We start from the raw sequence: 250,670 nt of genomic DNA on the forward strand, positions 1-250,670 counted from the left end.
AGGCCCAGTTTCCAGGCCAGGATACCACCCTTGACCCCATGTTGCCTTTCGGGCCAGCAGAAGTGGAGCCAGGGCCTACTGTGGCCGAGCGCCAACTGCAGGTCCAGTGCATGGCATGGAAGGCACTGGATATTGAGCCAGCAATATTACCAGAGTAAAGTGAGATGAAGATGCTGAACATTATAGGTCGAATCTAAGAGTATACCAGGAGGGGAGGCCAGGCAGGGGAGGCTCCTGAGAAGGGGAGTTTGAACTGGTTTCAGGAATGGAAGGGAAATGGAATGGAGAAGCTATGAGGAGTTTTCGGTCCTTTGCTTGTATTGCAATCGCCTGGAGGATTTGTTCAACAATAGATTGCCACCCTCCCATCTGATTCAGGAGGTCTGGGTTGGGCCTGCAAATTTGTTTTTCTAAGTTCCAGGTGATGAAAACCAGTTTGAGAACCATTAACCTAAACAAAGGCATTAATTAATGAGGCAGACAGGTGAGCTGATGTGCCAAGGGCCATCCAAATAGGGAAGCAAGATTGTGGGGACAGCAGGAGGCTTTTTCCCAGGAATCCCATTGCCAGCAAAGGGAGCCAGAGTCCTGGCACAGGGGACACTGGGGACAAAGAAGGAGGGCAAATTTGGTGGCTGTTTGGAGCCACACCACCTCATACTGGCTATGCATCCCAACTGCCAGTGAGCTTTAAAAGCAACAGAGATGCCCAGGGCCCCTGTGTCTGATCTCCTATGGGGGAGGGGAGGGCCCCAGGCAGCTGCAGTTTTTCCTCACTTCCTTAGGAATCATGTTGCAGAGCCAGGGTTGAAAGAATTCCACTGAGGCAGGGAGGGCAGCTTGGTGGCTCCCACAGAAATGCAGGGGGTGCAAGCAGGGAAGACACAGTGGTAGTTTTGCACTGGGCCACATATTGAAATCACCTGGAGAGCTTTCAAATATCTGCGTTATCCCCAAAAAGAAAAGACCAAACAGGATTCTGTAATGCTCTGCAGATAATTCATTCCAATGTGCACCCAAGGATGAGAACCCAGCCAGAGCCGTGGTTCTCTAAGTGGGCTGCAGGGACCAGCAGCATCAACATCACCAAAGAAATACTAGGAATAGAAAATGCGGGGCCACTCCTGCATTTACTGAATCTGAAACTCTGGGGCGGGAGTGGTGCTCAGGTTTAACAAGGCTCCAGGTGTTCTGATGTAGGCTAATTTTTGAGGATCTCGGGACAGTTACACCAGGAAGGTAGCAACAGTGAAGAAAAGCAACCTGCTAGATTCAGCAGAGGCTCCTCTGAGAAAACTGAGTTTTCTCCTCTGAGAAAACTGAGCAAAAACCACATGGGGGACTGGAGCTGTGACCTGGTACACAGGAAGCCGATACGCGTGAAGGACTGAGAAGCCTGGGAAGGTGGCACCAAGCCCAGGGTAGGCCTAGGTTGCCTACCTGGTGAGGCAGGAGCACTCAGGGCTCACAGGGCTTCTAGTGCCCTGCGGGTAACTCTGGGACTCCGTGAATGAGGTCTTCTCTCTTTTTGATGTGCCTGAGGGTCATATGGATTTCCTGAGGTCCTGGGGCTACCTCTCCAATGCTTAGCCTGCCCCTTCCAGAACTAGCCCAGGTGGCCAATTCCTGCTGGGACTTGGCTTGTGACTGTCAACTTCTGGGGAGGTGGGGTGTGTGTGTGGGGTGTGTGTGTGGGGTGTGTGAGTGAGTGTGTGTGTGTGTGTGTGTCGGCGCAAGCATATATGACATCAGCGTCCATTTATCAATCTCAACTATGTGCTTCACATACCTTAAGCTGAATCTTCACAAGGGCATAGTGACATGAGTGTCAGTCCAGTCCTTTTGAGAGGGACGCTGAGGCCAGAGAGGATAACTGGTCTGAGCCGCATGTTGCCGAAGAGGATTCGAACAGGGCTCGGATCTGACCTCGGGGGATTCTCAGCGCGTCCCCCTTGGGCGCAGAGAGCTGGGGAGGAGAGCACGGAGACTCCTCCTCCAGGCTCCAAGTGGGAGGAGCGAGGCCGAGGGCCAAGCGCCCAGCCCAGGTCAGGCAGCCGGGCGAGAGCAGAGAGGCAAGCCCCAGGGCGTGGAGATGGAGGGCCCCGCTCCTCCCGGCCCCGGCGGGGCATGGGGGTGCCCTTGCTCCGCGCCCGCCCGCCCGCAGGGAGCTGCTTCGTGGGGGGGGGGGGGGAGGGAAGGAGGCGGGGAGAGGCAGGGGACCTCTTGGAGCTGTCGAGAGCAATTTTGTTGGGAAGGGAGATAAAGGGGAACATCAAAAGGAGTCCCAGGGAATGTGGAGAGGAGCCGGTGGATTAAATTCTCTTCCAGCTGGGAGAGGCGATGCGGAGGCTGATAGCTGGCAGCCGCAGGTCCCAGAGCCGAGGCGCAGCGCCCGTCCTCCCAGCAACCGGCCGGGGAGCCGGCGGCTGCCCACGGGCTGCGACGGTTCGCCTTTGTTTATTTATCGGAGGGGTAGGGGCGCTTGCGATCGCTGCGAGCTCCCCCAGCCGCCGCCCCGTGCAGCTAGCTGCGCGTTGCTCCTGGTGACTGAAGACTTGCCACCCCCCGTGGAGGGCAGCCGCCAGCTCCAGCCGGTGTTATCAACCCCTGCCAGAAAGCGCTGTCGCCCCCCACCCTCCATTCCCCCACATCGTGCCCCGCCTCCCGCTCCTGGGAGTTAAGGGGTGGCCTTGACAGCGGTCAGAGCAGGCACTGCCGGGAAAGAAGGCTGTCTCTCCTGGTCTCTGCAGCACACACAGCAGCAGACCCCCTCCATCCCACTTGGTCCTGAGTTGACGCTACTTTACTGGGTCCACAGCAAGCATTAGCTCATTGAGTGCCCCCAACCCTGGAGGGGCCAGGGTGGTACAGATATGAGGTACACCTAAAGTTACACCACACGCAGGGAGGGCTCTTCGCTCTCAGAGATGCAGTCAGGGTGGCCCCTCCTTTGGTTTGCTTGGGTTCTCTGGGAGCTGGGCCTGACTCCCTCAGCCATCACCTGCTGCTCTGGGCGCTGGGGCTTCGAGCTGCATATAAGGTTTCTCCCAAACAGAGAAAACCTGGCCACGCTCCAGATCCTCCCCTGGACATGAGGTCGGCAGGTGCTTCCTTCAATCTGTCTCTTGCCTGGTTCTCCCCACCCGAGGTCCCTCTCTGCTTATGGTAGCAGCAGTTCACTGCTGAGAGATGCTCAGCCCTCTCTGTTCTCCATCAGGGTAGTAGCTGGGTGGTGACCCAGAGGGGGGAGAGGTGAGAGAGTAGGACTCAGGAATGGGGAAATAAAGCACACCCCCAGGATTCAAAAGCAGTATCCTCCCTCATGGCAGGAACCTTGTATTTTTCCTTTACACCCCACATGCTAGGGGGCCCTGTCCCACCCTGTGAGCTATGATGTGCCCTGAAGGAGACCTAAATTCCTTCTAACTGAAAAGGAAGGACCAGGGACATGTGAATGCAGGGAGGACTAGGGATGAGGTGGTCTTTATATTGGGGGTAATGGGACGGGGCAGCATTATCAATCAAGACAGAGGGGACAGGGTCCTAGTAAGGCACCCAGGGACTCTGTGGGCTGGTGGGATACCTTTAGTCCAAGCCGGGCACAGGCTGGGCCCCCAGAGTCAGTGCCACCCTTGCAGAGGTCCTGTCCACGTGAGCCCAGCAAGTCCAGGATGTGAGTGAGGCCTAAGCACCAACATGGCTCCTAGAGCAGCAGTTAGACCTGACTCCAGATTCAGGCACTGCCCATCCCAGCTGTGTGATTATGTATCCGTAAGTTTACTTTCTTGAGCCTCAATTTCCTTATCTGCAGAATGGGAAGAATGAAACTTACTTGATAGGGCTCTTGTGGGTGAGCTGAAAATCTTGGTAAATTGCCTGGGATGGTTTGAGTGCTCAGTAAAGGAGAGTTGTTGTTTTTGTTCTAGAAGGGAGAGTCTAGGAGTGGAGGTACCCCTGGGGAGGGACTGATTTCTAGACGGGGCAGGCAGGAAGGAAGAAGGCTTGGAGGTACAGGAGTGAGGGGACTCTCCCATCCTGTGCAGGGGGTGGAGGTGTCCCTCCCCACTCCCCCCTCCACCATGCTCTCTGTTGGTCTAATCCATGGTATTGAGCAGTGGAAAATCAAAGTCCATAAAGACGTATTCTTTACCATGCCTTTGTCAACCTCTCACTTAATTAACCCCAAGCAGACATACCAAAATGAACCTTGGCAGAATGCAAGCCTCCCCTCACCCCTACCTCAGAGCTTGCTGCTTTCACTCCAGTGCCCTCCACCGAAGGCCAGCACCACGTGTGTGTCTCTGCTCCCACCTGCTTCCTTAGGGCAGCTGTCCCGAGCCCACCGCGAGTCTGGAGTTCAGCTACAGATCTCTGGATCTGCCAATCACTGCTGTGAGACTGGGGCAGGCCCTCTTTCCTCTCTGGGCCTCAGTTTCCTGACTTGCAAAATGGGAAATTTGGATTGGGCGATTCTCCAAGGATCCATTAACAGCTGCTGTGCACTTTCCAATTGCTCTGCAGCCCTCCAGCTCAAGAGCCCTCCTTCCACCCCTCTGCTACTCCCCTCTCCTCCACTTTTTCCTCTTTCCTGCTCGTGGCTTGCCTCGCTCCCTTTCCTGCCCTAGTCCTCTTCTCTTTGGTTTTTCTTCTCCCTTCCATCTTCCTCTTTTCTGTCCCTCCCTCCCTCCCTCCTTTGCCTTCTACCTCCATCTACCATGTTCTCCGAATCGCTCCCACTCGCCCTCCTCCTCCACCCCTGTCTGCCAGACTCCCTCCCCCCCTCTCCCCAGGTTATCTGTTGAATTCCACACACGCCTGCACAGACGGGATCAATCCGAGGCTGCCTTGCCTTCAGCTTATCTCTGCTCCAAATGATTGATTTTCCCTCTTTAAGAGTAATTTGCTGGTGAATTCCATGTATTGCAAAAACCCCTGTGAAATCTAATTCAATCCGATTGGCAGCTGGCACTTTGGGGGAAGAATACCAGAGAGCTGTCAATTTCATCGCGGGGACGTGTGTATTATGTGGAAGAGGGTGCGAGGTGGGCGGGTCTCCTCACCTGCATGGACACACCTCCCCTCCCTCCTGAGGAATCTTGTCTTTGGCCATTCAGCTCGCCTTGGCTCTTCTGGGAATGAATTATAGCGAGCATTGAGTATTTGCATTAAGGGAAATGAGGGACAGGGTGCTTTTGAATTCGGTTTTCTTAATATGTAGTGCACCATCCTAGTGCACTATGGGAATCTCAAACTTCCAAAGTTCAGCTACACCTGACCATCTGTTTCTCTCCTTTCACCCACCCTCCTTCTCCCAGCCAATCTCCTCCTGGACCTGGCCAGAGCCCAAACTCCAAGGACCCAGCAAAGCACGTGGCACAGCAGTTGCTCAGCCCTGCCAGCTCTTTCTCTATTGCATGCCAGGTATGTCTGGCTCAGAGCCTCAGTTTCTCCACCCTGAGAGTAGATGCCCTGAATTAAAAATGATGGGACACTGCTTGCTCCTAGGTGACCAGCTGTCCTAGTTTGTCTGGGATTGGAAGGTTCTAGGAATCTGGGTCTTACTGTGCTAAAACCTGGGCAACTATAGGCAAAGCAGGGTAGTTGGCTTTCAACTCTACATGGCTTGTCTTTGAGAACCCAGCAGGATTAGAGGTCACACGAATAGTGTGGAAAACACAGGGTTCTAAGCATCTAGCTCCAATCATAGTACCCCAGTATCCTATGCTCCCCAAAGATAGTGCTAACTTCATGGGGTTCAAGACCCCTGCAGCCTAGACTGTTGCTTCACCATCTCCTTGGCCCAATTTCTGTACTCACCTCCTAGTAATGGCCCCACCCTGTATTGTTAATTCACCCCAGGCATCCAAAGTGGCCTCTCACAAGATTTCTTTTTAGATAAAATTCGCCATTTTAGCCATCTTACAGTATGCAATTCAGTGGGCTTGGGTATATTCACGATGTTGTGCAAACGCCACCTCTAGTTTCACAAATCCTGGATCCAGTCTCTGTCCATCCATGCTGGGAGCTGGACCTCATACTCAACAGCTGCTTGGCTCTATTTACCATGCTCAAACTACTTCCCTGTTTCCACAGCGAGAGAAAGGTATGGCAAGGCAAAGAAATCTAAAGGCCTGATGGAAACCAGGCGGGGGACACTGTGGCTGATCACATTACTATTCATTCCTTTGTCTTCCCCATGGCAAGTTCATCTTCCTGTCTCTGGATGGCAGGGAGGGGCCTGAAAGGGCTGAAGGGGGACAGGAGAGAGCCCTGGAATTGACATGCTTTGCGACCTCAGACAAACCATCTGCCCTCTCTGGGCTGCCTTTCAAAAGAGGGACCCCAATACTTCAAGAGGCCTGGAGGGCAGAGTTCAAAAATATTTAAAGGTCAGGTGACACCTCAGTATCCTGGGATCCTCAGAGCCAGAAGGGAGTGATGATTTCATCTCCATCCCCTTCCTAGCTCTCTGCCTGGCAGAGCTGTCAAGCCTTAGGTTTCCTTTCCCATGAACAAAGACACCACAAGAGCCCTAAAGAGTGAATTGTGAGCCAGGACAATGTGCTGGACTCCATGCAAATGGGTGGACACACTTGGTGACAGCTCTATGTGTCACTCAGTTGCCCCTGGGCATCCTGAGCTTTCATCCAGGCCCAGCTGCCCAGATGTCCAGAAAGCCCCTTCCACTTGACACACTGCACACTTCCGGAGGCCCATTTGTGCTGGTCACCCGCTAACTATGGGGTGAATACAGGAGTGAAAGGACTGCATCTGTGTTCATCTGTGAATGTGTGAGAAAAAATCAGAGAAGCTACAAAAGGAGGAGGAAGGATGGGAGAGGGGCGAGAGAGATGATCACATTCAAAGACAAACTAACAGAGACTCAGAGAGAGCGCGCACACGCAGGCAGGCAAGGGTGAGTAGAAGGCATTCAGATAAGGAACTAAGTTGAGGTGAACAGGGCTCTGGAGTGGTGACAGAGGTGGCAGCCCTGTCCTCTTCCTCTGTCTAGCCACTTCCTTGGCCTGCTATTTTGCGTTTCTGCCACTCCCATCACTAGGATTCCAAAAACTTGCCTCATTCCAACTCCTGCCTTTCCCTCAAACCCTGGATCCAGCCCCTGTCCATTTGTGCTTTCGGCCATTACGCTCAGTCATAGTCCTCATTCTGACAATATCGTTCATGATCAAGAACAATCAACGGCTCCCAACTGCCTGACGAATTAGGTTTAAACTCACTGTGGCATCTGAGGGCCTCCAGCTTACCTTTCTGACTTTTTAGGAGGGTGTGTATTACATACTTGGCAGAATTCAGTTAACAGTGAAGAGAAAGAAGAGGCTACCTAAGTCTAAAAGACCACCAGTGGTGCTATTTATACTGCTACTTTGCATTCATCTTTTTTGTGGGGTGGGGTGGGGTGGGGTGAGGAAGGTCTCCAATAATTTATAATTTTTATAATTTACATGCAGTGAAATGGACATTTTAGGGTATACAGTTCTATGAATTTTAACACTTGTAGAGATTTGTTACCCTCAATACAACCAAGATACAGAACAATTCCATCACCCCCCGAAACACCCTTGTATTATCCCTGTACAGTCACCTCTATAACCCTTAACCCTGGTAACCACAAAGGGGTTCCCTGTCTGGACAGATTTATCTTTCTGTGAATGTCATGGAGTTACACAGGATGTTGCTTTTGAGACTGGCTGCTTTCACGCAGCATAGTGCCTTCCAGAACCATCCAATTCTCACTTCACTTTAGTGGTCTGCTTATTTAAGCATAGTCCTGTCCCTGTAGACCTAGCTGCCATATCTGCCAGGATATGCAGGATAGCAGGGCTAAGTCCTGCATCCCTTCAAGGGGAGAGCCATCAGGTGTGTTAGGGGAGAACTAGAAGGTTGGGGTTGGAGGGGAGAGAGAGGGAAGAGGGTTAGTTAGGTTAAAAAAAAACATTAAGACTGATAGCCCTGCTCTGTAAACGGTAGTCAATTTGGACACTTCCTAATGAGATCAATTAAGAGTTGTTATGCTGAAAACAGAAAAGTAAACACAGATACATATGCTAATGGCTGGCTATTGATGGATGTTAGGGCAGCTGCCACCACTGGCTCTATTCCTGCCAAGAATCCTCTCACCCACTGCCTCAAGCATTCTCCTGTCCTCCAGTTCTGGGGCGGAGTGGGGGTCCTTCTCAGTGTCTTTGCTGGTTCATCTTCAGGTCCCCTAATGGGAACTCTCGGGTGCCCCGGGGTTGCTCAGCCCCCAGCCCTCCTCTCGGCTCTACCCATACCCCTTTCCTAGATAAGCCCTGCTAGACCTGTGGCTTTACAATCCAGATGCTGGGGACACATTTCCATCTCCGGCCAGATCCACAGTGGAGGCTGCAGCCTCCTCGGCCCTTTAGAGGCAGCTGAGCGCCCCTACATTAGATGCCCAGGATCTAGGAGCCAGCTGAGCTCATGTTGGTAGACTGAGATCCTCCATAGCTGGAATATTCTCAGCTGAGTTTACCAAATGCCAGACAGGAGCATCCCTCCACCACCCGCTGCTTGTTACACATTTACAGCACACCCCACCTGCCTCCTTGGCATTCCCATGGAGAAGTCTAACAAGCGCGTCAAATGTCATGTGCTGAAGGCTAACCTGCAGATAGCCCTCCCCTCCCCCAAGCTGCTGCCTTGCCGTCTCAGGAAGTAAGAACTCCATTTTTCTAACAGCTCAGGTCAAATATCTAGTGCAGTCATTCTCAACCGCCTTCCCTCGCCTCCACTCACACACCCACCGGCAAATCTATTGACTCTCTCTTCAAATTAGCCCAGGAGCTGACCACTTCTCCTCCTCCACACCACCTCCTTGGCCCAATTACTGTACTCACCTCCTAGTAATGGCCCCGTCCTATATTGTTAATTCACCCCGGGCATCCAGAGTGGCCTTTAACAAGATTTCTTTTTAGATAAAATACGCCATTTTAGCCACCATACAGTATGTAATTCAGCGGGCTTTGGTATATTCACGATGTTGTGCAAACGCCACCACTAGTCCCCAAACATTTCATTATTTCCAAAGAAGCCCTGCTCCCACGAGCAGTCACTCCTCATTCCCCTCCAGCCCCTGTGGTCTCTCTTAGATTTGCCTAGAAATTTCTATGGAAAATTCTAATTTCATCTTATGGAAGTGCCTGCACATTTCCTACACAGAGAGTCATGTACTGTGTGTGTTTTTGTGTCTGGCTTCTTTCACCCAGTGTAACATATTCTAGGTCTGTGTGTGTAGAAGCATGGATCAGAGCTTTATTACTGCAATAGCTGGATCATATCCCACCATTTGGAGAGAGCACATTTTATTTATCCACTCATCAGTTGATGGGCATTTGGGTGGTTTTCGCAGACGTCTTTGGGAAACTTCAATCAGAGGAAGTCACTGGCTCTCTACTCATTATCCTCAGGGAGCTTCCTGCTTCACTCCCCCTGAAAGCCCAAGCATCTGGCCTCTCAGATCTTCTCTCCTGCCTGCGGGCCTCCTGATATGCAGCACACGCTTGCCTCAGAGCCACCGTGCTTGCTGTTCCTTCCGCATCCAACATTCACACAATGCTCCTCTTCTAAATACCCACCCTTCCTTGGCCCCTTCCTCTCCCCAGCACTCCCTTAAACCCTTACCCCACTTTATTTCTCTCCATGGCTCTCATCAACTGACATAACATTTCTTTACCGTTTGTTTCTTTAATCTTCCACCTCTGAGATAAAAGCTGCCCAAGGTTGGACTTGGCTGTGGCACTCACACTGCCTAGAACAGCCTTGGCACACAGTAGTTGCTCAATAAATGCTTGTTGACTAAATGAGCTAATGAATGGATCCCCATGTCCTGCTCAATGCAAGAGGCCCTCAAGGGCCTCTCTGGCCTGTGGGTACCACCTTGCGTGCTTTGGTATTTTTTGCCTGGCTCTGTGACCTCACATAGGCAGTTTCCTCTTTGAGCCATTTTTGCTCAGGCAACGAGAGCAGAGATAGCATCTGCCTATTGACACTAGAAGGAGGGCGCTTGTCAGGACAAAGGAGAAAAGATGCGTTCTGTACCTTCTAACCTGGGACATAAAATAGGACAACCTCAGTCCTGCAAATCCCTTCTTATTCTCTATTCCTTTTCAAATGAAGTGGGGGACAGGTGGTAAAACTAGGCCTGGGGAGGGAAAAGGAGGATCTACCTTAGGCCTTCATGGACAGAATAGCAGCCTTGCCTTGCCATGAAATGCCCCCTGCCCTCCACCTGCATATCTCTGCCCCCTTTCAGCAAGAGCCGGGGAAAGCAGACAAGGCGCTAATTCTGGAGAGGAGGCGACTCGGTGCCCCATCCTTAGCACTGCCCAGCAGGACTCTGCAGTCCCTGTTACTTGTTGATTAGGATATTTCACAGCCCATGATCACAGTAATGGGGTGAGATACACAGGCACAACTCCCAGCTGCCCCTACCCTCCGAGACCCGGATAAACAAGACACACCACCTATTGCTGTCACGGGTGTGGCAGGAGGTAGCAAATGGGGCAGGTGGGCAGAGTATTGGAAGAAAAAACTACATTCTAGGGTGAGACTGGGCTCACAGGGTGAAGGGGCACCATGGTGGGCGGGAAGCAGCCAAGTGGAGATGGCCTGGGAAGAGGCTGAAGGAAGTTTGTTAGTTCTGCATCTGATCTCGATGGGGGTCTTCAGGCCAACCAGCCACTGATTTTAGGCAGCGTGACTCTGAGGAGGAAATGGTTCCCATAACTTTCCATCGGTGCCAGTCCTGCTCACAAGCCTGGGTAGTGGTGTGGGGAGGGGGAGAGGGAAAGAGACCACCCGGGAGGTGGATGAAAGGGTATAATCCTTCAAATCCAATAGGAAAGATGACCACCAGCCTCTGGAGGGGGCTCAGGGCTGGGGAGGGGTGGGGTTAGGAACAGGCACTGGCACTATAGCTGGCAAATAGGTCCTGCCTGCCTCACACCCCCTGCCAGGGCCACCGAGCCTAGTGTAAATGCCATGCTAATTAGATTTATGGATGAGTCTAAATTAGGAGGTGTCTGAATCATGCCGAGGACACTCTCTGGTCCTCAGGGAGGTGGGAGCTTAGCATGCTGGGAGGAATCACACCACAGGATGCAGCCACACACAGAAAAATCCTAATAATCATCATCGTCATAATAAGAGCCTCAGTGATGGCAACTGGGGAGAAATTAATGGGAAAAAGCACAGATGGGACTGCCCTGCTCCTCCTGGCTTCCCTTCCAGAGCGGTTTTGCTTTGAAGTCAATAGATATTTTCCTGGAGAGCCTAAATCTTGGGGGAGGAACCCTAGGAATGTGAACCGAAGCTGTCATGCAACAGAGGTCTTGCAAACAGACCCTCTGCTCACTGCCAGGGAGAGGGCAGAGGAGGAATATAAGTGCATATATAAGGAATATAATATGTTCACCCAGGCCCCTTCTAGGTAGCAGCTGTGTTGACATCTGGTGGATGCTTAACACTTGCTATGCAGTGGAACCACTGAAAGCCTTTTAGAAATAGGCGTCAGGATGGGCACTCTGGCCTGGGTACTGGGGGTAAGGCTATTCTGCCCTGTTCATCAGTGCCTTGCCTTGGTTGCTCCCTGGACCAGAGCCCTCACCCCCTACCTCCTTTCAGCTTAATTTCACTGATGAAAATCACAAGCTGGCTGAGAGGTACAGAATGTTGGAGGTATTTCAGCCATTTTCTTTAGCCCCCTCCAGGGGGAGTCAGTGGGAGATGAACAATTTTTAGCTGGGTCCCCGTTATCATCCTAATGGAGGGGAAAGAAGGGCCTGGATAATTGGGTAATCATACATCCACAGAGAGTGCAAAAACCTATATCCACCTGCATATCCACCTGCATGAGGTTCTGGCAGTCGCCTATCCCTCTGTCCCTCGCCTCTTTTCACTGCTTCGGGAGCTGGGTTTTTAGTTCAAATTGCTTTGGAAAATAGGAAAACTGAGGCCCATGCCCTGGATCACATCAGCAGGCAGGCAGAGTTTAGGGCAGCTGGGATCACTCCCTAAGGTGGCAGGGACATGTATTTCCTGTGTCTCTGCTGCAAAGCAGATGTTGGTGCCATGGAGTCCTCTGACAGTTGAGTGGAACCTATGGGACCCCTTCTCAGAATAATTTCAATTTCAATTGCGTAAAATAATATATGTAGGATTACAAAGTCAACTAGTTATTTTGAAATAGATTTATCAGAGTACTTTATAAGGGTATATAGTGGAATTATGTGCTTCTTAATGCATTAAACAATAAGATTTTGCAGAATGTCTAATGTATGCAATAATTTCAAAATAGCTATGAGTATAAATGATATTTGGAGATCTCTGTGACACCTGTAATGTGAAATGAAAATATTTTAGTTCTTTCAGGGTCAAAGTCACAGGTATTGCTAACACCACTGTGGTTTGTTTCTGTTTTCATAATCAAAGAGAGTGCCAGTGCTCAGTGAGTAGTTAGGGAAACTCAAGATGTAGATTGTTCTCCATTCAGGGTCACTGATTGCCCACTCTCAAGGTAAGAACCCCTGAAAAGAAGCCTGGGTGAGGGCTCAGTGCCCTTAGCCATACCTTGCAGAGCTCCATGGGGAGAGGGGCCAGAGAAACTGTGAGCTGGACAGATTGACTAACAGGAACAAATGTGAAAATAAATTTAAATAAATACAAGGTTGTGGGCTGTGGCTCCCTGACAGGCCTGGAACACATGTGGAATGGAAAATGAGAGTGATGGATAAAAATAAAGGCCAAGATAAGCAGGAGAACAAGAACAATCTGCCCTTCTCTACAATCTCCTCCCCTCCCCCACCTCTACAAATAAACCCAATATTCTGGAATATGGCTTTTTCTCTCTGTCATTTGATTTCTTTTATTTATTTATTTGGTGATGGTTTCTCCTTGGGGAGGTGGGTAATTCTCTCTGTTTTTTTTCTATGCCCCTCAAGCAAATGAATCGTATCATCTGCCTGAAATAGGAATTAGCTCCTGCCAGATGTGTCCTCATTCACCTCTATAATGCAGCACCCCCCTCCCCATCCCCTGCCTTATTGCCCACTCCTCACCCCCCTGCCAGCCATGTTGGAGGTGGGAGACCTGCCTACTTGGTGGGACCACACCCTTGAGAATGGGAGCCCTACAGCACATGCAAGAAGCACAGGATTGAGAGTTTAAGGTCAGGCTCTGAGACCCACTTGCTGTGTGACCTTGAAGATGTCCCTGAACCTCTGAGTCTCACCTCTTCCTCTCAACTTCCTCCTCTCTGTAAAGGTCACAGTAGACATCTCACAAGACTGGGGATAATAATAAAGATTTAAAGAGTGCTTTTCCTGGACCGGGCACTGTTCTAAATACACATATTAACTCATTTGACGCTCAAAAGAGCTCTGTGAGGTAGTACTCTTATTGTCTCCATTTTGCAGCTAAGAAAGCTGAGTCAGAGAGATAAATATGTCCCCTAAGTTTACACAGATCAGAAATGGCAGAGCCAGGCTTTGAACCCAGGCAGTACAGCTCCAGAACACATGTTCACACAGAAACATGAACACATGTTCATGTTTTTCAACACACCAGCTGCCTCTCTCTTCCTAACCCATGCAGGGATGGTCCAGGTGGTACCAAATAAACAAGTACAAGGGTAGGCTGGGAGAGGTGGGAGTTGGGGTGAGGCCCACAGAGCCACCAGAGCAAAGGGCAAGGAGGGGGGCTGATGTGGGGGGCAGGAGTGAAGTCGGGAGCATCAGGCAGCAACAAGCCCCTCATCCTCCATGGACAAAAAGACTGTTAGATTTATAGAGTCTTAAGACTGACCTGTCCAGTACAAGGACTGCCAGAGGTGGACCCTGAGGCTCAGAGTGGGGACATGACTTGCTTGAAATGCTGTGAAGCTAGGAGCAGAACAGGGCAGGACCCGTTGCATCTACCACTTCCTCTGGACAGTTGTGTTTAGTCCAGTACCCAAGGTTGTATGGTTGGAGTCTAAATCCTGTACTGATTTTAACTCAGGAGTCTGTCACGAAGACAGAGCCCACAGATCCCTCTCCCCTTGCTCAGAATAACATTTTTAATGACATAAAACACATGCTCAGTGTCTTTCTGGGAAGAGTTCGGAAGGTGGTTTCTGTGGGACTTTCAGGTTTCATTATAAAGGATTGGGGTTCTGACTCCTTGCAAACCACTTAAGAGGAAAATGGCTAAACTGCTAGAGTCTCAAGATAGATTCGAGAAAGCACCTGCTGGCCAAACAGGTAGCCAAAGAAGCAGGAAGGTTGCCATGTAGGAGGCTTTGCCAGTTTCCTTGCTCCCACCCTCAGCCCCTGACTGCCCATTTGCAACACAGCAAACAGAGGTCTCCTTAGGAAAGGTGACTCAGAGCATGTCCACTCCCTGGCTCCCCTCAGGGCTCACAGTAACAGAAAAACACCTTCCTGTAGTCCTTGCTGATGGCTGCAGCCTGGCTCTACAACTCCCCCAGTTCCCTGACAAGCTAGAGAAGCCTCTTTTCTGCCCCTTGAAAATGCCAGGCCATTTCCCCCATGGGGATCTCAGCCCTAGCAGGGGAGCAGCAGCTGCCAGTGTCCCTCTTAGCAGTTCGGCATGACTGCTCCTTCCACGCCACATAACCTCAGCTCAAAAGCCCCCCCTTGGAAAGCCTTGCGGGACCACTGACTCCAGAACAGCCTGACACCACTCCCCTGCTTATAGTCTTCTTGATGTTCATGACACCTGCAATCACATCGGTGCTCTGGCTTCCCTACTGGGACATGATAGAAGCTCTTGGAGGGCAGGGAACACATGTCCAGCACTATTTGCCGATGGTAGCCACAGAGTCGGTGCACAATTATGTCTGTTGAGTAACTAAATGCATGCCCACCTCCCATCCCCCTCCCCTCACCCCGGGCAAACTTCAATATCGTCCCTCAGAAAGGCCAGGAGGGCTGGCAAATTGATGGGTCTGAAGACCTTCCTGAAATGATTCTAATTCCAAGAAGTAGCCAGAGCTGGGCAATAGAAGCTTTTCTGGCCAGATACTGACACCAACTCCCCTACTCCCATCCTTCTCTTCAGCAAAAATATTCTCAAGGACCACAGCAAAGATGTCCTGAAAAGTTGTGAGTCAGAAATGAGATGAAGTAAAGTGAATCAAATGCTCCCCAGCTCCTGAAGAAGGTGCAATAAATACAAATGGTATTTCTCCTGATGGGCGGCAAGAAGAACTGCCAATTTCCAGCTCTCTGAGTCCACTTGGAAGGGCTGTGCCTAATGCAAACCCCTCTGCCGGAGTTTGCAAAGCAGCCAGAGGCATGGATAGTCCTGCACACTCCCCACCTCCCTCCCCCCAGCCCTTTAGAGTTAGGATGCAGAACACAGAAAATCCACTGGCATCTAAGTGGAAGAGTGGTTTTCAGGAGAGCTGAGCAGAAAATTCCAACCATCCCAGAGACCGCACCCCGTGCCAGTGGGAAAACACGATGGCCTATGGCTGGTTCAGCTGCAGGGCCTGCTAATGAGGTTCTGGGGAGCATGGGCCACAAGACCGGGAGAGGCAAAGTGGACCAAACTGGAGAACGCAAAAGAAGATGATGCAGCAAGCGAGTGGGTGAGGATATGGTGGGTTTGGGGAGGTCTAAGCCGGTGCCTGTGCTGCTTATTCTTGGTGGCTTCCCAGAACACAGAAGAAAACGCCCAGCAGCCTGGGGCACGGGGGAAGGAGGCTGCCACAGCCTTTAATTTGAAACTCAGAGATGAGCTCCCACACCAAGGCTGACTCCTGGGCTTTGCCTTCACATTTTTTTTTTCTTCTATTTGCATTACAACCATCTATTTGCATCTCAACTGTCACCCTGTGCAAATGGGTTGTTATTGGCTTCAGCCACCCCATCCCTTCCTTCCCTGGCTTCTGTGTGTTTTCTATAGCTGGGCAAAGAAGGAGAAATTACTCAGCGAGATTTAACAATGAGGATTGAGTCCCTGGGAGATAGAAAGAGCCTCTTCCAAGCACCTTTGTTGTCCTAATGGTCTGGTAGGACCTGAGATTCAGCAAGAGACTGAGCAGAATCTTAGATCTGGAGGGTATGGCAGGCATTATTGAGTCTTTGTGAATCAGATTAGCATCCTTATTAGGAACTGCTGCCACAGAGTACTCTCGGAAGAGTTTACACTGCTTCCTCCTTCCCTTCCTGGTTTCCCTCAGTGCCCTCTACTGCCCCACAGTGGACTTTTGAGGTCAGCACAGGGGCATGGCCCATCAATTTGGATAAAACCTTGGGCCTCCTCTTGCTACATTTATTATTTAATGGTCCTTTAACTCAACCAATATCTATTTCTGGAGTGTCTTCCAAGTGCCAGACGAAGTATGAGCCACTGAGTCACACCAGTGAATAAAAACAACCCTACTCCCCCTACTTGGGGATCATCACTCTAATCGGGGAGACAGACATCATTGAGGTCACCCCAGTAATAATTGCCAAATCACAATAGTGGTGAGTGCAAGATAGAATCACGTGGTGAACCTGTGACCTCTCTTCATGCTCCCTTTCTTCCTCCAAATTTGCTCAATGAACACATTTTTCTGTCACATCTAGCAAATCCAGAGTCACCTTCAACCCAGCACAAATCCCAACAGACAAATTCTCTCCTTAGAAAGAAAACCAGAAGATACAGCATTAAAAAAAAAAAACTCTTCAAGTTTCCCTTTTTCCCCAAACCCTGAGAACTAGGGCAGTGCTTGAGTGCCAGTGACCTCTGTCTTCTGTTCCTGCTGGCAATGTGGCACAACACTCCACGCTGGGAACCTGGGGCTGACCTTTGACACCCAAGGCTGGGCCTCAGAAGCCTATCTGGCCAGATCTGAATCTTTTAGAGTTTTGGAGAGTGGAGAAGAGAGGGGAGTCACAAAATAGCAGGACAACTTAGAACTAACAAGTTATTCCTCCTCATTAGAAATCAGCTCAGGGGTGGAATCAGCCCACATGGGGTGGTTTGGGTGCCCACTCGTGCCAGATGAATAGTCTGAGTAAGAAATAACTTCGGTTTTAGGGTTAATTTCTTACTGCAATAGAAACTGACTGATATATTTTATTTCTCTTTTACACAGTCAAGCAAAGTGAGGCTTTGGAGAGGGTCAATGACTCACCCCAGGCTGCAGAGGTAGCAAATGACAAGGTTGGACTTGAACACAGATCCTGTCTCATTCCAGAACTTGTGTCAAGAACTACTACATAAGCTGCTTCCAAGATGGAGCCCAAATTTGGGCTTGGCATTCAAGGCCCTCCAAGGCCTGGGTCCCAGCCCATCTTCCTACCAGCTGATGACACAAACCTCAGTCTATCACCTGCATGGGTCATGGCCTGTCCCTCCATATACCTGCACCTTTCTCTCTCTGGGCTCCTCTTGGGTCACTACTCAGCCCCACTGGCTCTGCTGTGCACCCTTTTATAATCTGGCCTATTCCCCTAAGGCTCGGTCCCAGTACCCTCATACCAAAAAGCTTTTTCTAGCCAGCCTAGCCCCTACTTCCCCTTTCCTTGGCTAAACTCTGGAGCCCTCACCACCCACAGTCACTGGACCCTGGGCCTACACCCAAGTCCCAGTGCCTCTCCTATGTTTTGCATTATTATTAGCCTAAAACCAATGATGGGACTTTCTTCTGAGGTTCCCATTCACATAGCAGTCTCTAAAGGGGGTGGCTATACTCCAAGGGGTTACAAGGTAATCCATGGAAGCATGAGAAACTGCTAGAAGTTATTTTTATACCTTTTTATCATTACCTTTTAAAATTTCTACATTTCTGTATATGTTCTTAAATGGACATACTACATATGCACAAAAATATATTGGCCCCTTGACAAGGGACCTGAGTTCCTCAAGGGGCCAAATGTAGCTCCTTGTAAACAGCAGGTACTCAGCACATACTTTGGTTATCTTAGATAGGCATGGAATGACTTAGCAGAAGATGGGGGCCTGTGTGTGCGTGTGAGTGTGTGCACATACATACACACATACACACACACACAAATCAGTGGTACTGATTGGCTTCGTGACCCTGAGTCCTCATGACCCTGGGAGAGACCATGTCCAGTTGAGAAAAGCTGACAGGAGAAGGGGTGAGGAAGTTGGAGGCAGCGCCCCCGGGGCATGCATGCTGGGTGGTTTGCTGAGCAGCCAGCATGGAGGGGCAGGAGGAGTGAAAAGGAAGTAGCCCAGAGCGAGGCCCAAGCAGGGGCCCTGCATGAGGGGTGATTGCAGAGAAGCACCTCAGGCTGGAAAACCTAATGGGATTCCTAAGCAGAATGGGCTGGAAGAACAGCGGTAATAAACAGAAGTCCTATTAATGACTGTGGCTGATGAGGGGCTGGAGGGTGAGGGAAGAGGAGGGGTCTGAGGAGGAGGTAGGCTGAGGGCTCAGAAGGGGAGGCAGCCCCCCCTTCCAGACCTGGTTTGTGGCCTGATGATTAGGTGTGGCAGGGATCACAGGGGGTCCTCCGCCTTCCCTTAAGTTCTCCCGCAGTCCTGACCTGTCCTTTTCTCAAAGACTGGCCTCAGCCACACAGGGCCTTGGACACAGGGATGCAGGCATCAGCTCTCTGTGGAGTCTCCTTACTGCCTGCGCTCCCTTTGAAAATACTTTTGCTCCTTGCATGGTCAAGGGAGGGGGTCATTATTATACCAAAAGGAGGAGTAAGACTTTCTTCCAAGATCTCTATACATGAACTTCTACCTTTAATGATTTCTATTTTTGGTGTACATTTTATGATGCACATACTAGATTAGTACCACGGTCGCGTCTATCATTTCTAACTAAATAACTAGATGTTGGAAGTATGTGCTTAAATGTTTTTTAGAGTATTGGGGGTTAGTCCAAAAGTTTAGAGACGATGAGTTTTGTAACCTTAGTTACTCCAAACACAGCAGAGGAGGGCACAGCATTGTTGGTTTCTATTATCGAGACAGAGGCTTGGAAGCCCAGAGAGACGTGGCGTCCCTCTCAGGACTGCACAGCCCAACTGGTACAGTGGTCTGGATGGACCAAGCCCTTTGGGGACTTACCTCATCCTTGTCCACCACCTGGATGAAGAGGGGGAGGGCAAAGCCGACCTGGGCCAGCTCAGTGATAGCGACGCTGTACTCGGAGCTGTTGAACTCTGGGGCATTGTCATTGATGTCAATAACCAGGATGTTGAAGGTCGTGGTGACTGTGGCATCGGACGGGGTACGGTCATCATTCAGCTCTGTGCCCTGCAGAGAGAGGACAAACACCCAGAGATTAAGGCGATCCTACCCTCCAGGAAAGCTACCATTTACCAGAGGCATTCTCTATGCTAGATGCTGGGTTTTGTGTGAACAATCCCATCTAATCCTCACCACAGCCCAGCACGAAGATCTATCATTAGCGCCCCCATTTTACCAACAGTGGCTCTGAGAACTTAAGCAACTTGCTCAAGGACACACAGCCAGAGCGGATGTCAAACTCAGGCAGCAGGATTCTAGAGCCAACAACAGGATGAGGAAGGGACGGGAGGACAAGACAGATTTGGAGCCCTATTAAGGGGTAAAGACAGAATCTTTGCTCCATTTAGCAGATGATAAAATTGAAGCCTAACATTTTTGTGCTCCCAGGTATTCAAAACAATAGAGCATCTGTATGGACGACCATTGTGCTAGGGGCCGTGAGGGTTGGGTCAGGGTCGGGACATAGGTTCCTGGACCCAGTCTCTGGACCAGAGGCCCAGGATGCCAAAATGCCCATTCCTACTCCCCACCCCCAACCCCACCCCTGCCAAACTCTCAACCAGAATCTCTGGGCGAGAGGCCCAAGACTAGGTGTCTTTACCAGCTTCCCAGGGGATTTGGATTCATAGCCAAATCTAGGAACTTATCCTTATGTTTTATATAAGGGTAGAAAAACTGAGCTCAGGGTCCAACAGTGAGTTGTTGGCAGTGACGGGACTAGGGAGCAACTTTCTTCTGCTGGAGTTGCCACCTCCATAGGAAGGAAGTAGAGATTAGAGGGAAGGCTAGGAGGGGCCCATGTAATACTGGGGGGGGGGGCAGTGTTGGCATGCCCTCCCTCCCCTAGCGGGCCCACACCTGCACATCAGGTGGAGAGGAAGGTACAAGCAGGCGAGGGAGGGCTACTCAACCCATGGCTGCTGCAGGCCCTCTCAAGGTCAAGAAGAGCAATCCAGGGCCAGGCCGGCTGCAGCGTGCTCCTCACACTGATTGAGGGTCTGCTTCCCAGAGTTCCCTTTCTTCAGGCTTTGAGGCACCCCCGCCCTCCAATCAATGGCTGGGGCTAGGAAGGACCCTTGTGGCCCAGGTAGGATTCATACCCCATAAATGGGTTTCCCAGGAAGGGCTCAGCAAGCCATTGATTTTAATTAAAGTCAGCCATGAGTGGCAGGTGGCTGCAAGGGTAGGGAGCTGTGAATCCACCATATCTTCTGGGGTGAGGGACCCCAGCAACTCTGCTCTCTCCCCTCTGCATTGCTCTTTCCTAACCAGGTAGTAGCCCCAGGGAAGCCATGAGAATTAGAAATGGGGCAAACTCCCAGAAACTGGGTAAACTTAGGACTCTGAAGTGGCATTGAAGCAGGAAGTTTCCCAAGTCTGCTGCTTGGGGAGTCTGCTCCTTAGATTCTGCTGCTTGCTGAAGCGGAGAAGTTGCTGGGTGGACTGCACTGCTTGTTCACAGTGGTAGCCATGGCTACCTTGACCCCCTTCCCAGACAATAAAGAATGCTTATGCTATGATGGATGGGATAGCAAGTTTCCTCATACAAATTGTATAAAATCCTGCCATTTTTACTCCTGGGTGCTCAGCCTTTTGGGAGCTATCCCACTGAGCCCGCCAATGTGACAAGCAAATCGCTCTCTCCACGTCTCTGAGTGCCGTCTGATTTCTCTGGGAAATTGCCAAAACAGCACAATAGAGAATTTGGAATCATGGGATAAGAGTACAGACCATGGGCTGAACACTTACTATGTGCCGTCTGATCCCTAAAATGGGGATAAAATAATGGCCCAGCAAGGTCCCTGGTAAGTGCTGTCTCTTCCTGATGGGGTCCCAAGCAGGAGTCCCAGGAATCAGTTCAGGCGGAGTCAGAAGTGAGTGAGGTGCCTCCTGGAGCCACATCCTGGAGCCCTTGGACATTGCCAGACGCCGACACTGCGGCCCAAGCATCCCCTCTAGCTGGGATGGGGGCGTCTACCCGCCGCTCTCACCTTCACGGTCAGGATGAAACCATGGCTGTACAGGGGGTTCTCCCGATCCAGAAGGCCATTCAGGGTCAGCGCTCCACTGATGTAGTCCAGGGCAAAGATGCTATTGGTATTCCCTGCAAGAGAGAGAGGCCCTCCAGGGGTGACTGGGGCCCAGCACAGGTGATGTGGGGCTGGAGTCAGGGCTCCTCACTGGGCATTAAAGACTAATCAGACTTAAAAATGGATGCCGGTCCAAGGAATAATGGGAGGCTTCTGAAATCCATGGGAGTCCTCGGCCCCGCCATGGGCAGTACTGGCACACAGGGTGAGATGCCCTTTCAGTCTTCTTCTGGCCTCTCTGATTAAGTCAAGGAGGGCTCCTGGCTTGTGCTAACGTGTCTGTAACACCTCTCAGCATGTATCTTTTCGTTTAGCAGAGCGCGGGCTCCAGACTCAGAACCTTCCAAACAGAGCATCACCCAGCTGGGACTCGGTAACTGCTACAGTCTGAATGTCTGTGTCCTCCCAGAATTCGAATGTTCAAACACTAACTCCCAATACGGTGGCATTAGGGACTTTGGGAGGTGCCCAGGTCATAAAGGTGGAGCCCTTGAGAGTGGAATTAGTTTCTTCTAAAAGAGACACAACAGAGGTCCCTCGGCCCTTCCACCACGTGTGGGCATAGCCAGAAGGCGCCCTCTGCAAGCGGGAAGGGGGACCCCACCTGACCTTGCTGGCAAGTTGGTCTTGGACCTTCCAGCCTCCAGAGCAATCCATTTGTGTGAGCAATAAATTTCTGCCACTTACATGCCAACCAGTCTGTGGTATTTGTTACAGTCCCAAAGCAAAAGCTTGTTTTATTTTCTTTGTGCATATTTTTCCATCCTATCCTATCCTATCCAATCCTATCCTATCCTATCCTATCCTATCCTATCCTATCCTATCCTATCCTATCCTATCCTATCCTATCCTATCCTATCCTATCCCAATTTTCTATACAGCAGTGATACAAATACAAAGTTTCCTTTTATGATAAATGAAATTAAAAATAAAATTCAATTTTAAGAATAAGTAGTTAAGTACTTATTAAAATTTAAAATACATGTTAAAATACTGGCAATAATCATACACAAATGACACTAGCTCAAATGGGGGCCTCTGTATCCCCACCCTGTCTTCCCAACAATTGTATTTTAAGCTATTTCCTACAGGTGCCCGGTGCCCTCACTTTGGTTTCCTCAGGTTCCCCAGAGCACCCTGTTTATTCCTGCTCCCTCATCTTTCAGCGTCCACTTTCTTCTTTTGGACCCCTCCCACCCTCTGCCCAGGGCCAGCCTGCCTCACCTCCTCCTCCAGGAAGGCAGCTGGCTTACCCCTCCAGCCCTCACTGGTTGGAGTCCCTATTCTCTGGTTGCTTCCTGTGTTTTCATGTGATCTTCCCACCCCAACCTAAACACCCCTGAAGATGGGGCCCTTACATGACTGTCCCACAAAGAACCTGACCAGTTCTGGACACACAGTGGCAAGCGTGTTTCTGAAGGATGACTGCTCCCAGACTACCTGGGCCCACCCTGCCTGACCCCTGCTCTTTCCACCAGGCTGTGAACTCACCTGAGAAAATCTCAATTTCCTTCTGCTCTCTTCCTCAGTGAGCAGTGTGGTGGTTCACCCACACACTCACTCCCTGCCATTCAGTCACATATCAGCCATTCCCTGGCCAGGCCATCTGGTGGCCAGGAGGCATTGTGCTTCGGGTGGGGGTGGGAACAGAAAGCAGACCTAAGTCTGCCAGGAATTATGACTCTGAAGCACTGGGAGCTTTAAGACCTACAAGAATCAGCATCTCAGTTAACAGTCGGGCAAGGCTGTTCGCACACATGGAAAAGTTCAAAGAAGGAAACCTTCATGGAGGAAGGATCATTAATTCCCTATACCATTTGCGAGCTGTGTGGCCTTGGCAACTTACCTAACACCCTTGGTCTCGGTTTCCTCATCTGTAAAGTGTAGGTAATAATGGATATACTTCATAGGGTTATGAAAATTAAATAAGTGCTCTCTGTCTCTCTCCTCTCTCTCTCTCTCTCCACACACACACTCACACACACACACACACAAAGTCACCACTTAACATTATTGATGGGTTCTCAGAAACTTTGACTTTAATCAAAACAACATATAATGAAACCAATTTAACCATAGGGTAATTGGTATAAACAAGAGTCATGTTCCTACAGCATATTTCTGGTCACAAAATATCACTAAAATTTAAATAAAGACCCCAAACACTTGTAATATTAATCAATCATTTGTGTGCATGCATTCATTTTCCTGCCTGCTTATTTCAGATCAGGGTCAGGATGGCTAGAGCCGGTCCCAGCAGCCCAGGTGGCAAGGTGGGAACCAGCCCTGGACAGGATGAACTTTCCATGTCAAGATTCACCCCCTGAATTCGGATAGGAACATCTGACACACCATGAACCTCATGTCCATGAACGACATCCTTGGGATGTGGGAGGAAATGAGAGTAATTAGGAGAAAACTCACTTAGACCCACGCAGAACTACAAAATCTATACAGACAGGGGTCCTGATTGGGAATTGATTTTTTTCCTCATTAATATTAAAACTAAACGACATTGAACAAGACATTATTTGAGGACCAGCTGTATATATAGAGGCTTGGACTAGTTCCTGGAACTGGACAAGTACTCAGCAGGCACTGTTTGGGAGCGAGGCAGGACTGGGGAGGGGGATGGACAGACACGGACTCCACAGGTAGGAACTAATACCCAAGCTGTTAACACCCGTGGGTGGACATCAGGATCACTCATGGAAACTGCTATATCTCCCTGCTCCACCCCTCCTCCCAATCCAAAGGAATCTTTATAAGAGAGGGATTCATGTCATCTCTCGGATTAACTAGGGAGAAACTGGAGGAGAGAAAATTTTCTAACTTTAGACTTTGGGGCAGGAGCTGTTGTCAGCCACCCTGTGCTGGCCAACAAGGGGATGCTTCTACCTGGTTGGTGACTCGAGGCCCGCTGTGTGCCCTGTTCCCCTGTCCACTGCAGGGATGGCTGAGGTTGGGAAAAGCTATTGATAGCTGCACAGCCTGTTCAGGTCTCAGGTCACTCTCAGACTGTGGGCTTGGGGACTTTGACATAGGGTCAGGCAAGAGAGGGGGCATCTTTCCAGCCTTCCCCTTGCTAAAGTTTCTCCTATGGCCATAGAGAGACCCAGGAAATCTTCCTGCTATGTTTGTAGTTGGAGAGGTCACAGAGCCATGTAAATGCATGAATGCAAGGGAGATTCTTTAGCTAGATATTTGCTGCTGGGCAAATAAGAAGATGCTTGCTTTCATCCATTCATCATTAGCTAAGCTACTCAGCAATTACTAAGTTCCTGCAGTGTGCCAGGGATACAGTCTAGATGGGTAAACAGCACCTAACCAGGTATCCACAAGATGGTGATCAGGGCTGAGGCAGAATGAAGCATGCGCATTGCATGTCCCCTTAGAGGCCTGGATCCTCTCAGCTCCCTAAATACTGGGCTTCCCTAAGGCAAGACCTCAGAGTCTCCTGTTCTCCACCACACACACACTGGGATGGGCCCCGCCTCTCCAGGTTCCATAACCAGCATCCCATTATTCTAGATTTTCATAGAAACTGATTCTTCTCAACAAAGGAAACTATCAAATGTTTAGCTAAATATGAGTCCATTTTATTTTAGTAAGGTTTTTCCTATATATCATTCACAAATTAGAAGTCCCTTGCTGAATGACGTGCTTTGGATTTGGTTTGGAAATAGGGTTCTCAACCCTGGCACCCCAATTGGGTCTTTCCACTTAGCATCTTTGCCATATTCATGGCCATGCTGCCCACCCTCAATCCAGATTCTGTCCCCAGCACATAAAGTACCTCCTCCCCCCACAAGGCACCTTCTCCAGCAAACCTGCAGGTAAGTGCACACCAAAGAGTACACATTCCAACTACTCCCTCTCTCTCTCTTTCTCTCTCTCTCTCTTTCATATATCTTTGTGAAGTTCAACTTTTAGCCTCTTGCCAATTATAAATTTCTAACTCCCAGGACCAATAGCCAGAAAGGTTTACACCCAGGGAGCTGACAAGGCCACCCAACTAAGGGCTCTAATAGTCCTATTGTCACCATGGCAACATCAGCACTCATTGGGATGCTGGCTCAGGCAGGGCCAGGGCCGGGGGTGGGAGGTAAGCCTAAGTGGTGAAAGCCAAGGGCAGGTCTTGTTTAGAGACTGACTGATTCATTCACTCATTCACTCAAGTTCAGACTGAGCACCTACTGTGTCTGCGGTGCTGGAGAAAAGCAGGAAGGTCATGCCTTTAATCTCACATCAGACATAGACATTTGTGACATAATCACACCATTTACCATCTAAATACTTGCAAAACAGGCCCCCGAAGAAAAGCAACATGGGATAGAGGTGGTTAAGATTATGCCCACTGGAGACAGACTTCATGGGTTCAGATTCTGACTTTCTTAGTTAGCAGCTGGTCAAGCTGCTTAACCTGTGTGGGCCTCAGCTTCCTAGTCTCTGAAATGGGGGTAGCAACAGGACCCACCCCACAGTGCTGCTGTGAGGATTCAATGAGTTAATACGGAGTCTGGCACATAGGAAGCTCTCAACAAAGGTTGGCTGCCTGGACTTCACCAAGATGATACCACATAGGTCCCGCCTCCCCCACCCCTGCCCACCCTCACCGGAGGAAACTGTTTCAGCTGTTTGCCTGTGGGACCCTCTTTCCAGAAGGCCTCATAACCAAGGCCTGTGTTTACAAGTTGACAGCTCTGGGGCCTGTGTTTACAAGTTGACAGCTCAAGAATGAGAACAAACCCTTCAGGCCCCTGGGGCCTGGGACCCAGGGCTCTGCCTCTGTGCCACTTACCCCTCAGGCGGGTCACAACTCCTTTGCTCCTCTATTTCCCCTCTCCCCCCTTCCCTGCCTAGGGGTATCGGGGAGGGTTGCGGGCTTGGCAACCCCCAATCAAGTTCCTCTGCTATCCTGGAAACTGATACCACCCTGTCAGCCCTCTGGTCTCCCATTCTTTACCCAAGCCCCATGGGAATTGGAGGACTGGAGGAGGCCCACTGGGGATACCTTTCACCTGTTGAGCTCCTGCTGCTAAGCAGAAGGGCAGCTGCTTCCCTGCCTTGACAGGTGCTACCCTAGATGTGTAGGGATATACATGGCAGGGGAGGGGTTCTTGGGGTGAGGTGGGGCTGCACCTGTAGTGCACTAACTTCTGGGAACTGTGACAATGTGTCTATATGAGAGAAGCAGCAGGTCATTACTGACCATGTTGGTTCTCTGAGGCACAAGACGGGGGCAACCACTTCCTTTAGGAGCTCTGGGCTTGGCAGCCTCTTCAGATTTGCAAGATAGGATATGAATCAAGTCTGCAAATGCATGAAATGCTATCAGATGGGAGAAGGGGTTTCACAGCCTTCTTTCCCTATTTATTAAAAAAACAGTAGCTGCTATTAATTGCACACTTATAGGTGCCAGGACTGAGCTATCTGCACAATTACATCACTTAGTGTTTGTAATTATTTGGTAAGAAGATATCCCATTTTATGTGTGACTCTTCAGATTTAAGAGACCTTAATAACATCTCCAAGGTCACATGGCTGCTAAGTGGCTTTTGTGGACTTCAGCCTTAAGCCTGTCCTTCTCTCTGCAGGCATTCACCCTACATACAAGTTTGCACCAATTCTCTACCTGGCCTGTGCCACGGGACCAGGAAACATAGTAAGACAGATTGGAGCTCATCAGCCTTCACAGAAAGTCTGAAGTAGAAAATAGTATACATTTTGGAAAGCTCTAGATAAAATTCCTCCACGACTGCTTCAAGTAGTAGCAGAATATTCATGTGGCAATGTCCCAGATGCTGGAGAGGGGACCAGGAGAGGGCTACAGTCAGGAACAGTCACCTGACTGTTGCAAAGGTGGGGATATACACAACTGGTAAGTTGCTTTTAGGGCAGATCCATGGCTCCAGAGAGGATGGGCAGGAAAATGTAGGTAGACAGTGGTTACCTGCACAGTGGCAGGTGCCTGGAGGACATTCTCAGAGAGAGAGATGGCAAGCAGGGTCACACAGCGCTGAGAGAAAGGTTCAGGAGAAGAAAGACGAAACAAAGGCTTCAGGTTGCTCTTTAATGTCGCCAGAGGTCAGACTGTGAGACACTGAGGCAGGGACTGTAAGTGTCACAGCTGCTGCCAGGAGTTTGATGTAAAACACAAGGAGAGAAGATGAACGGCAGCTAGAGGGCGCAGCAGAGCCAAGCAAAGGGCTTCGTTTTATAGCCAGTAAAGGCAGAAGGGAGAGGAGACTAGATGGGAGGAGTGGAAGGGGCTAGATGATCAGACTTGGGGAGCAAAACAAAAGGCTCTCCCCTTTGGCTGTGGCAGTATGGGGGAGCACAGGCCTCCCACCTCCTTGTTCACCCAAGGCTGGCAGGCTCTGTCCTTCAGCAGGAGACCCCTTCTCGTGGCCTCTGCCAAATCTCATCACTCCCACATCTTGTTCCCTTGTTATCTCGAAGGCAGCATCTTGACCCACAACGAGCTGGGTCTGGGCGAAAAGCAGTTTAGCGAGTGGCTGATGGTGCGTGTGGGAACACAGGCTGATGACTTTCAATTGCTTTTGTCTGCTCTGCTACCGCTCGCTGCCCTCCGAGTTAAAGGAAAACCAACTGCTCCCACCTTGCTCCTTCCTATTCCTAAGACCCACCTCCCAAGTCCAGGCCCCAGGAAGCCCCTCCGAGAGGTTTGCCATGTCCCACTCCTCGACCCCTAGGACCAGTCTGGCACCCCCAGAAATACCCTGTACTGTAAGGCTTCCCTGGTTCTCACCCCCAGAGATCCAGCACAACCTTGAAGATAAGGCCTGGGGCTCAGATTTCTGTCCCTCTTGAAACCAAGAATGATGCTCATTACAAGTCTGTTGGGTGGCCTGAAATTTTGCAGCCCCCACCCCTCTTTGCTTTGATTAGGAAGTGTCAGTGAGTACACATTCAAGTGGGGGTGTGCTCTGGGCCCTGGGGTGGGTCTGTGAGGTAAAGGAAAAAAGAAAAGAGCCATGTGTATGAGGAGCTCATAATCTAGTTGGACTTCTGGGCCCAAACATCCATATTCTTACAGGCTGGTCCCTGAATGGAGGCAGGAGGCTGGATGAAATGACCTGGGGGCTCCTGATCCTCCCTCGGTTAAGGGTCAGAGGCCCTCCCCAGGAAAGTGAACACAACTGAGATTTGCACTCCTTCCCCTGCTGTCTCTCTTTTAGTCACAGTCCCTACCTGGAGCCTATGACAGCCGCATCCAACTGAGGACCGCTTACTGTGCATACACTGGCAAGATGAAAAAAAGACCAAGGTGCCAGCAATAGCTCTGCACTTACCAGCTGTGAGACCTCCTGCAAACTGCTAACTCCTTTGAACCAAGTTCCTCAGCTGTAAAGTGTGGGTAGCAGCTCCCACCTCACTGGGCAGTGTGAGGACGTGGTGAGATCACATACACAAAACACCTATTGTGGTGTCCAGCACATGGTAGGTGCACCTTTTTTTATCACCACCCCTCCTTTCACTGCTATGCCTCCTTCTGAGTGGAAGGATCAGACCATGTTAGTCCCTACTGTGTCCCACTTCATCAGGACAAGTGAGGGGCTCCCCACAACAACCAAGATGCATGTGCCTGGCACTGTGCAAAGTGTTTTGCGTGCATTTCTTTTCAATTTTCACACTCTCCCCCATTCCCACCTCCCTCCCCCGATGAGATAGATGCTATTGTTCCCATTTTACAGGTATCAAAACTAAGGCACCCATAGAGAGTTTAAAAATAACTGGTACTGTCATCCAGGTAGCAGCTGGAGGATCAAGGAGCTGCACTCAGTTCTCATTAAGCTAAAGAGTTCATGTCCTACCCAGAGACCAGCCCGGTTCTCCTTTCTTCCCCCAAGAGGTAGCTTATTGAACAACCACTGTGCACAGCCTATGCTGCCTGGGCCAGGGGGGCAGGCTGGCCTGCAGGCCTATCATTGTCTAGTGGAGAATTATCATTCTGCCTGGTATAGAATGGATGGCTGCATGATGAAAATTGAGAATTAGTTTGAGATACAGGCTTTGGGCAAGATATCTTATGAATTAAAAATTGTTACTTAGCTGCCTGCTGACAAAAGGGGCTGATGTCCTGGGTGGCACCTGGGCTGGGCTGCATTGAATGATCAACATATGGCAACCAGGGGTGTGAGTTACCTCGGCTTTCAACCAGGGCCGGAGATGCATGCTGACGGCTTGCTGACACGCCTAAGGACCCTCCTCCCCAAATTTCTTTCTTAACCTGCCTAGAAGCTTCTCCCTGCAGGTCTTTGCTGAGCACCTCATCTATATTCAGGTCTCAGTTCAAATGTCACCTCTACTGGGAAGCCCTCCCTAATCACCCCATTTGCCCACACTCACCTCTACTCTATTAGCCTTCTTTATTTTTTCCCTTCAAAGCACTTCCACTCTCTGAACCTCTCTTTCATCTGTTTATGTTTGCTTATTATCCGTCTCCTTCCACTGGAACGTAAGTAAGCCCGAGGGGGGGGCCTGGTTTCCCCAACTACCCAGGAAAGTGTTCAACAGATATTTCTTGAATGAATGAATGGACTGAAACAGAGATGTCTGGGGGCCATCCTGTGGCTGGTGGAAACAGCTTCTTGGAAGATGATACAGTGGTGACTTATAATATCACACGGCATAGATACCAGAGTTGCACCGGGGCTGGACAGAGGGATCAGCCGATCAGCTATTCCAGTCGGGGCGACCGTGCCCTTCCAACGCACCCTCAGTGATATGTTTGTTTGAACAGTGAGTGTCTCAGTTAATTACAGTTATTACAGTCCAGTCGGGGAAAGACAACCTTCGAGTCCCTGAAGTAGGTGTGAAGTGCAGTCTGCTTGTCTTGCCGGCATTTCACAGAACGACGGTTTTCATCAAGCTCACTTAAACCAACAAATGATTACCTCTCCTAATAAGACTGCAAACTGGACTCTGATTAATTTGCTAATAACTGGCTCCAATTTGTGAAACATTAACCTGAGTAGCCAAGGATAGTAAAAGCCATTATGTTAGGGTTGCTGAGGGTCGAGCCATGCCCCTGAACCCCCAGCAATGCTAGGCTCCCTGTGGAAGGGGGAGGCTCAGACAGGTGTCCCCCTGGACCACAGAGGTCACTTAAGTGCAAATCAGCAGGACATCACCAGCCATTATACTTAAGATTGGAATATCCCCTATTCCTGTTCCCCAAGAAACCTTTATTCTGCAACCAAAGGAATTTCTCCAAAGGGAATTATCAAGGGATGTCTCCACAAATAACAGCCACCAGGATGGTCCCCATGGCACTGTTGGATAAGGAAAAATGGGAGCAACTTAAATGACCAACAATAGGGGGTTAGTCAAATAAACTATGATTCAGGAAGTCATGTTGCAGAAGAGAAGTTTGTAACCTGAAAAGATAAATGTTTGAGGCAAGTTTTTTTTTTTTTAAGTAGTCACACAATAGCATAATTTCATAAGATACAGTTGTTAAAAATTTGTGCAGAGAAAAAGGAATGAAATGATAATAAAAATGTTGAAGATTATCTCTAAGTGGTGATATAGAAGTTTCTCAACTTCAGCACTATTGCTATTTTGGGCGGGGAAATTCTTTGCCGTGGGAGACAATGTTGTGCACAGTAGGATTAGAAGAATCCTTCGCCTCTAGCCACTGGTAACACTGCCTCTGGATTGTGACAACCAAAAATCTTCAGACATCGCCAAATGTGCCCCAGAGAGGGCCAAGATGGCTCCAGGTTGAGAACCACTGATCTAGAGTCATTTCCTGAGGCCTCCCCTGGTGGTGCAGCAGTTGAGCGCTGGGCTGCGAAGCTGCCTGCAGCCTCTGTAGTGCCGGTTCGATCCCCGGCCATCAGCGAGGTTCCTGGGCCACTGGCGAGTGTCCCACATGGCACAGAGACCTCTCCTGCCGCCCGCTGCTCCCCTCAGCAGTGTGCTTCGGTCCTTCTGCCTGTTTTGCTCCCCGCTCTGGCTCTGGTGAATTCTCTCACCCGCCCACACTTCTGACTGTACCCAGTGCTTGTATAAATAAATAAATAAATCTAGAGTCGTTTCCTGGTCTCTCAAACATTTATCTTTTCAGATTACAAGTCACTTTTTGAATTATTTGAATTACATTTCTTAAAAGGTTAATATAAGTTTCTTGAAATAACCCCTCAAATTCTAGAACTAGATAGTGATGGTGATTACATAACATTATAAATGCATTTGCTGCCCATTTTAAATGTTATGCATATTTTACTACCAAAAAAATCCCCAATGTTTGATGATACATGTCTCTGTGTGCTAGGCAGTGGTAGGAGTGGGCCAATTTGGAAACAGATTGGCCAGAATGAGTAATCCATCCCCTTCTGGATGATCACTATTAGTGATGACAATTTGCTGAATTTAAACCCTCTGAGGACAGGGACCTTTCCTGCTGTGTTCATGGCTCCATCAACTGTGGTGAATGAGGGCATCTGCAGGGCTCTGGAGAGCCTGAGACTGAGGGTCTTGATTCCCGAGTGGCATCGGTCAGATGAAGAAGCAGGACCTGTGCCTGAAAAGCGCCCAGCTCTGCTGAGGGCACCCCTTGGGGGGCTGGTCAGGAGGGGTCCCTTCAGCTGGGAGAAGAGGGGCATTTTGTCAGGGAAACCAGTCTGTACAAAAGGGCAGTGTGAGGACACACGTCAGAGGTGGGAGCCAGGAGAAGCAGAGTTCTCATGAAATGGTGTCAGGAGCAGCTGATGCCAGGTGAGAGCCTGGAATGCCAGGTAAGCACTGTGGATTTTGTCTAACAGCAGCGGGGAGTCCCTGGAGGCAGGAAGACCTGTCAGCAATGAGCACATGGGCTGAGTGATGGCCAAGAAGCAGTAACGAGGCCATTTATTGCGGGCTGTCTGTGTGTCAGGCAAGGTCTAAGCATTTCACCTGCACTAACCAATTACTCTTCGTGGCAACTCTACGTTCAGGGCATCATCGTTATCATTATTCCCATATTATTGTTATCCCCATCTTACAGGTGAGAAAGCCAAGGCACAGAGGGATTAAGTGATCTGCCTGCTGTCACACTGCTGCTAGTTCTGCAGCAGCGCTAGTTCTGCACACTGCTGCAGAACCAGACTCAAGGCCAGGCTGACAGACTTGAGTCTGCAAGACTTCATCCCTATGTCAGGCTGCCCATGAGAGATGGGAATGGGTGCTTTACCCACTGGCAGAGGGCTCTCATCACATGGATGAGTTCACTGGATTCTCAAAACTCCCTGTGAGGCTAGTACTGCTACCCCACTTATTGGATGAGGAAAATGAGGCACAGTCAGGGAATTGACAGGTCTAAGTACACAAGGCTACTGAGTAACCATGCTGGGATTAGAACTTGGATCTTTTGGGTCTTAAATGTCCATCATGGCTGCTCTGGCTCACCTGTGTGGGGCTGGGGGAACCTGGGGGTGGGGGACTGGCCCGGAGATGAGCAAGGTGAGATGCAAAGCAGCAGCTGCAAGTGCCTCAGAGATCACCTGCTCACTTGCCTGGAGCCTGGTTACCTCCAGGGCCTGGGGTAGGGGGTCCAGACACCCACACCCACTCTCAACTGGGGTCCCTCCTTGCACTAACTGTGGAAGCCTAGGTGCACCGGCTCCCCTAGAGAGCCGCTTCTCTGTCTGGTGCTGGGCCTGGCCCTGGCCCACATAACTCACCTGAGTTTGGCACTCAGGAGAGCATCAGGGCTCAGGGAGATTTACAAGCTCCGATAAAGCCATCTCAGTCCTCACATAAGAAGCATTTGATATTTGATGATCTGAAAGGCCTTGTCCCAGAGAGTGGGCGAGGGAGGCGGGGGAAGGGAGACACTTAAGAAAACAAAGAGGACAGTGATCAGATGCCCAAGGAGAAGGAGGCAGGAAGGGGGGGTGTGGGTGCTGTCTGTCATCCTGCCGGGGTCACCCTCTCCTCCAGCACCTCTGCACTGATCCTGCAATGGAAAAGACAGGTCCAGGGGGGCTTACAGGGGAATGGGGCACCAGAGACCGCTAACCACACTACCAGGTCTTTCTGTTCCAGGCACAGGTTGGGAGGCATGGGTAAGGCCCTGAGGGAGCATATCTGATGGGGAAGACTGGTCACCCCAAAGGGAAGACAGCACATGTGTAAAGAAGCAGAACTCACATAGGTCATGAAGCCAGGAGATTGGGTTCACACTGTGGGCTTGTGAGTCTCTCTGAGGCTCCGTCTCCTCATTGTAGGTGAGAGTGCTTGTCCTGCTCACAAGCTGGAAATGCTTTACACTGGATGTACATCAAGTGTATGTTGAGGAGGGTGAGCCTGTGCCACAGGCAGGGGGTGCTGAGCATCGCCAGGGGCAGGTATGCACTGAAGCCTGTGGGATGAGGAGGCTTGGTGCCCCTGAACCTTCCAATCCTATTTTCACACTCTAACCTCCTTCCCTAAATGCCACTTGTTCAGCTCCTTGTCTTGTCATGATCACATGGAGAAACTTTGTGATCAGAGAGCCCTGAGATCAAATCCCAGCTCCACTACTTCTAACGACATGACTTCAGGCAAGTGGCCTCACTCTGAGCCTCAGTTTCCTCAACTGCCAAATACACATAATAGACTTTGTCTCCTGGCATTGCTGGGAGGACTCAAGGAGATGCAGAGCACAGGGCTGGCATAGGGTAGTGCTCACTGAGTCCTCCCCACCTTCCCTACCAATTTTTCCCCATGAGCTTTGATCCCCACAGTCCACAGCTGCCCCGCCTCTGGCCTCAAGTGCTACAAGTTCCAGGAGTGAATGACTTTCAAGTCTGGGAAGGAGAGCCCATCACACACACCTTGAGCCGGGTAATTTATGAATCAAATTGTGCTCCGTCAGGGCTCCGCAGCCCAAAATAGATGTGGTCAGACGAGGTTCAGGGAGCCAGCCTCAGACAGTTATCTTCATAGAAACTGGCCACCAGCTGGCAGAACCAGCCTGGATGACTGACCTTGAGGGGCTCCCTGGGGGCTGCAAAGCCCCCCCTCAGCCCAGCCCTGCTCTGAAGTCTGAGGCGAGGATGCAGCTCTGCCTGGGGCTCAGGAAGGGAGCTGGTGACCGTGGGCAAGTTGCTTAGCCTCTCTGGGCCTGAGGTCCTCCCTTACTTAAAAAGGGCAGTAGTTTTTAAATGTCTTTGTGTTAGTAGCAAATCCTTTTATCAAAAAAAATCTTGCCTAGAACCAATGTGTATATATTAGTCCCAATCAGAGCTAGCTGTCCTGGCTGAGGCAGATGAGGGGGGCAATGCTGGAGTCCGGCACACTCAGTGCCACCCACCCCCTGCCTGAAGGATGGGGCTAAGGGCCTGGTACTTCAGTGAGCCTGGAAGTCCCTGTGGACCCTTTCCAGCTTTCCCAGCCCAAAGTTGTCCAGGAGCATTCAGCCAAGGCTGCCCAGGGTCTCACACCATGTTATGTAAGCCACCCAGCACCAAGGAACACTGACCAGGCAGGTGAGGTTCCCGAAGTTGAGGATCAACATGTCTTCATGTGTCTGTTCTTTCCAGAAGGGGCAGATATTGTAGCAGCTAGGACCAGGCTGAAAGCTCAGCATCACACCTCACAAGTTGTTTGACCATAGGCAAGTTACCTAGCCTCTCTGAGCTTTAGTTTACTCAGCTATAAACATGGCCGGGGGGGGGGGGGCGGGAACAATACTTATCTCACAGAAATGATGCTGAGATGAAGACCAGTAATGTACCTATTTAGTTCAAGCAGAGTCCAGCACATTGTAAGTGCTCAATAAATATTAGCTGCTATTAGAAATACTCTCAGACGGGCCTCCCTGGTGGCGCAGGCGGTTGAGTGCAGGGCTGTGAAGCTGTCCGCAGCCTCTGCAGCGCCGGTTCGATCCCGGCTGGCGAGGTTCCCACACGGCGCGGCAGACCTCTCCTCTCTCACCAGCTGCTCCCCTCAGCAGTGTGTTTCAGTCAGTCTGCCTGTTCTGATCCCCACTCTGTCTCTGGTGAATCCTCTCTTCCTCCCACGCATCTGGCCTGTACCCTGGCTCTTGTAAAAATAGATAAATAAATAAAATCTTAAAAAAAAAAAGTACTCTCAGAGAAGGACAGAAAGTTGGCACTTGATGTAGTTCTATGCTGCTTAATCCTCATCAGAGCTGACTAATAAACTGAGGTGAGAGGCAAAAGGATGTGTACCCAGTCTTATGGCAGGTGTTTCAGTCAAGATTTGACCCCATTGCCTTTGATGTCAACGCCTGTGCTCTTTTTCCTATTCCTTCCTAGTTACACTGCTTCTTGAGGGTCCCACCAGGAATGTTTCAGATTGTGTCAGGCCCAGTTTCATGATATAGGAGGGCTTTCTGGCTTCTGGTCAGTGACTCAGAGTATAACATCAAAGCAGATGTTTCTGGTCAGGGAATGACTGGGGGAAAAAACGACAGATTTAGTTAAGTAGAAAAACCACATGACAATGTGGAAAACATAAAACTCTAGTGTTCCACTGAAAATGAGTCATAATCGTCATACTCACAAAAATAAAAGAGGGCAAAGTTATCCCACAGGGCAGACGGCCTCAGTCCGAAAACAGGAAGGTTGGGGTTTCCCAGAGGGTGTCCCAGGAACTCGGATGCATAAATATATAGGAAAGGCCAACTTTAAAAAGTTCTGTGGTCAAATAAATTTGAGAAGTGCTGAACAGGCATCTTCACTGCAGGACTTGCCAGAGCCTTTTAACGTGCTAACGTGAGCTGTGACTTGGAGGCTGTGAGGATGTGTGTGTGTGTGTGTGTGTGTATGTGTATGTGGTATGGTGTGTGGGGTGTGTGTGGGCAGTGGGAATAGGTAGTCACTTCACCTTGGCAATCCCACCTCCAGAATGCCCTCATCCTCTCGAGCATCAGTCCCAGATGTCACATTATGTCCTGAGGCCCTTCCCAGCACCCCGCACCAAGTGGGTGTTCAGAATGCTTGATGAGTGAGCCTGGCCAGACAGGGAGGGGTGTTCTGAGGTGTTCCTGTCCCCTTGGCTCACACAGCCAGGAACTTCTGCTGAGCAAGCGAGAAACTGGAGAAAGAGAAATGTCCTTGCCTTTTTGGCCAGGGAGGAGGGTCAGTCACTAAAATCTCTGCAAAGCCTCTGACCACATTTTTTAAAAAGAAAAGCCACAGGTCAGAGTTCAGGGACCTCCCACTGGCCACACTTGGGAGGTCCTTCTCAATTGCAGGGGCTGGCCTGGGCTACAAACCCCCTACTCTCTTGGCAGGAGGGCAGTTTCTTTGGGAAGTTCCCCAGCAAAGCTGAAGGAATGGGCCCTCTATGACACCCCATTCCAAGTCCTGTGAATAGAAACTTCTGGAGAGGGAGGGGGAGCAAAGGAACCCGCTGGAAACAGGAGGCAACTTTAGGGGATATTTTGCAAACTTGAAATTCCCAGTGCCCATAGAAAAGAGGAAGTAAGCCTATGTGGAAGAAACTCCTGGCACTGCCCCTGACACCAAGGATAGCCTCAAACCCAAACTCAATCTCAGCTGAGGCCAGAATAGAGAGAAATCTTTGATCTTCAACCCTCACTCCCTCTCTGCACAGATGTGCCCATTTTTCCTCACAGCTTTAACCCTCAGGAATGCCAGATGTAGCAGTCCCAGCCTGCAGCACCCCCGTAGGACGCACATGACTTATGGCTTTAATTACTGAGGCCTGGGTGTGGGCCTCAGGCAGCAGCCAGCCTCAGCAGGCACTGTTCCTGTCGACTAGGGGTTGCCAAGTTGGCGAGGGTAGTGCACTGCCACGTAGTCCCCTAGTGCCCTCCCAATTTACCCCCCTGCTCTTGCAGGGAGGGAGCAGGAGTGTGGGCGTGACGGGGTTTGAGGAAGGGTGGCTCTGAGGCCAGCCCATGAGTTTTGCCATGAAAGTTGTAGAGGGACGAACTGGGGCAGAGAAGAGCAGGTGAGACCAAAGGGAGCTAGAGTGAGCAGGCCCTCCTGAAGGAGAAGCATGGTCACCAAGGAAGCTGGGGTGGTAAGGCTAAGTGGTGAGTGGCTGGATAGACAAACAGACACAGACCCAGATGGTCAGCATGATGAGCACACCATATTATTTCCCCTGGTCACCCCAGGGGCCTTCAGCCTAGTCTCCCAGCTTTTCTTGCCCTCCCACAACATTTTTCTGTGAGCTTTTATGTGCCTGATGCACATCAAATTACTCTACTATAAAGTTTTCCCAGTACAAATGGAATAAAATCTCAACTTCTCATCTTAGTCCTCAAAACCCTAATTGATCAGTTCCTGTTCAGCATTTTAACCTCACATCCTGCTCCTAACCCTCTACTCCCCACCACACTCTATCAAACCTCTTTTTCCATTTTCTGTTTCTTAAATATACCCAACTCATTTTGGCCTCGGGGCCTTTGCACATGCTGTTTTCTTCACCTGGCCCCACACAGCTGCCTCTTACATGCCTACTCAGGCCCCTCTCAAATGGTACCATATCAAAAAGGCCTTCTCCAGCACAGCCCCCTCCCCACCAAATACGTAGCTACAGCTTAGTCACTTGCCTTTATTTCATTTTCTTGAAAATACAAATCACTCTAAAAAGATTTCATTCATTCATCTGTTGAATTATTTTCTGTCTTTCTCCCTAAACTGCAAGTTCCATGGGAGCAACAGTTTTATCTGTCTGATTCATGGCTGTGTCCCAGAAGGTGGCACGAGATACCCAATCAATATTTATGAATAATCAAATTAGCCCAAACTCTGTGTTACAAAGACAGACAAGATCAGTCCCCCAAGCTGCCCAGCATCCTAGAGGCAGAGTTGATAGATCAGAAGTGTTATCCTGACTTCCAGGACCATGCCCCTGCCTGCCTGCTCGCCCTTCCCCACTCTTCATGCTGGGCGAGCTGCCAGGCCCTGCCAGACCTTACTACCTTCCCCCACCATACAAGCCCCCTTGGGAGTCAAACCAATGCATTGCTGTGAGGCTTTGAGGAGTTCCTGCCATGACAGCTTCTTGTGCATCAGGGCTAAGCAGGGAGGAGAGGGAAGGAATGATAAGGGTGAGGAAGAGCTAGGGCAGAGGAGCCAACAGGGCCAGGACTTAGGTAAAAGCCCTGGGAAACAGGCTGCTCCCTCTCTGCCCTGGTCCTCAGTTTTCTCACCTGTGACTTTAGCAGGTTGGACTGGATGATGCCTCTGTCCCTGAGCCCCATGAAACTGGGCCCCAGTATTGGGAGAAAGATGGAGGTGGGGAAGGAGACACAGTGGGTCCTGTTCTGCTCCCCTCCCTCCCTGATCCTGGTACCGCAATGGGTTCTTGACCAGGCCTGGGTTATCAATCTCCCTCTACCTGGAGAACTCCCCTAAATGAAATTCCTATTGGCGTGGGGCCTGTGATATAACAAGTCACTTGCCTTGCCTGGGAAATGAAAGATGATAAGGCAGAGTTCCTGGGACAGAGGCGCTCTCCATAAATCTGCCAGAGTGTGCTGTGGATTACTTTGTGGGATTAATTATCTGTCCTTCAAACAAAGACCCGACCTCAGCGGCTGGGGTGAACGTCCCTAACCTGCAAGGGAGGGAGCACTGGGTGGTGGGGAGGCAGGGCCCAGGAATGAGAGGCAGGTCATGGGGCGGGCTGTGCAGCTGGCGCTTTACTCCTGTCAGGCCCTACATGGCCCCTCATGCCCAGCACACCAGGCCCTCCTGGCTTCCAACCTTTCTGAGACTTGGCCCTTTTGACTCCTCTAACAATCAGGCATCTTCCACATGCTCCTCATGCCAACCCAGGACAACCCTACCTCATCTCTTCTCCTAGTTACACTTCTACCTCCCAGACTGGGGGGCTTCCTTGTATGGATGGGAAAGTTCTATATACAATGGCTAGATAAAACTGGACCAGAAACCACTTTAGCATCTACTATGTGACCTTAAGTTCTCTCAGCCTCAGTTTGCCCATCTAGAAAATGGGAGCAGCATAGGAGGGACTTATGCATGATAGGGTTGGCATGATAATACAAAGAGGCAAGGTAGCTCTGGTGGAGACCAAATGGATTTCAGACTCCCCAAGATCTGCTACCTCTTGGCCTAGCATGACCCCACCTGTCATACAACCTTTCTGACACTGCCTTCTCATTTGTGAAATGGGGACACCAAGAGTGCTGGTAGTAAGCATATGCAATCTCTCTGGGGGGCCTTGCATGACACCTTGGGTGGGATTTTATTGATATCTTAATTAAGGCTGCAAGAAAAGTGGCGTCTTGGTGGCTTCTTCACCCTAGGCCAGGCCTTTCTCCCTACCCAGCCCAAACTGTATGTGACTCTTCCTCCATCCATGAACAGAGCCAAGCTTAAGGAACCACTCTTCAAGCCAGGAAAAATCAGTGCTAATCACAGGAGGGCTGCCCAGTGCCAGGCTCGATGTTAGCCAAGCCCCAATTAACTGTTCTGAGTCACAGGGGCCATGGAAGAGAGTCTATTGACTTTGACTCCCTGAAGAAATAAGGGGGCGGTGGTGTCATGGTAGAAACAAGGAATGTTTCTACCTCTGCGCTTTGAGGAGACAGAAAGACCCTGAATGTGGGATGCAGGTGGCTTGGTGCCAACTGCTGGTCATGCCACAGGTGACCTGGAAAATCCCACTTTCTGGTTGGACCTTCAATTTCACCTGGGTAAGTAGAAAGGTAGGTAAGTGGGGAACAGGAAGAATCATTAGGTAAACAGGAAGGTGCAGTCTCCTCCTGCTCATTCCAAGTGCCCTTTCTAGAAGGTGCAATGAAAAACAGTCACTTGTAGGTGAGGTCAATGAGCTTGGGAACAAAAGAAAGTTACTAAGCACTTATTATATGCCAGGCATTGTGTTAAGCACACTGCCTCTTCGAGGTAGGTACTTTTACTGTTATTTACAAGACGATTTGTTAAGGTCCCATGGTAATCGAACTCAGAACTAGTATTTGGAACTATCTGATGCAAAGTCCTTAGTTGCTACCTCAGTATACCAAAGCCAGAGCTCTTTCTAAGGAAGAGCTCTTTCTAAGGAAGAGCTCTTTCTATTGGTCATTCTGTCTGGTGGGTGGCACAGTCCATCAGTCTAGGTTGGGTCAAAGTAGAGACAGGGATCATACCTCCTTATACCTTGGCCACTGTGACTGTAGGATGGCCAGAGACTAAAGTCAGTGCTCCAAATTCTGGGAAAATGAGATCAGAAAGAAACAGCAGAAGTTTACTGGGTATGGAATGGGTGGGGGTCAGGGGCTAGGACTTAGGTAAAAGGAGAATTTGCTTTTTCAAGTCTCTTGGGTCCCCTTATACTCTTTTGAACTATACCCACCTTACTGGACTTCAGATTTGATCTCCAAAATTGAAGCCAAAATTACTACCTGGGTCCAAATTCTGGCTCTGAGCTGAGTGGCCTCAGGCAAGTTGCTTAACCTCTCTGAGCTCAGTTTCCTCATCTGTAAAGTGGGAGCAATGACAGTAGCTGTGAGGGGCAAATGCGTTACATGTGAGTTACTTAATACAATGCCAGGCAATAAATGTTAGTAAAAGTTATTACAATGGATTTTCTCTACCCCCATTCCACCCTCTCACTTCTTGAAAAGAAGTACCAATTTACTAGATGTTCCTGTATATGCAAGCATTATTGTTAAATAACTATTACTATTGATTTTTTTTTAAATTACAGCCATGCTATTACACTATCTCATTCTACTTCTTTTATCACTCAACTCTAGGTTCTAAAGATTTATCTATTTTGCTGGATGTACATCTATTAAGTTGAACTATATGAAACTGCTGACATTTGACCATTTTGACCTACAAAAATGGTGATTCCATGTGATTTAACCTAATAGTTTTCAGTTTCTAACTGATATAGAGTATTCTTTAGCAAAGGGGTCAGCAAGCCTTTTCTGTAAAAGGCATAGTACCTATTTTAGACTTTGCAGGTCAAGAGGAAACACTGAGGACATTATACAGGTACTTATTTAGCAAAAGAGAAACACATTTTCCCAATGGTTTTTAATAAAATTCATAATAGTGTCATGATTGACCATAATTTCTTGTAATACAGGTCTACTAATGAAAAGAATGGAATTTGGGGGGTAGGGGAATAATAGTTCACTAAGAAGAATGTAAAGATAGTGCCCAGTATCATCAAATTAACTGCAAAAATGCTCATCTTTGAAATCCATTCCTAGCTTTAGACCATATCAAGTTAGGCAGTGGGACGATTTGGCCCATGTGCCCAAGGGGAGTGTTGAGAAACTGGTCTTTGTATTTCCATTTGTATTTCTCTGATTTCAAGTCAGTTTCAGCATCCTGACATATGCTCACTAGTAATTGGGGTTTCCCATTCTGTGAATATCTTTGGCCCATTTTCTATTGAATTTCCCAACTTTTTCTTTTATATTACACATAGTCACCTTTGTTGGCTTTCTTGTCCTTGTTGGTTTTAATTGTTGCAAAAATTTCCTCCCACTAGCCACCTGCTATCAACTTTCTATATTCCTATCAAACTGAAAATCCTTTGATTTCAATCAATTTTTCATCTATGGCATATGCTTTTTGAATGTAGAGTTCTTTCCTACTACAAGGTCACAAAGATATACCCCCACATTTCCTTTTATAAGCTTTATATTTTACCTTTCACATTTAGGTCTTTAATCCATCTGGAGTCCACCTTGGTATATGGTATATGGCAGGGATCTTGCTTTATTTTTCTCCATATAGTGAGCTAGTTTTCCCAACACCAGCTACTAAACAAGTCATTTTTTCCCCATTGATTTGTGGGGCCACCTTTATCATATATCAAGTTCCCATATTTATGCATGGGCCTAGTTCTAAGAGTTTTATTCTGTCTATCAACTTGGTCTATATTCCTGAAAATGTACCACATGGAATTGGGGCCACTTTACCCATTATCCTGGTGCCTGCTTCTGTACCAGTTGCCTGGGATGGCAACATCTCATACTGCCAGCTCCATATGGCATGTGGACATTGCTTGTATTGAGCAGCTGCCCAGCCTGACCCTGTCTTGGAAATTTGGGATTGGAAAACTAGAATATGGAGACAATTGAAAGATGAGGCAGAAAAGGAAAGGACATTTCAAAGACAGTCATGATGAAAAGGAGACAGTACATGCATCACAGGTAGAGGTAGCTAGTGGGGAAGAGATAGATCAGTGAGGCACACGATCAAGAGGAGCAAAGGCTCAGTGGTAGGCTGGATCACGGCCATCAAAGACATATACGTGCTAATCCCCAGAACCCCCGTATGTTACCCTATATGGCAAAATGGACTTTACAAATAATGATTCAGTTGAGCATCTTCAAATGGGAAGATTATCTCCTGGGCCCCACATGTAATCATAAGGCAAATAGGAGGCAGATAGAGATTTGACTATAGAAGAGAAAGCAACATGACCAAGGAAAAAGATTGGAGTGATACAGCTATGAGCTAATGACTGCTGGCAGCCACCAGCAGCTGGAGGAGGCAGGTATGGACTCTCCCCTGGAGCCTCCAGGTAGAACCAGCTCTGCTGACATCTTGATTTTAGTCTCATGAGACTCATTTTGGCCTCAGAACCAAAGAGAATATATTTCTGGTGTGTTATGTCATTAATTTTGTGGTAGTTTTTCACTGAAGTCCTACAAAACAAACATGGATGCTCTAAGAAAGGAGAAAGCACTTGAGCTGGTTATCCCAGTTTCTTATCCCAGCAGGTCCGAATGTGGGGACGGTCTTCCCCAGGACCCTGAAACCTTGTAGAATGCCCCTTTCTCTGAGCTTCCAAAGTGCTCTCAGATTCCTGGAGCCACAAATGCCCTGCAAAGAATGCTCTACGGCCTTAGCTTGACCCTCAAGAGCCTTCGAGTCATCTTCCCTCTTTCCTCTTCGCAGCCTTTTTGGTGTATCACAGCTCCTTAGACACCTCACGAAGAGCCCTTCCTCTAAGCCTTTGTTCCTGTCACCCTTCCTGGCTGGGATGCCCCCTTCCACCTAGCCCACCCATCCTCCAGTCCTGATACAGCAGTACTGACAATACCTCCTGTGGATGCTGGCACCCCTGTATTTTCAAGGTGGCTACATTTCTGCTATTCAACCTCACAGCGTGATAGTTCCTGTTTCCTGTCAGGTTCAGGCGCTATTCTAAGCACTTTGTATGTACTGATGCAAGTCTTGGGCTCTTCACCCCTCCATCTCCCCCGCCCCCCAAGCAAGCTCTACCCTCCTTCCTGTTTGGCAGACCAGGAATGGCCCAGGTGAGGTTACCCCTGTGTCAGGGCTGCCCCCTCAACCTTCAGTCATTTGAATGCTACGCTCCCAATTTTTACCATATCTGCATGCAATTCATGTTATTATTGTTTAGTATTTTTCTCTAATTTGATTCAATTTTTTCCTCTTAAAAATCACTCTTAAAGAATCTACTTAAGAGTATCACAGATAGAGAACCAGTTCATTGGTCATAAAAACAGGGTGATTGTAAAATGGATAAAATGAGCCTCCATGGTAAGATTTTAACTGCACGGGCTTATTATCGCAAGGCTCCATGCAGCCTGCTCTCTTTTTTGTTAAGTGGGGAGATGAGCCAAGGGGTAGAAAAGTGTTAAAAACCCGAGTCCCCAACTGGACTTTCTCCTAAACAAAATTGACAGAGATTCTTGAAGAAAATTGAGACAGGAAGAGCTGTCTCACTGTGTGATTCAATGTTATTTCCCGTCCTACCCATGTGGCATGTCAAGTCATCTCTCTGGGGATTCAGCATTGGGGTGAAGCCTCTGTACTCACCCAGTCCCAGTCCTCAGTCTTCCCAGCCTCCTTTGAGCTCCGTAAGGACTATCTATCCCTCAGTGAATGCTGTGTGGATGGATGAGCAAGTTTTCACATGCTTAGCTCCCCAGTGAGCCCTCAAGCTTCTCCGGAATGGTTTTCTTTGTCCAATTTCCATTCTAGAGCCTGTCTCCCCAAGACCACCAAGAATGCAGATTGCTCATGAGGACCTCACTAAGGATCTGTTCATGACCAGGCAGACTTCTGTCTTGTCCTGACAGACTGGAGGACCACCAGCACCCCAGGACTTCCCGTCCTCTTTTGCAAAGTACTCCCTTAAATCTCAACTAAATTATTCTTATGCACATTTAAGACTCCCTCTATCCTTATGAAGACAAGTCAGTCACTGGCTCCTTTAAAATAACCCTTGCTATGCCAGACATTGCTATGAAGTGTTTGCCCTCTGCTTTCCCTGATTGTAAAGCACTTCACTGATGAGGTCCTTCAGAGTTGGGCGTTCTCATGCACGGGCAGCAGGAGGGGGCTGGAGGGGCAGTGAGCTGGAAAACATAGGCTGTCTGACTTCCCCCCACTTTCCCCCACAAAAGGAGCACTGTCTGAGGGAGGTGGGGCTGGGATGGAGCATAGCCCGGCAGAACAAGAACTGTGAGCAATAAATTCATTCTGTGCCAGAATGTTTGTTCACTTCAATCAATGTCTGAAAAATATCTGCTCTGAAATCTCTGTTTCCAGGATATTGGTCAAATATTTGAATGTGGCAGCCAGTTAATTGACTCAGGCAGAGCCCTTGACAGTGAGGCAGAGGGAGGAGCTGAGGGGGCACTGGAGATAGTGGAGACCAGAGGTAGATCCGGTGATTCCCAAACCTAGGCAGCTCCATCAGGTGCTAAGACCAAGGCCACTGGAAATGTGGGTTCTCTTCCCCCACTAGCCATGTCACCTTGGAAACTGGGTCTCAGTTTCTGCATCTGTAAGATGGGACAGCAGTAATAGTACCTACCTCGAGGGGTCAGTGTGAGGATTAAAAGTGTTGATACTGGGGGGGCACTTGGCTCTGTTCCTAAGTCCCAGAAGCATTAACTACCATGACTATATTATTCCTCCTTAGTCCAGTGCTCAGAGCTCTCCAAGTGTGAGATCCATGCTGTACAGGGAGTTGGGGGGTAGGGGGGCAAAGAGGTCCCCTAAAGTGTGCTCATTCCTGCCTTATGACTGGTGACACCCTCCTTCCTTGCAGTCTCTCCAAAACATTCCTCCAGGACAGCCTTTCCTTCCTGGCCTCTGAAGCATGTGCTCCATTTGCCATGCTCCAGGCTTTTATGATGAATTACTTGTGCAGTGGGTCCTCTCTGGGGCTTATACTGGACATGTCTGGTGAACTGGTGGGTGAACTTTCAATGGCTGATATTGTGGTTAAAATGAAGGTCCTGCTTTCTCTTTCTCTTCCTTTCTCATTTTGAATTGCTTTAAAACATGGGTTCCTCAAGACAGATGGGGCTTGGGGAGGGTGGTATGGTATCTTTGTGGCCCTGTCTGGGCCCTACAGAGAGAAAGGTTGCAGGCTAAAGCTGGAGGAACCTGTGACATTTGCAATTTTAGAGACTATTGAAGTCTCTAAAGGAGGAGACTTCAGTTTCTAGACTAGGAAGAGCCCTCATATCTTTTTTTGTATTTGTTTTTGTATGTGCTCCTCAACCAAATGCACTTTTTAATAAACCTTATCAGTATTTCCACTTTACAGATGAAGAGACTGAGCCACAGACAGGAGAAATAACTTGCTCAAGGTCACCTGAGACTTGAGCAAGGCTGGCTAGGAGAAGGGCTGTGACTAAGTCCTCTCCCTCCTTCTGGCTCTCTCCAGGGTGCCTTACCCAGAGCAGGCGCACAATAAATACTGATGACATGGATATGCTGACGGGAACGTAGGTGCAGATGTCAACATTTTGGTTCCCCAGGGAAGCCATGAATCAGAGCTACGTGGGGGTGGGAAGTGGCTGATGGGCTGAGCTACGAGGATGACATCTGCTTTGCTTGCCCTATCTGCAGGGCACCTCGGGGTAGCTCCCTCCTGGTGCCCCCACAGCATCCTCTCCTCCTCCCTGTTCCACTGGAGACCTTAGAGAGACCAGGGAAGAGCAGTCTGGGGTTGTGGGTGACTTCAGGCTTAATATCTTTGTAACCATATTGCAAAAGGGCATGCCTAAGACGGCGCCTTATGCTTAATCTTTCTCTTTTATTGCTTTTTCTCTTGTATGATTTAACCTTGCACCAGGTATCAAGCTAGATAAATAAAAACTTTTATTTCAGATTAGCCCCAGCTGGGGGCTGCTTGAAAGCTGAGCAGTCATCCAGGGAGCCAAATGAAAAAGGGAGCTGGGAATCTGAGCTGCTTAGAGGGGCTCATCTCAGGTTCAAAGCCCCCAAAAGATATTTGAGAACTTTTCTGAGGTGGGAGGGACAAGGTCTCCTCCCACACCCACCAGCTGGGCAGGCTGAGGCAGGTGGAGGGAATCTCCTAGCCCAGGCTTCCCAACCCCCCTTCCTAAATGGCCCCTCACCCCGGTTAACTTCTCTTCACCCTGCATTTCCTACCTGATGCTTAACACAGCCAGGAAACCATGCCTTTACTGACTTATTTAACATCACTCTTCTCCACCACAGCGTGAGCGCCACAAAGGCAGTGATGGTGGTTTTCCCTTCACAGCTGGCCCCCCAGGGCTAGCATGGAGCCTGGCACAGAGTAGGCACTCAATTAATATTGATAAGTTAACTGAATGAATGATGGATCAAATAAATGAAAAAATTCTAGGATTCCAGCCCAGCACACAGATCAGTGGATTGACATAAATCACTTAGTTTCCTGGGCAGAATTATAAGAGATGGCAGGAAGGCCTTGCGTTGAATCCTGGGTCTACCATGTATGTACCATGAATTCTGAGGTACATTTCATGTGCGCTGTGAGCTTTAGCTTCCTCATCTGTAAAATGTTCCTGCTAGTCATATTCTGGGATTGTGGTGGGGGCAAGAGGTGATGTCTATAGGCCAAGGGGAACTCTCCCACATGTTCAGAGAGAGACAAAGTGCTTCCAGGAGCGTGGTAGGCACAGTCAGTCCATACGATCATTGACAGGAAAAGGGATTGTCGACGGTATTTTCACAGGACAGAATAATATGCAGTAATGAAAATAAACAAATGATACCTACGCCAAAGAATAGGGAAGGATCTTAGACGCATTATTATGAGTAGAAAACACAAGTCCCAGGATACTATGTATAACATGATTCTTTCTTTCTTATAAAGTTTACAGACAAGTAAATCCAAGCAACATGTGATTCAGATACATGTGACCAAATATATTTTAAAAGCAAGGGGATGAAAAAATGCAAGACATAAAGAACGGTCATGGGCAGGTGAGGCTGAGAGGCACAGAGGAGGAGCGCAGGTGAATGAGAACAATGGGGGACAGACAGTATAGCTGTTGGAATTGATTAGCGGGTTCACAGGTGTCCACTATATTATCAAAAATTAATACTAAAACTAAAGAGGGCCACACATGGATCAACATTGATCATGAGCTAAAAATTATGTTTAAATCAATTCTGTATGCCGGAGGCATGCCAAGTTAGGAGAGAAAGAGAATGCAAAATAAATGGTGGCTAATTTTACAATCCTTCAAAGATTCCAAAGGCCCTGGAAGTCCAAGACAAGGCAGTCATTACAGAGATGAGAAACAAGTGGAAAAGAGCCAAATTTACAAAAAGACAAATGCCTCTTGACATAGGAAAACCAGACAAGTACTTCCCCCAGAACCAACCTGTGGTCATGAATTAGACTCATCCCAGACTCAGAAAGTAGCTCCAGCCACGACTGGTCTGCAGACCCCAGCAAGGCTGGAGAGCAGTGGTCCCTGAACTGAGCTGAGCTGAGCTGATGAGCCAAAGGACCCCAAGAGGTCCATCCCCTGCCCAGCTAGGGAGGTGAACTCAAAGTAAAGCAGAAGAGGTTTGGGTACTATCCCGGTACCCAGGACCCAGGGGACCCACAAGAATATAGCATCCTTGGGCCTCCCCTGGTGGCGCAGCAGTTGAGCGCTGGGCTGCAGGGCTGCCTGCAGCCTCTGCAGCGCCGATTTGTTCCCCGGCCTCCGGTGAGGGTCCCACGAAAAAAAAAAAAAAAAAAGAATATAGCCTCCTGAGCAAGGGACACAGAGACTCCTGCACACGTAGAGAATGTGGGAAAGAAGAGATGCAGAAAGAGAGTTCTGTGTCACAGAAACCTCTTACAAGGCCACTGAGTTATGTTATTTCCCAGAAAGAAGCAAGGGACAAGCCACTGGCTTTGTTGAAGGAGAGGGGAAGAACAAAGATTCTTTGCTTTATCACAAGGAGGGGAACAGAAGAGCATCAGGAGCAGGAGCCACACTAGCTGGCGGAAAGCGCACCCCTGGAGAGAGGAGGGAGAAGCACCAAGGGGGAGAAAGAAGCGCAGGCTTCCCTGTGGTTCATCAGGAGGCATTTAGCGTGGATGTGATACACTGTTGTTGTTTTGGTATGGTGGTGGGAGAGAACTGTGAATAATATGCCTGTGCATTTGTATAATTAAATTTTAAAACCCTCCAGAGGTGCTATTTCTAGATATTTTCCAAAGAAGAGAGACATGGGGAGCAAATGGGAAAAACCTTGAATAGCACATTTGTTCCAGTTCTAGAATGGCTGATTATTGACTACTAGTGATGGCTGGAGGGCTGGGTAATAAAGACTTGGAGGTCCAGTGGGAAAGTATGCTGATCAATTAGTGATGTCTGCCTTGGCATGGGATTGGAGAGTTCCAGTACCTGTGCTGACATGGGCCTAGGGTGCCAGTGAAAAGTGTAAACAGATCAGCTTCTTTACGAATATGCCTCTTTCTGCTTAGGTTGTTGCAAGGACCCCAGAAATCTAGATTCAGAGGTTAGAAGCTTCTTTGTCTTCTATTTTCAGTACATCACCAGAGTCTACTGACACTCGTCCTGCACATCTCCACAATGACCTCCCTAGTCCTTTCTAGAATGGTGTGATACCCTATTAGAAGATCTCCCTTTGTTCCATCGCTTCCTGCTGCAATCCATTCAGATGTCTTGGGAGATGAATTTTCTAGTGACTCCTCCCCCCCTGAACCTTGCTAAAAACCACTGCTTTTGCCCTCTATGCCTGCCACCCACTGGTCCCATGACCCATTTCTGATCTGCCCTCAACCTCTCCCTGGCTTTCTCTTGGCTCCTGCCAGGTGTTCTATTCCCTCTGTGCCCAAAGAGATGCTTTGGAGTTTTGGGGCTTCCAAGCTTCGACTGTGCTAATCCAGGCCAGGGACTGTGTGTGATTCAGATTTCCAATGCAAGTTTGATTTTCCTGAGTTTTCACTTCTCAGCGGAGAAAAATGCCAGCTTAATCACAAGGGCTTTGATGTGTTTCAAATGATAGTCTCCTAAGATTGTACCCCCAACCAGGCCATAGCCTGCAGCCCCATTTATTATTGGCATATGGGGGGGGGCATATGAGTTTGAGCAGTTCTGACTGTATCTGATTATTGTCTCTATCTCTCTTCCTCTCTCTCTCTCTCTCTCTCTCTCTCATACACACACACAAACGCGCGCGCGCGCGACTTTCAATTTAAAGCACTCAACATATTTTCAAGAAACTGCCTTACTTAGTTGCATTGAAAATAAAATCTAGAAACTGGTAAATTAAACTCAGTACCATAGATACAACATATACACATATGCATTTTACACATAAAAACAGTAAGATAGTTTTTACCTCTCAGAACAATATTTTGCCGCCTTGGGGTTGATATTGCCATGTAAGGACACCTGCCCTTCTAGATTAGTGTTTCTCAAAGTGTGGTCCCCTCATCAGCAGCATCAGCATCACAGGGTCCCCACCCCAGAGTTTCTGATTAAATAGGTGTTAGGGTGAGGTGTAAAACTGCATTTCTAGTAATTTTAGATGACACGATGCTTCTGGTCCAGGGCCTACACTTTGAGAATCACTGATTTCATGAAAGCTGGGTATATTCTGACTTGAGTGATTGAGGTCATATCTCTGCTCTTCTGCTTGGCAGCTGGGTCACTGGCCAATCTATGTACACTCTCTGAGCCTTGCTTTTCTGTCTACAAAATATGTAGACATAAACCTGTCTAGCCAGTGTCTGGTATACAGCAGGTACTCAATACATGAGTTCCCCTCCCTTCATCTCTGGCCAGTTGAGGGACATTACAGCAGCCTTCTGCCGGCCTGCCTGCTCCTGCTGCCCTCCCCCAACCCACTGTCTCCAGTGTGATCACAGTGAGCTTCACACAACCTAACCCCAGCCACATCCCTACCCTACAGAACTGGCTCCTTGCTGCCCTGAGCACTAGGGCCTGGCAGTCTCCTGAGTTGGTCATGCCACGCTCTGCATAGTCCACCCCATGCCTCTGTGGCTGCTCTTCCAGGTCTCCCTCGCTCACTGCTGGGTCCTGCCCAGTGACTGCAGCTTCACTAACGCACCCACTCTCTCCCACTCTCAGATCTTCGGATCTTTGTGGGCCTGCTCCTTCTGCCAGCAACGGCACCTCCCTCCACAATTCCAGGCTGGCTCCTGCGCATAGTCCCTGGCTGCTCAGATGATGTCTCTCCTCAGTGAGTCTCCCCATCTGAGTGATGGGGGGTGGCAAAGTGCCCCCTCTCTGGATTCTTCTTCACTTATGACAGATACTGTCAAACACACACAAAAGAAGGGAGAACACCCCTTCCCCAGGTGCCATCCCTCCAAGTCAACAATTCTCAACACAGCTTCTCTTCACGTGTAGCCTCTCCCCGCCCTCCCTCCCCCAGCCCCCATCCCACATTACTGACTCTCTTCCCCAAGCTGTAGGTTCCTGGGGCTGAGATGGTGCCTCTGGCCCCGCCCCTCCCAGGACATCAGCACAGCTCTTGGCCCAGAGAAGGCCCTCAGTCCACTGTGTGGATATCTAGAGTCCTCATCTGTTGGTCATCTACTATAAATTCAGGTGCTTTCCTAAGAGCTTACAGGTGTGTGTCCACTGACTCCTCACAGCAGCCCAGGAGGTACGAGCTGTTTCTGCCTCCATTTTACAGACTGGAAAACCAATGTTCAGAAGGTTGCCCACCAGTCATGGTAGAAGGCAGGCCCCATGCTGTAGTCTTGGGACAGAGCTGCCCACAGAAATTGGAAATAAGCCACAGGTGTTATTTTAAATTCACTAGAGGCCACCGTAGAGGGAGAAAAAAGGGAAATTAATTTTAATGTTGTATTTAACCCACCATATCTAAAACATCATTTTAAGATGTCATCAATATAGGCATTATTCAAGAGCTATTTTACAACCTGTTTTGCATACTAAGTCTGCAAAATCCTGTTTGTTGTATTTACAGCACATCTCACCTCAGACCAGCCATACCTCCAGTGCTCCTTAGCCACATGGGCTACGGTGCTGGCCAGCACAGCGAGAGGTCACCAGCCTGGACAGAGGCCTTGAAGCCTGCACTCCCAGCCACTTGATTGAATGAAGGAGGAAATCAGTGAATAGAGGCCTAAAGGACCCCTGGTCCTGGTCTTTCCTTGGCAATTATAATGTTTATATTTCATGACCCTTTAGGGTCTCTCTGGCACCATCTTATCACACTTGGCATCTTCTAAGTGTGAATATTAATGACTTGCTAGGAGACACTGCAGGCTAGGTTTCAAACTCACAACTCCAAGGCCAGATTTCTGTGTTGGGTGCAGGGGGTACAGCTGCCCCTTCAAGCAGGACTGTCTCTGTCTGGCTGGGGAAAGACTTGCTCAGACCCCAGGCTGGCTGGCTGCTAGGGATGGGAGCCTGCGGAGCCCAGTTTAGCCAGGCCCTGTAGGAGGTGATGCCCTTGGTGAGCAGCAGGGCGGGCTGAGGGAGAAATGGGCCCATGCCAGGTCCTCTACAGGAAAGAGCCTTGTCATTCCTCAGTCTCAGTTTGGCCACAAGGGACTGAGAACAAATTGATAGCAATGGAGCCATAACTTACTGCTGAAGGCCTCTTTGTTCTTGGCAAAACAGAGGGGTCATTAGTAATGGGGAGAGCACTGGTGAGTAGACATAAATCCCCTCATCTGCAGAGCTGATAAATAGCCTGGAGGATTCGGGGCCTCAGGGCACTGGGCAGGTTAACCATGTGCCATGCACCATTCATGGCTCGGCTGTGTCCACCCACCTGCAGACAGAGCCTCCACTTGCCCAGGCTGTGGGGATGCCCAGACTTGGTTCTCAGTTCTGGGATTTGGCTTCAGAGGCCCCAAAGGCCCCCAGTTCTTTCTTTCAAGGGAAAGTGGTTCTGGAGCCAGTAGGGCTAGACCAGTGTTCCCAGCCAGCTGAGCTGCCTGGGGCTCTGTGAGAAGAACCCTTCCCGGTTCCATCCCATGCTACAGAGTGAGAACCTTCCTAGCTGGCAAGGATTTTGCATTTTTAGTAGGAACCCCAGCTAATTCTTAGGTTTACTGTGCTATGAACACACTATCCTAGAGTGAAAGTCGGCCCTTTCTTCCCCCTCTTTCTCCCACAGGTACATATTAGGTTCTACTCTGTGTTGAATCCTGTGCTGGGCACCAGGATAGAGTGCGGAAGAAATGGGGCAAGAGGAGCATCCCTCTAAACACCCCAGATCTGTTCACCACAAGGGCTCGTCTGGCCTGGGTCCTGAGGTGCCCTGGGCTTAGAGGCGCAGTCATAGTCATGCCAGCAGCTGCAGGTCACAAGGAGCCCCCGAAACCCTACTTTCCTGCATTCCCAAGGTGAGAGGTCTTTCCACTGGCTCACCCCCAGCTTCCCAAGGACTTTATTGGCCGCTAGCCGTAATAGTAATGAACACTTAGAAGGTACCTTAAACATCTTAATTAAGCTTTTTAGATATACTAAGTTTTGTGATACTTGAACCACCCTGAGGATGGACTCTTCTTGCTTCCATTTTATGGTTGAGAAGCTGAGGTGAAGAGACACCCCCCTCAAGGCAATGCTCCCAAGAGACGCCGCCTCTATGTTCCTGACCACAGCGCCTCACTATCTTTTGAGTTGGAGGGAGAAAATGCCCCAAGTATGCCACTCTGCTCTTGAGGATGTGGGAGGGAGGGGTAGTGGACAGGTGGATACTGCCTGGTGGCCGGCCAGCAGCCTGGCCTGCCTGGATGTACTAGGCGAGTCTTCACGACCGGTGGGCGGCTGAGCAGAGAGGCCACATGTGTGTGTCTGGGACATGTGTGTGTGTGTCTGGGGGGAAAAGGGACAAAGCCAGAGTCTGTTTGTGGGTGACCAGCTTCTCATTTCCAGTGGTCAGAAATGTGAAAAGAGTATGAAATCAGCCAAAGCTGCAGCTCTAGTAGTTGTAAAATGATATACAAACTGCCACCTTTTCATTAAGCAAGAGACAGAAATAGCCAGAGCACTGAAGGAGGTTGGATGGGGTCACTGATATCTAGGCTGAGCCCTAAAGTGCCCAGGTCAGACCTCTTGCAGGGGCACATGCTCCTGCCCCCACATCAACCTGGCAGCCTCCAGACATCCTAGCCACATGGGCCTCCCAGCTCCCCCCTTCCTCCCTGGCTCCCCTCTCCTTCATCCAGCCCATTCCTTTCCCAGGGCTTTGGCTGGGGTCGTTCTGAGGGGGTAGTTCCCCTCAAACCACTGCCCCAAATGCTCACAGCCCTCTCCTGAGCCCCAAAGAGTGGGTTCTCTTACAGTGGCTCTTGTTGGGTAGGGTGAGGGTTCAGGCCTTACCTGAGACGATGGTGTAGCCAATCCCCCGGGGTCGTCCCTTGTCCTGGTCGATGGCCGTGATGATGCGCACTGTGGTGCCCTGATGGGAGAGAGGAGGGACCTGAGATCCGCTGCTGGGCCCCAGTCTGCTCTCCTGCTGTGCCGGCACCTGGGTCTTCCCTCCCCAGGTGAACTCATAGCTGCAAGGTCAGTCCTCACTGCCCCCTTCGTCCCTGGGACAATCACTGAGTCTTCTGGAGAGGCCCAATCTTGCTCTCACCCCTCTCCCCCTCTCCTCTCCTCTCCTCTCATTGGATGAACCACCCAGGAAAAAATGAGCTGACACAGGAGCCTCCAAAAGGGACAGAAAGATCTGGTCTCTCTGTAGACCGTCCATCAAATGCTATGTGGCCTCAGGAAGGTTGCTGTACCTCTCTGGTCTAAGTTTGCTTCCCCTTAATATGAATAACCCTGGGACATGTTTTCACTGGAGTCTGAGTGAAGGAGGATGTCCTGGATCAACTATTCTACAGAAGAAAGCACCACAAATCTGAAGAGCGAGCATCTCTGGTAATGGCTGGGCACCTCTGGACCACAAAGGCCCTCTGAACCATCCCTCATCCTACAACTGGTAGTTCCTGCAGGGAGATGGCATTCTCCCTTCAGCACTGGGGGAGAATGGGCCAGAGCTGGGGCTACCCGGATGGCAAGTCAGGGGTCTCCAACATTGGGGAGCACACAGTCTGTGACAGCAGGTCAAGGACATAGGCATAGACACTATTTTATACATATGAGGGTGTTCAGATGCAAAAATATGTGCCAAAGTGCAAAAATACACCTGGAAGAGCTCACGAAGTGTCCTACAGATGGTGACATTTGGAATGGGTCATGGAGAATGGGTAGGAGTTTGCCAGAAGATAAAGTGAAAAGGAAGGTGTTTCAGGCAAAAGATACAGCACAGCAGGGGCTTGGAGGCATAAGACCCTCTAGGAAGAGATCCTGGCATAAAATGGGCACATAATGGGCACATTCAAATACCAATTGATTGGTTGATTGAATAAATAAATGTTCAAATGAGACCCTAATGCACACAGTCATTACTACTTGCTAAGCCATCCCTTCGCTTGGCTCTCCAGGACCTATCACAGCACCACCCAGTGTCTCCTGAGGTTCTGGCCCAGGGGTGGGGGAGGGGTTAGTTTTCCCTGGGTGATGCTGAGCAGGCCAGGTCTCTCCTCCATTTCCTAGGGAAAGAGCAACCCTGACTTGTGACCTTGGCTGCCTCTTGCCACTTGCTCATTCTCCATTCATCAGGCTGGCAGGCTGCACCCCCACTCCCATCTGAGCACCTTCTCCTGTGGAGAGCAGCCTGTTCCCTGACTTACAGGCCCTCGGACCTCGAGTATGGGGCCCTGGGGGGCAAGGAATCTCTCCTCCAACACCGCCTGGTCTCACCGCCAGGACACAGGAGAGGCACCCACACCTTGCCCTCCTGTCACTCCTGCACATCTGTCACTGCGTCCTCTTCTGGGCCAGGTCTGCAGCAATCCAGAACCCCTCTAGGTTTGGTTGAGAGGAGAGAATGTTCCAGGAGAAATGTCTCCACCAGAGAGAAGCACACACCCTAGGGGCCAAGGACGCACAGAAAGCAGGTCCAGCTCCCTCCTCCCCTCCTTTCCAGGACTGGATCTCTGAGTGAGATCCCCTGGGGGAAACAAGAAGTCAGAGAAAGGTGCCATTAAAGCAGCATCTGGGTAAAGGGCTTGCTGACCTCAGTCCTAGGAAACTGACGTGCTGGCGGGCAGGACCTGCCCCTTCTGGAGCATGCGATCCGCCAGGCACCGCTGTGAAAGCTTTGTACACCTGAACTCAGTTCACCCTCACAACTACCCCACAGACAGATCCATTTTCCAGGTGAGGAAGCAGGAATGAGGGCTACGTGGCCTTTCAAGGTCTCAGTGCCTTGATACTGTGACACTGCTGTCCCCAACAAAGTGCTTGCTGTGTGGCAGGTTCTTGTCTAAGCACATTCCAAGCATTAACTTATGTCAACTTTGGGAAAACTCACAGACGCCGCCTGTCTCTCTCTTGGAGATGCACAAAAGTTTTTCATGTATTAAAGATCCCAAGAAGCAAAAAAGGAAACTATTAATTGTTCTCCCAGCTTTTCTGCTCTGAAGACACTGTCTTCATGTAACATATACTAACAGTCCCAGACTCGAGATCCATGGGAGGTCATTTGGGAAGCACTGCATTAGACTTGAGGGGTTGGGTAGGCACTAACGGTCCTGCCCACCATCACCCCACTGGAGGCTGTTTCTAGAAGCTTGCCCTACCAGAATTTACCCATTCAATAAGAGAAGCCTGGGCTGTTCCCAGGAAGAAGGTCTGAGGGTGGGGGACTCTAGTCAAGGCTCCAGCTGCCAGGATGGGCTTTTTGGGCAAAGGGGCTATGCCCTCTGTTACAGAGGAGGCCGTCCCTCCTCTGCTGCGGGTTCACTGGGCCCAGTGCTACCAGAGCACCTTTCCAGAGCATCACTAAACAAACCTCAAAGGGCAGCAGCATGCCCCGGAGCATACAGCCAGGGCATGGCGTGCTGGGCCTAGAACAGTGTGCTCAGGAGGACAGGACCGGAGCAGGGACAGAGCTGGCCTGTGCAAAGAGGGGACCCAGTGGCCAAAGAACCCTCTATCCTCAGAGCCCTGTGAACATCCCCACTGTGGGCATGCCTGCCCTGGGCTGGGGAGTCCTCCTAGGCACTGGGGCTCAGAGGAGGCCAGAGGGCAATCCCTGACCAGAAGACAAGGAGGCAGGTTTTCTCCGGGAAAAGCCACACCTGAGCTTCCAAGAAGCAAGCTCTGAAAAGCTACTGACAAAGTTTGGGGATTCATCTCTTTTTGGATAAATAAATCCATTTTTTAATAAAACTCTGAGCTTTTAATACAAGTGCAGCCACAAAGACTGGAAATGTTATGAGAAGGAATTAACAGGGAGGAATGGGGGCTCTTGGGAACCCACAGCTCTTGTTTCAGAATCTTAGTGATTATATTTTCAATATACTGAAACTTATTTCCAAAGATGAAGGGATGGAGCAGTGCAGCCCCTGCCTGACCTGGAGCTGGGCCCCTCTGCCTGGCTGGCTCCCCAGAGGGGGTCCCGGTTGACGTGGCACCAGGATGTGGCAGAGGACAGGCCCAGGAAGGCTGGAGACTCTGCCACGGGGCATTTGCTCTTTACAGGAACCCATGTCTGGAGGCATCCTGAGAGCTGAGGCCCCTTCCAGAGAAGCTAAAGACACACAGGCCTGGGGGTTCCCCGCTCCTCTGGTGGGAAGATCAGTAGGGAGGAGGTGTTAAGGGTTTGACTCTGTTGCCAGACTGCTTGGGCTTGAATTCTTTGAGTCACTTAACCTTTACCTGCCACGCTTTTTCCATCTATGAAATAAAAGCCCCCACCCCCTCAGCAAGCAGTTCATGTAAAGCACTTGGAACAGTGCCTGGTCCACAGCAAACACTAAAAGAGTGACTCACTATTCACTGAGACCTGGACCCCTGTGAGTGTCTGATGAGGCTAAGGTGCCACTTTCAGACAATGCATAAATGTGATGGTCCAATTTCAGCAAATTCAGACTCACCAGCAGCCCAGATTAATAATCTCCATTCTAGAGAGGGTGTTTTCTGGGCATCCCATAACGCAAGCAGCTGATAACCCACAGTGAGAATTTATTGAGCATCTATCTATTAGGTGCCAAGTACTGTGCTGGGTACCCGCATAGGTTTTCCCACTTTCTCCTCACAACACTCTCCCCTGCCCCCCTGAAGTGAGGGTATTTATGAGGAAACAGGTCAGAGGGTTCAGGGACTTGCTCTAAGTCACAGGTGTGGTGAGTAAGTCCTATGACGGTGACCAAGGAACAGTGGGCTGTGTTGGGGTGGGCCTGGGTGGGCATGCCAAAGCAAGGGGTGGGTAAGGGAGTCCAAACAGCTCCAGTTGGAGGCACGGGTACCAGAGGGGAAGTCGGGCAAAGTTGAGAGGAGCTGGGACTTCTCTAGAAGGAACATGTCTCTCCCCTTTTACATTCTGTCCTCTTCCAAGGAAGAAGCTGGTCTGGAGAGAGGCTGAACCTGGAGCCAGGCTAGCGCTGCCTGGCCTAGGGGTTCTGGTTCATCTCTTTCCCTGCCAGCTCCACCAGGGTTCCCCTCCCCCCCCACACACACACCATTTTCATGACAGGATTAAGGATTTGAAAGGTAGACAGTTGCTCTGGGAGTGGGAGGCGCCTTTGCGGGGGGGAGGCCGGTGAGGGCTGAAGGGGACTTCCGACAAGAGCTGCCACAGCAGATTCTGAGGCAGAAAATCCTATTTCTCAGTCTTTAATTCCAGTCAATTCCAGTCAAAGGGCTGATAGGCATCGGCTGGCAGTAATTTGTGCAGTTTATCCGCTCTTTTCACCTTCTATCGGTCCTTCACTGACGGGCAGGCCGACATGCTGTTGCTCGAGTGAGGAAATTAAAATTTGATGCAATAATCCCAAATAAGAAGGATTTTATTAGGTAATATATACACTTTAGATGAGGCATGCTGGCCTGATACACTGATAGAGAGAAGCATACATGCTGGGCGCCTCAGATAAAGTGGGGGAGTGGGCAAGGGTCCCAGTGGAGGCTGGGGGCTTGCAGGGGCAAGGATGGGAATGGGGGGGGGGTACGCCTGGGTCCTCCAGTCCTGGAGGTTGACCAGGCCGTGGGGCTCCTTTGTCCTGGTAAGGCCTGGGAAGTGCTGTGCTAAGTCTGGGTTCTAGATGGCAAACCAACATGGAGGTCTCAGATCAAGACACAGAAATCAATAGAAGCCTGGGAAAATCAAGATTATGGCAGGGCAGAGGGTGGGTATCAGCCTGCAGGAGAAAAGCTGTGTAAGAAAGGGGGAAACTGGGGTGCTCCTTCCAAGTACAGAGACAGGATGGAGAGGTAGGGCGGGAGACAAAGGGGTGATTCTCCGGGCACTGGGGGAGCCAGGCCAGTGGCCAGGAGAGTCTGAAACCCCCATCTTACTTCCTTGTCTGGCTGGCAGCTCCTGGTCATGACACCAGCAGCAGGGCTCAGACCTAGTCCTGGGGGCTTCCCAGGCATTGGCTTTGGTGCCCCCTCTGGCCAAAGTAACAATCCTGGCAAAGCAAACACACATCAAGACCTCTGGGCCCAAGAGAGATACTAAGGCCAAGCCTATGGCAAGCAGGGCCAAGGCGACCAAGTGCCTGTTCTGAGAAGTCACCCTAAAGGAGTCCCTGAAATTATCTGGAGAGGAGAGGGCATGGCTTACCACAGGACCCTGCACACAGGAGGGCCTTAATAAATGCCTGGTGGATGAGTAAAAGAAAGGCATATAGACTGATGAGATGTGCAAATGCAGAAATCTGCAAATCTGAAATAATAACAGGTACTAGTTTAATTAATCTGCTAAGATACAGGGATGCCAGGAAAGACAAACTGAAGGGAATAAGAGGACACTCACCCCAACATCCTTCATGCCAACTACTAAAACTGAGATGAAGCTGAGCGGGGAATCCCTGACCCAATGGGACAGCAGTTCACACACAGGCCAGCTCAATCCCATGATCTGCTGTTGGCACTGGCTGGGCACCCCACACAAAAGCTATCTAATCTTTAAAACCCTCATGGGAGGGGAGTGCCACTGTAGACATTATTAGCTCTAGCTTCCCAGAGAGGGGCTCATGAGATTGTGTGATTTGGCCAAAGTGAGGGCACGGCTGTGCAGGAATCTACTTTGACTTTGGCTGGCTGCCTGGCCACCATCATGGCCTCATGTCAATCAATCTTTGCCCACCTTTTCTGGCCTGGGAGATCCAAGAGAAGCCCAAGACCTCATCCCAGAGACCCAGGCACCTTCATTACTGGGGGCTCCAAAATAATCCACTCACACAATGGTGAGCAGTATAAGTGTGACTATAAGTAAGTGACAAATTAGGTAGCATAGAGAGTCAATTCTACCAGAGCTGAGGGGAGATGGGCGGCTATGTCTTCAGGTTGGTGAAGGTAAAACCAAGAAAAATACTTTGAGAAAGGTGGTCAGTGAGCAGGGAGCCAACACATGATGGATTCTGGACTGGTGACTGGAACAGGCAAAAGGACGATGAAGATGGCAGGATGCTCAGGGGGCTGGGTTGTGCTCATTCATTCATTCGTGCATTTATTCATTCATTCATTCACTCCATAAACACTTCCTGTGCACCCGTGATGTGCCCTGTGCCCAGCAGACACCATCCCCGACAAGCTATGCTTCCAGTTAAGCAGAGAAACAGAGCGAGCTGTTTCAAGCACACTGAGCATAAAGAAGGCGACAGCCAGGGGTAAGGGACAGATAATTGGGCCTGCTTCATCTGAAAGATCAGGAAGGCCTCCAAGGTGAAGAATATATGGATCTGGCAAAGACTTTTTGGGGGACACCAGTCTTTAGTCTCGAAAGCTGGAGCCTCTGTTACCGTGGGCGGTAAGAAAGAGAAAACTGGTCTCCAGGCCCCTCTCTACCGTCAAAGCAATTCCAGAGACCTGCGCTAAGAGGCTGAAAAGCACCTTGTTACATCATCTATTCCACAACCAACCCCAAGAAGGAACTCCACCCCTCCCCGCCCACACACACATCTAGAAAATGAAAGTACTTCAAAGCAGCCAAATCAAAGATGCCAACTGTCAGGACAGACCAATCTCCAAATTAGAGTCAGGCTTCCCTGGACTGTGGTGGCCTAAGAGTGTGTTCTGAACCCTGATCACCTTTCACCGATGCCCAATTGTATGAACCTGTGCAGGTGAAGGGAGTCAGAGAGTTCTAGGTGAGAACCTGCTTTGTTCTCAAAGCTGTGTTGTGCCCTTCCTGTAAGTACACTGGGTCCCCTCAAAAGGAGTGGCATGTTTTTCCCTCCACAGATCTGCTTCCCAAGCTGCATATCTGGAAGTATGTCTGCCCAGAAGATACCCCTTTTTCTAATTTATCTGCCCAGAGCAAGTGTTTCATTCTAGTTTGAACAAAAGCATGGATGCTACCAGATAAGGGCTTGCCAGGTACATCATTCACCAAGGCTGCCCACCCACCGCCCCTGCCAAGGTAGCAGTAGCATGTTTGTCCTTGAAGGCCCCCCACCACAGCTTACTGCTCCTCAGTGGACACATGACCCAAGGGCACCCAATCTATAGGCTGATCATTGATCTATGACTTGGGACATGGCACAAAATCATGAGTAAAGTCAATCAGGAATCTCTATTGAAAATGTGGACTTGTGGGCTTCCCTGGTAGTGCAAGGGGTTAAGCAGTGCACTGTGAAGCTATCCACACCTCTGCAGCATGAGTTTGATCCCCGGCTGGTCAGAGAGAAACCCACATGGCGAAGCAGACCTCTCCTGTCTCGCCCCCTGCTCCCTTCAGCGGTGTATTTCAGTCTGTCTGCCTGTTCTGCTACCCACTCTGTCTCTAGTGAATCTTCTCACCTCCCCACTCATCCCTTGCCTGTACCCCAGCTCTTGTATGCATAAATAAATAAATCTTTAAAAAAAAAAAAAGAAAATGTGGAGTTGAGAGACCCAAAGGCTGAGCAGGAGGGTCTGTGTGGCAGAAGGTGAGCTGTGCCATACTGGGCAGTGTTAGCTGGCCAAGAGAGGCAGATTGACCAGTCACGGCTGAGCCACACTGATGTTTTGGTGAGCCTGTCCTTCACGCCAAGGTGGATTTTCCACGGGCCTCTCCATCAGCCCACATAAATCTTTCTGAATTACTCCCTTTCACTTACACCGGTAAGTCTTTGTTCTTTGCCACTTACAGCTCTCCCGGGATGAAGTGAGAGTTTGAAGGGCTGGGCTGTGGTGTGAAAAGGAGGTTGGGTTTTCACTATACTAGGCACCTATCACTGCTGTGCAAGAAGTTGGGGCGAATCAGAACACAGGTGACCCCAGCTCACCAAATGGCCTGCTCCTTAACAGAGACTCAGAGGGAAGTCCCACCAGGGCCAGGGAGCATCTTACCGGAGGCGAATGCTCATAGATGTTGGTGCTGTAAGGCAGGTTGATAAAGATGGGGTCCATGTCCTGGACATCAGTGATGATGATGGCCAAGTTGGCCAAGGTGGAGAGAGGCCTGGTCTTGTCTTGATCCTTAGGACAAAGAGTACACAGCTTTAGGTTAAGTGAGATAGACATTCACACACATGTTTGCGCATGGCCCTGAGCACACATGACACCCATATGCACCACATGAATGTACACACATACATGTGGGCACATGTATACAGAGGCTCACACACTCTCACAGGGAAATTATTAGTATGCAGAAGCTCAAACCCTCTAAGAATGCACTGCGATCTTCATGTGAGTAGGAAAATACAAACAGGGGTGCCAAGGCCTAAAGGAAGGTGGTGTACCCAATATCACAAAGCAGGGCTAGGGTACAGTCAGATCTCCTGACCACCCTGAACAGCTGGTGGGTAGGATGACCAGGGAGTCATCAAAGGTAGTGCATTCTTGGCTTCTTTTCCTGATTCTGTCACGGAGTCACTGCCCCTTTCATGTCTACATCCTGCCCTTACCATCCCAGCGCAGTCTGAAAACAAGTAGGATGGGGGCTCCTCAGAAGAAAGCCCCTTTTGCTCTGAGACCTGAGTTCCCACTCTGCTCTCTGGGTTCACTGGTCAAGCAACATTTTTTTTTGGTGGAACCAGCAGGGGGAGCTCCAGGGGACTCCAGGAAGGAAGGGTAGGGGTCATGCAGGCCAGGCCCCTGTGGCCAGGGAGGCAATGCTTAAACCTCCCTGACTGGTTGGAAATTTTAGCCTTATGGAATCTCATTAAGAAAGGAAACCTTCTAGTACCCTAAAATACATAGCTGACTATGATAAAACCCTTTAAATAGGCCATTGCTATTGAATAACAATAGCCAACAAGAATAGAAACTACCTGCTAAGAAAGATGATACACAGGTACTGTGCCAAGTCACTGCATTTGCTTTTGTAGGTATTATGTACACATTACTTAGATGAGTTAACAGAGACTCGGAGAGGCTAATTAACTTACCCAGAGTTACACAGTTGCTAAGTATATAGGCAGAACTCAAACTCAGGTCCTCTTGACATGAAAACCTGTTCTTATAGAACTGACTCAGGGCCCTAACATTAGTTCAGCCTCTGACCAGTTTCTTCCCTTTAAATAAGTTCTTTTCCCTCTTGGAGTCTCTATTTCCTCCTGCGGGACAAGGGGCTCAGTGGAATGACCTAGGGACCCTTGGGCTGTCACTTCTCTGATCTGGGATTTGAGGAATGACTGTCCTCAGGGTATATCCACTTGGTTAGCCTGGGGTGACCCAAATGATACAAGGCATACCCCATCAGACAAAGCCTGCTGTCTGTGCCTGTCCTCCAGAGAGAGAGAGCTGCAGAGACTTCGAGGAGAAGGGCTAGCTTTCCTGAGTCCTTAGGGTCAGCCAAGGAGAGAGCGGGGGGCCTTCGGGGTTGGGAGTGGGTGCAGCAAGGGAGGGGAAAGTCTGAAGTAAGGAGTAGCTGAGCAGAGAGACCACAGGAGACAGAGGCTCAAGGCTCCACCATGGGGCCCACAGCCCAGGCTTGGGGACTGCCCACGGCGAGAGCTTTCAGCCAGGGCCCTGAAAGTCCACCAGGCAGACAGGGCCAGTGGAGGAGTTCCCAGCAGCAAGTCCCTTGGCCTTTTCAACAGGGGATGCCAGTGGTTCTGGCTTGTCATTACCAGGCTTTTGTAGGCAGATGGCTTTGTCTAGCCCCGCACCTGCCCTCCCGCCCCACGCCTGTAACTGTGGATCAGCTCCTGCTGCGGATGGCCGCTGCCCAGCCCATCCTGAACAACATGCTGGGGGAGGGGATGGAAGTGGGCACATCTGGCAGGCAGGTACCTTGCCAGGCTTCCAGCTGTCACTCCAGGGCCCGTGGCTCTCAGCAGCTTGTTCCTAGAGGAGTCTTCACGTCTCCCCCTGGTATCCACCCAGCAGTGTCAGGGAGCCCACCTGGCACCCTGTGATCCCACACAGAACAGTCTCCTTGGGGGAATGTCCAGCAGCTAAGGGCACAGCACCAACCTGAGAGGGACTAGAGGCTCAGGTAGGGCAGTCATCACACTGGGGGAAGTTCGGGCCTCTCCTGTTTCATTGCCTCAAGGCCTGATGGCTGGAAGATTAAAGGCAATTTAACTGTATTCACCATCCCAGCTTGAGCCCAAGCCTCTTGACAGGCCCAGTCATGGTCACGGCCTGTGCTGATCTTTCCCTCACCAGCCCAAAGTCATTTTTATGGTGAAGGGAAATGATCCCATAGGGACAGGCTCATAGTGAGAAAGAGAACAATCCTGAGTATTTCTGGGCCCAAGGGTATGCACAGGGTGAGCGGTAAGAAGGGGCACCACATGCACATGCGGGTAAAAGGGAGCGGAAAGGGGCACAGGGTGTACAAAAAAGCAAATTCCAGCTTGATCCCAGAACTCGTCTTACAAACAGCAGCACACACTGCCTCCCGACAGCTACCACTTAACCAGCGGAGGAGGAAAGAATGTGGTCTCCTGGGCTGTGACCTTGCCAGTGAACAATGGACCAGGCACCAAGAAAAAGTTCACATTTCCTGGTTCCTGGGGCCTCTCTGCATCTTGACCAAGCCTGGGGGAACCCTGTCTTTCAAACTCAGACTCTTCACCTGCCAAATGGAACCTCCAAAGGCGCTGGGAACCCCCACTGCAGTGACATGGGGCCAGGACAATGGGTTCTGAAGGTCAGGAGAGACTCCAGTAATTTGTTCTGCTCTTGGCCCAAGCTTTGTGAAGAAAGATCTAAGGGACAACAGGCCAACTCACCCTGTTGCCAGCTGAAGACTCCAGCTGTGCCCAGAGATGGCAGCCAGGAGGAGAAAAGAGTGGAGAGTAGGGGCAGAACCCTACTGAGGGTCTGGTTCGCCTGACCCTCAAAAACAGCTGAGCAGAGAGCAGCTGATATTCTGTGGACTCAGCACTGTCACAAGGGCACTGGATTGGGTGTCAGACAAACTGGGTTTGGGTTCTTGCTCCCCCACTACTGATCAACTGTGAGTCTCAAAAGTGTCAGCTATAAAATGGGATCATTATTCCTCTCTATCCCCCCTCTTTCCACTAACTTATCCTGGAATCCCTAGGGATCAACATGATGCTGGGCATAGATGGGTGCTCCCTGTGGTGTAAGCATCACCATTCTAGAGCAGCGGCTGGGGTCCCTTTGGCCCCCGCGGGTTGGGTGGTATCAGAATACAGCTGTGTCCCAGAGAGTGAGAGGACCCCTATACTATGAATGCATGAACGTCCACAGGGTGCTGGGTGACCACGGGCAAGTCACTGAATTGCTCCTGTGCCTCAGTGCTCTCATCGGTAAAATGGGTATATTAATAGTACTTACGACCTAGGCTACTGTGAGGTTTAAGGGAAACAGTCCACTGAGTGCTCAGCTGGTGTCAGGAACACAGCAGGGACCCTCTGTAATGTCAGTGTCATTATCATTACTACCATGGCAGCATCATTACAGAGCCCTGACAAGCAGGGAGCAAGGCTGGCATTCCATCCTGAAGGGCCATCTCTCTTGCAGGGTGCGGGGGCGGGCAGACAACTGGATGCCGAGGGCCCCGTGGGGCGACTCACCGTAGCATTGACGGTGAGCTGGTAGGCCTGCGTGGTCTCGTAGTCCAGCTCCCTGGTCACTGTCACAATGCCCCGGGCACTGTCGATGGCGAAGAACTGGGAGGGGGGCTGGAAGGAGTAGAGGACGCTGCCGCCCGCACCCAGGTCGGGGTCCGTCGCGTTCACTATGAAGATGGGTGTCCCCACTGGTGTGTTCTAGGGGTGAAGTAAAGCAAATAAAAGGGTGAGCTGGAGCTTGGAACAGCTGCCTTCATCAGTGACTATTCCTCCAAAGCCCATTAACCACATCTCTCCAGCCAACCAGACCTGTGGCTTTGTCATTTTTATTCTGAAAGGGTTCAGAGGAATTTAAAATGCAGTATCTGGTTTTGTCCCCCCTCCTTTTTTTTGATGGCCTCCTGGTGGTTGTGATAGCACAACAGCTCCAAAGACGATGTGCTCATCCTGGAGTTCTGGATGAGGGCCCTTTTGGTCCCCAAACCCATTTCTTAGCAGTTTCACTTCCTCTGTTGAATGCCCCTTGGCTGTCAGGCCTCCAGCCAGTCTTCTCTCAAAGGCACCAGAGTTTGTGAGTTGGACAGTTTCAAGAGCAGGGAGCGAGATGTGTGTGATGGGACGTAACAGGAGTCTCCTCCTGATACCATGGAGCTTACCTGGCTCCATGGGGTGGGGACTCCACCTGCTACCCCTGGACCATTGCTGCCTGCCACCAAAAAGGCCCACATGACTTTTTCAAATATCACTGCCTCCTGGGAGCCTTCCATGATTCCCTCTATTATATGCTTTGTAAAGACCCTGCCCTTTCTGACTTGGGGTCTCTGACTAAAGGTAACTTTCTCATGGATGCCTTAGGGAAGACCCCTAAATGCAGGTCAGACTCTATAATGTCCCGACCCCCTACCACTGCTTATATTCAGGGTCCCACAGCACCCTGGAATTTTTCAACATCCACATTTCTTTTATAATTCTTTGTCAGTGCCTGTCTTCCCTCATAGCATACACACTCCTTGGATGCCATGGGGCTCTCTCTACCTTGTCTGGCACAGTGCCTGGCACATGTAGGGTGTTCCACAACTATCCTTTATGGAGACATGAACAAGTCTCTATGATAGCAATTAACACATGACCTTCTAAATACCTGTTTGCACCAACTGTCAGTTCTCATCACTGTAGCACCAACCACAATGCCTGGTATGTAAACCATGCCTGCAAGATGCAGGGTGAGTAAATTTATTCAAAATTTAGGGAGCTTTCGACACATCTGAGGATCGGCGCTTGGACAATCTCTGCTCCTGTTGATTGTTTGCTCTGTGCCAGGCACTGGGTGGGGGCTGCATCTGTCAGCTCTATAACAAGTAGTTTTACGGATGGTAGCTGGTCATCTGTTTTAAAAAGAAAGCTGAGGGTTAAGTAACTTGTCCAAAGTCACACAGCTAGGCAGAAGTACAAGGCCTTGAATTCAGGACTAAGATCATAATCTTAGGCTCTATACCAAACACTTTTTAAAACATTGAGAACAGTTCTTTCTCTAACTCTCCTGTATGGTGCTGAGGTCAACTGCCAGCCTGGGGGTTACCTCCCAGCCAGGAGTGTGGGACTGGCCTTAAGATACCCAAGAGCAGAGACGATATCCCTGTTGCTGGGTTCTCTTTACACTGGAATAAGACTGGGTCCTCTCTGACACTTGCAGGTTCTTTCCAGGTGAGCATCCACATGGCTTCCCCCTCTCCAAACTGCTGACCACGACCTGGACCTTGTGTCAATGACTTGAATGGTTTCTTTCTTCAGGGAGTAGACTTGGCTATGCTGGCAGCCTTTCCCCGGACTATCTGCTTGAAAGGCAGCATTGTTCCTTATAGGCCCCTAGTGAGGTTAGAAGGGCCTCCAGAGAACAGTGTAGAGAGGCCTTTGTTTCTTTCCGCATTTGCTGATTCTCTCCCTCCCTCCCACCAGGCCATTGTCTGGCTGCTCACCTGTCCTCCAACCAGCACTAAGGACAGGAGGCAGAGGGAAGGCCCCTTTCCTCAAACTGCCCATGGCTCTCCAGTTTCTCTTTGCACATAATGCAGGCCCTCATGGTCTGGCTCTGTCTTTCTTCTTCACACTCTATTTCCTGTTCTCCAGCTCAGCAGGCTCCCCCATACCTCTAGGCCCATGAGCCTGCTTTTCCTTCCCTACGTCTATCCCCCCCAGTTCAGTGACTTGGAAAACAGATGCTTTCTTTCCCTCCAAAAGAGAATCAAGTGTGCAAGGAAGCAGAGCATGCTGGGATTTCAGGGATGAACAGACCTGTCTGTTAGAACCCCAGACCTGCTGTGTGTCTTGGGGTAGTTACTTCATCTCTCTGATCCTCAATCCCCTCTATGTACAATAAATGACATCTCATGGCTACTGTGAAGAGTACATGAGCTCATGAATGTAAACTTCCCAGCACACACAAGGTATTTATAAGGTGGCAGTTGTGATTTTAATTCCTGAATGCCTTCAAGGAGTACAGACAAGACAGCCTTCAAGGGTAGGGCAGGGAGGAGTCAAGAAGTACTATGCATACGAATGATACCACACTGGGGGTCCTGTCTGCTTGGACCCCAGCTCCCCCAACACCTGCTCTACCTCTCCACCCTAGGGTGACTCATAGATGACATCACAGGTTCCCTTGCTGGCTGGTTTCTAGTTGGATTCTGCTAATGGGAGACGCTGGTGGTAGTTTAGAGGACAGGAGAAGAAAGTTTGGGTGTTACTCTCCCAATTCCTTCTGCTCCAGCCCAGCAGCCCCGCCTCCCTGGTGCTTTCAATGGGTGGGTGCTATTCCACCCTCTTACCCCCTTCCAACCTAGAAGTAGTAAGAGCCTCCCACTGCCCCACTGGTTTCTGTGCCTCAACAGCTCTTAATATCTCCCAGACACCCCATGCAACACTCTAGAGACTCAACTGCCCTGGTGCTGGGCTCTGTGAAGCCAGTGTCCACCCTGAGAAGCCGCCACAATGGAAGTGGTCTTCAGGACATCTTTTTTTTTTTTTTTAAGATTTATTTATTCATGCATATAAGAACCAGGGTATAGGCCAGATGTGCAGGTGGGTGAGAGGATTCACCACAGACAGAGCGGGGAACAGAACAGGAAGACTGAAATACACTGCGGAGGGGAGCAGCAGGCAAGACAGGAGAGGTCTGCCACGCCATGTGGGTATCTCCGCAGCCAGCCACGATCAAACCTGTGCTGCAGAGGCTGAGGACAGCTTCACAGCACGGTACTCAACTGCCTGTGCCACCAGGGAGGCCCATCCAGGACATCTTTATGAGGTTTTCAGCTAACCCACCATTCTGTCTCCAGATCCAACATGCACATCACATACAAGTGGCAGAGTCAGTGCCATGCTCCAGAACAAAACACTCCACTGGGGCCCGTGGCTCCTGCCATGAGAGGGGTGGACATGTACAGGCTTCAGAGCAGCCAGACCCCTGCCAGCAGCTAGACAGCACTCAGAGCACATGGCTACTCGGTTCAACCCACCCCGCACAGGCCAGCGCCCAGAATAGAGGGAAGGCTCTGGAGAGAGAGCCCCTGCCTCGGGGAAGAGAGGACATTTCACCCATCTACCACCCTGTGGTCTGGGGCAAGGGCTCTCTGAACATCCAATCGGAGGATTTAAGAGGAAGATCTAAGAAGAGAGAGGAAAAGAAGAAAAAGAAGGGATGGTCCAGTGTCTGACCTTCTTGGATTATGTCTCATGCCCTGCAGTGAAAACCCATTTAATTTTTGCATAACTTAGAAAAGATTTTAAATGGGCCTGGCAGAGAGCCATTCATATACTTAGAGGGAACAAGCCATTGGAGAGAAAAGAATGCTGACTTCCTGCATTTCAGCTCCTGGACACCATGCTCTATCAGGAAAAAGCGTGTGTTGGGGCGGGGGGAATGGAGGGAGGGGGGTGGAGTGGTTCTCCAAACCCGCAGCTACTACTCCATGGAAATGTGCAGATGTGTTCATAGGTCTGTACCCTCAATGCAAGCAGATTTCCTCTGTGGAGCAGGTGCATTTGGATTACCAAGTACACTGCAGGCAATAAAATCTGAGAGGGGTCAGAGCATGGACTCCAAGTCAGGTCCCCCGGGTTTGAGTTCTCCAGGTACTCACTAGAGACCTCAGACGTGCCCTGTTGAACTTAGTCTTTTGGCCTCAGTTTCCTCACCTAAAGGAAAATGTCAAGATGGAGTTGTTAACAGTACCAACCCTCTGGGCTTGTGAGAAAGGACTACATGAGATAAGGTGTGAAAAGAAATAAAAAGCTTCACACTGACCCAGGTACAGGACAGTACTGAGCAATATTCAATAAATGGTCACCGCGATTATTATTACGTTAATAAGGTATCATCACAGGCCTGACCAGCCCTATAAAGGGGGTGTTAGGGACTGCGAACAGTCAATGAGTCTCTTCATCATGAACTCACACAGGTGGAAGCTCACCTTTCAGAGAGAGGATGTCTTCATTGACTGGTTCATGGCTGCTGCAGGTGGGGTCAGAGAGGGATGCCCTCCAAAGTGGGTTTGGAGAGCCCATGAGGGAGGGGTTTGGAGGAATGGAATACACGGCAAGGGTGGCAAGGAGCTCTGCAGGCCAAGAAGCTCCTGAGATGGAGGGCGGGCCTGACCACACACTGCCCTGACAGCTTGAGTGCAGGTGTCAGAGGAGCCAGGAGGCTGTCCAGTGTAGCCACTGTGTTAAAGAGGGGGAGGGAGGAGACAGGCTTTGTCTGGGTCTTGTAGGTGGTTAATGGCAGAGTCGTGATTGGAAAGTAGGGGTCTTGACTCACATCAAGTGCTTTATTTACCCCACCCAGAGATGCCAACCCTGCCTCCCCTCCTTCCAAGAAAAGCCCTGTTCAAGGGGATGTATCTAGGTGGCCATGTTTCTACCAAGTGACTGTAGGCACCAGGCCACATGTGATTGGTCCAGGTGAAACCATCTGACTCAAGCAAACCTATCAGATCAGGCCTTGGAAGTTAAAGGAATTTTCTGTGGGGATTTGAATGGGAAGATTCTTGCTATCCAGTTACGTCTGGAGAGGGCACGAGGATGGGCCGAAAGTCACACAGAAGTCACATTTTGAGGGGGTGGGCAGAGAAGCCCCAAGCAGGCAGAGGATGCCTTCTGCAGTGAGGAGAACAAAGCACAGTGAGGGAGAAAGGCAGAGACAAGGGTCTCAGAGCCGCCCCTGCCCTGGTCTTCACCCTCGCTATTTCTGGGTCATTTCAAGGGAAATCACCCCAAATGCTTCCTGGGGGCCTGGTTAGACCAGGGGGTATGTTGAAGCACAACCTCCCCACTCTTGTGAAACCCTTGCCCCTGCCAGGTTGTCCTTCTCAACAAGGGGCCCACTCCGTGCAGGTCGCAGACAGGGCAGGCCCATTTAAACTCCATATCACTTCTGATGGACCTGCTGTAAATGGGCCACCCTGTGCAATTCAGAGACAAATAAATCTTTTTGCTGCTCCTGGGGTGACAAGGGAATAGACTCTGGGAAAGTTCTGCCATGCAAGGGATCTGTTCGTTAATAATAATGATAAATAGCTCACTTCTCACATGCAGTGTGAGTTACATTACACTCCGGGCTTCTGTGGAGGTGGCTCAGGGTGCTCACTGGAATGGGGGGGGGGGGCAGCAATGCAGGGAGTGAGAAAGCCAGATGGGGTGGGCAGAAGAACGAGAGATGGAGAGAGTGTAGAGAAGGGGAAGCGGAGAGAGATGCAGAGGGAGAAGATGACAAGAAGGGAAAAAGGAAAAGGGGATGGGATGGCAGAACTGGGGGGTCAGCAGCGAAATGGGCCGAGCAGGGAGAGAGTTTGTAAGTGAGAGGGAGGGCAGGGCAGCTGGAGAGAAAGGACTAACTGAAAGGGAAAGAAGAGACATCACAGAGGGAAAGTTGTGAATAAAGGAAAAGAAGTATAAAAATTTCAAGAAGCAGCAAGAGAAGGGAAGACAGAGCAGGAAAGCAGCATGCTATCCATGCTCTCATCTTCCAGGTGTACCCCCTCATTGGATTTATTCTGTGCCCTCAACCAAACCTCAGTAACCAGCCGTGCCATTTCCACCATAGGTGCCATCTCGAAAGGCATTATTAATATTTATGGAATGCTTGCTAGATGCTGCTACAGTCCTTAATATCTTATTATAGAGCCTGTTATAAAATGCATTAGTAATAAATTCCTGACAGACAGAGTTCTGGCAAGGTGCGGGAGCCTTGTGACTCCGAGCTGGGAACAGATCTCCTGGAACGTGTATGAGCTGCTCAGAGGCTGCTGGTCCCTGCGGCTGGTGGGGGAGGGGTGACCTGACCCACCCTCCCTCCTCAGGCCGGTCATCAGCATTTTTATCAGTCTTATCTCCCGGGTGGGGGAAATGGAAGCTCAGAGGAATAAAGCAACTGGTCCAAAGTCACATGGTTTCTAAGTGATGGAATAAGGATTCAAATTCAGGCCATCTTTGTGTGAGACCCCAGAGATGAGTGTGGAGAGTGGGCTTGGGGCCTCTGCCCTAATGGGGTTGATTATTGATGTCCTCTCTGGAAGGGCCTGGGGTGACTGGGAACCCAAAACAGGAGCTTTAGGTTGGATTAGAGAGCAAGGGTTGGTGGGGACATTTAGTCCCAAGAGAATTTCAGAAGGAAGAGGGTGCCTTAAATTTTGTATGCTTTCATTGGAGATAAGAAAACGGGCTCTTCTGAATAAAGGCAAAAAGAACTATAAAAAATAAAAGAAGAAAGAAAGAAAAGAAAATATGTTGCCACTGTGACAAGAATTAACTTCAGATGGGAACAACTTTCTGGACAAGGCAGCGCCTGGACCATAGGGAAGGCATCTGTGCTTTGGTTTCTGTTGAAGCCCTAAGCATGTGCCTTTTCACTGGTGACCCTGGAGACAGGTGCCTGCTGGGGCTTTGGGAGGGTGTCACTTCTAAATGTGAAGTGTTGGAGGTTTGTGGGGAAGGACAACTGGGGTCTGATGGAGAGCTGGGCTGTATTTCTTTCTCAACTAGACAAGGAGAATGTGTGGGCACTAGCTGGGAACAGGGTCCAAAAAAAGAAACAGTGTTGGGGGGTTAGGGAGCGAGCAGGGAGAGGCAGCTACCCATCCGGCCTGGTGGATGTCTCTGGCAGCCCCATCTGATCAGGGAGAGAGTGCACTCGTATATGCACAAACCCACGTGTCCACACATGCTTCAGTGCCTCTCTCTGCGGACGAGTGAGGAAGAGATCACATCACATAACCTGTTCACAGGACCATTCACGTTCCCTCCCCATCAGTGTTCTCTCTCTGATGTGTGCCAGGTTCTAAAAGGTGCTGGGTCTGTGCTGAGAGCCAGGCAACCTGCCAAGTGGAGGTGGAAGTTCTAGTGCAGAAGGAGCCCCCAAGGGCTGGGATCTACATTCCACACACCTTGTCACAGATCGAGCACTTTCCTGGGGCTGGGCTGGCCTCTCCAGCTGTTCCAAATCTCCTCTTGAGCAGTTCAGCACTCTCCCAAATCTGAGCCCTCCTCCTTCTCAGTCCTTCAGCTGAGTATTGTTCTTCTGAATCCCAGGAAGACCTTCATCAAAGTGCTCACCTAATGCCCCCTGATTTCTGACTAGACCAGGTCTTACCTGCTGGCGTAATCTTGGACGTCTCCCTCTCCCTGCCTTCCACTCTTCATCAATCACTAGGACCTGTCATTGCTTCCTTTAACATTTCTCAAATCCTCCTTTTCTCTTTATTTACCTTGGTCGCCTCTGTAGCCCTAGCACTGTCGCTTGCTCACAGAAGGCATTCAATAAATGTTTAAACAGAATTGGGACTTCCCGTTAAATACGGAAGATTGAATGCATCCATTTGTTTCTGGTTTTGTCCCAACCCCTCACCCAAATGACAGTATGGGAATTAAATATGCATACATCCACAAGGGCAAAAAGAACAGGAGGAGAGATAAAAGCCGATGAGAGATGTCATCGGAAACTGGAAATAGAAACAACTGGAAACTACTGTAGGAGACAGGGAAAAGTTGGCACCTAGACTGGTATCTCAGAACCTTGGAAAAGCCTGAGAACTAGAGATGCCAGAAGACACTAACAACAGGAAGACAGGGAGGTTAAATGACAATCTGCATTTACCCTCCATTTCCATCTCCATCAGTCCTCTTTAGTCATTCAGCCTCCTGAAGACTGACAGCCAGGCAGAAGATAGGAAAACCAGTCCGACAGAAAACACAATTAACAGGTTGAAGTTCCTGCAAAGAAACAGGTTCTCACTTCATCAGCCCACAGTGAGGTCACTGGTTAACAAGCAGCCTCCACCTTACCCTGCCCTGGTACACACAGAGATTTGCAGGTTCTAACTGTCTTAATGTGTCTTGAATATGAGCAGACGTCAAAGGGTTATTACACATTAGAGAAGAGCCTCTAATGTGAAAGACAGAGGGGAAAAACAGTAAAAAGGGATAACAATTAGTATCTTTAAAATCCTTACAGAGGCCAAACACAGTGTCCTTGAAATATCAATATTCCAAGAAGAAGAATAATCACTAGAAATTAAAAATTCCACAGAGGAGTTGAAAGATAAAGAAATTTCTCCAAAAGTAGGACATAACTTAAAGAGATGGGAAATGGATAAGAAAAGTAAGAAAATTAGAGGAGCAGTTCAAAAGATCCAATATCCAACTAATAGGAGAGAGTAACCAGAGCAAATGGAGTGGAGGAGATTATCCAAAAAGTAACACAAGTAAGTCCCCCAGTTCTGAAGGACATGTTTCCAGATTGAAAGAGACTACTATGTGTTCAGAACGGAAAGGTCCACTCTAAGGCATAAAACTATGCAGCTTCAAAACAGTGAGTAACTTTCAAAATTTCCAGAGACATTCAGAGAGAAAACAAAAGCCTACATACAAATGATCTGGAATTGTTATAGGACAGGGAGAGGAGCAGCCCAAACCCCGCAAACCTGCCTATTCTAAATGGGTTCTGCCATCTGCCGCATCAACACAAAACACATGAGACTAATGGGAAGGATCTTTAATAAACCTAGGGAGCAATACAGGTAAGGCAAAGAGTCTAGTTTCTAAATGAAGCATCCAAAGTTACCCGTCCCCTCGTGGGTAAAACTCCATCCATATGGGATTGGCCCAGAGCAAGGCCTCAAAGCCTGCCACAAGTCTAAAGCATCTTCCAGTGGGGACCCACAGAAAAGGGTCAGAAACTACCAGACAAGGCCGGAAGGAAAAGAACAAAATCAACATCAAAATAAAAGCTGCCATTGTCACCTCCCCACAGGTCTCACCCACATCTGTGTCACTCAGTCCACAACCAAAAGACAAACGCAGTTTCTTTACGTGTCTCTAGGCTCCATGCGCCTCCTCCAGGTCTCCTGGCTCCATTCTGCTTCCTTCCTTAGTCTCTTCTCCAGCTTCTCCTCTTCCTGCTCAGCTCCACCCTCCCTTGGGTGGGTCAGGGAACCTCCCCCTTTCCTGGGGACCACCCTGTTACAGAATCAAAATGGCATCAAAGTTCTTAACAACAACATTGCAGGCTAGAACACAAAGGCAAAATGACTTCATTTTATGAGGAAAACTATCTTTATCCTACAATTCTATACCCAATAAAACTATCACAAATATGAGCATAGAATAAAACACATTTTTCAAAGTGAAAAACAAAACTTCCATGGGTCCTTTTCAGGAAAGTACTGAAGGGTATACTCTAACAAAATGAAGGCACAAACCAAGAAGAGGAAAATAGAGGATCCACATAAGGGGAGCTAACACAGGAGCAAGAAAAAGAAATTCACATGGTGACTCCTCAGACTTCCAACATGCCCATCCCACATCAAGCCTCTGTAGTTATTTCAGCCTCCAGAACAACAAGCGAGCCAGACCATAGCTGGTCATAAGTAGCGCAGGAAGATTGGCACTCCAGGAAGAATGTTGCCAAGAAAAATACAAACCAAATTAATAAACAATATGCTTTCAAGTATTCAATTGTGTCAGAATATTTAGGGATGAATATTTGGCAGGTTCACAGAACACCAAATAAACATAAAATAAGAGGTAGTTATTAATTTTAGGGGAAACAAAAGAGGAAATATAATTATAGTATACTCTGTGACTCAGCTGTGAATGACATTTACATAATCATAATGCTGTATCCACTACATGCTGTTTTGGTTAAAAGGAGGAATATAATTATGTTGGGGAATGGGCGGGGGCACAAAACAGTGGTATGTGTGTGTGTGCATAGCAAAAAATGAGGTAGAGGGTGGTGCACAAGTGCAATTCCCATCCTTCATAGCTGGAGTGAATAGATAATGGCTAAATCTGAAAAATTTATAAGTATGCTCTTTGGAAATAAGACAACTATCAGGAATTGTACAAGGTTTCCCTCAGAGTGAGACTCAGGACTGGGAAAAGGTGAAGCAGGGTGCTGCTGTTTTCATTATCAGCCTAGCTTATCATTTGGCATTTAAACTCATGCATATATGACTCTGATAATATTAATATAGACAGTTGAAGAAATGTATCTCCCTGTGGCTGGAACCACTATGATGGCCTTGTGTCTTTTATCCCTGCTTCTGTATTTGATGCTGGGAAGTCACTGCTCTAAAGCACTGATCTCCCATCTCCTTTTTCTCCTTACACACCATTTTGGGTTCCTCTTTTACCTCCAAAGCACAGTTTCCTGATCAAACCTTCCCTCTTCCAAACTCATCTTGCATTATAGACCAGTCAGACTGATGTACATACTAGGCCCCAGATTGTGGACCCACCTCTAGACCTATGCTCACGGTGCTTCTGTGTGTCCTCTATCCACATTCATGCTGCTATTTAGCCTGGAGTGCAGATGTCACCACCCTGTGTATGGGGACTGACATGCCCTCACTTTCTGAAAAAGCTGTTGGCACCACTATTTTTCCTCACCTTCTATTGCAGTGCTGCCACCCCAGCCCAGCGGCCTGCCTGTAGAATGAGTGACAACAGAGTCCCATGATCATCCCCACTGCCACTTGCCATTAGAACCCCACATTCCAGGGCCCTCCATGCACAGGAGCTGACAAAGGGAGCACATGGCGGTACAGGGCATTATGTATCATGGACAGGGCACAGCTGCCTGAAGGCCATGTGCAGAGAGGAGTGGACAGGAAGGGGCATGATGATGGGGCATCTCCCCACCTGATCCATGTCCACACTTTTCCCAGCCCCCACTACAGCTGCTCCAAACACCAGTAAGCACCACTCCCTTCCTTGGTGGTCAGGTGTCCACTTCCCTTGCTGTGGCCTGGGGAGAGTGATGAAGAGTGGAGGTATGAATCCAGACTCGGCTCAGAGTGGAGCCCTCCCACCCATCCCCAACCTGAGAAGGGCTTGAATCCGGCTTCTGAGAAACTCCCTTCCTCCCCTCCTCTTGCACAGACTTGGAAACTCATTACTATAGGCCAGGTAGGAGCCATGTAGTGAGAACTACCCCCCATTCATGTTGGCCTGAAACTGTCCTGAACTCTGTGCTACATTCTAGCTCTGCAGTAACAACCTAGGTTACTTCATCCTCTGTTGCTACAGAGCTTCCTAAAAACACCGGATGCCTCAGTTTTCTAATCCAGGAAATGGGTATAGCAGTCCCTGCACTGCCTTCCTCATAGAACTGCAGGGGGAAATGGGAGGCGTTAACAGCAGCAAAGCACTTTGAAAAAGTATAAACCAACACAAAAATCTTTACAATCTTCTGCAGAGCCAGACATTTCTAGAGGGGTAAATCTAGGGAAAAGTAGGGCGTGGACTGTACAAGAGCCCTCTTTAAGAAGTTACCCTGGGTCCAGAACCTGGATCATCTGGCTCTAGGACACTATCCCTAAACCTGGGGCTGTGGGGCTGAGACCAAGACAGAACACAGGGTTCCCCCACTTAGGGAGGAGGTAGTCAGAGACGTGTTGGACTCTGCAAAGTAGTGACCAATAGAGGCGAGGAGTGTCCTATGATTTTTTTTTTTTAATAAGAAAAAGACTTCTATGGATCTAAGTAATAACTCACATCTATTGAGTACGTGTACATGTCAGGCCTTGATTTAAGCTCTTCCCAAACATATCTTGTACGATGTTCCTGGCGGACTGTGAAACAGACAGTTACTATCCCCATTTTCCAGACATCCAAGGCCATGGGGTAATAAGCAGGGTCAGCAGGATTTGCACCCAGGCAGGCTGCCTCGGGGTCCTAGCATTTAACACCATGCTATACTACTCTCAGTGAGCCATGTACCAGGTCCAGGACGCAGAGGGATGGCCAAGATGACCTTGAGAAATACGGACTCTGTCATTTTGACTAAGTGCCAGGGCTTACTAATGACATCTAAGTGTGTTGCTACAAAATGACTTTAGTCCATCCAGAGGTTTCAGGTTCAGAAGGTGACAGGTGTCGGGAGCCACCAGGAAACTGCGGGAAGTGGAGGAGTCAGTTATCCGGCCCTGTCATCTCCTCCTGTGTCCCTGCATCCCATACATGTTTATGGAGCAACACAGTACAAGGTTGCACTGGCCACACTCACTTTCCTTAGTTCTCCGATAGAAAAATGGTTACAAGCAATTGTCAGTGGTTATTTATGGGGAAGAAAACAGACACAATAAAGGGAGACTTAGAGGGAGCGATGGCATCAGGGAATTTACAGTTTGAGTCCTATTATTTGCTGTGTGACTTTAGGGAAGTTGGACAGCCTCTCTGAGCCTGGTTCCTTATAGAGAGAGTAACATAATAAGAAAACCTGCTTCCTGGGGTTACTGTGAGGATTATAGAAGATAACACATCCATGATAAATGCTTAGTGCATAATAGGTGCTCAATAAACCTTAGGCTCTATAATAATGGAAAGAGTATAAGAGTTAAGTGTGGAAATGTATTGAGACCTCGGTTGGTAAACTGTAAAGTACTCTGCAAATGCGACTTTGCTAGGGAGACCTGGAAAGAGAGGGAATGACTCTGAGGTCACTGCTTTACTCTTAGCTGAGATAAAAACCCCAATAAGGCTGGGGGTACCCTCCCTGTGGTGTGTACCCCCACTTCTGTCCCAGTACAGCCCAATTCTGGGTGTGCAGCACCTCCAAAGCTGCCCTTAGCTTTCTCTACACAGCTCCATGATTCACAATGGGGCTCCATCTCCCAGCCCCCAAATTCATTCCCCAAACAATGATGAATTGGTTAAACAAAATGAATATGCAAATCTCCTTAGGGCGGGCCTTACATCTATAGGAGCTGAGGCTAATAAATGAATTCTGAATAAGAAGGCAGCTCAAGCAATGCAACTTCTCCTGCTCATCTCACTTTCCCCTGGCCCTAGGGCTCCACCCACCAGTGTACCTCTATGTCCCCAGGGGGATGTACATTCTGAAGGGGCTGGTGAGAGAGGCACGGAGACCTGGACAGGCATGAGTAGTAGTTAGGACTGGTTGGATTTGCCTCTCCCATTCCTGTCCCTATAGCTACTGCTTCCCTCCAGGCAGTGTGACGGTGGAACATGTCACTTGATAGCTGGGGGCATGCAGGTAGACAGAGGGAAGGCTTTACATCCAGCTTCAGGGGAGCTGAGGGCTGCTGAGGGCTAGAGAGAGAAAGGGCATGGTGGGTCCAGGAGAGGGCAGTGGTAGGAACCTGTGGGGCTCTGGGGCCTTGGGAAATGCTTTAAGTTTCAGTAGTGGAAAGAGACTAAAATTGTCAAGATTACAAAGGACTGTAAAAATCACTAGTCCAGTAGTTCTCTCTTTAAGTGCACATTAAAAAACCTGGGGGACTTTTTAAAAATATTAATGGCCCACCCCAGCATCTCAGAGGAATTCTCATGTTCAAGCACTGCTCTGCTCTGTCACCCTGCTGTATAGATAAGAAAGCTGACACCCAGAGAATGGAGGGGACGTGACCGAGGTCGCACAGATGGTCAGTGGTGGCAGACATCCACCTCAGTTCTTACTCCCTGACCACCCTCCCCCCCCAACCTTGTCCTAACAAGGATGAAGGATGAGCCCCTGACAGTCATTCCGACCCTCCTGGGAAGCCACATGGGGAGGAAACTGGGCTAGGGGACAGAAGACCTAGAGCAATGTGTGTGATCCTGGCAAATCTTTTGGGTCTTCGGGTCCTTATCTGTCACATGAGGGAGTTGAACCATCTTAGCTCCACTTCCCTTCCTGACGGTGAGTCTTTCCTGAAATCTAACCCCAGGCACTCTTGCTACAAAGTCAACCCCTTAGCTCAGGACTGTTCAGGAGCAGTCCTAAAAGCAGCAAACACTGATAAAGGCATTTCTCTCCTTTGTCTTTTTGCATTGCCCCTCTCTCCATCGAGACACATAACAATCTCGTGTGGACAGAACACAGGTTAAAATGCTCCGCTGTCAGTTGGTTGGCAGTAGGTGACAGCCCTGCAGACACACAGCCCCTCAGGCAGGCTGCTGAACTGAGGGCAGACATTCTGGGAACAGAGATTGGCCCTCGTGGCTCTGTCTCAACAGCTCTCTACCGGTGCCAAAAGGACAGGAGGACCGTGAGAGACAGTGCCATGTCACCAGACACCTGTCCTGTTCACTTCTTCCTTGGCAAGTAATGAAGCTCTTGAAGCCTCAGTAATCTTACATGTAAAATGGAGACAGACACCTACCTCTTGGATTTGTGGGTCCTAGATGAAGTGTAGATCATGAAATACTTAGCCTGTGCCAGGCCCCCCCAAGGGGGGCAGCCATGGCCACCATGGTGATAAACTTCATTATTACCAGGTAATGACAGCCTCACGTTCCCCTGCTTGAAGAAAGGATAGAGTGGGGCAGAGACCCACAAACCTAAGGAACATTCCTGGGGAGGGGGAGGTGTCCTGATCTGCTGTCCTTGGGAACTGTCTCACGACAGGGCCACGAGGGCTGGGGTAAGGTGGAGCACCTGTTCCTGCTGCTCTGTGGGGGTGGGGGCTTTCTGAAGGGTTTTAGGAGGGTCAGGTGAGGGGTTCAATTTTCCAGGTATTGCGCCTACTAGACCAAGGGGAAGGGTTCTCCTACTGCTCAGGGACAGTTACAAATTCCTGAACACAGAGACTTCGGGACCACCAGGCTGATCCCAGAAAAGACCAAGACCCGGAATACCAGATGCATCCTGCTCAAAGGTGGTCTTAGGACAACCATGGCCTCATTTGTTAAGACCTGACTTGACCAGGAAACCAACCGGCCTCCTCTTCCCTCATGGAACCAGAAGAGGTGCCTCCACACACCTCCTGGGCACTTTAAGTTGATGATCGACTAACTGGTCAGGAAGTCCCAAAGGTCTCCCAAAGTCCGTCCTGGAATTAAGAATGCAGAGGCCCACTTCTGCTAAGAACAGAGTGCACCCATCCCTCTTCCTTCTACCCAGGGTGCCCGGTGAAGGGCTCTGCAGCAAAGAGGGGGTGCTGGCCTTCCCCCAGGAAGTAGGAGAGACCATGGGTAGGAATTGCAAATGACTTTCATTAAGCAGGGTGCTAAAACCATGAATTACAAATGAAACCCAGATGAAGAGGACCCTGGCAGCCTTACCTCCATTTGATATTAATTGGGCGACACTTTGTTTTAATGGTACATTAATTAATGCGGAATTTCGACGGAAGTCCGCGTGACACTCACATTAATACAAATGAATTCATTACCGTCGGTGTTATTACAAGAAATGACAAATAAATCTGTAACAGTGGGACCCTTCAAATAATAATCACGAATCATTAGGTTTGCCGCTCGTTTGTACTGTAGCTTGCAAATATGTGTATATGTTTTCTGTTGCCAGAGTGTGTCTTTGCCTTTTGGCTGGGGGAGGCAGCGAGGGGGCTGGCTCTGCGGAAGTGAAAGAGAAAGGCTTTCCAGATTTCTCTTCATCTGTTTCTCTTCCCTTTCTTCCCCCACCTCAACCCTAGAGACCTCCTTTTCTCCCCAGAGCCCTCCCCCAAATTCAGTGACTGCAATGTCAGAAGTGTGATGGAGGTTGGCTCCCCAAATCCAGCACACCCAGTGTGCACTCTGGCCCTGAGAATGGAATGATGGGGGAAGGAATAACAGCACAGGGGTCTGGGCTCTGGGGTGGAGCTTGGCTGGATGATGGGATGAAGGGGTGTGGCTAAGGCTTTGTTCTCAAGAAGTTTCCCAAGGTCAGCTTGGTCTTAGTGTTTCACTCCAAACCTCAGAAGGTCCTGGGGACAGAATTCAGGTGTCCAATGATCAGAACTGTGCTAGGAGTTTTACCTTCTTTCTCCTCTTCTGGCCTCACCAGTTTTCCAGAGGAGGTTTTATCCCTTGGTGAAGGGCAGGATGCAGGTTTAGCGAGGTCAAACTTATCCACAGCTCCTAAGCGAAGCTTGCAATTCAGCTCTGCCTCACTCTGAGGCTATCCAAACACCAGTTCTTTCCAGGGAGAATCTCCCATCTGCCCCAATGGGTTATGATCCTGGTAGAGGCAGGGGAATCTGGATGAACCTGGCAGGTCAGCTCCTCTCACACCCTCGGCTGTGTGCTTCATGCTGCAATCTCAACAGGTTGAAAAAGGAGCCCCAACGAGTTGGGTCTACAGCTTTCACCCTGGTTATTTCTCACACCTCTCAATTCTCTAAGTGAGGTCGAGACCATTTTTGCTTCTATGGGGCAACAGTGAGGTCCCAAGAAATCATACTAGAGGAGCTTACGATCAGGGTGATTCAGGCAGGTTTTAGAAGTGCAAATCTTGGACACGCAGGCTGCCTCTCCTTCTGGCTGCACTCAGGGCAGACAGAGCCGATCAATCACAGTGCTTTTCCCCAGACCCAGCCTCTGGAATCCCAGCCCAGCTCTCTCAGCAGTTCTATCAATGGATTGGAGTTGGCGCATGATTTGAAAGCTGTCTTCTATCCCTGTAGAGCATATTTCCCTGGAGGACTTTAAAATAGGAACCAGTCTCCTCTGATGGGAATGCCCAAGAACAGTCAGCTCAGTAGCCAAGAAATAGGTTAAATGACCTTCCTTTCAACCTGGGAAGTCCAGAACTCCACGAATGAATTGCTTCCTCCCCCCCCTCCATAAATCAATCAGCCAGTCTTATCTCCACGTACAATAGTTTGCTGACCTTTCGCCAATAGGTGAACCAACATACAAGTCAAATCCACTTCTTTTTGCCTCAGGTCTCTGCTAATGTGGCCAAACTCTGTTGGCACCTTCCCTCTGCCTGTTCTCTGCCCTGGCCTCAGGAGTCCTAAGTCTGAGGTTAATGCCAGGGGGGCTGTGAGATGGTCTTTGAGATGCTAGATCCTGGCTGCTAGCAGGAATTATAGCTCATGGTCAAGTGTTTGGGGGCTTCAGCCCCGTCTGGTCACATTCTCCCCCATTCACACTGGTCCTGAATGAACCAATTAATCAACTAAGATTGTTAACTGTACTAATTACGTTCGCTTTGGAAACTTGTGGAACAATTATTTACTGTCTGTCTTGTGAGCTATCAATTATGGTGATTGCGGGCAGGCTGTCACTTCTCTCAAGCCAAGACGGAGGATGTCTGGCCTGGCTCAGAGCACATTTCTCAAGAAGTCTCCGAGGACTTCGTCTGAGCTTAGCCTACCCCCAGCAGCTATGGCAGCAAAGGCAGTGGCCTCTTCGTGGAGGCAGGCTTTGCAATGACATAAGGAGAAGCGCAACACTGAACTTAACTGAAATCTTTATCATACAAAAGTTGTTCTCTTGTTCTCTTCAAAGACGAAATGACAACTACTAAGTATGCACTTTACTATTTCCTTCTTCCTTGTGTTTCTGTATGTACACAGTGCTGTCCCTGGCCAGGCTTGGCACTGCACCCCAGAGATTACTAGGGAGCGTTATTAGATTATATTTCTCTCTGGTTCCCTAAGTAGAAGCTCCATATTGCTCCTTCCCAGCCCACCTCAATGCCTGTCCCAGACTCTTGTCCCTCTGTTTCTCAGTATCCCCACTTGAAGGAGAGCTGGTGCCTCTGATCAAGATCATTGCCAAATAAAGAAAGACAAAGAAGAGGAAAAAACTATGAGGCGTCAGAGGAAAAAACACAAACCTACTGGGCCTCTTCATCCTCCCACCCCAACATGCACAAATGCATTTTGCCCCCTTGGCCCTACCACCACTGCTGCTCCTGCCAGGCTGCTAAAGTGACAGTGTGTGATGTGAGGCACGTGTGTGGCTGTCGGGTAAACATGTATTTATTCAGGCAAGCGTCAGACCCCAGCAGGCTGTGGCTCCCCATCCCCTCCCCCATTCCAGCTTTCGCCCCCATTCCAGCCCTCCCACTGCCCACAGTGCTCATTTCCAAACGTCAGGGCAAAAAGCACTTAGAGCCAACCGCTGAGCCCAAATCTATTACGGTGTGGAGAATGCATTCCGTCACCACACAGCTGACAGGCTCCAGGCAGGCTGGGGCACAGTGAACAGCCTTCAACTGACCCCACCCCACTGGGCACTCCTGTTACCAGCAGGGGTTATCCAGGCTGAGCTAGACCTTTATCTGGCCACAGCCAAGAGACCCAGCCTCCATGAAGGCCATCTGGGTTCTGAACAAGTCACTGCCACTTGATACCTCCATGAGAATGTCAAAAAGAAGCTGAGACTCAACATGTCCAAGAACAAACTAAAACTCCCCTGAACTGTGCTCCTGACTCCACAAACTGGAATGCAATGCATTTCCTCTGCCTCCATTTGTTAAGCCAGAAACCAGAGTCCCCCTTATAATTCCTTTTCCCAAACATGGTCTGTCCACCACCAGCTCACACCTGGACCCCTGCCTTGGCCTCCTCCCGGGTCCCTAAATGTGGATCCCCCCACAGCTGGTGGGAACTCTTTGAAACAAGCATCTGACTGTGTTGCCACAACCCTGTGCTCCAATAAATGCTCAGTGGCTTCCCGCTGACCTTAGAACAAATATCAGACTCCCTTCTGTGGGCCTGCATGGGTGGCCCTGCCCTGTGTCCAGCTCCCCTTCCTTTTGCCAGCATCTCCCGCCCACTCTCCAGCAAGCCCCACCTCTTTCACCTCCTCAAATAAACAAGGCACCTCTCCACATCCCAGACTTTGCCAGCGCTGTGCACCCACTGGAATTCTCTCTTCTTTACCACCAACTAATGCTACTCAGCCTTCATGCCTCTGCCAAGCCCCCTGGGCTTTCCCTGGGGGCTCCAACTCACTTTGTAATGACATGACCTTTCAATTGCCACCTGACCCCTGACTAGACCGTAAGCTGCTAAAGTGAGGTAGGGGTCGCATCTGGTTCTGCTCACTGTTGTGCCCCCAGCACTAAGCTTATGGCTGGCCCTGAATAAATATTTGTTGAATGAATGACATCCTGAGCACCTTCTCTCTTGACACTCATTTTTCTATCTACTGAGATTGTTGCGAAATGCAACGCCTAAATTTCTCCCATTCATTCATTCATTCAACAAATAACCAAGCACTGCCTGCATTCTAGATGCTGCTAGAGATTGAAGGTACACTGACAGTCACCCTCAAGGGACACATCATCTAGGAAGCCAGAGGGCATCAATGACAGACAAGCAAATGAATCTGAGTTCTGGTCACAGCCAGATCTGGTACCTGTTGGCCTCGGTCATGCTGCTTTCTTGTTTGGAATATTGTCCCTCATTCACACATTCATCTAACCAAATAGGTATATCAAGTAGTGTTCGACATGCAGGGGATACACTGGCAAATGCCTATGCACTTCAGCCTCAACTTCATTATCACCTCCTTCAGGAAGCCTTCCCTAATTTCTGAACCTGAGTTGAGTACCCATCCTATGGGCTCCCAGAGTCCCCTCTCTGTACTTTGCCCTTCACAGAATTTATCATACTGCATTAAAACACCATGACTGTCGTGTTGACCTTAGTACCCCCAGTACCACTGTATCCATTTGCCTATCATCAAGTAGCCACTCAATGCATCTTTACCATTTTTACCAAATCCCTCTGATTCTTCCACTTGTGTCTTCACAAATTCTAAAGGTAGACAGAGGGACACTTTGGACCGAGATGCAGTTGACTGGAATGAACATGGAGAAGAGGGCATTGTCATTTGGCCAATGATGATAAGGAGGAGATGGCTTTGAGGTGAGACGCTGAGAAGGAGTAAAAGTTGGAGAAGGGGGATATCCCTGCCTGAATAGTCATCAGGTCAGAGGAAAGATGGGATGGCAGGACCAGATGTCCTCAAGATGCAAGCTTGGACCTCTCTGCCTCTGACTTTAACCAGGTTTGGCCCTGGTGCTTCCCTCAGGTGTCTCTACCTCCCTCGATGGCCCCCTGGGATTGCCACATCACTCTGTGGGGTGTGGTGGCCTCTGCATTCACTCTGTCTGGACAGATGCCATCCCCAAGAGTGTGTCCTTCACTTTCCCAAAGTCTTTGTTGAATATCCTCGAAGAGGCCTGTATTGGGCATGAATCCTGCTCTAGCCTCTTGCCTGTTTGATATTTCTTCATGTCCCTTATCACCAACAGACATGAATTTATGTCAGTTTGCTTGTTTTCCCCACTATTTAAAAATTGTCAACAGGAGGAACTTTGTCAGTTTTGTTCAGCTGAGTCTTTGGCACTAAGAACAATGCCTGACACACAGTAGGAAGCGAAGGACCATTTCTTAAGTGAATGAGTGAGTGAATGAGTAGATGAACAGGAAGAAGATATGCAACATCTAAGGCTTAGTAGGTTAAAGTTACAAAAGTACCTTAGAGAACAAGCACCAGGTCCCTCTGTGGAGCAGAGACATGGCCCACCTGCAGCCCACCCAGGAGACACGAGAGTGTCCACTGGTGACTCTGAGGACAACCCAGGTATGAGTAGCCTCGCAGACCTTCTAATAAGACACTTTGCCCTCTCCTCCCATCATTCCACCCTGCCCTGCTGGTGACTGTGATCCCCAATATAAAAACAGATCTGGGAGCACCTGGCCTCCTTTGTCCCATCTCTCCCAACTGCAGCCCTATCCCCCTTTTAGTAGGAACTAAGGAGACTAAACAATCAACTGCCAGGTAAGGCTGGGATGAGAAAGACCTTTTTCAGGCCATTATATCTGGTGATTTTGGGCTGAAGACTGTTAGTGACAGTGGATCTGTCCTATAACAGTTAAAGGGCAGAGGTGGCTCATTATCTGCCATTGCCAGAGGCGACAACCTTGACCTCGATTCCAGTTTGATGCCAGGTTACACACTGCACCAATCATAAGTGGAAATCAGATCCTGACCACAGGCTTCCCCTAACCTCTAAATCTAGCTATGACATGATTCCCGAGCTACAAAGAAATTAGAACATCACTCGATAGACTGGCTGAGAAGTCAAAATTATATGACTCCCTGCAACATGGATGGAGCTAGACGGGATCATGCTCAGTGAAATAAGTCAGAAGGAATCCCTTATCATCAGAGAAATGCAAACCAAAACCACACTGAAATACCACCTTACATCAGTAAGAATGGCACATATCAAAAAAACAAGTAATTAACAAATGTTGGTGAGGATGTGGTGAAAAAGGAACTCTCCTACATTGATGCTGGGAGCACAAACTGGTCCAACCACTATGGAAAGCTGTCTGGAGGTTCCTCAGACTACTAAAAAACGGAGCTACCATATGACTCAGCAATTCCACTCCTAGGGATCTACCCAAGGGATACAAAAACATTGATTCAAAAGAACACCTGTACCCCCTATGTTTATTGCAGCACTATGTACAATAGCTAAGCTTTAGAAGCAACCCAAATGCCCAAAAATAGATGACTGGATCAAGAAGATGTGATACATATACACACAATGGAATATTATTCAGCATTCAAAAAAGATAAACTCATGCCATTCACAGCAACGTGGATGGAGCTAGGAGGAATTATGCTCAGTGAAATATGCCAGAAGGAAAAAGAAAAGTATCAGATGGTTTCACTTATAGCAGGAATGTAGGGGAACCCAATAAGACATCAGTGTAAAAAAATAATAACAGTACAAAATACAACAAAACAAAAACAGACAATTATAAATCAGAGACATACTATAGGGGAGGAGGAGGGAGAGAGATGAGAGGGAGGGAGGGAGGAGCACAAGGGACTGAGGTGATGGTGCACAGGTGCAATGGTGAAGGAGACTCTATGGGGACTACACCTGAGGGGGTGGGGGAAGCAACTATTTTTTAAAAATGAGCAATGATGTAAAAATAATAATAATAAATAAAATAAAAAATAAAATTGCAAAAAAATAAAAAGAAATAAGTCAAAAGGAAAATATTGGATGTTTTCATTTACAGGAGGAATATAGGGGAACCAAATGAGGGGCCAAGAGGGAAAATAATAATAATAGCAACAATAAAAAAGACAACAAAACCAAACAACAATAAAAAGATAACTACAATCAGAGACATTCTGCAGGGAAGAGGGAGTGAAAGAGACCAGGGCGAGGGCGGGAACAGAAGGGACTAAAGTGATGGTGCACAGGTGAATTGGTGGTGGAAATTCTAAGGGGACTCCACCTGGAAAAAGAAAGCAAACATTGTAAAAAATAAATGAATGAATGAATGAATGAGTGAGTGAATGAATACCCAAAGGGGAACAACATAAAATTAAAACTGAAAAAAAAAAATGGTGAAGAGCATTAGGAAAAGAAGTCCTGTCTTCTTACCCCAGACAGCCTGGCCATAAGTCATTGCCTCGTGGGCTTGCCTGTGGCATTGGTGACCTTGACTTCTGAAATATGGGTGTTGGTGGGAGGGGTTCTCGATGTATCCTGGGGGTAATGCATCCATGCCCCTAGGCCTGCGGTGAGCGTGCCATCATTTCTCTTCTTTGTCCTGGTCACTAATCTGGTAAGCTCTCTGCCAGCATTACCTGCCCCTACCCCCATCACACACACACAGAAGAAGGGATGAGAACAGGGAAAAGGGGGCAGGCTTTGCTCACAGGGCCCTGGTAGCCCATGGCAGACCAGCTGGTTGCTTCTCTGGCTCTCTCTACTTTGCCCTCCCTTTGTGGAGCCAGGGCGACTGGGACCATTCTGCTAAGGCTGATTAGGGCTGATTTCACCAGCCTGCTCCCACCTCTGGAATCTTTCCCTGTTATTAAAGTCGTTTTCCCATCCCCTCTCTTGGTCTGCTGGATGAGGTGAGTTTATTCGATTTAATTTCTCCCCCGGCCTCCTTTTTTTCCTCTATTCTCAACCACCTTGCTGGTGTCGATGGCAGCCATGCAGACCAGAGCTCAGTAAAACCCAGGAAAATTAACTTCTAACCTTAGAGTAAAAAGAGCTATAATAAAGCCAGGTGAATAATAAAAGCTTCATCTAATGTAACTTTGATTAAAAGCTGAGACCTACCTCCTCATCCAACATCAGCCCACAGGACAAGGTTGCCCCTTTAAAGCAGGAGGTAGTTGTAGGGACAGAAAATGCAGCCTGCTCTTACCCTCAATTTGCTTTTTCTCACCTTATTTTTTTTCCAAGAGGAAAAAGGACCGAAGGACCACATCTGTTAGTCCTCACTTGAAAACAGCAGCTCCCAGCAGTCCTGGGGCCCTCCCCAGCCCCAGGATGGGAGGGGTGAATAGGGGCTGGGCACTGAATAGGTGCTTGGAGGGTGAATTCCACCCTGGCCTCTAAACTCCCATGGAGTCTGAGGGTAATCATGCTACCCTTCTGGCCTCCATTTTCCCATCTGTCAGAAGGGAAGAAAACCTTTGCCCTTGCCAGAGTGGCCGGGAGAGGTGTGAGGAGATTTGCGATGAAATTCAGGTTACTGGTTGAAAGCAGGATAGTGGCTGTCCCCATTTGCGCATATGTTATAACTAGCACCATCTATAAGAAACTGGATGGGGAATATAACCAAAATGAAAATGTATACATTGTGCAAAAATGGAAAATGATGTAAGAATTATATCAAATAAAATATATATATTTTTAATTTTATTTAAATTTTATTTTTATATTCCCCATACAATTACAGCCCCCTTATTTTGACGCCAAGCCCTCCTTTCCCCGCCCCCCACGCCCCCATCGAGTGTCTCTGGTTCATAGTTGTTTGTTGATTTTGATATTTTCTTTCTTATAGTTATTCTTTTTCCTGGTTCCTTATTTAAGTTTTCTAGATTCCTGCTATGAGTGAGACCATCCGGTAGTTTTCTTTTTCTTATAAAATAAAATATTAAAAAAATAAAATGCACATTTTTATATAAAAGAAAGAATCTGGGTGACTCTACAGGAAATCACCCAGCCTATATTCACCTGGCCTGTGCAGCATCCCAATAATCAAGCCGCTGGCAGTTGGCTCCTGACTGGATCCTGGAGAAGTCACTACCAACATCTGTCCTACCTGCTGTTGCTTTGACAGTGAGGGTCAGGAAGGAAGAACTGTCCCAGCCCCTATCCTCAGGTCTACCACAGCAACATGTCTGCCAGGGCTCTGGGGGTGACAGAGCACCTCAGCGCAGGAGGCCTGGAGGGTGACAAATTCTGGATCATGCTGGGCTGCAGAAGTTAGAACCCTGTCCCATGAATCTGGGGCCTAGGTCCCTATCTGACTCCCCGCACACCTTGTACCTGCTAGTCAGACGCTTAGCGCTCTGGCCTCTGTGGCCTCGCCTGCTGAATGGGACTGCTGGAGGGGCATCCCGTGAGTACACATGTAGACTGTCCTGTGACGTTCAGAATAATTCCACTGGGACAAAGCCTACACACTCACCAAACACCCTTTTCTACTGACTCCCCCTCCCCTCCAAAGCCAAGGGGCCACTAGGCCCACTAAACCCCTCAGGGTCATAATACCCCTTATCCCCTGGAAAGGGCTGCCTGCTCAGTGCCACCAGCATTCTCAAAGAAGCTGCACTGATAAGAAGCTGTTCTTTCTGCACTTTTGCTTGAAGAAGGGCTGAGGATCGCCGAGCTGGGGCGGCTTGGAGCCCAGCCCGGAGGAGAACGGTGCAGTTTCATTCACCGTCCCAGCCACATCTCACTCGGAGCACCGGGCTGTGGAGGCAGGAGTCTGGTGCTTTTCAATTTCACGCCAGGTGTCAGTGGCCAGGCCCTGGCTGGTCTTATCTCCTCCTGCCCAGATGGACGCCCGCTGAGTTTAGCCTTCTTGCAAAAACCCAGAGAAAGGTTGTTCCAGGGACAAAACTCGCACCCAGCTTTGAGGGTGTCATCAGGGGGAGGGGGTTCTGGAGAAATGACATTTGCTGGACAAGTAGGGAGGCCAGGCCTGGAGGTTACTGGAGGTAGCGCCTTATTTCCAAGAATCGCTAACCACGTTAAGACTCTGAAGACAGGAACAAGGGCTGAATATTAGAATCACAAAGTAGTCATTCTTAGGGAAGGAAGATTCTTGGGACAAGTTCATCCTCTATCCCATATCCTCCAGAGAAGAGGCTCTGGAGAAGTGAATGAAATAAGTTGCCCAAGGTGACACAGAGCTGACAGAGCTGAGATCCAAGCCCAGGCAGTGGTGTCCAGATTCCCTGCTGCCACCCCTAAGCCATGCCACCTTTTGATTGCCAAGTAAACTACATAGATGCTCCCAAGAGGGTCTTCACAGGCTGAGAAATCCCTAGCTATAATAAACCCTCCTCTTCATGTGGCCAGGATGCTTCCTCTCACAGCCTTGTTTCCTATTCTGGAAAATGAGGAACAGTGAGTAAAGAATCCTTTTAGCCCCGTTTAGATCTAAATCAGGAGTTGGCAACCTCTGGCATGTTGCCTATTTCTGTCCAGTCCACCAACTAACAATAGTTCTCACATTTTTAAGTGTTTGGAAAAAAAATCAAAAGAATAATATTCCACAGTATGTAAGAAAAAAATCAAAAGAATAATATTCCACAGTATGTAAGAGGGACAAAGTTCAAATTTCAGTGCCCACAAGGTTGTGCAGGAACACACCCATGCTCATTCATTTCTATGCCATCTGTGGCTGCCTCGTGCTATACCAAAGCTGAGTGGTTGCAACTGGTCTGTGTGATGTGCAAAACTTGAAATATTTACCATCAGGCCCTTTACAGATCATGCTTGCTGAGTATGAATAAAAAGGCTGAATTGGGTCTGGGCCCTAAACCCCAAGTAGCCAATGGTGGGAAAGCTCAGGGAAGGAGCAGGCTGGAGCAGCTCCTGTTGGGAGCAATATTCATACCCAAGAGCACCTGGTCCCTTGAAAGGACCAGGCAGTTTCCAGGGCCCTCCTTTGTGCCCATAGTGCACAGGTTTCCTCCCAGCAGCCAGAACTCCGAAGACCTGCCCCGGACTCCGGAGCTGGGCCCCACGCCTGCTTTCCCAAAGTTTTCGCTCCTGCCAACTTCCTGTGCTTCACGGGTCCACAGGTTCCCTGCCCGGCTGGCTCAGCCTGCAGTGTGCTGTCAATAAGCGGGTGGTCATGTAGCTGGCGTGGGGGCCGAGAGGAGAGGAATCAGAGCGGGTAATTGCTGCGTGAAAATGACAACACAGCGATTTATCCACCCCAAACTGGGCCTCGGCATACCAAGAGGCTGCCAGCAGCTAGGAATCAATACCACCCCAGAGGAGGGATTATTAGGGAGAAAAGGGGGTTTGAAAGATCCATAAGAGCCTGATGACTGTCTATTTCCAAGGGGACCATCAGCTGCATGCGAATATTCTGCAGAGGGAGGAGCAGAGCTCTGGCTGCCTGCACCAGAGAAGGCTGGGCTGACCCTTATTCTGCTGACCACCAGAGAAATTGCAAGGAACCCAAGATCCCATGAGTCAAGTCTTGGGGTTAGAAACAGGAGAGAGCACAGACTATCTGGGTCATAGGAGAGAGACGATCCATCCTAAGCACGCACCTCACCCAGAGATGCAAGCAGGAGACCCTGCCATCAAGCCCAGCACCGCCTACCTGCTGTCATCGTGGGCAAGCCCCTTTTGTGGGAGCCTGTGATCCTTGGTCCCAGTGAGATCCCAGGGGATGGGGAGTCACCTGGGACCTTGAGATTAGCACAAGCTGGGCTGCTGGGAATTCTGAGGTGGGGCTTAGCACAACTTTGGAAAAGGCAGGAGGAGACAATTCTTCTTGAAAGGGTCTTCCCTAGAGTTTTCCATTCCTTTCTCTGTTGAAAGGGGACATAGAGAGCTGGGGTAATCCTGCCCCCAGTCTCTGAATTATCAGGGATCCTCTTGGCATAGTGGAGACCATATCTAGTCATCACCAATAGCACATATGTGGTTGCACAGGAGATCAGAGCAGTCCCGGCTCCTCTCAATCCCCAAGGGCCTGTAGCCATGAGCCGTGATACGGGGGTAGGGGTGGGAGGACAGGACATTCTGTGACCTGTGACCAGAGTCAAGTGACTTGGCCACACAAGCATCGTCCAAAGGACCCCCTGACTGCTCAGCACCATGCACTGAATAATCCAGTTAAACTGTACTTGCCCGGCAAGGTATGGGGAAGGGGGAGGAAAATGAGCTACTGTCTGGGGTGATTAAGGTGTGGGCTCCCCAATGCAGCCCCTGTGAGGGAGCCATCACTGGGCTGAAGGAAGAGCACACCACCCGATCACTTAACTTCTGAAAGGCAGAGTGGGTGCTCCACATCCCTAAGGGGCAGAAAGCCCCGGGCGCCCTCTCCAGAACCCCAGGGGATTTCTGTTAAAGAGAAGCCCATGTCTCCCAGGAGACAGGCATCAAAGAAAAGGTTATGAAGCCAGCCTGCTCCCTGCTAGCCACTCCACCGGAAAGCATCCTTACTCCTCTAGCCTTTAATAGGCAGAAGGCAAATACACAACCCCAAGGAGAGACAAAAGGAAGATAGTGGAGCAAGCAGAAGAAGAGAGGAACAGGGAGATAGAAAGGCAGATCAAAGAGTCAGAGAAAGGGATAGATGGGGGAAGGAGGCAAAGAGAGAGACCAAGAGAGACACAAATGGGGAGAGGCCAGTGGAGAAGAGGGAAAGAAGGAAAGGAGATTAGTGGCGCAGTGGTTGAGCGCTGGGCTGCGAGGCTGCCCGCAGCCTCTGAAGCACTGGTTCGATCCCTGGCCACCAGGGATTTATTTATTAATAAATAAATAAATTTATTAATAAATTAATTAATTAATTAATTAATTAATAAAGGAGATTGTGGCAGGGACTTGAAGATGCGGAGTGCTTGACGTAGAAGAGAGGCTGGGTTTGCAGTGCAGCCCTCAGGAGACAACGCTAACAAACTGGGTTTTGAAATGAGAGATAAAAGGATCTGTTAGATCTCCAACTTTGCATCATTTAGTTCATCAGGCTTGACACGTGTCTAACAAACAAAGCCACAAGCAGGGAGAGAAAGACATTGGAGAGAGAGGCAAGGGAATGGAGGGGGCCAGGCAGAGTGCCCCCCGCCTTGGCTCTGAGCACTCAGCTGAAGCCCCTGCTTTTTACTCCAAGGAACTGAGTCCCTGCTCGAAGAAGCCAGGAGCCACAAAGCGCCCAGTGACAGGCAGGCTGGCCGCTGTCTGCACAGGCATGAGAGGAATCCTGGCGCCTGTGGGCACCATTTTGGTTTCCCTGCTGGGCTGCCCAGGGGAGGGGACCAAAGGGTACCAGGAGGACAGGTCCATGCCTCTAGTCTCTAGAGGATGCTGTCACCTGCCTGACCCACCACCTGGGAAGACAGAACTAGGGAGAACAGAGCAGGTGGGAACACAGGTTGGGGAGAGCCACCCCATCCCTCCTGTCTGTGGGCTTCTGCCTGGACTTGAGATAAGGGGAACACTGGGACCTCCTAGGGTTATCAAGACACAAACAGAGCAGTCTCCTGGGGTGCAAATCAAGTGAGGTGGGAAGTTATAGAGCCCAAGTTCTTGGCTCTGACTTCTACGAGTCCTCGACTTTCTGATCCTTGAAAGTGTGAACTCAGCAATTTGCCACCTCCAGCCTCAGTTTCCTCAATGTACTGTTCAGATAACTCCTGTCCTAACAACCTTATATGGTGTTGGTGAGAATTTAATAGCAAAAGGCATGCAAAACCCTCAGTACATGCTCAGAACCCAAATGTGCTCATTTAAAGAAAAGAAAATACCAAGAGTTATGATTGATTGATAACTCCCGGGAGTTTATCTCACGTTGTATCCACCAAGAAGACAGTTCTTGTAGCTGTCTGTCATTTGCCAGAATATATTCATCTCAGCAAAAGACAGTATTGATGCACTTGCCTTCTACTCTGTTTTGCTAAGATCAGATTAATCTGAGAAACAGAAAAAAGATACGCTGGACATGACAAGGACATGGGAAAAGAAATGGATTGGCAGGGGAGGGCAATGGTTCTGCCAATCATGTGCTCTGGAACAAGACCTTTCTTTTCTGGGCCTCAGTTTCCCCAATGTCAAGTGAGGAATAGGCCAGACAGACCCCTCCAGCTCTGAGTCATTTCTGTCAGGGGTCAATTCTGTCAATTCTGGGAGGTTGATGGTGGACTACAAACCAGGAAAACAGGGGTCAGATTAACATATGCCCTCCTTGTCACAGCTTGGAGGTAACCCTTAGAATACTCAAAAATTAACTCACTTATCACTTTCTCAGAGGCTCTTGAGCAAAGGAGACCTCTTGGATAGGTGCGGTGGAAGGAACACAGACTCATGTATCCTTTCTGCCACCGCCTGCTGCTGCAAGTATAGCCCTGATTTAGGTCTCAGCTACTCCATCTGTAAAATGGGCCCTGTGATATGCACAATGCTGGCCGCTAGATCACATTAAGGGGCAAGGGGCGAAATCAATTGACACATCGATCAGGCATCTACTTTGTAGCAAGGCAGGAAGGAAAGGTTTGAAGCCCACTTCTGACTGAACTTGAGTCGCTGACTTTTCAGCCTCCTCACTTGTGAAATGAAATAACACCATCACCTCAAATGAGTGATCAGGAAGGACAGAAGTGAAATTGGTCAGAGTGGCGCTGGCCCATAGGCACCCTTTTTGGCCAGTGGTGCTGTCAGTTTGGAGCCCTGGGAGGGAACTGGACCAATGGCTGTGGCCACCCTCAGCTCCATCTTTTTCAGGTGGGCTGGAGATGGGAAGCCAGACTGATAGAATGGGTAGGAAGAGACCAGGCCTGAGGCGCCTGAGCACATGTGGGCATGAGCACGCGCGCGCGCGCGCACACACACACAAAGACGCACACACACACACAGACAGACTCACACACAGTTCATTCATTAATAGACTCCTCCAGCGCATGCAAAGTTGAGAAGGGATGGGATGTGGAAATTACCTTGATAACACTTGATTTTAAGGAACTATAAAGAGCCACTTGGAAGAAGCAAAGCTATTACTGGCTGCATTGTCCTTGGCATAGAGACACCAGCGGGGGGGTCGGGAGGGAGGAAAACCTTTGGATTAATGTGCTTTTGTGAATCTTGACTTCTTTCAGGGGGAGGGAGGGGATGTTGGTGACATTCTGCTAGCTAACGAAAAATGCAAATCAGATGACTCCCCCTCCTCACTGCACCCTCTCTCAGGCCCCTGACAGATCCTCTCTGCTGTGTTTATTACTACTAATGACTTTCTCGTTATGATTTGGCTCTGAAACATAACCGATGGTTCTGGAGAAATCCCATTATTTCCACATATTATTCAATTAGAGAATGGAGCTGCTCTTTGCTGGGGAAGTAGGAGGCTGCTGGACCCCAAAGGGTGACCACTTGCCTCTTGCTCCCACCCTCAGGTCCTTAGCTAGGGACCCAACAGAAGTTGGACAGATGTGGGTGCAGGATGGGGAGAAGCTGGGGTGGTAAATACTGATCCCTTTGAGGTTCTGGGAAATGCACAGTGCACAGAAACATGGAACCTTCAAACACATTTCCAGAGTCCTCATTCTTGTCCCTATAAAACTGGAATAGGCAGAAGAGGCCCCTGCAATATGAGGAACATGGCTGAAATGTTCACTCTTCTATCCTATGGTCTCCCCACTCCTTAGGCACCCCTGAATTCGAATGGGTCCCTTCCACCACCTCAGCCATACAGGTTCCCAGCCTCCTTTCTCATGGCAAGGAAGACCTTTACTATCACATGCTCCTGCTCACCCTACTGACCCCTTTTGTGTCTGGATGGAACAGGACTATGGATTGATTACTGGTGCTGGAGTTCCTGATCCACTGTCTTCAAATTCTGCTCCACCCAAAAGTGAGTCTCCAGTCTAGTGCAGATCAAGCTGCAGCTTTGTCCATTATTATTCTTTTCTGTTTTCCTCCCACCCCACTCTCATCACATCATAACCTCACTTCAAAACACTTAGGGGCTCACTATTTCCACTGCTTCAAGAGCAGACTTGCTCTATATGCCATCAAAGTCCTCCGCAGTTTATCTCTCTCCGTGGTTTCCAGCCCAGCCCTCCCTCTTCTGAGAACGCCTTTCCTTCTCTGACTTGGTCACCTCGCCCCTTCCTCATTAGTCTCACCCTTTCCACAGTCCCGCCTCTGTTCCTTTGCCACTTCCTAGAGGGGGTTCCCATTATGGCCTTGGCATCTGTCCAGACCCCACCTGGTATTCAAGATCACCTTAAATCCTCCTTCCGCTCCACCCCCAAGGGGTCTCAAAGCTTTCAGAACCTACAGCGAATACCCTGCAAAATAACCATACCCCCATACCTCCTTGTCCTTCCAAAATCCTGCATACTTCAATTTCAGAATCTTTCCTGTGATGGGAATGCAGGCTGCCTAAGGGCAGGGATCACATTACAGCCCAGAGACTTGCCTTGCGCCTGTCCTCTGACCCAGAGGCAGTATGGCGCCCAGGGCAGCAGACCTCCAATATGTAGATCAAGAACTTCCTCCAAGAGCCTGTCCTTTCTTGGTGATTTCCCCTACAGTCTGTCTTAGGCTGACAACGTCTGTTTTGGTTACTGGCACTCAATGCTACATGCAGAGAGTGGCTTGCTCAGCTTTTCTGGGTGATAAAATGGAGCTGGGAGGCCACTTGCTGGCACAGACCATCATATCCCCAGGGCATGGGGGTGAGGATGGGTCTGGCTTTGTTCTGTCCTGAGTAACCAAGTCCTTCGCTGGGAAGATCACTGGCAAATGCCCCCAAAAGCCCTGCCACTGGGCAGAACATGGCTCAAGCCCCACACCGCAGAGCTCCACCCAGCACTAGCCCATCGTGATGGATGACTGCCCACCCAGGAAGCTCCCTCCCTATTTCCTGAGAACCACTGAGAGACCTCAATGTGAGGCCATTTTCTTGGCTACCAGGTTGTGGAGCAAACCTTCCATAATTTCAAATGGTGTGTCCATGAGTCAGGGTCAATTTGAAAAATGAGCAGATTCGGATGCCTGTGGCTCTGAAAACTCTTTACCACCTGCAGCAAGTCCCAGGAATATAAGCAGGGCCTGAACCCTGTGTGAGGGGAGCAGGGCTCACCTCTCTCCCAGCAGAAAGAGAGGATCTGATCAGGAATGCAAAGTGGGGATGAAGGCAGGCACAGGCCATAATTTACACAATGTCTTTGGGCCTACCCAGAGGTTATAAGCACCATCCACCCGCCCCCCAACCAGTCTGCCCTTCCTTCAGCTCTACTGCTGTCTTTCTCCTGCTCCATAAACCACCAGCTCCAAGTCATAAAAAGTGCAATGAGCAGTCTGGATAGAAGAGATTGGGCATGGAGCAGGCAGTCAGCCATGCTTCCCTGAAGAGCCTCAGAGGACACAGGCTCGCAGCAGAGTGAGCCCAGACCCAGAGGGCTCTCTCCCAGTCACCCGAGCAGAGAGGGGGGAGTAGGGGCTCTTCAGGCATTGGGCCAGGAACTATTGGCTTCCTCGGCTGAAAGGGCTTCTTCCGTCTGCCTGTTCTAGTTAGAGCCTTCAGGACCCTGAAGTTTAGAGCAAAAACGGATCCCATAGATCCCCAAGCTTCGCTCCTTGGTCCTCGGTCAAGTAGCCTTATCTGCACAGTTCCTTGTCCAGCAGGGGTGCCATTTACCACCCCTAGATCAGAGTGAATGGGCATGGGAGGCAGGGCAGGGCAGAACCTTAAAATGGCCCTGGAGTCTAACATTTCAGGTGACTTGTCTGACCATCGGACCAATTCATGAGTTTCACCCTTGGTTCTGATGTGGATGGTGTTGGTGGCAGCATTTGGGGGGCAATGGAGATAGGCTTGTTTGTCAAGCCGGCAAGATTCCTCTGGGAATAAGAGGAAATTCCAATAAGTACCTGCTCAGAGAGATTTAAATAAACTTACTTCATTTCTGTATCAGCAACAAAAGACAGCCTAGGAAGGGCAGCAGCCGGGCCAGGGCTGGGGGATTGCACAGCGATGGAAAGTTCTGCTCAGCAGAGCAATGGCACTTTAGTGGTTGCTAGGGGCAGGCAGACCTCCCAGATGAGGAAGTGGCAGGGAAAAGGCAAAAAATCAGGACAGATGTCCTTGGTTGAGTTGAGGGGGCCTGCTCTCTGGATGAGCTGATGAGCCAGCGTGATCCAGATTTAGCCTGAGATGATGGACACTCACCCCCAAATTTTATGGATCTGGGGTGGGCTTCTTAGAAGGAGCCAGTGGGCTCTGGGCACAATCACATATCTGGCTGGGGATGAGATTGGGCATCTCAGAGTGAAGGGACACAGCACTGCCTCAAGGGACAGCCTGACACACTTAGGAAATGCGTTGGAAAACATCGGGCTGTTTATCATAAAATAGGTTAAGAAAATAGAATGGTTAAAATTCAGACCCTGGCCTGGAAAGAGGAGGGGACAGTGGGAGCCTCAAAGGACATATTTTCTAAAACCTCAGGAGAAAACAATGCAGGAAAATGGGAAGTAGGACAAGATGACTCTTCGAAAATGAGGGAGTCATAGAGTTAGATAGTTTGTGACCGGGGAGGAGGGAGGGCAGGACCTACCAGCACGCCTCCCTCGGCCCTCCCCACCATCCTCTCTGTGACCACCAGAGATCCTTCCCAAAAGGCCAGCTATGACGCAGCCTTCTCTGGCCTGACGTCCTCCACCCCTCTCCACTGCCTCCGAGAAAGAAGTCCCAACTCTGGGTATTTTCTATCTTGACTCCAGTCAGCCTGTTTTTACTTATATAAAAGAAGGCCTATTCCATTTCCAGCACCTTCTTCTTACTGTTCCGCAAGCATCCTTGGAACTTTCCAGCCTCCATGCTTTTCTGCATGCTGACCCCCACCTGGGCTGCCTTTCCTTCTACCCCAGCCCAGAGGCTGCCTCCTCCACTAAGCACTTTTTGACATTTGTGGGGGGTGGTGGTGTCTGCATGCGTCCTGTCCAGCCAGCCTAGGCTCACCCTTAAGTGCGTTTCGACACATCTCCCTCCTTAGACTAGAGGCTCCCGGAAGGGAGGGCTGTGCTGTATTTGTGTCTGCCATACCCCACGGGTCAGTATGTATTTGTTGAATTTTTTACCCATAAAATTGCAGGTAAATACAGCACAGCAAGGCCTAACCCTGTAAAGTGGGCAGTGAGGTTGGCATAGCTGCATTGTGTGACTAAGAAATCCAAGTCCAGAGAGTAGATGACACTCAGAGATCCCTGGCCCGTGGCAGAGCCATGAGAGAAATCAGGGGGCTTATGATTGCACAACACATGGGGCTGCTCCCCCAGGGTTCTTTCATTCACACACTCACCAAGTGCCATCCAGGTGTCAGGCAGTGCCAGTGCCGTGCTCTGCAGAAAGGGGAACCCACCCAGGAGCTATAGGACATCACAGGAGTGTCCCACTTGCACAAAAACAATTAGAAATCCTTGCCGCACTCTGAAAGCTCTAGTGCTTGGTGTAAGAAAAACTCAGGGCTGGGGAGTCAAAGGGATAGGCTGAGTCTCAGCTTACCTCCCCCCCCCCCTGCCCCAGGGTATTCCAAGCGACCTCAAAGATGTCTGTGAGCAGAGTCCTATTAGTGGGGTGAATCTGGCTGCGGCCCCAGCCTCCAGATCTGGAAGACTAAGAGTTAACTCACTTCCTCAAGTTCCACGTTCCCACACACACACACACCCCTGTCCTGACACTCAGTTCTCCTAAAGAAGGGCCTGCTATTACCCTGATTGGACTCTCCAAGATAATCGCGGGCCTCAGCTCCCAGCTGCTCGTGTTGCCCGCCTGCACTCCCCACCCTCAGCCGCGGCAGCCGGGGGGCTGGCAGGAGGGCAGCCTCGGGGAGAGGCAGATGGGCTGTGATGAACCAAAGACATGTGACAGCTACAGAGGAACAAGTTCATCAATTAGAGCCTTCTTGCTGGAGGACTTCTGGGAAGGGCTTGGGTGGATGAGGGAGGGCGCTGACTGACTTCCCTCGAGAAGGCTCTGATGCCTTCAGGTACTCAGCTCCCCGGGTCTCAGGACCCTAGAAAGTTCTCCTCCCCTGCTTCTTCTTCTGCCTTTTGCTGTGGATATTAGGGGCCTCTCAAAGGGACCCCCCCTTTCTAGGAGGGGGAGATTAGCATTTGCCTGGGAACTGAAGGTCTTCTGAAGAAGAGTGAGAAATATTCACTCCAAAACTCTTCAACTCCTTAGAAAACAGAACTTGTAAGCAGAATGGAAATTGAACACTGCTGTTTCCTCCTGTGGCTCCAAACTTCACATTCAGAAGTCAGGGCATGCGGAAAATCTCAGTGCAAAGGGGCTGGTGCTGAGCTACCAGGCTAATGCTTAAGCAAGCTAAATAAAGGAGCGAAAAATGTTGGCACTGATGCCTGCACAGGAACTGCCAGCCCTGGGTGCTGCCTATAGGTGGGGGGATTAAGGCAGAGATGGCCTTGAAGCTCCTGGGCCTCAGTCCCTTCCTAGCCACCCACCTCCACCTAGCCTGGCTGGAGCACATGAAGGCCAATAGCCTACAGGAGTTCTGGAGCAGAAGGGATTACTCTGAGGCCTGCCTGATACCAGCCCTTACAAACACATCACAAGCTGGTCAGAGGCTCAAATGGTGGTGCTCATGAGCCTGAGGAGGTAGCTTTAACCCCATGGCAGCTTCCGGTGGCTGCACTGCCATAGCCTGACCCTAATCTCAGCAAGCAAAGCTAAATCAATAGGGTGCAAGGTGGCAGACAAGCATATCTCAGCTCAACCTGGGAAAATTTTTCTTACAATGTAGAGATGCCTGACCTTGTTCTGGACGACCCCAGAGACTAAGAGTTCCTTGTCACAAGAAAGTGTCTAAACAGAGGCACTGTATTTGTTACGTATACTGTGGTATCTGCCCTTTAGCTGTGTGACCCTGGGTAGTCACAAAACGTCTCGGGGCCTTTGCGTCTTCATTTGCATAATGTGAAGAGTGAGTACACCTTTCTCCAAGGCCGTCAAGGAATGAATAATGCCCAGGTTGTGCTGAGCACAGAGGCTAGCACACGGGTATGTGTGGTAAGCACTGGCCCTCTGACAAACATTGCTTGTGTGTATTATCTGATTCACTGGTGGGACAGAGAAAGCTAGACAAGATGAGCATCTAGCTCCTCCCTCTTTGGACGGTCTGGGGTCTGCAAATGCCAACCCTCGTTGGAGTATGAGATGAGAGGCTGTGGGAGGGTAGGTGCTAGAGAAAGACAGCTCTGCCCACCTGTAAGACCACCAGAGACCCGCCCCCCACATCTGCCCACTGACGACATGTCAACCCTGCAAGAAGAATGACAACACCACTGCGGCCCTCAGTACAGCAACACCAAGGGATGAAGGAAGTCAGGTCTGAAGCAGAAAGAGGGTGCTTCAGGTCAGGTGGGGGATGGGAAACAGCCTTGGGAGTGTGCACAGGTCTGGCTGCCTTGTCCTGTGACTGTGGCTCCACTGGGAGAGGCCCCCCTCCCACCCCAGCCTGGGACGCCAGTGGGGAGAAAGGAAGGCCTGTGTTCAGCCAGGTGCTGGCAGGGCAGAGCTGGGGAAGGAGTGGGCTTCTCTCTCCTTTCCAGGCCTGGCACAAGGGCCTGGAAGCCCCTGAAGAGGGCTCGTTATATGCCAGAGGAGTCCTGTGCAAGGAAAGCCTGGCCGAGAGAGATAAGCCAAGGCATCCCAGCACAAGCCCTGGCTCCTCGGAGCTGCTGGAGCACATATTAATGGGACCCATTCAGCTCAGCCTGCATGGCAATTAATAACGAGCCAGGCGGAGAGACTGCATTTGGTGTGTGTATATGTGTGTGTGTGTTGTGTGTACATGCTAGGGGAGAGGTTGAGGTGGGCTGAGGTGGGTTGAGGTGGGTCAGAGCCTCTTTCCTCAAGGACACCCCTTCCTACCACAGACCTGCTCCAATCCCAGATGGGGAGAGGGATCCATCCCAGTCTAACCCCTCTAGCTGAACTGTATTGGCCAGGAGGAAGCAGGAGGCAGAAAAAGGTCTACTACTTCGACTTCTAGGATTTAGGCAGCCCTGAGTCCACTGTCCCCATCCAGGTGATGGTAGAGTGACTGAAGGGAGAAATTGAATCTTAAAGCATGAGTTTGATTCATTCTAGTCTCCCTTCTCCTTCTGCAGAGTGATGGAGGAATGAGGGCATGCAGAAGCAGGCACAGAGTGACTGCTGCAAGTCTGGGGGCAAGGCCTCTAAGGTGCCTTCGTGCAAAATCTTGAAAGGCACCCCCTTCAGAGTGAACCCTGTCCATGAGCAACTAATTTGGTGACCAAGTTACCCCGCTGTGCCATGCAAAACATATTTCTTCCTGCAGGCAATGCCATCCAGTGCCAAGATACACAGCTTTATGAGCAGCACTTGGGCTGATTTTCATCAGCATTCTCCTTGCTTAGTGCACTACCTGCACAACCACAGAGGGATGCCCTGCTCAGGAACTGGCTGTTGTTACCCTGGGTGTCTCCTCACAGGTGGGCCGTGCTCTGAGAATCTGGGTCACCTTTGCTTGGCCCATGGCCTGAAATGCTTCAAAGCATGGTGGGAGATACCAGCAGTATTAGCATGACATGGGAGTGTGGGCATCTGGGAGAAGAGTCTCTGGCCCCACATCCCAATTTAGTGAATCAGGATCTGCATTCTAACAAAAGCTTCAGGCAATTTCTATGTGCATTTACATGGCTTAGAACCCATTGGGGTGACCAAACACTAGTGGGTAAGGAGAGAGACCCCTCTGCAGAGTCCAGGTAACAGATAAAGGATAAAACAAATCAGCAAGGAGGGACAGGGGATACAAGCACCAGCCTGTTCTTATTTCAGGCCAGTATAGTGTCCAGACCCCCTCCCCCGACTGACCTGCCATTGGAGACCCTCTGCATGCTGGAGTCCTTTGCTATCAGATGAGTGGAGGCTTGACCTGGCAGCTCAGAATCCCAGGGGATCAAATTGTGGGGTGCGGACAAGGGCTCTGGGGGACCGACTCCACTCTGCCCATCGACCCCCATCTCTACACAGACCTTTCATCAGGATTCCCCGGCTGGCGCTCAGGTCCCGGCGCCTCAATCACTTCTATTGCGCCGGTCGCAGGAAGAGAATAGCTTTCAGCTCAATTACCCTTCACATTCCAATATCATAACGCTCCGATGAGGCTTTTTAACCAAAAACAAAAAAGCCATGTCTGCCGCAGGCCAGCTGCAAGGCCAGCCGTGCAGAAGGGATGGGCCTGCCCTCCCTCCAGGCAAGACTGAGGAGGGACCTGTCCCAAGGCAGCTGCACAGATGGGACACTGGCTTCCAGGGCCTCTGCTCATCCATTATTAAGACTGATTGACCCTTGACCTTGGGGAGAAAGCACTGACACCCAAGTCCAGAGAGGCACTGTGAGTAAAAGGTCCCAGGATGGACTCTACTGTCCCAACACTGGCTCTGCTTTCTCTTGGGGGCAGAATGCCAGCCAGACCGCTTTCAGTGCCATGGTCGTTCAGACAGGCCATGACCTGTGGGGCTGGGGTCTTAGCTTACATGTGATTTCATACTCACTGGCTCACTGTTTCTTATAACACTCACTAGCCAGGAAGCTAGCCAGGGCTGAGGGTATTAACCCCACTGTATAGGTGATAAAATGAGGCTCAGGAAGATGAAAAAAGAGCTCCAGACATCTGGAAGAATCCCAAGGCAGTGTTTCTTTAAGATGCACTACATGGAACTAGCTGGTCTCTACTCTGACACGTGAAGGGTCTGCTCCCATCGGAAAACTGCTCAGGCGGGCGGCATAACCAAGAAATCCACCATGAAGTCTGCAAGCTCAGTGAATTCTCTGTGAACACACATGTTCCATACATGCGCCCCACTGCATGTCATATGTTGGAGGGTCTCTGGATGGCCCAGAGGAGGATTCTGGCCCATTCTCTCCCGATTAGTTCTGTTCTCATCTGTCTGGCCAGCTCTGTGCTAATGGCCTTGATGGCGGCGTCCTCTCCTTGTGTCCTCCTGGCTTCCTGCTGGCTGTGGCCGATTTGCTCATGATTTACCACTCTGGGCACTGACCCGTGAGGGAGACACACAGGACAGAAGGAGGCAGAGCGGACGTCACGCCTGAGGTGTGTGCATACGTGCGTGCACTGGTGCAAGGGAGGGAAGGCCGTCTCTCCAGGAACATACAGCCCAGCCTGGCTCTCTAGGACTGGGAGTGGCATCTGGCACTCCTACCTTGTGCAGTCCCATGCTGGCCCATGGCATTGGGCACTGTGCAGAAAGAGGAGGATCAGGGAAGCTCAGGGGGTGCTTTAAGAGCAGCTGTGCAGAAGCCCTACCCTGGGATCCCAGCACCCTTCTCACAGAGGTCTAGCACCTGCAGGTTCTCTGTGCATCCTGGGCACATGAACTCTATGTGGGATGTGGGTGCCTCCCTAGCCCAGCCCCTGAGCCCACAATCAGCAGAGGTGTGGCTACTGGTTCACATCCCAGTTCTGCAACTCACTTAACCTCTCTGAGGCTCAGCTTCCCTACAGGGCAATATCCCAGGACAGGGATAATCCCAGCACCTGCATCACATACAGCTTATAAAAAGTATACAGGTGAATGCATGTATAGTCTCCATTATTGCTATTATTGTTGTCATCAGTGCTTTCTCTGGGCTGTAAACAGTCTGTGAGTCCTGGAACTTGGGCAGTGCATGTCAGACAAATGATATAATCAGAAGCTGAGACAGGAGATCAGAGTGTGGTGTGGTCACTGAGCTCGGACAAGGCTTTTGAAGGGCCCTGTGCCTTGTCCCTTCCTCAGAAAAGCTCGAACATTCTAGGAAGGCCTTTTCTATCTTGTGGGTTCCCCATTCACCTCAGAAATAAAGAAGTAGATGGGGAGCTCAGAGACAGGGGGAGCCACTGTGCTTGCCTCAGACCCAAGCCAGTCTTGGCTCCTTCTAGCCCAGTTTACAAGCGGATGAATCCAGGCTGCTTCAGGGCAGGGCAGTGGAGGGATGGGACAGAGCAGAGAGAATCAATTTTCCAAGCTCATTTAGAGCTCATTTGTCTAATTCTGCTGCCTGGAGGGAGACGTGCTTGATATCTATACACATCCCGTGCCGCAGAGGCTTGGGGGCCAGGACATGGGGGAGTAGCACCGTGCTGGGATGTATGAACTGCCCAGCTCCACTCCTCAGCAACCTAGAGGGCCCAGCTGCCCTGTCCTCAAGCACCTGTTTTAAAGGGTACCACTACAGAGGAGCAGGGTCCTGCCAGCATCTCCTAGAGGCTGGGGGCCATATCTCATTCCTCTCATGTACCAGCACCCAGCATGGGCTTGGCATCCAGCAGCCACCCAGGAGATGTTTAATGAATGAGTGAATGATGAAGGCAGGGCCAGCACATTCCTATAGCAAGCCAAGCAGTGACTCCTCTCTCTCTGGTCTCTAGGCTGGTGGGTGCCAAGACGCCAAGCTTTCCAGGAGGGACTCCAGCTCTTAGGCCCTCACTGAGCCCTCCTGTGCAATGGAAAGGCTTCCTCAGGTCCCAGCAGCATAGCCACCACTTGTTGGAGACAGCAGCTTTCAGTACCACTCGCTCATCCTTCCTCCACACCCACTGCATGGTCTCCCAGACTCTCCCACCTCATCTCTCCTAGTTTCTGCAGAGCCCCCTCCAAATCAGCTGTTCTCCCCCATCCTGGGGGGGGGGGCTGCCCTTGGCTAGGCTTCATGGATCATCCACAACAACCTGGAACCCATGTCCAGATAATACACCTGCCTGAAAAACCCCAAAAGCATAAGTGAGCTAGAGTTTGGAGGTATTGAAAGGGAACAATTTAGAGTAGCATGCCCGATTACTCTGCTTTCAAAGAACCCCAGTAACAGCTTCCTAAGCTATGGTAACAAAATTACAGCAAACCTACCGGCTTAAAAACAACACGTTTATCATCTTATAGATATGGGCCCACAAGTCCCAAATGGGTCTTGCTGGTCTAAAATCAAAGAATTAGCAGGGCTACGTTCCATCTGGGGGCTTTAGGGAGAAGGTTTCCATGCCTTTGCCAGCTTCTAAAGCCCCCCCCCCCATTCCTGACTCCTAGCTTCTTCTTCCATAATCAAAGTCATGACACAACATCTTCAAATCTCTCTCTGACCTCTGCTTCCACTGTCACAGCTCCTTCTCTAATGCTCCTTCCTACCTTCCCTAAGAGCAGCCTTGTGATTACAAAAGCCCACACAAATAGACCAGAACATCTTCCCATGAAGGACCTTAACCTAATCCACATCTGCATGGTCCTTTTTGCCAAGTGAGGTAGCTCAGGATTAGGACAGGGGCACTTAGGGGGCCTGCTATATCCCAGCCCCATTAGGGGACACGCTTTCCTCCAATAGCCCGGAGTGAGGCACACTCATTCCCTGGTGGCTGCCTGTGAACTCTGGCCAGGCTGGGCTAGGCCCTTCTCCAAAGGCTTTGGTGGCCTTCAGAGCACTTTTGAGCGGCCTCAGCATCAGGCCCTAGGAATTGAGCACGTAAGGACAGGTTCATGAACCGCTCTCTGAAAAGAAGTGGACTGCAGAGGAGAGGGGGTGGAGAAGTTCCCTGGAGACAAATATTATAAACTACATTGTGCAACAAATCTTTGCTGGGACCCCACTGGGCACCAGGTCTTGAGGATCCAAGGGTAGAAAGACAGCCACTTGGACATGCCCTGCTCCATAGAGCGCACAAACTCCCACGGGAGGCCAACAGTGATCATACAGTCCTGCAAAGATGGGGACAGTTACACTCCAAGATCAAAGTGCTCCAAAGAGAGCTGTGTGGAGATTTCTGGACCTACTAAACATAGAGCTTCCATATGATCCAGCAATTCCACTCCTAGGTATTTACCCAAAGGACACAGAAACATCAATTCCAAAGAACACCTGCACCCCTATGTTTATAGCAGCACTGTTTACAATAGCTAAGCTTTGGAAACAACCCAAATGCCCAAAAGTAGATGACTGGATCAAGAAGATGTGGTACATATACACCATGGAATATTACTCAGCATTCAAAAAAGATAAACACATGCAATTTGCAGCAACATGGATGGTGCTGGAAGGGATCATGCTCAGCGAAATAAGCCAGAAAGAAAAAGAAAAATACCGGATGGTCTCACTCATAGCAGGAATCTAGAAAACTTAAATAAGGGACCAGGAAAAAGAATAACTATAAGAAAGTGAAAATCAAAATCAACAAAAAACTATGAACCAGAGACACTTTTAGGGGGGCGGGAGGGGAGGGATTGGGGTCAGAATGGGGGGGGGCTGCAATTGTATGGGGAATATAAAAATAAAATTTATTATTTAAAAAAAAAAAAAAACCAAAGTGCTCCAAAGATCCAGAACACAAGCATCTACTGTGCGCTGGGAGGAGGAAATTAATCAGGGAGAGATCTATGGGCTATAGCAATTCATGAGAAGAGGTGGGGGGGGGGGACAGTATGCAAAGACCCTGTGGCCTGTCGTCTTCAGGGAAAAGAAAGAAGGTGGAGCTGCAGGAAAACAGAGAGTCAGGAGAGGAATGGTCAATGGGAGGCTGCTTAGGAAGCTGGGGCCCGATCCTGCTAACTGTGGGCTCTGGCCACCAGCTTCAGTACCATTGAAAACTTGCAGCAAAATCCCTGGTACCTCACAGTGACTCAGTACAGCTGAATGAACGGAGGGAGCGAAGAATGAATGAGTGAGCCTCTCTATCTCCTTCTGCCCCTTGCTAGTGACCAGCCCCATCCCTTCCTTTTGCCCAGCAACAGTTAAGGGGGTCTCTGAGGCTAGCTCCTTTATTTATTTATTTTTGTCCCCACAACTGCTGGTACCGACCCGTGCAGCCCGAGCGTGCCTCCGTGGAAATGTCTGTAATCGCCAGCACACTTTAGGCATTACTTCCACACCATTTAGGGCTTTCCGCCCCAATAGCTGCTGTTGCATTTCCCTCCATCTCCATCTTTTGGACTGCGCTGGGTGGATTCTTTTGTTGTTGTTGTTGTTTTTTTTTTAAAGGTCTAGGGGCCCCTGAGTTTGGGGGGATCTGATGGCTTTTAGGGAGGCAGGAGAGAAAGACAATGCTTTAGAAGAATTTATCATTCTTCTCCAATTGCCCTGGCCCTGCCCCAGCTCTACCCAGGAAAGAAAAAAATAAAAACAAAAACAAAAACACAGTCACTTCCAGCTGCTAAGAAGCCTTTAAAGATTTTTGTGTTTTCCTGTGCAGGCCTGAGATTGGGTTGCTGATAGGAGCCATAGCTGTGTGGGAGGCTGAAGGTGCTGGAACACAATAAAGGTCACTTCAGAAGAATCCCTCTCTAACCAAGCACCCCTCCCCCACTTCCATCTTCTTCAGGCTCAGGGTCGGCTCTTCTGAAGGCAGTAGACTTACAGTAATGCCCAAATCCTGGGCAGAAATGCTAGGGCTAAAATGCATCTGAATGTGCTTTGAGTGCAGCACAAACAAGACAAAATCTGGGACGAGCTGTATGATCTTGCGCAAGTCACTTAACCTCTCTGAGTCCATTTCTCCAGCTATTTATTAACTTGAGGAAAATCGTATTCTTTTTACCAATGTGAGGGACTATGGCATGTCTGGAAGGAGACAGTATGAAGAATGGGACCCTCCATCTTTTTCCCCTTCCCTTTTCTCTCAAACCAAGTTTCACCCCCTCCATTTAGTTCCCCATATCTCCTTTTCTCCGGTGCAGCCTCCCCCAGACCCCCAGCCCCCCAATGCCTGGGCAGCTCCATATGTACCTGCAAAATTATGGGCTGGGATGTAAGATACCTTGCTATCCCAGCAAGGTGAGACTGTCTAGGGGTGAACACAGAGGGTACCTTTCCCGTCTCCCCCTGTGCTGAGCACCAGAGAGAGCTGTCACCTGCACGCTGGCACATACCCATTTTCTTAGAGACAGGAAGTTTCCCAGGACACGAAGATGTGAGTGGTGAGATACCAGCCCATGGGACTCCCGATACAGTGCTCACAGCCACTGTGGGAAGTGACCTTCAAGAAGAAGCTGACTGCTTGTTTCCAGGGGCTTAGGCAATCATAAAAACCTAATGGAATGTATATAATAAAATGAAAATGGGCAAAAAATATGGGGTTGGAACTAGGATAGTGGGAGATGTGTGCTTGAGCTGAGGCTGGGAGATACTGACAGGGGAAAGGACAATGGAAGAGGACCTCCCTGCCATTTTCCTCTCAGGGACAGGGCTGGGAGAGGGGACCCGTCTCAGCCTGTGACCCTCCTGGACAAGGACGTGACCGTGCATTCATCTCTTCGTGCTGGCAGCCCCCCACGCCTGGGAGGTGGGCTGGCCGATGGATGATGAAGACAGTGAATGGGGACGATTACATTGTACCTAGTGATTACGCCCTGGGTGAAATCTCTGGGCAGCATTATCGCATCTGGAGAGAAGAACAGGCTTTTTAACAGACGGACAGGAGGCTTCCACTTAAGGTTATTATAAAGAGGGAGAGCCCAGCCCCTCCCGGCTTCCAGCCAGTGCCACAAAGTTGCAAAGTAATTAAAGGCTGCTAAGGAATCAGAGAAATTATAATAATTCTATCAACCAAGAGCTCTCTCGCTCTCTCTTTCCTGTTTTCCCCCTTCTGGTAGAAAACAAGGTGGGTCAGGCAGCCTGCAAACACATCAAAACAAGCCTATTGTGTGTGGGGTCTCAAATGTCACGGGGGCTGCCAGGCCTGTCCCCAAGCTGTTCTGATAATATTCAAGCTTGTTAGGGTAAGTGGAGGGGCTGAGACAAAATCCCAGAGCCCCTGAGAGGAGGAAAAGCAGCAGGGGCAGGCTGGTAGTCAGTTGTGGGCCCTGCATCAAGAAGGCAGCCCTAGGCCACTGCTCCTGGGACTTGGGGGTACAGGGGAAAATAGGGCCCCAAGAGGCAGTATCTACCCCCACCTCAAGCCTGGCTCTAGACACCCAGGCCCCAGCTGGAAACAGTACTGTGTCTCTGCCCAGGGAGAGGGGTCAGTGTCGTGGGTTCCAGAAATCTTCCACGGGTTACCTCACGTCTTCAGTTGTTCACCACTGATTTGCCAGGGGAGTGACTCTTGGGCAAATATTTTACCCTCTCAGGCTTTGTTGACTTTTACAGCATGTGTGGTTGGATGAAGCCACCTCATTCCAAGTCACCTTGAACAGTGCTCATTTCAAGTCGTCTATTTGGATTGCTCTCAGCCTATTATCATTTCTAGGGGACTCTATCCATTTTTTTTCCCTTATTGTGTTTTCATTTCACATTTCCTGTCTTCCACAGGACTGAGCTTCTTGGACATGAACACCCCAACATCAGCCAATGAGTCCACAGCAATGGACCTTATTTGTTGAGCTCCTTGGACTCCCATGTAACTTTCCCAAAGTTCTCTGAGAACGCTTCGCAGCAAAGGGGACAGTAGTCAGCCCCCCTCTACGTGCAGCCCTGTGCACTTGTTGGGCTGTTACAACAACTATGGCTAGTCCCATTTTACAGATGAAGAAGCCGAGGCTCTGAGAGGCTAACCACCTTGCTCATACCTCCCATTCTGGAGTGATCCCCGGGGTGCATGGCTCCGTCACACTGTGCTGTCGTGGGGCTTGGGGTCCCCCTGTCACAGGTGAGTACAAGTTCCCATGAAGCAGTGAAGCCAAAGCTGCTCTTGGCTGCACTCAGACTCTCAGATTTCTAAGATTCCCCACCAAGGTAAGGCGACCCCACCGCCTGGAGGGAGAGGTGTGCAGGCAGGAGACCAGCTTCCTTCTTCCAGTGGACCCACTGCAGAGACGAGGAGACCACTTAAGAGAAAGGCAGGTGACCCACGATGGAGGGACTCCAGGCGCGGGAGGCTGACAGCCCAACAATGCGGCAGACACATCTCCTAGCAGGAGGCTATCATCTCCTTCCTCCTGGAGGTTCTTTTGTAAAGGGCGGGAGGCACAATAAAAGGCGTCCGGCACATGCCGGAGCATCCCTGGTGCACGTGGGCCAGGCTCCACACGCAGTCCCCTGCTTCGTATTCATGGCAGAGTCTCCCACAGTCATTGCAGTAGAAATATATGGGCCCCCCAAGACTCCCAGCTAGAATAGGCGAGGAAACCGATGTAATTAAGAACGTTATTACCATTCAAACAAAGTAATTTTAATGACAACTGGGCTCCTTCCATCTCCTGCTCCCACACTGTCCTCTTTCCTAGTGCTGACGATACAGAAGGTGCCCGCAGGTCTGGCAACACCCCATGGGCGTGGAAGGAGTTGGTGCCACACAGATCATGTCTTTGACTTTCCCTAACAGGTGAAGGAGGGAGCCGGGAACCTTCGAGCAGCTATGGCTGGGCTGGGCTCTTTTGTGGGACTCCACTTAGTCTATCTGGGGCACCCATAACCCAGGAGAGGCGGCAGGAGGAAGTTGACTCTTCCCTGCAGGCAGGGAGAGCAGGCTGGCCCTAATGCACACTCTCACCTACAATGTTATATGCAATTTGGGGACTGAAATTTCAGAGGCTGCCTCTGGGGGCACACTCACCCGCAGGGATACCCCTATGACCACAGCAGGGTCCTGACCGTGGGGTGGTCCTCACTCCAGAGAGTGGGCAGTGAGCTCTGAGTGAAGCTTCTCACTGGCCCCCTCCAGCCTGTGTATGGGGTTCATGTGATAGCCCTCAGATGCAAATGGCCCAGAGTTCCCAGCTCACCTTCCCCACTGGCCATATCTGAACCTTGTCTCTGAAACTTTTGGCAAATCACAAGCAGGTCAAAGTAAAGTTGCAAAAAGATGCATGGCATTTTAAAATGAGGAAGAACAAGACTATGGGTCTAGTTACAAACATGTCTGACTCTGGGAAACTTGAAGTCAGTGAATTTGTCTTGGCCTCAGTTTCTCTCATCTTGCCAATGGGAAGAATATTCTTCCCTAACTTACAGAGTTGTCGTCAGGACAAAAAAAGAGAGTGAAGACACTCGGCTCTAGAGAAGATGATTATGTAAGTGGTGTGTGCACAAGCACATACACACAGCACCTCAAGACGGCATAGAAACAGTCCTGTTGCCTTGCTCAAGCACACACGTCACTCCATCATTACAAGCCCAGAGCTCAAGGTCTTGGCTACTGCAGGTTATGGCCCCTGCCCGCTGGGAGAGAGAGGTTTCCAGGTACTTGCCACTGTTAGCACAGTGGCAGGAGACCAGAGAAGGCTCGAGTACCTGGGGTGTTCACCATGGGGCATGACAACCAGGGCTGCCCACTTGCTTAAAACAAACCTCTCTGGCTCTGGTCAGCAGAACCCAGAGCCCCTGGGATGATTTATTGGTCTCCCTCTCCCAGATCAATAGGCGGTGGTTATAGATGCAGAGGGGCCGCTGGGCACTGTGGCCCTGAAGTATAAATTAATATGGCCTGTCAAGGGGCTGCCTCTCCTGGTGCGGGAGACAACACTCTCATGAGCAGAGTTGACACCTCGGGGTGGGGGGTGGGAATGGCAGGCACAAGCCATGGAGCCTCCCTCCCCCAACTCTTACTGCAACCTGAGAATGCAGTTTATAAATCATTCAGTGTCTGACTTGAGGAGGGCAGCCAGGGGCACTGCCGCTGGGGCCAGCAGGTGCTAATAAGTTTGGCCAGGTCCACCTCCTCATGCTCTCAGTCTCATCCAGCTACCACTCCGGGGCTCCCCACTTGTCCAGCGCACAGAGGATACATGGCTAACTAAGGTTCAGGCATTGGCAGGCAACAGAGGGCACCAGTGAGCAGTAGCTAAGCGCTCCCAAATGTCCTGGGAGGAAAGTCATACTGGCAGGTGCAGGGCCCGTGAGCGTGCCCTCTCCAGCTCAGCACCAGGCGTGGCTGCTCCTCAGCTCAACCCCGGACCGTGAGCCATAAAGGAAACGTCACAGGGGTGAAACACGCTGGTTGGGCAAAGCACTTTGCATAAATGCTCCTTGGTCCTCACAACCACAGAGACAAAGGGAATAAAGGCTCTGCCTATTTGTGAAGTTCATGTCCACGGGCCAGGCTCCAGACCGGGTGCTGAGGATACACAGATGACTAAGCGCAGATTCTGCTCAGTCTGGTGGGGGGAGACAGACTTCCAGCAACTGCGCTGTGACCACTTATTAGGCACTTACACTTAGTGGGCCCTGTGCTTCTAGACGTGGTCTCATTTGCTTTAATCCTCACCACAATTTGCAAGGCAGGTATAATTGTTTCCTTTTTGTAGGTAGAATTGAAGTCACCTGCCAAAATTCACATCGCTAGACCCATGTCCTAAACTCGGCTCCCTCCTTGACTACCTTGGGACACGTCACATAACCTCTCTGCTTCCATGTCAATGTCTGCAGAATGGCAAATACAAGACTGGCTACCCCACAGGGTGGTGACGGCTCAGGGAGACAACACAGGGACGTAGGATGCTCTTGATTATCACATTAACTTATCATCATAGAAATGAATTATCCATTTTATTTAAGGGACAAATGACCACCAGGAACACTCTTCTCCTCCTTCTTTTCCCATCTCTAGTAAGGAGGGAGAGGGAGTAACTTTCGTTTTTTCTTTAAGTGGCTTAGAGAGCTGGTATAGCCTACTGGGGCCCAGGGCTAGCAGGCTGGGGTTCTGCCCTGACCCTGCTCCCAGCCAGCTGAGGTTCAGCAAACACTCTCAGTCTCTCAGGACCCTGTTATCTTATCCAGCTCTACCTCTCCCACCTCAGTCTTGTCCCCCTCTCACAGACGGTCACCTGAAGCCAGGGGTGACAAAGATCTGTGTGGGATCTGTATGTCCCAAGGACCCGGGGACCCACTGCCAGCACAACCTTGCTTCTGTGAAACAAACTGCCTCTGTGAGGGGGTACCGGGTTCTTGCAAGGGACACGCAGACCCACACAAGCTCTGTCCCTCCTCAGTGGGAGTTAGCATTTACCTAGCTCTTTGGGAAATTTTAATATATGAAAAGAAGTTAAAGGAAGTCAGGAAGTACATGATATTCAACTCCTCTAATGGTAAACTCTTACTCATCCTTTTAGGTCTTAAACCAATAGTCCTCATGAAGAGGCCAGGGCACTCCTTCCACAGTTCACTCCAGGTCCACTTCTTCCATCCCACCAAGCACACCCTAAGCTAGTAGAGCATTTAACATGTTTAGATGTAGTTAGACATCTACTTACTTGCCTTTCTTTCTGTAAAATTACCTCCCCCTAAAAACAAAGATTCTGGTATCAAGCATCATTTTACCAAATATTATATGAACCACAAATTCGACCAAAAGCTTTTCCTATCTGCATTATTATAGGTCTCACATTGACTCAGTAAAGAAGTTCTTGTTGCCCATCTTGTAGATAAGAAAACTGAAGTTCAGAGATGTTAAGTCAACATTCAAAGCCACACAGCTGGCAAATGGTGGAGTCCTTTTCTCTACCCTGTATGTCTAAGTCAGCTTAGAGTCCCTGAATCCTGCTCCATTAGCTCATCAACAGATGTTTGTTGTGTTTATTTAAAAAAACAATTGAATGGGTTTGGGGCACAGTGGATAAGATCTGGGCTTTGAAAGACAGGCAGGATTGTGTTAGCATGAGAGAAGAAAGAGAACAGCTGTGTGTCTGTGTGTGTGTGCGTGCATGTGTGTGTGTGCGTGTGTGTGTGCGCATGTGTTAGAGAGAAAGGATAAAGAGAAAGGAGACATTAGACACAGGCTCAGAGGCACTGAATCGGCTCCTTGGCTGACAGGAGGATTCATGTGGAAGAATACCAGACCAGCTGAGAAAGGTAGGTTGAGGTCAGATGGATAAAAGCCTAGACTGCCTAGCTAAGGAGGCTGTGCTTGTCAGAACTTCAAGGACACGGCTGTCCCTAAGGCCTTCCTTGCTCTTTGACCCAAAGAACCAAACACCATCAGACTTCTAACCTCACACCTACCCTTGACCTGAGCACCCCAAACCCAGGGTCACTTCCCAGGGACACAAGGAGGGGGTAGTCCCCAGAGGAGGGGTGGGGCAGATGGGACAGCACTGAAGGTCAGTGAGGTGGGCACGCACCCCTCACAGAGGTACTGGAGCAGTGCTGCTGGGCACAGACACAGGCAAACACGTTTGAGCAAATTGGAACGCCATAAAAGTCTATTACAGCAAATCAAACAGCAGTCAGCATGACAGCCATTAGCCTGAAATGAATACACGGGGACTTAATGAGGTCTGTCGAGGCTGGCTTGGTGAATTAAGTTGCCAATTCTAGCAGGATTTCCCTTTTCTTTACGGACTTGAAAGCATCCACGCTGCCTCGTTAGGGCTTCGACAAGTGAATTGCAGGGCCTTTCACCCTGATAAAATGGATAATTATATGTAGAACAGCTTAGCGAGGGGAGAGTAGTGGGCAGGAGGGGAACTAAGAACAAACAAACCCAAACACACCTACCTGGCTTCTTCCAAGAAGGGACTGGGCCAGGGCGGGGCTTTAAGTGGATGGAGGCTGAGGGGACAGGGCTGGGTGCCGGGGGCAGTGAGTTTTCCCCAGGGGAAGGTTTGGTGCCTAACCTTGACCTGCCTCCCACTCCCTCCCTCCTATTCCAAGACTGGGGTGAGGGTTCCCTTGGGTCATTTCTCCGGCAGCTGGGCAGAGGCAGAAGGTGCTCCTCAGAGATGGGCTGCCCAGTACTTAACAGAAACCCTCTGGTGGGATGGCTACAGGAGTCATCCTCCTGGGGGGCTCACTCTCATCACCAGGGGGGTTTGTTAAAACGGCAGCTTCCTGGGCTGACTCTCCCCAAACTATTGACTCTGAATTGTAGGGACCCAAAAATACGCGTCCTCACCAGTCCCCTAGGCAATTCTGATTCACTCCTTCCCCAATACTCAGTACAGGAGAGCTTCACAAACACATGGCCTTTCTGCTTCTGCTTACATACCTCCAGGGATGGGGAGCTCACTACTTTCTTAGCAGGGCAGGGGAATAGACTATAGGCTGGGTCCCATTATTAGAGACCTAGAATTTCTAATGTAAACCTAGAATTTGCTTCCTATAAATTGTGACCATCATGCTGATCTCCGAATTCTGGGCACAGCAGGCCCAAACAGTATTAAGGACCCTAGGGCTATGGAGTGGAGGTTGGGGAGGTAAATGGTAGGGTTTAGGTGGCTGGGATGACCAAAGATTTGCTGAGTGGATGGAGGCAGCCACCACAGATGCTCCACTATCCCTCAGGGAATAATAAAGCACTGAAGGAGAATAAGGTATTTCTCCTGTTGCAACTTATTCTCAGTTTGTGGGATGTCAGCACCTGGTCCAAATCCCTAGTTTACCAACTGATGGAGTCACAATCATAGAGGAGTCTCACCCAGATAGTTGTTGGCCCAGCCAGAACTAGAGCCAAGCCTTCTTGATTCCTACTCTCTCTTTCGAGTCTTGGTGATATCCTGCTGGAAACCCACCACTTCCTCCAGGAAGTCTACTGAGATTTCTCTGATCACGCTGGCAAGTCCTTAGCTCCGACACCTCATACAGTCTGCAGTGTCCCTGTTTTGCATTCTGGTTTGTATTCTCACCTTGTTCACATCTGCAGGAACTCTGCTACTGAGTTACATTTTTCAAGGACATGGCCCTGGGATGTCCAGGGTGACCTCAATGTGAATAGGCAACTCAGGACTGAATTCTAGGCCGGGGGCCAACAGGCCCTCTGCTGGTACTCCAGCTGGGACCTAAGCCAAGCAGCTAAGTTTGGGTCAGGTGACCATAACTGGTGAGGGCTGGTCAGTGCCAAGCCACCTCGGGACAGGAATGGAATGGTTTCCATCCAGGTGGCACCCCATCCCCACTAGCTGGCCACACTGAGCAGCCCTGAGTAGGGCATCAAGTATCAAGTCACTGAAGAGACCTGGGGATGTTTACACACAAGCATGTAAGCCACAAAAGGGCTTTTTCCAAGGACCATGTGTCCTTGCAGCTGGCCCCTCTCCCCATCAGGTAGGCAGAAGGAAGCCCACTGTATCTCACCTGTCCACTGTTGTTATTAGATAAGGAGGACTGTGGCCCAGAGAGGCTAAGTGACATACCCAAATGGACCCAGCAATCTGGAAGCAGAGCAGTGGCTCAGCCTGGAGTCTCTAGCCTCTAGTTCCAGCTCCTGTCATTGTACGTTCCTCTAGCCTCCCAGATCTCTGTGAAGCGAGAGCTTGGCATATCACCAAGCCCAGGGCAGACATCAATAAATATCTGCTAAATAAATGAGTGACTGAAGAGGTCCTCTCCTTGGAGGCAGAGGCCTTTGGAGAATCCCTGGGGACTCCAACAGTATGGTGTTGGAGGTCATGTCTCCTTGTAAGGGAGAGAAGAAAAGACTGGCCCCAGCCCAAGGGCTGGGGAGGAGGGATATGACCTCTCATCCCCTTGCCATTGCTGCTGCCTGCTGCCCCTGTGAGGGAAGGGAGAGGGCAGCCATGCCTGCCAGGATGGCAGCTGAGCAATGGGCCCAAGGCTCATTAACTTCGAGCCGTGCCCTTGGTTTCTGAGCCTGGGCCCAGAGTGCAGGCTGGCACGTCAAAACCCTTAATTAAATTAGGGAGACTTCCAAATGAGAGGGGGCGAGAGCCAAACTGCAGTCCCTGGTCACGCCGGCCACAGTACAGGGTAGTGCCATACCCCCATGCTGGGGACTTCGGATCTCCCTTATGTCCCATCCCGTGGGGGAAGGACATGGGAGCCCTACCCACACATTTGTCCTCACTTCCCTTCTTTTGGAACAAGCATAGGACCTTTGACTCACAGCTGAGTAAGAAGGCCAGGAATAGGAACTTGGAGGGCATGAGACAGGGTTTGTTCATCATTGAAGGAATCCAAGGTTGCCTTGAGAGTCAGGGGGTTCAAAGTCAAAGCTGTGTGACCTTAGGCAAGTCACTCTCCCACTCTAAATCTACATCAACAAACCGAATAGACATTCTGCAAAGATTCTTTCAGTTTCCTGACCCAATGACATATAACATAATGGGGCGAAACTCAAGCGCCATGGCACCAACCTGCCTCCCTCCAGTAGCTACCATCTCCCATTCCTCCCATCCCAAGCTTTTACTGTAGCTGCCCAGCCCAGCACCCTGCAGGCAGGCCTCAGGGACACCCAGTTAGGAGCTCTTTACCCACTGCCTTCAAGGTCTTTGAATTGCTAACTGCCAGGCCATCAGCCACCAGGGAGACAGACTGCACGTGATGAAAACCCTGGTGCCACAGGGACCCAGCAGCCAGCTTATTAACGAACCGTTTGTAATGCAATAATTTGTACTTCTCAATTACCAGCAATGGCTTGGTTTTACATGCATGCACTCATGCAAACACACTCAGAATACACAGACACCCAAAGGAGCTGAGAGCCAGAGAGACAGCAGGATGGGTGCAAGGCTAGGGAAAAGAAGTTCATTCCTGAAACTGCAGGCTCCCTTAGACCTGGGGGACTTGATTCTGGCCAAAGCTGGAAGGCCTGGGATTAGCCTGCCAACCCACCCTTCACTAGTACCCCTCGACCCCCTGTCTGGCTATAGGAATGGAAGGAAAGAAGGTTAAACACCACCTCCTTCCAACTCCTGTCCTCCCATTGAATCCAGCTAGAATTATGGGAGTCACCCAAGACAGGCCCTCTCACGAGCAGAAGGTTCCCACCACCCCACTCTCCTGGGCCAGCAGCGAGGCCCTAGCCTCAGAGGTGCTGGTATGTTCACCAACCTGGTTGGACCAAGGTGTGGGCAGAAGGGCTGGAGCCCCCACTTTCCCCAGTCCCAGCCTACTAACAGGTGGCCTGGGAAACACTAGGTCCCCACCCAACATCCCCAGAGCGAGACTCTCCAGGCTCCTACCTCGGGGATACGGACACTGTAGGGCTGATTGTGAAACGTGGGCGCGTTGTCGTTCACATCTCCAACCTGGATGTTCACCTTCCGTGTGATCACCTGCAAGACAGGGCAAGGAGTCAGCACTGCCATTGGCCTCCAGTCTCCACCCAAAGACCCTGAACCCTGCCTCCCAGGACAACAAGGGCTTCGAGGGACACTCACCCCCTGGTGGTCGCTGACTGAGAACTCGACTGTGAACTCCGACTTGGTCTGAAAGAAGGAGGCGGGAGAGAGCACGGAAGTTAGACAGCTGAGCTGAGGCCCCAGGTTCTGAGCCCTGGAAGGGGATGCAGACCCTCCGGCCTTGCCTAAGGAGCTTGTCTGGGATCCAAAGGCATCCCTGAAAAATGAGTATTGTCTTTTGGGGCTAGGGAAGCAGATTCAGAATATGGATCCTTCCCCTAAAAGAACAAGATTGGAGGTTAAGAATCTTGGATTCTAATCTGGGCTTTACCTCTAAATTGTTTTGTGATCTCGTGCAAAGCACTGGGCTCCTCTGTGGCCACTCCCTAAAGTGTAAGGAGCAGTCAGATATGGGGGTTCTGTTCAAACTCTTACCATACTTTGCTAAGGGCTACTGTAGCATCAATTTCTGTGTCTCTGGGAAATATCCTTTGGGGGAACATTTGTTGGGAGCAGGTAGATTTGTAAACCCCAGGGAGCTACATTCTACAGATGATGGACCCAGAGCCAATGCCCCTCTTTCCTATACAACGAAATCGTTCTCCTGAAGATGCCCCTGACCACCTCACTTCAGCCCCATGTCTAGATATCAGGCTGGCTCTGGGAGAGGGACACCATTCAAGCAGGAAGATGCTACTTTGGGATCAGAATGGGGCCTCTGAGGAAGGCCCTAAGACATGATGAGCCACTTTCCCAAGTGTCTGGTCCTGCCCCCCAGGGAAAGGACTGGGGCTGGGGTAGGGGCAGATGGTACCTCTCTGTCCAGTGGCTGCCGGAGCCACACCACTCCCGTGTCAGGCTCCACAGCAAAGAAGCGAGAGGCCTCCTCCCCAGACACGCCGAACACCAGGGGGTCGTTGTCCATGTCTCGGGCCAGTAACTGGGTCACAGAGGAACCTGGAATATGTTTGAGAGGGAGCAGAGGGCAAGAATGGGAGGTCAGGTCCATTTTTTAACACCTAACTCCTAGGGGGGAGCTGCCACCCCCAAAACTCCAGCAGGTCACTGCCTATGACAAGAGCCCTTTGCATCTTTGGGCTCTGAGCCAGGCTCCCTGTTTCCACCGTAGCCACTTGTCATACCCGCAGCATATACAGGCCTGTAACAGGGAACCATTATTCACCAAATTCTGGGGTGTAATAGACACCTGTAATTCTGCCTTTTTCTGATTTTAATTTGGAGACCCTCTTCTCCAAGTGGTTCAGATAAGGACAGAGCCCCAATCTTATGTTCTTATCTTCCAAAATGGGCATATAATTCAGCCCTACCCAATCAGAGCAATGACAAGAGCTAATTCTACCCAATTCTATACTCCTCGTCACAATGATTGGTTCATGGATGAGCATGTGACCCCCAACTAGCCAATCAAAGCCAACCCTTGGACCTCGGCAGGTACTTTTGGGAGAAAGATGGTTTCTTCTATTGGGGATGCTAAATTAGCACTGTTGGCAGCCATCTTTGCAACACACAGGAAGAGCCTGCCTGAGAATGAGGCCAACAAGGGGAGAAACAGAGCCAAATGGTGCATGGAGAGAGATTCCTGATGGTTTGAGGGTCTGCAGCCAGCTGTGCCTGATATTAGTTCCATCCTTTGGACTTCTCAGCTAAGTGAATGAATAAATCTTCCCTCCCACCCCAAGTCAGTTGAGTTGGATTTCTGTTTTTTGGTAAATGAAAGCACCCTTTCTAATTCAGAACACTTTGCAAAACCTGGCATTTTTTCAGCAATGACTAGATGTTGCCCCCATTGAGGGCAATGGAGCACACAGAGGTTAGGAAGATGTGGTTCGGCTCAAGGAACTGTAGTCTTGCACTGGATAACAAGGTCTGGTTTCTGTTACCAAGAAAGGGATAAGATATCACCCTTCACTAAGAAATAAATCCCTAGCCAGAGTTTACCCTGGGCATCAGGATACCAGGTCTATAGGTATAAGCTGTCCTGGCAGAAGGCATCTTCTCCTGGGGTTCACAGATCCCTGACCCCCTTAAGCCAGCCTTAAACCTAACTTGGGATTCTCTAGGAATGAGACTATGCCCTCACCTTCAGGAGGTCCTTAAACCCCCACAATCTGTGCAATAATGTAGTAAGTGTGCACTGTCATTTTTCTGTAGAGAAGGTCTACAGTCCATCTGATTCTCAAAGGAACCATGGCCTTGGGAAAAGTACTTCTTTCAAGGCCTCAATTTACCCTACAAAATGAGGCAGACACTCTTTCTTCCCCCAAATACTGACTCTTGTATTTTCAGAATAGTTCTGAAAAACGTGGCTAGGAAGGATTCAAACTCTGGGGGTGTTATCTAGAAAAGAACACTAATGAGCTTTGCTGAATGAACTTTTAAAAAGGCATTTCTAATATGACAATGATAGCTAACATTTCTGAGCATAAACCACAGTCCAGACACTGGATTAAGGGATTTCCATATACTAATTCAATCCTTACTGTTATTCTCCCCACTCCACAGATAAGGCAGAAAAGAGTGATTAGTTTACAACAGCAACACAGTTAGCAAATGCGAGAGCTGGAATTCAAAGCCCAGACATTCTGGGCCCAGAGTCCACTTTGGTTTCTACAATCTTACATCTGAACACTTAATCTGAGCTCCAGATGCAGGACTCCCAGGGACAAGATCATATCAGACCCTAATGGAAGCCCAACACTTGGAAAAGGAAGATACTGAGCAATCACCCGGCTCTTGTGATATGCCAGGCACAGTGCTGGGCCCATCCAGTGGTTCTTTCATTAAATCCTCCAGCAATTCTCTTTGGTAGTCATTTTTCTGCCCATTCTACAGATTAAGAACTTGTGGCTCAGGGAGGGAAAGTAGCCTCTCCAGAGTCACACAGCTGAGAAGGACATGATAGCATCTATTCACAGGAGGAGGTGAAAAGTGGAAGAAGGAGAAGCGAAGTAATGGAACAACTTTTAGAGAGCCCACCCTCCCATTTAATGGATGGAGAAGCTGAAGGCATTCAGCAATTTTCCAAAAGTACAATAGTGAGCAGATAGAGTCAGGACTCAAACCAAGTAAGTTTCCAGTCTCCCAGACTTTCATTTGTTAGACTCTGTCTAGGTGGGAGAGAAGGTATGTGAAGTCACAGATAAACCAAGCACATCTTCCCAAAGCATCCATGTTGTTCAGTAACAAGCAATTATTTTACACTCAAACACATGGAAGTATATTAACAACACGATGTAACATTCATTTTTTAAGACATAATCTAAAACTGTACAAAAATCTCAGCTTCCCCCTGACTTCTAGGGATATACATTTCCTTTCTCTCACCCTCAGGATCCTTTAGTAGCAGTGGAACATAATGCTACTTCCTAAAGCCTTGGAGGAGACTCCACATGAGGAAATGGAGGCCCATTGGGGCACTGCTCGCTCCCAGTACAGCAGTGAGTCCATGGTCAGTCCCTGGTCTGAACACCCCACCTCCAACCTCCTTCACAGCCCAGACCAGATAGAGGGTAAAGGCCAGTGGGGTTCTGGGAAGGCTACACTGGCTCTCTAGCCAAGGTCACACGACTTGGTCCGATATCCCAGTGGCTCTCTCAGTCCCAATGTTCAGGCCCTCCCAAGAAGGGGGGCACTGGGCAGGACAGAGATGGGGCCATCAGCTGCTGTCACCCACCCTGTAATTTCCTGGACTTTTATCCATTTTCCCCTCAATTATGTGCTGCTCAAAATGGTCCTTTTTGGCTTCCTCACGGGCTCTTGCCTGCTCACGCCTTCTTTGTGTCTCAGGTAATTGCTAGTGACCTTTTCTAAGTGTACTAATTAAAGGTGCCGATTTAATATTATATTTAAGACAAGGCACCCCACAATTTTCCAGCTGGGCACATACTCCCCCGCCCAGCACTGTTCTGCCGCTCCACAGAAGCTGGGGCCTAGCTTTGGCTTCTCTGGGACGAAGGGCTCATTTCTGCACCAGGGAGGCTTCCAACAACTTCTGTGCACACCACTCATATAGGGTCAAGGCTAATCTGTAGGGGATAATTCCAGCTCAATGTCCTCAGTAGCAGCCACTCAGGAGAACCATCCCTGCCTGTATGACCTTGGGGTACAATTGCCACAACCTCAGTTTGTTTCCCACCCAAGAAAGACCATATGCTGCATCTCAGTACACCTGGAAAATACTCAGGGAATACTTGGAGCTTTTTTTTAATTGGAATAAAATACACATAAAATGAAATATATCATTTTAACCTTTTTAAAGTGTATGGTAGCATTAGGTACATTCACAATGTATTGCAACCATCACCACTATCTATTTCCAGAACATTCTTATCACTCCCAAAGGAAACTCATATACATTAAGCAGACATTCCACATTCCCTTCTCCCCTAGTCCCTGGCAACTGCTAGTCTGTATCTCTGAATTTGCCTAGTTCCAGTATTTCATATAAATAAAATAATCATATGCCATGTGGTCTTTGAGTCTGGCTTCTTTCACTCAGTATAATGTTTTCAAAGTTCATCCATATTGTTACATGCATCAGCTCTTAATTCCTTTTTATTGCTGAGTAACAGTCCCTTGCATGGATATACCAAATTTTTTTCATCTGCTCATCAGTTGATGGACATTTGGGTTGCTTCCACCTTTTGGCTACTGTGACTAGAGCTGCTATAAACATTTGTGGATAAGTTTTTGTTTGAACATCTGCTTTCAATTCTTTGCAAAAATACATCCTGAAATGGAATTGCTGAATCCTATGCTAATTCTATGTTTAACTTATAGATGAACCACCAAATTGTTTTCTACCATTTATGTTATTACCCATAATGGATGAAGCCTGGAGATCTTTTCAGTGGTATGAAGAATACTCAATAATTCCCAGGGCTGGGTGACCCCTGTATGGTAGAGAGGTGGGAATGGGTGGCCCTCCATACCAGATGCTGTTGGTCCCTACCTACTCTGTCTCACCACAGGCCACTGTGATGTATACCAGCCTGACCTCCAACTGCCAGCCTCTGTGACCCTTTGCCTGAGGGATTCTCACCATTAGTGACTGTTCCAGCCAAACACAGGCCAGGCTAGAAATGCCAGTGAAAAAAGACCCCTGGTAGCATTGCTCAAAGAATGACCCATGGAAGATGGTGGATAAAGAGTTGGTAAACCCAGCTCTCTGGTTATTGAGAGGGGTTAATAAGGAGTCCATGTTCTACACTGGCTCTTGGATTGCCCAAAAGGATTCATCTCCAAATGCCCGCAGCAGTAGCTTGGTTGACCATAAAGCCATCTTTATGGCTTCCTTCTCTTCCTTGTCTCACATGCTTACTTCCCCAATTGTGTTTCCTGGAATTCTCTCCAAGAAACTACTTGGACTACTTCTGGGAGAACCTAAAAAAGATACCTCTTAAGATTATGGCATCAGAATCACCCAGGGAACTTTTTACAATACAGATTCCAAGACCCTTGGAATGTCTTGGCTGGCTGGGGTGGGATGAGGGGAGCCCAGAATGTGAACTTTTAAACTACAGGCCCTTGTCTCCCTGCAACAGACTCTGACACAGAGCCAAGTCTGGATGTCTGAGATTGCTTTATAGCAGGGTGATATTCAAATGTTTAACAATGGTCACAGCACAGGCATCAACCAATCAGAAAGGATGCTGGCCATAAACAACTGGACCGGTGAGTACTGCCTGTAAGTCAGCCTGGTTTATGGCTCACATTTAAATGCAGAGAAAAGCTCCTCCAGTCCCAGGATGATTTAAAGGCTCAGCCTTAGGACTCTTGGCTCAATCAGTGCTGCTGGAAGACTCTCTGCTCTTGATCTCCCCTACCCTCACGGGGAAGGGTAACCCAGCAAGGCCCTCCCACCCCACACTGTGCCAACCCAACCCAGACCTGGGCCAGGCTCAGCTTATAGGTGGAAAGTAGAACTTTAAAAGCTGTATCATCGCCCACCTATTTTCATAGGGCACTCTACACAACACAACAGTCACAAGGCAGAAGGGACCCAAGTGTCTATCAATGAAAGAATAAATAAAATGTGGCATAAATAGTCACGAGCCACATAATGACATTTCAATCAATGCAGGGCCGCTATAAGATGGTGGTCTCCATCTATAATCTAGATGTGTAGTAGGCAACACCACCTAGGTTTGGTAAGTACTTCCATGATGTTTCCACAACCACAAAATTGTCTGCCGACACATTTGTCCAAATGTATCTATATCTCTGTTGTAAGATAATGCATGACAGTACATGCAATGGAATATTATTCAGTCTTAAAAAGGAAGGAAATTCCAGCACAAGCTACCACCAAGATGAACCTTAAAAACATGATGCTGAATGGAAAACGCCATTCAAAAAGATAAATAATGTGTGATGGCACTTAGGTGAGGTATCCAGAGTAGTCAAATTCATAGACATAGAAGTAGAAAGGTGATTGCCAGGGGCAGGGGAGGGGCAAGGGGAGGGGGGAAGTTGTTTGACAACTATAAAGTTCATTTTTGCAAGATGAAAAGACTTGTGGAGATTAGCCACACAACAATGTGAGCATGCTTAGCATTGAACCGTGCTCTTAAAAATGGCAAAGGTGGTACATATTATGTTATGTGTATTTCACTACAACTGAAAATTTAAAACCCCAAACAAATCAGATCACATCCAAGACCTAGTAACCTGGCCCAAAACAACTCCTCTCACCTCCTTTCACATGGGCTCCCCAGGCTTATCACTTTCTGGCCCCAGGGCCTTCTTTCTGTTCCTGAACAGTCTGTGGCTATCTTGGGGCCTTTGCCTAACTCAGAGCCTTTGCCTGTTAAGCTTTCTGCTAGGAATGTTCCACCTGAGGGAACTACATACTCACCTCTTAGGATAGGATTTACCCCCTCAGAGAGGCCTTTCCCAGTACTTGGTCACATGGACATAACAGAGGAATCTCCATAAAAAGGGGAGGTTCCAGGGCCTCCCTGGTGGTGCAAGGAGTTAAGCACCACACTATGAAGCAATCTGCAGCCTCTGCAGCATGAGTTCAATTCCTGGCCAGGGAGCAACCCACATAGTGCAGCAGACCTCTCCTGACTCACCCACTGCTTCCCTCAGCAGTGTACTTCCATCGATTTGCCTGTTCTGTTCCCCACTGTCTCTGGTGAATCCTCTCACCCCTCACATCTCTGACCTGTACCTCAGCTCTTGTATGAATAAATCTTTAACAAATAAAAAAATTAAAAAAGGGGAGGTACCAGGTTTCCAGCCCCACCTAGTGAGGGGCAGAGCTGATTGGTGAGGTAAAGCTATGGAAAACTTGGAAGAGACAGGAGGGGAGATTCAAGGAATGAGAGACACGTGCAGAAGAAGGGCCCACTTGCTTCTCAGTTTTGGACTTGTACTTTCCAGGGACTTGGGGGATGTAGGAGAGACATGTGGCATTGAGATGTGTCACCACATGTAGGTGAGAGACACACGGGGAGATGACAATGGCAGCTTTTATCTTGACTTGCACTTTAAATCTTGCACCTTTTATCCCAGACTAGCCTGGCCCTTTTGCCTCTTTCATATGATTCGCCTTGACTTGTGGCAAGCTTTTGGGCTTCAACAGCCCTGCTTCGGGCCAACCCTGTCTGGCTGGGCATCTGCTGGAAAACTTCGGGTGTTTCATTGGGAAGCTATATACTTTCTCTATGCACAATCATCCTCTTGCATTATTATACACTAAGAATATGCTTTGTCTTTATGTAGCTGATTTCAGAATCCATATAGAATATACAAGTTTGGGGTCCCCCGGGTGCCCCGCAGTCTGTCCGCTAACATGGATAGAGACTAAGTAAAGAGTTCCCCATCTCTCTGCTCTTCCACACCTTGAGTCGCTGTCTTCACAGCCCTCCTCCTTCTGAAATGATTTTGTTTATTCACTTGACTTGCTGCCTGCCAGTCTTCACCAGTCCCAGAAGTGCAACAGGGGTGCAGCATCTTGGCCTGTCATGCCTCCTGCTGTATCCTAAACCTAACCCAGGACTGGCAAACCAGAGGCACTCAATAAAGTCATTGGGTAAATAAACAAATCCTGACAATTGCCTAGACCTGTTCGGAGAAAATAGCCCCCAAAGTCATGAAGATCTCTGAGCCGAGACGAGATGAGAGCGTACAGCAAGTTGATTCTTAATTATGTACACTAATGGATGGGAAAAGCATGGCTAATCAAAACCTACAAATGCCTAAACCAGTAGCACTTGGCTTCAGGTGCCGGCAGAATCACACGCTGGGCCCTGTCTAGGGTCATGAACCTCAGGAACTGGCATGCGCTCCTCCAGGAGCAATGTGGCCCACTGTGAGGCCACGTACTGAGGTACTGTATGCATCCTAGCACCCGGCACCCCTCCAGGACCTGTGTGTCTCCTCTGGGCACTGATTGCCCTACCCTAGCTCCCATCCCAGAGAACCCCATCCTGGGGTCTAGACACCCTGTTTGGGTGGGGATCCACTCCAGTAGGCTACAAATGCCTCTGGGAGGTGCTGGCCACACATCCCCCACAGTGGCCTTAGCCCCTCAGCAGTAGGCCACATCTGTCTTCCCGGCAAGGGGTGACAATCACAACTTCCTCTGCAGTCCTGCTGGGCCCATGCTGGTTGCTGAGATGACTGTTATTATTATTATTGTTGTTATTTGCGTTGGGTGGTGAGGGCTGGGGTTGGTGTGCCATGTGCTTCTGAAGAGCTGTGAGTCTTGCCTGCTAGATGAGGGGGTGGGTCAGAAACAGGCAGGGCAGTGTTAGACTGCAAGGCTTTTTCTTTTCTTTTTTTTTTTTTTTTTGGATGGAGAAAGGATGAAAGCTATGCTGTTCCAAAATACACAGAGAGTATACAGAATGAATAAATGGTAAGGAGAACACACCTGCTTCCTCCTTGCAATAGTGTCTTCTTTTTTTCTTTTTTTTTAAGATTTACTTAATTTTTTATACAAACACTGGGTACAGTCAGAAGCATGGGAAGGTGAGAGAATTCGCCAGAGCCAGAGCGGGGAGCAGAGCAGGCAGAAGGACCGAAGTACACTGCTGAGGGGAGCAGCGGACGGCAGGAGAGGTCTGTGCGCCATGTGGGACCCTCGCCAGCGGCCGGGGATCGAACCAGTGCTGCAGAGGCTGCAGGCAGCTTCACAGCCCAGCATTCAGCCGCTGCGCCACCAGGAAGGCCCTGCAATAGTGTCTTCTTAAAGCATAACTTTAATACCTTTAATTGTGTCGTGCTCCACCCAAACACTCCCTATAATTCCCAAAGAATGAAAAATGAGTTCTTTACTGAGATGGCCAATGCTCCTCTTAACCTGTCCTTAACCTCCCTGACCAGTCCTACTTTCACTGCTCAGCCCACCAGGCTGCTGTCATCCCTCAAGTACACACACAGCCTTACATGTCCCTACACCTTTGCAGCTGCTGTCCCTTCAGCCTGGAAAGCCTTCCTCCTCTCACTGCTTCCCAAGTCCCAGACATCCTTAAACACATCCCTTACACACCACCTCTATCAGGAACTTCTCTCTCCATGGTGCGCCCCATTCTATTCTTTGTGCCTCTGCACAGCAGAGACACACTTGGAAAATCTTCCCCACCCCTCCATGATTAACCATTGCCCTTCTCTTGGGTTGAGGAGCTAGCCAGTCCTGGCCCTTGCCCCTGCAGGCATTAGTAATCAATCACAGCTCCCTTTTCTGTTGAATCTATATTCAACTTCAGAGTCCTTCACAATACTAGGCTTCATGTAGCTACTACCAATCCATCATAAAAGGCTTATGAGAGCAAACCTTCTATAATCTGTGGCCTAAAATGATCTCATATCAACTGTACTGTCCCTTCTCATTCAGGGGTCAAGGATGTAAGGCCAAGGTCTGCTCCTACCAGACACATGGCAGTTAGGAGTGAGTGAATCAGAATCAGTCTATAGGTGAGTCAGAAACAGAGGACTACTTATGGTTGAAGTGAGAGCCAAAGGACAAAATCTCTTCTCATTTTGCAGAAAGGAGAACAGGAGTTCTAGCCGGTAGATAGCTGCCTGGGATGGGGCTGTGCATCCGGGAGTAGCTGCGCCCTGGAGTTACAGATGGCAGGTCCCCAACAGACCATGCTTTATGACAGGTCGTTCTGAGAATAACCACTCCTCTCTCCTATAGGGCCTACAGTGCAACCCTCAACCCTATTAGGAGGGAAACCCTCCTCCTCCCATCTGGAGGGGCCTAACTGTTCTGGCCTTGGTTTCTGCCAGAGCCAGAGGCTCCTTACTTCCCCCTCATCCCTGGGATGAACCCCCAGCGCCTGGGTTGGCCTTGGAGCTTGCAATCTCATTTGTCTCTCCTCTGGGATCAGACAGGCCGGTTAAGTGCCTTGATTCCTAGGGATAATCTCATTTGTCTTAGGTCCCCCTCTGCTCTCCTGCCTTCAATCAGGCTCATTTCTTCTAATCACCCCCCCACCTCAGGTTCTGAACTTGGTTTGACCTTAGGAAAGTCAATTTTTGTTGTTGTTGTTGTCCTAGGTGCCCCATGGGTGAAGCCAGGCTTTCTCTCTCTCTCCTGAAGGGCAGGTGGTTCCAAGTTGCATTGCACTGACCAATGTTTTCATTCTTATCAGAACACACTTGGTCTGGATAAAGAGAACTGTCTCTGTTCCAAGCCATCATCACACCCTCTCTCTCCTGCAGCAGAGTCTACTCCGAGTAGATGGCAGGAACTGTTGGGTAAAAGGAAACTATTTCTTAAGCAATACTGTTTGCCAGGCACTGTGCTCGGTGGTTTCCATTCATTTGTTCTGTCGTCTATTTCTCCAGACAGGGTCATTGTGAGAACCTTTACATCCCCACTACAAGGATAAGAAAACTGTGGCTCAGCGGGGTGAAATGACCCATCCAAAGTCATGCAGCTCGAAAGGGCAGAGCAAGGATTTGAACCCATGTTTGTCTGATTCAAAATTTATGTTCCCTCCACTCCCCTCATGGCTTTGATCACAAAGGCTTTTATCCAAGCCCCAATCCGAGCAGCAAACACTGCCTCTCCTCACCCCACAGACTGCCCCCACTTAAACCTACAGATCCCACCCATGTTTTAGGCTCCTCTGAATCCCTGGGTTACCTGGGTGGCCTGAAGGTGAGCCCCCTTGAGGCAGGGAATATAGGGGTCTCCTCTATCATCCTATCTTTTCACAGCCCACTTTTCACCTGCCAACAAGATGGCCATTCCCTGCTGAGAGTCAGAGGAGGGCGACTGGCTCATTCAGGCATATAGGCGTCTGTGGCTGAGGGGACGAGCTAATTCACAAAGAGGGAGGAGACAGGCAGGAAACAGTGGGAGGATATGAACTTGGGCTGGCTTTGGTGGCAGGGAAGAGTGACAGCTATTTGCTGCTGCTGCTGCTGTTGTTGTTTTAAATTAATAAAGCACAGGAGGAAAGATCAGGAATTAAACACCAATATTTGAGGGAGCTGGCCCTGAGTCGCAGAAACCTAGAGCTGTTCTGCTTTTGGTACAACATAGTATGTAAAAGTCACCACTGCCAAGGGCTGGTAACAGACATGGATGTGCTCTATCTAACACCCTGAAACCTTGTAAGTTGCAGAGAGGTTAAGTTACTTGCCTAAAGCTGCTGACTCAGACACAGCTATTGCACATGGCAGAGCTGGAATTGCTCACTACCCTTTTAATCCCCATACTACCATTACAGTCCTTCACTCATTCATTCAACAAACATTACCTGAGCACCTGCTCTGTCCCAGGCACCTGCTAGTCATGCACTGGCTGTCAGTGAACAATGAACAAAACTGAAAAAGTCCCTGCCCTCTTGGCACTGACACTCGAGTGGAGAGACCTATTTTTCCATTAGGCCACATGCTTTCCCTGGCCGTTCACAGGCACTGTAGGGAAGCAGGAGCGTGGGTTTGGGATCCAGGTATAGCCTGGATATAAGAAGAACTATGTTCCTACCCTTCATTCTGGTTCACAGCTGTGACCGCCAGGATGAACACTGCTTATCCTGGCAGGACTGAGACATAGGATAAAAGGACAGGGAAGAAGCTTCAAGAGGAAGCCAGCTGAAGTGAATCCCTTTACTAGGACAGAGAGAAGCAGGTTGGCATAGAACTAACATGGCTGGCACTCAGTAGTGACGTTCTGTGTGACCGTGGGCAAGTCATTCACCTCTCTGAGCCTGCCGGTCCACTGACGCCATGAGGGGCTGACGTCAATGGCCAGAGCACAGAGTCCCTGGGGAGAATCAAATCCAAGCTTGACAATGGATTCTGGTTCATATGCCCACATTCATGACCAGGTCATGGTCTCAAAGGGCTTCAAGGCTGTGATGGAGCTCTGTAGGAAAGAATACTGTGTGGACCTTTAGAGAGACCTGACTGACTGAGGAGGAGGCAAGGAGCTGACTTGTGCCACACTCACATTCCTGGTGAGGCCAAGCAGTTCTTTATAAAGGAGAAAGTGGGGCTGGATGGCTCAGTGACTCATCCACCACCACCCAGCCGACAGTTACAGGTGGCAGAGCTGAGACTTAGAATGGTCCTGGGCTCCCCAATATCCTTCCCACTACACCACATGCAGGTCCCATCCAGTTAAAATAGCTGCAGGGTTGTGATTCTGTCTGCTACCCACTATGAACAAAGCACCATAGAGGAGAGAAAGGCACAAGGGCCCCGCCTGCGAGGCTTCACAATTGTGTTGAGACACTTGGGGAATGAATCTAACCCGTCAGGCCTGACAGCCAGTCCAGGGTAGACTGGATATTCTTTTCTGCTCAAGAGTAGCAGCCTGAGCATGAAATAGCCATGAATAAAGGGGCTCCGAATGCTGTGAGTGACCTTCCCGCGTCCTTGCTGCAGCTCCCAGACCCCCAGGGGGCCTGTGTCCTGTCACAGGGGCCAGGCAGAACCAGGCGGTAGTTACCAGATTTAATAACAATGATAATAGTGGGCTGGGTATTTTTTTCCCTTCTTCAGAAACTTTTCAATTCATTGAACTGTTCAATTAACTTTACAAAAGGAAATGTGGGAAAATGACAGCAAATTGAACTTGACATTATCATTAAAATAAACAGAGCACTACAGGCCCCTTAAAGGCTCCTGGAGAGATTATCCAGACACTTGCAGGAACATGCTGCCTACTTCCTGCTCAGAGGGCCCCCTCCTGCCCTGAGCTTGCACAACCTGTCACCACTCACAACCCCCTTGCTTCGTACAAAGCCCAATAATGGCACCCCTCATCACAGCCCCCCCTCCTCCACAACATGCATGTGAACTTGGGAGGTCAGAGGCCAGGTCTGCTACCAGACTGCCATCTCCCGGGTGTCCCTTCTCGGCTTCCTGAAAACAAGGGGGTAGTTTACTCCAGTGGGTCTCAGACTTGGCTGCACGTTAGAATCACATGTGGCGTTTTTATAACTCTGGATGCCCCATTTGTACCCCCAGACCAGGTAAATCAGAATCTATGAGGAAGGACTCAAGCATCAGGATTAAAAAAAAAAAGAAGACAAAAACAACCAAAACCCCAAACAGATGATTCCAATGGGAAGCGAAGATTGATAACCAAGATCTAGTAGATCCCCGAGGTTACATCCATGCAGCTTCAGTACTAATCCAGCTAATCCCACTAGTCCGAGAGGTAGGAAAACCTACAGGTCAATAGCAACACCCCAGCTTGTAACACACTGGAATCACCTGGTGCTTTCTATGTCTATGTCCCACACCCCAAGGTTGTAACCAGTCTGGGGTACAGCCAGGCTTTGGAAAGCTCTAAATCCTCAGGTGAGTCTAATGTGCAGTCAAGACTGGAAATGACTGTTTTATGTGATGTTTTCACTTGGAAAGCAGGGAAGCCTGATGACCCTATGACCCTTCTCCAGGGGACTCCTTAAAGCGTGGGTTACTAACTATATCGGGGTACACTCAGGCACATTCAGCTGAGGTCAATTCCACAATGGGGCAGAAAAAGATAAAAAAAAACTTTTGCTCTGTTACCCCTCCCTTGTTCAAAATCTTCCAAATCCCAATACAAAAAAAAAAGAAGTGAATTCATGGTTTTGAAGCAGCAAATCGCGACCTGATTTCATATTAGCATCACCTGGGGAGCTTCTAAAAATAAGGATTCCCGGGCCTACCTGCTAAAGATTCTGTTTGAATTAATTGCTCCAGTGGAGGACCTAGACATCAGTATTTTCTTATAATTCCCCAAGTGAGTCCAATGTGCAGTCAAGTCAAGAATCACTGAGTCAGAATAGTGGTTCTCAAACTGGAATCCTCATCAGAATCACCAGGAGGGCTCTTGTCTAAGACACAGGCCCCTCACAGGATTTCTCCGAGAGAATGCTAATGCTGCTGACCTTGGACCACAGTTCTGAGAACCACAGGGTGAGAGCTTCCATGGCCCAGGTCTGCAGGCCTGACGTCAGCATCCTACTCCCTCCTGTGCTCACACTGTCCATCCCTCAGCCAGGACCTGACCCCAATGGGGACACTTCTTTTCACCTCTCAACAGCAGGAAACTAAGAAACGAAGCAAGGTGCAAGCAAGCAGAAACTCAGGTGAGAAAGACACCCTTCCCTCACCCAAGCTCCCTGCCACCCTCCCAGTGCGAAGGAGGCCAGAAAAGTCCCTCCAGAAATCACTTCCCCTTTGAGGAGACTCATAATTACCCACAATGATCACAGCACCATTCATTTTGCCCTAAAATTAATACATCACGTTGAGAATGATATCGCACTAATTTATCACAAGATTTATGAAACTTGCACTTTTTCTAATGAGATTTATGCAAATGCTGCTCTTGCCACTGTTTGTGTTTTTAAAAGTTTTGACAGGAAAGTGGGGGTCCAGCCCAGCTGGCAGGAGCCCTCCTGATTCAGGCTTAGGGGTTGGGAAAAAGGGGCTTTAGTTCCTAGTAGTTCCTGCTCTTAGAGGGGCCCCATTGAGCAAGTCCCTTCAGCCTTCCCACATGGTTCGTCCCAATCCCACCGCTCCCCAGGTATGCCCTTTTGTCACTGGGCCCTCCAAGGGCAGGGACCGCCTCTGTGGGCTCACTTGCCACCTCAAGTGAAGAGGCAGTTATAGATGGTGGGGGAGTTCTTTAAACAAGTATGGGTCTCTCATCTAATCAGAGGCCTTCCAGGTCCTCAGTTTCTGAGATCAACTGAGGGGCAACAACATCCCACTAGCCAAGACATGAGACGTGCCCAGGACACAAAATTTAAGGTGGTGCTCATGCTCAGGGGCTGGCCTTACACAGTCTCAGAGCTTGTGCTAGCATTTTGTGCCCTAGCCTCCTCAGATGCCTCACCTGAGTACCAGCCACACCTCTAGTTATCATTTATGGAGCACCTACAATATGATAGGTGCTCTGTTAAGTGTTTCACATGCACACTTTCATATATTTACTACAAATATATATTTTTTAAAGATTTATTTATTTATTTGTTTGTTTATTTATTTATTTATACAAGCACTGGGTACAGTCAGAAGCGCAGGAGGGTGAGCGAATTCACCAGAGCCAGAGCAGGGAACAGAGCAGGCAGAAGGACCGAAGTACATTGCTGAGGGGAGCAGCAGGCGGCAGGAGAGGTCTGCGCGCCATGTGGGACCCTCCTTCGGTGGCTGGGGAGCAGCCGGGGATCGAACCGGTGCTGCAGAGGCTGCGGGCAGCTTCACAACCCAGCGTTCAACCGCTGTGCCACCAGGGAGGCCCTTTACTACAAATGTATTATAAAAGTATTTCCACATGCAAATGAGGAGACTGAGTCTCAGAGATGCTTAGCAACTTACTCAAGATCACACAGCTAGGAAGAGGTGGCACTAGGATCCAAATCCAGGACCATTTGACCTTGAAGATAATGTTCTTATTCAGCACCAGTCCCCAGTGACTCACAGGTGGCCTTCCTAGTTCTGCAGGCTTAGTAATACTCCACCTATCCAAGAGTCATGTCGCACCTACTCAGTTGTCCAGAACATAGATGAAAAGCAGGAAACTAGCCCCAAAGACTTCTGAGCAGTTAAAAGTCATGGTGTGAAATACATGCCCTAAATATCAAGCCCATTATGGAAAGGAGAGATCCGGTCAAGTCTTCACTCATGCACAGCCTGTTTACTCTTATTTTACATTCAACTATGATTAGAATGACTCTGGTTTGATTTGTTTTTTATTTCCATTCATAGGTATCCTGAGCAGGTACCTGAGTGATAATAGGAAACAGCAAACAATAGTTCACAAAAGGGAAAGATCGCAACCCTCTGAGAAATGAGAACTTAAACTAATCCGAGTCCCTTGGCTAGCTCCGTCAATGACAATGCATTATCAGAGAGAGCTGTTCACTGTGATGTGTGCAGTGATGTGCCAAGGCAGTGCTGAATGATGACTCATCCCTATAGAAGAAGGCAGGTACATATATAATAGATCTTATGAATATTCCATGCAAGTCATTATAATTAAAAAAAGATTTTGCGCTTAAAGGAATGCTTCCCAAAATGTATTTCACGAATCATTAATTCCTTGGTAGGCTAACGGGCACTCCACGAAAAAGCATTCCTTGCTCAAAAAGGTCTAGGGAACATTGTATTTTAAAAAATTTAAACAGATTTCTTTCCTTCAGGACCAGTTGGAGTTTTTATTACATTAATGCGTATTGTGAAGCTCCACGAGGTGGTAAAGAAGATATAAGCTTTCCCAAAATTTATTTGGCTAAGAAAATCTTTCTTCCTAGATTCTCAAGGTATATAAGTGATTCAGAAATAATCACTGGGAAAAGACTGGGCCAGGAAATTTTCTGGCTGTTTTTACTTCAAGTGTATCTTTTCTTGGGGTAGGTGGGTGGATGGATGGATGGATGGATGCATGCATGGATGGATGGATGGATAGATGGATGGATGCATGGATGCATGGATGGATGGATGGATGCATGGATGGATGGATGGATGGATGGATGGATGGATGGATGCATGGATGGATGGATGGATGGATACATGCATGGATGGATGGATGCATGGATGAATGGATGGATGTGTAGATGAGTATGTGGATGGACATGTGTCTGGTGGCTGGGTGATGCATGTGTGAGTGGCTGGATGTAGGGAGGGAGAGAGGAATGGATAAATGGAAGGATGACTGGATGGGTGGGTAGATGGATGAATAGATGGATGGATGGGCAGATGGAAGGACAGTACAGAAAATGATCAACGGAGCAAAAGAACAAATGAATGAATTAGCTATTGTCATTTAGGGAACATATCAGAATCTCTGTCATGGACGAGAATACATGAGTGCAGAGTCTGAGATCCTCCCCCAGATAATTCAGCCCATCTCCCTGCCAGATTATAAATCATGAGAAGGAAACCTGGGCCTCTTTAGCTGGGTGGCAAATGAGCTGCTTTACACTTAGGCCAAATGATAAACACCTGAGATAATAATCACAATAACTATAAATATGTGTGTAATATCTAACACTTAGTACTTTCCTGGCCACTGATTCCGGTCTTGCACTGCCACGCCCCCATGTAGTGAGCTGTCCAGTGAAGAAACTATGATAAATCCACCCTCCCACCCTCTCCTTTGGTGTATGCCTCATAGGGGATGAACACAAGGGAAGATGGTGATGGTTCACGGATGACACACAGTGGCGGGAGAATGATGGGGAATACAGTGACACAAGAAAAAATAAAATAAAAAGTGGAAAAAAAAAAAGAAACTATGATAAATCCAATTGAATGATGAATTCAGGTTTGTCCAGTGTGGGTTCCTGGAAGGGGAGCCGGAGCTCAGGTATACCACTCCCGGCCCCATCTGTATAAAGGCAGGTCTTGCCATATCACCAGGCAAGGGTCAAGACAGATGACAGAAGGGAAAGCACTTCCTAAACCCCAGCTATCCCAAAGAAGCTTCTATTTCCCCACAGCAGGCCCAACCAAAGCACGTGACACACTGTCCTAAGCGCTGATCTTCTGACCTGAATCTCCCACTTGACCATGAGTCCTCCGTGGGTAGACTGTGACCCTGGTCCCGGCACAGGACAGGCCCTCAGTCAGTGTCTATTAAACAAATAAGTGAGAAATGAGTGAATGAATGAAGTGATAAACCACTGTGTAAACACGGGAGTCTGCAGGGGTGTGGTTCCTGTCATGCTAAAAATCACAGCAAGGAGCCCATCCCCAGCCTCCACCAAGCATACCTCAAGGAGTGGCTGTTTTTGTGTGACAGCAGAGAGAAAAGAGCCAGACCATTCCAAATGCCCAACCTGCCTGAGTTCTGTCTGATTTGGAGGAATATTCTGTCATTTGGTATATTTGTTTTTTAATAAGGCAGAGAGCAAACCTCTGGATTTCCCTTTCCATTGAAATCAAGATTTTTCACCCCTCCCCTCCCAAAGTCTCCTGCGGACAGAGCTGGAAACTCTCAATTTCAGCATGATAAGAATGGCAGGACGCCAGCCTCCACCAGGTAAATGCAAGAAGCCCTGGCTATCATTCCATTCCACATCACCAAGGGCTGACATGCAGTGTGCGGGAGCGGTGCTGGGCAGCACAGTGGGGCAAAGTGGCCCTGTGTGTGGCCCCCAGGGACTGCAGTGGCCGGGCCCTGCCCATGCTCCAGTGGAGCAGGGGGTCCTTTGACTCCAGTGGGAATCACAGAATGTCAGAGCTAGATGAACCTCGACACCATGAAGTGGCCTCGAGTTACCTACAGGGAAGCTGAGGTCCAGGCTGACAGAGCTGGTTGAGGCCCCATGTACAGTGACAGAATCAGAATTAAAATCCTGCTTGCTTCTGTCACAATTAAATGTTTTTTTTAAAAAAATCTCAACTATTCCAAAATGTAGTTCCTACTGCTGATCAACTTTACTGTACTCTCTTCCTGCCACAAGCGGTACAGAACATATCAAGACAACCAGAGAGAACAAAACGTGGCATTTCTAGTTGCATCAGAAATGAAGGGCATAGACAGTGACCCTAGTTCAGGTTACAAGAAGGAAAAAAAGCCAACTCCTGCAAGAGCAACTCAGTCAAATCAACCACCATTCTGGTTCAATAAAAGCCCTTACCTGGTAAAGGGGTATGGGCTAAGGTCAAGTTTGAAAGATGATATTTTGTTGGACCTCAGCTATATGTCCAAGACGGTGCAAAGCTATTTACTTGACTGGGACCTCAAGGTTCTCTCAAGGTGACTGATGTTTCCCAGCGATGTGTCATAGGCAGGGAGCTGGTACGTTAGCGGGGTTGATGGAGGGCAGCAGGGGGTGGGGAGAGCAGAATATTCTGATGCTCAAGTGAGTCACAGGTAGGCCACAGAGGGTGACTGCATGACCCCACCACAGCACTCTTTCAGAGGCCCAGCCGGGACCACAAAGGAAACTTGGCTCCCATGAGCCTTCTCTGCCCAGCCAAGGGCTGGGCTCCTCTCCAAAACCCCCATACCCCTCTTCCTTGGAGCCTCACAGGGGCAAAGAGGACACTCATGGTCTCACTTTCTAAAGGGACACTTTAATAAGGCGAGGGACTTATGGGGTTGCCAGAGGAACAACCAAAGCTTCACCCACACCCAGTAACAAAGTAGCCTGGAGGGAGCCCTCTGGGAAGACCCCTATCAGCCACTCTTAACTCAGTTGGGGTCATATATCTGAGGGGTCAGCAGCTTCATTATTGGGTACCCAATCCATGCATTTGGGACCCCTCGCCACCTGGGATTCCTACTGGCACCAAAAGTCTTAGTTGGTAGCTATTGATCAACAGGTTAAAATCCCAATTTGCAGAATGCCCCAGCAGTCCTCCATGTTTCCTTCAATGTCTCCTTAGAACCTCAATGAAACAAAATGAATCCCGATTGAGAAACAAAAGATGCTATTCACAGACCTGGTTTTCTTATCTGTCATTTCACTTAAAGTCACGGTATCTAAGAACCTGTCCATGACATTGAGTGAGGACTCACTATAAGCTCTCAAGATTTTCTGGACAGCATGGTGACTAGAGTTAACAATACTTTATTATACACTTGGTATATATATATGTGTGTGTGTGTGTGTGTGTGTGCGTGTATTATATACTTTGCTAAGAGATCTTAAGTTTTCTCAACGGACACATACACACACACACTCAATGGTAACCATGTGAGGTGATGGATGTGATCACTAGCTTGATTGTGGGGATCATTCCACATTGTTGTACAGCAGAAATATATTCAATTTTTATTTGTCAATAAAGATGGGGAAAGCCTTGATTGGTGGGATAGGACCAAGGCATCAGTTACAGTTACTAGTAACACTGACACTAGGAGTACAGACACTGGAGTGCCCCAGTTTGAATCCCAGGTCTGCCACTTTTACTAGGTAGGTGTTGTTTGGATGAGTTACTTTGCCTCTCTATGCCTCAGCTTTTTCATCTGCAAAAACAAAAATAATGATAGTATCTATTGTATGTTTGTTGTGGGAGTATAGTTCCCTTAGGTAAAACACTTAGAAAGTGTCTAACACGTGAGTGTATGCTCAGTCAATGCTGGTGACTAAGCTCATTTCCCAAATCAATTCTGAAAGATTTCTTGATTGCCTGTTCCGAGTAGGCCCTGGATGTCCTTAATAAGCTTTATTCAAGTAGCCCTGGCTCAACTATCGTCTGTTGTGTTGGAAAGTTACTTGGTCTCAGTTTCCTTGTCTGTAACATGATGACCCTCCATTCTATCAACTAATCCACCCATGATTCACTCAATTACCCAATTAACACTTACAGAGCACATATTACATGGCCTCAGCGTGTGCCAGAGGCAAAACTAGATGGTAAAAAAATCAATAAAAATCATAACATAAGCAACAAGAAAAAAAAAAAAAAACTTGCTTTCAAACAGGCCACAGTTTAAATGGTCTTGATTTCTGCTTCTGGCAGTATGGTATTGATACCTGGATCAAGCCGAAAGTTTTAAAAAGATGAAAAACATTGGATAAAGTGTCTTTAAACTTAGTAAACAGATAAATGAAAAGTTAAGAAAATAAAAAATACTCAGGTCAAATCCTAAGTCAAGGGAAAAAAAACCCCAAGATGTAGGCTCATGACTCAGGATGACTTACTGAGCCAGGAAAACCTGAGTTTTCATTATCACAGCCCCCAGTGCTTAGAGAAGAGAGGAGACCCAGGATTCTGGATAGGGAGTCTAACAGAAAACTATGCCCACTAAAGAAAGGATCCCCAAAACCACATTCTTAGTGTAAGTGTGTTAGAACTAAATCTGTATCCTCACATGAAGTAGGAGTCTTAAAAAACAAGTGACAACAACCACAAAACCCAAATGTCTATCTGAAACTGTGGTGCTGAGCAGAGAGGGGACTAAGGGCCTCAAGGACTCACAACTCCAAGATGGGGCACACAGGTGCTGCAGCCCAAGCTTCTGTGGCCTGGGTGTCTAAGAATCTTCAAGAGAAAAATTTAATTTAAAGTGGTCCCAGACAAATAATAAGCCTAAGTATAAATCCTCTCCAGAGTAACCTACCTAAAGGTGTCATGTCTCAAAGAGTCCTCCCCCAATCCTGCCAACTGCTCACAATTGAAATTAAAACACACACTAAACACCATGACCGAAAATCTGGAGAAAAAACAGATCTGCAAACATTTCAGATATTGGAAATATCAGGCATAGAATATAAAATATAGTTCCACATGCCTTAAGAACCAAAAGAGAGGCTTCCCAATATAGAGTTCCTAGAAGTCAAAATATGATCATTAAAACATCAAATGCATTGGTTTTTTGGAAGATTAGACACGTCTGAAAGGAGAATTGGTAAATTGAAAGGTAAAATTGAAGGATTGTACAGAATGTAGTGCAGATGACCTGAGATGGAAAATATAACAGAGAAGCTAAGAAGCATAGAAGATAAAATTAAAAGTTCTAACCTATATTTATCTGAGATTCCAAAAGCAAAGAATATTTGAAGAGATAATGGCTGAGAATGTTCCAGAATTGATCAAAGACTCTAATCTATAACTGCAAGCCAAATTAAAAAAAAAAAAAAACACATATCTACACCATAGCAAAAGCACAAAACACCAAAGAATATCTTGAAAGCAACCGGAGAAGAAAAACAGACTTCTTTCCAGGAACAAACATTTTAAACTGGGAGCTAGTTTCTCAGTGGATATCAGTCAAGACAGATATCATCGTTTGGCTGAGACAAAGTCAAAGCCAACTTAGAATTCTCTATTAAGCAAAAATCTCTTTTAAGAACAAGAGTGAAACAAAGACTCGCTCAGGCTAATTGGTCTCTAGAAATCAAGGAAGTCATAACTCAATGTCACAGAGGTCAGATAGGAAACAGACAGGAACAAAGAAGTTCAGTGGGATGCTGAGTCCCATCAAAAAGGATTAGCTTTCAACATTCCAGTTGATTGTCACCAGATCCAATCAACAAAACCTGGAAATCCATGTTTTGATGCAAAATTCTCCACTGTTTAAGCGTTGGCAACCAATCAGATGTGAAAGAAACCCAAGGGGGGCAGATAAGCAAGCCAGGAACAAACTGCAGCACAAAGATCACTGGTGCTCACTGTTAGCTGGGCAGACAGACGGCTGCCCAAATGACAGGGGAGGGATGTCAGAGTAGCCAGGGCAGCCCTAGAGAACAACTACAGACAAACTCAGGACTGGCAGGCAGCCCTTGTTCCTGGGGGGAAGGGTTCCCATATTTTCCTGAACGTGGGATCCAAATTCACAGCCTCCTGTACTCAGAGGAGGCTGCCAGGCCAGAGGGCCTCTGTGTGGAAGGCCCTTTGCTTCCTTTCTCTTAGCACATGCCTTCTCTGCACTTCAGCCAGACACCTCCAGGGCTGGGAGTGGGGAACCTTCCCTGACCCACCCCCAAAGCTGCTTGTGCTCGCTGCTATCAGAGCATTCACTTAGCCACATGAAATACGTGTCCATGATCTTACCCCCCTGTTTCCTTGAAAGTTTGACCTTGGCTCTCCTGCAAGACATGGGGTTGGCAGCCCATATAGTCTGAGGTGAGGTTCCCAGAAAAAGTGGAGATAGGGCAGGGATGGTGGCTGAGGGAATGCAGATTCCTGAATATTATGTATGCAGCCACTCTCCACGCCACACACAGGGTGGGTATATTATGCAAAGGGCCTCTAGGCTGATTGCATAAGTGATCATAAAGAACATTAATAAGCAAAGAATCGGAAGAAAGCAGGCTGCTTTTATGCATGAAGCCGGGGAAGGAGAGAGGTGAAGGAGAAGCAAGAGACAGTGTCAGGGTAAGACTTATCTCCAGTGCTCATCCGGGGATTCTAGGAACAAGTCATCATTGTGAGCAAAACCACCTCCACCAAGCTTATGGTGAGGAGGTGGGGACCGACTCCAAATAAATAATTACACTGAGAATTATTCAATTATAGTTGATGAGAGGACCACAGGAAGTAAAGTGAGGAGCTAGGCTCTCCCCCTTGAAAGGATTTAACTATTTTTTTCCTCTTTTGTGTTTTAAATAATTATTTATTTTATTTGTATCAAGTAATTAATATATACCATTCAAAATTCAAGCGGCATATAAAGCCCCCCTACTCACACAGTCCTTATCTTGTAAGCAACTAGTATTTGCAGTTTCTTCATTATCTTTCCAGAGATAGTTTATGTATACGTAAGCAAATGTGTATACATATATGCTTGATATATACTTTATTTTCCTCTTTTTAAAAAAGTGGTAGTCTTCTGTCCTGCAATTTGCTGTATCTCTGACAATGGGTTTTAGAGCTAAAGGCAATGACATGTGAGCTTGGGCTTGGAGAATGAAGTGGAGTTCTGTAGCTGATTGGGAGGGTACCATTCCAGGTAGGGGGACCCACCCATCTAGACACACCCTGGGGAGGTAGGAGGCTGACTGCTTCTGCCAAAAGGGAGGACATGGAGCATAAGATTTTGCTCCCTCCAAGTATAATCTGTGCCCAGAGGGTGACTGGTGGAGGGTACGAAGGCTTGACCCCCCAGCCTTAAGCTGGACCAGCCCAGCTGCAGGACTCCTCCCAACAACTAACGCAGAAGTTGCAGCCACATCGCAGCTCTGCTTTTCCCTTTGTCCAATCCTGGCCCCAACTCCCCAGCACCCTGATCAAATCGCTTGCATATTAATCTCCATCTCAACGTCTAAGACAATGAGAAGTGGTCCCAGAGTAGCAGAGTTGGAGTTTGCCATGCCAAGTTCAAGCGCATCCTCCCCTTTACTGGCTATGCAACTGAGCTATTCCCTGAGCTTCCATTTTCTGGCTATAAAGTGTGGATTGTGATACATGTCCCACTCTACTGGAGGCCTGGTATGGGATGATATCTGGGGAAACCTTAGTAGACAGGCAGCAACCTTAAGCCATGTTACCTGCAGTTGAGCTTATTTATTCTTAGCCCTCCCCTCCCAACCTCTGCTCTGGGCTTCTCACACTACAGAAGAGTCATTGTCCCACCTTCCTCTGGTTTGTCATGCATACTTGTCCCCTCCTCTCTTTCCATTTTTCCAGCTCAAGCTCACCTCCCCCAGGAAGATTTCCCTGATATTCCCATACTCTGTATTCCTCTCCTCTGTATTCGCAGAGCTCCTAGAGTTTCCACCAAATGAGCACTGTTAATTCAGTGCTTCACACCAAAATATCCCTAGATGCAGAGAAGATGGGAATCTGTGTTTCCAGAGACTCTAGAGATGTAGAGCCTATAGAAACAGACCCCAAAGGTAAAACTAATTCAAAGTCTTATGTTTAATATTTTATTTGTTTACATCTTAATTCACTTGTTTATTCACCTAATAAATCTGCACTGAACACCTGCATTACACTGAACAGGTCTCCTGTCTTCAAGTAATGTGGAATCCAGGGGGTCTGTCTTGAAAATTTAAGCAAATTTTGCATTCTACTCCATAATCATGTTTATTTTAATATAATTTTTTTCTGTCTCCATTTCATAGTGAAATAAAATCAGCACTCCAGGAAGGTAAGTCGGATCTGCCCATGGAGTCATGTGAGCCAGCTGGGTCCATGTACCCAGTATAAGAAGCCCAGATGACACCTCCAGTTTGCTCCTGGCTTTATCATGGAATTCCAGAATCCCAGGGCAAGCAGGACGCAGGGTCACCTGAAGACCTTCCAAGAGCAGTGGGCTCCAAACCAGTCTTCACAATCCAAGCAACTTAATAAGCCTATGTTCCTGCCCAGCAACAATGCCCACTCCCCCACCCCCTACTGCCACGCACACACACACACACACACACACACAATTTCTCTACCTACACAACCTTGGTATGTTCTGGTAGCCGAAACTCTTCACCCCAGAGATGTGGGAACATCTGTGGCCTCAGAATCAGAAATGAGCTATATCAGCCAAAGAGTGTCACCTGCCTTGGCTAATGCTGGACAATAAGGTATGAGGGAACAAATGGGAATGACTTCTCAAAGCCCTGTTAAAGAAAAAGCCCTTGGCTCCTTCTCCCATGCTCCTTCCTGGAACAAAGAGGCAGAGGAAGCGCCTGTAGATGCAGCAGCCTGAGGACAAAAAGTCAATGCAGGAAGGTCAAATCCTGGGTCTCTGACCATGTTATTCATCCACTAACCAACTCCAGCAACCTTTATACAGAAAATGCAAACCCCTATCTGTTTACCCAACTGTTGGCCAAGTCTTTGTAACTTGCAGCCAGTTACACGCCCAAATAATACAGCCCTTTAGCGTGTACAGAACTCGTGTAAATTATCCATTCAGTCTCCACAGTAACTACGAGGTGTCCATCTTACAGACGAAGGGCCTATCAATGCATATAACAAGGCCAACACCTATTTGTAATAAAAACCCAACAAAGTAGGACTAGAGGGAACTTTGCTATCTCAATAGAATATATACCCCAAATTTACAATTTTATATGGCACTGTGTGTGATGGAAAAATCCTTAGCAATTTAAGATCTAAAACAAGAAAAGGATGCCTACTATGGCTGGTAATGTTGACAGGTGACACACTGGGTGGTCAAAGGACATCATCCCCAAGGTCTTTGCCAGAGGTGGTAGAGCAGGGCTGGGCTCTGACCTCTTGCTCTCAGCTGAAGGAGCTGTCAGACAGACAAGTGTGTGTGTCTCTAAGACAGAGGATCTGCTGCAAGCACCACACAAGCTCCGTGGCCCAGAAAGGGGGGCCTTGCCAGCAGCCTCACCTGCCCATCCTAGCCAGCTCCCCTATGTTTAGAAAAAGAATCTGAGAGTCTCTTTCTGGGCTGGAATATGCCTCTCTCTAAGTTTCCTGCCCACTGCCTCCTCTTTCTCCCTCTGGCCTGGAGATGGAGGAGGAGAGAGGAAGATATTTGGCAGGTGTCTTGCAAGCACCTCGGCCCCGTCTGCTTATCTGCGTCCCTGCCACCTCGCTACGGCAAATTGCTTGTTGATAAATGAGGCTATTTAAGAGCGAGTGATGCTGGCATTACAGTTATTAATGAGGACGACGTGGAGAGACATTTAAGAGCGGCCCGACTGTTCTCACATCCTCCCACCTGTGAATAATGGGGCCAGTGTCATAGGCCCTCGGCCCCCACGTACAAGCACAGGCCCTGGGAAACTCGCAGCCGCACCCTGTGGTGTGGGTTAGCAGGGACCCCCAAACCCATGACTTTGAAAGGAGCACTCAAACTGGATGATAAGAGCCAGTGCCATCTCTGGAGTGAGGACGTAAACATATGCACGTGAAAGACTGGCGCATGTGTGTGTGTGTGTGCACGCATGCATGGGTGCATGTGTGTACATGCACATGTGTGTGCAGGAGCATGAACATGGAAGTACTGGAAATGTGCACAAGGGAATGCAGTCATATAAACTAATGAAGTGATTCTGGCTTCGCCTACTCCCAGGACTGGAACTTAAACTTGCTAAGTCTCTGTGGGGTAGAACCAGTGTGGTGGGCACATCCACCACAGGGAGGGTCAAAGCAAGTAATCTACATAAAGGGCTGAGCCAAGGGACTAACCTTGAGGACAGAGAAGGCCCAGGAGAGGGTGGGGATTTCTCTTTCTTGCCGGCTTATAATTTTTTTTTTTAAAGATTTATTTATTTATGCAAGCACCAGGTACAGTCAGAAGCGCAGGACGGGGAGAGAATTCACCAGAGCCAGAGCGAAGAGCAGAACTGGCAGACTGACGAAGTACACTGCTGAGGGGAGCAGCGGGCAGCAGGAAAGGTCTACGCGCCATGTGGGACCCTTGCCCGGTGGCCGGGGATCGAACCGGCGCTGCAGAGGCTGCGGGCAGCTATGCAACCCAGCGCTTAACCGCTGTGCCACTGGGGAGTCCCCGGGCTTATAATTATTAAGGCAAACTTGCTGGCACCAGCGAGTGCAGCAAGAAAGTGACCCAGATGCAGTTTGCAGGGATGTGAGGAACTGCACACAAAGAGGAACAAAAGAAAGGGCCGGCTGGGTCCCACTTATACTGGTTTTTAAAATGATGCCATAGGAGGTGCCAACTGATCAAGAGCTGCTGCCCCACTGTGTGGCCCAGGTGCCCTCCCCAAGAGCTCAATCCTTTCACCCAAGGGGCTGTGGGAGGCTCTGCGCCAGCTCATGGAGGCCTAGTGTCTGTTTGGCTTGCCATGTCCCAAGTTGCAAAGGTTAAGACGCATCTTGCCTGTCAGTGTGGCAGGTGTGAGGGTGATAGCCTGAGTGTGTGAGGCTCCCTGCCCTTCAGGCCAGCATCAGCGGTCCAGCCCCACGTGGAATCTGGCCACCACTGCATTGTGACATATTGTGGGCCCTGCCTTGGACGACAGAGAGCATGAAGATTGGGAGCAGCAAAACCACAGTGGACAACACCGCCGACTGTGTCCCTCAAGGCCCTTTATACTAAGACCCACATGATCAGTTCCTTCTCATGATTTCCTTCCAGGGAGAAAAACTGCCTCTACAGATTAATGGGCACACTCCCTGTTGCCTGGAAACACTCGGTGTGGCTCCCTTTTGGACTTAACTGTCAGGAAATTTAGGGCCTAATGCAATGTCCCAAATGTTGTAATCTGCTCAACTGGGGCACCAGAAACCACCTAATCCCTTGGCTTCCTCCAGATATGTGAGGTATTTTATTTCCCTGTGTCTCCATTCACTCTGAACTTCCCCTGTTAAGCTCCCCAAGGTCTTCTTGGAAGTAAGAATGGAAAATAAACAACCACCTAGCTGCATCAACAACACCCTGACCCAGCTTTGAGGCCCAGCGGATGTGGCCCTGACACAGGAGTCCCCTGGGGTGGAGGAGGCAGTCTCTCCCTTCCCTGTGAAGTCCGCCTCACCCCCTCAGCCACACCCACATCCACCAACCCTCACCTCAGCTTCCACTCCAGTCTAGAGGGTGGAAGTTTCCTAGGGGTGAGAAATTTCTGGCATCCTCTTCAAAGCAGTCCTGTGACAGAAGATTCTCTCCTGAGGTAGAGGTAGGGGGAGGTGGGGAGGAGGTGCAGGAATTCTGGGTTGTGAAGTCCTTTATGTCAGGGAACTCTACTTTGGAGGTTCAAAGCTGGAGGAAATGAAATGCAAAGGGAAAAAAGGACGAGGGGAGGGAAAGAAAAAGCCAAGCGGGGCCCTCTTGCCTGGAAGCCCAGCGGCTGCTGGAATGAACCTGGGGCCTCCATCAGGCTCTTGCTGCCCCATGGAGGATGGATAGGAAGCTGTTCCCTTGCAGCAAGGGTGACCCAGGCTCCCCTGGCACCACCCAGCAAGTGAGTAGACCTGAGAGCGTGGAGAGACATCCCAGCCCACAGGATCCAACTCCTTCCTGCCTTTGGAGCGCAGAGCAGGCAACCTCTCCCTCCAGCACTTCCCCATCCCCACCCTGCCCTCCTTCGCGAGGTGGTTTGGTTAACGTGGAGTTTGGTTAACGTGGTGGTAAGCTCACTAGGCTGGTAGACCCAGGACAGCAGACTCTAGCTCACCCCTGGATGTCTGGGGAGAACAGAAAACAGGGTTAATGCTGGGGTTTCCCAGGCTCATTTCTTTCATCCTCCCTCTCCCTTCTCTTAGGGCAGTTCCTGCAGGTTCCTTGGGGAGCCCACACTGCAGACGTCTTCAGGTTTCTTTAAGGAGTTGAGGGCGAGGAATGAGCTTAGAGATCCTTCCTAAACTCAGGAAGGAGAGAAGCATGTTTAGTGAGTTTAGCAGACTATGCCTCGGTGTGACCCTGCCTGCGTGTGACCCTGAGCAGGACACTTAACCTCACTGAGCCGCATCTCTACAATGAGGACAGTCATTTCTGCTTCTTTGGGTCATGTTGAGGATTAAATGAAAAAAACACATCTGAGAGTTCCTGCCTTGAAATGGACAGTCAGCAAATGACCATTCCTTGCCTTCCCCAACCCAAAGTCATTAAGTCTCCATGTGACCAACAAGTAGACCTAAGAACCAGGGGGACATATAAACCAGCCCAACACCTGTCCAGTCTCTCCATTCTTTAAAAAGGAGGGGGAGAGGAAGACTTATGTTTGATCAAGTTATTTGTTAAGTAGGAGCTCTAAGGAAATAAAAAAAAATCTTTTCACTTACATATTTCAGGAAACAGATCCCCATGACAAGCTCCTACACATTCAGGATGTGTAGGAGGCTCTAGAAGAAAACAGGGGCCACTCACTGTGATGGAGAAAGGTGACCCAGGGGGCTAGGAAGACAGAGCCTCACAAGATAAGAAGCAAGTAGCAGGAGGCTACAGGGGAGGTGGACGGGATTCCTGGCAGAGAGAAAAGCAGGTGCAAAGGCCCAGAAGCATGAGATTGCACCTTGTGTCCACAGGGCCATAAATCTCTAGGCTTGGCAAGAGCGGAGGGGACAAGGAAGCAGGGTGCTAGGTGACGCTGAGAACCTGAGAGGGTAGGATGGGGCTGGATCATGGGCGGCGCTGCATCTGAGTAAGAAGCTTTGTGTATATAATTGCACTGTATATATAAAATACACACAACATAAAATATATCACTATAACCAAGTTTAAGCACACAGTTCAGTGACATTAAGTACATTCACAGTGTTCTGCCACCATCACCATTAATCATCTCTAGAACTTTTTCATCATCCCTAAGTGACTCTCTGTACCCATTAAATAGTAACTTGGCCTTCTCCTCCCCTCCCCCGGGCAAACACCATTCTCTTTCTGTCTCTATGCATTTGACTATCTTAGGTGCCTTATATAAGTGGAATCATACAGGATTTGTCTTTTGGTGAATGGCTTATACACCTGACATAATGACCTCAGGGTTCACCCATGTCAGAATTTTTTTTCTTCATTTTGTTTTCATTTTTTTTTTTTTACTATGGTAAAATAAGTATCACATGAAATTTGCCATCTGTACTATTTCTAAGTAAACAGGTCAATGGTATCAAGGTCATTCATATTGCCTGCAAACCTCCCCACCCATCTCCAAAATGCTTTACATCGTGCAAAACCGAAGCTTGTACCCATTCATCAACAACTGTGGGAAGATTTTAAAGTAGAAGAATAACTTGGCTTCATAACTTTTAAAAAAATTCTTTGAGAGAGGGATGGTAATGGGTGGAAACCAGTCTTTTGGTGGTGAGCAGTTGTAAGCTGAACTATAAAGTATACCTGAAACTTAGAAACAAATGCTGCCTCCACAAAAAAATATTTTTTTAAACAACAGTGTAGGAGATAGATTTGTGTGGACACACTGATAGCAAGAAGACAATTTGGGAGGTTATTATGAGACCCAGGCCATGGAGAGCAGATAAATATTATATTTATCAGGAAGGTTGACTTGCAATTCTGATAGATTAGGGGCAGCTACGGGGTGGGGGGGCACTATATTGAGAAGAGGAAAAAGTGCAGCAATCGACTACTGATGTCTGACATTGGCACAGAATAAGAGAAATATGGTATGAGTGCTAAGGATTGACCAATCCTGGGCTAAGCAGAAATAAGAGTCTGCAAAGAAAGGGACAGGTACTATGAGAGATATTTCAGAAGTAGAAACAGCAAGACCCAGTGACTTAGTAAATGGGTTATGGACAGGAAGGTTGACTTGCAAAATTCTGGCTTAGGCAACCTGTACCATGAACTAAAATTCTGGAAGATAGGTAGGAGACAAATTCTAACTTAGACCTGAATGTGAGGTAAAGTTCAGGGAACAGATGGATGGACATGTTTAGAACCCTGAGGAAAGAGAGAAAGTGGAGGTGGTTTGTAAAGTTGGACCTTAGGTGTGGCAGTTGAAGTCCTGGGAGGGGGAAGGACCAGAGAAAGGGTGGTAGAGGGAGTGGGGAAGTGAACTGAAACAGATGCCTAAGGAATGCCAACATTAAAGAGGAGCCAGGGACAACAGAGAAGGAATGGTCACTGAGGCAGGAGGCGAACCTTGGAGAGAGGATGGAGAGGTGGGGGAGGCTGGCCTTTTGGGCACAGAGGTCCCATTCAAGGTCACAGGTTAAGCGGCCCCATTGCACTTCTCTCTTGCTGTGTTCTTTCCAGGCTCCTTCCAAGGATGTTCTCCCAATGGAGAGTCCTGAGAGGAGGGTGTCCTGCTCCTGAGGAGGAGGAAAGTGATGCTTTCAAGGCCACACTCGGGGTGCAATCACATACATGTTTGCTGTATATTTCTTCAATCTGTATGTTCAGGTTCTATATACTCCTCTGTCTAGGTGACTTATTTCACAATTTAAGTCAAAGATAAAAATATGAATTTTGAAACAGGTATAAATGGGACAAACCTTCTCTAAGCTGCCAGTGCCCCTCCCAATGCTGCCTCTGTCCCTCAGCCAGGTCAGTGGTTTTCCACTGGGCAGTGAAGTATCTCTCCCAGGCCCAAATCTCTCCAGAGAGCACTGAGGAACAGACTGGAGCTGAGGACACAACTCCTACCCTTTCTTGGCTTCTCACACAGTCACCTGCTGTGGATGCTGACCTATACTCAGCACCCATCAAACAAATCACCTATGGTTTGTAGGCCCCTAAGGGGGTGGGGAATACACACACACAACTAGAGCTGTGGGGACCTCGGAAATCATCTCAACTCAACATTCATTTGAAGAGTGGAAATTGAGGCCCTGAGAGGCCAACCACCTGCCTAGGCTCCACAGGAGATCAAAATTGGAGGCAAAGCCTAACCCAGGCCCTGACTCACAAGAACCTTCCACCCCCTTGGTTCCAGAACCCAGGCAGGGAACCAGCCTGTTCACCTTAAGACACCAGTTTCACCCCTCAGGTGCTGCACTCCAGGGGCCGGCTACAATCCCCTTCTCTAGTCACTGGCCAGCTCTTGTCCACCTTTTCCTTTCTCTTCATACCCCTGCCCCCAGCCCACCACCCTGCCTCAGGAAAAGCCAGTGGGGGGCGGGGACCCCTCAGGTGACAGATGGGCTGCGTACTGTTTTCCCTTGTCATGCGGGCGTACAGAATGACAGACCTTGGGAACCAGGCATTAATACCGAAGATTTATAGTCAAATCTGTCACGGCTGAAGGCACTTCCCCCAAACTTGGCTCGGCCTGAAGGTCGCTTTTCCGAGGTGATAAGTGCAAAAAAGATGTCCTCGCCCGTCCTCCTGGGCCCTCCCACTCCCGAGCCAGAGCTGGGACTGCACAGCAGAACCAGAGCAAAGGAGGAGGCAGGGCCGGACTTGTGCAAAGGCAACCTAGCCCGTCACCCCCACACACCCTCCTTCCTCCTTGCCTTCCTGCCATGGTGTTCAAATGTGTTCACACCCTGGTGGAGGTGGTGGGAGGTGGCAGGACAGAATGGACAGAGGGGCAGAGGTGCTCCAGGTAATGCCTAAAGATACCACTGTGCCTGACTGCAGAGCCGTTGGCCACCTCTCTGGCTCCCCGGCAGGGACGGCTTGGGGTGGTGAGGGGAAGAGCCTGCTCTAGGCTGCCCAGCTCAGACCAGTGTCTCATCTCAGACCCAACAGAGTCTGGAGGTCAACAAGCACGGGTAAGCATTTCCCCAGAGCCCGGGAAGATCACTAATAGGAGAGCTGAGTGGACCCTTACAGACAGGCCAATGGCTCCATTTTACAGATGGGGAATCATTTGACAACTACAATCATTAGGCACCACACCAAGGGCCTAGCCTGTCAGCCAGGGCTCTTGGCCCCAGTCCATGCTCTGAGGAGAGCCCTGTACTGGGCACGGAGTGGGGTGCAAGAGAAGGGGAGCAAGACTTACGAGGTGGACCCTGGAAGCAGGGTGGGAAGGAACAACAATCACAACTAACATTTGGGTTCATCCTACCCTCACTATGATCTTATGTTCTTTTCCCTGTTTTACTGAAAAGGAAACTGAGACACAGGCCTAATGGGCACTAGTTATCAGAATCAGGGCCCATCTTGTTCTCGTCCAGGAAAAGGCAACTGGGCACTGTTGCAGACACACCTTGATTAGCTGCCAGTGTTCAGCCAGCGAGGGCAAGACTCTCCTTAAAAGAAAAGGGCTCCATGGGCAGAGGTGTGCTCTGCAGGCTTCCTGGAGTTGGTGGCAGAGGCATTAGAATGGAACTAGCACTTTTACAGCAGGACGCTCCCAGACTGCAGACTGGGAGGCACACCCTCTGACCAGGGCATTTCTGGTGTAGGGGCAGGTCCCTGTAGAATGACTGAGACTCCCCTGTTGGCCCCACCTGGAGGACTCCCTGGAGGCGGAGGTTTGCTGGGTCCACACATAAAAGCTGGCCAGGGTCAGCTGGCAGTGTAGGCTGTGCTGGCAGCTGCTACCTTGGCACTGTGATGAGGGGATGGGAGAGGCAGCAGGCACCAGCATCCTGGACTCTGAAGCCTGGCACAGAAGCAGCTCGGTTCCCGGGTTATAGATGAGCTAAATTAGCTGTGACGCTCATTAGCGGCAGCTCCTAATTAGTGAAAATTAATATTGGCTTTGATAAAGATGTTGGTGCCAGTTCTCCAAGGCAGAGGCATTATCGACCTTGTCAGCAGGGCTAACGACTGGGTAAGTGGAGGTGTCAGGGGGCCTAGGAATGGGCAACAGGGAACACCAGGAGGGAGCACAAGGCTGTTCTGGATGTTCTCCCTCCATAGCTCTCAATCCAGGGGCAGGGCCTGAAGTCTGCTCCCTGGGTTCACCTGCCCCCTCAGCAGTCATTCTGCAGGGACCTACCCCCAGAGATGCCTTGGGGTCCCCAGGCAGATCAGAGCTGGTGGCGCTGCCACCAGGGCCAGTGAGATTTCCTAGAATATAATAAACCTGTAATAACTACCGTTAATAGTGTTTGCTAGATGACACCGCCAGGCAGTGTATGAAATGATTTCACATGTATTTCGTGCTCCCCAAATCCCTGAAAGTAAATAGTTTTATCATCTTCATTTTACAGACAAGGAGAACTGAGTCTCAGAGAGGTCGAGTAACTTGCTGGAATATACGGGTAGCAGAATTGGACCCAGGCAGCCAGAGCCACGCTCTGACCTACCCTCAGTGCCACCCCCAAAGAGGTGACCAGCACATGGTCACCCAGCATTTAACGCCACACCTGACACAGTGGGCACGCAGCGCTAGCTCATGACAGAACAAATGAAGATGCAGAGGAAGCGCTTGCTTCCCCCAGAGCGCTCTCGCTCTAGTGTTTACTTCTTTTTACATCTACTTTCTTGATGTGTTTGCTTAGTACTATGAAGAATTTGCATTTGAATTGGGGGCCATTTCTCCTGACTCTGCCCAGAACAGTCTCCAGACTATATCCCAGAATTCTGCCTCTCTGCACCCAGACTCCTCACCCAGGAGCACCGCTTCTTCTCAGGAAGTGACTGGAGGCCTCGGTGCCCAGGCCCCCCTCACTATTGCGTTGGCCAAGTGACCGGCTCCAGAGCCTCATCCCTCATCCAGGACCACTTGGGACGTGACGAGGTAGATGAGGCTCCCTGCTCCCAGCCGGAGACCCTGCACCCCGCCTGGGGTTAATGAGGGGAAGCAACAGATATACCTATTTTTAATCCAAATAAAGGGAACATGTTTGCCACCATGGAGTTTATAAAAATAACAATGCATTATTCGGGCATTAATAACAATAAAGATGTCAAACTGTCAGATAAGAAGTTAATCTCATTCGAGCACAATTAAAGATGTTATTATCCTACCACCTGGGGCCACTCTGGCTTTTACCACTCAGCAGGCTTCACAGACGTCGGGGCCACGCAAAAAGCTTGCACAGGAGGCACTGGCACCGCCAACCTGTTCGGCCCACACTTGGCTGCTCCTTCGGCCACCCCAGCCCAGGACAAAGGCTTCGCTTAGCTGTTTAATGCCTGGCAGAACTGAGTACTGGCAGGCCCAAAGGGTGAGGACAGAGCAAGCGGGGGCCTGGCCCGCGTGTCTGCCATTCATCCTTGCCTTCCCTGGACAATGGAATCTTGGGTCTGTTCATTGACCAAACAGAGGGGTTCCTGTCCTTGAGTCCAGAGAGGGTCCAACCAGGCAGAGGGAAGCACCGCTTGTGGGAAGCAGAGAGGATGTCCAATGTAGAGACTCAGTCACACCAGTGATGGAGGAGCTGAGAGGCCCACAACCCAGAGATCAGCCATCACGCGAGGCCACCACTGCCAGCTCTGCATGGGAGGGAGAAGGCAGGATGCAGTGCTTCCAAAGCCTGAGAGCCATGGTCACCTGGTGGGAGCCACTACCCAAGGAGAGTGAGGGGGAGAAATATCCTGGCTTCTTCCTGCTAGCCACTGTTCAGTCTCTGGCCTGGGCCTCCTGTTGGTTAAATCCAGATGGCAGCCAGCTGACCTGGGAGTCTAGGGAATGGGTCAGCAACCTATTCTGACCAAAATGGATGGGAGGGCAAACAAGCTCAATACTGGCCCAAGGTCCAGCCCTGAAATCTAATCACTCACCATTCACTGAGCCCCGAGTCCTTTCCACGCACACCTGTGAATGTGGAGGCTAGGAGCATGGATCTGAAGTCAAATTAGCACTCAAAGCAGTTACTGCCTTGTCAAGGAAATAAATACATGATAAACAGGTCATTTCCATGCAATATGATAGGTGGCAGGCTGGATCACAGGTCATGAGAGACCAAAGGACAGACCTCAAGGAAGGAATTCTAGGAAATCTTCCTGGAAGAGAGAGCATGAGGTGGGTGAAGGAAAAAAAAAAAAGGAAAGGAAACCTATAAAGAGCATGTAGGGCAGGATATCAGGAAGGTCACATGGGCTCATGTCACTTGGAGGCACCTCCCTGATGCTCCCTGTGCAGCCACCAGAGCACAGCTGGGTCCCTGTGTCCCAAGCCAGGGGAGGTAGATGGGTTGGGAGTGGCAACTGGGTGCCACTGGTTTGGGGGTAGTCAAGGAATAAAGGGATTGGGAGATTCCACTAGGGAGAGCAGATAAGAGGGAAGGAAGGCACATTCTGGGCAGCACTGTTGCTGTGTGGAAGAGGGAAACCAAGAAGGAGCAGTCACAGAGGTAAAAGAAGCAAGAGAGCCCTGAGGAGCAGGGAGGCAGGTTGTGAGTGGTCTGCAAGGTCAAACACAGCAGAGTTTGGGAGGTAAGGTCTGAAAAATGCCCACAGGATTGGGCAAGAGGCAGGCCACTGGCTGGCCTAAGTATGGGGGCAGGAGCCGGGCTGCAAGGGGAGGGGGAGTAACAGGGGACTGAGGTCATAAGCCAGTGAGTATAGACCACCTTGTCAAAAAGCCTGGCTGCACAATCCATAAGCTTAAAACTTCTGGTCTTCAACAGACACTGCTTAGAGAGTGAACAGATAAGTGCAGCTAGAAGAAAATATTTTGCAAAATCACACATCTTGCAAAGGACCTAATCAGGATATATAAAGAACTCTTAAAACTCAATAATTAGAAAACAGAAAACTCGCTTAAAAAAAAAAAAAAAAAACAATTGAAGGATTTGAATAACCACTTCACCAAAGTAGATTTAGGGACAGCAAGTAAGCACAGAAGATACTCAGTACCACTAGTCATTAACAAATTTTGAATTAAAACCGCAGTGAAATATCACCACACACCTTCTAGAATGACTAAAATTAAGAACAGTTTCCATAATAAATGTTGCCAGGGTTGGGGGCAGGGAGAATGGGGAGTTATTATTTAATGGATCAGAGTTTCTCATTGTGATGACGAAAATGTTCTGGAAATAAAGGTAATACTTGCACAACAGTGTGAATATTCTTTTTTTTTTTTTTAAATATTTATTTATTTATTTAAGCACTGGGTACAGTCAGAAGTGCGGGAGGGTGGGAGAATTCACCAGAGCCAGAGCGGGGAACAGAACAGGCAGACTGACGAAGTACACTGCTGAGGGGAGCAGCGGGCGGCAGGAGAGTTCTGTGCGCCATGTGGGACCCTCGCCCAGTGGTTGGGGATCGAACCGGCGCTGCAGGGGCTGCGGGCAGCTTTGCAACCCAGTGTTCAACCGCTGCGCCACCGGGGAGGCCCAGTGTGAATATTCTTTTTGCCACTAAATTATATACTTAAAAATGGCTAAAATGGCAAACTTTATGTTCTGTATATTTTACCACAATTTTTAAAAAAAGCCTAAGTGCTGGTCAGTAGAAGAACTGGAACTCACACCCTGACAATCTTTTGGAAAAACAGTTTGGCAGTTTTCAAAAGTTAAACATGTATGATTCTGCAATGCTGGTTCTAGAAATTTTCCCATCCAAAGTACACAAATATTCATGGCAGCCTTATTTGGATTAGTCCCAAACTGGAAACCACCCAAATGTCCACTGACAAGGACCACATTTAGCTTTACCATGGAATAGTACTCAACAGCAAAGGGGAATAAAGTGTGACGTACAAAATAGTTTAAATGGGTCTCAAAATAATTACTTTAAGTGAAAGAAAACAAAGAGCACATAGAGGGCCTCCCCTGGTGGAGCAGCGGTTGAGCGCTGGGCTGCGAAGCTGCCCGCAGTCCCTGCAGCGCTGGTTGGATCCCCAGCCACCGGCGAGGGTCCCACATGGCACAACAGACCTCTCCTGCCGCCCACTGCTCCCCTCAGCAGTGTATTTTGTCAGTCTGCCTGTTCTGTTCCCCGCTCTGGCTCTGGTGAATTCTCTCACCCTCCTGTGCTTCTGACTGTACCCAGTGCTTGTATAAATAAATAAATAAATCTTTAAAAAAAAAAAAAAAGAGCACATAGAGTATTCTTCCATTCACATAAAATTCTGGAAAATGGAAGCTAATTATAATGACTGAAGTAGATCAGTGGTAAGTGACCTCGGGACGAAGGGGGGGAAGGGTGGAAAGGTGGGAGCCCAAAGAGCATGAGAAACTTTGGAGGTGATGGATGTGTCTGTTACCTTGATTGTGGCAATGGTTTTCAAGGGTATATAACATCTCAGAACTATCAATTAGACACTTTAACTATCAATTAGACACTTTTTTTCAGATGTCAAGTATACCTCCACAAATTTGGCTTTTTGACGGAGCCTAGATGGAAAATGAAGGAAAGTTGGTGGAGGGAGCTCAGGGTCCAGAAGGATTGTTTTAGGGTGGAAAGGACAAGAACCTATGTTGGAGCTTTTGGGGGGTGCTGGGGGCTGCTAACCTTCCTTGGGTCACAGAGAAGGAACCTGGGAGAGAGACAACCCCTGAGAGCTAGTGTGTGAGGATGGGGTCCTGAAGGCAGAGAGGGTTATGGCTAAGGCTATGTTGGGGAGGTGTTCTGGAAAAAGGGGAGGCAGAAGAGATGAGCACTAATTTATCAGCTTCACCCCATCGCCTGCCAGCTCCTGAAGGAAGAGGGGTGAAGTAAACCCTGACAGCCAGCTCTGACCTCTGCTCTAGGCCACATGCACACCCAGCACCTGGCCCCTCACCTGTTTTCCACCAGCTCCCCAGCCCTGCCAGCATTGCTCCGGCCCTGTTTGTCCCACAGCTGCATCACATTGAAATGGAACTTGGGGTACACGGAGGGTAACTGGGTCAGGGAAATGGAGGCATTTCTGGAGGAGAGAGCCGGGGAAATGGTCATACACACATGACCATTTGCGTACACGAGTGTGTACATTTATGCACACAAGTACACACACACCACCATGGGTCAGACCTCCCAGGCCAGGCAGAAGAGGAAGTTGGTGGAGGAGCAGTTTGTAACCAACTGTCAGGAAACTCGGACCTGAAGCTCCTAGGCCTTAGGAACCCGGCTGGGATCTCTCTAGGAACATACCAGGTTCCTGTGGGAACCTGGATTCCTGTGGGGCAGGATCTCCTGGACAGGGGAGCATGGAGAACAGACCACTGGCGGGCCAGTCCTGAGCTTCCCATGTGTCTGGGGGTCTCCTGAACACGGTGACTGGGGCAGTTTCTTGCCTTTGATCTTAGAACAAATCAAGCATATTCCCACCTCAGGGCCTTTGCACTTGCTGGTCTCTTTTCCTGGAATGCTCTTCCCCTGCAAAATGGAGACCTATCACTCATTTTCCTGGGAAGCCTTTCCGGACCACCCTTTCTCCAATCAGTCCCTCACTCTCCCATGGCCCTGCATTGTTTACTTCTAAACACTTCATATCTGAAAGTGTCCATTGTTTGTATGTTTATTGCCTGTCTCCACCCTCCTGTGGGGAGGGGTTTCATCTTTTCAATGCAGTATCCCTTGTGCCTAGCTGAGGGACTAGCACACAATAAATGTTCAATATATATTTATTGAATAAATGAAAGAATGAATGAATTCAGAGTACACAGATCTTAAGCTGAGAGGAGAAATGTCAGATTGGGGTGGTGTCAGCAGAGTCAGTGATCTTGTGTGGCCAGGGAAGGGTGGGCCAGCTGGCCTCTCTTGAGGTATGGAGTCACAGCAGAATAGATGAAAATCCAGGGTTTTGGGGGCTTCCCTGGTGGTTCAAGGGGTTAAACATCAGCACTATGAAGCAATCAGTAGCTACTGCAGCATGAGTTCAATCCCTGGCCAGGGTGACCAACATGGCGCAGCAGACCTCTCCTGTCTCACCTGCTGCTCCCCTCAGCAGTGTGTTTCAGTAGGTCTGCCTGTTCTGTTCCCTGCTCTGTCTCTGGTGACTCCTCTTATCTCCTGCTCCTCTGGCCTGCACCCCAGCTCTTGTATGCATAAATAAATCTTTTAAAAAAAGAAAGAAAGAAAAGCCAGGGTTCTAGTGTGGGGACTCTGAAACCTTCTCATTATGTGGCCTTGTGCCCCAGTCATGGTAAGCCAGCGCTGGCGCTTGGGCATCAGAAATGCAGGGTCTTTGAAGTTTTGCTCTCATGGCTTCAGTCTTACTGAGGCTCTTCTGAGTCATTACTTTCTCAACATCTTATGCCTCCTACCCTTGGGATGAAAATTATGACTTTCTCAGGGAGGAGTGTGAGTGAGTGTGTGTGTGTGTGCGTGTGTGTATGCATGCACGTGCGTGTGCCTTTTCCTCTCCCCTCGTTCAGCACACAGCACACAGCACTAATTTATGACTATTTTTCCAACTCCACTGAAGTAAGAGGGTAATGGCTTTCAGCCGTTTGCTTTCTCTCACCTGTCATTCACTGCTGCTACCTGACAGGACTGCAGACAATGTTCCAATCACAGTTTGTTTTTTTTTTTTTCCCAGGGAAGCGAAAAATTCATAGTGGCCGTGGTGAGAGTTATTTCATTCTTGGGAGGAACAATGTCAGGTAAACAGCTGTAAAAATTCAAAACCAGTAAATTCAAAACCTCTGGCCAAAGTGGGGGCACATCGCCCACGAGCCCCCAGCTGAGTGGTCTGGCTAGGGGACCTGGTGGCTGGGTGGCCCGTGATGACTCAGGGACCTCAGTTTCCATTATCCTGTCAACTCCAGGCTCTTGTCCTTGAGTAGGTCACACTGCCTCTTTGTCCCTGGAGCACCCCAGCTGCTACCTGGGAAGAATGTTCTTTGCCCTAAAGGATCAGAGAGATGATGCCCATGTGTGGAGGACAGTGGCCCAGAGCTTAGTTGTTCACATGGGGCAGGGGCACTGGTTCCCAGCTGACAGACTATGGGCAAGCCGCCAAGTCTTGGTTGTCCATACCAGCACCTGGCGGGAAACAGCACCTTTCTGAGCTGTGCAACACAGCAGTCTATCACACAGGTGGGTGCTGAACACTTGAAACGTGGCCAGTGTGAATGAGAAATGGTTAGTCTTTTTATTTAATTATACTGACTTTTTTTTTAAAGATTTATTTATTTATGCATACAAGAGCTGGGGTACAGGCCAGAGGTGCAGGGGCGGGGGGTTAGAGGATCTACCAGAGACAGAGTGGGTAACAGAACAGGCAGACTGACAGAAGTACACTGCTGAGGGGAGCAGTGGTGAGTCAGGAGAGGTCTGCTGCGCCATGTGGGTTGCTCCCTGGCCGGCCGGGGATCGAACTTGTGCTGCAGAGGCTGTGGACAACTTCATAGGTTGTCTTAACCCCCTGCACCACCAGAGAGGACCCTGATTTACATTTAAATAGCCTCCTGTGGCTAGTGGCTACTGTTTTGGACAATTCAGCTTTAGAGTTTTCCATAAGCTTGAAGTATTTCATAATGAACAAAATGGAGACGCTATTAGAGTGTCCTTACCTTAGGTCACTGTGGGAACTGAATGAGATAAAATATGGCCCCCTGTGTGGTCACCCCAATGTCAGCCCTTAGTGACTCTGTGGAACGCAGTTGAATGGCCTGGAGGGAGGGGGACTTGGGCACAGGAGTGTTCCCGTAGAAGGGCACATTAAATGACTTACTTTCGTGTCATGAGTTTTCAGTTTAATTGGCAAGGGCATCTAGCTGCCATCAGGGAGGGGCACACGAGACATCCTATCTTTTTTCCCTAGCATCCTTCACACCCCCATTCCTCATGCTCTTGGCATCACCCAGAACCGCACAGTGAGTCATTCCCTAGGCTCTGCACAGTGGGGCTGAACAGAATTGCTTCGGGATGAGCCAAGTCCTTCTCACAGATAACCAGTGGGTCTCAGGGGACCCCTCTTCTCTGGAGCCAGAGCATCCAGGGGATGCAGCAGCACCATCTGGGGGGATGACCATTTGAGCATCTTCTAAGCCCCCACAGACAGGGACTCTGGATTTCAGTCTTGGCTCCACTGTTTACTGTGACCATGTCAAGCGAATTGTTCTCTCTGGGCCTCAGCAACGTCATCTGCCACACAGAAACATAAATACCTGCCTGTCAGGTTATTGTAAAGATTCAATGCAATAATGTGTACAAAGTGCCTGGCTCCTCATAGGTACTTAATAAGAAGCAGTTTTTATTATTGTCACTACTCTTATTTGGAGCTAGCAGAACACAGCTAGCTCCAGACCTTCACCCCCACGTGCCAGACCTTCACCCCCACATGCCAGCTATATGATCTTGGGCAAGTCACTACAACTATTTGCCTCAGTCTGCCATCCTACAAAAGGGGCATGATAATAGCACCTTATTCACAGAATTGTAATAAGCACTAAAAAACTAAAAGCAGTTACTGCTGCTGAGGAGTGCAGAGTAAATGCGTTGGTTAGAATATTCTCATGAGACCTTTAAAGATAGGATAATGGGTGGACAACAGCTACACTACACAAAGAAGCGATAATGTAAGAAACTCTAGCAGCCCTGGGTTTGGATCTGTTGACATCAGGACACTACCCTGGCAAAGGGGCAGTGAACGAGGGACTTAGCAGCAGAAAAAGTTCAGGCAAACCCAAGCACTTTTAACATGAAGAAGCCTTTGACCTCAAGGATCCTGGCTCTTGGATACCCTGGGGACTTCACACCCATGGATACTTGGTCACGAGAGAGTCAACGTCCTGATCATCAGGACAGCCAATTGGTAAGGAAATGCCAACCTCCTCCGCTGTCTGTCCTGCCTTCCCTGCCACTCACCCTCCAAAGAGGAGACCCTGAGAAAGGGAACCTCCCGTAATGGGGAGGGCAACCCTGTCCTCTTTCTTCATTATCCTTTTAATGGCAGGGAACTGGACAGAAAATAGCTGGAAAGGAAAAGACAACAGTCTTGCCAACCAGGCGAGGGCAGGCAGGGATTAGCTGGCCTTGATAGTGTGCCAGGCTCTGTGCTGGGCATATGTCACAAGCCACAGCCCATATGTCATCTCACCAAGTGAGGGCACCGGCTGGAGCAGGGACACGCAGCCCCGCTCCCTGGCAGCTCGTCTTCTAGATGCAGCCCTGATCTAATTTCAGAAAACGGTCTCTTGTTTCCACTTCTCAAACAGATTCAGATATTTATATTTTGAAACTAAAAAGCAGTGCCAGTTTTCTCATTGACGTGTTTCTAGTCAATAAAGTAGGTAATCTAAGTTGTAAAAATACACATTTTCCTCCCGACCCCCATGGCACTTGATGAAGTTATTTTCATTTTAGATAGAGGGAAAAGCAGCTGTAAACATTAGTTTTTCTAAATTGGCCTTTAGATAAAAGAAGAGGTGTTCAACCTGGGGTCTGAGGCTCTACAACCAGAGGCTCTGCACCAGAGGGCACCCCCTGAGGGCCTTCTGAGTCCTGTATCCAAAGAGCTGGGGCAGGACTGAGGCAGGATCAGTGGATCAGCAGACTGCCAGCATCTCAATAGCCTCTTGCTCTTAGGAAGTACCTGTGCAGGCAGGGGAGGGTCCCCAAGTGGGGTCAAGTGTCACCATCCCTGCCAGTGAGAACACCATGGGTTAGGAGTTCACTGAACAATCACAAGTGCTCTGCAGAGTATACACGACCACTCCCATTTCACAGACAAGGACCCTGAGGCTCCTGGAGGTGAAGGATGGGTTGGAGACCTCAGCACACAAGGACAGCACAGAGCTCTGTACTGCTTCCTCCATGGCTTGCGACCTCTCACCCCTCACTGGGAATGCTCAGCCCAGAGCTGGTGATGGAGGCTTGACTGGTGACTGTGCGGATGGTGGGTTCCCCGATCTCAGTCATGATCAGCTCCCCCTTCCTCTCCCCTCCCTGCTCAGCCTCTGAAACAACCCCCACCACCAGATCCACATCTCCTTGGGCAGGGCCCCCTCCAAAAGGGGGAAGGGACAGCGGGGCACCTGAGGAGGGACGCAGTTCCCTTCTCCTTAATTGACTGTAAATTGCTCCGGAGCTTTTGATGAAGGCCGTCAGGAGTAATTATGTCCAATGCTCGTGGCCACTCTGTGTAAACACAAAAGGCGGGGCTGGGGACAGGCTGTGCTCCCACGCCTCCCTCTCCCACGGGCCCCCCTTCTTAATGCACACATCTGTTACCAATGATGAGCCGCAGCTGAGGTGTACAGAACACAAGCGACAGGCTGTGCGGGAGACCTGCAAGATGCCAGACAGGCAAGTGGTGGGTGCCGGGAGTCCGGTGTGATGCCCAAAGAGGGTACACCACCCGAGCTTCTAAGCAGGCCCAGATGATGCTGGAGGACTCACAGCAGGTCCGGAGTCGTTCCGAGGCTGGGAAGCAGCAAGGCAAGGGCAAGAGCCTCAAAGCGGGGTTCCCAGAGCAGTAGCAGCATCACCTACGAACTCGTAAATGCAGATTCTAGGGCCCTACACCACATCTACAGAAAGGGTGTGGCCTGCAACCTTGTGACAGCCTTCCAGGGGTTCTGAACAGCTGGGGGGAGTGAGGGGAGGAACATAGTGGGAGAGACCTGCTAACCTCCCGGAAAGGGAGGCCTGAGAGCTGATGCAGTTTACTGGCTGGCACCCACCAGGGAAGGGATGGGTGTGCAGCCGTGAGCCCCCAGGGCATGTGGTGGAGTGGGGGAGGAGGAGACGTGCACTGTGTGAAAGATCACAAACTCTGGTGCCATCAGTGGGTGCCTCCCAGGAACACACTATTCATTATGACTCTGGGCCCCTGCCTCCGGGAAGGCCCTGCCGAATGAGCGCTCCTGATCCACACTACCCCTCACGTGTGTGGTGGCTCTCCCTCCCCTCTAGAGGCCTCTCCCTCAGAAGGCCTCTGCCTCAGAAAAGACCATTCCCACCTGAGGCTGCTGCAGCTCAGGGATAAAGGCTCTCAGGCCAGGAAAGATACCTAAGTCTTTACACAGAACAAGTGCCACCCACGTGCCACTCTGTGCCAGAGGCCCCAAGGGGACACTAAGGAAGGAAGGCCATTGGAGCTCATGAGCAGGCTACTACACGGTCAGTGACCCCATGGAACAAGGCTTTGAAACACAGGCCTCTCCTCAAAGAGTTTACAACTTGGTCTAGTCCCTCGGAAAGTTTCCATCTAAGACTGTCCCCCAGAATATTGGGGATGAGGGTGGCTGATTAGGACAAATGCCTGGGTGACCAGGGTTGAGGTAAGCTGCCAGGGCCCCAGGAGGGGATTTGCCCCCCTGAGCTTGTGCTGAGGATGGCCACCTCCCCAGTAACTCTGGTCCACTTACTTCCACTCTACCTGGACAGTGGCAGGAGGCCTGCAGGCACCGGCCCCACCAGGCAGGTACCTCTGCCTTCACCTCATGTCCGTGGCAGCCCAGAATGAATGGGTGGAGGGACGGTGACCTGCACTGCAGTGAGACTGGAAGCCACTTCTTGGCTTCCGGACAGGTGAGCAGAGTAAGTGGACCACATTGGCACTGCGTACGAGGGAATATAGGAAACAAATGTCGCCTCCCTGCCCGTCAGGGCTGAGTTATCCACAACATAGGGTTTCTCTGGAGAGCTCATAAAGCACCTGATGCAGCCAAGCAAGTTCAACACTCAATAATCCCTCCATCTCACTCCAGTTAGATGCCAGCATATTCATCTTGAATTATCCTTTTCAAAAGCCAAATCAATCTAGGAAGTACTAGGGCTCCTGCCACACAATCCCACTGCCAAGTCCAGGAGAGTTCAGGAACTGCACCATGACACTGGGGTGTGGGGACATAGAGGCATGATCCGTTGGGCTCCCAGGGCTCTGAGAAACCAGAATTTGGGGTTCTTGTTCCCTCTGTCCACTGCAATATGAAGGCGGGGGGGGGCAGTAACAGAAGAGAGGCCAGAGATGGTGAGTGAGGACCCCAGATTAGCTCCGGGGTTGGAAAGTTCTGTGCTTCGCCTACTGTGATCAGCTCCAAGGAGGGTAGTGTTGATTATGAAGGAGAAAGCCAGGGACTTGAATCCAGCTGGTAGTGCCTATGAGCCCTTTGTTAGGTAACAACTTCTCTAAGTCTCAATTTCTCCACCTGTAAAATGGGCTCGATAACCACCTCCCTCACAAGGCACCATGAGGATTAAGCAAGATACGCAGCACCTGACACATACAACAGGGCGACCAGGAAGGAGAAGATGGACAAAGTCTGTCCTGAGTGCAAGGGCTAGCCTCAGAGTCTGGGGGCCTCCAGAGCAAAGCAGAATGGGTTCAGAGGAAGGCCTCTGCCTCTACATCCTACAGTCATCACTGAAGAATCAGGCTGACTCTGGGGGCTCTGGGCAGGCAGGACAGATGCGCAGCAGCTCCAGGAAGCAGACAACCTGTAGGAGGTAGGTGGTGCTCGCTGCCTGGTGAAACAAGGAGTTGCCCACCACTGAAAGGGCCCACCTGGAGGCTGCAAGGGTCAGTGCAGATGGGATGACTGGTGAAGTTTGGAGGTGGGACCAGGGGCCTCCGGGATTGTCCCACTGGAAAGTGAAAATGCCCCTTAGAAGAATGACACATAAAACCACACCAAGTATTAATGTGTTGGGCAAGGTGGACTTTGGCCACTTGGGGAATCATTCCTGTCCCCAAGATACTTCTTAGTAGCAAAAGCACTACTTAATGACAACAATAATAGTTAGCATCTATTAGTGCCAAACACAGTTCTAAATGCCAAATGTTAATTAACATGCTTAATTCTCACCATAACCTATAATACACAGTGTGATCATTACCCCAATTCTCCGAGTGAGTAAAGTGAGGCAGAGAGAGGTTAAGTAGCCGGTGATACAATCCCTATTTGCTGAAGATGCAATGGAGGGCTGCCTGGAAGAGGAGGCAGTCAACAGCAAATGGTTCAAAAAAAAAACAATGTCCACTATCTGCACATACTTTAGTTTTCAAAGTTCTTTCATGAAGCTCCCCATGAGGTTGGCTTGGCAGGTGTGATCACCCCCATTTTCAGAGGAGGAAAAATGAAGCTCAGAGAGGCTAAGGGACTTACCTATGACTTGGCCTCCCCACCTGGGGCTTGGTGCCCTGGGCCCAGATGGGGGAGAAGAAGTGAAAGCATTAGGTGAGGGGACCTTCCTGGATAGCCTGCACCACTGGACACCTTTCATTGATGTCCAAACCTTTTCTTGTTCAAGAGCTGACAAAATGAATCGATCTATTCCAGGCTAAACTGCAGGGGACAAACTCATGGATCCCCTAAGGAGTAAAAAGAACAGTTGGGACAGGAAAGATATGACAAATTCGAAGTCTTTTCTGCCTGCCACTGTCTCCCCAAGCAGACAGAGGGTTTTCAGCTCCCGTGAATCACACCTTCAGCTGGTTCCCAGGGAGCCCAAGTGCTCCTGGTTGGCTGCCAGCTTAGCACATCCTCACTAGACAGCAATGCTGAGTCAGGCTCATTTGCAGCTCCTCTCCCCACCACCCAGGCTCCCCTGAAAGTGGGTGCCTGCCACTTGGCACAACACAGCTGGTGAGGCCCCCACCTCCCTCCCTGCTGCCCACTGGAATGAGCCACAGGTCCAGGAGCAAGTGACCTGGCTAATCTCATACTCTTGTTTGTCTATTCATGTTTCAGCAGAATTTCCAACTCTGCATAGAATGCCCAGCGAGGACTAACTTTCGAGTAACATGGAGAAGTAAGATAGGAACAGGGAAAAGGACTTGCCTAAGGTCGTGCAACTGTGAGAGAACAGAGGCAGGCCTGGCCTGGGCTCCCAGACCAAACTGTGCTGCCACTGTGCCCTGCCAGGAGCCGCTGGCCCTTCTCCAGTATGGACCCTTGGTCACTGAGACCCTTGTCTGGGTGACAGACTGAGGAAAGGCCTGCACATCCTGAGAGGCAGCACAGAAAGACAGTAAGGGAATGGACCCTGGAGACTGAACACTTGGGATTCGAATCCTGACTTAGCTGTGGGAGCCTGGGCAGCTTACTGTATCCCTCTGAGCCTGTGACAGGGATCGCGACAGATCAGCTTCCCAGCTCTGTAAAAGACGCGGAGGAGACCACACAGGTGTGACCTAACTAGTAAGGCAAACATTGTTATTATTTATACTTTTAGCCACAATGACCTATGTCTCCCATCAAAGACACAATACAAACTGCTTACTCCACTGCTGGTGGGCCTGTTCCATCACCTTCTGCAATATCTCTCTCATGGCTTCAGCCTGCCAAAACCCAGCTACTCAAAGCCACCACTACTATGAAGCATCCAGTCCTGGTGCCCAGAATGAGTTCCTTCGTCCTTTGAGCTTTAGCAGTACTGTTGCCCACACCGCCCACGTGCCTGGGTGGGGGGAAGGGGGTCGGCCATTCATCATTGGTTCTCTACTCCAAACTGGGGTTCCTTAAGACCAATAACCCATATACAGTAGCTGAAAGTTGTGGTAGGTGCATGGATTTTGGGATCCGGTGGCACTGGGCTCAAGTCCTACTTCCATCCTCTCTAAGTTGTGTGACCCCGTGCAAGTTTATCCTCTCTGAGTCTCTGCTACCTTATCTGTAGACTGGAAGGTGTAAGACCCACTTGCTCTGTGAGATTGAACCAAAGTGTATGAAGACCTAAACAGTCAGTACAGAATAAAGGATAGTTACCATCTTCTGGTTATCTTTAATGTGGGCATCCCCACCCAACCCCAGCATAACCTGTAGCAGGCAGTGCAGGCCATTAAGGGGGCTCTCTCAGACATGCCATGGCGAACCACATGGGGCACATCACCATTATCATTAGTGTTTCTATGGCTACATCTGAAATACCGACCGCCCCCCCCACCACCCCACACATGTGTTGAGGGGCAGTCCACGGCTGGGCTGTCCATGCTCCTGATGGACCAGGCAGGGGCCTCTTGGTAGTGACTGCAGCCCACAGGTCCCTCCAAGAGGGCACGGATCTGTTGGATCACCCCCATTTGAGGGCCTATGCTGCCTCAGAGAAAGAGAGACCACAGGCAAGGCCACAGGAATATCTGGACCCTTCTAGGGGTGCTGCAAGTCTTCCCCCACCTCCCAGAAGGAAGAGTTAAGTTCCTGCTCTTTGAGGTCAAGGACTCAGGGTCTCAGGCCTCTTCTCTGCATCTGATCACCTTCCTGGGTTACATCCTTCCTCCAAAACTTCACCCTTCATGATCCCTCCCCTTGAGCTGACAGCCCCAGGGGGCCTCCGGGCCATCTATCCTTACTGCCCCTCCTCAAGCACTCTGCCTCCAGATTCTGGCAGCTATGAGGCACTTGGCACCCTTTCTCCAAACTTCAAGTCCTAATTTCACAGCCTTCTCGCAGCCTACAACCCAGAAGGACACTCCCTTTCCCCTGGTTCTACATAGGCAGTCTGCCTGGATTCCTCTGTCACTGGTGTGTGAAGCTATGGCAGGTGTCAGTCTGGAATCCATTGGGGCCTGTTGGCAAGCTCCCTTTCTCAGGCCTCAGTTTCTCAGTCTGTAAAATGGGAGTGCTTGACTGAGACAGTGGCCTAAGGGGGAAAACACAGGTCCTCTAAAGATCCTTCGGGTGGAGGGTAAAAGTGAAGGTGTGGGCTATTATAGCCCTATGGTCTCCCTCTGACCTTAACTTCAGTCAAAGAGGATTATTTCTCCCTAGCATGTGTTACTGTCCAACATGCTCTGTGCTGTGTGTGTGTGTGTGTTTTGTTATTAGTTAGCTACCAGGCCACATGGCCTCTGCAAGTGTCTGGCAGAAAAGTCCATGCTGTGCTTGGGGCACACACCCAGCTGCTGTTTGGGGCTCCCTGGCTTCTCCACATCCACAGCACTCTAGCTTATAGTTCCTGCATCTTTGCTGCCAGCCCTTGCTGTGAAACTGCTCTGGAGTACCATGACTCTCTCCAGGGTGAGTCCCAAGAAACCCTTTGGTTAAGAGAAAAACCACTCTCACCCCTGTGGTTCTCCATCCTCTCCTGAGACTGTGTCTCCCTTACAAAGACAGGGCAAGAGAAGTCCACTGGAGTGTCCTTCCAGTCCCTAGGCCCAGAGAATGGTCCCAGGAAAGGCCCAAGCCCCTCCCAATGCCCCTCTCACCTATCCCTCTCCATATATGCTCCAGGGCCCCCTGCCCTGGACATCATGCCATCCCTTGTGTGTGTTGCCCACACAGACAGCCCACCATTTATGTGAGCCCTCCCCACTTCCCCCTGCAGGCTCCACGCTCCATGGGGGCCACCCCCATGGGGAGTTGACTCCGAGCTTGCAGGTGCGCTGCTCCTCTGTCTGCTGAGACCGCTGATGCGGGGTCAGCCCACCTGAAAATTGCTCTCCCTGGGTCCAGACGAAACAGCTGGGCATTGATGGAGTTTGCAGAGAAATTAATCAGCGGTGCTGGCAGCAGTGCCAGGAGCTGCCTGGGCTCGATCCATCCTAATGAATCCCGAACTCCCGCCTTAATGGCTCCTGACAAGACTAATTTAGTCATGTAGGTGATTAGCATGGGCATTATCACCTGAACTGTGGCTCAAGACATTTTGTGGGTGCTGGGGGGGGGTCTGCCTGGAGAAGTCAGCTCTGTGTACCAACCTCGGCGACATATGGGGGTCAGACAGGGAGCCAAGGGGAGGGGACTCAGCGGACACTGATCCTCTCACTCTTCTGTCCATGCCTCTATTCAGACAGCCATCACCCTTTGAGTCCCCTTTGTCCCAGGCACTGTGCTGGGCACAGCGGACAAGGTAGCTCCTCTTGCTCAGCTGAAGAATGAGGATGACATCTCTCTAGGAGAGTGATCGTGAGACCATGCATTTAAAATGCTTAGCAGGGCCCCTGGCAGGAGGCTGGCAGTCAATAAACACCAGCTAATATTATCACCCTACAATCTTATACAGAAATACTGAAAATATAATAAATTGTAATGTCGATACTAATAAAAGTAATAAGTAAAAATGAACAGTTGATGGGGAGTTACACACAAGTAACCACAGTAGAAAGTGCTCACGGCTTTCGCAGAGGCAAACACAAAGCAGGCAGAGGGTGGAGGGGATAGGAGGCTGCAGGGCCTCACAGAGCAGGTGACATTTGAGCTACACCTTGAAAGATGAGTAGGGACTCACCAGGCAGGGAAGGGGACAGGGCACTCCCAGTCAAAGGAACAGCGTGGGCAAAGGTGGGTGGTGAGGCAAAGGTGAGGTGTTGGGGTGCTTAAGTGGGTCACCATGGTCTGGAGCAGGGTGCTGTGGGGAATGGTAGGCGACGGGGTGGGACAAGGCATTCCCATTCTTGCCTTTCACCACTCTGGGAGGTTTTTGACTGGGGGCATTTAGATTTAGGATAGGAGAAATGACCTCGTTACCCACCCCCCAGGGCATGAGGTAGCTGAGGTAAATGAACTGGATGCCCTCCCCATCCCCCAGAGCTCCTTGGTCAGTTCGATGCCCCCAAGCTAGACTGTGTCACGCTGCTTCGGTCTCCCTCCTTGGGAGCCAATGAGGGCTTGGCGTCCCAAGGGGCTCTGGCAAATATGCCACAAAGAGCCCCAGCAGGCAGCTGGGGTGATAAAAAATCATGACCCCTGGCACGATTTGGGCTTTGCCATTTACAAGCACAGGCATGTACAGCGTCTGCGCCATCTGGGGGGGACATGCTCTCCTGGGCTCACTCTGGGCAGCCATCCCTGTTGTCCTTCACACCTCATTCCTGACATACCCTTGGGAGGGCGCCTGGCCTGAGACTGCAGGAGGATTGGCACGCAGGCATGGAGCCAGCCCTGCCTTGGACTATTCCCCCAGACACTCACAAACTCCAGACATTCAGTCCTTCCTCAAGGCACCTCCAAGTCCCAGGCACAAGTCAGGAACAGGACTGGGCTTGGGGACACAGAGGTGCGCAGGATATCCGGAGCATTCACAGGGCAACAGGGGAGACAGCCAGCTGAGCAGCTGAGTCCCAGTGACAGGGGGACTGGGACTAAACAGAGAGGGAAGAGAACAAAGGAAGCAGCCAGTCAACCCTGCCTGGAGACACTCAGGAAGGCCACTTAGACGTGGTGGCATCTGAACTGACTTGACCAATCTACAAAGGCTCCTCACATGTCAGGCAGTAGGAGCAGCAAGCGCAAAGGCCAAGAGGGGGGAACTTCCTTCCTGCTCAACTGGAATGGAGTGAGCAGGTGGAGAGGGGAGGAGGTGAGGTCTGAGAAGCGGCGGGAGCTGATTTAAAAACCCTCTTTACACCATTTAAGATCTCTGGCTTTCATTTCAAGAGGGATAGAAGGACTTGAGCAGACTTCATGAGAGGCGCTGTCCAGGCTGAAGGACCACTCAGCCATTTGCTGCTGGGAGAGAAAAGACTGCAGTGGGGAAGAGGAGGGTGGACCAGGGAGGCCTCTGGGACCATGAGAAGCTGCTGGGTGGGATAGTCCAGGCTTGGAACATGGTGATAAGAGTGGAAGGGGAGAGAAGAGAGAAGGTTCTGGAAATATTTGATAGAGTCAACTAGATTTCTGGATGAAGTAGACATGAGGTAAGGGAGAAGAGTCATGATGACCCATGCTTCCAGCCTGAGCAAACAAAAGGGTGGAGTGGCAAGGAACTGAGATGTACAAGGCTGCAGGAGAAGCAGGTGTTTGGAGGGAAGATAAAGAGTCAAGCTTTAGATGTGCTGAGGTACAGAGTCCTTTAGACATCCTAGTGGAAGCTTGAGTGGTGAGGTGGGTATAAAAATCTGGACTCTCCTCTCACAGGATCCCAGGTGAAAGGTAGGAACCTTCCACTTGTCAGCATAGAGATAGTCCCTAAAGCTGCCAGACTGCAGGTCACCGTGGGCCTGAGAACATGGAGAGGAGATCCAGGAACCAGACCTGGCCATCCAGTGCTGAGAGGCTTAGGAGATTGGAGGAACCCACAACTTCTCTCTGGCCAGAGAAGGAACAGCCAGAGAGCTGATGTCTGCTGGAGAAAGAGATCAGCCCACTGAAGACCCCAAGGTTTGAGAACCAATGATGAGATTTACCCACATAGAGGTCATTCATGAAACTGACATGAGCAATGTTGGTGGAGCAGTTGGAGTGGATTCAGAGGGTGAACTGGAGAGAGCACCTGCCTTCAGGGGTGGCCACTCACTGCCGATATTCAGACGAGGTGTAGGCAGCGCCAACCAGCCTGAACAGGTACCGAGTCCTTGATCTGTCCTTGCTCTCCCTGCACAGGCCAGGCCCTGATGTCCATTTCTGCAGCAAGACACTCAAGGACAAGGAGCCTGAATGTTAAAGCAGACCTACTTAATGACTTCATTTTGCTTCTGTTTTCTCTGGCTGGGAGATGGTCTTCAAATAGAACATCACAGAGGGAATTGGAAACTGAGATAGGTGAGGAGATTTGCACAGAACATGAGTCTCTGCAAAGGATTTCAGATGGCCTCGCTGTGCTCTCCCATTCTGCACGGCTGCTGGTCTGCTGGTGGAAATTGAGGCAAGAGCATAAAAAATGGAAAGGCTCAGAAGGTTCGAGGCTGACGAAAATCCCATTCTCTAACCAAACTCATAGAAACTACATACTGGCAGAGTCTGAGGCCACGCTCTACCTCTGTTCTTAAATGGAATTTTAAAACCAAATTAATTATAACACTTAGGACAATTATGACACTGTGTTGTGCACTCAATAAACATTGTAGGTATAAAATACATTATACAATATAGTGTGACATATTATAGGATATATTATTATTACGATGTAAGGCTCCAAGTGGTCTGAATTAGACTCAATGGGTAACAAGTGCTATGGAAACAGATTTCAAATTAGTATTACAAAGACTTTTTCATCGATGGACTGTCCCCCAGCACAGAAAAGAGCTCCCCATCACCCATCACTAGGTGACTAAGTAGAAGCCAGACAGTCAGCCTGGAGCTGAAGGTTTGGTTTGTGCACCACGCCAACCTCCTCCTCCCATGAGCTGACTCTTTCAGAATTACTTGTGCTCTGCTTGAGCCATTAACATGGACCATCCCACTGGATCCAGCTTACCTATGTGCTTTTCTGTCCCCCCTGCAAGCCAGTAGCTGGCAGGACAGCCCAGCCAGCCATCCCAGGTCACACATAGGCTCTCCTTTCAATAACAGAACATTCCAGGTGCGGAAGCTTCAGAGTTAACCATGTCGTATGTAAACATCCCAACAACCCAGACAGGGGACTATCCCATTCCCATTTGGCAGGTCAGAACACTGAGATTAAGAGAACAGTCTTATTAGTGAGAGTGGAGTCTCAAAGTCAAGTCTCTAGGCACCCCTTTCCACACGGAAGGCAAAGGACTAGTTGCTGGATAAGTTGGTTCAGCCCCCACCTTTATCCTGGCCACTACTGGTCAGAGGCCTGCCCCCTGCCACATCCATATGAGTCCAATTCCACCCTCTAGATGCCCCAGGGTCATACAGGTGATAGGACTCTGTGGAGGTGCCCAGGCCTGTCTTATCTGAAGGCCCAGAGACACATGGGACTAGTAGGCTGCACCAAGCCAATGGGCTATCCTGCCCCAAGCCAATGGGTCTATTCTTCCAATGCCCTCTCTTTGGTGAGATGAAGAGACAGAAGCTCAGAGGGGGATGGTATTGTGCCTGAGGTCACACAACAAGGAACAGAAACTGGGCTTATCACTTTGAAGCCACAGCTGTCCCATACTTTTGCAAAAGGCAGAGAAAAGACAAGGCAAGTAGGGGCTGGCTCAGCACCCAGTGCCTACACAGTACGATAAGCAGAACTATCTTCTAGCTCACCGAGCCCTCTCTTACTCCTAAGGCCTCCAGAGCGAGAATCAATCCCCACTGGGCCGGATGGATGCCCCTGCTGTGACTGCCAAATGCAGCATTAACAAGGGTTGAGTCTGGAAGTTGCTTGGGAGGCCAATCGATGCGGGCATTTACAGAAAACCATCTACAGTCAGAGCTGAAGGTAACTGAAGTGGGGTCTGCTGGAGGGCTCACTAGGGGTGACCATTCCCAGGCTGGTTCCTTATCAGTAGCAGTGAAGCAATGTCCACCCCACTCCAGTGCATCACCTCCCTGCACCACAGACTCTGAGGACACTCAGAACTGAGTGGGGCAAGGTGGGGTCACAGATGGGGTGATGGATCCAGCACTGCTCACCTGAGAGGGGCTTTGCCTCTCCAGATCAGCAGCCCTGGTCAGTTAGCGCTGGCTATACCTCTGCCACAAAGGCCCACCTACCCTAAATATATTCTCTCCACCACAAAGGAATCTCTAAGAGGATGAAGCTAAAACAGACCCATGGAAATCAGCCACAGGAATTGGTGCATGAAGGAATGGGAAGATGCACTTTCTGGACTCTGCTCAAGTGCCACCACTTCCCAAATACCTTTCTTACTTCCTCCTGTTTCTGCTGTGCCCCCAGAGGGACTATCCTTCCTCCTTCAATACCCCATTGAGCCCTGAATATCCACCACACTGAGTTCTTTAACCCTCTGTTGAATTCCTCTGTGGTGCTGCAGCATCTAAGCCTGGCATCAAGGGGCACCCCATATATATCAGGTGAATTGATGAATGAATCAAAAACAGCAGAGCCCCCAATGGCATGAACATTGCTAATATTCCCTCATTAACTTACACACAAGTACTGGGTGTGTGTCAGCTGGTCCTATGTCAGGTCTGGGTTGGGAGAGGTGACACAGATGAATCCAGAAGCCCACAAACATTCTCTGACCCAACCCAGAAAGGGGCACGCAGCTCAGTGAGTCCACAAGAAACTTGAGGATACCCTCTGCACCCCCAAAAGATGAGTTTAGTCTCCAGAAGAACATTCCAGTAAGGCAGGCTGCTTCCTTCCAGGTTGATCCCTCAAACACTGGAATTCCCAAACCCCAAGCCCCCAAATCCAACCTCACAAGGCTGATCTGTGGTGGCTACTTTCCATGGAGGCTCCCGCCATGGTCCCTAGACATAAAGCTCCACTGGGTTATGGAGACACAACCCCCACAACAGTCAGAAATGCACCTGCTGAGTCCAGCACCCACCTGTGAAAAAGCTTCTGCCAGAAAGAGTTGAAAGAAAGGCCTCTTCGGGGGATAGCTGACGTGCCTCCACAAACAGCCAAGGCTCCCCTCTTCAAGCAGAGATTTTCTTTAAATAATTTTGTATCTACTCTACCATGCACCTACATTTGATTTTATATAAGAGGGTTTTATACTAATTCAAAGAGATATATGCTCTTCCATGGTCATCACTATTCACAACAGCCAAGAGTTGGAAACAACCTAAGTGCCCATGAACAGATGAACGGATAAAGGTGTGGCCTATATACATGTGGAATACTACTCAGCTGTTAAAAGGATGGAATCCTGCCAGTGTGACCATATGGATGGACCTAGAAGGCATCATGCTAAGTGAAATAAGTCACAAAGAGAAAGTATGATTTCACCCATATGTGGAAGATAAGATGATGCAAACAAACAAACCCAAAACAGAAACTCTTAGACAAGAAGAAAATACTGGTTACCAGAAAGGGGGGAGGGTACAGGAAGGGAGGTAGATAAATCAGGTTAAAAGGGGTCAATTGTACACTGAAAGGATGGAAATGAGACTTTCGGTGATAATCATAATGTGGTTTATATATTGTTTTTTTTTTAAGATTTATTTATTTATGCATACAAGAGCTGGGGTGCAGGCCAGAAGTGTGGGAGGTGGGAGGATTTGCCGAGACAGAGTGAGGAGCAGAACAGGCAGATCTACCAAAGTGCACTGCTCAGGGAGCAGCGGGGGAGACAGGAGAGGTCTGCTGCCCCATGTGGGTAGCTCCCTGGCCAGGGCTCGAACTCGTGCTGCAGTAGCTACAGATAGATTCATAGTGCTGTGACTCAACCCCTTGCACCTCCAGGCAGGCTCCAGATATTGGTTTATAATACTATGTGCCCAAAGCTGACACACTGTTGTATACCAATGTTACCTCAACAGAAATTAATTTAAAAAATAAGAGTGGTTTAAATTACTTATTATCTTCACACTCTCCTCCCCTTTTCAAGGCATCCTGCAAGTATAAGGGATACTCCAAAAGATCCACATGCCAGTGCCCTAGGGGCACTAGCCCCCCAAGGCAGACAGACCAGAGTTTAAAAAGTCCAGGTCATAGGAACTTTCCCTGAAATGACATCCACAAGAATGAGAGGACAGCATCAGTGAGGGGGTGGTGCCTTTGGACACTGCTGTTTGCACTCATACTCCTAGGAATGGTATCTTCCCATCGGCGCTGCTGCAAGACCAGTATGTTCAAATCAACCCCTATTTCCTGAAAAGCGTTTGGGCCCCTAGAGCTGACCTAGGGTGAGGGGGCCGTGTGTGCAAACCACAAGGGTCCAGGCGCTACGAGAAGGCTTATGAACAGTGACCTGGGCCATAAAGTGAGAAGCTGGCAGGTGAGCTGTGGGGACCAGGATGGTCAAAATCACCTCTTAAACAGTAACTTTTTTCCTACTATCCAAACCAGCTACACTCAGCAATGAAAATACAGTCATCTCAGAGAGTATAAAAGGCTACAAAACAAACTGTGACAGTTTCCATCTTTAGATTGTCCCAAGGAAGAGGAACAAGGCATTTTGTAGGATACAACTAGTACAGAAGTGACATGACAGTTAAGCAACTTGGCCTCAGTGAGATGCTCGTTGACATTCAGAACTCCCTTCTGTTGGAACGGGCCACACGAGAAGAACTGAGCACCCCGTTTCTGGAGGCAACCAAGCAGAGCCCAGACGGTCACTGACACCATGAAAGAGGTTCCAATAATGGAACCTAAGATCCCCTTCACTTGTGGGAAAGGAGCCCACCCAATGCCCCCCAGCATGCCCACTATCCCTTGCGCCAACTCACCCACAGGTGTGTCCTCGCTGATCAGCAGGTACGTGTCAAAGAAATGATTGGTGAAGAACGGCAGTCGGTTCATCTGGCCTGAAAGTTAGAGGACAAGCGTGTCAGTCAAGTGCCCTCCTGCCAGCTCGAGGTATTGTGCAAGGGGACACATAGGCAGGGCTGCATGGAACTTGCGTCCAGTGCCACAGCCACCTTCCCTAGGAACCCTGGAGACAAATGGGAAATGACATTAGCAGGAGGCAGGCAGGCGACTGTCAGGTCCGTGATCAGTGAAGCCACCAGTGACATGTCCACACTGAAACATGATGGATTTCAAAGGCTTTGCAAGAAAACTGAGCATAAAATATCTCATTAATATTGTATATTGATTATGTGTTGAAATGATAATATCGTGGCTACATTAGGCCAGCTAAAATATACTATAAAATGAACCCGTTTCTTTTCTAATGCAGTGCCTAGAAAAAGTAAACTCACACATGTGGCTGGCATTGTACTGCAGTTGGGCATCCTGACTTTAGATGGAGTTGTGAGCTTGGCAAGGACAATGGCTGTCTGCTTTGGTGAGCAGTCTTGGCACTGAGAAGGCCTCAGTAGGCATCTGTTCTAGGAAGGAATGGTGAGTCCATCCCATGGAATAAATAACTGCTGTGGAACCTTCTCTGTACCAGCCACTTCTACCATCTCCATCAATCCTCCCAGTATGGCAGATGCCATCATACCCTTGTTACTGTTGAGGGAAATGAAGCTTGTGTTGTCCAGAGTCACACAGCTAGTAAGTAAGAACCCAGGCCCCTGTACCCCTGGGTGGAAGCCATGGGGTGGGATACCCCAAGGGGTCAGGGTGATACCCATATAGGCTGAGGAATTTTGCATCTACAAAGAGCCCCTCATCTTCCAAGTCCTGCCCACATTCCAAGAAGCCTCCCAATGTGGGTGTCATCTGTCCTCCTAACAGCCTTCCAGAAAGTGGCATAGTACAAAATATATTTGGTCCTGTCCCCAGTTCCTGGCACAGAGCTCCTTGAAAGTTCTGAAGAAATAGCACTTCTTTAATTCATCAGAGCCCCACTGACCATACCTGAGTTCATGCTTGTGAGGTGACTTAGGTTGGGACCTCTAGGTAGCCTCAGGATGAGGCTGGTCACCAGAAAGACCAGGTGGGAGGGTACTGGGAGGGTGCTGGGAGGGTGGCACACCTGGAGAGAGCGTGGAAGCTCCGCACCCCTCACCCCATACCTTGCCCGATGCATCTCTGCCATCTAACTGTGTGTGAATCGTATTCTTTATATTAAGCTAGTAAACAGTAAGTAGAGAATTTCCCTGAGCTCTGTGAGTCCTTCTAGAGACCTGAGCCTGAGGAAGGAGGCTGCAAGAACTCCCAGTTTCCTGATCAGACGTCTAGGTGGCCTGGGACTTGGGACTGTTGTCTGAAGTGGAATCTGATGTGAACCTCACTTAGTGTCAGGATTGAACTGAATTTCTGGACATCGTTGAGGTCCAGAGAACTGGAGAATTGGTAGCCAGTATGGAAAACGCCCCAGAAGTAGGCAGCTGGGGGCACTTACCCCTGAGCCCCCACCAGCTAGGGCATGGCTGGTCCATCTTGCCCCCTGACATTGTGCAGCACTTGCTAGAAGCCATTCCTGCTAGGTCCAGAGACCCTGCATGCTCTTCCCTCATTTCTGCTGAACTGAGGCTTGCACAGACCTGGTCAGGCCCAAGAACACAGAGTTCATCCTCCAGAGGGTAAGGAGGCTGGAGTCAAGGTACTTCCCCTTCGCCTGAGCTACTTTTTAGTGGGGAGTGAGCAAAACTAGTGACATAGTTCCTCCCTCCTGGCTCCCCATCCAACTCAGGCAGCCAGAGTGATCCCTCTTCCTCAAACATTCTGGCCTCTCTCTCTGTTCCTGGCAGGATCCCTGGGCCTTCTGCCTTTACTTCCCAACTTCCTTTTCAAGTTTGGTCTCAGATGGCCCTTCTTCCAGGAAGCTCTCCCAGATTATCAGACTACACATATGCACCCATACACACATACCCTCACCCCCTCATATCAGGAACCCACTACTCCTCACATGCATAACAGCCTCAGAAATAGCCTCATGGCCAAGAGCCTATCGCTTATTTGGAAACTCCATGTGCCTCTTTCTAGCCACATGACCTTCCCAGCCTACGGAGTCTATACCTCAGTTTACTCATGTGTAAAATAGTGACAATAATGGGACTTACTTCATGGCTGTCCTGAGGATTAAATGAGATTACATACATAAAGCGCTTAGTGCCGTGCCCCAGCACACAAGAAGTGCTAGATAAATGGTAACTATTATTGATAGCTATTGTTAATATTAATATTGATATTAAAAACCGTGCGCCTGCTCAGCCAGAGAAGAATGCTTTTGATCCCTGCTGGGAGACCTGGGCTCCAGTGTCGGAGGCAGTTGAGCCAAGATGAAAGGCTCAGGGTGCCTACAGAAATCAGGGGTGGGTTTGGGCTGGTGGTGGAGGAAAATCAGCGAGGAAAAAAATCTCCTGTAGCAGTGTCATTCATATTTAAATTGTCTTTCACAGGACCGGCCAATAATCAACCTCTAGAGCTGTGCATGGCAGCTGGGTGGTCTCCAGACGTGTGTCTCCTGCCATTTATACCAACTGTTCTCAGGGCAGACCCAGCACCCTAGGGGGCCTGTGGCCTTGGACTGCCAGGATAGCACCTGGAGACTGCAGGGGGGTGGCAGGAGGGGAGCGGAGGGGCCAGGTAGACAAAGAGGATCATGGACAGGTTACTTGTTCCCTTAAAATCACTTTTTTAAAAGAAAAAGATTTAGTTATTTATGCATATAGAAGCTGGGGTACAGGCCAGAGGTACAGGGAGTGAGAGAAGTCACCAGACACAGAGTGGGGAGCAGAACAGGCAGATCTACTGAAATACACTGCTGAGGGGGCAGCAGGCCACAAAGGTCACATCTTCCTGTGGGCAAAACCACTGCCTTGGGAGCTTTGAGGCCTCCAGGCAATGTAGCAGGGAACACAGGAGGGATGGCAGGTGACATCCATGAAGAGAGTCTCAGTGTCAGTGCCCACATGGCCAGGACATGTGTTGTCCCTGTCCCACATGGGCGCTCACTCCATAAGTCTGCACCTACTGTCTGCTCTCTTCTAGATGCCTTCTCCCTGTCCCGTGCCAAAACCCTTCCCCTGACCGCTATGAGAGTAGACAGGGGTCCATAAGTATTTCAAATGCCCTGGCAGGAATCAAACTTTTACCCATCACAGGCCTGAGAGGAGGAAGAAGAGCAAAGCCTGGGCAAAGATGAAAGGGTGGGGCTGTCCACACCCCTATCTAGGGATGTCCAGACATAGGGGTGTATCTGTGGGGAATGACAGAACAGGACACAGAATCTTTATCCAGAGTCATGGGACAGAACTCCTCTTAGGGCTTGAAGACACTGGTAAGAGGCAGAGCCTGGACTCGAGCCAGGTCAGCCCACATCCACACTCAGACCTGCCCTTCCAGGCTGCCAAGCACTGATGGGGGCTGAAGGCACAGAGGCTTTCACTGAGATCTGCTCCAGGAGAGCCCCAACAATGCCCCAACCCTTTCCTCCTCCAATGACAAGGGAAGTGCACTAACAGGGAGTACAGAGCAGTGCTCCAGGAGTCTGGCCTTCCTTGCATGCAGTCACTGCTGTGTGGCCTTGGGCAAATCCCTCTACTTGTCTATCCCTACCTCCCAATCTCAAGAGGCTCACAGTCTTCCTGCCCTGCCTCCCTGCCAGAGGCGTGCTGTGCATGGCATTACTCTTAAGGTGGCTACAGGGTGGTTCACAGAGCCCCAGCCGCAGCCCAACATGCTGACATCACATGGGGAAATCTGGCACCCCAGCACCTGGGGCCCCTGACACCCAGCACCTGGGCACCACCTGCATGGCTCAGGTGGGTACCTGGCTCAGTGAGATGCTTACTGACCCAGCCAGACCACGATGGGGCAGGAGCTAGCATCAGACCTCATCTTCAGCTTTGCAATAATCAAACAGATGAAGAATGAGACAGGACAGACAGCACATAGAGGTGCGCAGGGAGAAGCGTCAGAAACTTCAGCAGAGAGAAGACAGGTTGATGAGGGGGCCTGACATCTCTGGGGGTTTGTTCCTGAGCCTGACCTGTCTTTGACTGCCAGGAGAAGAGGCAGCAGGGGATGTGGGGTCAACTGGAATCTGGCACAGCCTCGGGCCTATGGGGGCAGAGAAGGGGTCTCAGACTCTCGCTCAAGTCCTGGCCATCTTAAGGGGCAGGAGGTGAAACCTGGAGAAGCAGTGAGCCCAGGCTGGACTAAAACAGGGTCTGGCTGGGGAGGGTGAATGTGGTCTGGTCTGGGGGACAAGGGAAGAGCAGGGATCAAGGGCAGGGCGGGATTCTGGTGCTCTTCAGTCCCTAAGGTTGCCCACCATGCCAAAGAAACAGCACTGGCCTCCTCAGACAGGAACCAGGAAGAGGGACTGTGCCCAGCCATGAGAGTATATATGTCACACACACACTCTCTCTCTCTCTCTCATACACACACACACACGCACATGCGCACGCACACACACACACACAGCAGGCCAGCCCACGTCCAGACTGGTTTTGCCGCAGAATTGCTGGGTGGTCTCAGGCAACTTGCTTAACTTCTCTGTTTTCTATGCCCCATTTTGCTCTTCCTAGAGAAATGCACTGCTGATAATGCAGAGCTAACACCTAGTCTGCACTTACTACGAACCAGGCACTATTCTAAGTGATGAGTTACATACCAAGTCATCTGATTATTTTGACATATCAGGGAGGAAAGTCTGACAGTCTCTCCTACTTTGAAGGGAAGGAAGCTGAAGCAGAGAGGTCAAGAAACTTGTCCAAGGGAATCCCTTGGAGAAGTGGGGCTGGGACCCAGGAATCCTGGCTCTATGCTGCTCTCTTGTGCCTGCTTTGGATGCATGAATTTTTCATGTTGAGAGCTCAAGGAGACTGCAGCTCTCACCGCGGAAGGCCAGAGAGCACTTAGCACCTATGTTATGTTCACGTGTGTCTTGCTAACAGGGAGGGAAGGGCACAAGCAGCCAGGGTGGCAGCATGCCTGAGAAGCCGAGAAGAATGTCCCCACTTCCACTGTCCAGCAAATCCAGATGGTCAGTGTTGGTCTCAGGTGATTCCACTGAAGCCTCCCCAAATGGGGTGAGAGGAGCAACAGTGGGCTGTGTCCTGACAAAAGCCCCCGTGAGGGATCAGCAACTCCAATTAGACTCAGCCAGACCCTGTTTTATTCCACCCTGGGCTCACTGCCCCTTAAGATAGCCAGGACTTGAGAGAGGGTCTGAGACTCCTTCTCTGCCCTCATGGGTCTGAGGCTGTGCCATGATCTTGGGCTGCCTGGGTGGGAATGTCCCATCACAGGGGCATTCCAGCAGAGATCCCTCCAAACACGGAGGCCAGGAGGGTGGCCTCCTAGGCACTTTCAGGCATCAGATGCCAGCCACACTCCAACAAGCATGAGACTGTGGCTTCCTCCAGAGGCACCCCAGGTCCCTGAAGAAGGGAAGGAGCTGGCCCCCCTCAAGAATGTGTTTGCTGTGTCACCTGGCACGCCGTGCCCATGGCTCTCCCCCAGGGACACCCTGGTCTCAGAGACACTGTGCCAAGAGTGCCTGCTCCCTGGCCTTGCTTCAGCACTACTGGGGCTGCTTCACTCCCTTCCACCTGCCATCTGGGGCCAAGGGAGAGGCGAATGCCCAGCCTCTCCCGGCCTCCTCCATGGAACTAAAGCTGGCACTGGCGTGGCTGCTACATAGATCAGGAAGCAGGGCTGGCCCTCCCTGCACAGAGCAAAGCTTCCTGCCACCACAGCTTTGCTCAGGCTGTGCCCTCCTCCAGGATCCCCCTCTTCTTGCCCCCCTGCTCTAAAACTACTTCTCAGTCTTCAAAGCCCAGATTAAGCATCTCCCTTCTGGCTGAGTCTCTCCTGTCCCTGCAGGTCCAATTAATCTTTTCTTCAGATAGGCTTCCTGGTGCTGTGTAGCTCCTTTATCACCACTCTGTTCATCCTGTCTTTCTCCCCCATTACACTCCAACCTCCTTGAGAATGAATGAGCTGTTCCTCCCATACCTCTGGAGCTGGGCACAGTAGGCACACACAGCCTCCCACAGTAGGTGCTCAAAAGACAGCTGTGAAATGGAACAGAAGTGCAGCCAGTCCTGTGTCCCAGAAGGACAGTTCACGGTCACAGATGCCTTCTTCCTTAGAGCCAAAGTATTTTTCAAGGCTCCTCCCACCTGCTCGTGCGTCCCGTGCCCTGGGGATGGCTGGTATTTTCAGCCCTGTGAGAGTGCTAGAGGCTCTGAGGCCCAGAGAGGGAAGCATGTGCTGGTCACACAGCAAAACAGCAGCTCTAGCATCCCCGAGCAGCCCCCGCCAAACCACCACCCCCAAGCACACACCCCAACTGCTGGCTGTGGGGAGAGAGGGCAGAAGGTTGGACTTACCCCAGCATCCAGAGATCAGCGTAAAAAGCCAGAACACGAGGCAAAGGGTGGCAGCGTGGCACCTCATGGCTCCTGAGGACACAAAGAAGGAGAGGGTGAGAGAATCCAGTTGGTAGGGGTCCTGCTCTTCAAGACCCTCCAGACCTTCCCCTACCCCCACTCCCAGCTCCAGGGATAACTGGACTGAGAAGGGAGGAGAGGGAGGCAACTTAAATCGGGGCAGGAAGGGAGGGATACGGGAAAGAAGAGAAGGTTGGTAGCATTTGGTTTTATCATCATCCAGTCCTGGGTGGAACACAGCAGCTTGGCTGGGCGGTGGGGTGGGGGGGTGGGGACAGCACTGTCCTTTCTGCCCTCACGGAGCAGAGTGCACTGCCCGGTGGCACGGCTCCGCAGCAGGCACGGGTGTGCCTTCCCTACACATTCTGGGCTCAGTGGGCAGAGGGGGGGTTGCCGCCTCCATCCTCTAGAACAGTATCTCCCAGCAGTGATGAGGTTTCATTACAGGTTAGTCTGGGGATGGGTGTTGAGTGGGAATACAGGGGGCTTGGCAAGCCCGACTCATGCCCAACACGCTGAGCGTGTCCTTCCCTGCATTTTATATCTACCACACTGTCTGATAACCTTGGATATGAAAGGCAGCAGCAGATCACAGTGGCCAGAAACACAGAGAGGGAAGGAGGCAGAGACATGGCCAGGGTACCACAGCAAATCTGCAGAAGGCAGGACCTGAATTTTTGGGAGCACTGAGCTAAACTCTAGAGAAATCTGGGGCCCGACTTCCGGGGGCTCAGCAAGCAAGATCCATCTCTGAAGGTGGCAGGAAGGGCGGGCTGCTCTTGACCATCACACAGTGGCCGCCCAGCCCATAGCAGCAGGGCCAGGGTCCTCTGGCTCCTTCTTCCCCTGCAACAGATCATAAGCAGGCCTCCCAGGAGGCCAGCAGTGATACCAGGAGGAGCCCACATTTCTCAGCCCACTGAAGCATCAGCTCTGTCTGTGCAGGGCTGTACCAAGGTGTACCCATAGGGCCTTCCAAGGGTCCACACATCAACCCTTGGTGAGCACCCACTATGCACCTCCCTGCTACACAAGGCAGGGTCTGGAGGCTGAGAACTACTAAACCATCTGCTCAGAGACCCCCCAATTAGTGACATGTGGGGTCAACATCTGGACCTTCTTCTCTATGTATCTGGAAAGACATGGAGAGGTGAAGGGAATGGAAAGAGAGATTTTTTTTTTTTGAAAATTCCACATCTCTGCAAGATCTAGCTGTGAGATTTGGAAAGGCCCAGAACTCAGTGCCCTAATTCTAGGACTGGAGTGCTCTGTTGACCCTGTGCCCAGAGTGGAAAATGAAGTGAACCCACTGGGTCCCACACAACATACAATAGCCAAAAGGTCTTTTTTTTTTTAATGATTTTTAAAATTTATTTATTTGTACAAGCACTGGGTACAGTCAGAAGCGCAGGAGGATGAGAGAATTCACCAGAGGCCAAGCGGGGAGCAGAACAGGCAGATTGACAAAGTACACTGCTGAGGGGAGCAGCGGGCGTGGCAGGAGAGGTCTGTGCGCCATGTGGGACCCTCGCCGGCGGCCGTGGATCGAACCGGCGCTGCAGAGGCTGCAGGCAGCTTCGCAGCCCAGCGCTCAACTGCTGCGCCACTGGGGAGGCCCCAAAAGTTCTTTTTTTAAATTTATTTTATTTATTTATGCATATAAGAAGTGGGGTGTAGGCCAGAGATATACCAGCAGGGGTGAGAGGATTCACCAGAGACAGAGTGGGGAACAGAGCAGGCGGATCTACTGAAATATACTACTGAGGGGAGCAATGGGTGAGACAGAAGAGGTCTGCTGGGCCATGTGGGTTAGCTCTCTGGCTGGGAATCGAACTCATGCTGCAGTGACTGGAGATAGCTTCATAGCGCTGACTTTGAACCCTGAGCCACCAGAGGGGTCCCACGATGTCTTTTTGTTTCCCTTCTAATGTTGTGTGTAAAATGTCCTAATTACTAGATATGAAATTGTCACCTGAAGAGTGAAATATTCTAGGACATATTTAAATACTAAAAGACATACCCCTCCTCCTCTCCCTGGCTGTCCACTCCTCGTGTTTCCAATGAGAACAGAAAATGCCTACAGGGGCCACTTGAGGAATCAAAGGAGGGAGTTGCCAGGTGGGTGGGGACCATGGCTGTTCAGAGGCCACATGTTCTGTCCAAAATTGGCAGCTGCTGACGTGTTTCAGCCAAGAGGGAATGTGGGCCCAGTATGGTCAGACCTTCTGATTTTTCTCAATGAAAAGCTGGAGATGTGGCTTTTAAAACAAATGCAATTTTTAAAGGTTGGCAAATAATTCAGTTTTTGTGAGCCAAACACGACCCTTCCAATGGCCAGAGCTGGCAGCATGGTATGCCTGGCAGGAATCCTACCAGGCCTTTCTCTGTACCCAAGCAAACATGTTGACATGACACCTGCATCTGGAGCAGCATGGCTCCTGTTTATCTTTAAAATAATGGAGTCACTCTGTACACAAAAGCAACTTGCTTTTCTCACCCCATGGTATTTCACAGATGACCCTCTGTGTGCACATGGCTATATCTACCTCCTTCTTTCTAAGAGCTAAATAATAATTTGTAGTATGGCTGGTTCATAATGGTGACAAACATCTACTGTTGGGCATTTGGGTGTTTCCAGGCTCCTGGCCACACCACTGAGGACATCTCTCTGCACAGAACTGCACTAGAACTCTGTTTGCTCTTCAACTTGGTTCTCTAACTGAGGAATTACTGGGTCAATTAACTACAACACAGAGCGTGTATATAAACTTTTATTAGACATTGCCATAATACCTTCTGGAGAAGCTGTGACAATTCCCACTCCCTCCAGCAGTGTAGGAGAGGGCCTGCGTGCCCACCTGGAAGTGATCCCTCTTTCAAATGGCTGCCAATCGGCTGCATGAAAAATGGTATGGCATTGTCGCTTTCATTTGCATTTCCCTAACTGCTACTGAGGTTGAGCAAGATGCCTTTTCTAAATGTCCAAGCCCCTTTCCATCTGTTATCTTGTGTTAGCCTACCGGCTCCTGCAAAGGAGCCGGCAGCATCACCAGCATCATCGCTGATTTACAAGTGGAGAAACCAAGGCACCGAGCAATTAAGCAACAATTTGACATCTTCTAGTGAGTGAGTATCTTAAAAAAAAAATATCTCCAGCCCTCTGCCATTCCAAGCCAGATGTGATGAGAATTAAATAACATCTGCTAAGGGCATTATCTACAAATAGCTGGGGAACGCACACCATTCTGTTGGGTGTTACAGGAAGTTTGCAGCGGAAGGGAAGAAGGAAGAAAAGGAGCACTTAGGAGGTGATTTCTACTGGCCAGAGATTTTCACAGGTATTATTTTTAATTCTCAACATTATGATGTAGATTCCTGTCCCTATTTTACAGATGAGGAAATTACGGTCCAGAGAGTCAATCTAGGATTAGAAGGGGCCCCAAGTTAATTCCATCACACCAGGCTGCATTTCCTCATCTAGGAAAGGGGAAGCAATGGCAATGTCCCCCAAGGAGCACAAAAGACAGGATGAGTGTCTGGAAAGAAGTGAGTATAACACAAGGGTGCGCGTGTGCCCACATACGTGACGCACCTCACTTTTCACAGTGTTAGCTCAGGCTCAGACACTGCCAAGCACATTGGGCCCCAAAACACTCTCTTTAAACGTCTGTTCATCAACTTTTCCCTTCTGAGCAATTACACTGCCTCAGTGTTCCCATCTGTCAGTCAAGGGCAAATAGCCCTCACTTTACAAGATTGGCAGTGGCCATACTGGAGCATTCGGACAATAGTGGAGCAGGGACAATCTTAGCTCTATCCTAATTCTCTGTCCTCATGTTAGAGTGAGGTGGCACAGACACTAGAACAAGGGGGGGGGCACAGATTTCAAAAGTGAGGCATGATAGTCAGACTAAAGTGGGTCCATCTTGTTTTGGGGCTCTCCCTGATACTTTGGATCTTGTTCTTCCTCTGGCTCTTTGGCTATGAGGGGTGGTGGGGAAGCAAGGCCTGCAGAGAGTAAAGCCCAACGACAGTGGGAAGAGGCTCCTGGGCCTCCAACCTCCAGCCTGGTGTCATGATGGATGCTGCCTTGCCTGCTGGCATTCCCTTGGCATGAGTACTGGGACAGGTGGCATGGTACACCCTAGAGAGCCTGACCTCACTCTGCCCTGTGCAATGGCTATTCCCCCAGTCTCATGACCCTCCCACCTCCTGCCCACCAGAGTTGCATGACCTGCTCCACTGGGTGAGATTGCACCACCCTCTGGAAGGGGCCTGAGCTCCCACCAACCCTCATGAAACAGAGATACACGTACACCCTTCTGTAGGGGCTTTCTGCCAAGGCCTGGGGTATGTGCCAGAGACCTGCCCTGTAGGTGCTAGCAGGTTCACAGCCCGCTGCCCCAAAATCTCTCAGGTACCTAACTTAGAGCCCATTGTAGAAAGCCTCCAGAAATCTCTCTCACACACACTTCCAAGAAGACATGGAATCAGGTGCCAAAGCTCTCAGGCTGCCAATTCCCAATATCCTTCACGCCATTCCCTGTGTTGGGCACTATGGGAAGATGCAGGGCTGTGATTATAGTTGGAGACGTGCACTAGGTATAAATAAGTGAAATAGACTATTACTGACCAGGCTACCAAAAGCGAAAAATCCTGATCCTTGGGGTGGGAGCTGCTGATTTCAAGTCTTCCTATGCTAATATTTGCTAAGCATGTGTTACACACCAGGCACCGGGATGGAGAGGGCTCCATGTGCTGGAGCTCAGAGAGGTTAAATAACTTGCCCAAGGTCACATGGCTAAAACCTAGATTTGAACCCCGTTCAGATAACCATCAAAGGTCAGACCCCCAGCTTTAGTCCTAAACCTTGCTGAGCTCAGACACGTGCCCCTCCGCAGGGCCCAGGCTGAGGGCCTGGTGGGGAAGCCCTTGGCAAGAGATCAGTAAGACTGAAGTGAGGATTCCAATATGCTTCATAGCCACATATGCAGGGGCCAGCAGGGAGGCAAGGTTCATGTGCCAGACAGCAGGCATGAGGCTGGGGATAGCAGGTGGGTTCCTGTTTAGCCTGCCCTCCAGGCTGCCACATCTCACAGGTATTGTCTGGGACCAGTACCAAAAAGACAATGCCCACCATCAGGTGTGACCCAGTCCTATACCGCCTTACCCACCATGTCTCCTTACAGTACCATCCCCAAAAGTACCATCCTAGGCAGGAGCAGACTAGAAAGCTTCTCAAATTCAGGGCAGAAACCCTGTCCACACTGTCCTCCACCTTCTGTCATCACCCCTCTAGACCTCCTGCTCAGGCAGGCGTGTGTGGAGGCTCAGCAGGCAGACTCTGGCAGGGAGCAGAGTTACAGCATCCAGGGAGTCGCCCCAGAGAACTAGCGAGTGGCAGGGAGAGGGTTCCAGCAGTGGGGGGTACGAGTCAGGTTGGTCACACTGCACATGTATGCCCTGACATCAGCTGCTTTGTGCCAGGGACTGTGCTAGACCCTGAGATACAGAAGAGAACAAGCTAAGGGCTTTGCCTTGGGGGAGCTAACACTCCTGGGTGAGGCCAACACAGACAATGTAGTGAGGGAGTATTTCGGGGTTAAGGGTGATATATACTAGTGGAAGTGAAAAGAATCAGGGCACTAGTGGCCTGAGTATCACAGAGAAGGTGGCATGTGAACAAACACTTGAAGAAGCCAGAGAGGGAGCCATGTGGATATCTGGGAGACACTTGTTCCAGGCAGAGGGAAACAGCCTATGCAAAGGCCCTGGGGCCAGAGTGTATAGAGTGTTTGAGAAGCAGCAAGAAAGCCAGAGTGACTGGGGTGCACGATGGGAAGGGTAGAGGATATGAAGCAGAGAGAGACCTGGGCCCATCACAGGGACCCTATAAACCACTAACGCGGATAAACCAGATGCTCTTCAAAGCACGACAGCAATACTCAAGTTTTAAAGGCTACTCAGCTGCTGGGTGGAGGACTCACGCACCATAGGGGCAAGGGCAGAAGCAGGCAGACAGGTGGTGGCTCTGTGATGTAGGCCACAGATAACTGGGGCTCTAGTCAAGGACACAGCAGGGCAGGGTGTAAGATCTGACAGATTCTGGGCATATTTCAAGGAAGAGCTGAGAGGGTGTCCTGTTGGAAGGAATATAGCTGTGCTAGCAAGAACTGAGCAAGAGCATTTTGGCCCAAGTACCTGGAAGGATAGAGCTGCCATTAACCAGGCTGAGGGCAGGCTGCAGATGGAGCTGGATGAAGGCAAGAGCGGAATTCAGTTTGGGACATGGTGAGTTGGGAACGACTGTTACCAGCCAAGCAGTCATGCCAGCAAGCAGCGGGATGCTCTCAAGTAGGGTTCAGGTCTGAGGTGGGGCTGGAGCTATAAACATGGGCACCCAGAGGGACGAGGCTCCCACGTCCTGAGCTGAGGCAACTGGGTTCAGACGACATCAATATTTGAAAATTGTATGAAGAGCCTGAAAATGTGTGGACCCAGAAATTCCACTTTCAGAACTTCAGCTGAGGAAATCACAGTGGTTGTGCACAGACCTGAAGCCACAGCTTATCTACCGTGGTGTTATTTATGAGCATGGAGCAGCCAGACCTCCAGCAAGGACTGGTCGCTTGTGGGGTGTCCACAGTCCCAGAGGGATGTGCGTGTGTGTGTGACTGAGGGGAAGGGTGTCCTTACAGGACTGTTTGTGGGCAACAGTGATTTTATCTAACGGTGACATTATATTCTTGCACTGATTTTCTACATTTTCTAAAATTTCTGTAATAAACAACCAGTGCACTTACAAGCAAGGCCTAGCTTATGTCCACCCTACTGATTATTTCAGCAACCTATGAACAGAAAACACTGATTAGAAAGTTCTTCCCTATACTCTGCTGAGTGTCCTGGAAGCCCACAGTCCCATGAATAAGAGGAGACACTCAGAGATGGGAGGGGGGTCTTCAGTGGAGCTCTGATGACCACAGCCTGCTGCTGCTACCCAGACCCTTCCAGGGAGAAGAAGCCCCCTCCCTGGAGGGGCTCCCAGCTAGGAGGTACCCCTCTGCTCTGTGAGTCAAACTATGACATCACCTTCCGCCTCCCAGGCACGGGGTCTGATAATCAGGAGACTCCCTGTGCTCCCCTGGGGGGCAGAGTGGGCCAAAACCCAGACTCTAGAGATGAGGCCCAAGTCTGAAGTTTAGCCCTGTACTGAGTGTTCTCCTTACCCCATGTGAGGACCAACAGTTTAAATGCAGAGCACGTGCCCTATTTACTTGCACGCTCTCTCATTCCTACATACAAATGGGGCTCTGGGAACCCTGCAGCAGAGGTGTCCACAAGATGCCCTGGGCTGACCCTGCAGGGGCCCTCATTCCTGTTCCTATGCTTTTCCCAGGCTGGAAGAACACAGATTCCTTGCAAAGCTCCTCCCAATCTGTAGGGGCTTCACCCAACACCTCTGGACCAGACCTAAGATGAAGCCCATGGCAGTGTGGCTTCCTGGACTGGCAAGTGTGCTCCTTGTTGCTGCCCAAGCAAAGCCCACTTCCCTCTTCTGGGAAACCAATCACTGGGGCTCAACTCCTGGGCAGAATCCTTGGGATCATCTCTCTCACCTCCCCCAGCAGCCCAGTCAAGAGATGGGGTCAGAGGGTACAGTCTGCATGGCTAGAGGCAGTGCCTTCAATCTGGCAGGCAAGAGGACAGAAAGGACTAGAGCAGGGGGAGGGGGAGGGGAGAACAGGAAAGGGGCAGGAGGGGATATCTGCGCAGCGTTTCAGTTTCTCAGGAGTGAGAGATTTTCACAGCGGGGCGCCACGATTTAGTTGGAACTGTTATGAATTCCCATAAAATCAGATGCACTCAACTTTGAATAGAAATACAGAAATACACTGCAGAAATCAAATACAATTTGGGGATTATTCACCACCACTACACACAGAGCGGTTCGTGCATGCTAGGAGGCACCTGCAGACGACACCATTAGGGCCACTGGTGCCAGGCCATGCTCCAAAGCCCGCACTGTGAGGCTGCTGGCTGGGGAAGTGCTGTGACAGAAGGTCATGAAGGAAGAAAAGAATAACGTCTGACCATTCTCAAGGCCCCCCCTCTCCCACCCCCAGCTCCATAACTATAGTCCCTGAGTGAGGCCCTGCATAGGCAGATGAGCCAGGCAGGGCTGGGGGGAGGCACAACCTTTGACCCCCCCTATAGTGGGGCTCCACAGTGGTGCAGCATCCTGCGAGTGAGGCCTGGTGCCTGGGTCTCCTCAACCTACAAATTTTTTTTAAATCATTCAGCAGGAGATATATTTTATTTGACTCTATTCTTTCTGGCAATAATAACACGGACATAGCAAATAACTACCAAATGATGTACAGCAGGAAGTAGTCTCCCTTCTACCTAAGACCCACACCTCCTTTTAGAAGTGATCCTTGGAATCTCATTCCCAAGGGACTGCACGTACACCCAAGGATATAGCAGGTCTCTCCCTCTCTTAAAAAAAAATCCAAACGGTATTTCTGCTATCCCACTCCTCGGCTGTCACATGACAATATATCCTGAAGATTGTTCCATTTCAGTACCTGCAGGCTGTGTCTCTCTCTTAGCAGCTGCCGTGTTCTAATATGTGGGGGACAAAATTTAACCAGCCCTCTGCTAATGGACCTTTAGGTAGGTTTTAACTTTTTGCTTAGCCAAATGAAGCTGCAATGGATATCCTTATTCCTTCACCTACAAAGAGTACAGCTGTGGCACCTCCAGAAGCAGAAAGTTTTCATATTTTTATAGCTGCTGACAAACTACTCTCCAAAGAGGGGCACCAAGTTGCATCCTCCCTGGTTAGGAAAGGATTTCCTCACACCATTGCCAACACTGGGAACTTACTATTTTTTCGAGTTTCAGAAAAAGTAGCTGAGGCTCTTGATTGGCAGATGTCCAGCCACAGGAGGACATAGAGGAAAAATGGAGTTGATCAAGCTCAGCTTCCTCCTGTCCCTCTGATCACCAGCAGGGTAGCAGCCAACAAACCTTAGCCAGCTCTGGCACCTTGATGAAAGCTGGGTTGCCCTCCCCCAATCTCAGCCCCTGCCAGTCACCAGGACCTGAATTTTCTTTCTGTGCTTCAGCCCAGCTATCAGGTTGATGCAGTAATTCCACTCCTGGGTAAGCATGCAAAAGAATTAAGAGAAGTACTTGAATAGGTATCTGTGCACTCATGTTCATAGCAGCATTATTCACAACAGTTAAAAGTTGGAAACAGGGCCTCCCTGGTGGCACAGGCGGTTGAGTGCGGTGCTGTGAAGCTGTCCACAGCCTCTGCAGCATGGAGATACCCACATGGCGCGGCAGATATCCACATGGCGAAGATACCCCACATGGCACAGCAGACTTCTTCTGTCTCGCCCACTGCTCCTCTCAGCAGTGTATTTCAGTCAGTCTGCCTGTTCTGTTCCCCGCTCTGTCTCTGGTGAGTCCTCTCACCCTCCCGCAAATCTGGCCCATACCCCAGTTCTTGTATGCATAAATAAATAAATCTTTAAAAAAAAAACAAATATAGGTGCAGTTCCCTCAGGCACCACTGTCAATCACCCATCATTGGGGGGAGGGCCTTCCCTTTCCACACACTACAGTTGTCCTTCCCATTTTGTTCTCACTGTGCCCTGTGCTCACCTTCCACATCTCTCAGCATACTTGGTAGGTGCCGAGTAATCTTTGGTGGGGTATCTATTTCCCCTCCTCCCCACTCGCTGCCATTTGCTCATGTTATGGGGGTGGGGAGACCCAGACCTCTAGTAGGTGCTGACCCACAGAGAGGGCATAGAGGGGAGGTGCTGCAGGGGGCTCCCTCTGACAGCCTCCCAGGCCTTTCCCTATCTCTCCTGTAAGGCAAGCCCAGTTAATTCTCCTAGCCATTTTTTGGTTAAAATCTCCTTTAGCATAAATGGTAGAACTCTCTAGAAGGCCACTATAAAACTATAGCCTTAAAACACTCACACCCTTTGATTCAGCAGCCCCACTGAGAGGAATTTTCTCTAAGGAAGTCATCAGAATCGCAGCACAGAGATTTGCTTTGAGGATGTTCACAGCAGTAGTTTATAGTGAACATGGTATAAATATAAATAGCATATCCTTAATCAAGGACAGAGGCTTACGTGAGTTAATTGTGGTACGTTCCTGCAGCAGACCATGAGGCAGCCATGGAAAATCATGCTTTCAGGAACATTTATTGACAAGGAAAAATGTTCACAATAAATTGTCAACTAGAAAAAGCAAGCTATGAGATGATGCAGAACATGTTCTCATGCTGAAAAAAAATTATATACATATATATGTATATGTATAGAAAATATAAAGGAACACATCTGTATCTTTATTATATCTTTGGAAAGTGAGGTTACAGGTGATTTTTTTTTATCCTTATGTTTGTATTTTCTAAGTTTTTTTCATTGGGTTAATAATAGCATTTAAGCAAAGTTGCAAATATCCCATTTAAAAGCAAACTAGCAATCAAGAACAGCATGGTTCTGGCACACAGATAGGCATATAGATCAATGAAATATCACTGAGAGTCCAGAAATAAAGCCATGTGTCTATAATCAACTACCTCTTAACAAGGGTGTCAAGACCATTCAACAGGGGAAAAGCAGCCCTTTCAACAAACAGTGCTGGGACAACTGGACAACCACATGCAGAGGAGTGTGGTTGGACTACCTCACTCCATATACAAAAAGTAACTCAAAATAGATGAAAGACATAAATGGAAGAGCCAAAACTACAAAACTCTTAGAAGAAAAGCAGGTGTAACTCTTCATGATCTGAGATTAGGTTAAAGTTTCTTAGACATGACATCAAAACCAAGCAACGAAAGAAAAAGGAGATAAAATGGACTTCAAAAATGAAACTCTTGGGCCTCCCTGGTGGTGTAAGGAGTTAAGACACAGCACTATGAAATTATCCACAGCCACTACAGCATGAGTTCAATCCCCGGGCAGGGAGCTACCCACATGGCACAGCAGACCTCTCCTGACTTACCCACTGATCCCCTCAACAGTGTATTTCAGTCAATCTGGCTGTTCTGTTCCCCACTCTGTCTCTGGTAAATCCTCTTACCCCCTATGTACCTCCTGGTCTGTACCCCCATTCTTGTATGCATAAATCTTTTTTTTAAAAAATGAAACTCTTTCCTGCTTCAAAGGACACTATCTAGAAAATGAAAAGACAACCAACCAAATGAGAGAAAATATTTGCAAACCATACATCTGATAAGGGACTTATATGTAAGATACATAAAGAACTCTTATGACTCCATAGTAAAAAGACAACTCATTTTAAAATGATTAAAGGAGAGGTATGCATTTATCCAAGGAAGATATACAAATGGCCAATCAGCTCAATGAAGGATGCCCCACATGATTAGTCGCCAGGGAAATGCAAATCAAAGCCAGAATGAGATAGCCCGTCATGCTCCCGAGTATAGCTAGAATCAAGAAGACAGATAATAACAGCCTTGGAGAGGATGTAGGAGACTCAAACCCTCCTACATGGCTGATGGGAATGTAAAATGGTGCAGCCACTTTGGAAACAGTCTAGCAGACTCTCTAATGGATTGAGTGGAGTAACCGTATGCCTGGCAATTCCACCCTAGGAATTGAAGAGAATTTCTCACCCTAAGAGAAATGAAGACTCATGTCTGGGTAGCCACTCAAGTGTGTTCACAGCAGGAGTGCTGACAGCAGCCGAAAGGCAGAAATGACTCAAATGTCCACCAATGGACAAGCCGAAAAACAAAATGTAGTATATCTCCTGCACTGTTGGTGGGAATGCAAACTGGTCCAACCACTATGGAGAGCTGTGTGGAGATTTCTGGACCTACTAAACATAGAGCTTCCATATGATCCAGCAATTCCACTCCTAGGTATTTACCCAAAGGACACAGAAACATCAATTCCAAAGAGCACCTGCACCCCTTTGTTTATAGCAGCACTGTTTACAATAGCTAAGCTTTGGAAACAACCCAAATGCCCAAAAATAGATGACTGGATCAAGAAGATGTGGTACATAAACACCATGGAATATTACTTAGCATTCAAAAAAGATAAACACATGCAATTTGCAGCAACATGGATGGCGCTGGAAGGGATCATGCTCAGCGAAATAAGCCAAAAAGAAAAAGAAAAATACCGGATGGTCTCACTCATAGCAGGAATCTACAAAACTTAAATAAGGGACCAGGAAAATGAATAACTATAAGAAAGTGAAAATCAAAATCAACAAAAAACTATGAACCAGAGACACTTTTTGGGGGGTGGGGGCCGGGAGGGGAGGGATTGGGGTCAGAATGGGGCATGTGCAGTTGTATGGGGGAATATAAAAATAAAATTTATTATTTAAAAAAAAACCAAAATGTAGTATATTCATAAAATCAGATATTATTCAGACATAAAAATGGATAAAGTACTGATATATGATACACTACAGATGAACCTCATAATCATCATGATAAGTCAAAGAAGCCGGTCACTCACTCAAGATCTCTGTGAAATGCCCAGAATAGGCAAATCTATAGAAAGTAGATTAGTAGATTAGTGGTTGCCTACAACTGGGTGGCAGGGAGAGGGGAGATCAAAGGATAGAGGAGTGAAAGCTAATGAGTTTTCTTCTAGCAGATGAAATATTCTAAAATGGACCGTGGTGATGACAGCACTTTTCAGGGAATGTTCTACCCACCAGGGGCTAGCACACTTTGACTAAACTGTATCACAAGTGAATTCTATCTCAATAAAGCTGCTTTTTAAAAATAAATGTATGAAGTTGATGTAGAGACTGAGGCTTATTAAAATTAGTCTTTTAACCTGCCAAGTTCAACCATTGTGCAACCCTTCCTCCCCTGGGCCCTGCCTCCCACCCTGCACCAGACAGGTGGCTCCATGGCACCTGGCCCGAGGCCTCCCTAAACCTGAGGCCCAGTGTGGGAGCCATGGGGAGCATGCCGGGCCAGGCAGCTCATTCCACAGGCAAAGAGACTGAGCGCACAGAGGCTGCCTTCTCTGTCTTCAGACTTTCAGCTCGAGAGCTAAGGATGGAAACAGAGACCAGGTCCTAAGCCTGTACCCCATTCACTAGCTGGGAGTCCTGCCCACCCCTTGGAAAGCGCCAGGTAGATGGCTTTCCTAGCATTCCTGGATCTGTTCTCTTCTGCCTCTACAATGTTGACCCCCCCCCCCACCATAGGTCAAGATCATGACTCAGGGGTCATGCAGGCAATCAAGGGCCATTCTTAGTAGCCACCTGTTCAACTTCCACCTGCTAAATTACCTTACTCACCAAGACCGAGGTGGGAGGGGAGGGGCGGTATACCCTTACTTTTCAGGTCTCTACCTCTTTCTTTTGCCTTCTCCATTCTCAGAACCCTTTGCCCCAAAACCTTCCCAAAGGCTTCACTCAGCAGTCTCCATTCTGTACCCTGAGGAATCACCCCAACTCCAGCAGCCTCCAGGAGAACATCTCTGCAAAGGCTCACTGCAAATGTGACTGCAAGTGGAGACACGCAGATGTCATGGCCTTTACGCAGATGAAGAAATGGATCAGTTTGATGCTTAATGTCAGGAAGGGGATCAGCAGCTGAGTCCAGGCTCATGGCCCAGGCAGAGAACTTCCTCTGTGGCACAGGACCCCCAAGGAGCCATAAGGAGTGAAGGCAAAAGACATAGCAAGAAAGTGCTGTAAGGCCCAGGCCAGGGCAGGTGCTGCACCAGCAGCCTGGCAGGGTGGGGGCCAGGCCGGTCACACTCCCAGGCAAAACAGGCTCCTCATTCTCATGCCTGGGAGTTAATTTAATGACTCAGTGGGATTTAGCCTATTCTTCTGCCTCTATCTCTCTTCTACTGTGACTTTAGTCAAACTGGCCCCCTCACCACCCACCTCCACCCTCCAGGATGCCTTCCTTGACATTCTCCAGTCTCATAAGCACAGGCTTCAGCACCCAGCCACTCCTTTTCCTCAGGCTCAAATGGGAGTTGTTGGTCACAGCACAGGCATGAATCCCTGGGTGATGCTGGGCAAGGTGTCAGGTCTCTCCAGCCCCAGTGCCCTTGTCTGCAAAATGCCATTCAGAACGTGGCAACTGGTGGCCTTTGCCTGGGGAAGGCCCTTTGGCCAGAGGTCTTTCCTCTTGCAGGGGATTCACCTGTCAGGAAGAGAGGTCCAATGACAACTCCCCAAGAAGTCTCCCCTGAAGCCCTCTACACTCCCCCCAGGCGGAAGCGGTCCCTCCATCCTCCATCCTCCATTTGGAATCCCCAATATGTGACTCAGGCTGCTTTAAAGCACTTGACATGGGCAGTGTGAGCTCCCCTCTATGTGCAGGCATCACTGGCTGTGCTGACAGGCCCCACAACCAGCCCGGAGCCTGCACACAATGGGCGCGTGGTGAACATCAGGTGAATAAATGACTGAAGGAACAGATGAGGACCCTTCAAGCTTGAACAGCCTGGGGCTGTGGTGCAAGGGAGGCCCAGGCCCTAGCCCCACCAGTCAGCAGAAGATGCTGTCAGTCAAATAGAGGACCGGGACCCTCATGGGGGGGGGGAGCTGTGCCCCCACCACAGAGAACAGAGCAGGGAGGGCAAGGGTCATGTTCTAGCAGTAAGCTGAAAGTTTTCTCTGTAAGTTAAGTGATGAGTCTTTTCCAGATTGTCTAAGACAGTTGCTTCCTCTTCATATAATTTTGTGAAATGCTGTTCAATTGTTTTTATACTTATTAATGTCACAGCTCCCTAAGAGAGCACGAGAGAGCCAGCAGGGTCTCGGTGGAGAGAAAGCATGGGGAACCTGGGTCCCACCCAGCTCTCTTTTTGGTGTTGTGGGTGCGGGAGGTAGGCAGTGTAGGGAGAAAGGGATAATTCTACTAGAAACTATTGGGAGGTTAGAACCTGGGTTAGCCTCAGTTTCCCCTCTGTACTGACTGAGACACTAGCACCCACTTGGTGGGGGCATAGGAGAGTTAAATGAGTGTCCGTGGCACCTACACATGAGCACACGGAATTCAAATGTCCTCCTGCCTTGCCTCACTCTCAGGCCCTCTCTCGGGTCCAATTCACAAAGCACAACATCAATGTCCGTACAGGCATAAGAGTGTCACTGCTGTCACACTCATGCTAGCCCCCGCCCCCTCCCTATACTTGGGCTGCTCCGAAGCAGATGGGGCACCACACGGTACAGAACACAGAGCGCCACTACCTGCCCGGCCAGACATGGTGCTGTTGAGCCTTTTAGGTGATGTGGCTCTCAGTGTCTTGGGGGGGGTATGTCACCCCATTTTCCAATCTGTCACACTGAATCTCAGGAGGGTAAGAGGCATGACTCAAAACCTGACATGCTGAGACACTGATACACCGACGGAACTGCAAATCTGGAGTTTAGGAGAGCTGTCATCTCCTGCCGTTGTCAGCCCTACCTCCCCAGCCCCACTGCCCAGCAAACAGACACACCCACAGAGGCTAACCGTCCTCTGGTTCTCTCCCCTGCCAGCCCATCGCTAAGCTCCCTGCAGATGTGCTTCTCACCAGGACCCAGTCAAGGAGCGTCTTCCTGTTCGACCTTCCTCCTCTGGAGGCAAAGGACTTGCCCCCAGCCTGGAGCAGGGAGTGGTTTCAAATTCAGCCCCAGAGCAATGCACAGTTGGCCCTGTGGTTGTACTGAGCCCCAGTCAGCAGGGACACAAAACCCACAGCCAGTTGCTTCTTCAACAGGTAGCCTGGCTATCACCTCGCCTGGGAAGTTTTCTCTGATTTCACGACTTCGGCATGCCTTCCTCCCATACATGGGCCCCTGACAAAGCCTCCTCATGCTGTGAGTGTGTGTGTGCACCTCTGTCTCCTTCCCTGGACTCTGAACCTCCCTAGAACGAGGGCCACGTCTTATTCACCTTGGGCGCTCCAGCACCTAACACAGGAGTTGTTGTGCAGAAGGCGCTCAGTATTAGGCGTTAAAAACACGAAGAATGTACAGGAGAGAGGAAGGGGAGGAAGGAAAAGAGAAAAGCACAAGGCCAGAGCACAAATGTCTCTCCCAGGGGCCTCCCTGGTGGCGCAAGGGTTAAGACCCAACCTATGGGGCAATTGGTAGCCACTGTAGCATGAGTTCGATTCCCAGCCAGCCAGGGAGCAACCCACATGGCTCAGCAGATATCGCCTGACTTGCCCTCTGCTCCCCTCAGCAGTGTGCTTCAGTCAGTCTGCCTGTTCTGTTCCCTACTCTGTCTCTGGTGGATTCTCTCACCCCTGCACCTCTGGCCTGTGCCCCAGCTCTTGCTGGGGCACAGGCATGCAAAAATAAATGAATCTTTAAAATGAATCTTTAAAAAGTTTCTCCCAGAGAGGGACTACAGTGTGGGTATCCCAATACCCAATGCTCCCAAGAATCCCAAAGGCTGTCCTCTCTGCTCCCCACACACACCCACAGAGCTTCCCAGGAAACAGTCAAGAGCAGGAGACACAGGGCTATGGGGAGGCAGCTGGGCATACCACTCCCCTCTTGTCTGGGCTTCCACTCTGCCCTCCATGAGCTGGACTCTGGGGATCCAGTTTCCCAAGGCAGAAGCAGCACATGGAGAACATACAGTGAGATATTTGGCCATGAAAACCTGCATCAGTACAGGGCTGGGAAAGTTTGGGGTGCCTGTAGCTGCTGAACACCCCAGGGGTCAAACTCCTCACCCCAATCACCATCCTTCCTTACACAAGGAACATTAAAAACCCCACCAAGCAACTGGAACCAGTAGGTTGTCCATTTTGCAAATAGGGAAACTGAGGCCCAGGGAGATATTGGGAAGGAGACTAACATGTGAAGATGCTGGCTATGTGCTAGACTTCCTATATGACTTCACAGACCCTCACCACGACCCTGCTGACCCATTCTACAGATGAGGAAGCTGGGTCAGGGAGAGTCCCCAACTTGACCAGGGATTCACAGCAGAAAGTGGCAGCAACAGGAGTCCAAACCAGAGGCTCTGGCTCTAGGAACAGAGCTCCCTCTGGCACCACACAGCAAGAGCTGGCCTGCAGCCGGGAGCCCTGTCCATGACTTCAGCATGGATGTTCTCACCCTTCCTTGCAGGTAGGGTATGTGCCAGACTCCCTGAACACAGCTGTATTCGCACAGCATCCTCCCTCATATACCTTCAACCTGAACTTGCATCCTTCCAGGGCCAGAAGGCTCATTACCACACAGGATGGATTCTACCTTTTGGACAGCTTGTTTAGCTAGTCTGTCCTTCCTCTTTTTTTTTTCTTTAAGATTGATTTATTTATTTATTTATACAAGCACTGGATACAGTCAGAAGCGTGGGAGGGTGAGAGGATTCACCAGAGACAGAGCTGGTAACAAAACAGGCAGATGGACAAAAATACACTGCTGAAGGGAGCAGCGAGTGGCAGGAGAGGTCTGCGCGCCATGTGGGACCCATGCCCAGTGGCTGGGGATCGAACTGGTGCTGCAGAGGCTGTGGGCAGCTTCGCAGCCCAGCGCTCAACCACTGCGCCACCAGGGAGGCCCTGTCCTTCCTCTTCATGAACCAAAAGGCTCTTTTTTAAGACCCAAATGCTCCACGTCATGTCAGGCTCACCGCACCCACATCTGCTTCCATTCACCCCTCACAGACTCACTTCCCCTCCCAACCCCCACCAGGTCTCTCTTCACGGGTCTCTGACCCTCCCCCATGCCCTCGTCCCTTAGTAACCACTCTCTAACCTTTACTAAGGGCGAGGATATCATTTTTAAAATACCCAATTTAAGAAAAAAATTTCACATCTGTACGAGCAATACACAAATCATCATTCTTAAAAATAACAAATTGCAGGCCACAGTAATCATAAGTAAATTGATATTGATAAATAAGCTTCTCTCCACAGCAGTAGGTGGTTTATTTTAATCTAATGAGTTTTGTATTTTCCCAGCTTTCAGATTCCATGATGAAGGGCTGTCTGCAATAGAATTACGACGCTCTTCGAAATATTGTAATTTAATGCCTAATTTTGTCAAGACTTTCTTGAAAATGAGATTTGTTCCTAGGGAAGGATTTTACTCTGCTCTTTCGCCTATGCCCCCACCCCCCACCCTCTCCAGGCACACAGGTTCTCCTCAGGCAGACCTGGGGTGCAGGTGGGAAGGGGAGAAGTCAGCTTAAACCCGGGGCAGGCGAGCAACAGGACAGTGCAGAGGACGGGCCTGGCAGGCAGTCTTGTCCTGTCCTGAGCAACAGCTGCAGCCCATTCACGTTTCACCACCTCCTCCCCGAGAAAAGGGCAGGTCTCGTCCTTCCTTACAAGATGCTGAATGGATTCCTCTCTGGGGGTCAAAGGATCAGGGTAAGGACTTGAGACCCCCACGGAAGGAGAGAAGACGACAAACCCTACAGACAGGAAACAGCCAAACCAAAGCTGAGGTTTGGGGGTGCAGGGGTAACAAAGCTATTTATTGGATGAGTCTCTGGGGGTGATTTGGTTGAATTCCCTCCCGGGGCGAGAGCTCACAGCCAGTCTAGTATACTGTTAAGCGCTCTATGACCAGGTCACGGCGGGATCTTTGATAGAGTCAGTGCCAAGAAAGGCTGAAAGAAGAGGCCAGGTGAGCAGCCAGCTGGCTGGACTCATATCTGACTGTCCATTTAGTGTGTGAGGCTGGCGAGCCACCTACCCTGCCTGGGCCTCAGCTTGCTCATAGCTGAAATGGAGCTAATGAGAGCACCTATGTCGCATGGCTCTTACAGAGATCACAGAGTTAACACATTGGATTCAAGGTCACACAGAGTGAGCTCTGAGCAAGCGCTGTTAGTAGTAGTGTCACTATCAGCGTGTGCATGTGCACAGACCATCTGAGGGGATACTGAGAAGCCAGAGCTGACACCTCCAGGAAACCCAGGTGTTGGGGAGAGAAGTTGCACTCTATTCCACTTTGGGACTTTTGAATTTTCCATATGCCATATTACCTACCCAAAAATAAACTTGAAAACACAAAATAAAAGATAATTTGTATTTCAAAAAGGAAAAAGAAAGATGAATTTCTTCAAATGGATCCCAGTTGCCTCCCAGTAAATTCCATTCCTGTTTGGACTTCTGGCCTTCAGAATCACATAGAGTCAACACCTGCCCTTTGGAACACAACATTCATTCACTCAACAAGCCTGAGCTGCAGGGTGCAGAGCATTCAGCAGAGGCCATGACAGACCCCAGCCCTGAAGTCTGAAGCTGAGAGGGACACTCGGTCTTCCCATCACCATCCACGTCTTCCAAGTGAGACCCTTCTGGTGACACCATGGCCGTGTCTCGGCCCACTCTCTCTTAAAGAGCTGTTACTGGGTCTGCATTAAGTTTCAGGTTCCCACTTTCGATTTTAAAGTTAAGTGAGTTGACCACATAATGATACACAAGTATCAAAGTCATACTATGGAATCCCTAATTCCTTCCTTGATAGTATATTGAAATGTTACTTGGTAGTATAACAAATGTTATACTTGAAATGTTATATTTGGTAGTATAACAACAACAATAATTGTTACTACTACTACTACTACCACTACCACTACCACTACTACTATGATGACAACTACAACCATTGCTCTCACTTGTTGAGCATATGCTTCTGGCAAGTATTATTTATTATTTAGTCCTCACAACCACCTGATAAGGAGGATACAATGATTATTATATTATTATATTGTATTATATTATAATATTATATTGGCTATAATATTATACTAATACTATATTATATATAATACAATTATTATACCCATTTCATTGATGAAGATATTGAGAATAAGAGAAAAGAAACCATAGACCTGAGGTTATGCAGCCACTAAACAATGAACTGACAACTATGAACTGAGATTCAAATCCCTATGGGCACTTCCAATTATGCTATAGCAACTTGTAGAAGACCAGCGTTCTCAATGGGACTAGAAAATATGGACCTCCCCCACAAAAAAAAAATCTGCTTAAAGACACTGGAGTGCCATGGAAGGCAGGCAGAACCTGAGGTGAAAAGATCTGAGAGAAAAGAAGCTCGCAGAGATAAGCCCAAACTTCTGAGAACTCTTTTCTGCTCAGGGTCTTGGCAAGGAATGAGAGTGGGGAAGCCAGCAACATCTGGCCATCCTTTGTGTCTGGGGAAATAAAACGTGGAGTGTAAAAGCTAACCAGGCAGCCAGCACTTGAGGCTACGAGGTCCCAGAGAAAAGGGGGGAATGACAAGTGAATTTAGCCCTCAGCACCACTTTCCACTCAAGATATTTGCCATTTCTCAAGCTGTGAAAAGAGGAAACTGAGGAACCAAGCAGCAAGCAGCTGAACAGTAGAGTGGTGCTTTCAGCTGACTCTTGTTATTGAGACAAATAATGAAGTTTTAGGACCAATGAGAAGGAGATGCTCTAGTTAGCTCTAGAAAGACTCTCCATCAACAGACCCCTGGAGAGTTGCTCCAAGAGCATTAATGCGCCAGACGCAGACAAGGAGTATAAGCATTGACTTAGCCTTGAGTCCCTGACTGCATTAAGACAATCAATTGGTCTGTTGCCTGCCAGATAAGGCAAATCCTTTCTGGAAGGAAGCCTCTATGGTTTTTCATACAAAATGACTGATACTCATTAAAAAATGTACCAGCCACTGGGGTCTCCCTGGTGGCGCAAGGGGTTGAGATGCAACCTAAGAAGCTTTCCGCAGCCTCTGCAGCACCAGTTTGATCCCCCAGCTGGCCAGGGAGCAACCCACATAGCACAGCAGACCTCTCCTGACTCACCTGCTGCTCCCCTCAGCAGTGTACTTTGGCCAATCTGCCTGTTCTGTTCCCCATTCTCTCGGTGAATCACCTCACCCCACACACCTCTGGCCTGTACCCCACCTCTTGTATGCATAAATTAATAAATCTTTTTAAAAATGTACCAGCCATATCATGAACAGGGAAAAGAGAAAAGACAGAGGATAGAAACAAAGTCCTAAGTGACCCAAATACTAGCACTGGGCTTTAAAAGTTACAGTGACTATTCGGGGTTTCTGGTGATTCCATATGAATTTCATCAATAATTGTTCTATTTCTTTGAAGAATGTCATTGAAATTTTTATTGGAATAGCATTGGAACTGCAAATTGCTTTTGGTAGCATGGCCATTTTGATAATGTTAATTCTTTCAATCCATGAGCAGGGGATGTCTTTCCACATCTTTGCGTCTTCTCCTATTTCTTTTAACAGTGTTTTATATTTTACTTTGTCCTTTACCTCTTTTGTTAGGTTTATTCCCAAGTATTTGATTTTTTTGTTTCAATAATAAAAGGGATTTTTTCTTCTTCTTCTTCAGATTTATTGTTTGTGTATAGGAAGGCTACTGACTTTTGCGTGTTGATTTTGTATCCTGCCACTTTACTGAACTGATTGATGAGTTGAATTAGTTTTTCGGTGGAGTTTTTGGGGTTCTCTATGTTTATTATCATATCATCTGCAAATAGTGATAGTTTAACTTCTTCCTTCCCTATTTGAATTCCTTGTATATCACCCAAAACACCAAACAGCCAAAGCTCTCCTGAAAAAAAAGAAGGGAATGGAGGCATCACACTCCCAGACTTCAAACTATACTTCAAAGCCACAATCATCAAAACTGCATGGTACTGGAACAAGAACAGATACATGGACCAATGGAACCAAATAGAAAATCCAGAAATAAACCCACAGATTAATGGTCAACTAATATTTGACAAAGGAGCAAAGAATATGCACTGGAGCAAAGAAAGTTTGTTCAATAAATGGTGCTGGGAAAAGTGGGTTGCTACATGCAAAAAAACGAAGCTTGAGTACTACCTCACACCATGCACAAAAACCAACTCAAAATGGATTAAAGAACTAAACATAAGACCTGAAACCATAAGAAATATAGAAGGAAATACAGGCAAAACGCTACATGACATGCACCTGAAAGACATCTTTACAGACACATCACCCAAAGCAGCGATAGTGAAAGTAAAGATAAACAGCTGGGACTACATCAACTTAAAGAGCTTCTGCACAGCAAAAGAGACAATAACCAAAACAAAGAGAAACCCCACTGACTGGGAGAAAATTTTTGCACACAACACTAACTATAAAGGACTGATCACAAAAATCTACAAAGAGCTGATGAGACTCAACAAAAACAAAGAAAATAATCCAGTCAAAAAAGGGGCAGAAGAGCTAAAAAGGAACTTCTCCAAAGAGGAAATACAAATGGCTAACAGGCATATGAAAAAATGTTCAGCATCGCTTGTAATCAGGGAAATGCAAATCAAAACTACAATGAGATACCATCTCACACCAGTGAGAATGGCACATATTTAAAAAACTAGCGAAAACAAATGTTGGCAAGGTTGTGGAGAAAAAGGAACTCTCCTGCACTGCTGGTGGGAGTGCAAACTGGTCCAACCACTATGGAGAGCTGTGTGAAGATTCCTCAACCTACTAAAGATAGAGTTTCCATATGATCCAGCAATTCCACCCCTAGGTATTTACCCAAACTAAACAGAAACATTAATTCCAAAGGGCACCTGCACCCCTTTGTTTATAGCAGCACTATTTACAATAGCTAAGATATGGAAACAACCCAAATGCCCAAAAATAGATGACTGGATCAAGAAGATGTGGTACACATACACAATGGAATATTACTCAGCAATCAAAAAAGATAAACACATGCAGTTTGCAGAACATGTATGGAGCTAGAAGGGATCATGCTCAGCGAAATAAGTCAGAAAGAAAATGAAAAATACCAGATGGTCTCACTCATAGCAGGAATTTAGAAAACCTAAATAAGGGACCAGGAAAAGACTAATTAATACAAAGTAAAAATCAAAATCAACAAGTAACTATAAACGAGAGACACACTATGGGGGGTGGGGAGAGGAAGAATTAGGGTCAAAATAAGGGGTAGTGAAATTGTATGGGGAATATAACCAAAATGAAAATGCATACATTGTGCGAAAATGAAAAATAATGTTAAGAATTATATAAAATAAAATATTAAAAAAATTACAGTGACTAATATGGTCAAGAAAATCATTGACAATATGGACAACTTCACCAGAATTAGAATCTACAAGATAAACATAAAGAAATTCTAAAAATGAATAATTTAATGATTAAAATTAAGTTCTTAATAGATGAATCTCACAGTTAATTAGACACAGTTGAAGAGAAGATGGGTGAACTGAAAACAGTCCAGTAGAAAATAACCAGAATAGGGCCTCCCTGGTGGCGCAGCGGTTGAGCACTGGGTTGCAAAGCTGCCTGCAGCCTCTGCAGCACCGGTTCGATCCCCGGCAGCTCCCCGGCCACCGGAGGAGGGTCCCACATGGCACGCAGACCTCTCCTGCCGCCCGCTGCTCCCCTCAGCAGTGTACTTCGGTCCTTCTGCCTGCTCTGCTCCCTGCTCTGGCTCTGGTGAATTCTCTCACCCTCCCGCGCTTCTGACTGTACCCAGTGTTCGTATGAATAAATAAATAAATAAATAAATCTTAAAAAAAAAAAAAAGAAAAGAACCAGAATAAAGAACAAAGAAGAAAATACAGATAGAAAGTTGATTTTTTTTAAATAGCTATAACATATATAGGACATGGTAAGACTGTCTAGTACATGTGTAACTTAAATCCCAAAGAAAGAAGAAAGAGAATAGAGAATAAGCAATAGTTGAAGTAAAGCTGACTAAAAATCTTTTGATTAAAAGGATTTTTATCATTTTCATTAAAAATAACAAGCCATGGTTTAGATAAATGCTATTAATACAAAGAAGGATAAATCAAAGTAAAACTGTTGAAAACCAAAGGTTTAAAAAAAAACTAGACAAGTCAGAGAGAGAAAACATTAGCAGATGCGCTTCAAAGGTGCTTGTAAAACTTAGAGTTGGTTTTTCAAAAGAAACTATGGAAGCCAGAAGAAAATGAATGGAATGACATCTTTAAAGAAAATTCTATACTTTAAAAACATCCTTCAAAAGTAAAGGTGTAATGGATATACTTTCAGATGAACAAAAACTGAGAAAAGTCAACAATTGATTTACACCAAATAGATCAGTAATTACACAAAGTATGAGTGAAATAAACATTCAAACTAAAAGACTAAAATGAGATTTAAAACACTACATTATGTTACAAATGATACATTTTAAAAATAAGGATACAGAAGCATTGAAATCAAAGGGAAGAATAAAGTTATCACATAATAAAATCTAGTCCAAAGAAAACTGGCATAGGTACTTCACTAGCAATCAATTAACACTTTAAGGGAAAAGCTACTGAAGATTACCAGACATAAAGATAGATTTTTCAAAGACAGACATTCAATATGATCAAAGGGTAAATCCACTAGGAAAGCTGCTAAAGACAAGGAGAGCAAGAAGATAAAGAATTCTAAATTTTTACCTGCCTGAGGATGCAGCTTCAAAACATGAAACAGGGCCTCCCTGGTGGTGCAAGGGGTTAAGCACCACACTATGAAGCAATCCGCAGCCTCTGCAGCACGAGTTCAATCCCTGGCCGGCCAGTGAGAAACCCACATGGCGAAGCAGACCTCTCCTGTCTCGCCCACTGCTCCCCTCAGCAGTGTGTTTCAGTCAGTCTACCTGTTCTGTTCCCCACTCTGTCTCTGGTGAATCTTCTCACCACCACGCCCCCCCCCCCCATCTCTGGCCTGTACTCCAGCTCTTGTATGCATAAATAAATAAATCTTTAAAAAAAAACAAAACATGAAACAAACATTGACAAAACTAGAAAGAGAAATAGACAAACCCACGTTTATAATGAAAGGCTTCAACACACCTTTTTCAAAAACTGATAGAGGAGATAAAGATACTGTCAATAAAGATACAGACATGCACAGTGTGATTTATAGTTGACTTGATTGACAAAATTGAACACTGCATCATACAATAACAGAATAAACATTCTTCTCAATAGAAATAGAAATTTTACCAAAGTCCACCAGGTTGAGCCATAACATAACTTTCAAAATAATCCAAATTGAAATGACTCAAAGTATCTTCTTTGATCATCACAGTTTAAGCTAAAAATAACTATGAGAAAATTGAGGAAATGTTTGGAAATAAAGTAATGTACTTCCAAAAGAACCATAAAACCAAGAGAAACCACAACAAAAATTAGAAAATATCTTGAGCCATACATATGAAAATATGACATAAAAGTTTGTGACATACAAGCATTTCGCTAGAGGAAAATGTATAGCCTTAAATTCAGATTTCAGAAAAGAAGAAAATCTACAGAGTAATGATCTATGTATCCGTCTCAAAAAGTATTTTTTTAAAGATTTATTTATTTATGCACACAAGAGCTGGGGTGTAGGCCAGAGATGGGATGGGGGGGTGAGAGGATTCATCAGAGACAGAGTGGGCAGCAGAATATGCAGATTGACTGAAATACACTGCTAAGGGGAGCAGTGGGTGAGACAGGAAAGGTCTGCTGTTCCATGTGGGTCACCTCCCTGGCCAGGGATTGAACTCATGCTGCAGTGGCTGTAGATAGCTTCAGAGTGCTGAGACTTAATCCCTTGCGCCACCAAAAAGGCCCCTCAAAAAGTATTTTAAGAAGCAAATTAAACCCAAAGAAAGTAGAAGTTTTGTAATTCCTAATAAGAATAGAAATTAGTGAAATAGAAAAGAAAAAATAGACAAAAACCAGTAAAACCAAAGTTGGTTCTTTAAAAAGACTAACAAATTGATAAATCCAACAATCAGCAAGACAATGAAGAAAATGAGCGAGAAGGCACATATGCCACCAATATCATGAATGAAAAAGAAAGCACCACTACAGATTCTACAGAGAGCATAAGGATCATTAGAGGACAAAGAGATAATATGAATATTTTTTGTTAATTCATTTGCGAACTTACATAAAATGTCTAAAGTCCTCAAAAAATACAACTTAGCAAAACCGACACATAAAAAACAGAAATATAAAAAGTCCTATTTCTACTAAAGGATTTGAAACTAATAAAAAAATCCCACTAAGAAATCTATGCTTATAGGCCTTCTTTGCTGAATTCTTCTAAATGTTTAAGAAAAAATATAACTCCTGGGAAGAAAGGAACAGCTCCGATTTACATAATGAGGTCAGCATAACTTGATAATATATACAATCTGACAAGGACATCACAAGAAAGGAAACTGAGCCCCCTTTCACGAACACAGATAAAAAAATCTTAAACAGAACATTAACAATTCATATACCCATGCAAATTATAGTCACAAAAAAGCTTTTGTAGTTATTCCAACAACAGACAAGGGATTATGATAACTACAAAGAATGAAAAGTATAATACATCATGATATAGTCAGATTTATTCCAGAAATGTAAGGTTGGTTAACTTTTGAGAATCAATCAACGTAATTCACCACATGAACAGAGAAAGAAGAAAAAATATGATCATCTCAATGGATGCAAAAATGACTTTTATAAAATTCCACATACATTAATGATTAAAAATAACCTGGCAAAAAGGAACAGAGAGGTCAGATACGAAAAACTCACAGCTAGTATCATACTCAGTGGCTAATGATTGAGAGTGTTCCCCATAGGATCAAGAGTAAGGATGCCTGCTATGACCAAGTCCATTCAACAAGGTATTGGAAATTCTAGCCAGAGGGATTAGTCAAGAAATTTCTCATTCCAAATTGGAAAGGTAGAAGTGAAATTATCTCCATTCACTTCATATAAGATGACATGACCTTATATGTAGAAAACACTAAAGGTTCCATTTATTTTTTTTTAAATATTTATTTATTTATATACGCACTGGGTACAGTCAGAAATGCGGGAAGGTGAAAGAATTCACTAGAGCCAGAGCGGGGGAGCAGAACAGGCAGACTGACAAAGTACACTGCTGAGGAGAGGTCTGTGTGCCATGTGAGGCCCTCACCAGCGGCCAGGGATCAAACCAGCACTAGAGAGGCTGCGGGCAGCTTTGCAGCCCAGCGCTCAACCGCTGCACCACCGGGGAGGCCCATAAAGTTTCCATTAAAAAAAAAAAAAAAAATTAGGGCTGATAAATAAATTTAGCAAAGATGCAGCATACAAAATCAACATGTTAAAAAAAAAAGGTTTCATCTCTGTACCCTGGCATTGAATAGTCTGAAGAAAAAATTTAAGCATTTTCACTTATGAAAGCATCAAAAGGAATAAAACACTTAAGAATAAATTTAACTAGGGAGGTGAACAGCTTGTACATTAAAGATCAACCATGGAAAGATCAGTGGAAAGATCAACCATGTTCACAGATCGGAAGACATAACATTGTTACGATAACAAAGATAACACTACTACCCAAAGTGATCGATAGAGGAATGCAATGCCCAGCAAAGTTTCAATAAAATAGAAAAAGTCACGCTAAGATTTACATGGAATCTCTAGGGACCCCAAATAGTCAAAACAATCCTGAAAAAGAATAAAATTGGAGGACTCGCAATTCCTGATTTCAGGAATTGCTACAAAGCTACCATAATCAAAACGCCATGTGTGGCAATACTGTATGGACAGGACTATAGCCTAATGGAATAGAGAGCCCAGAAATAAACCATTGTATATATGGTTAAATACATTTTTGACGAGTGCCAAGACTATTCAATAGGGAAAAGGCGGTCTTATCAACAAATGATGCTGGGAAAACTGGATAACTATAGGCAAAAGAGTCAAATTGGACTCTTACCTGACACTAAATTCAAAAATTAACTAAAAATGAATCAGAGACTTAACACATAAAAACTAAAATTTCTTAAAAGAAAATATAGTGGAAAAATTTCATGACATTGGATTTAGCAATGATTTCATGGTTATGACACCAAAATCACAGGCAACGACAAAAAAAGTAAATTGGACATCTTCAAAATTCAAAACTACTGAGCATCAAAGAACACTATCAGCATAGTGAAAAAATGACCCAAGGAATGGAGGAAAATATCTGTAAGTCACATATGTGATAAGGGATTGATATTCAGAATACATATAGTACTTTTACAACTCAACAACAACAAAACCCAAACAACCCAATTCAAAAACAGGTAAAGGACTTGAACATTTCTGCACAGAAAAGATATGCAAATGGACAATAAACACATGAAAAGATATTCAATATCATTAGCCACTCGGGAAATACAAATCAAAATCACAATCAGATACCACTTCATACCCATTAGGATAGCTATTATCAAAAAATAGTAAGTGTTGGTGAAGATGTAGAGAAATTATAACCCTTATGCATAGCTGATAGGAATATAAATCAAGTAACCACTGTGGAAACCAATATGACAGTATGATGATTCTACAAAAAATTAAATGTACACCTACCATGTGATGCAAGAACTCCACTCTTAGATACATACTCGAAAGAACTGATATCAGGGACTCAAATGTGTACATCAGTATTCATAGCAGCATTATTCACAACAGCCAGAAATAATCCAAGTGTCCATCAACATGAATGGATAAAGCCCGGTATACACAGATAATTGAATTCAGCTCAGTCTTTAAAAAGAATTCATTCTGACACATGCTGTAACATGAGTAAACCATGAAAACATTATGATGCATGAAATAAGTCAAATACAAAAGGAGAAACACTGTATGAATCCACTTATGTGTGGTACCTACAATCAAATTCATACAGACAAAAAACACAACAGAGGTTACGCAGAGCTGGAGGGGGAGAGAGAACAGGAAGTTACTGTTTAATGGGTTCAGAGTTTGTAGGGTTGTTTGGAAATGGATGGTGAAAAGACTGGAAATGGATGGTGATCATGCTGCCCCACACTGAGAGTATATTTAATGCCACTGAACAGTACACTTAAAATGGCAAATTTTATGTTATATATATTTCACCACATAGAAATAAGAAAATTGCCTCTGATTTGATCAATGACATCTACAAAGACTACAGCAAACAATCATACTTACTAGTGAAATACTGAAAGTTTTCTCCTCCACACCAGAATCAAAATAAGGATCCCTACCCATTATTAATGCTTCTATTTAATATTACACTGGAAATCTTAGTCTTCTCAATAAGGCAAGAAAAACAGATGTAAGTTGGAAAGGAAAATATAAAATTGTTAGTTTTTATAGAAACATGACTGTGTTAAAAAATAATTTAAAAAATTATAGACAACTATCAAGATTGTAAGTAACTTTAACAAATGTTGTAGGATGTAGGTCAGGTCAACATTTTAAAAAATGAATTGTACCTCTACATGCCAAAAACAAGGAATTGGAAATGAAAGCAACTTTAAATATCATTTATATCAATACCAGAAACCAATCTAATAAGTCTAGAACCTCCACATAGACAGAAAGCATTCCTCTAGATTTATTAAGACCTAGGTAAATGGGAGGTTATATCTTGTTCATAGACTGGGAAATTCAATATTGTAAAGATATCAATTTTCCTCAAATTGATCTACATATTTTCGATGCAGTCTCAATGGAATCTTAGCAGGGTTTTTTGTGGAATTTCAAAAGCTGGTTCTAAAATATATAGGGAAATGCAAACAGCCAAAAGTAAACAAAAATGCTGAAGAAGAACAAAGCTGGAGGATTTATACTACAAGACATCAGGACTAAATGATAAAGCTATAGCAAGTTACACTGTAATGCTTGTATTGCTTTAAGGATGGTCAATATATCCACTAGAATTGCACAGACATACACATACACCCACAGGTACACAAGAAATGTTCAGAACAGTCATTTACCTAAGAGTCAAAAACTGGTAGCAATCCTCCAATTGTCCATCAACACCAGAATGGATAAATTATAGTCTCTCCATGCATGGAATAGCATACGATAATAAGAATATATGAATGAAACTATATACAACAGGCTGAATCTCACAAATAAGTTGAGTGGAAGAAAACATACTTGATTCAATTTATATAAAGTTCAAAACTGGCAAAATGAAGGTATGGTATTAGAAGTCTGGGCAGGATTTACTTTGGGGACTAATGATGGGGAGAAATGGCTTCTGATATTTTCCTTCTTGACTTGGTTCTAGGTACATGGGAGTGGCCGCTTGTCATCGTTTAAGCTCTGCAAGGATGACTGTCTACTTTCTATATGTTATACTTCAATGAAAAAGTTGACTTAGGGGCCTCCCTGGTGGTGCAGGGGTTCAAATCTCAGCACTATGAAGCTATCCGCAGCCACAGCAGCATGAGTTTGATCCCCTGCCAGGGAGCACCCCAAATGGCAGAGCAGACCTCTCCTGTCTCGCCCGCTGCTCTCCCCACCAGTGTATCTCAGTATATATACCTGTTCTGCTCTCCACTGTCTCTGGTAAAATCTTAAAAAAAGAAAAAGTTAAAAAAAGAAAAAGTCCCAATGTGTTGGCACCAAGATCAGTGCTACCAACCACAGTACTGCCCTGCTTGTCGTTCTGCCTCCCTACCAAGTGCACAGAGAGAAGCCACGATATCTGGGCAAGGGATCCCTGAAGCCTTCCAAGGCTGCCTACCTCGCCTCCCATTTCTTTTTCATGGGTATGACAGTTTCTCCTGGCATCCTAGGCCAGCGTACAGGAGTGTCAGTATCCACAATGCAGGAGCTAAGAGTAACAGTAGCATAGTATTTACTAGATGGCAGACACCTTTCCTAAGCATTTTACATGCAATCATTCATTCATTCATCCCAATAATCCTTTCAGGTAGGCACTATTATTATGCTGATTTTCCAGATGAGAAAACTGAAAAACAGAATGATTAATTAAATTGTCTAAGGTCACACAGCTATTAATTAGAAGAACAAGAATTTGAACCTGAATGATATGGCTCAGAGGCAGATGCCCTTTGCTTAGGCAATTCACAGATGAGGGCTGGTGCCTGGAACCCCAGCTATTGACACCTAAATCAGGCACAAAAAAGGAGATGTTCTCCAACTCTTTCAGATGGGCACTGTGTTCCATGCGCTTGTGGACAGAAATGAGCATATATGGAGGTATAGAAGCTCTCGAAGGCACAATTCTAAGACTAGAGCAGCAGGCAGGCCCAGGCCCCAGGGCTTAGACCCCTAGCCTTGGGAAGCAGGCTGAGGCCCAGCAGGGCTTTGGAGGATGTCTCTTTCCAGTCCTGGGGAGGAAGATCTGGGACCTCCTCAGGGTTAGGCCTCTGCTGACAGCACTCAGGACAGAGAAGGAGGAGGAGGCCAGGCTGAGGGTTCATGTTCCAATCCCAGGCACTGGCCAGGGACTCTCTGCTTCCAACCCCTAGACCAGGGGTTCAAAAACAGCTCTATGGAAGGTAAAGCCAGTCTCCCCAGGAAATTCTAGCATCTCACCACCTTCCATCTTCACCTGACACATCATAAAATCAGTTTCTTCTTGTGTCTGCCTTTAAGTTCTCCTGCTGAAGTTTAAACTCATGTCCCTTCACTCTGTCCTCTAGCAGCTTTCAGGTCTGACCCAGAAGGTCTTTGCCTTCCTAAGAGGTACAGAAAGTATGGTGGTCCTGTGTGCCAGGTCTAGATGGGTATAGCCAGGCTCCAGCAATCAACATTTAAAATGACAGACCCCATAGCATTAGAGGAGAAAGTCAGGGTTATCTACTCCCCACCCCCATTTTCATCAGTGTGTAGGGTAAATGAGTTAAAAATCGGGCTTTTTCTGCCCTCCCACCATTAGCATCTATAACAGGCACCTGCGGTCTTGCATGCACACCTGAAATTATGGACACCTGGGCCCAGGGAGCACAGGCCATGCATGTGTGTAAATGGAGACACCTGTGATAAGGGGTGCGGGACCACAACAGTGGCGCCATTCTGAGATGGTACAACTACAAAGGCAGGGCAGATGAGGGGAGACAGGCAGGGAAATACTGAACGGGAGAGCTGGTCTGTCCTGATTCAGCATGAAAGGCCTGTAAAAATCTACCACAGGCTCTTAAATTATGTTTTCATCTGCGAGAATTGAAGATAAACCTACCCATCTTCAGTGGGATGGTTACAAAATACCATGTCAGAGGTCAAACCCTTGAGACACAAAATAGTTCTGCTCAGGACTCTGCACTGTCCACAACGGCCAAAGTCACCCAGAGAGGGGGTCACCTTGCAAAGGTGACATAGCACATCCATTCGGAGTCAGGGTGCCTGGCAGCCAGCTCAGAAAAGATCCAGAAGTCAGGGGAGAGGGCACGAGAGAAGGCCCAGTGCTGAGAGCATCCAGGTGCACCAGCCTCAGCACGTGTGTGCGAGGGCACACGTGCACACCCACACACACAGCCAAGGCCGTCGGACCCCCAGCCAAATGGAGAGGGCGAGATTACAGTGTGATAAAGTACAAAAACTTCTGAGTCCAAAAGCTGAAAGGAAAGTAGGGCAGGGAAACAGAGGTTGTGTCTCCACCAGGCTTTTCCCATTCCCCTCTGCCCTTGCCAAGACCCAGGGCTTCTACAGTGGCTCCAGAGGAAGCTGTGAAACACGCAGGTGCAACGAGGTCACCTAGTTAACAGCCTCCCTCCCGCTGTATTATTCATGGGCTCCCTACTTCCGGCCTGAGCTCCAGTTTCCAAGAGCCTTCAGGTTCAGCCTGGCATGTCAGGCAGCCCAGCAGGTCTATCCTGCAGCAACCCCCACTCTTTACACCCCACCCTCTTCCTAGGATGCAGCTACCCCTGTGCTCAGTCCCCCAGCTATCCAAGGGCACTTTAGGTGAAGGGGAGAGCTTTGAGGTCAGTGAGGAAGGGCAAACAACAGAAATCTTGGCTGAGTCAGGCAAATATGTTAGGCATATTCTCTACCTCTCTCACTACACACACACCAACACACACACACACGAATGGATTGTCCCAAACAGGGTACTCTGAGTATGTGTGTGAGCTCACAGAGAACCAGGGCCGTGGCTTGTCTATTTCTGTAGCTCAGTGTGCCTTGCTCCGTGCGCTGCAAACAGTAGCCCCTTGATAAATCCATGTTGATGTGTGCACCTTCTCAATAAGATGGATATCAAATCGATACAGTGGCCATTAAATCCTTCAATGACATTCAGAGACAAAGACATCCCTGTTGGGTTTAGAGATTTTCATGATATTAAAATATCTATTATATCTTGTAAATGCTGCATAATTCAGGTCATTAATACAAAGTGATCATTAATAAATATATTTTTACTTATTGTGATTTCTATATATCACAATTCATTTTGCCAAATAACTTCCACAACTCTCGGGCGAGCCTCCAACTCCCTGAATTAAGTAGATTGGCCAGAAGGGTCTTGCCCATTTCACAGATGAGAAAACCATAGCTCAGAATTAAAGCACTTGGGTAAACACAAGGACTAGAACTGAAGTCTCACACACTTAACTCACACGCCATCCACACATATCTTCTCACCTTGCTGTTCCCACGCATACACCAACATGAGAAAGCCGCAAGTGAATGCGAGGTGACTCCAGTCCAGGCCACATTCAGTTTAGGACCAACACTCGGCCAGAGATAGTGAGGCAGCTCCTCGGCCACGCTGGCCAATAGCAGGAGGAAAGGTGCAGAACTGGGATTACAGGAGTCATTGTATTGGACCCTCTGGGAAGAGCTGGGGTCTTACTGGGGGCCGAGGCCCAGGCAAGTGCAGAAACCCTGATGTACATGACCTTCCCAGATGGGGGCAACTCAATCAGTGGCTTCTAAGCTTCTAAACAGCCCGTGGATGTTTAAAGCAATACACACACTCACTCTACTAAATGCATGAGTGCTGAGGGCATCTGAATGTTCAACCCCACCCCAGGATCAATCACAGGTGAAGCCCAGACATCAATAAACACACCTGACAGCCTGGATTGAAAGTCCATCCCCATCTCTGTCTCTGTGCAGACCCAAGGAGGGTCACTTGTTCTTTCTGGGCTATTTCCATCCATGTAGTCAGGGATTTAGCTCCAGCCTTCTCTACATGCAGTACAAGCTCTAGAACAGAATAAAGATTAAGGGGTCAGAGTGTCTTGGCTCAAAGTCTACTGCTACACCTGATGGCTATGTGAATTTGGATAAACTGCTTAACCCACTGTGCCTTAGATTCTCATCTGTAAAATATGAGTAACATCGTTCCTATTTCATAGGGCTATTGTCAGGACTAGGTAAGCACTTGTATGAAGTGCTAAAGCCAGGGCCTAGCATGCATCAAGTGTCCTGACACTCTAAGTCTGTGACAGAGGTCATCCATGGATCACCTGCATCCTCCTAAAGGGTTTTCCCTACAACATATGTTGCACAAGGGCAGGAGCCACTGATGAAGCTCAGGCCCTAGGATAGTTCCTGGCCATAGCAAAAGCTCAATAAATACTTGGTAAATGAATGACGGCCCTCACAGTTTTTTCTAATTAATTGCTAACATTTAAAATAAGAATTAAAAAAAATTTTACAACTGGATTTCTAGATAACTTTGGAAAATCAAAGTGTCTGGCCACACTTGTTTTACATTCCTGCTTAGCAATTACAGGCAAGAATGGTGGCAGCAGCGCCCCCTTTAGGCAGGGTTAACATGTGCATTTGCCACAGTGCCTAGTGGCCAGACCACTCAGGTGTTAGCTCCTGAATGTTCACCATAGCACAGGTCAACCAAGATAGCCAAACAGCAAGGAAGGCTTACATTTACCTGGCCCCAGGGCACTCTTCCCATGGATACATCTCCTGAACCCCAAGATCCTAGTCCTCTTCCCACCCCAAGTCAGAAAGAGGAAAGGAGCCTTCAGGTCCACCAAGTGTCCAGACCCCCTGGTGTCAACCACCTCTACTAATGACAGGTCAAACCCTCTTCCCCGGAGGAAACAACCTCAAGTGTCTATGCTGCTGCACCTTCCGGAGCTTCCTCTCTGCTTAGAAAAATCCCAAATGTAAAAAGAAGTAGATAGATGAACCTAATCCTTATCTTCCCCATGGGAAGTACATGGAGAAAATGGAGGACTAAAGAAACACATACATATCCAGAGACAAAGTGCTTTTCTAAAATACTGTAACCATTCCAGGCCCCTCTCCACTTGGGTCCCCAGGCTTCTGTGGGGAGGACACAAGGCATCCCATGCTGGGTAAGCATAGAGCCTTGAAGCGCTGTGAGGTGCTGGGGAGGGTCCCTGTGGACACTTAGGCTTCAGGCTCCTGCGAGGGCTCCAGTCCATGAGGATGGACCAATGTATCCCTTTCACAAGAAGCCTTCCTCAACTACCCTATCTTCCATTTTTAGCATGTCAATTACCCCGTTTTCTCCATAGCACATGCACCCATGTGTAATGACACTGTACCTCTATTTACTGGCTGATATCTCTCCCAGTTCAATACAGTAGCCATCAGCCACGTGGCCATAATACATTTGAATGTGCTGAGCCTAAACTAAGAAGTGCCATAAATGTAAAACATACACCGGATCCAGACTTACTACCACCATATATACATTCCACTAATAATTTGTTTCAGTGGTTACATGTTGAAACAATACTGTTCGTGATTTATTGAGTTAAAATAGATTATCAAAATTAATTTCATCCATTTTTTTCTAGCATTTTTAAGAGGCTACTTGAAAACTGAAAGCTGCCTATGCTATGTGGCTTGTGTTACATTTCCATTGGACAGCACTGCTGTCGACTTTCAGCAGAATCCCTGCAACCAGACAGAGCCTGGTCAAGGTGACGCTCAATATTAGTTGGCGGATTGGCTAAATGAGAGACCCTAAAACATAAAGGATGTCGAGTTAGGAAGGGCCTCTGGTCCCACTGCCCAGTATGTGCTCATTCCCCGTGGCAATCACCCACGCAGCCCCTGCTAAGACAAGCCTCAAGTCTCCACAGAAGGGGCAGAGAGAGGCCTGGCTGAGAGTTCTGTTACTATTAGTCCCTGGAGAGGATATCTGCTCTCCTTTCAAGTTCAGCCTCCTCTGGAGCAAGGGCAGATCAGAGCAGGAGAAAGGATGCAGAGGGCGGGAGGAGAAGGCAGCCCTGGGTATGCCTGAGCAGGATGAAGGACTCCTACCTCTGTGAGCAAAAACAGAGGAGAATTGGGGCAGAGCTAAAGGGAGTCCATTAGGGGGACCCAGGCATCCTGACTCAAACCCCAAGGAAGCCAGAAAAAGCCAGGATTCCTTGGGAACAGGACCAGGGACAAATGGACACCCAGACATGGTCGTAGACACCCCCTTTTACTTTCTCTCTTGTTCTCTTCCACTCTTGTTCTCTATTGTTCTATTTCCTTCTTTCCCGCACTTTCACTGGCTCCCAAATTACAGCCTTCTTCAGAAACAGACACAATCAAAGTGGTGTACAAGGCCCTTGTCACAAATGGCATCTGAGGTCCTCTCCAAATGGAGCATGGCCTTTAAAGAGAAGGTAGTGACGCTAAGAGCCTGCTGGGTAGGATGCAGCTCCAGGAAGGCAGGGGCCAGAACCTTCCCTTTTAGGCTGATCAGGCTGCAGGGGGCTCTGGGTGACTGTGATTGAAGGACCACCCCTGGACTCCTGGGGTCCAGGAAGTAAATGCCTCCCTGGTCTCCTTGACACACCTCATGCTGGAGTGGCTGTCTTTGACTGTCTACCACCAAGGTCCACTTCCAGAGAAAAAAGCTTAAATAAGCCCACTCCCAAATGTGGGCCTCAGTTTCCCCATTTGTAAAATGATAGGTCTACTTAGTCTCTAAGGACCCTTCTAGTCTTTGAATAGAGACCATAAACTCAAATGTCCGAAGGGACCAAGAAGTAATGCAAATGTGTAAAGATCAAAAGTGAGGTAACAGCGAGTGGTGGGGACTACAGAGAACGAAAGACTACAGTCTCACCTAAATCTAAAGAGAGACTGCAGGCAAAACTCTTACATATGGCAGTGTCAAGAGTAGCATCAGGAGGGTGATTTCTCCTGGAATGAGAAAACATCCTGGTGTGGGGGTGAGGGAAGGGGAGCTGCCAAGTTGCTGGGTACGCTTCTCAATCCAGGTGCTGGTTGCACAGGTTTGTCCATCTGTGAAAATTCATCACTTTCATTTAAGATCTGCTTGCCTTATTGTATGTATATAATCCCCGATCAACAAATTTTTTAAACATCAATGAGGGTTGGCTAAAACTCAGCTCCAACCAACAACTGCGAATTGGGAACACAGATCCAACATGGCCAGTTCTATTCTGACATATCAGAAATCTAGATTTTTACACAAGAATGCTGTTTTAGTGCTATAAGTAACTAATTAAAAATGAAAAATTACAATGCCCCCCTAAACCCTCCCAAACCTCCCCCACATGTCTTTAGGCAGAATTCAACTTATGAACTTATAAACTGTCAAGCTCTCAAAATAAGGGAGTTTTCACCTCTTTGTTAGAATATAACATACCTAACATATGACTAAATCAAAAGGGGTAAAAATAAAAGCTACTACATTTTGCATATGTACTGTGTGCCAGGCACTACACAAAAGGCTCTCTACACAGTTTTCCTCTCATTAATGCGGACAGCAAGCCTATATAACTGACAATTATTCCCATTTAACAGATGAGAAAATTAACATCTGGGCAAGGTTATGTGCCAGACCCAAGGCTTCAGAGCCCAAGAGTGAAAGAACTGGCACACAACCCCAACTCTGCCTCCAAGCTGCTTTATAAAAATCACGAAGGGAACAGGTTTATGATCATAATAACAGACAACACTTACATAGGCTTTTAGACTATGCAAAGGAAATGTTAAAAATGTGATGGCTAAACCTTAGCCTGCTGTGTCACCCACACTGGCAGGGTCTGAAATCCCTGAGGCTGAGGATGGACATCTGATATTCTTGTTCCTCTTGGCAATACACTAAGCCACAAGGACTATCACTGACAATGTGAGCCAGAGCCCCAAGAACACAAACCCCAAGACTCAGATACACAGACCAGCAAAAGGCAGCCACAATAGCCTGCCCATTCTCCATGATAGATCCAGATTAAATTTCACAGTGAAAGACTAGAAAGCTGTCTCCGTGTATCTACTTCTTAAATATGCCAAGTTCCTCACTGACACCCTTTTTCTAGTCAGCAAAGTAGGTAAGAATACACATTTTCTACCCAATGGAGTTCAATAAAGCTAATTTCAGTTTGGGTCGAAATAAATATGGCCCATAAATGTAAATTTTCCGAATTCACTCTTCTGTGCAAATGACAACTCCTCACTTTATAGCGAGAGAAATTTCTTGCATTCCAGAACGATGCAGAGCCCCAGACATTACACCCTAAAATAACCATTATTCTGACTTCTGTCATAAAGATGGGTTTTGCTTACAGTCTCCCCTTTTATATGGAACCTGTACTTTTCAGTTCTCCACAGTCCTCACCATGCCCTATTGCCTTGCCCTTTACTCTTGCTGCTCCTCATCTCTCTGGGCATGTGCATTTAAGGCATACACTTCAAGAGTGTATACCTGGAGCCTAGCATATAGCAAGATGGGCTTCAGCCACCCAGTCTTAAAAGTAACCAACATGAATAGTTAAAACCAATTATACACATACCAATCGCCCTGATGTATTAATCGCCAGCTAACAAGGGGCTAGAGAAGGTAGTGGGACAATTGCCTGTCAGTAGCCCATTTAGTCAACAAATAGTTATTAAGCACTGGCTGCACCAGTGTGGCAGCAAGAGGATACAAAGAGGATTAAGATACTGCTGGTGCTGGGAGTGCTCACAGTTTATGAGGGGCAGACCATTGCTAGGGAGTGAAAAGCAGCAGGAAAAAGAGGGAGAGAGTAAGGGAGGCACAGGCTGCAGAGGTATCTATCACACCCACCCACCCTGGGAGTCAGTAAAGGTTTCTGGATTTGGGGGCCACTGAGCAGTGTCAGTGTTACTCACATGCAAGCATGAGAGCGGAGAAGGACCCATTCCAATCCCCCTTCTTTTTTTTACTGAAGGTAAGATACTTCCAACCTGAAATGACCCATCAAGCAGGGTCCAACTTGTGAATAACCTTGTTCATTTATTAGTGGGACACACAGGTTGATCCAAAAACTCAAATCAAGGTTCAAAAAAAAAAAGAAATTGTTTATGGAACATTTGAGTTCTATAAGGAAAGTTTATTTTAAAACACTGCATTTTCAAAAACCTGAAGGTTCAAGAAAATAGTAAGACCTTTATCAGCCCAGGTGTTTTTGAACTCATTGATAAAGGACAGCTTTCACATGAGTGTCACTGTTCATAAAGCCATGATCATGCCAATCTAGATGCCTCCACAGCTCCTCGTGGTCACTACATAGTGGTGGAATCACCCACTTCTGCAAAGAGGCCAGCGTAGGGGAAGGACAGTCCTCTTCTGGCAGGGTAGGGATGTATAAGTCATGTCATGACCTTTCACCTATGACACCACTGATCCCCAAAGGCCTCTGATTCAAATCCCACTAAAGTCCGTCAGGCTAGCCTAGATGGCTTCAGGGTTACCATTATTCCTCCAGATGACCAGGAGGTGACCTGCCACCATGCTTTGGCATCACCCTTATATTTTGAGCTAGAGGCCTCCCATAGCCTTGGGCAGTAGGAGCAGGATGCCCATCCTGGACTGGGAATGGAAGGGTGGAACTTGGTCAGTACCTTCCTCTGTCCCAAGTTAGATTGATGTACCTGCCTTGACAGGCCCTATAGCCTCTTTAAAGATGTTATAGAGGGGGTCATTCCACACCCCACAGAGGGACTGATGAAGTAGAGGACAGTTACTAAATTACTCCCCTTTGAGGGGTATCATTTACACAGCCCGAGGGTCCTCGAGGTAGAGCAACACATCCAGCTTCTAGAAACCCAAACTGCTGACTTCTGGCCCACATGCAGCACACACAGCAATGTTTTAATTACACAGAAAACTGAACTGTTACTCCAGATGTTCAAAGTTCCCCCACATATACTGACACTCTCCAGGCATTAGCAGGGATAACCCCTCAAATAACAGGCAGTAGACCGCTAACCCAACCCTAGCATAACCATCCAGGAAAAGAAGTTCTAGTCTCATTCCCAAACCTACATTCTGATTCACTGCCTTATTCAACACTGCACCAAGAGGCTGTGGAATGCTCATTCTTGAGAAGGTACTGTGCACCAGAGCTTCTCAAACTTTACTGAGGCAAAAAAATCATTCAAGGATCTTGTCAAACACCAAGTCTGAATCAAGAGGTCTGGAGTGAGGGCAAGCGTTTGCCTTCCTAATAAGCTCATAGGGGATGCTGCTGCTACATGTCCTCAGCCCACACTCAGAATAGCAAGGCTTCACCAGACCTTCAACTCCTTGAAGTATGTGCATTTTAATTAGGACTTCAGAAAGGTGTCCTTTAAAATAATAAGCTAAAAGAAGTGAATCTCAAATGGTGAAATTGCTGGTAAGGTAGTTTGTTGGGTGGGGAAAGTATTGGGGAGGCAACCTGGGCCATATGCCAATATATCCCTAAAATCGAGACTGCAGTAAGCAGATGTGAGGAGTCCAGCTGTTTGGGCCTCAGGAAGGCGACGACAGACATGTGTATCCAGGCCTAGCAGTCCAGGACACCAATTCTGGGCCTCCTAATGGCTCACCAAGACTTCTGTTCACACCAGTCACTGCTCTAGTGCCACTTTTTCAGCCCACGGGGTACTCTTGTTCTCTGCCACACAGTCACTCTGCCCGCTCTACTTCTGGGGAAACCGACAGTGCCACATTCCTGTTCTGACTGTGAAATGTACCCTCCCAGGTCCCCCATAGCAAAATGACCTCTGGTCTATCACCCCCATAGGGGCTGACCACAGTGTGCCTACACCATGAGGCAAACATCGACTCCAAGTCAACTCTCCCCCAACCACAGGCTGACTGTCAGCACCTTGCACCTGGCCCCATCCAGGCTCTTCAACACCCCCGCCCCCATCAGACTTAATTCTTCCCTATGAAGGGTGTGACGCCACCCAATACATGCGAGCATATGCGAACACGAAATCCTCATGTGCAGCCCAGTTAATTTGAAAATTCAAACTGGCGGTGGGGGTGGGTGGGACCGGTGGGGAAGGCTGGCTAAAGGGCTGAAAGGTAAGGGTCAAGGCCTGCACTGGTCTGAGAGGGTTAATCAGTATAGAAAAAGCAGGTGCTGCTTTCTGAATTATTGAGGAACGTGCAGGTGTTACTAGCCAGAAAAGACTAATTTCCCCTGGGGGGGCACTAACAGCAGCAGGGCTGGGGGCTGGGGTCATCGAGTGGCCAAGGCTGGCAGCAGGGAGGGTAGCAGATTTCCGCGCGCAGCACAGGGAGACAGCAGCTAGGGGCGGGCACCGGGAAAGCAAGATGCTCAGTGCCCACGGGCTGGGGCCGCTACCACCTTGGAACACGCCGGCTCGGCAGGCGTCCGGAGCTGACCTGCAGGGGAGACGTGGGGCAGAACTCCGGATCACAGGCCCCGGGGGACAGCCAGCAGCTCCGGGGCAGGTCTGCTCAGGGATTAGGGAAGAGAATCTCGAGCCACACAAGGCTCCCGGCTCCGCGAGGGGTACGTCTTTCTCGATTGGGGTGGGAGGGTGCAGGAGTGCCTTGAGGTCTCTCGCGGCACAGAGGTGATGAGGGGAGGGAAGCGGAGAGCTACGTGACTTTAGGTCCCTCCAGGGCTGTTGCCCACCGCGCGCTGGGGATGCGCCCCACCTGTCTCCAAGTCCAACCCGGTCCAAGAGCGCAGAAGGGGACGGGAGTGCATCCCAAAGCCCTCTTTGCCTTCGAAATGTTGCCCAGCCCAGACCCAGACCCAAACCCAGACCCAGACCCAGACCCAGACCCTCTCTGAAAGGCGAAGAGCCCAAACGTTCGCGTGTCCAAGAACAGGGGCAGGGAGTGGAGCGCCTGTCCTCCCAAGGCCAGCGCGGAGGGAATTCGAGTTCCCGGGAATCAAAGTTGCCGCGCGTCCGGTCGCAGGCTTGGCGTGGGGCGCACACCCAAGTCAGGGCCCGGGGTGGAGGGGGGCCTTGGGGGTCCGTTGAAGGGGGTGGCTGCGCCGGAACAAGCGGTTCGGCGGCTGCGGTCCCGACCCCTCGGCTCCAACTTTCCCGCCGCGCGGCGGGCGAACCGCACCGGGAAGCGAGGGCCGCGGGGAAGGAAGGGGCGGTGCGCGCCTCTCGGTACCGTGTGCGTGTGCGGAGCGGCGCCGCGCTGCGCCTCGGGCTCTGCTCTCCGCCGGATTGGCCGCCGCGGGCCGTCTGCTCGGGTGCTGGCCACGGGCGCGCCTCGCCGCCGGCGCGAAGGCTCATTCGCGGCGCGCAGCCGGTCCGGGGTCCCCTTGGGTAGTCCGCTGGCCGCAACTTCAGGCGCGCCGCGGGCTCGGACGAGGCGCGCCCCAGATGTCCCGGGGCTCAGCACCCCAGCGCTCCATGCCCGGGATGGGCTGCCCCGCCCCGCCCGGCTCAGCGCCCGGCGGCCGTCGGACGCGTCCTCTCGCCGCGCATCGCGCCCGCAGCCCGCGCCCCTCTCTCCCGAGCCGCCGCTGCCGCTCAAGTCCGCGATCAACTTTCCCTCGCTTCCCCCGCCCCGCTCGGCCCCCGCCACCCAGACCCCGCCTCCTGACGCTCCCGCCTTCACCTCCCGCCTCCCCCAGCCCCCGCGCGCCCGGCCGCGCCTCGGCGCCCCCACGCCCGCCACCGTGGGCCGCCAGGATCCCTGCGTGCCCGGGCCCGGCCCCCCGCGAGCCCCCGGGAGCGACCCGGAGCCCAGTCAGGCGCTCAGGGCATGAATATTTCAGGGCTGACGAAGATGCCCTCTGCCGACGTCATGGCACCGGCTGCTGTGGCAACTCGACGAATCCCCCAAAGGGGCCAGGAGGAAACCCGCGGAAGCGGCCCCGGGTGCTTGTTGGAGCGGCGCCCCGCACGGCCGCCGACAGGGCCCCCCCAGCTGTCCCGCAGAGGGGCGCAAAAAGGATGAGGGCCCTGCTATGCTCCCGCCGCTGCTCGCCTCGGGCCGAGCGGGGAAACGCTCCCGGGAAGCCCGAGCGAGCGCACGAGTGAACGTCCTAGGTGAGCCTGCGCCATCTGTTGGCTTTAAGCGCCCCCTCTCTGCTTGGGGAGACACTGAGCGCTGAGCCAGTCTCGCTAGTCCTGGGGGACGCTTGGCCAGCGCTTTGCCCATCCCGCTCACGCATCGCATCTGCATCTTCTCCCTCAGCGGAGCTCCAAATGCCCCAGGTGCTTGCAAATGAGGGACCCAAATTGGAAGAGGCCCTTGAGAGCACCTTCACCGGGCCAGAGACCCTTCGGCAGCACTCGAGTAAAGGCCTTCCAGATTTAGAGGAAGCACATGCTTTTCCAGACTTTATGCTTTTCCAGACAGCTAGATTCACGAGTAGAGGGTGGTTTCCTGGCCCTCATCCTCACTTTCCCAGGCTAAGCATTCTGCGTTCTTTTAAGTCTTCTGAATATGACAGGTTTCTACGCCCGTCTCTCCTTCCATCAATATACTGATAATAACTCTTGGTGCCAGGCTCTGGGCTGAGATTTCCCAGACCTCAATTCATTCTGCCCTCAACTCAGTCTTTCTGATGGGTCAGTATCCTCGTTTTACAGCAAGGAAACAGGCTTTGGGAGGTGAGTGACTTGCCAGTGTGGTGGAGTCAGGTATTAAATCCAGAATCTGCGAGCTTCGAAAGCTCCCCTTACTTATCACTCATTCATTCATTTTTATATTTGCTATTATGTGCTAGCTAACTAAAATAGGTTGTGGAATGTGATGGGGAACAAAACAGACTTGGTCCTTGCACTTTGTGCCTTGTGGAATTTCTCTGATGGGATAAATAAACAAACAGGTAAAATTACAGGCATAATCAGTGCTAGATATGAGTGTTTAATGGCACCTGGCCTCGGGAATCTGGGAAGGCTTCTTAGAGGATGTGGCAGTGAGCTGAGATCTGATGAGATCTGAAGCCTGAGCAATGGAGAGAGGGTAGCTTTTAGGCTGGAGAAGAAACATGTGCGAAAACCCTGTGGTGGGAAGGAACTAATATGTATACAGAAGTGCAGGAAGACCAGAGAGACTGCAACACTGAGAGGGTAGGGAGGACAATTATTATGAAGCCAGAATCGGAGCAGGGCTAGACTATTCAGGGCACATTGACCTTAGCCAGGGTTTGCTCTTAATCCTCAGAGTGGAGCCTTCAAAACAAGTGGTTGGGATGGAGGTTGAGGAGTGGGCCTGCCATGATCTGATTTGTAGCTGGAAAATGAGGGATTGATTGGGAGGCAGTAGGTGCTAAGAGGGGACTGCTTCCATCAAAAATATTATCATCTACTATGTGCCAAGAACATTCTCAGGTCAGCAAACTGATGACTTGAGGTCAAAGCCATCCCACCTCCTGTTTTTCTAAATAAAGTTTTAGAGGAAAACAAACACGCCCATCCAGTTATGGCTCCTTTCATGATACAACTGCAGAGTTAAGAAATTGCATCAGAGATCATATGGCTCACAAAATCTAAAATACGTACTATCTGGCTCATGACAGAAAATGTTTGCTGACCACTGTGAGTCTTGACATGTGGGATAAATCACAGGTGAGCAAGACACACACACACACACACACACACAAACACATGCAGACAAATCCTGCCATCTTGGAGTTCACATTCTGTAGACTACCATGGTTGTCCAGCTGACAGAGGCCTGGATTGGGGTAATAGTGATAGAAATGGAGAGAAGTGATATTCAGGAGGTAAAAGTCTACAGAATTGGGAGAGGGAGTAACTGGGATGATGTGGAGGCTAGTGTCAAGGATACCTCTGTGCTTCTGGCTTGTGGAATTAGATGGACAGGGTGCTTTTCCCTGAGATGGGGATCAAGGGAAGGGGGCCACCATGGTGGCAAATGAGCAATAATGGGACAGGTTGAGTGTGAGAGACCTATATAATGACTAAGTCCAGATGTCAGGTAGGATTTGGACCCCTGGGTCTGGGGTGTGAGGGGAAAAGGCAGGACTATCAGAACAGAACAGTACTGAAGTCAGAGAGGCCATCACCTCCTCTAATGTGAGCATCATACTTCTGTTCATAGGACCGCTTGGCATTCACTTTTATTCCACAAATCTCTATCAAGTGCCCACTCTGGGGCAAGCACCATGCTATGAACTGGGGCATTTGTCTGGGTAAAACCAGTCCACTCTGAGTGTATAACAGGGAATTCAAAGCAACATTGGTTACATCATGATGGAAGAGAATTCAAATAGGACGGTGAAGTAACCCAGAGCTTAGCAATAGCAAGAAGTGCTGTACCACTCCTAAATTGGAGAGACAAAGAGAAGAAGCAAAGTTACTGGCATCAGGATCATGCAGGAAGGTAGAGGCACAATGGCCCTGTCCTGTGGCAATTGGAGATACTACTGCCAGAGACACAGCTTAAGGCTGAGTGTGAAGAAGAGACACCAGCCTCAGACATATAAATCAACTACAATCTAGCAAATAAGTGTGGCAAAGTAGAGAGCTAGCCCAAAGGCATGTAGGGTAACTGGTTCCTAAGAAAGTTGAGTCCAGAAAAGACTGCCTGGCCAAGGGGGCATCAGAGCTGGATTTTGCTCTCATGATCAGGAGTTTGACAGGCAGCAAAAGCAGAGGGGTACCCCGGGTAGAGAGAACAACAGGAGCAAAGTTGTGGGGAGTCCTGGGCTCTCCCTGTGGGGAACCTGGGAGCTTTTTGATCCAAAAGGTGAATAGCAGTCCTGCTGTTCTGCATGTGAAGGAGCCAAAGGCAGGATTTCAGTATTTGTAGGAGACTCAAGAACTCCGCCTCTACGCTCTGAACTAGCATCTCGAGGGGCCCCAGAAGGGTGCAGTTCATCCACCATAAGCAACGAGACTGGGAAGACTTCCAACAGGAGGGACTACTTAAGCAGAGCTTTGAAAGGTGTGTATGGGAAAGATAAGACCAGTAAGGAGTCTGAGGTAGAGGGGTTTGTGTGTGTGCAAAGTCACGGGGGCATCAAACCATGTAGAGACTTTGGGTGTACAGAGGAGGGCTGGACCAAGGCATGCTGGGCGCAGGGTGAGAGATGAGTCTCAAGAGATGAGGAAGGGGTGGGCCATGAAGGCCCGGTATGCTGCGCTGCAGCCTTGGGGTTATTCAGAAAGCCATGCAGGAGGGGGAGGGGCCAGAGGTGAAGATGTCCAATTTTAGGAGAAAGCTAAAGGATGAAACAGGAAGAGAAGGTGCATTATCCCAAGGTGGCCCTGGGATGGTATCTTGGGGAAAGGGACATCTCCCCTTAACTGTCTTCATATCCCCCCAAACTCCAAATAGTCAGCTGGCTCACTGACACTCTCACTAATTAAAACAGGGAAGAAGGGAGGGAGGGATAAGGGAATATGGAGGGAAGGAAAGATGAAAAGAGGGAGGGATTCCAGTCTGCTGTGTTCAACCTGCGTCGCCTACTGAATCACCTGGGATTGCTTTGGATTCCATCTGGCCCATTGGGGCGCTTTCTGCCCCTGCTTCCTTCCTGGGCATGGAGATGAGACTGTATGGCGTAATTCAGAGCTCCCTAGACTAGAATGCAGTGGACCTGGTTCTCAGCCAGCTTGTTGGAGCCTAGATTTCCTCAACTGCAAGTGGGCCCCCTACCACCACCTCCCCACCCCCCAAGACCTCCCAAGGTTACTGTTCAGGTCAAAAGAGAAAAACACACAAAGTGCTTTATAAACTGTGAAAACAAAGCAACACTCACACACAAGTCTCTCCTCCCCGTGAGGGTCGATTATTATTTTTAAAGCACATAAACGCCTCTCCTCTGGGCCTCTTCCATAACAGCCTCCCTTTCCCTGCCTCACAATGAAGCAGATTCCTACTCCGCCCTTATTCCCAACCCTGAGCCGGTGAAAAGCTGTTTGTTGCTTCCTGTCTGCATCCCCAGCCCGCTCGCCCTCTCCCTGGGCAGCGCCTGCCACCATAAACCAAACATGTGTGCTCCTGAGTTAGGTTTGTGGGCCCTTGGAGCCTGGCACAGCTGTGGCAGCTGAGCTCAACTCAGCTTGGGAAAGAGCAAAGCTGGGAAGGGGAACAAGGTGGGCTGGGACCACCCACGGGCTTAGTTGAGGAGTCCTGGATTCCCCGCAGGGGCATGGCTTTCCCAGGCCACCCCCACGCCCACACACACCTCGGCAGCTCACCCCTCCCCCACTCAGCCTAAGAGCCAAGCTCCTTCCCTCACGTTCCTACCCTGTTCTCTGTCCCCCTCGCCCATCATTTATTTATAAGGTATTCATAGCAAAATGAATGACAAAAAGTTAGAAGCTAATTAAAGCTGGCACAGATTGGCACACGGGGGTATGAATTATTCATTGGTGTAGAATGGCGGTTGGTGGCCAGGACTGGCACCAAATGCCCTGGGCACTAGTAGGAAGTGGGCTCGGGGGCCCCCTCCTCCAATACATTCCCACCCTGCCTCTCCAAGGGGTTCTCCATCGGGTCCCTCTGTCATTCTCTAGGGGCAGCTGGAGCCTTGTCTGCCACCACCCTCCAAGGGGTAGTTTCTCTCTACACGGCCCAGCACGTCCTGTCTGTGAGAGGCATCGACACCACAATCGGAGGCTGGAATCAACCCACAGATTCTGGTTCTCCAAGCACATGCCTGCCACACTCTCTGCACAACATGGGCAGGGCTGGGCGGGCGGAGACGACCTGGATCCAGTCAGCTAATATGATGACACATCAGAGCTGGAAGATGCCTTTCGGGACCATGCCGATCTCACCTCGCAGTGTAGTCACAGACAGAGACCCAGAGAGAGATAGGGTCTCTATGAAGCTGCACAGCAAATGATGATGATAGTATAATATTACAGCATTTACTTAAGGCTGATTTTGTGCTAGACACTATTACAAGAGCTTTGCGGGGATTATCTAATTCAGACCTCACATAAAGAAGATGCTCTAATGGCCCAGTCTGACAGATGAGGAAACTGAGGCAGTACAGAAGAGTCAAAGCAGCTTGCCCAAGGTCAAAGTTTGAATTAAAGGTCAGAGCCACTAAATCAGACTCCAAGTCCTGCCCACCTGTGTGCCACCTGTGTGCCAAAGTGATGAATCTCAATGCCGGCTGTATTTTAGAAGCCCTGGGTTTGGCGGCAGGGTGTAAAAATAGAATCCAACATTCAGATTTGTTTGGTCTGGACTGACATCTGGACATGGCCTTTGTGAAAGCTCCCTAGGTGTTTCTAAGGGGCAGAAACACCAAGGATGGATTTTGATCTCAAAAATCACAGATCTGAATTCTGGTTCTGTCATTACTGATTGTGCGAGTTTGAGCATATGGCTCAATCCTTTGGGGCCTCCATTACCTCATCTGTAAAATGGGATTGGTAATAGCTTGGGCTCTGGAGTGGGGCGATTTTAAGTCTGGTTCTAATCCTGCCTTTGCCTCTTGAACAGTTTATCTAACTTCTCTTTGCCTCGGTTTGCTCGTCTGTAAAATAGTAGAGTTATTGTGAAGATTGAGTGGTGCCTGGTAGCCATGGGCACTGGGGAACCTGGACCCCTGGTCCATAGGGCTGAGGCCAGGATTGAAAGGGGGTGCAGATATTGGCCCAGGAGACTGTGCCCCAGGGGACGGTGAGCAACTGTTAGTCGAAAAGGACTTGCTCTCCTGGCTGCTGTCTGGGTCTGACTTTCCCTTTCTTTGCACACAGGAGACAGGAATACATGATTGTCGCAAACACTTCAGAACAACATAGACAACTGTTCCCAATTTGGCGTGTATCATTCCAAGCAATGTTCTATGTGCATATGGAAATACAGTTTCTGGCTGGGGGCAGGGGTGGGAGGGAGAGCCATCCATCATGGCACACTTCTGTACTTTTGAATTTTGAACCATATGAATGGCTCAAATATAAAAACAAATATAAAGGGTATGCTTCAGGCAGAAGGAAAGTGGTCCCAGATGGAAGCTTGGATATTCACAAAAGAAAGAAGAGCAATAGAAAGGGAAATATGGTAAATACAAATGAATCTTGGTTGTGTAAAACAATAAAAATAATTTTAAAAATATATAGAGAGAATTAAAAGACACGACATAATAGCACGTAGTCAGGAAGGGGGTAAATGGAGTTAGAATGCTTTACGGTCCTTGCATTGGCCAGGAAGGGGGTAAAAATGTGAATATATGGTAAACATTAATCAGTCAAGGGGGTCTGGTCTACCTCTAGGCTAAGCCTACCAGAAGGGCCAGTGGATATATAATTAACCAGCCAGTAGGGGGAAAATGGAATCATGAAGTGATGTGTGTGTATTTAAATAATTATTTGTTGTTTATAAAGAGTCATACTTCACATATTATTCTATAACTTGATTTTTTCCTCTTAGAACAAGTCCTGGAGCTCTTTCCACTGTGGCACGGAGGATCTGCCTTCCTCCTTTTAATCTGCCAGCGTGCATTCTATAGATGTCACCATGATGGTGACAAGAGAGCATGAAATGAGTGTTGGGTCCTTCCAAATATGGAGTCCTGCATGACTGTGCAGGTCACGTGCCCCCAGAGTCAGCCCTGACTGCAGAGAGTGGTGCAGAGAGAAGGCAGTGGCCGTGGGTCTATGGGAAGCCGGGATTGGAGGGCAATAAGCGAGACCTGCTCTCCTGGGCTTTGCACCTCCACTGTGGCCCCATTAGTGACAAACCAGAAAACCTAAAAGAGGGAGGCAGCCTGTGATCAGCTGGCCCAGTCTCCCACTTCTGGGCCCTATCACAGTGAATCCACCCCAGAAAAGATTTTGTCCCCATTTTCATAAGTCTTCAAAATGGGGGCTCCTATTTGTAATACTTTGCAAAACACTTCCTGCTAGATGCAAACCTTCTTCAGGTCATGACTTTAAATCACATAGTGAGAAAGTTATTCCATTTTTAATTCTGTCATAGTCTATATAAATATGCAAAGAAGAAAGTTTCAATTTGTGTGATTATGTCTTTAACACTTGATAATCCTTTTTTCTGAACCAGAAGGGATCAGACCTTCTTTCAACCTTGAGCAGGCAACATTGTTCACCTGTATTTAAAAATATAGCATTGTTATCAGTATACTTATTTTGATAGTTACCTTCCCTTTACTGCAGTTAGTACTGTTTTTTTCATTCATGGTGGAAGAAAATGTTTTCTTAAAAATCAATGGATGAGCTTAAAAGGGAGGATTAAAATTAAGTTGGGTCAATAACAGTATGGTTGGCACATGGATAGGCAACATTTATAAATGTGGTAAGTGAATACTGAAATTGGACATCCTCATGTAAGAGTTAAGTGCAAGCTTCCGTGCAGCATGCAAAGCCCCAAACCCTCTCACCCTAAGGAATAAGGCTCAACATACCTTCCCAGCTTCACACACACCTCTTTTCCCTACAAAGCCTCTATCCAAGCAGACAAAATGCACAGATACATAGGGGTTTGGCCATGCTAAGATGTTTGGTGCAGTGCTTTTCATAACAGGGGGTAGGGGTGCCCCTCAACGGGAGACTGGTTAAACAGACCACACCTTGATCCCTCTGTTCTATGGACCACTCTGCTCTTTGGACTTCCCTAAGCCCTGGCCTAGGCTTACACTATCCTCTCTCCTGCCACTGCCCTCCGCCCACCCCCCAGTCTGCTGAAACCCATCCTTGCAATTCACCACCTTCTAGAAGCCTTCCTTGCTTTCTTCCCAGATCTTCAGATTCCTCACATCTGGAAAATTCCCTGCACCTGTACATAGCATGGAATCTTCAGCAGTATTTTTGTATTATGGCTGTCTGTGTTGTTTCCAATCAGATCATAAGCCCTCAGAGATCAGGAACCAAAGTGGTAGCTGAAGGAGCTCTTGATGGGGATCAGAAGACCCATATCCTGATGGCCACTCTCTGCCTTAATGCCCTTGAACAATGTATCCACTCTCCCCAGCCTCATTCCCATCTATCCATGAGCAGTGGGTTCAGAATCCTCCTAGAGCCTCTCTTCCTCTGATTGTCTAATGTCATTTCATGCCTTTCTGTATCTTCCCATAGAAGCAATAAAACTAAGATTCCACATTTTAAGAGGGTTGCCTCCACTATCGCATTTAATTTCCACAACAACCCTACAAGAGTGGTAATTTTATTGTTCCCATTTCACTGATGAGAAAATCGAGGCACAAGAAGGCTGTGTCCCTGGAGTTCAACTAGGTTATAATGTGGCATAAACAAGCCCTCAGTGGCAATAGAGATTTACTTCTTGCTCACACATAAGAAATGCTGGTGGGTTGCCTTCTCCCACGGATGACCTGGGAATCCATCTTAAAGCTGAACTATCTGAAACATATGTTCATGTGGCCACACACAGGGCATAGCCTAGACCCAGAGTGACACGCACACCACTCCTACTCCCATTTCTCAGACCAGAACTAACCCGGCTAGGGAGACAGGACTGTTCGGTGGGAAGCACTAAGAATCTGCAGCACAGAAATTAAGGAACTGGACCGAGGCTACACAGAAAGTGGTAGAGGGTAGGATTTGTGAGGCAGTGAGACCCCAGAGCCTTCTGCTTAACTGTGCTATTCTAGACTGTCTCTAGGGAGGTGCCAGTTCCTCTGGGTCACATAACAGAAATTGGTGAAACGGGCAAGGTGTGATGTGATAGACTGGCATCACGAGGTGAGAAAGACTAAAAAGAAACAGCAGCCAGGAGTGGCAACATCACATAGCCACTGTCCACAGGAATAATCCTAATAGTTGCCATCTGTTGAGCACCTGCAACAGCCAGAAAATGCTCCTCCTCAGACACTCAGTGCCCTGGATATAAAGCCCAATTCTACCCTCCAGATGAGGAATGTGAAGCTGAGAGAGGTTGATCAAATGACCCAAAGTCAAGCAGGTGGGAAGCATTGGGATGTCCCCCCAAGTCCCTCTGGAGGTTCTCACCAGGGGCTTGCTCAAGAGTAGATGCAGTTATGACCTCCCAGAATGGGCCCTGCCCACCCTCCACTGCAAAAGCTTAAGCAGAGGTGACTTGGGAGGAAAGGGGAGTTATTTCACCAGCTACTCGCCCCCACCCCTCCACACACACCAATCTGCCCCATCCTGAAAACTCTGGGGAGAGAAAGCAGGGCCCAGGGTTCTGGCTGGTTAGGATTCCCAAGGGGATCCAGATCTGCAGTGCAGGGCACCACCTAGAGGCCTAACTCTGCACTGCACGTCCCTGGACCCCACCCCAAGCCCTGCTCTTAACCAAACCCAGGAGCAAAAATGCAGAGGCTTGGTGCCTGTCCTTTACTGTCAGCTCCACCCCAGGCCAGATCTCCCATACACAGCCGTCCTAGGTCCCTTTCTATGAGAGATATGTTTCTATCCCAAATAGTAATTGATGGGGACCAAGTACTCACGTGGTCTCATTTTGTGACTGAGAATCTAGATTCTTAAGTTCAGCATCTTCTAGGCCAGTAGCTGGCTGTGTGACCCTGAGCACCGCCACTCTCCGAGTCACAGTGACTTCCCTTATAAGCTGCAGGGTATGACTAGAGATAACACGGTAGATAACATCCTGGACTAACACTATAAATAATATCCAGGATGTTATCCTGGAACCAGGTAGGCTTGAGTTTGAAGCCAAACCAGGCCACTTCCATGCTGTGTGACCTTTTGGCACATTCATTAACTTCTGTGTGCCCCGGTTAACTCACCTGTAAAATGCATTGATGGTGCCTTACCAAGATTAAATTATTGTTTACATATATAACATAGTATATGGTATCTGGCTCAAGGTCTTGCTCCCTTTCCTCAACTTTCTCAAGTTTTAAAACTGGGTTCAGTTCCAAAGCCTTTCCTACCCTTCTCCATCAGAAGAGTAGAGATCAGCCTCCAGATGCCCCTACTCCAAACATGGATCCTGCCACAAAGGGATGCCAAAGCCCTGGTACCTGGAACAGGCTCCTGAACCAGGTCCCGCCAGCTTCCTACTAGAGTCACCTCCAGCCTCATAGTGGGACTGACCTCTTGGGGGTTCATTGCTTCATGGTGAATGGCATCTGTCCCCTGCAGCTGCACAGTGTACAACCTCAGTAACTTTTCTTGAAATCCTCAGGAATTAAAAACAAGTACATTGAGATATAGCTCCAAACAAGACACGTAGAGGAAGAAGTAGAGTAGCAGGCACAGTTCCTGCAGATTTAGGAGCTCGCAAGAAAACCTATAATGCCAACTGTGACAGAAGCCCGCTCTTCCAGAGGGCAATGCTAAGCACACTGCGTGTCACATCCAAACTTGGAGTGGAGGTGGCCCCAGCTTTTAATATTTATAGGCCTAGTGTTTATCTCCCTGAACCTCGGTTTCCTCATCTGGGGTATATCCCTGACCTATCTGCTTTCCCTGGTTGTGAGACAAAGAAAGATCTTGAAAGCCCTCTGTAAACTGTCAAACCCCATTCAGACACATGATTGTCATCCTGACCTCACCAAATTCATTTATTGCCTATTCATCACTGGTCACACAGCTGGGCAAAGGGTTAATTGTTGGGAATATAAGGCATCTGCCTTTGAATTGTATCTTGAGAGGACAGAGGAGAAAAGATACAGCTGGAATCGTCCAGAAGGAGCCACAGACTCTGTCTCTGTCCCCTGCCTCTATCTCCTTCTGGGAATGGTAACCACAAGCACTTATGTGACACTTAGAGGCACTGGCACATATAGCATGCTTTCATGCATGCATACATACATACATACATACACACACACATATATACATATGAGTATATATTCATTTAATTATTTCAGCAGACTCTTGAATCAGGCACTACCACCCCCATTTTAGAGATTAGGAAAACGAGGCTTATAAATGTTCACTTTCAGTGGAGGAAGCTGGATTGAAATCTAGATGTTTGACTCTCCAATGAGTGTTAACCCGTGAATTAGACTGGGGAAAGTCACTCAGGCCTGAGTGCTTCCTATCTGTCAGGGGAGAGGCACTTTGTGTGCTTCATTTTACTTGTTCCCTGCACTAGCCATGCCAATAAGGTAATTAACCCAATTTTACAGATGAGAAAACTGAGTCTCTGAGAGAATACAGGAAACCCTGGTGCTTCCCCTGCCATCCTGGTTGACGCCTTGGGAGTTGGGCAGATTATAGTAATCAGCTAATGCCTGAGTAGGGCTCTGAAGATGAAAAGCCCTTATTGAAAGTGCTAAGTATGATGATTAAGTCAGAAGGTGGAATTAGCTGTGCAGGGGGAGCAGGCTCAGCCATCAGGAGAGGATTAGTGACTTGCTGCCCGATTAAGTCGAAGGCAGGTTGGGAGGAAATGAACTGAGGGAGGTTTGCAGTGCTGCTGACATCAGAGAGGGAAAGTGTGGGTCTGCAGGCAGCGATCACGCCTCAGTGATGAAGGGCCCAGGGCAGCATCCACAGAAAGCACGGTGGGCCTTCAGCATCCTTTGCCTTTCTGCCATTCACCCACCCAACCATCCATTCATCCACCCACCCACCCACCCACCCACTCATCCATGCTACAAATAATTACCAAGTATCTGCTAGGTCTCAGCCACTGTGGATACAGCCAAGAGCAAGAAAGCCTTCATGACACTTCCAGCTAGTGGAGGGAGACAGGCATTTAGCAATAATCCCATATCAAGGAATTATTTGACATTGAAGTGTAATAATGGTATTGTGGCTGTGTTTTATAAATAAGTCCATTTATACATATACACATACATTTGGTATGTAGCATTTATAGATGCATACCAAAATATTTACAGGTTCAATGAGATGATGCCTCAAATTAATATGGGGTGGGAGTTTGTGGGGATAGAGGTGAAACATGATTGCCCCTGAGTTGGCAATTGTTGAAACTGAGTCACGGGTACATCAGGGGCATGTACTATTCTGTTTAAATTATTCCATTCTAAAAAAGTGTTTGAAAAAGACACAGGCAGATAAACTATTCCAATTCATAAGTGCCATAAAGGAAAAACAAATGAAGTGGTGAGAAATTATTGTAGAGGGAGTTGATTTCAGTTAGGGAGATGGGGGTCAATTTGGGACAGGATGAGCTGTTGGGTTATTCCTAAACCTCATTATCACCAAACTGCTCCTTTCAGTCTCTTCCTACACTGGAGGGAGGGCTTGCAGTGTCCTGGGGACAGTGCTACTTCAGGGCAGCAGAGCAGCCTTGGAGCAGATCAAAATAATGGAGATCCCAAGGACAAACCCCAAGTTCCCTCGTTCCTGTGGTGGTGGGAACAGGAGGTCTCAACTGTGATCCTGTACCCACCAGGGCTCATGCCCATGTCATGTGTGTATATTACTTATCTGCCATGACCATGGCATCGTGAGAACAACCTCAAGGGAGAGGATTAGGACTCCCCACTTTACAGATGACAAAAACAAGGGTTAAAAAATGTCAGCAAAAAAAAGTCAAAGACTGGGCTGGTGGTCTTGTCAGTGTCTCATTTCCCTCCTCCCCACCGAGTAGTAGCACAGCCATCGATCACTCCTGGATCACAATGGGGTGGGGCCGGGGTGGGGCGAGGAGGAGGAGAGATTGTTAACAAGACAGCCAGGATATCGAGCCACTTAAATCCTCCAAACCCCAATTTCCTCTTGGGGGGCAGGGGATGTGACAATAAAAGCAAAGCATTTGGCAGCCTCTGTGGATGTCAGTCCCCATCCTACTGCTCACTGGGCAAGGATCCCGCTTTCTGTTCTCATCTGCGAGGGTGTCTTCTAGAAGCAGTCCAGTCACGGATTCAAGGGCAGAGAGATCCCAGGAAGTCCCAGTTGAAAAATGAGGAAGTGAGAAAAGCAAAGGAAGGAGATTCCTCCTTCACCCCTCACCCACAATAAAGGTGTGTTACTGGTTCTCCAACGCACAGGGCGCTCTGAAAAACAGTGTGTTAAAATGGAGGTTCTCAAGCCTGGGTGTCCATCAGACTCGCCAGGAGAGCTTGTTAAAATACCAACAGCTGGGTCCCTCTCCCCAGAATTTCTGATTCAGCAGGCCTGGGGTAGTATCTGAGAAAGGGCATTTCTAACAAGTTCCTAAGTGATGCAGTTTGCTGCTGGTCTGGAGACCACACCCTAAGAACCACTAGAGTTGGTGTCCCAGCAGGGGCCTACTTGAGGGCTGATGGCCACCAACTCAGTTTCCATGAGTAACTGAAAACTGTTTCCAAGGGTTCTGACTCTTGCGCACTTCAGCTTGCTCACGTGGCAGTCCAGGCTTGTTGTTGCAGCCAGAAAGCCCGACTAAACCCATTGCTAGGCTTCTCCCGGGCCCTGGGCTGGAATGCAGGGTGCAGAGGGGAACTGCAAGGTAGTTTGATGTCTGATAGAAGGACTTAAAAGGCCGCTAAGAGTGCAGGATGCCTTTGTGTAGGAAGGTCCCTAGCCATGTACTCACATAGTCATACACTTTTGTAAAAATCAGCAAAAGTGTTTTGTTGTGATTCCTGTTTACATTCTAAACAAGAATTCCTTTTTTTGTACCAAATTTAGTATTTGCAATTTATTATTCTTTTTCCTAAAGAGGGCCCCCAAGTTGTTTAAGCTTCAGACTCCATAAAAACTGTATTTGTCCCTGCTGGTAAGTCTAGTAGGCAGACATACTTAGGTTTACTGAAATGAAATGTGTGGCCCATTAAGAACATAGACCAGGGCCTCCCCGGTGGCGCAGCGGTTAAGCGCTGGGTTGCGAAGCTACCTGCAGCCTCTGCAGCACCGGTTCGATCCCCGGCTGCTCCCCGGCCACCGGAGGAGGGTCCCACATGGCGCGCAGACCTCTCCTGCCGCCCGCTGCTCCCCTCAGCAGTGTACTTCGGTCCTTCTGCCTGCTCTGCTCCCCGCTCTGGCTCTGGTGAATTCTCTCACCCTCCTGCACTTCTGACTGTACCCAGTGCTTGTATAAATAAATAAATAAATCTTAAAAAAAAAAAAAGAACACAGACCACCTGGGTCCAAGACCACCCAGATTCAAATTCCAGGCCTGCCTTACTTTGAACAAGATGCTTAATCTGTCTAAACCTCCATTTATTCATTTATAACATGGGGACAGTAATCATACTTTCTGTGCAAGATCAAATGAGAATCAAATGAAATTATCCCTGTAAAGAAGCAGGCCCACAGTAAGGGCTCAATAAATATGGATATCTTTTTTATTATTAGTTCCCATGGTTTATTCATATTTCTTATTTGCATTGATGATCTCTTTCCTTCAAACTCAGGTACCAGTGAAGGAACTGGGGACAGAAAAAGCATCCTCCTCCGGAATTGGCAGGTCGCCTCCCTATCCTACCTCTGCACCTGCTCCCTCTGTCCTACCTGGGCGCCCATCCCGTTACCGGGCAACCACTGCCCCCGCTCCCCCCACACACGGGATTGGCTGTGCGGCCGTGGAACTACCGGAATGCCCCGCGGCTCCCGGAAGCGGGGCTCGTCCATCTGTTTCCTGGCGGGTAGTTGAAGGGCTTCCAGGAAGGCCAGCGGGGCCGCCAAACCGCGAGCCGTTCCTGGCCGAGTTGAGCGTGGCAGGTCCGGCTTCGCAGCATGTCGCCGGGCGGGACAGCCTCTGGGGCTGAAGACCCAAGGCATCCCGCCCCGAGGCCGCAAGAGTATGAGTCCCCAACCAATCCAAGCCCGGAAAAGCCAGGACTGAATCCAGCAGGCAACTTGGAGCATCCTCCAGGCCACCTGGGGCCCTCTCCTGCAGCCACCTCACGCCAACCCAGCTCAGGGCCTGAAGCCTGCAGGTCGCAACAGGCCTGGACTTACCCATCTTAGCTCAACTCTGATCTTGGGCAGAATGACCCCCTAGAAGCTTCTTTGCCTTCCTGGTATTGATACCTGCAGTGATTACTAAAACCGGACATGACTATTGATTTGCTTACTTCCTTTGATAAGTGTTCTAGTATAGAAACTTTCTTTTTTCTTTTTCAAAGATTTTATTTATACAAGAGCTGGGGTACAGGCCAGAGGCACGGGAGGGTGAGAGGATTCACCAGAGACAGAGCAGGGAGCAGAACAAGCAGAAGGTCCGAAAGCACTGCTGAGGGGAGCAGCGGGTGTGACAGGAGAGGTCTGCCATACCATGTGGGTATCTCTCTGGCTGGCCAGGAATCGAACCTGCACTGCAGAGGCTGTGGACAGATTCACAGTGCTGCACTCAACCTGCTGTGCCACCAGGGAGGTCCTAGAAACTTTCTTATCCTAAGAGATATCATGCCCATTTTACACAGAAGCTGAAACTGAGGCTCGCAAAGTTGATAGGCCTTAAGTCTCACAGCTCCACAGGGACAGATCCCCACCCCTAGGTACTGTGACTCCAGACTTTTAACCTGAAATCTTCTTGTGAGGATTGATGAGAGGATGTCAAGTCTTCATCAAGTGCTAGGCATCCACCGAGTACTCAGACAAGGTTAAGGTTAACATCCTAGCCAGGTAACAAGCAATAGTCACACAGCATCAAAGAGTGACTTGGTTCAGAGCTTTGTCAGAGACATTGCTTTGACTGCTTAGATCAGGGTCAGCCTGGTGTACCCACGCCACTCCACTGATTCAGCAACTTGAAAATGAAGCTGTGTTCCTTCTACTTCCTATTTGCGCTTCTCTCCATGTCTATTTTTTACCCCTTCTTCTCCTCCCTATCATTTTATTTCTGGCTGTAGTCCTTTGCCTCTAAAAATGGCTATATTTGTGCCCCAAGTTTTAAGGGGACTATCAATAACTTAAGAAGTTATCACTTTCATTGACTAAAATAAAGACGGTGAAAATAGGGGCCTCCCTGGTGGCACAAGGGGTTAAGCCTCACGCAACACTGTGAGGCTATCCACAGCGACTGCAGCACAAGTTCGATCCCCAGCCAGGGAACTACCCACATGGTGCAGCAGATCTCCTGACTCGCCCGCTGCTCCCCTCAGCAGTGTATTTCAGTAGATCTGCCTGTTCTGCTCCCCACTCTGTCTCTGGTGAATCCTCTCACCCCCACATCTCTGGCCTTCACTCCAGCTCTTGCATGCATAAATAAATAAATCTTTTTTTTTCAAAGGGTGAAAATACCAGCCACAAAAGGAATTCATAGGGGATTAAAGAAAAGAGTGGCTTTACCTAGCCCATAACCTTCAAGCAGAACAGTGCCTATGGCTTCTAGGACAGAAAGATGTCAGTATTCAGCCAATATATTGGAGACAATCATTCTGAGCTCCTGGAACTCCTGCCTGCATATCAGTTTTCCTGCCTTAAAATGATGAACTTAAATGGTATTTGCCATGTTCTAGTACCTCTGTGTCTTTTTGATTCATATTCTTTAGCTCAGTTGCATTACTTGCATTTACTTTAAAAGAAAATTGTAGGAGAGGGAAGGGGTCAAAACAGGAGGGAAGAGCACAAGGGAATATGGTGACTGTTCACAGGTGATGTAGTGGTAGAAGAATTATGGGGACTATACTTGAGGGAAGAAACCAATTACTGTACAAAAATGAACAACAATGTTAAAAAAATAGAGAAAAAACTAAAGAAGAAAACTGTGTATCGTTACTTAAAGAGAAAATTAGTATCACTATCATAAATGGAGCAAGAAACCATAGAGGAAATACAAATAGAAACAGAACATTCTTCTCAGTTCTAGCCTGATCTCATTTTGTTAAAAAGGAAATTTTTAACAAAAGGAAATAGCAAATTTTAGTGGGGTGCAGCAGACAAGCACTAAACTGGGAGCTGCCCCTGTGGATACCCGGATTGAAAGAACTAAAGAGGGTACCTCCACATGCTGAGAGTCTGTGTTGCAGCGTGCCTGGGGGGCAGTCCCCGGAGTCACCCGCACAGGCCAGTAGTTCACTTTCAACATGTGGAGAAAAGAGTGGCTGAGACTGACCTTGGGATTGGATATGACCTGCATTTGCTCAGATTCTCTTAGGATCTGTGAGGCAGATGGGAAGCAGAAGATGCCCCTTAGTGGGTCCACTGCCAGACCTCCCCCCACCAATACCCTGCCACCCCCACCTGTGCCCTTCCTTCTGTGTACAGAGCCATCTCAGCCACAGGCAAGGTGGACAGCACGTCATGGAGTGCACCGTGGGCTGTTCAACCCCTGCTGCTGTGCCTTCCTGAACTTGAGGCGGCAAGGGGAGAGGGCTAACTATTCCTGCCGGGGGTGAGAGACTTAACTCCCAGCACAAGCAACCCCAAAATGTATACTGCCAAAGGATGTCTGAGGAGGAAGGAGACACTGGGAAGAGAGTGATATGGAGCCAAAGGAGCATAGTGACACTATCAGCAGCAAGCTTAGGCAGAGTCAGGAAAACCTGAAGAGGTTTCAACTGGTGGTATGAAGTTGTTGGTTGCCACTGCTCACTATTGCCTCTGCCAGCTGAGGATGAGCCCCTGCCAGTATGGAGATGGGCAGCACCCATCTTCCTAGAGTTGTCCCCAGCACAAAAGTAGCCTTTTATGACCTCCCCTCACTCCCAGGATGGAGCCCGAGGCTTGTCTAGTGTCATCTGGTCCCCGTGGCTTAGGAACATGAAGCTGTCTTCTTACCTCGTAGTGGTACAGACACCCACTGTCTGCAAACTGCTTAGGATGCTAAAAGGAGGCCAGATATCAACCAAGGAGGACCCATGGTCCCTGCCTGTTATCTGTCCTGTGTGTCCCTAGGGGGTGAGAAATGGCTTACAGTAAAGAATAAAGGGAGTACTTGAAATTTGTTATTAATCCTGCCATTTCTAAATAAGGCACAGCTTGTAATATTTAGGAAGACAGAGAAGAGGCAATAGGATGGGAGGCACAGAGAGAAAGGAAAAGAAGTTTGCCTGGCTCAGAGGAAATGGAAATCAAATTTCTAGTAATAAAAATGAATATTTGCAAGCCCAGGGCAAGAGTACAACGGGAGGCCCCTATACCATGTGTCTCAATAGATGTTATAAATCCTGTAACAAATAAAAGACATTCTCCCTTCAACTTTGGCACCCAGGCCTTGTAACGACCTGGAAGGTCAGGTTTGAATCTGCAGTTCTCTGACTTAAGAGTTCTGCAGTGGCATGAAGACTCAGCCCCACACATACAGGGGTCGCCTGGGCACAGATTTGGAGACAGCACTACTTGCACACAACCACCCCGAGTCTAGAAATGCCTTGAGCAGTCTGCACTTGGGTGGGGTAGGGGCAAGGCACCTAGCAAAGAGCCTGCCCAAGTCTTGGTTGCAGATTTGAGCTCATTCAGGCAAGGGGTTCAGAGGTCCTGGGTACCCAGATCATGGACCAGCCAGGGGCAGGGGTCAGCTCATGTCAGTCATGTCCTGAAGACTCCTTGCCCCATAGGATGGGAGTACAAATGAACCTGCAGGTGACTTAATGACAGTAAGAGCTATCTGTGTGCTTTCTGCAGTTTACAAGGCACTCTATTATGGTCAGAATTTTGTTGTAGGCAAGATAAATAATTCCATTTTACAAGTGAGGACACCTGTAAAGGCTTAGGTTAGGGATTTGCTCAGTCCCTGATTATAAGCCCTGTACCCCATCTCTCCCTATTTCAAGAATTGAGGTGGCCAGTCCCATCCAATAGCCAGAGCAAAAGGGTCTTAAGCAGCAAAAAGCAAGGAAAGGGAGACTTCCTGACAGCCTCAAAAGAGGCCTGGGGCCAGCTAGTGAATCCCACCAGAGTGCCATTTGCCCCCTCTCTGCCCAGAGCTCTGTGAGCAGAAAGCAAGCCAGAGACAACTCTCTTCTAAAAGGCAACTTGATGAGCAAGGACCAGACGTCTGTATTCTTAACTCACAAAACGTTACTAGATAACGCCGCCAATTCAGTTTCATTTTCAAAAAGGTTTCTGTTTGGTAATGGCTCATTTCCCCTTTTGAGTCTCAGCAAAATGAAAAACAGTCAACACCACCTCAGCAGCTAATGAGCTCCAGAGAACAGGTAGAAGGTGTGACCCTACCCCTGGCAGGAGGTGGCCCTCACCCCTACCCTGCTGCTCCCCAATTACAGGAATGTTTGGGAAGGAGGGAGATCACAGCTCCTTCCAATCTGTTAACTCCAACTGTGGGCCTGGGCCTACTCACCACCGGTTCACCCTTTCTCTTCCCTCCTCCCTCCTGAATATTCATGGTGCTGGGGAGCAGGTGGGAAAGATGCAACTGAGGAGTAAAACCACTGGGTGCCAGCCTTGGGGGCTGGTGGAGATGAGCTTGGCACTGAAAATGCAAAGGTCCTCATTTTTGAGGAATGGTGAGTGTCCACACTGCATTAGCTGCTTTACAGTTCCAGTCCTGCGCCCTCAGCAGGAACAGGAGCAGATGGAGGGCTTGCCTTCACCCTGGCCAGGTGCGAGCTCCTACCAACCCCGTCAGTCTCTGGTGGTCTAGCACAGGGATTCTCAAACCGGAGTTCCCAGAGCAGCAACGCCTGGGAAGTTGTTCAAAAAGACTCCTGCCCCACCCCAGACTTGTGCATCAGAAACTTGGGGGGAGGGGGTTTGTACAGCAGATTACATTTGTCAAGCACTCCTTCAGGTACTTCTGATGAGGCTTGCTGCTGTAGTAACTGCAGGAACCAGAGGCTGGAGGCAGCCCAGGCTTTGGATCTCAGCCCTGCCACTTAGCAGCTGTGCATCTGAGTCTTAGTCTTGGCAGCTAGAAAATGGGGATCATCCAGGAAGATGTGGTGTACGTACACAATGGAATATCACTCAGAGATGAAAGAAGATAAACTCATGCCATTTGTGACGTGGATGGAGCTGGGAGAGATTATGCTAATGTAAATAAGTCAGTAGGAGAAAGACAAATACCGGATGGTGTCATTTACATGTGACATATAGAGAGACCAAAGGATGAGATAAAATTGAACTTAAAAACCAACTCTTGAAAGCTGCCCATGGAACTGAGACATCCAGCGGAGAGAAAGGGGGCGAGGTGAGAACAAAGCAGGCAGAGAGCACATGGACAATGGTAGTGGAATGTGGGTGCCCTGGTGGTGGGTGCACTGCGGTGACTGCACGGCGTGGGGGCGGAATCCTCTACTGACAAAGCACTAGCGACTATATACACCAATGGTGCTTCAATACAATTTTTAAAAATGGGGATCATCATACTTCATAGTGTGTCTGAATGGATTAAGAAAGGTAATGAATTAACACACTTGGTTCCTGGTGCTCAGTAAACTGTGACTCTCCCACTTCTGGAAATCAGATTAGACAGAGTGACCTCGAGAAGGTCGTCACATCAGACCCTACCAGATGTGGCTTCTGAGTTATACCCAAAAAACCAGTGACTGACTGGTTCTCAGTGCATGGGACCAGAAAGTTGGTGGAGCTGATTTATTTCCAGCATCTCTGCGGGGAGGAGCAGGGGCCACCTTCCTTTCCAGTCACTTACTGAGGTGATCAGTGCCACCTGCTTTGTAGGCAGAGGCTCCATTATTTCTAGTCTCCACCTCTCCTCCTCCTCAAAAATGGTGAGGTGACACCCTGACTTCTGTAGGTGGCAGAAGTCTTCCACCTAGCATGTGGACGGGGGCTCCTCATATACCCCAATCATTGGCTAAAGGCACCAACCCTGCCAGGGGTAAGAAGGCAGTGTGTCATCCTGTGTGCAACAAACCCCAGGTGCCTCCATCAAAAGCAGGGCAAGCAGGTGAGGCAAGAAGGAAAGGAAAACATCTGTGCCTGAAAGCCAGACTCGGCGACCACAGTGGAATCTCCATGGAATGCTCCACTTAATAAGAGGCTTAAACGATACCTTCTCACTCCCATTCACGGAACAAGCTTGCATCCTGGAGCTACAGGAACCAGGGAGGGACCTGGCCTCTTTTCCCTTCCTTCCTCTTCTCCTCTTTCCCTTTAAAAGAGAAGCTGTGTGAGCAGCAAGATCAACCTCCCTCTGTGGGCCCAGAGCTGCTGCTCACGTTACTCCAGCGGAGGTCAGGGAACTGAGCTCGGGGGTGACAGGGCCAGTGAGTCAGCTGGTTGGAGTCTTGTGGGTGGGGAGCACTCTGTTTTCATGACTATTTTTGGGGTCAAGCCCACAGTGGCCTGAAGTCGAGGTCATCTCTCAGGCTGAGGCTGCCTTCCCACCTCCAGAGTGGCTGAGACATGGGTAGGCACAGAGGGTATGCCTTGTGCCTTTGAGTCACACTGCCACAAGCCCCACAGGCCCTGGTGCAGATTCCTGTAAGGACTGGCAAGTGGTTGCTGACTGCTCACCCCCATCAGTCACAACTCCGGGACTCTGATGGTCCCCTTTACAGATGAGCAAACGGCTCCAGAAGGTTGCATGACTCAAATTGCCAGTGCCCAGGAGGGCTGGCTGCAAGGCTTCTTGACCTCCACACTGCATCGTTTCCTACAACCTGCAGTCCATGACAGGTCACAGGGGTGACCTCAGGCAGGAGCAGAGTAGGGGAGGAGGGCATATGGAACCAGAAGGGCAGGGGCTGGAAACTGGGCAGGGCAGGGCCTGGAAGCAGCCTAAGATTTCGTGCCTGATAGGGAGTGGGGTATGGGCCCAGGGTCAGGATTCACAGGGCCCAGTTCAGCTGCCCTGGCCAGTGCCAGGGTTCTGGGCAATGCGCCCTCGCTGCACAATACCCACCCAGGTCACGGAATGAGGAATAGGGGCAGTAGGTGTCAAGAACCTGGAAGAAAGTCAAGTTTCAGCCAAGAGAGCAAGAGGCCAGGGTGGGCATGGACCTCTGAGTTGAGGAAGCCCTAGATTTGATTCTTGTCCGAGCCACTAATAGCTGAATGACCTTGGGTAAGTTACTGAATCTCTGAGCCTCACTATGTTCACCTACAGATGGAGCAATAATGCAATAATGCAGGCTCCTGCCCTCCTCCTCCACTTCTGCTCCTGCACAGGGGGATAAGCAGTGGGTCAGGAGTCTAGGCACTTGGTGCAAAGGCTCCCCTGGACCCTGGGTCTGTGACCATATGTCCAGTTCCAGCCTCCACTTTTTGGTAGGGCTAAAATTCTTCCTAGGATTCTGCCAGTGCCAAAGCTAGACTGGGAACTGTGTTGACCTGTGTCAGCAGGTGGAGGGTAGGTGGACTCAGGCAAAACTGGCACTGACAATGCACAAAGGAGCTGATGATGGTAAAAGAGATATGAGATGTTTTCATTCAGAAAGTCCACAAAGTTTAGATAAGCAGGGACAATGCATTGAACCTCCATTGGTATATAATCTCTTGGCTGATGTTGGCCCTCACTTCTATTCCCAGTTATCTTTAAAAGCACTACATGGTCTCAAAAGCAAGGGTCCTGAAGTGACTTCCTCCCACATCACATCCAAGCTGATTAGGAAGCCCCAAATCTTTTCTTGGGGGCATTGGGTCAAAGATAGCAGAATGAAAGGTCTTTGCTAATGATACCCAGCCCTGGCTCATGCCACTCATGTGCACGGGAGCAAGTGTTCTCTGGCACGGACCTGTCACCTACTAGTTAAAGAGTCAACTAATTTGGCTGCTCTGGCTTTGCTGAATGCAGGAGGGCGATGAAAATGTGTATGATCTGGAAAGATACAAGGGTATGTACTAAAAACTGCCCTTAGTATTAAATCAGAGAACTACTACAGAGGGCAACTTCTCAGCAAAAATCCCTTTCTCTTTAGCAAGCTTTGTGGACTCCCTAAAACATGTGGGCTAGTTCCGCAAGCCTCCTGGAGACCTGACACCCAGAGTGGTCCAGACCCATGAGTTGCTATATAGTGACCAGGGACAAGGATGCCTGAACCCTACTGTCCACTCCTCTGCCTAGAGATGAATTCTTTTCCTTTCTCCCTCCCTGAGAGAGAGTGATCACTTGCGAAATGGTCCTTTGTGGTGAGATGTTCAACAAAGAACCGCGGACAGAATTGTAGATAATGCCCGTACCAGCCAAGCAGTCAGTCCCTCCCTACTAAGGCTGGCACTGGGGTGGTCTACCCTCTCCTCAGCTGCCCCTGAGTGGCACTGTGGTGCTGGCTGCCCTCACCTTCCGGCACTTCCTGCTAATTTCAATCCACTCACAGGAACACCTCTTCTGAAATCTCTCCCACCTCAACCAAGCATGGGAGGCGCCCATGACTCCTCCAGTAGCTCTGGGGTGGTCTCCATCTCTGAGCTCAGAGGCTGCCATTTTTCTGTAAAACAGAGAGGCTTTTCATTTGTAAAACACCTGAGGCTGTGATGAATCACCAGTTAGACCAATGCCCCGAATGACAGATGGCATTAAAGTTGGTGAGAAAACCAAGGGGAAGATTTTAGGTTCCTGCAAGGGGAAAGGACGGGGGAGAATTCATTTAAATTTATTTACTTATTTATAAGTATCAAGTTTCAGGATATCTTTCAAAGGTGTCCCGTTCAATTCTCTGGCCAAAGCGGGAGTGTGTACTAGTCTGTGACGGTGGGGGACATAAGCTGCCGCCACCGGGTGGATTACTGGCTTAATCAGCTGTCTGCAGGACGCCGTGGAGCCCATGTGCATCAGAAGAGCGGCTTGATTTATGGCTCTGGGGTTGCCACTTCTGGGGGG

General features: G+C 48.9%; 1 protein-coding gene across 1 annotated transcript; it reads right to left on the bottom strand.

Moving 5' to 3' along the window:
* Positions 1-18,938: 18,938 nt before the first annotated feature.
* On the bottom strand, positions 18,939-184,249 carry LOC311178372 (cadherin-23-like; the record flags this gene model as incomplete). The annotated part of the gene is made up of 10 exons (XM_084244908.1): positions 18,939-19,269; positions 21,255-21,367; positions 53,911-53,989; positions 61,924-62,052; positions 65,571-65,765; positions 119,653-119,745; positions 119,851-119,898; positions 120,626-120,768; positions 177,676-177,753; positions 184,183-184,249. 10 exons carry the CDS (start codon positions 184,247-184,249, stop codon positions 18,973-18,975), a joined length of 1,242 nt encoding a protein of 413 aa, XP_084101034.1. The 3' UTR covers positions 18,939-18,972.
* Between the last annotated feature and the right edge of the window lie 66,421 nt (positions 184,250-250,670).

The sequence above is a fragment of the Talpa europaea genome (genome assembly GCF_964194135.1).
Source record: "Talpa europaea genome assembly, chromosome: 10".
NCBI lineage: Eukaryota > Metazoa > Chordata > Mammalia > Eulipotyphla > Talpidae > Talpa > Talpa europaea.